The sequence below is a fragment of the Poecile atricapillus genome, chromosome 2 (assembly GCF_030490865.1).
Source record: "Poecile atricapillus isolate bPoeAtr1 chromosome 2, bPoeAtr1.hap1, whole genome shotgun sequence".
Lineage (NCBI taxonomy): Eukaryota > Metazoa > Chordata > Aves > Passeriformes > Paridae > Poecile > Poecile atricapillus.
This window is the reverse complement of record NC_081250.1, coordinates 121,163,550-121,451,907: the sequence shown is the minus strand read 5'-3', so window position 1 is coordinate 121,451,907 and position 288,358 is coordinate 121,163,550. Positions and strand designations below refer to the sequence as shown.

The 288,358-nt window shown below is 38.7% G+C and overlaps 1 protein-coding gene across 7 annotated transcripts; it reads left to right on the top strand.

Annotated features, from left to right (window-relative positions):
• Positions 1-108,476: 108,476 nt before the first annotated feature.
• EYA1 (EYA transcriptional coactivator and phosphatase 1) lies at positions 108,477-265,926 on the top strand. Of its 7 annotated transcripts, none has more exons than XM_058833365.1 (20): positions 108,477-108,659; positions 121,092-121,199; positions 182,628-182,677; positions 184,075-184,202; positions 186,028-186,090; positions 196,430-196,510; positions 198,361-198,430; positions 198,797-198,942; positions 203,004-203,126; positions 209,671-209,753; positions 210,174-210,360; positions 220,919-221,058; positions 222,279-222,362; positions 228,357-228,446; positions 253,080-253,138; positions 253,333-253,493; positions 253,694-253,808; positions 254,107-254,228; positions 256,377-256,477; positions 263,689-265,926. In XM_058833365.1, the coding sequence occupies exons 2-20, from the start codon at positions 121,167-121,169 to the stop codon at positions 263,767-263,769; spliced, it is 1,917 nt and encodes a 638-aa protein (XP_058689348.1). In that variant the 5' UTR covers positions 108,477-108,659; positions 121,092-121,166; the 3' UTR covers positions 263,770-265,926. The 7 variants fall into 7 exon arrangements, with proteins under 7 accessions (XP_058689348.1, XP_058689347.1, XP_058689346.1 ...); XM_058833364.1 differs by having other exon boundaries at positions 108,478-108,659; positions 198,800-198,942; positions 202,989-203,126; XM_058833363.1 differs by having other exon boundaries at positions 108,478-108,659; positions 202,989-203,126.
• Positions 265,927-288,358: the final 22,432 nt, after the last annotated feature.

The window sequence follows — 288,358 nt, the reverse complement described above, 5'->3', positions numbered from 1 at the left end:
AAGGACAACAGACTTTAAAGTAAAAAAATAGACTGATTCCAAATATCCAGATGTAAGATAAAACAAAACAAAACAAAAAGTCTACAGAAAATTCTTTTTCCATATAGGCTTTATCTATACCATGTAGACAGATCTCTTGAAGGGCTGAGTTTTATCGAATGAAGTTGGAGACAGACTGTCACACTCTTCAGGAAATTTTCAGTCTCTTCCATTCTTTTCTTAGGGACATTTTGCTCTGAGTCTTGTGCACTGAGTTAATTTAACTTGCCTAGTTCCTAAACAGATCTGTTAGCAAACTCAAAATACAGACTTGAAACTATAAGAGAACAAGCAGTGTAATGAGATACCAAATTGTTAGTACAGTGATTGTTAGTGCCTGTTTCGCAAGGTGTCTGTGGTCCTCTGAATAGAGAATAGGAGTAAACAGGGTATGGATGGAGTGATTTTGTTCCTAAAATCAACTCATTTTCATCTTAAATAAAACCCAACACTTCAGAATTACCATAAATGCAGTGAGTAAGAAGGTATGAAATCCATTTCTAAAATATACAAGACACAGAAAGGGTAGAGACAAAGCTCCTCTGTTTTAATCATTTGTGCTGTAAAATGAAACTATCGGGAAAAAAATCCATATTGATAATCATAATTAAATATATATGTAAAAAACAAAATTCATTTTAAGACTGGCTTTTGAATTGCCATAAAAATTGATGATGGTAGAATCTGTGGGATTTTTTCCCATCTATCTCTAATCCATAGCCTTGCAAAGAATTGAAAAGCCTACTTTAAGGTGGTAGACACAGAGTGACTTATTCAAGCTCCTTGCTTTCACTTAAATTACATACCGACATGTAAGCAATGAGACTTCTCTCTGTTTTCCCCTCTAACCACGGCCTATGTGTAAAACCAGGTAGCAGAAATTTTAGCCCACATCTCTATTAAATTGGGTAATGACTATTCACCATGCAGTTTTTGGCAAGTACAGACGGGGCAACTGTTCAAGAAAAACAAGAAATTTCCTGCTGTATATGAACTGCTCATAAACACTTGAGCCCTGGCAATTTTTACTCAAACTCTGCAGGTCTCAGATGCCTAGTATTAATAGAGACTGCTAATTACAAGCAGTGTGGTTAAAGCAAATGCTTAGCCATACAGAACATTAATTGACACTGTTTTTGGGGAGAATGAACGGCTGTGTGTGTGGGGAACTGTTTTCCCAGTGAGAAAGCTCAGGTCACTGCAGTTTTTGCTGGGTTTATTCATATTTTCCCAAAGCAGGTCTAGATTTAGACTACATTCTCTCCCTTAGAAGACCAGGGAGGGAACTGTGATTCCTTTCTGGCTCCCACGGTTCAAGGTGGGAGGTAGTCCGATAAAGGCTTATTCCCATCAAGTTTCCACAGCCCTACTGGCCAGGGCTTTGGGGGTGTGAAGTCAAGGTTCAGTTCACTGCCTGAGCTGTAGCTCTGCTACTCTACTCTATTCCTGTGTCTCATGTATTGTACCTCCTACCCCTGTGCCTCAGTTGGCTGTGCTGGGCATCATGGCAACACAACTCAACCAAACAGGATGTCCTATTCCTGTCTCAGTTATTCAGAGGGTTTGTGCTAGTGGATTCCTTTATTCATCTCCTATTTCTCATCTCAGAACACAGCACAAATCACAAAGCCTGTCTCTGGAACAGGAGATTTGCTGGCTTGTTCTGGCTGCTTCCTACCTAAGGAGTTGCCATTTTAACTTTTGACAATACTTGAAATCCCCTTCAGTAAATCTACCAGCTTTTAGGATGAAATTAAGGATGATAGGACTACCTTGGGCCAATAGTCAGGACACTTTTTAAAATGAGTTAACCAAGAAGAAAATATAAGGCATAGTGGTCATATACATCATATACTTACACAGAAGAAATGCTGTTAGATGTGATCCCAAAGAATTTACCCTTTCCAGCATAAAGGGAATTGACTGATAAATCACTAGTAAAAGCAAATTCTTAGTATACCCCGTTTGTCCAGTGTCTTCTATTGGGTGGGAAAAATTTTACCTATATGACAAAATTTAAAGAACAGAGAGAAAAGTCTAGGAAATCACTACAGAAATTAACATCTTGTCTGACCTAAGAAAGAAAAAAATGAATTCAAAAAATTAATGACCCAAACAGACATATTTGTTATTGTGGAGGTTTTTTCCTCTGAATTGTTATTGTACAGACAGTAAAAACAAAGTGTTGCAGAAGAAAGGAGAGAGTCCCTCAGTTTAAGAAGAGTTCTGTTACTTTGCACAGTGTAGTAGGGCTTAGGATCCAGCAGGTTTCTAACAGGAGTCATGGCTGATGGGCTTGTATGGCGGGGCTGGAACAAGACCGAGGGAAGGACAGCTGAGGTAGTTAAGTTTACATCTTCCTGTCTCACTCTAGAGTGGAAACACTTTAGTACAGTGGGGTGCATTCTAAGCCTCTCTATTTAAGATAGATAGGCTTTGCAGATGAACTGTGTAGTCTGCAGTGTGTTGTCTTGTAAGCCTGCAGAGATGAAATGCCTGAAATAAAATGTTGCTGAAAAAAACATTTATATATTAAATAATAAGAGGATCAGCTTTACATAACAACATTATAATCTCATTTGATTGGTACTGATTGGAAAATGGACATTTTACACCTCCCCTCTTCCTGTACAGAGCACTGCAGCCTCTCAGGTATTTTGAACTCTGAAACACTACATCCGAGTGCAGATTTCCCTCTGTACAAGAGAGGGCAGCCTAGTCCTGGTAATAGTACCTCCATAGCTCTGGACATCTGGAAAATCTGTTACTTTATTTGTTATGCTTGACTGTAAAAATTACTGCGAAAATTGCAAATTAATCTTTGTTCTTCATTTTATGGGGGACCGGAGGCTGCTCTAAGACTCCTTAAGGTTGTAGAAAAGTTACAAAATAAAATCCTTTGTTTTATTCATGGGAAATTCCTGCTAATGTGATACAAATATGTGGGTTTCTTCAGTGATAAATTACTTTACAACTTGTAGTGTGAAAGCTGAGCTGAATCAGAGCCCTATGTCTGGATTGATCTCATCAATTTTGGTTCCTCAGCAGGGATTTGGCTTTTGATCACACACTTCTTAATAGATCCAAATATGCAGACACGATGGCCACTTGCGTTTAAATCCTTGTTGCTTGGGTTTATTTCATGCATTGCTTTTAGGTCTTAAAAGCTGAGAGGTGCAGTGCAGGGTCAGACTGAAGGTCTGCATTGTCTGGTAATCTGTCTCTGAGAGCGGTTATAGCAAATGCCAGGGAAAGGACTATAACAGAAAGGGTGAACACAGAGGGATTGTTGTCTGGCATACCTTCCACCTTCCAGCAGTCACTGGTCTAAACCAACAATTTCTTGAGCCAGAGTTTGTATCTTGAGAGCCAGTCTTTCCTTCCTCTGAGGACATTCCATGTGCTCAGTATACCTGAGACTGGGAAGACAATTTAAGTATTTTTCTTATTTAATTTTAAGAACTGTTTTGCTGCCTGAGAAGGACTTTCTATGTTCCCGAAGCTTTCAGAAGTTAAGCCAGCTCAATCTCAGTTATGCCCTGCTGTCTACTCAGACTGAGATCTTGTCCAAGTTTTATTTCCACCAAGTAACCTTCCTAAACTTGGATATAAAAGGTATGTTATTGCTTGTTGATTCTTTGTACAGTACACTCCCATTGCCTCCTCAATTCTATCCATTTATTTTCTATTTCAATATATCTCACAATACTTATTTTCTATTTCAAAGATATCTCTTGCAGGAGTGTCCTTTCTGCAGTGATGTCATCTTCAAATTAAAAAAAAAAAAAATCTGAAATAAAACATCCAACAAAAACCCAGACTTGGGTGACTTGGTTGCTGAGATATGGAAGACCGAATTTTTGGAGGTGGCAATAATCCTCAGAAAAAATGCCACATCTCATTATACCCTTTAAAGAGAAAGGGGAAAGGACAGATTCATTTCCAAGGCTAGGATAGATAGGAAAAAAAAAAAAAAGGAAGTAAAAATGTTTGGAGAAAATCTTCCTCATCTGCCTTTGATCAATCAAAATGTCCCACAACTTTTCTTGCTCATAACTCTAGTCATTAATGCATGTGGTATTAATGTTGCACACTCTGGCTACTTGGGCCTTGCAGTTTTCATGGATTGAGTCACTCTTACTTTAAGCCTTTTACTCTTACATGAGACTTCTCTTCCTTGTTTAGGATATTGTGAGGCACAGAAATGAAAGGAAAACTCATGAGTGAAAAGTTGAACACTAGTTGGTCTATAGCTATTTTCTGTGGCAATTTTTGCCACCAATCTTAAAGTTTCTGCTATGAAGAATATATGGGTAAATACCAGTATTCTTCACTGCAGAGCTGCCTTGCTAAAGAGAGGGAGTTCTGACATCCCTTGCTAGTGCATCAGTGACATTAACTTTCATAACATAACATTAACTAACTAACAGAATAAGAAAACACGTGCCTTCTGAATTTTCCTCTCTTAAAGCAACTCCCATGTGATAAGGTGTTGGCAATGTGGGTATTTCTCAGTACACTCATTACAGCATTATGGTGATTTATGGATGATTTATGGATCAGCTAAGCCACAGTCTTGGTGTGAATGCCCTGGTTAGCTGTGGAGGTGATGTGTGCATAGAAGGCAGTGATTTTTCTCTAGGACTAAGTTTCAAACCCACAAGGTTCAAATGGGTTCAGAATTTACTCAAACACATTCTCACATTCCTTTATTTTACAGACAAGGGTAATGATCCTAAAAGCAACTGCCCTGCAGCATCACTGGAGTGAAAAATTGAAGGGTTGTTTTCCAAGTAATCTGACTCTGTACAGCTGGATCAATAGTCAATATTGCCAGGGCTTGGCTGCCTTGCTTCTACCTAATTTTTACTATTGAATGTCACAATAAAGTCCAATTTGGAAGACCCTCCAGAATTTGAAGAGGAAAAGAGGACAAGAAACAATACCTGTTGTTAGTGTTCTCTACTTTTTAGTATACAATATGCATTGAAGATTGGAGCACTTCAGTAGATTTATAAATTGGACAGAAATGTGTGAGTCCCTTTAAAATTAAGAGTTGATTCCTATTATTTGCAAATTAAGACACTGGTAGAGCATACATATTTCAGCAAAATTATCCCAAAGCTGTCCAGGCTCATGTAGTTGCACATTTTTAAAATGCCATATAAGTCAGTACTGACCAGTTTTTAAAGCTAAATTTCAACCTTTAGTAAATCTAACTTTTCTAGTTATAATTTATACTCTCTCCCCAAAATTGTTTGGGCCAACTTCTAATGTACTTACAAAAATCCCTCAAAAAATTCTAGTAATCTTGAATCAAATGAATGGAGACCTTGGAGCACAAAAGTTTCAAAAGTTGTGCCAATTTTTTTTTTTTTTTTAATTATAAATTAGTCCCCTTGTCAAGCAGTCATATGCCTTGAAAGTTTCTTTGATACAGAAGTGAGGTGTTTTTCTCCCTCCTCCTTTTAGCCCTCTGGAAAATCTGTTTCTAGGTAATACTGATGTGCCCAGGAGTTATCCTTTACAGCTACCTCCAACAGAGACATAACAGAGACGCGGTGGGTACTGGTGTCTTCTGCATCAACTGCTTTATAGTTGCCAGAGTGAGGGAAGCAGATCAGACAGTCAGAGCTTTATGAAGGTCAGACCCAGACCTAAGACTAGTCCATGTTACAAACAGCTACTACCGTGACACAAGATGTCTTTGTGGCAGCACTGCTCCAGTCAGACTGCATGTTAGAAGTGGAACAGTAACCCGGCAGGGGAATGGGTGTGGCATGAAAAAGTGTTTTTCTAGCAGCAGAGGCTCCTGACCAGCAATATGCAGCAGATTTGTGACTACAGATGCCACTTGGGTGGTGCAGACTGGCTCTGATTGCTCTCAAGAATTTATCTGAGCAGTTCTTTAGAAATTCCACCTGGCGAGACTTATAACGTACCTTTTCAGGACATTGTTACTGACTTCCTCGAACATCTGTAAATAGCTGGCTTGTGTATGTTCATGCACCGTGGAGGATAGAGTTTAGAATTTTTTTCTGAGGTTATCCTTTTAACACAGGGCCAGATTGTCAGGGGGGCAGATTTATGCTGGAGAGAGCTGTTTTCTTGACTTAGTGGGTGGCATTCTCAGAGCTGAATAACAATTTCTTTGTTTTATTTCTTTTATGGTACCTTTAGTCTTATGGAAAGGACCCACTGTGTCCTTTTATATGTGTGCCTTATATATGAGCAGATTGTTCTCCTGAAAGTTACGTGTTTTCGTTCTGAACACTGCTTCTCTCCCCAGCCTTTACTAACATCTCCCAAAAATCAAATTTAGAAAACCCAGCCCAGAAATATATGGGCAGGTTGACAATGGCTGCATTCATTTTGGAAAGTCCTTACCCAGTGGCTAAAATGAAAAGGATCAGTAAAAAAATCATTCCCAGTCTTTCTATATTTTGTCATGGATCCTTTTAGCTGCTTCTGCACAAGAAACAGAGAGAGACTGTAAGAAGTCATCTCCTTTGCCTACAAGAAGTTATAATTTTGATTTTTCCCATGTCTGGATGACTTTTTTTTTCTGTTGTGACTTCACTTTCAAATTTAGACTCCACTGCACCAAAATTATAAATTTGATTGTTGAAAACTAGAAATTAGTAATGGAAGTTGCGCTTTCTCAGAAGCAAATAACTGGATTTTAATTCATTTATATCTACAAAAGAAATCAGAAAACAAAAATTAAGCACAAAATGTAACAATTATGTCTTGAAATAAAATTTGCAAGCAAAAGTAGTTTATTTCATACTGTTTAGTGGAACTGGTAAGAAAATGTGGGGATGTCGTGAATAGGGACAAACAAGAAGATGGTGGATTGCTTAATATTCTAATAATTTCACTAACAGTTTTCAGTCAGGAGCATTTGTCTTGAGGTTTTGAGTATTTCCACTTGGATTCTTGAGTGATTTACAAGCTCTGCAAACCTAACTGGTCTTTTTTTTTTTTCCTTTGTTTTATTTAATTTCTGAAAGAAAGGGAAAGTGACATAAAGTAGTTTAATTACACTTGGATTCAGAAATTAAAGGTAGGAAATCCTAAAATATTGAATGTTCATTGGTAACTTTTCACCTGGTAATCATTCCCCTGACATATTATGTAGATAAAATTTTCCTTCTTTTTTTTTCTTTCTCTATTTAAATATTTTGTTTTTCCTTGTCTTTTTTTCCCCACTAATACTAATTAGCATTCTCATAAACTCTGATACAATAATTAGTATGCAGCATTAGGAAAGCTACATAGGAGGTATAAAAGTACATTGTACTTAAATTCCTTATTTAAGTCTACATGTGAAAATAAGTTTTTTTAATGTGACCTTGCTTTCTATATGCACAACAGTTTTCTTAAGATTCTTAAGATAGCTGGTTTTGTTTTCTCTCTGTAAAATAAAATGCCTTCATAAGGGTATGAAATTTTAAATTTTGGATAAATAAATCACCCATTCAGTCCATTACGAAACTGTTTAACACAAGTCTGCAGTCTATTTCTGATTACTGCTGGTTTCTCCAGTTTCTCAGTTCTTCGCCTGTGAATTTGGGTTCTGTGGGATGGAACACATTTGTAGTTGCTCAGAAGAAATGTGCCAGATTTGTGAAAGACTGTTTCTTCTCTCTGTCTTTTGGAGTTTTTGTTTCTAACACAGTCATGGAAAATAAAAGGGTCAGCTTGAGATTTTATAGCTCTTTCTTGACTTTACTCTGCCTAACTCTTAAGAAACTACTTCACTATTTTCTTTTTAATCAAGATCTGTAAAAATCTCAATTTCCTGTTTATGTTTATCCTGTGGACTCATAGCAATTTTCTTTGATATAGCTGTACTACATATCAGAAAGATTTCAAAATTTGTACCACACTTAAGTTATAAGACATCTGTTCCACAAATGCACTGAAACCTGTGCTTATCATGGAGCTATTGAACTACAAATGTGCTTCAGCACTTTGATAACTGGATGAAGTCTAAAGCTGCATCAAATGAGCACACACCTCAACTTTTTTTCCAAATTAGACATTATAAAAGTACATTTTAATGTCTGTTGAAAAGTGGAGAAGCTCTCAAAATGTTGATAGGAATGATGAGAGCAGGATGATAGGAATGATGAGAGCAGGATGAGCAATCCTGTTCACATACTGTATGTTCACATACTTAAGGCAACTGCTTTTCCTTACCGAGTCCTTATTGTAGGTTTCTAATATGAAATTCTATGTGTCTGCCTTAATATGGGAAAAACATAGTTTTTAAAACTGTAATTACTTTCCTATCATGTTCCTATATGGAGGGTAAACCAGTTCATGGTTTGAAAGAATGTCCTGAGTATTTGGCAGGTAACTAGGAGCAGAAGCAGCAGCAGTGGGCTGTGTTGGTGATCATATCTGGGTAGACAAAGCAGGTGCTAAACCTTGTGATACCCTTTGAGGAAATAGTGATTGTAAGCAACCTCTCAAAGGAGAGAGTACAGGAGAGGAATGTTAGGCTAAAAACCCAATCATTTGGTGTCTTCTCCTACAGAAATAAGCTGCTTTTCAGATGATAGGGTCCTGACTTGCACAAACCCTTCCAAACAAATTCTTTGGTCTTTTCTCTATAATGCTGACATTGAATTTTTACAAAGGTTGTAGTTCTGTTTTCAAAGACTTGGCTTGGGCTCCAGCTGCTCAACACAAAGCAGTACAGAGTAAGTGGTGCCTCTGCACCATGATCAGGTTTCCTTTTTAAGACATTGGCAAAGGCTTCCCAGTAGCTGTTGATCCCAGCAGCTCATGTAAATCCAGCATGTACCCCGTTCTCCTCAGTTATTTGTAGTGCAGAGACTGGATTGTAGCCAAGTCCTCTAAAGTTCTTCTTCTTTAAGCAGCAGAATGCACCCACGTTTTCTCAGTCTGCTTACATCAATGTGGGTTTTGGCAGAGGATCCACCCAAGGAACAGGCTGAGGGTCTTCTCTCCTGTATTGGTTTTCTTTGGAACAGCCTACAAATAGTTTCCATTCCTTATACACAACTCTGGCTCCTCAGCTCACTAGAGAAAAATTAACACACAGAGGTGTCCTTGTCCCCTTATGGCTAGCTTCCACTCCATTGTGAGCCACATAGCTTCATTTTTTCTACCCTTTCCCCACTCTTCTGATTTTTCTCCCTAAGAACAGCAGCTCCAAAACATCAATAAGTGCAAAAAAAATTGTAATTATATGAGCTTATGTAAATGAGGCTCATCAACCCCCTGCAGTGTGTGATTTACTTAGGTCAATGAATGCTTAAGCCAGTGATGTCTCTAAACAACACCTTCAAACACACCCAGGTCATGTGACTACTGACAGTCCCCAAAACCTATTTATTTCTGGTTTTGTAGCAGACCAGAACAGTCATGCATCTGCAGGTCCTACCTGCCTTGTCTAGAAGGTATTAATTAAATAGCAAAACAGATTCCAGAAGCAAAATTTTACCTTTGACCTCTTCCAGCTAATACCATTTGACATAAATTACTACCTGCCGTGTTGTGCCATGCTGTATCAAAGTATTCTCACACTTTTACTAGATAACTACCTTTACAGGAAAGCTATCATGTGCACAATAAATACATATTTTTCCTGTCTTATAAATCACTGGATTTAGATTTTTCAGGTGAATGGTAATATGGTGACAGCAGTGGTAGCCAAGACATAAGACCTTGTTGCCTTTGCATGGATCTTCAAAGAAGCTCAGGAATATTATGATTTATTATGATTAACCTTGTAAGAAGGTAACAGGGACCACATTCTTCTGCCTTATAGGCTATTTGGAAAGAGAACTTGATGATCGTAGAGAGGTTGTTTATTATCTTCAGAGAGAAGGTGTTACAAAACTAAAACCTTTCCTTCATACTGTGCAAGATGGTATTTCAATGGTGTCACCTATATCTTTTCAAAATAGAACTGAAGAGAAATTTCAGATTCATTCATCTTTAAACTTGAAGGAAGCCCCAAGAAATGTCTAATTTGTTACTAGTAGAGCAAATCACAGAACCTAACCCAGGCATATTTGATCCACACATAATAAATTATGACTGAATTTAAGAATTTTTGTCCACAAAGACTCAGAATTGCACTGTTTCTTCAATAAAAGAATACCACACGTAAGACAAACTCAAATCATTTAGGTGAGAGCAAAATATTCAATCAAGATTAACCTTCAAATAAAGAAAGTTTCTTCTCTTCGGTGCTGCCATGAAAACAAACTACAGAAATGCAGGGTTAAGCAGCTCAGACACATCACTGTGCTAATCCACCACTATTCCTTAGTAGTGTTAGTACAGTATTCAGCAGCTGTTTGGCTAACACAGTGAGGAAGTAAAGTGACTGGCTTCACCTGCAAATGTCTGTGTAGTCTTTTCTCCATAAAGATCGGCTGAGAGTGGATCTGATTCAAATGCTTCAAAGCTGTGCCATATGTTTTTTCATTTGAGACCAGTGAGATTGTTGCAGACCTCTCAGTGGGACAGAAACTTCGTGGCTGCCCACCTTGAGACTGTAAAACACTGACTTTGATCTCAGTGCCCTGAATTAACCAGAGCTCTAGTTATAGGTGAAATTGCCTCCCCATGCAGTCAGCCACAGCTGTGCTGGAGGAAGGGATGAGGGTGGGACTGTTCTCTGTGAAAATGAGATCTCACAGGAGTCTGGTTCCTAGTTTTGAGCAAACTTCTACAGAACACAAAACAAACAAAAATTTTTAAATTTTTGTCATGGCAAAATGGATCTGGGTATTTTCAGAATCAGCTAAAAGCATGACCTGGATTCTGAGGGTGTTCTGAAGTTCCTTTTCCAAAGCACAGGTATCTTAGAACTTCTCAGCAATGCTATTATACAGTTCATTTATGTTGTAGCAGGAAGGTAATACTGCCCTTTTCTCTAAATTATTTGGAAATGGTTGAACCATTTTAATGAAATTTTCCAAAATAAGTCAGCCCATGACAGATACTGTGCCTGGGAAAGTTCAACCCAAATAGTTAAAGGTTGGCAAAGTTTTATAAATTATTTAAAACAGTATCTTATAATGGTAGATGCTGGGCAGCCCAGCTGTATTTGTCGCTACCAACTCTGCCCAGACTCCCTAAACTGTCAGAAAGTGTTTGTGTTTCAGAACATTATTTCTACAGTCTATTTGAATTGGCAGATGTTTGTTTTTTAGCTGCCAGTATTACATTTTGCTTGAGATAAGTTAGGTGCTGAAATTGCAGCTCAGAATGTGCTTGGCTTGTAGCAATTTCAATTTATATCACAACTGTGACAAAGCAAGTGGATTCACATTTTTTGTTTTCTATTTTAAGGGTAGGGAGTTCTGTACTGGGCAAACCAAGGTCTGCAGCACACACTGACTATGTGAAGGCTGGCTGGGGTGCCTTTTCGGCGTGTTGGCTCTAATCCACATGGAGCGAGGCCTCAAGCAGGTGCACAGAATTTGACTACTCACCTGTTGGAAATGTTTGGTCCAAGTATTTAGATTCTGTGAGTGAACTGGCTGGGGAGCATGAAAGACACATTAAATTATGAGAGGTGAGGCTGTTGCTCATTCTGTGCTGGGGGCTGAAGTACTGCTCGTATCTCTGCACCTCTCACACAAATCCTGTTGATGATATGGGTGCTCTTGTTTTTCTATTCCCTCCTTGCAGAGTTCTCATCTATCAGGCTGGCAAAGGGAGCTTTCCCACTCTGAGTTTTGCGCAGTTCCAGGAGACATTCTCAATGGCTACTGTAGAGGTCTGAATGGGCACAGAGGATCTTTTGTTCCTCCCAAGGAACCAACAGTAAATTGATTCACAACTGAATACCAAACACACAGGCTTAAAGGTAAACCTGCCACTTCCTGGCTAGGAGATAAAACAGAAATCACCTTTCTCCTCATAATCATCAAAGATGGAGAAGGAAAATTTCAATTTTTTAAAATAAAAATATATATAGTTTAGATGCCTATATATAACATAGAATGTATGTTATATATACTTAAAATTTATGTGTACAAAAATTAATAATTTTATCAAAGGATTTCAAATTTTCTTTAATTCTGATTCAATGAAGTACATTGTCAAGAAAAAGCATTTAGATTGTTGCTTCAGGTTAAGAGAAAAGCAGAATTATAGGAAATAGAAACACTATTTAATGCTGTCTTTTTTATTTAGTTCTATAAAGTGGAACTGAACATAACATTCAAAAATCAGTGGAAAAAGCTGCACAAGATGTTCCATCTCATAGAGATCTTGGACTTTTCATTTCCCACAGAATTCCAGAATCCTGAAAAGTTACCAGAAAACTGGAAAAAATATAAATTCTTTAATGATTCATTTTAGTTTTGAGAGCCCTATTCTGACAGAAATACCTGCTTCTGAGTTTCTCCATGCGTAACTAATTATATACATGTTGAATTAATCCTAACAGCTGAGCGTTCATATAAAAGACTAGAGAACACAGTGTGAGGAGTGTTCCTTGTATGGCTCTGAATCTCCATGGCAATCCCCATTCCAACACAGCTGATCACAGTAAGGAAGCCGTGGCAGCACCATCTGCTGCGATGTACACAGAGCCGTGCATGTCCTCTCCCAGCACGGATACAGCTGTGGCTGTGTGGCTGAAAAGTGTTAGCTGAAATATCCAGCAGCTGCATTATATCTTTATCTTATCCCTCACCTGGGATCATTACTAAGCTCAGGAGTGTTCCCTATATAGGTATGCCCTCACAATGCTTTTGGTAGATATGCTCTTCAGATAGTGATACCTATGCAGATTAATTGGATCGTTCCAAACTGTTCTCCATGTTACTCTGGAGGCCTATATAATAATAGTTCCTTCCTTATGTTTGTGCTCTGTTTTCATATGAAATGGAATTTCAGCCCTTTCACTAGATGTCAAATATTGTTCATAACAGAGATAATATTTCATGATCTAGGATATGGTGTAGGTTTTGGTATGTTTGAAGTTACACTTCTTTATTTGGACATCTTTAAAATATGTTGCTGCATAATTTTTTCTAACTTTCTAAATGTTTTGTAATTCTTTTCCAAAGGATTGTGATACTCTGTATTTTTCAAATGCTTAGAAAACAATTGTTAATAACCTTGTCTTTATTTAAAATTAGGCAAAAATTTCTGTTAAAAGACACATTTTTCTTCTGTTTGCCAAATCTTTCTTTGGTTTGAAATCCCATATTCCTGTATCTAGCTAAACTTCCTGGGAAAGTCTGAGTAAAAATGCTTTGGCATGGGAAGATTAAATGGTATTTTCTGAATTAAAATAATCTGGTAGTTGTATTGGCACAGCTACAATGGCCTAAAGCAGTGTGTAGATAAGGAGTGCAAGGTCCTTTATCTCTGCATTGTTATGAGTACTCCAATAAAGCCATTTGAGATCTGGGCAGTGTTGTGAAAAATTCCTAGTGTTCTGTCCACCCTGAGCATGTATTTATATGACACTGGACTAAATGCATTTTACTCTGTAAAACAACTAAATTTGCTGTTTCCAAGGAAGAAATAGCAGGAAGTTTCCTGGGAAAAAAAAAAACAGGATGTAAAACTCTCCTTTGTCTTCATTTATGTTGGGAATGCCCATGTCCAGATCTTCTCTCAGTATTAGTGAGATCCAGCACAGGATGCTATGCTGCTTGAAAAGTTGCTATCAGAACCCAAACTCTGTTGGGTTGGTTGTTGAGGCTATTTGGAGGAGTGATGGTGTTAACTGGGGCATCAATCAGTACTGCCTTTACACTTCTCTTATCTTTTCCACTCACAAATATTTTCTTTGGTATCATTACTTACAAAAGGAAGTGTCAAAAAAACCAAAAAAAAAACCAACAAAAAAAGAAACAATAGTGCAAACAAAGACTAATCTTTTCTCTCTTCTTCTCATTCAGCCTCGCCTGGTGCAACTCACTGAGAGGGGACTTCTTCCTCTATCACACACCTGGGCACATGCAGGACTTCTCCCTCCTATGCTCCTTCCTCCCACACCATGGGAAAGCCTGGATGTCCTCAGCCATGGCAGGGGCCCAGAGTTTTCCTGCTGTGGCGTCTCAATACTGCTTCAAGACAAATAAAATCTATTCCTGGCAATAAGAAATCTTAAGGCCCTTGACGCAGAGACCCCTGACCATCTCTTTCTATTTTGAAGACTAGTGGAAAGAGCAACATCTGAGGAGAGTGCAACAGGTGTCCCTGAATCTCAGAAGTATTTCCATTTAATTACACAGCCAGGGACTGTGGGACTCATAAAGTTTCTGTATTTGCACCTTCGTTTGCTCTTTCGCTTGCTTAGAAACGCTGCAGCTGCAGAAAGATTTAAGAAAATCTTTTCACCTTATAAAAACTGGAAATATCAAACCCTAGCGGGGTATCTAAAAGGTGAGGTTCTGGTGTAAGAATTTGTTTAACTGGCATATTTAAAAGCGAAAGTAATAAACAACATGGAACCTCATTTTTGTATATCCTGTCAGGTTTTCAGGTGTATTGAAATGAGAGCTGAGTGAATACTGCTAAAAAGACATTTAAACTTTCATTCAAAGGCTTCAAATGGCTGTGGTAAGATTTTACAGGCTTTGCTAAAACATACAAATGAAAAAGTTAGTTGACAGGGAAATAGAAACATTTAAATAAATATTCTGAGGGTTTCTGTAGAGCACACCTGAAGGCATATTCAGTTAGGGTTACACCAGTTGCCAGCAGTAATATTTATATTTGCTTGAGGAAATGCAGGCCATTTTGTGAACTACTGGTTTAGATGCTGTATCCATCAGGGTATATTCTGATCTAACATGATCAAAGAATCTCTAGGTGGAACCATGACACAAACAAGAGGTATTTATGGAAAGCCAAATGCCAGCTCCCTGCAAAACTGTGCAGCCTCAGCCCATTCACAAAATTACCGAGAGAGCGCTCTGAGCTCGTGGATGGATAGATAATGTCTCTAAGTTACCAAAAAAAAAAAAGGGTTCAGAATGAAAAATGATGAAGTAGCCTGTTCTCTTCTGAATTACTTCTAAATGTATTATTTTTGTATCTCCTTTGATTCTACTAAGCAATCACGAGTAATGAAATTTTATTTATCTATTAAGTATCATATTTTTTTAGTCAGAATTACATTGGATGCTCATTTTTCCTTAAAACATTTAAAAACAATATATTTTATACCAATATTTCCCTCTCTATCACAAACATTTCTATCTAAGAACTTTTTTCCTACTCACCTGAATACTTTTAGAATATCCAATTCCCTGCAAGCACTTATGAAGTAGTAAAGTGCTTCCTAGAACCTCGTATTATTTTCCATCAGCTCACTGCATGCTTTTCAGCACAGGTTGGAAGGAACTCTAAGTTGCTAAAAAGTCATCAGTGAAGGGACCCTAAATATGTTAGATCTTAGCAATGGTTCTCACTGAGGCAGATGAACCCCAGTTTATAATTCTTAAATGAGACCACAGCTCAAACTCTACTACATTTACCTTCAAAATATACTTCCAGAGCTATTTCAGGAAGGAAGCAAAGATATGACGTTTCCTTGTAAATAGTAGTTTGATTACACTAGTAAGATATGTACTCAGGGAGGTATTAGGAACATTTCAAAAATAAATATGTCTGTACTGTCATCCCTTTAGAAATATATTGCATGTCTTACAGGATTATTTTTCAAAACAAGTTTCTAATGTTTTGCTTTTCTAATTCAGTACAGACATATACAGAACTGGTACTAGTCATTTTAGGAGCCTCTTATGCATTTTCATGGTTCTTGACTGTAGATGAAAGAATTCTGTCTCTTTGAAGGTTGTAAAAATCATGAAAGTATAACTATAACACATTTAAATCTATTCTTGAATAGCACTAAATGGATTTCTTAGTGTCTATGTATCCATGTTCACTTGAAATATATCTACGTGCATAAATTTTGTAAAGACAAGGAATGAAATTTGGGTACAAAGTGTACCTCTATTCAGTAAATTTAAAGCAGTGACTTCATCTTAGGAAAAAATTGGAGATCTACAGATATGGATGTAGAGACATGCAATTATTTGAACAGAATGGCAAGAATTTGAGTGGAAGTTTAAGCTATGAGATATTCATTCAATTGCATTCAAAATGAAACAATTGTATAAATTTATGCTGCATTTTTGCCATCGAGGGCAATATGCTTAGCCTATTCAGTTTTTTTTACTACAAATTCCTGGCAGATTTCCCTTTCAGAGTCTCACAACTGCAATGCTAAAGACACTGGGATCATACATTTATTCATAATACAATTTTTTTTAAAATACATGAGCATAAGTTGGATTTTACAATCTTGTTTTTCTTACTATTTTTATTGTACTAATAATAGATCTGAAACATCTATTTTATGTTAAAGAAACAGCAAATCTGAAGTATCAACAAGAGGATACTATGTGTCTGTGCATGCCTCTGTGTCTTGGAAAGGTCTTCTTGAATGGCAAAAACTTGCTAATAAATATTATCTATTTGCTCCACAGTTTTCTTTTTCTTCTTTAATTTCACCTGGCTCTGAGAGGATTGTAGCTCTTTGCAGAGTACACAAAAAAATCACACTTTTGATTTCTTTTTTTTCCCTAAACAAAAGCCTCACTTTGATTACCCAGCCTTGGTCCGTGGTTCATCCAACCAAAATAACATCTCCTAGGAACATTAATTTAATTTATTTTTCATATTAGCTGGATCAGCCATAGGGAAAGTGGAAGGAATAATCTTCTATCTAAGGTTTTTATTTGCCTCTTTCTGGTCTTTCAAATTGGTGGGGAAAAAATGGATGGCACTAGTTTCATCAGCAGCTCTCCCTTACTTGGCTTCGTTTTAATTTTGTCTGGCATAAAGCAATGAAGCCTGTATGAGTTATTACTGTCTCATGTCTCAGTATACAATTAATTTTTTTTCCCATTCCAAACTGCCAGGGCCCGGCTTTCATCCAATCTTTACAAAAAGGCTACTGTGTGAGGGGGTGGTTTTCATTCTTTTTCCAATCATGAAGGCAGTAGTGTAGAATTTTTTTATTTAAAGATCTCTCCTTCTGCAGAAGAGAAAAAAAATATTGAATTAGTAAGTTCTAAAGTCTCATTATCCTGTAGGTAGGGCTGACTTTTTTAGAAGGGTCTGTGTATTACATAACTTTTTCCTAACTAAAATGCTATCATAGGTGTTAATTTCCCATCCTGCATATTCTTCTTCACTTGGTTTATAAAAAGGTAAGTTCATGCAAGTAGTTGCCTCTTGGAATCTTTATATTAAATTGCAGGTTTTGACATTTAATTAACTCTTATTAACTGCTCTTGAAGTTATTCTCTTTAAAAAATCTGAGTCTATAATATACTGGTCAGCTTTATAAAACTTCCTATAATGAATTTACCTGCAGATTTCTTTTGTCAGAGGAAAATGGCTTTGTTTTGAAAAGTATCAAATGATACTCTGTATTTTAAGTCCCTATAGGATGTCAGTGCTCTGGAGTCAACATAAGAAACTACTCTTATTCAAATAATGTAGTTCAAGACCTCGTTCAAATTTGGGCTTCTGTAATAAGAGGTTTCACGGTATAAACCCTTCTCAAAAAGAACCCAAAAACATATCTTTTACCCAGACTCTGGTAATTCTAGTATTCAGATCCTGGATGATGTAGATTATCCACTTGGTCTGTGAAGATGTCTTCTATTTTGTATTCCTTCTATTTCCATGTGTTTATTATTCCAATGGAAACCATTGCGGTGGTATTCACTGCTTACACTTCCTTTCTGGCTCATATTTCTCAGAAAGGTATAAGAACAGTGTGGCAGCTAATTGGGGAAAAAAAGATGTATTGGGAAAGAAAAGGATGTAAAGTGAAGAGAAGATGGAAAGTGAAGAGCAAGGAATACATGAAACTGATTAGAAATGTAACAGAACCCCCACCAAACTTTCTAAAAATCAGGTCAGTTATGATAACCAGTTGGCAGGACTTGGTCCTGTGTTTAAAGATGTAACATCAGTAATTGTCATCCAATTCTATGTAATTTTTGAGCTAGATGATACACGTCTATGCCTTCACCAGTGAATTTCCATAGCTGCTAGAATTATCTTAGGTTGTCACATCTTTGACCATGTTAATCAATTAGATTTCCATTAAGCTTCTTTCTGCGCACTAAATAGTTGCCTGCCTATCCATGGATGGCATCTGAATACATCTTTAAGGTAAAGACTTTCAGTGGCACAGACTGGATATGAATGTAGGAAGAGAATAAAACTGTAAATCATGTCCAGATGTATCAGAAAAATTTTGAGATACATGAAGCTTTTCGGAAAACCATTTTCAATCTTCTGTATTTTTATACTCTCAACATCACCTAAAAGACACTGTTCATCCTCAATTCCCCCCTGGAGCCCCTCAAACAATTACTATGAGCCCTTCATCTATGCCATCCTAGAATGTGTTGAAACAGTCCTGAATTTTCCCTTTCACTTTGGAGAAGTTTTAGGCCTTTACACATTGCTTGATGAATGAAAAAACAGTTAAAATACTGACTTCAACAGACACAAAAAGGGTTGAAAGAACACAGATTTCCTCAGCTTATGGAAGTTTACCCCAGTGATGGGAGGTAAAGATTCAAAGATTTCAGGCCGAGTGCGATGACCAGGTTGCCTCAAGCACTGACCTTACCATGAGCAGCAGGTTAGACTAGGTGAGATCCCTTCCAGCCTAAACTGTCCTCTGGTTCTGTGAGCCTTTGGGACTCCAGCTCCAGAACATGACTGAGGATTATGAAAACAAATCTTCTTATAACCGGAAAAAGCCTATGTCTACAAGAAAGCAACACATTTACAATGCAACCTTTCTTCCCGATGATCATCTGCTTAAGGAGCTTACTGTTCTGAGTACTGGGTTTTGTGGTTCTCATTCCTAAAACACCGGATCTGCCAAGCACAGTTTAGAGTGTGCAGTTTCATTTGGTGGTGAAACAGCTGTACACCACTAACCCTTCTGTTTGGTTACATTGCTGCTTCAAGTGAAGGAGCGCTGTCATTTGCTAAAGCCTGTTAAATCATACAACTCCTAATCATTCCAGCATTTCTTCTCTTGGGCATGTAATTTTTGTTTTCCCTAAATGCACATACTGCACAAATGCTAGTGCTGACCTATTCATTGCCACATTTCAAGTTTCCATTTCTAGTAAATACATCTAATCATTAATAAAATAAATCAAGACAGGAAAAGTAAAATATTACCTCAGATTAGGAACTGAAAAAATATAAATAAATGAAACTAGGAATATTATTAAAATATCAGTCTCCAGTTCTGCTTGAAGACAGCAATAGAATGTTTCAGCAGTGCAGAATACATCTATCTGTTGATGATTAAGTATAATTGTTGATGTTATTTCAGAGAAATTAGGTAGAAATATTTACCAATTTTTGTTAAACAGGTCATAATTGGAGGGTTCTGTGAAAAGCTGACAAGCAATCATGTTTAAAACAACACAATTGAATACATTTATAGAAACAGAATCACAAAGGTTTGCAGTGCTTTTCTGCTTTCCTTGATGAAAATAGGATGCATATATCACTTAGGACATAAACGGACCTTTGACATATTAAAAATTTCTAACAGATCCATTGTTGCACAGCTGGCCTCCACATGCATCCCGATCTGCACTTTGCAAGTCACCATATTTGATCATCACCTCAAGGTCAATACGAAAATGTTGCGCTGTTTTGATCTGTGGATTTTTAAGGACTTCCTGACATGCCACTAAAGTGACATAGATGTCATTCATGAAGATGATACTGTTACCTGCCTAGAGGTAGAGCAGCTGCTCTAACAGCATAGTCTCTTTGTTTTTTAGCTGATGTTAAGAAAAGGTCAGGCTAGAAGCTGCAGAATGACATGTCAACTTGCAGCATGGGACAGTGCTCAGGGTGCTTCCTTTCATTCAATTTGGAATGGAACTACTTGTAAATTGGCTGGTATTTTGTCCCTCTCTACTAGCTCTTTGTTATGATTGGTTAATAATTATTTGACTGAGTGAAACAGCTGTGTTAATCTGAAAACAGAAGAGGAATAAACACAGAAAAATTGTTTAAATATGATCTAAACAAATAGGCAAGTAGGCATTGCCTGTGTTTTTGCTATCTTGCTGACAGATGTGAAACAACTATTCAAAAAAACTAGGCAGCTTGAAAAGGACTTAGCAGTGTAAACATTCTGAGGTATTTATGTGATCCCCTACCAAGCTTGTGAGAAGTATAAACCACCTTGCAGTATTTCTATCATAGTAGTAATATAATTAATGTTCTTAGTATATCAGCTAGTAAATTAGGAAAAGAATTTTGTTTTCTTTCATCCCTTAGTGCTGACAGTTGGATTTCTACAGAAAAATGTCATATATGAAGGCTCAAGTCTTCTCAGCAGTAAAACCAAAATTGATTTTTTTCCCCAAGAGGTGAGATAGGGCCTGTGGTGAAAGTAATGGTAGAGATACAACAGAGAAGAGTGAAAATTCAGTCTTGCTGCTTGCAGCAGCTGGAGATGTTGATGAGCCCTGGTGGCTGCTGGTGCCAGAGGAGGCCTGCCCCAGTTCCTAGAAACAGCTGCTGCCCCATCATGGCTGTTTGGTCTCATCACAGTAGCAGTATCTGGGTTAGATTTTCAGAGTTTGGGCTGTGCAAAATAAGTGACTTGTTATCCCTAGCAATGTGCTGTCATAGTTCTGAGTGTGTTTTGAGGTGACTTTCATCACCAGAGTGATCAAATGTTATGTTGTTAGCACATGAATGCAGACTGGTATTTCAGGGATAAAGTAGTTGTTGTTACAGATTCCCCATTGAGAAAATGTGTCCCATCTAAAAATGTGTTTCTTTCCTTCCTTCTTTTTTCCACCTTTCACAGCAATGTCAGCATGGTAGAAATCAAAATCCCTACACAAGGGAGAACATTTTTGGTATTGTAGAAACTTCGTTGTAGGAGGCAAATCTACAACAGGACTCAATCTGCTTCAAGATGAACTTAAACAAATTTCAAAACAAAATGTGACTTTTTAAGTGAGGGTAATTGACAATCAGATTTCCAAAGGATGTTGTAGATTTGTCACCTGGAATTTCTAAAACAAGATTTTCTGTCTTTCTGATATAAGCACTCCATTTTGACCACCAAGCCACTGAGTTCTGTTATGTTGTAGGGAAAAGTAATTATCTTCAAGGTGGGAACAACAAGCAAAAATATTCTGATTTTTGCTGGGCAGTTCAGACTAGTGATTTCTTGTGAGTGGCATGATTACAGCAGTCCTTTCTAGGATTATTAATAAGATTCTATAGTATATACACATAGCTGACCTACTATGGTCAAGCACAATTGTCCACGGAGGTCCTCAGTCCTTTCACCTTTGGGCAATATTGCATGAAGGCTTATCATTAAACCTGAGATGATTGCCAAGGTGTTGCAGAAGACACAGTTCTCCAATGCATTGCAAATGGCATGAGAAATCTTGATTTCTTCTGGGTTCATCACACAAGTTCCTTGTTGTCATAAAGTAATATCTTTTAACAGGCGAGGCATCCTTCATAAAGACCCTGTCCAGACAGCAAAAGTCAATTTATTTCTGGTGTTTATTCTGTTGTTACTATTATTATGCTGCTCCTGCTCACACAAAATTTTTGGCTCTTGCCTTTTTCTGGGAAAAGATGGAGTAATATTATACTTAATTTGCTAGATAAACCAGAATTTTCTATTTACACTACTTATAGCTACTAGTCTCTGCACTATTCAAAGCTGCTATCATAATGGAAGCTGGACTTAGTTCAGCTGTTTGGGCTTTATTTTGCCATGGTTTTATAATAATAATTTCAGGGCCAGGGACAGACAAATTACTGAGGTTTCTGATCATGCATTTACAGATTATTTCTTACATCTTCACTTAATAAGCACCAAAAAGTAGTTTCTTGTTATTTTCTTTACTGGTCTGTGCTGTCGATGAACTCAGATGAGTAATCTCTATGACAGGTGAGAGTGACCATTTGAGAAAACAGGCCTAGTAGCCCTGAAGGTAAAGCATCCTAGCCTAGAGTGAAACCATGGATTAATCAGAATTCAACAATTTAAAGTTTATACATTCAGAAAAGTGATGACAAACTTTTATTTTTAGTGCAATAAATTCTTGGGGTTTTAGATTAGAGTCGGAAGAAAACCTGCTGACCTTAACGGGTTATTACTCAAAAAAGCATCATTTTTTGGATTGACACAGAAGCTTTTAAAGACACCCTAAACTTTTAATGCAATGTATGTCATTGAAACAATTTTTCTTTCTGGCCAGGGATAGTTGGCTCTAACTGGAGACCTTCAAATTCAGCTCATTGGTTAATAATTTTTATTATTAGCAAATTATTTTTCTTGAAGGGGAAGAAACCTCAAACTTTTTATAATTCTAATTTTTCTAATGCTTAACTTTTTCTCTAAGAATGAGCTGGAATGTATTTGTTTTTTTTCCTAGGAATGCAGATAAAGTATTTCCACCTGATTTAAACTCACCAAATTAACATTTTTTTTTCTATAATAATAACTTTGGTTTCCATTTTATATGCAAATACACACAAAAAAAGGCTCATTTAAAAACGTGGGACAAACAGTCAGTTGGAGGATAGGAAAAGATTTATCTGCCTGACTCCATTTAACAGGAGAAAGAGGTTAATGCTTAACTGTGCATTTCTGTGAGGCATTTGTTATTCTAGCAATTAAACACTTACAATAAGCACTATATATGTCTTCACTGAATCTTAATTTAATCCTCACCATTTGATGACACGTCAGACCTCATCAATTTTACACCTTTTTTCCCCTGGAATGAGTTTTCATTTACCAATTTCAATCCAATTACTCTTGCTCTCCCATTTCATTAGGCCTTGTAAATGTGATCCCAAAATACTGCTGTTAACGACTGCTAGCAAGACCTCATAAATATATTTTATAATTGATGGATGTTACATAACAAATGAATGCCTTAAAAATCATGTTGAAAGGCATTAGAGCAGCATTAGTCTTAGAGGAAAAAGTGAAAACCTCCCTCTCCACATCTGGAAATAAATTCAGTTCGACAGTGTTTTCACTTGTTGTTAAAAGTTCTCTGTTTGCCTGTTGTGCTTGATAAGTTATTAGAGATGACAGATGGCATTTGACTGAAATTTACAGTCAATTACATATTTTGAACTCATGCAGAAATTCAGAATTGTACAAAGTAGACTGAAAGTTAGCCTAAAAAAACCCTGGAAAAGATAAAATTTAGACATTTTATGTAATGTTACAAATTTGTTCCCTGAAACCCAGCAGAGGTCAAAATGTATGATGATGAGCACATGTGCTAGCATTTGGAAAGCCTAGGTGGAATAGAAATACAGCTTCCTCAAGAATGATCACAGTTCAGCTGCATACTCAGTTGTTACAGATATGCCACTGGAGGGTGGCTTCTGCCAGGTTTGTGAGTATGTATTTTCACATTTGACTAAGTGGATTTGTAGCAACCAGTTGGCTTGAAAACAGCTCAGGGAGGCGACTAATATAAATAGGTAGAATCATAGAATGGTTTGGGTTGGAAGAGACCTTAAATATCATCTTGCTCCAACCCCCTGCCATGGGAAGGGATGCCAGCCACTAGATTAGATTGCTCAAACCCTCATCCAGTCTGGCTTTGAACACTTCCCAGGATGCAACGTCCACCACTTCTCTGGAAAACCTGTTCTAGTGCCTTACTATCCTCTGAGTACAGAATTTCTTCCTAACATCTAATCTAAATCCCTCTTTGTTTGTAAAGAAATAACATAAATGTTTAAAATGTAAATGTGAAAACCATTCCCCCTTGTCCTATCACTACTTGCCCATGTCAGGTCTTTCCCTCTCTTTGTTTTATAAACCCCCTTTAAGTACTGAAAGGCCACGGTGAGGTCACCCAGAAAACCACTCTGTGTAGTCCAAGCTACTTTCATTCTCTGGGTTGAAAGAGGTCACTTTTATATATAATGTTTAGTTAACTGAATAATTTTGGGAAATCCTCAGCCATACTTTCTATGTCTACAGTAAAGTTGTAAATTTAGTTCCTGACATGGGTGAGGCTAGGCATGCAACCATTTGGGCTGGAAGGGATCTTTGAGGACATGGCCCCAGCCTGTAGTAGTGCATGGGATTTTTTTTTGCCAGACAAAGGATTTGGCATTTCCCATTTTTGAACCTCTTGAATTGATGACAGCCATCTGTATGGTTCACCTGGTCATTGATGAAGACATCAGAGAGCACTATGAAGATAAACAGAAATGAACATGAGCAGTGACATATCAGTCCCTGAAGGATGACATTCACAACCAGATTCCAATTGGACTTGTAACTGTTGACCATGCCTCTCTTTTCCAAGTGTATGGCCAGTTTTTCAGCCACATTATAGTTCCCCATACAATCCATTTCCCCTCAGTTCAGGTACAAGGATGCTGTCAGAAACAGTATTGATGGTTTTTCTGGAGTCAGGTACTGCTTTCTCCTCATTCAAAAAGCTAGACGTTTCATAATAGAAAATAGTCAAGTTGGTCAGGTGTGATTTTCTTTGATAAATCCTTGCTGGCTATTCCCAGTCACCTTGTATTACATGCCTTCCAGAAAAGATATACCCTAAATATAAGATGAAAAGCATCCTCCTCACACCTTGGTTTGTTTTTTTTTAATATTGACATGGCATTTGGCTTTTTCCAATATGCAGAAGCATACTGCAGTTGCTACAAGCTTATCAAATGTCTTTCAATTACTTAATCCAGCTCCTTTGACATCCTTGAATACCTTCTGATATTACTTGGTGGACTTATGCCTGACTTACTTAAGTAGCCCCAGCTTTATCTTCCTTTGCTTTGGATAATATCTGTCTCCTATAAACTCTTCTATAATGAATAGAGATGAGGAAGGTTTGTGAGCGATGAAGAACAAAGAAAGGAAGGTGTTGCTATCTAAGTTTTTCCCATATCCTTCACCACAGGATAGTCTGTTGCAGTAAGAAGTGGAAAATTTTGTTGAATCTTGTTTTTTCTACCAATATACCTATAGAAGCTTTTGTGTTTCATGTTCCACATTTCATTCTGCTCAGACATAACCTCAGCCACATTTTAACCTTATTAATTATATCTCTGCTGTCTGTATGCCTCCTTGCTTGCCTGCTTTCATCTCTTGAGCATTTCTTTTCAGCAGTTTAACTTAGGTTGCTCAGCCAGCCCTTCACCTAGCATGCATGCACATATTCATGGCTACTCAGGTCTGAGTGGATGGTTCTTGTCCTTTGAAGATAATGTCCTTGAAGACTGGCCAGCTCCCATGGCTTCTTTGTCTTCTTCAGGATTGTCCCTTCCTGTTCCCTGAGCAATCCAAAATGTAAAGTCCAGGACTGTTTTCAACTGATTGGCATGTTTAGTTCTCTCCAAATCTTAAATTCTACCATATCCTTGTTAATGCTGCATCAATCACATCTCCATCCAGTGCTACCTTAAGCACAAGTAGCAGGTCCATAATTATAGGCTTCGTCCCTAGTCCAGCACTGCATTAAAAAAAAATTGTCTCTGATCATCTCCTGAAACATGGATTGCTTCTAGGTGCTGGGAGGCAGACCTGGTGATTGAGAGACTTGTTCACCTCCTTTTCTTGGCCTCACCACCTGTTCCCAGACATAGGGAAAAACCTATGAATTCAAGACACCTCTTTGTACAGATGGCAAATAGCCCTTCTTGTCACCTTTGCTTGTCTTTCCTCAGCAACCTGTGGGTCCCAGTCTCCTCTGGGACTGAAAGGCAGCATTCCTCATTATAGCTTTTATGCACATTTTTTCTGTGTTTTGCCAAAAAAATCTTTGTTTGAACCATCACCTAATGTTTTTCTAAAATAAATTCAGAACACATTCTTCATTTTTATCCCTACTCTCTGTCATGCACGTCATTTGGACATCAGGATGTAAGCATGGGGGCTCATGTCTTGCCTGTCAGACATCGCATTGCTTGTAGTGCACCAAATTCACCTCTGATAAATCTTTGCAGCAGTCAGCAACTACATCACTCAAGGCCTCTGTGACAAGCCTCAATTGCAGTCAATCCATAGAATTTCTCCAGGTATTCCATCTTTGCAGAAGATTTTTCCCTGTATGTTTCCTTGATTTATTTTCACCCTTCACAGAAAATCTCCAATACATCATTTGCCATGAAACTGGCTGTTACAGGAGATGAGATTATGAAGAATAATTGCTAACAGAAGTAAGCTGCTTAAAAATCATTAATGCAGCTCAATGAAAATCGTTATTAATCTTCCCTTGAGAAAAGTGATCTAGATTTAAGGTCCATGGTTTTTTTCCTACTAGTTTTCTTTCTTTACTTTCCTTTCTGTACTCCTTCTCAGCACCACAGGTGATACTTGAATATTTGTCTGGTGGTGTTGCTTCAGGCTTTAGCTGTCAAACAACTTTAAGGGATTATGTGTTGATAACAGGAGCAATACTGTTTCCAAAGGTCTAATAAATCAGAGCAGCTGTCCATTGCCAGGGAGTCCAATGTGCTCCTGCATGCAGACTGCGAGACCTAACACACCTGCACACCCAGAAAGGGGCATCTTTAAGTCCTTGAGCTGCTCTAATGATATCAAATAGACCATTTACTACTGACTGAACGTTCTGTGATTGTTTCTGATGAATAATTACTATTAGAACAAGCCAGGGTCTTTCATGGAAATGAGTTTCCTGCCTGGCATATAAATAGAACAGCCATAGCATAACTTTCTCAGCCCCTGTTATAAACTGCTTTTACTGCTTAATGTTGAAGTAAATATTTTTATTCACTTCTTTCCAACTAAATGTTATGGATTATTCAAAAGTTCTATTAAACAATAAGACATTTAACATGCTTTTTGGCAATTTTTATTTATTTTTTCTTGCTTTCAACTCCAATTTTCTGTACACACAAACAAATTAACTGGTTTAGTATCTATTCCCATGATTTTGGAGCCATCACAAAACCTTATTTCATGGAGAAAGAATTTAATTGTTATATCTCAATAGCTGAAATTTAGTTAGAATTGACAAAAAAACCCAAAACACCATACTTTGTACTTTTCAGTCTTTCTGTCCTCCAGATTTGCAAAGTACTCAAATCTTTCAAGCCAATATTTACTTCTGAAAGTGAACATTTATATGGACGTGCAAAAGTGGAACTAAAGGTCATAATTTAAAAAAATTTTGTTTCTGTTAAATAACTCAGCTTGTTAAAGATATAATGTATGCTGAATGAAGGCCACATTATTAGAATTTAAGATGATAATATATCAAAGTAACCTGAGGAAAAAACTCCTGTTATCCTGGATAGTACTAAAGAAAATAAAAAATGTCCTTTTCTGAAAGTAGTATTGTGCCAGATTTTGGCAGAATCCAGAATGTTAACTGTTGTAAAGCAATGGAGACTTTCATAATAATGTGTACTACACAATATTTGAATTAAGGCTTTGACAGGATTTATATATGGATATGTCACATGAATCTGTGCATCTGTGACCCCAACCATGACTAATGCATTTGCCTATCTACACACTATTGTGGGAATATTGTAGACAGGAAATTAGAGTATTATAATTTCTGCTAAAAGTATCTTGGGAATATTTTTTTAGGAGTCATTGTCAAGAAGTGCATCTAAAGAGACATCTGTTATAACATCCCACAAGGTCCACGAATCTGTACCGTCGTAAACTGTATCAAGTTATTTCCTTTCGATAGACAATCAGTACACCTGAGAGCCAGCCTTTCCTGACAGGGCCATTTCATCTGATAGAGTATCAAATGGCTTGTTGATTATTCTGACTTCAAAGGCCAACGGTGCTGATATCTTCAAGGTGGTCTGTAATGCCTGAGTGATGAGGCCACCTGTCAATGTGACTGCAAAATTAAAGAGAATCTGTTGGGAAATGGAGGGTAAACTTCCTCTCCCTCAGATTAGCCTGATTAGCCTTGAACAATTTAACTTCTACAAATCAGTTTTGTAACTATGGGAAAATAATTTATCAATGGCTACTTTTTTCTTGGGACAGGGAGGGGGAAGTTGTTTATGGTGAGTAGTTCTGCAAAACGTGCTCACCTACTTCAGAACCAGTTTTCCATTCACTGAGTTACAAAATAAAGACAATTCCTTTACAGTTCTATCAGTACTTGCAGTGGTGATTTTTTGTTTTTTTAAATGACAAAAATAACTATTGCACTCAGTCTTGTTCTTTTCACTCATTTTAACGAAAATGCTCTTTTGAAGATAGCTGAATGTCAAGAACTAAGTAAAAAAAAAAAAAAGGTTTCATTTATTAAATAATAGGCTCATAGCCAGCAATAATTTCTTAGCTAACAACTAGATCATTTTAATATTTCTATTAGGAAGAGGAACAATATTTTGCATTCAAGGAGGAAGATAAAAGGGGAGATAGGCTGGCTTTCTCTCTTCTCATTAAAATAGGGAAGAAGAAGCTGTAAAGGACCTTTAAGTCATTTATGAAATTGGGGATTATGTATTGCAATCTGGAACATGTTTCTGCTTTTATTTGCCTGTAATCATAAGTAAAGCAGGAAGCTGCAAGTGGAATCTCAATATGAGTATGTTAATACAACTTGCTGATATTTAGGCTGTTCCAGAGCTTGCTCACTGCCACTCCTCTGCCAAGGAACCAGGGCTCATCCCTGTCACTATCAGGAGGAATGTGCCCATTCCATTTCTGAAATGGAGACATCTCTATTGCCTGACAAGTACCTCTCTGGGCACTTGTTTGGGACACAGAGTCATGTCACATCAACGACTGAGGTGGCCTAAGTATTGTCTTAATGACAGTCATGTGCTAGAAAAGGAGACTATCATGTTGGGCCTTTCAGTATCTCCTCAATCTACCATTTCAGGAAGTTTAGACAGATCTGCTGTTAAGTTGTAGTAGCCACGTTCACAGGAAAATGAACACTGTTTAGCCACTCAGGGAAATCTTTGCTCCATATGTAGGAGCTGATTTTAAGAAGCCATCCATCAGAAATAGGGGCCTCATCTGCCTATGAGATGTTTTGCACCGCCAAATCATAATCCTTTGCAGGATCTAAATAATTTTAAAGGGGGCAGAACACAGAAGAACAGGGTTGACACAAAAATAAACTCACAAATTTGTCTTTATTTTGGCTGAAATTATGTGAGATTATTTTTTAAAGTCTCCTTTTTAGTTTCTCACAAGTGTTACGTGCAGTGATTGCCTCCAGCAGCAGCACAGCCCTGTCCTGATCCACTGAGCCCACCCTGGGCATGGAGCATGTACCCAAGGGTGCAGTGATGATGAGGAGCTGGCACTACGCACTGATCTCAGCTCTGCACTGGCAGCCTGTCCCGTGTCTCAGGCTTGCTGTTCATGTGGTCCCATGGGAAGCTGACACTGAAGCAGTCTCCTGATAGGATCTGTGACTCCATGGAGAGAAGGGCTTGGGTTAAAGGAGATTTTCTGGCAAGATTTGTGACCCTGCAGGGGTCCCATTGCTGAAGCAGTCTGTTCCTGAAGGATGGGACCCCATGGACAAAAGGGACCCACCCTCAAGCAGTTTGTCAAGAACTGCAGCCCGTGGGAAAGACTCAGGTTGGAAGAGTTGGTGGAGGTCTGTCTCCCATGAAAGACGTCCCATCCCAACTGGATCAGGGGAAGAGTGTGAGGAGTCCTCTCTTGGGGAGGAAGGAGCAGCAGAGACAATGTGTGATGAGCTTACCACAACCCCCATTCTGTGCCACTGCAGGGAGGAGGTAGGGAATTTGAAAGTTAAGCATAAGAAGAATAGAGGAAGATATTTTTAAAGTTCATTTTTATTTCTCATTATTGTATTCTGTTTTTATTGGAAATAAACTAATTTTCCCAAGTCGATGTATTTTTGCCTGTGAAAATGACAAGTGATCTCTCCTTATCTTGACCCACAACCCTTTTGTTATATTTTGTCTTCCCTGTCCAGCTGAGGAAGGACAAGATAGAGCAGTGTTTAGCCAGGGTCAACCCTGTATTCCAGTAAATGCTGGGAGATGTGCTAAACTAATAACCTCCAGGTTCAAAAGTGAATTTTCTGTAAATCTTCATGACTGAGCTGGAATTTATCAACCCTGATAAAGTCCTGACAGTAATGTTTAATTTATCCAGTGGCTGGGGTTTTTTTAGTTAATCACCTTTACTGTGCTATTACTTAGACCTGCAGGACCTTTTAAATCAATCAAAAGAATTGCCATTTTAATCTGGACCCTGTATATATGCTGCCATCACTCCTTAGCAGGCTCCTTTGGCTGAGCTGAAAGCAAAGTTTGTGCACTATTGATTTATTTACGTGCCTAGTTTTAGAATACACAAAGCAGTGGAAATGAAGAGCAGCAGGAAAGCATTATCAATATGCAGGTGTGGCTTTGTAGAAAGGCATTTGTGCTTGCTTCATTTAGCCCTAATAGGAAAATTGAGTCTAAACTGGGACAGCCACAACCTGCTGTTAAAACAAATGGTTCTCTAGAGATGGCCAGGAGGCCTATTTTCTTCTAGGCTTTGATTTACTTGTTTAAGAAATCTGATAGACACGTCTACAAGATCTCTGTCATACACGTATGCTCCTGTGACTGGCAAGCTATATTGCAATCTGCTCCTCACTTGGGCCACAGATCAGGCCTTGCCCCCTACCTGCATATAATATTTGCAGGAACTTAATTATTGAAAGAGTATTGTTCTTTTACCAGGTTTGGCTGAAATCAGGCAGCAGGTGGAGAAACTACTGTACAAAGGAGAGAGACAGAGACAGAAATATAGATCTAAATAGACATTCACATTGAGACACAGTGTCTCCATAAGACTGACTCCAATGGGAAAGGAGCCTAAAATTACTTAAGAGTTTTCTATTACAGCCCTAAAAAACAAATCTAGAAAGTATTGAAATAAATCCAGCAATAATTTGGCATAGCTGCTGATGTAGAAAGTCATAGGAGCAAAAAGAAGAGATATACTCTGTTTTGATTTTTGATACTCTTTTTCTATATGAGTGGTGCACCAATGCCCAAAGGAGTTGGCACATGTTAATAACTGTCTTGTTATGGGACAATGTGTCCTACTATCATTAAAATTTAACCCCTCCTCAAAGTAAATCTGCTATTTTCTGTCTCAACCACAAAGCAATGAGAGAATTGAAGTGTTATTTATTCACACATGGATGGTATCTTGCTGTTTGTAATTCTTTTGCAAAGTTCATGAATTAGTTCAGTTAATTCTCCCTCTGTAAATGGAACTGTAAAGAAGGTTTTCACAATGTAGTACCTAGCAGGTAGAGCAAGAGTAAATCCTCCAACTGTCATCTCTAAGAGACAGAGATTCTGCTCCTCTGGCACACAAATAGGTACGTGCACGGCCACAAGTATCAAAGTGTGTGGACAATAAGTTTTGGGGCACTGATAAATCAGTAACACCACCAAGACAGCTGATTTTCTACTTCCAGCAATGAGCAGAGGAAGGCATAGGGTTTCTGCTTAACACTGTACAGCAAATTATCCAGAGGAGGTGACCTTCCCACATGAATTAGAACTGCTGGAAATAACTCCCTACAGGCAACCTCAAACCACACACAGCTGGTCCTTCAGCACTTTGTGTATTTGATATTGGGCATATTTGATACAATTTTAGAGTTTAAGTTTGCACTTCTATCATGGAAAATCAACTTATTTTGTTTTTTTCAGTAGTTTTGGAATATTATTTTCATTAGTGACCTTTTTTCTCTTCAGAAAGATATCAGAAAAAAAAGGCTTACAGACAGCATTTTGATTCCTCCTACATATTGTCACTCTTTCAGAAATGGCTGCAAACTTTTGGTGGTAAAACAGCATCAGAATTATCCAAATAAAAGTAAAAGATAATTTTAATCTATGTTGAATGGCCCAGGGCATGAAAAGATGCATTTCCTAGGTCATGAGAAAGTTAATTGTTTGTGTGTGGATACTGGCCCTACTTGATGAAGCTCTGTTGTCTTCCAAAATATCTCAGGCTGAAAACCATCTTTTAATGCCAGTTATCTTGCATGGAGAAAAGATACTGTCTTTTCTTGTTCTCTCTAGTTTTGTCCTTGTGATTCCAAAAGCATTCTTCATGTGTGTCTATTTTTCTTTCTGATTTTACTAAGAAACTTCTAAAAATAACACTCTATAAGCAAAGTTGATTTTGTTACTTGCATAAATAGTATATTAAACTTACTATTCTTTATCTGGCTCCCCTTTAATTATTTTTCATTCTTTAAATTTTGGAAAGACTACATTGCTTTCTAGCTATTGTTATTTTTAATTCAGATGTCCTACTTTCTTTTACTTTCCAAACAAAATAGTCGTAGCATATTTAATCTTTCCTCATATTGAGGTCTCTCCAGTTCCCATGACTTTAATTATTTTTGTTACTTTTTCTTCAGATATAATCTGCATATTAGGCTTAAACTCCAAAAAAATCAGTCATTGCCTCACTAACCTCTGCTCAGTTTCCAGTCCTTCTTCAGATGCTTTCTCACACTTCATTAGGCCAAATCTGGATGCAAAAACTTCAGAGGAAGATTCTCCAAGGAGAGCTTCTCTTTTTATCATATTAACCGTCTTTTACTGCAGCTGAAGAACATACTCCATCCTCATGTAGTTACTCTTCCAACCCACTCACTTCCCTTCTATATCTTTGCATTCCACTCTTTACTCAGCAATGTACAGGGGATACTACTATTTTTAGCTCCTAAATATATAATTTAGCATTTGCTCACATTGAAACTCATCAACTATTTATTCAACCATTCCTTTAGTGTGTTTAAATATCACAGAGAACAATCTATACCACTTAAAGTATTAGTGTTACTTAAGATTCTGCTTTCATCAGCAAAGTTTATCAGTGTATAGAAAGATCATTAGGATCAGCTGCTGACACCTCTTCCCTTATTTAATACAGTAAAGTGATGGGTTCAGAAATGTACTGACTGATAGTTAGCAAGAGATATCTGATGTAAATTAAAGAAAGAGCAATTACCTTTATCATTAAAAATAAATGCTTCTGAAATATATTATAACCACAGAAACGAGCTGGTTATACTTCCAGTTCTAACTTTGTAGTTGCATCCCACAAAGTTTCTCATGAGGTTGTTGAGACACAAGCTGAAGTAACTTCGATTTGCTGGTGAACCAAGAGGATTACAGTTGTATCCATATCTATATAAAGTGGTAAGCTCAAAAGGTGAATCTTCTATGGAGGAAAAGTCAAGTAAAGGATGGGGGGGCATATCTGTGTGTGTGTGTGAGTATGTGCATGTATAGAAATATCTACATGTACACAAAGTAACTTCTTTTTCTCCATCCTAAAACTATCTTTGCACGCTGCAGTTTCTTGCAGAGGGTGCACTCCAGCACAGCCCTTTTCTAACAGCATTACATACGAGCATCTTTCTTTCAGGCCCTTCTAAGTAGATGCAGAATATCATGTAGGTGATGCAATACTGAATGTGTTGTGCTTGCTCCAGGGCACTTGCTCCCAGATGTGTTCCAGCTCTCTGAGCAAGGTGCTTGATTTTCAGAAGAGACACAGACACCTGTGGAGAGGCATGAAGATTATTTCCTTTCAGGCAATAGATCTGGGGGAACACTGAGCAACATTTTAAATATCACTATTCTCCAATATAATTTGTCCTGTACTTGTGATCCTGGTACAGAATCTTTTCTTCACTTATTTTTATAATCAAGCAGAACGATATAATAGTCATTTTGAAAAACGAGCAGGTGAGAGAAGATTAATGAACACATCTGCTAATTAATATTCTAGCTACTGAGGCCATCATAAAAGCTGTGAGTGGTCCAGAGCTTCAGATTCACCCTCTTCTCCCACACATCTCCCTGAAATGTTCCCTGAATCCAGAAACTGTTTTGAACATCACGTCTTCTGTTTCCTGTGTCTACTGTATAGGAAATTCTCCTATGATGAGGCCAAAACAAGCTCCTAAGAGAAAGAGTGCATATTCCACCTAAAGGGCATGGAAATCTTCTGAACTTTTGTAAGGAGATTTAATATAAAATGCAGAACTAATCCTCAAATAGTTGTAAGAGAAGGTGCACCCAGAACTAGAACTTCATTACTATGCACACTCTGAGTTATCTAACCACTAATTGGTGGGATCATAGAGGTCCTTTTGCCTCTAAGAAGGCAGATATCTTTGCCTCTATAAATTTTAATGAAGAAGAGCATCATATATGCCAAATTTCCTACAATACATGCAGTGACCTCACAGCTAGGGTTTCTTATGTAGAACCTTGGATTCTTCTGCCATTAAAGACAATAGAATCTGTGTGACTGCTCCTGTCTTAAAAAAAAAAAAAAAAAAAAAAGACAATTTCTTCCTTCCCAGATAACTGATATAAAAAAAACAACAATAATTGCTCCAACACTTTGTGCAAAATTCTCATTCATTAAATATACTTAGAAAACTTCTGCTGGCTTGAATTCTTAAAAGGAGTTAAGGTGATAACTCCTGTTTATAAGTCTCTACTGAGTATCCTGAAGTTGAGCAGTGATACCTGAGGGAGTTTGTGAGAACTTGGAGAGTTCTCACCTGCAGAGTGAGAACATGGAGAACTTGTGAAAAACTTCAGAGCAGTAGAGTCAATACTGAAACATCTTTAAGACAGAGCTATTTTCAAGACTAGAGTTTTGAACATGTGATTTTGAGGAACATGTTGCTACATGTTGCTCAAATCCTTTTTTAGGTACCTACATGTTTTTCTGAATGAAAACAAAAGTGGTCATACTGAAACATGTCTGACTTTTGCACGTGAAAAAGAAACGTTCTCTGGCAAAGGCTATGAAATCATTTACCACATAATTGCTCACCTATAGTTCCACATATGGTGGACAGCATTTTATTCCCTAAGACCCTTGAGGTTTCCAATGTAACCACATTTTTCCTCACCTTCCCATCCCGATTTATCTTCACGATAATTTAAAAGATCACCCTATATACTCCATCTACATTAACAATGTCATGTTAATAAATAAAACTCTATTTCCAAAACCCAAGTAAAATTACCAAACTTTCCCATGTAACTCCCACAAAGCTGGATTCAGTGCTGACTATTGCAAATTGATTAGTAGACTCTTAATGGTTATTAAGTTATGAACAAAGCACATATTGATTTAAATAGCAGCTTGAATTTTGAAGGCTGCATGCATGAAAAAAATACAATATGCATGATTTAGTAATGCAGGGCAATTAATATCCAGACCTAGGAGACTAAAATCTACCTTGAAATAGCCAAAGATATAAGTGCTACTAAATCAAGACCTTTATTTTCCTGCCTTTGTCTTTCCAATGTTTAGTTTCACAGTAAATGAAAGAGGCTATTTGAAGTGAGGGAGAGAAGAAGACAGGTCTGTGACCTCTAGATAGACCGTGGAGATCAAAGGCAGTCTCCATATGTGTTAGATATTATCTTTTTGAGGCAAGTGGGCATAATGTTTTGTGATGCAGCAGTGTGGAAACACACAAATAACCTGGTTAGTGACTGCTGAGAGGAGAATGATTGACATTGTGTTTGAAAAGCAGTAGTAAAACCATGGAAAAAAGATTTCGTTTACAGAAGGGTCCTTCAAAGCTCCGTAGTGCTCAAAAACTGGTTTAATAGAAAATTCCTAAGATTACATACATATCTTAATTTATATGTTAAAAATAATAGGTTGCTACAACTAACAATATTTGAAAGCCAATGTCCTCTATAAATCTATTAGTTTAAGGTATCTATCAAACTACAATTTCATCACATAGATATTTTTGCTGGTTCATTTTTTGCCTTTGAAATATATGCACAATTTAGACTGTATCTACTTGAGAGCAGTTTACTTGTTGCTTTACAAAATGAGTAGTGTCAGTAGAAAATGACAGAACTACTGGGAAAAACATGATTTTGTGGTTGGAACAGTGGATCAATACAGCAAAGTAACTACCCCATTACTGTCAACACAGTAAAATATTCTAGTGTGGGCATCATGTTGGGCACATACGTCTCACTGCATAGAGATGTCAGGATAGTAAGGGCTTTACCTAGATGAGACTCAAGCTCAGGTGACCAACACATTTAATCTGCCCCTATTGACTTTTTCTCTCTGTGCAGAGGTACATAGCAGTATTTTTCCCTCAGAAAGACCTGAAAATTCCTTTGTGTAGTCTTCCAAGTTTACACTGAAGGGAGTGAAGTAAAAGTGAAAAGGATTACTGCAAAGGATATTCTATTAGATGAAAAACTTTGACAGTTGTTCAGGAAGCCATGGTGCAAAAGAAAACCTCTTTGTTTTTGCTCGGTTTGCCAGGTATGTTAAGAGGAGAATGTTGTCAAATAGCTGAATATCATCAAAATCAGCTTAAGAAGCTTTATGCCTCCCTGTCTGCACAACGTCAGTCACCAGTCTGCGCTTTTGAAGTTCCCCAGTTCAAGAGCAAACACAACCAAAGGTGAATATGGTTACAGCCCCAAAGTTGAACTTGACCTTTAAGTAATTCTTTCACTTTTCCCTGCTCTCCTTTTCAATTTACCATTCACTTTCCAAAGCTGGAAAATGCGTTGTACATTTTTATTTTCAATATGATTTTTGTTGATGTTATTCTGAACTTTCATTTTAATCTTCATGTTATTTTTGTTTAAAATATATACTTTTTAATCCAGAACACTAGACATATTGACTTGATTATCTAGTTTATTATACTTTTGGTATATCCAGGCTGCCCAAGCACCTGCAACTTCCATTTTTGTAATCACCGAGGATTCTGAAGTTCCTTTTAAGAATGTATAACAATAGCTGTAATGTTTATTTCTTTTTAATATATCTGGAAATGAACATTGAGGTCCTCTTCATAATTTAGAGTGAGATGGAAACTACAGAATGCTGAAGCCATGAATTATGTGGAATGCAACACACATTCTTCAGTAAATCCAAATATAACAGAGAACAGTTCATAATCTTTTTACACTAAGAAAAGTCCAAGAAAGTCTTGTCATTTTTGTTGACTTTAAGAGGCTGCTGCATCCTTATTTTGCAGTGTTCAACCAAAATTTATCTGTCAGACATGCCTGCAAAGTACGTTTGGCTATACATCAATTGTGCTTTCCCTACCTGTTTTACACTTTGGCCAAGGTAAAAGGTTTTGCCCTTTTACAAGCAAAAACCACACGCCTGTACAGAAATGCCTAGCCCACAGAGAGGATGTGTGTTCCCTCCTTTAAGACTATGTGGATGGAAAATAATGGAGTGAACCACAGAGAAACTTAGCCCGTAGTCAGTCACTCACTTGCAAAAGAGCAGTAGCATTTAACAGTTACCACACCTCATCAGTTTATCATAATCCTTCACCTGAGATGATTACATCTCCCTGTGGCAGCTCTTCATCTGTTTCAGCACAGAGTCAAAAAGATTAAATTAATTCTTTGCTGAGAGAGATTTGAGCTGACTGATGTTATTTGCACTGAAACAGAGCCAGGCTGTACTTGGCCTTTGCTGGAAGAGTGTTAGTTACCAAATAACGGATGTAAAAGGGCACCTGTAGTACTGAAATTTGCCCTCCTCAAATCTTATTTTCATGAGAGTTGATAGTGGCTATTTTGCAAAAGGACAGGGCTTAAGTTATTTGTTGAGACACCACGAGTATCTCCTGTGAGATTTTCAAATACAAATAGATATTGACACATCAAGCTTTGATACCTCTCCAAAGTTTAAATAGCTTTGGAGATATGACCACAGTTTAATCCTCTGTCTTTAAAATACTGGACAGAATATTGTGAAGGGGAATGGCCACATGCTTCAGCATCAAGTGTTTTAACCACGCATGCACCTGCTAAGTGTTCACTAGGGGTAGAGATACTTCAACTTGTCTTGTTCAACAGCATTGTCCTCTGTCCGTTAGTGAGATGCATCAATGAGTTCCCAAAGGAGGGACCTCAACAAGCTCTTAGCATCCACAAGGATGACTGTCACAATATAGAAATCTTAGAACTGAAAAACTGGAATAAACAATATTCCCCTCAGTGAGAAAATAAACAGACCACTTTATACATATACACATATATAATATACCCACATCAGTATTGAGGATCATTCTGTGTAATATATTTCTAAGGTACAGATAGAATATGAAATTATTTTCATTAAATGCTGCATAAGGACTATTTTACCTTCTGTGAAAATATTTACAGTATACCCATTGAAACTTCAAGCATTTAAGCAGCAGTAAATAACTCAAAGAACAACAAAGTGTGAAGAAACACATCATCTGGTCTTTAGACTAATGAAGAAGTCTACTCTGCAGAATTAGTTCTACAGGAAAGACTACAATAAAATAAAATTAAAAAGTACCTAGCTACTCCAAATTTTCTTTTTTTTCGGCCAAAGAAGCTGTTGGTTTTTTAATCAGGAGCATGATTCCTCAAATTCATTAGTAAAGTCAGTCTTGCACTTAACAATAAAATTGATATACAGCCTACTATCAAGAAAGTCAATAATCTATTTACAGAGAAAACTCTCTTGGCATAAGCAAAAATTCTCCTTCTTCCATCATGTTACAATTCTACAGAATGACAGCCGAGCTCCAAACCTTCATTAAAACACCTTTATTTAAATGTCTTTAACTATCCTGTTTCTTGCTTCATGTTCAGGACAAACTTTTTTCTATTGATATAAATCCTGGAAAATTACACTGAATGTGGATTATTTCAGATTTATGATTAGGTAAGTGTGAATATTTAATATTAAGCCTCTATTAATTCTAGGCAAGATGTTGTTGGTAGTTGACCTTATTAGCAAGTGATGTTTAGATTGAGGCAAACAGATAGATACTAAATTTTTCCATTTTAATGAATGGAAAATGTTATTGAAGACCTATGCAAAAATGGTGAATGGAAAACCCCAAGCAATGCAAGTCAGCAGTTTAAGAACAAGATAGAGGTATGAATGAGCTATATGTTCTACAGTTTGACATAAAACTTTAATTAAAATGTGAAGCAAAATATTAGGGAGAAATTAAATAAATTATGAGAATTTGTCTTAAATTTCCACGTTGCAACTTGAAAAACTTCTTGTTAATTTGTTGTGATCATCTCTCTTGTATGGTTTACATTTTGGTCCTTCCTTCAGCACTTTTGTACTTGTATTTATTGAGGAAGATCATGCAGGTCAAGTGACAGACAACATGTCCCAGCCTGTGTCTAAACCAAATTGCTATGTGGAGTTGTGACCTTAGCAGTACAACAGTGACAGAGCAAATCTGGCCCAGGTTTGGTGGCCCTCTAAAGCCCTGCAGAAAGGAGGGAGTGTGAAGCTGGTTGCACTTAGCACAGGCAATAACCAGCATATTTGCAATGAGATTGCAAACTAATTCCAAATTGTCAGTTCCCCTGTCCCCATTCTACAGTCCATACCATTGCTGGCAAGGGTCACTCACCCTTGCTTTGTAGCTCACTAGAGATTTAAATAGACAAATATAATTCCTGCTAAACAAATCAACATTATCAAACTATTTAAAAGATGACAACACGTTCCTGCAAATAATCCTTATGGCTGTAATACACTTCACCTCCTCCACCCCACTGCACTTCCCTCATTTCTTTGTATTTTAATGCTCTAGTCACCTTGGAAAACCTGACTTTTTCCCTATGCTGCAGGTGAGCATTAATGTTTGGGTGGATTTTTTTAATATTTGCATCTGTGTGGGAAATGGTTTACTCACTTCAGAGAAAAGGTTATTTATCAAAGCAGGTCTGATAGTCCTTTCTCTTCATCAAAGGTATCCTAATAGTTTATAAACAAGGTAAACATGCTCAGACATCAGGATATAAAGAGGTAGAAATCTGCTCTAGCTGCAATAAACTCATACTTGTAAATTGCTTCTCCCTCTGGGTCTTCTTTCACAGATGCTCTCCTATGAAAACACTGCAGTTTGGCAAAGCTGCATTCTTCGACAAGCTCTTAATTAACAGAGAGTTAGGCATGTCCTTTCCCAAAGCTTGGAATGCAGTATTATTGGCCTGCCACACAAAGTCATCACATAACTTAATGAGCCATTGGCACTTTAATTTTATAACACACTTCCCCAATTAAGCTCTCTAGACCCCAGACTTAAACAGCTGTCCACAGCTGTCGGAAAGTGATTTATCATTGTCAGTCTTTGCAGCCAAAACATTCAAAGGTGCAAGTTTTCAATATCACTCAGTAGATAAACATTTGTCTGTTTTCTTTCATTTTAATGCTGTTTCAATAAACCTTTGTGCATCAATTTATATAGTTTTTGTATCTATCCTACAATATGCAGATTCATGTTGGTTCTGTATTCTCTTCATGTGTACCCAAGTGTGTCAGGGAATACAGAAGGACATAATCTCTAAGAGTGTTTTGCTTCTGTTTCTAAATGTGGGCTGAAAAGCTCCAGACTTTCAGTATGATTGGTCATACAAAAGCACATGCTCTTGAACATGTCTTACAAGCAAACATTTAGATTCTAAAGATATTCAAATGAAGTTGTGCTTTAAAGTGCTGACCTTTCCTTTTTGAGGCAATCTTCCAGTTGTGTGATACTGTATCATAAAATAGGCTGTACAGTTTCCTGAAGAAAAAACTGAACAAATGGACTTAAGAATTCCAACCAGCAGGATTCACTACTGAAACATTCAAAGGGGTAAGCATTCTGGACATTTGATTAGACAAGCATTCAACTCTTCTCATCCATTTCAATACTGTTGAAATGACATTATGCACATTAACCTCACTTTTCATACGTATCTTGCCTTTTCAACTTTAAATACAGAATATTTTTTTCTGCATTCTTCTATACTATACCTTCATATAGTTGACCACATTGACTTGGTATGCTACACTCTACATCAGGGTGAAGTAGAAGGTATTTTGGTTAGAGTAGGAGATAAGTGAAAGAGGCTACTTTATCTGGCTACCAGAGTTTAACACAAATAGAAAAAGATGATAAAATTAATTTCTACAAGGGATTTAAATGATGGATTATGATCTTGCACATTCAAGGATGGATCATTTAATCCATCTGTGATTGCAAAGGATCTCTGTTGCTACTCTTTAAATTGAGGGCTGAACAACATGAACTTTCCCTTCATTTGCATTTGCTTATAAATCCCCTATATCCTAATTTATAGACGCATGCCAGGGCTATGGGAATAATGCACTACTTAAAATGAAATGTGGAACTCAGGTGTAGCTTTAAACAACATTGGCTGGTAGAAGCACATTAGGCTTGTTTTCTATTCTCCAGAGTGCCAGAAACTGAGCCCACCAAGAAAAAGGACCAGTCAGCAGTTTCAAAAGAAGCAATCTCAGAACTCAATTTTTTTGTGATCAATTACTCCAGGACATGGTAAATATCAAAAAATAAGAATATTTAAATAACTAGATGGAAAAAATGTGCATAAAAGGAGTCTGTCAACAGTTCCTAAGTACAACAGTGCAGATTCAACTTTCAGCTCAGGAAATCCCCAACCAGTAAATTTCCAGAAGCCAAAAGAAAGGGACCAAAATCATGTGAAGTAACTTTTTATACTGGTTCCATTCCTAAGTATTCAGCTCTGGACTATTTCCAGAAAGCTAGAGGACCCAGTAGCCACAGCCATAAGTAAATTTAGCATATCTTTGATGTGATCCACAAAGACATTAAGTTCCCACAAACTATCCAGGAAAACAAAGATACTTATTACCTCAAATGCTCAGCTCATATCCATAAGGTCTTTAGTAAGCTTGTTTTCTTATATCTCAAGCACTGATTTGCACAAATAATTGCCCATAAAACTATATCTCAAAACTACGTAACTTCCTACATAGGAGTAAAACTCATCTGCAGAGAGAGCAAAATTCCTTTCAGGACTGCAAAATATGGTCCTGTGCCGTCCTACTTATCTCCAATGCAGACTCCTTCAATCTAACTGCAATTAATATTAGAGAAACACAGTTTTGTGCACAATGAAGCAAATAAAACCATACCCAAGTAATACTCTGTGCCTAAACTTCTCTTCCTGGGAGAAAGCTGAAAAGGCAAAGCAAACACAACATCAGCCAGTCAAGGTACAAAGCACACTTCTGGGAACCACTTTACTGAAATGGCCTGAACAGTGAACTTCATTATGTTCACAGTTGTGTTCCAAGTAGAGAAAATGTCCTGCTTTGAGCAAGGTTAGTTGTCCTGCTTCCAGGAAAGGGACTGTCCAAGGCAAGGCAGGGCGTAGAAGCTGAAGTGAGAAAACCTTATTTCTAAAAGGAAGAAGATTTTCTCTGGGAGAAGGTTTCAATAGACAACACTGACCACATTGAATGGCATAAGAATTTTGATTTCATGTGGTAGGAGCAGATGTAGTGTGGTGTTCTAGTAAAATGAGCATTGCTTTAAACATATCTCAGGCTAGCCCAAAAACTGTCAGTGAGAGTCAGACTCTATAGAACTTGGTGCCTTTTTAGTATGCTTCACTGCAAAATTACCATGAAACGTATGGATCTTGGTAGACAAAACTAAAATAAATCTGCTATGTTTTTTCAGTTTTAGAAACAGTCTTTCCAACAAAATTTTCCTCAGCTGTAGAATTAAGAAGAATCATAGCAACATTTAATCATACATACTTTCTTGCATGTAAAATTTAACATAATCCACTGAGAGTAGCAGACTAATATCAAAATTTAATTTTCAGTTCTACTCTGTTTTATGAGATGTTATCCTTTTTCTTCTTTAGTCAGCTGGCACCTCTGAATGACATTTTCCCACTGAGCTATTTTTAGCTGAAGTAAAATCAATATTAGTTTGAAAAACTGAGAAAGGAAAAAAAGACTTCAGCATTTTTAGCTAGCAGATGTTGGAGAGATAGAGGGAAAGTTTTTTGCTAACATAGTGTTTCTCAAGGATAAACAATGATTCAATAACACATTGATCTAAAGCATATTTTGCTGAGGAATTTACAGTATCTTTATCACCTATTTAAGTTACACATGGCTGAGGTGAGATGCTGCAGCCAAGTACGGGTGACTGCCCTGTACAGAAAGAAGCTTGCTGTAGACCTGCATTCAGTTTTCTACAGCTTTAACCTGGTCCTGCCAGGACAGAGGGACTGAAAACTCTCAATAGGGACTGGTGTAGGAGCACACCTAGCACTTTGTCTTGAGCCAGAGATGAGCACACAGGTAAATACTCTTGCAGCACAGTTTCATAGTGTATGGGACCTTACATCCTCTTAAATCTGACACATCATTTGCATCTCGTGTGGCTACCACAGATTTAATCTCTTGCATTTTCTTTTTCACTTGAGAAGAAGGATACGATATGATTCTATGATTCTATAATAGAATCCAGTTATTTTTTTTCACTTCCAAATAGTATGCAAAGTCCTTATCCTTGCAGACAATGGTGAAAGAGTAAAGCGAAGATTTTTTTTCAGAGAACTCTGTACCTCTTTGAGCCGGGACCTAACTAGAAAATTCCTTCTTCAAACATTTCCTTTGCCAGACACTTACAGGACTTGTTCCTGCTCTCTTCCCTGGCATTATAAGTTTTTCTTCTCTTTGTTGCACACAAAGTGTCACCCAACTAATACACAGTCATGCTTGCTATATCTTTGGGTTTGGACTCAAAATTCAGCAAAACATTAGTTTGCACCCTCCCCTGCACTTTTATGTGGTCTGTAATTCTAGTTGTTATTTTTTAATTGTTTCCTCATTAATTAATGGATTTTTGGCTGTTTCTTGAATGAGAGTTGCACTGCTTGAAGAGAAAGAACTTCTTTCAGCCTTAGCTCTTTACCTTTATATGATAGAAAAGACTTCCATGCCTTCCTTTTTCAGAGAAAGGCAGAAAAAGACAAGATAGTATGTTATTTTCCTTATGTTGACCTGGAAATTACTTTTGTACCTGTAGCCAGGTCTCCTGAGTCCCAACTCCTGCACAGCTCACCTCGCACCATGCCACAGTTTCTTCTGTATGGTTAATTTTTCAACACAAAAAAATGTTTTCATCATGATGTTGCAATTTTCTGCACATTTGCAAAAATGTATGGAAAGGGTGGCTGCAGTAGTCAACCACTGCTAGGTAATGTTCTATTCATTTTAATTCACAATTCATTAACCATCAGTTCTGTTTACTGAATCTCAGTTGGGATGGCTCAAAATTTCTTACAGACTGATGAAAATGGGAAAAAAAAAAAAATACATTTGGAATTAATGTGAATTGACTAAAATGTAGGAAGGATGTATCAAATCCATTAGATATTTAATAAAAGACTTCTCTGTTGGCCATCAAATCAATTAATATTTAATTATGCTCGATCTAATGAATTATTTAAGCATGTAAAAATTACTTGTTTTTTGTGAGACTTGGCCTTTCTTGATTTGTAAAGTGATGTGTAGAAGCCTCGGAGAAACTTCTTGCTTGTGAGTATAAGAGGACTGTATTCCTCTGTGCAAACACTCACTTGCGTGAACATTTGTGGCATCTGAGCTTTTCCTTGTAGATTTTGGCTCTTTGTGAACATCCACAAACTGGGATTCCAATAATGCAAACACTTGCATATCTGAGTTAACACTGTGCATATGAATAATCTAATTGAACTCACATGCACAAAATTATTCACATATGTTTGTAGGATCGTGGCCAAAAGAATATTGATTTCTATGACATGTATTTATTCATTTCACTTCATTTAAGATGAGCCTGAGCCACAAATTGCTAGCTTAATGCTGCATCTTCTCAAAGTGTGGGCGTGTTCTGAGCAAAATCATGGTCCAAAACCACCACAATTAACGATTTGTATATTTCATTTTATTGTCTATTCTTTTTTTTTATTCATCAGAACGTAATGTCCGACTCCAATTAGTAAACAATACCAAAATTATTCATCTCAACTCCCTATGGCTAAGGAAAACATAAATGTGTATACCCCAGTATAATAGGAAGCCCAATTTAGTAACTTACTACCTTAATGTAATGACCCTTTTCCTCTGAGAACTGGCTTTGACTCCAACCTAAACTAAGGCAGAGGAAACTCATTTTGACTGTAATGGCTACATGTATAATGAGATTAGGCTGACAGAATCCTGTTCTCTCTTTGCAGCCCAAAGGTATTTGATTCAAAACCTCCCTCTTTGCTTGGAAGGGGAAGGTGCTAACATTGGACCTGCTGGTCTCTTACCAGTCTACTCAAAACACATTTTCTTTTTTATTCCATCAAACTGACTTCTGTAATAAAAAATACTGTACAAAAAATGTTATCTAATGCTAAATCTCTAGATAAAGTTGTCTCCTAAACCAATAAACTCTGTTAAGCCTTCTAAGAAACCACAAAGAACATGCTGTTTTATGGTATATGAAATTAGGGCCATAATCTTTCATTTCCTGGCATTCATACATACTTAATTAACTTATTAATTTGGTAACTTCTACCCACCCCAGCTAACATGAACATAAGAGAAAAAGAAGAGATTTTCAGTTTAATGTTGGAAAGTGTATATAAAATTTTAAGCTTCTGCAAACCATTTTAACAGAGAGTTGCAGAGATGCAGGTATGTAGCACAGCAGCCAGACATTCTGCTGAGACACAGTGTAAAACTCTTTTACTCTGTCTCTGTGTAATTCTTTCTCCAACTCTAAGGAGCAATAACTTTCAAGACAAGAAGGGTCCATTTTGGTAATTAATTTTACTTCTTCCACCTAATTATTTTTGCCCCAGAACCATTCTAGTTTCCGTTGCAGCCTCACTTTGTGAAATACATCTTACCCTCAATCAAAACTTCAGTATTGATGGATCAGCCATGCTTTGAGAGGGATTGTTTCAGCTCTTCCACTTCAAAAAATACTCATCTTTTTCACTAGTCAAAAATATTGTGCTTCCTCTGTGTGGCTAAAAAGCTCTCTGTAGGAGAAATCTTTTTCACATTAATATTTCTAAATTGTTGTCAACAACTGCCTGTTAAGACTTGTGATCCAGGGCTGCAGCCAGTGCACCATTGCATTTCCTTGGGACAGCAACATATTCTCACACGGTATCACTGGAAAGGATTTTTCAATTTCAGGACCAGCTATTTTATCAGATTTCCATCACACCTCTTTAACTAGGACTTTTTTCCCAAGGTTTTACATTACTTAAAGAATGATCATCAGAAAACACTCTTTCTGCATGCAAATTACTTTTTTATTTTGGTGGAAAGCAAAGCACCACTATTACCTTCATATTTTCCAAAGAATTAAAGTACAAAAAAACTCAAAGGACTACAAGCTTCCCTAATTTCTTTCAGGAAGAAACATGCACAATGGTTGCTGAATCAATCAGTCCCTGTGTGAAACAAACAGGAGTATTGTTCAACATAGAACTTCTCCAAGCACTAAATCCATCAGACAGAACTTATTATTCACAGGTTCAGATTTAGCATGTAGTGAATCTCTTATACTTCCTGACATTCTTCTGATCTCCTGTGATCAGTGTTGCTTCTTAACATGGCCTGTGGTGCACCGCAGACACCATTACAAACCTGCTGTTAAATCAATCACTGGGTGGCACCCAAGAGCCAGCTAAGAGATGTATTGAATTGCAGACACTCTCTAATACACATATTTTAACAATTTCCTCCGTCTTCAGTGAAATTATGCTAATATTTTAGTTGAGTTTCCTTAAGTCTGGAACTCAAATTAAGTCTGTCTGTTTCGTTTTTATGATAGTGCTTGAAATCACTTGCAGACAAGGGGTTGTTGGACCATGAGATTTATAGTGGCAATGCCACAAAGGTGAAACACATCCTGAGGAAGAGGAAAGCAATCTGTATAGCCAGTGTTTTCACTGCAGTAAAGTTTATAGCAGTATTAAGGGAATAGTTACAAATCAGTTTGATGGTGTTGATTTCATTGAGAATAAGTATATTTACACTTGCAAGCTTTCTCTTAATAATTTTCAGTATGTTTTACACAATGGGGTTAGTGAAGGTTGAATCTGAGCATATTTTGGGAGTGACAAAATCTGTTTTTCTTTTTCCCACCCATCCTTCTACTCTACTTCACAAAAATGGTTTTATAACAGTTCCTAAGGGGCTGAGTCAAGGTTCAGTTATTTTACTGAGGCTCACTGATGTTTCTGAAGATGCTGCAGAATCTTTTACGTTCAGATGCTTTTGGTTATGATGTAGACATGTGTGGGAAATAAAATAAAGTGTATGAGTACCAAAAGTCATCTACTTCCTCTATTGGCTCCTTACCACCAATTAATTACCTGCAAGGCTAGGGTTAGATTATATGATTTCCAAATAAAAGCTTTCTAAACGATGCAGGTTATAATAATTTTTCTTCCCTGCTGGAAATTGAACTGTTCACACCTCATTGTGCCTCTGTAGCATGCAAACTTGTCACCTGCAGAATATCTCTAAATTCAGTCATTTGGGCAAGGGGGAACCCTTAACACATAAATATGAAACAGATGTGCAAGTGTAGTTGGGGATGATTTTATATTAGATAGGGACAATAAACCAGATGACTTCTTCAGATAATATTCCAGTTAAGAGATAATATTTCTTGAAGGACACTTGGATCTGAAAACTCTTTCCAGAGTAAATGAAGAACTAGCAGCAACTAAACCAGAGCCAGGGAGTAAAGGAAAAAACCAAAAGGTAGACTCGGGGGATTTAATTACTATTTCCAGCAATGGTAAGAGAAGGGTACATAAAGAGGAATTATGCAACAGCAGCTGCCCCCAGTGAGAAAGGGCAGCTGGGGAGTACCCATTACCAGGACAGGGATGCTGGACAGCAGGCAGAAATTGGCAGTGGAAAACGTATGTCAGATACCCATTTCAAAGGTATATTACCTAAAAATGGATCAGATGGTAAGGGCTGTGTGCCCTGGACTGCAATGAATGTAAGTCCATTTTCTCTCTCCTTCTCTCTTCAAATCTGTCGAGAGCTGTTCTGCAGCCAAGAATTTTACACTGTCAGCCTTTCAAAAACTTGGCTGTTGCTGTTGTGGTGTCCTTGCACACCATATTCAAAGTCTGCCCTCAGCAGTCCCACAGTCCTGAGCAACACAGACATTGAACTCAGTACTTCCCACTACCCACCCCCCAGCTTTCCCCTTCGATTCTCCTGCTTCCTTCACATAAACCAAATTTTTGTGTCTTTCCTTTCCTAACTAAAACAGGCTTCCAATTAATGTTTCCCTTTAGGATGGTGTACCCTCCACAGTGTGGAGCAAGGCAAGGTCACAGACCTCACTTCCTTCCTTAAACTAAGTAAGTGCAATTGTACAGGCCACACAAAGATGACTGTCCTTGTTCCTCCCTGCCTTTGTTCATCCATGCAAAAGATGCCTACAATCCGACCCCAAAATAGGAAGGCAAACGCTAAATACACATCTGAAATGATGACGAAGTCATCTCTGACACTTATGAGAGCTCTGCTTTAAGATATAGCCATCACATGCTTAACTTCTGTCCCCAAATAATGTGTAAGGAAAAGTTAACATGCCTGCTTATAAACGCTGTTTGGAGTATATTAAATAGAACATCAACGGCCTGAGAAAGGAGAATTCTCTAGAGATAAAGAGGTTAAGTCTTTTCATATAACAAATTGAGCTTCTATATAATTCTTAAGCTTTTTTATTTCAAGGGGTAGGAAAATGGTCTAGTTTTAGAAGCTAAAATACTTTAAGTTAAATCTTTTCAGTGATTTTCTTTATAATGAAAAAATATTGTACTTTTATGAAGAGCAATGAATAGTTATGGTAGTTGCCTTTTTCCTCTCATTTTAAAGAACAATAGGTCTATTCAAGAAATATGTTTTTGTTCTTTTTATTGAGTAATTTATATATGCTAGTTTCCAGTTTCCTTATTTTAATATTTGCTCATTCCTTAGAGTAGAAAATTAATACAAAACTCTTATTCCAGTACCACAGCTTGGGACATTATTTTTCTTCAGCTAATTTTTTAAGAGTAGAGCAATCATAATATAATGTCTTTATATTGAAGAGATTTCTTCCTGTTCTTGTTCTTACAAAAATATAATTCATACTAATGAGAAGTATGTCAGCCTCTGTAAAGTTTCTGTGCCCCTGTGCAATGCACACTCAGGGATGATTTTCAATTGGCAAAACCAGACTGAAACAAGAAAAAATTGTGATCATTTATTCCTGGAAAAAATGTTTAAACCACAGGGATGTGGATGTCAATGTGCATGCTCATCTGAGGAAGAGTAACTTTGCTCTAACCTCTGTAGAACTGTGCATCACTGCATTTGGGTTTATTTCTGATTCATACCCTCCTGGGTGACACCAGAGCTGGTGCAGGTTAAGGGCTTCAGAAGTCAATTAGAATAGGGAGGGCAAAGCCTGGCTTGACTTCGGTACATAAACACTACTTATCAAGGTATGGTAATACCTGATTCACTCAAATATGGACTTTCCAGGTATGAGTTAAATACAAATATGTTTTTCTACATCATTAACTTGAAACCTGACTCTGGCCTGAGTTCAAGAGTGCACACTGCGAGATCACAGTAGGACTGTATCTCTAATGCAAGTATCCCAAAGTACCAGTCTTCTGCAGCTGAGAGAATGGCCTATTTTCCCCAAATTCACATTTGCAATGTGACAGTGAATGGTGAATAATCTGTACATGACATAAACAGATGTCCTGTATGTTGTGTTGTTTTAATCAAATTTTAATTAGCCATTGGCCAAAAGTTATTGTAGTATCTAAGTTCTTTATTTGACATCACCGTCATGATAAAGATGGAAGAGTCAAATTAACAGAATGCAAGGATTATTTTCTTGAAAACTTACAAGAACATTTGAATCTGGCTTTAATGTGCTATAGAAATTACTGAAAGCAATAGTTTTGGTTATTTCTTGGACTGCAGGACTTCACTTTCTTTGCTTATTGTAAAGGATCCACATGACTTGTGAGCCCTGTGTGGATTCAGAGCACACTGTGCCTTGAGGAACAGCAGAACAGGAAATCTGTCTGGAGAGGGCTCTTTCCCTTAACACAACAGCTGCTTCTGTTCAATGTGTTTGTTCAACCTCAGTCAGATCTGGTCATTTAAGAGGTTGCATCTTACTACGATAACAGGTCCAATGGCATATTGTCGTGGTTTAACCCCAGCCAGCAGCCAAGCCCCTCAAGCTGCCGCTCACTCATTCCCCCACCAGCAGGAGAGAATCAGAAGAGTAAAAGCTAGAAAACTCATGGATTGGGATAGGCAGTTTAATAGAGAAGCAAAAGTCATGTATACAAAGGAAAGAAAAACAAAGAAATTATTCACTGCTTCCCGGGGGGCACCCAGGTGCTTAGCTATCTCGAGGAGAGGAGTGCTCCTTCATGTACAGTTGTTACTTGGGAAGACGAATGCCATGACTCCAGAAGTAACCCCTTTCTCCTTCTTGCCCCAACTTTATGTACTGAGAATATCATCTGGAATATCTGGTTGGTTGGTTGGGGTTACCTGTCCCAGCTGCATCTCCTCCCAATTTCCCATGCATCTGTTGCCAATAACTATTTTTTCAGCAATAAGTTACTCATTTCTTCAATGAAATTACCCATTTCTAACATTGAGTTCTCATATTTGTCTCACAGATGTCCTTCAGTGATACCAGATTTCCCAATGACTAGAAGAAACTGTATCTGCCTCTGTAGTTCCAGTTGCCTTTTCACCATGTTTAATTGAATGCTCAGACCTTCTTTCCTCTCCACCTCTGTGTTCATTCTGCGCTAAATATAATAATAGCATTGATCTTTTCCTATTTTATGAAGGCAGATGTTTTTCTACCCCATTTCTGTCTATCAGAAGAGTCTGAGAGGGGCATAAGATTATTTTCTCCCTTAGGAAGCCTAATCCATAAACTCACCATCTAACTCCATGCCAAGAAGTAATATATCCTATGCTTTTTGTCTAAACTGCAGTCATTCTGCCACCTCCTAGCCTATACATATTTAGCACTAGGCAAATTATATGGAGAAGTTACAAGGCTACCACAGTATTTTCAATATCAGATTGGAAATACCTTATTTTTTACAATGCCAAAATAACATACCAAGAGTAGTACCCAGTTAGTAGCCGCCAAAGAAAATGTTGGCCCTCTTCTAACAGAGCTGAGTAGAACACCTGTCTTGCTCTGAATGTCCACTTCTCACCTTAGAGCTGCTCTTCCCTTAGTGTTCTTGCTTAGTATGGAAGAATCTTAAACCACTGCTCCCAGGCATCAAAATTGTTTTTTGTCAATTTACATCACCTGCACGTACCTAGCAAGCTAGTTTTTTTCTGGGACTTTAAAAGGAACCACATGCTTCATTTTGTCTGCCAGTCAGGTTAAATAAAGTTAAGGGAAATAGTTCAATACTCTGTGATTTCTGTGGAGACAGTTACACGCCCCTTGACTTATGTTGCAGTTTCTACTGGAACTCCCTCTCAAGATCATGTCTAACCTTAATGCTTGATTTTTATGGCAGTTCTAATAGGCTTTCAAAATTAGCCAGATAGCCAAAAAGTTATTCAAGCTCTCTCTTTGGTTGTTATTTATAATTTTCTTCTCTCTAGCCTTGACAGATAACCCATAGTACCATCAAGGCTTTTTGAGATACCTTGTTGTGATACTCTGTTTAATTAATCCCTTTGAATGCATGAACTCTTCAATAGGGTTACTCACTTCTGTTTAAAATACATGAAAAAAGAATATTTACCTTCACTTTCAAAGCCATCATACCTTACTTCCAGCCTACTTATACATCGCTTTCACTACTAAATTGAGTCTAATTGTAATCTCATCCATCAGGGACATTTTTAAGCAAATTCTATGCTTTCTTCCAGAAATAGAAAAATTTTGTCTCCATTTCCTCATAAAGATACCTCAGAGTTCAAAGCTCTTCTTTACTGGGATGGCTCCCAGAAGTGAACCATGTAGCCAAACCTCATTTACTGTTGTCTTGCAGTTGGACTGTGAGCTCTTTAGGGCACAGAGAAAGATGGGGATTCCTCATATAATGCAGTCATAGTCATTGTTCCTAACTGCTTTGATAGCACAAATAATTATTCAAAATAGCAGCTGCAATAGCAGCAAAGAGTTGCAGCTGTCTAATTTATCTAAAACACTGAAGGATTTTTCAATAAGGCTTTTCCAGTTGTGAAATTCAGCATGAGTCACCACATCATGAGTCTCTTACTGTTCTGGTCACACAACAAAACTTATCAATCAGCTGAATTTTAGAAAGCCAGATGTGTTGATAGGATAGCTTTATAGTCAGGTGATTTGATAGATTATGAAGAGTCTCATTTGCATACTTTTATCTTAAATGTTTTATATGTTTATAAATGGCTCCACTTTAACTAGATCAGGCATTTTTACTTTAAACAAAACCATAAATGATTGAAATGGAAATAAAAACTTTTTTTCCATGAAGGTAAAATTAATACCATATATGATGCCTTGAATATTTCAGGAAAACTCAGAAGAAAAAAATGCACTGAAGAATAAATGTGCTACATATAAAAGGCATACTTGTTTTGGATGTTGGCATTCAATCTGTATTATTAGTTTTCCATTGCTGGTATAGACATTTACATAGTAAGTATTGCACAAAAAGCTTCCACACTGAAATACAAGATTATTAATTGATACAGAAATTCTCACTCACTTTGCATCTCTCCTTATGGTGTAGATACTCTGATGTTCTTTCCCCGTTACTGGAGATTTTAATTTCACATTGAAAGAAAAATCTAAGGGTTTTTCCCCCCCAGTATTCTTGAAATATGATATTTCTTATGGTACCATAGTGTTCATATAATCTGCTGGGGAAAAAATAAAGTAATGGAAGTAGTTCAAAGTCAGTGTGAACTTTCTGAGATGTAGCAGTGCTCTCCTTCTCTGACTGCCCACTCTTCAACTGTTTTCTTCTCATTTCTTCTCATTGAAGATCTCTTGGGATGCTCAAGTGCCCCACAACTCTTCGAAGCCATGACCCCCCTGACCCATCCCTCCCGCAGGGCCCACAGGCCCTCACTGACTCTGCATGTGAGAATGACTGGAAGCAGTGATTCTCCAGCACTCATCTGAGGAAGAAATGAACAAAAATTCCAAGCCAGTTGTTTTCAATAAAGATGGAGTAAAAGCCACAAGCTGGTAAGTCTATATGGTATCAGCCTGCCTTCAACCCACAACACCTCCAAACCTACCACTTTTTCCAACTCCAAGGACAAAAACTTTCTTCCTAAAGATGATTTTCTTTGCTCGAAGCTAATATGTCACCTGCTGCCTACATCCTCCAAGGACTTGTCGTGCAACAAGCTCAAGAAAACAACTGTGACTGGTGTTCACACAGACTGAGCAGACAGATCCAGCCTCCTCCTGCATCTGTTGCTGTGGACAAGAGTACTCACAGTCCATTTGGATCTCTCAAATTTGCAGGACAATTTATTGTGTGAATAGAAATACTGAATATATACCTTGTCAATGGTTTCTTATTGTTTAAGCAGAAGACTGCTGCCTGGCAGAACTTTGAGTCAGTAAGTTATATTTCACACTGCTTTTCTTCTCATTTTGGAAACTAGGCAGGAGTTTGAATAGTTACAATTGGAGCAACAATGTGATGAAAAGTATTATCCACTTTAGATCTACTTAAACTTGTCACATTCAGTAAACACAGTGCAGAAAGAACAGATAGGAAATTTAAATGGCCTTGCAGTAAATTTATATTAGTCCAAACTGCTTTTTTAAATGAGGTCAGTAGGGTGCATTTTCCATTTAAGAGACTCAGCCAGACTTAACAGAAGACATTATGCACATGTTGGATTTTTCAAAGAAGCAAAAAACACAGTTGGCAGGCAATTTAAACAAATACTAAGTTGTCAGTTAATCCTTATAACTTCATGGCAGATATTTATTGTAAAGTAGGGTTCACATTGTTTAGACCTGATTTGATATTAATGTTTTTAATATCAAAGTAGTAGTGGAACACAGACTCAAGTGTATACGCAATACTTATCTACCTAAGCATCTGTCAAATTTTGGGCTAGGAAATATGCCACTACTCCCATTTTGCTGTGAACTGTGGGTGGTCAAACAAAAGGTTTGTTGGTATTAATGCATTTAAAATTAAACTGTGGCTAGCAATCACTAGTGAACATGTACAGTCAAGATACCCTCACAATGGTGTAAATTTAGAATAGCTCCACAGGTTTAAGTGCATGGCTCAAACTGACAGCACTAGAAAGTGAAGCTAAATGCAGTCCTGGCCTTATCATAAGTAAATGAAGACTCTCCTGCTTACCATCTCCTTACCACAAAGCATTCCCAAATAATACCTCCTGGGATCTTAAAAATAAAAATTTAAGCTGTCTACTCTCCTGTCATAGCTGGCCATATGCTACAACTGCCCTTTCCTCTATGGCTTCAGACATCTGCAGGCAGTGAGAGCAATTTTATTAAGCAATGCAAATGGAATAACAAAACAGAGAAGCACACAGGGGTGATCTGATGTGGCAGAGTACAGGCGACCTGTGTTCTTCCTCTCCCTGTATTTTTAGACATGCCCCATGTGAGTGGTAAAAAGTGAGGATGAAGGGTACTGCTGGGGCAGAGGGCTCCAGGAGAGAATGGGGAATAGTAAGGTTATGTCCTGGGGCTGCCTGCAGGAGTTTCCAGCCCCTGAACAACCAAAGAATATCTTACAGTGCAGGAAATTAAAAGTAAGGAATTTTAACATGTACAGCTCAGTAGTTCAGTGGGTTGTCCTCAGTTCACAAGTTTTCCTCTAGGGTTCTGCAGGTCTTCCTTTTGTAGAGGCAGCTGCTAATTGCTGCCTCTTGTCTGTCTTCCTACCCTTTATATGTGAGGAGTTTTCTAACCATGTTTAATCCCATCTTGCATTAGACAGAAGAGTGAAAAGTTATGTGAATTGTGCTTCCAGAGGAATTCCCACAGTGAGGGAGTGATCACTGCTGCATAGCTGTCTTTTCATGCTTTATTAATAGATATTTATATTCCATAAATACCATCTCATACTCTGCCCCTTTCCTACAATGCCACCACTTTACTGGGAAACCTAAAGCCCCATTGGTCCTTTAACTCCCTTTTTACTCTGAATCCAAAGTAAATAGCATTGCATTGAGAAAGATTGTTTGAAAGATTAGGTTACTCAATTAGAGGGATTTATTCTACCTTACCAACTTCCTTATAAACATTTTCATTTGAATTTTCAAGGGCAGTAGTCCATTCTCATAACAGGCATAGGCCAGGCTCCACATACCAGCTGACATTTCTTCATGTGGTTTTTCGTAATCAAAATTGAAAGCTTCTTTTACCGAGTCACATGTTCACATTGGCATGGATGTAGGCCACCACAGAAAGCTCAGAAAATCAAGGTGTCTGTCAATACATTTAGACATCAGCTGGTGCTCTGCATAAATGGGAAGAGTGGGTGCTGCTATTATCCAGGAAGGTGATAAGTAAGCATTGCTACTCAGTGGCTAAGATAGAAGAACAGTGATATGAGCATCACAGAGTCCCTTACTAAATTTCCCCTGGAAGACAGCCATCATTTCCTTGGAAACAGCAGTGTTCAAAGCTCAATAGCTCTGACTATCCACAACTGAACTATTCTGATCCACAGAACTGTGGATCCAGAGTTCCCTACACTGGTTGAGACTCCTAATGATATTACGAAGGGTTTCTTTCTAGGTTTCACAGACTCATAGGACAGAAAGAACCCAACTTCCTCTGCAGCGTGGGCTACCACCCTCCCCTGAAATAATTAACTGGAACAAGTGGAAGTAAAAATCTCTGTTTGCACAGATAGGACACAATGAAAAATAAAACACAATACCTACAGTAGATGATGCAGGAAACCAGGAGACCTGAACTCTATCCCACTCTCCCTGCTGTGACCCTCCTAAATGCCCACGTTTTGGCTCTCTTTGCCAGGACACTGCAGTATTCCCCCCCTAATACAGGATCCTTGCACACTTGCAAATTTCACTTCAGACTTCAGAAAGAAAATACCAGGGAGACACAGAGCATTAATTTTCAAATGGTGTGCTTTTCAGCCACATTCAACAGGCTTCCAGTGAAAAACTGGAACCTCAGGAAAAAACTGTACTCTAATTGAAATTATGACATTTTCAAGTCACTTGCCGGTGTAAAAGTAGCCAGTCATAGTAATGGATATTTTTCCCATTTAAATAAAAATTGTGCAATTCAGATTGCCTTTTACCTTTTTATTTTCCTTATTTCTTTACCAACAACACATTCACTGACACTGTTTTTTTACTGTGTATATTATATCAAGCCAAGATCCTTGGGAAGGACTGAGTAACATTTTACAGAGGAGTGCCAACATATTCATTAAGGTATCAGTGCAAGTTTCTAGTGTGAAATGTGCTATCTGCTGCCCAGAATCTTCCACCATCATAAAAATTAGCTACAGAAGAGGCTTTATGAAAAGTACAAATAGTCTATTACTGTGCGACAAAGGGACTGAATATATCCAAGCAAGGAAATATCATTACTAACCACCTTTTTCTGCAGTTCTCTAGAAAAAAAAATGGCAACAATCAGCAGGAGCCCTGTGTATTCCAGGGTCCTGCCTAATTTAGAGGTCTGAAACTTCATGGATTTGTTACAGTGCATCTGGGAAAGAAAAGACAGAGAAAGACAGAAAAGACACACAAGAAAAATTGGAAAATTGGAAAATAAAATCCTTTTACATTGCTAACCAAGCCAATGGTTACACAAAGCTTGCCTTCACATCCCCAATATCCTTTTTGTTTTATCAGTCTAGTAAATAACATCATTTGAATTCACACTTGGTTGGCATTGACACAGTACTGCTGCTCCAATATTAACTATCCTGTAGCTGTTAATAAGAGATTTTGATTAGAAAGATTTAAAGTAGATTTCTTAGCCACTGAAAGACCGTGGCATAATGGCCATCCATACGTGAGATTGATGCCTATTTCAGGCTTGCTTAGAAACAGGGGCCAATATATTTAATGAGGAAGCAGAAAAATTTAATGAAGGACCTTATGGTACATTAAGGGCAAACAAAGCCTCCCCAAGGGGCTACACCCATAATGGATGGTGGTCATGAGTTTTTTAGACAGATATAAGTTTGGTCTATTTGCATATCAGGGGTTAATTCTCCAATTACAGCTTCAGGAAATGAAGTCATACACCCCCAGTTTGCTCCTCCCCCAATTCACTTTTGTTTATACTTTGTGGGGCCTGAGGCAGAGGGTGTTCTTGGTTCTCTGGCCTAGAAAGATTGTTTTGTCTGACCAAAATGTAGAGAGCTTACTAACACTCTATATGGAATTTGGTTATACACTAATTCAGTACAGGATCTGAGAAATATAAAAGCTAAAATCATAAGGCATCAAGATGTGTCCCCTTTACCCAAAGTAGAAAGGGAAAGCAGTGAACAGCATACCAGCCCAGCACAGAAAAAGAAAGATAGATGTTTTTCAAGGGAGCATCCATATAATTAAAGGTGAGGATGTGTATAAGATTTGCATAGTCAGAAGCTTACAGAGGGAAAGCAATTATTTTAAAGTTAAGATAGGCCACCCACTCAAGGTTAAAGGTGACATTACCTGTCACAATAGAAAAAAAATATGTTATTTTTGGGATAGCATTTTTCTCCCTGACAAGTATTTTTGCTTGTCCATCAAAAATACTTTTTTAAATTTGCAGGTTTTTTGGGTTTTTTTTATGTTATGACTTATTTGAAAGATTCATTCTTACACCCCACCTCCCTCTCAGAAACAGAAGACCTTCTCTCTTCTTTTTACTGAAAGTACACTTGAGCCCAGCACTGAGTCTTTAATGGCATTGGTTATTATAGGGAACAGTGTGTAACACAAGTTTCAGGAAGAAATCTATCCCTTAGTACATTTTCATAATTTACTGGATATAACAGTTCAGGAGTTTTCTGAGTCTGCATTGAAACATGAACAGTAGTATTTGGACCTATCCTCTAGGAACTTGACTAGTCCCTTTGTGAGCCACTTCAGGACTTTGAACGTCTCAACATTCTGTCACAATCAGTTTCATAATCTAACTATGGTTTAGCTCAAAATATTCCTCCTTTGATTTTCTTGAAATGCAGTGCCTAATAATTGCATTGTTATTACAGAAAATAATCATCCTCTGTTTGTTTCTCAATACCATTTGTTAATCTTACAAACCTAATCTATCAGACTCTCCTATCATATTTTATGGGAATTCAGAGACAACTCTTTTCCCAGAAGAAGCTCCTACCCTACTTTTCCTCTCACTTCATGGAAGTTGGTGTGTGTTCCGAACCACCCGTGTTTAGTGCAATGGGGTGCCAGAATGCAGAGGATATTTAAAAGATGGAAACATTCAGCTTTGGCATAATTGTGTTTCTTGTTTCTGATTCTTTCTCCACAGTTGTTAATATTATATGGCTTTAAGATCAGTCCTTCACACTAAACTGGCCAATTTATCTGGCAAATGATGAATCCCGAACTTCTTTCTTGACTGGTCAGATCTACTCTGGAGCTTTTGTATGGGACCATTCAGGTTGTCTTGTTTGGTACAGGCAGTCTGTCAAATATTTTGATTTTTTAATAAGCCTTGCTATCAAGAATAAGACCAGGATGAAGGATTGTGGCATTATCACTCTAGGAACTGGGACAGCAACTCAGAAAGGGAAGATAGGAAAATGCCTTTGTCTCAAGCAAAGAGAACAGAGGATAATTACCTGTCTGATCTGCTCTTTTTGAGACCTAAGATGAAACATCATTTTCAAAACACTGTAAGATATCAGAATGGGTCTCAGTGACACATCTGTCCCAGTCACTCTGATATGCCATACTATTGCCAAGTATCTGTGCCAAGACACTCCATACTTCTTTTCTGCAATGATTGCATTCTTGGGCTAGCACAGTCAAAGCTGTTGATCTTTGGGACACACTATAAGCCTACTTTATTCCTCAGTCATTAGTGGTTTTCTAGAGAGCTGAGAGCAGTTATAATGGTAGGAATGAGAGGTATTAGTGGGTTGCCTGCTGTATTTTGTAATGTGGATCTTGGTTACTTCAAACTGTACTTTTGTTATTTTTTTTCTCTTCATAGGGGTGATATCTGAAAATTTCTAAATCACTTGGAACTTCACAGAGGTAATGCTTTCAGGCTAGAATAGTAGAAATAAACAAATAAACATAATCTAGCTTGCTTGACACCTATGTCTGGAGTCAGCAGGCACCACACCAGTGTCCGGTTGTGCTGACCATCCTGATGCCACCAGAGCCAGCAAGCTGTTTCAGGCCCTGAGCCAGCAGAACTGGCATCAGGCACCATTTGCAATCTCTGCTCTGCCACATCCCTGAGGGGTTCCTAATAGAGTCCAAAACTACAGTACTTTAGTAATACATCATCAGGGTGATGAATGTAAAGTCTTTCTTCACTTGAACAATCCCCTATTATCTAAAAGCTCCATGTTAAAAAGAAATATTTGTCTTGAAGGAAAAACATTTTACTGTTCCTCATCTGTTTTTACAAATCCACACTTAGTCTGGCAAAGATATCCACTGTCATTTTAAATGAAAACTGACTGAATGTTACATCAGTTTAAAATTAACTCATACTGCAGTTAGAATTTATTGTAAGACAGCTGTTTTTTATTCCTATTTTTTGAAGAGAACATATGGATTATGACAGAATCTATTAAATATCTCTGGAGTGTATCTGGGAAGCTGTGTCATTTTACTCTGAGCTCTATCATTGAATTTCTGTCTGAACATCTTAGTCTCCTGTAGGCTCCCATCAAGTTACAAGAAGATAGAAACCAGAAGAGTGTTTTGTAAGCATGCCTGAAAATAAAACTGGGTGAATGGCAGTTTTCTTTCTAAGGCTTTGTCTTACTTGCACAGTTGATATTTGAAATAAGTCCAGGCTGCTCCTTTTCTTGCCCCAGTTAAAACAGATGAAATGTGCTCACTTGAATGTGTGAAATGGGGATCATCAACTTTTCACCTCAAATCTGAATTATCTGGTATGATAGATAACCTGTTACACAGCAGTATCTGTTGTAGAAATTAATGGCCTGGTTTACCAACACTTTTATTAGCTTACTTGGTATTCCAAAACTTTATGGCAAATATATTCCTGTCACTTTGTTCATTTTATTGTGTTATGGTAGCAGTGTTTTCATATTCAGCAAAGCAAGAGAGCATTAAGACGGAACACAGCTGTCAGCCCACGCCTGCAATGCCCTCCAGCAGTTTCAGTAAGAGGGTGAGTGAAAATAGCTCACTCAGTGGAAGCTGGATGGATGCTTTCTAGGCAGGCAATTACCTGGCTGGGAATTTGTGGAGGAAACTGTGGTTAATGCCCCTCCTCTCCTGAAAAGTGCATGGGATCTTTAGCAACCACAATGGTCAAGATTTCAGGGTTTAGTTTAATTATGGGGAGATGCTCTGTACCATTAACACAGAGGGGAAAGGAGGGGTAGAGTTTGGTATGTAGAGAGTGTGTGTGTTTTAAATGCCATTTGATAGCCTTTAAAAGCTCTGTGCTGGAGCAGCTCAGATGCTTTCTTGTTTAGAAAACTTATGAAGCAGAAATTCTGTTGAAAGAAACTTCACTAGAATACATTAAGATCTTTCATTTGTTGGCAGCTGACATGAATCTTACTGGTGTTTACAAAGAAGAAAATGTAATGTTTCATTTTATTAAATTGCAGAATTAGTCTTACTTGTTGCACTGTTGCAAACTTCTCAAGTGTTTCACTCTGCTTTGTTTTAAAGTATGCCTTGTGTTAGTACCTGGTAATTAAGGTACTGATTCTGTAAACAATGTCCCTGTGAGTTGCCGCTGCCTTCCTTGTCTGTACATTTTAAACACCACATCTGCTGGCACTAAGGGCAAATAGTCATTATTATGAACTGTATGGGTTTTGACTTATAAGAATTTATAGAATCCTTTGTGTATGAGAGAAAAAAGCAGAGTTTGACCATTGCGCTCAAAGCTATTTTCAAAATTGGCAGTAAAAGGCATTTTCAGGCATAACAACAGGAACCCTTTTATTCTATGTTTCCAACACTCAATACAATATCTCTGAAGACAAAAGCATTTTTCTTGTATTTATTTTCATCAGAACAGATCACCAATTCATCTTAAAAAACGCTATGTTTAAAGAAATACAGCATAAAGTAGTTAGAAGGGAATTAGATTATTTGAATACGTGAAGATTCTCTTAAGGTGAAACATTAGTGAAAAATTTCATCACATTGACCTATCAACCACCACTTTTAGCACTGATCACACATTTGTGACTTAAACTGGAGACATATATCAGACTGCTGCTGACAAATCCAGTTAATTTTGTGATCACAGAAAAGCAGCATATCTTTCTGGCATAATTTGAACTTGCAAAGAAGGCAGAGAACCAGCATCTCTGGAAACTTTTGCAAATACAGTAACATGCTGATGCAGATCTACGAAGCAGGAATAATTCTTAAATTTGCATGAAGAATGGCTGTAGAAAAATCTTTCTAAGGGAAAAAAAAAGATTGTAGGAATGATAGTCTAGGAAACTGGTGTGCTAAAAAGGCATAAGGCTCCAGTGTACTAACCAGTCTGTAGTCAGTGAAATTTATGTAGTGGAATGAAGTCTGTAAATTGCACTATTCACTTTTAAGGTTATACAGCTCAGAGTACTGTTCGTATTGTTTCAATATTTAACTGTGGTGAAAATAACTTTTCCTTGTTTTATCTGCAAAGGAAGCTTATTTTCCACAGAGATTCCAAAAGTCAGCTTTATCCTTAAAATATATCCTACTGTGAATCTTTTTTTCTCCAATAGAAGTGATTCAGTGGTTTGAATAAAGGCCCAGCAGACTGAGTTTCACCATGAATACAGCAGTTGGTGATTCCCTCCACACATGACCAGGAGATGGAAAAGAATCAAACCTTTTACAATTATAAATCATACAACCTCTCTGGAGAGGCAAAGAAACCACTGCATGAGATACAAAAAGGTAAAGGAAGTGCTTCACTTTGCATTTTGCAGTGCTACGAACACATTCTGTGCTGTCCACAGTAGAACATCTGCTCTCCCACCATCTTCAGTAAGAGACCAATTTCCTCTCAAGTCAGCCCTGCTGTAGTGGAAAGACAAAGACTCTTTGTAGTCAAAATAAAAATAAAAGGTAATGTATTTCAGGAATTATGTTTTTAATAAATCCAAAAGAGCTAAAATATTTCAGCAGAGCAACAGCGAGTAGTCTAACTACTAAATGCATCTCCACTCCAAGATCACTTGGACTTCTTGCAGTCAGCTCACCTTGTTCCCTCTTCCATGCATTCTCCACTAAATGAGGGTGAAGGAAACTTCAGAAAAACAAGGGGAAAACCATATCACTGCTCTCTTGAGCTGCCTTTGGACCAATGAGAGACAGAGTTTTGAAAATTTCCTTTGTTTCATCCAAGAATATCTTCCAGTCATAGTATTGCCCATTCTTTAAGACATTTGTCTTTCATAAGTCTTTCAATTTATGGGAATGTAAAGAGAGAAATAGAAAAAGATTGGATGGACTTCCACTCATCTGAATGAAAGAGTATTTTATTTCCCCAGTAAAAATAAATTCATTCTCATAGAATCATAGAATATTTTGGGTTGTCAGAGACCTTAAAGATCATCCAGTCCCAATCCCTTACCATGGGCAGGGACATCTTTCACTACACCAGGTTGCTCAGAGCTCCATTCACCCTAGTCTTGAACACTTCCAGGGGTGGGGCATCCACAGTTTATGTCTAATTTAAACCTACTGTCTTCCACTTTGAAGTCATCCTCCCCTTGTCCGGTCACTATGGCCTTGTAAAAAGTCCCTCTCCATCTTTCTTGTAGGCTCCCTTACAGGTACTGAGAGGTCCCATTTAGGCCACTCCAAAGCCTTCTCTTCTCCAGGCTGAACAATCCCAGTTCCCTCAGCTTTTCCTCATATGAGAGGTGCTTCACCCCTCTCAGCACATTTGTGTCCCTCCCGTGGAGTTGCTACACCTGGTCCATGCCCTTCCTCTGCTGGGGACCCCAGAGCTGGACACAGCACTCCAGGTGGGGCTCATGAGGGCAGAGCAGAGGGGCAGAATCCTCTGCCCTGACCTGCTGGCCACACTGCGCTTGATGAAGCCCAGGACATGGCTGGGTTTCATACCTGCAAGTGCACATGGCTGGCTCCTGTCCAGTCTCTCATCTGCCAGCACCCCCTTGGGTGCTCTTGATCTGTTCATCCCCTGTCTGTATTGAGACCAAGGGCTGCTTTCACCCAGGTGCAGCACTTGGCAGGTGGTCTTTTTAAACCTTGTGTGATTTTCATGGACCCACTCCTCAAGCTTGTCCAGTTCCCTTTGGATGGCATCCCATCCTTTTGGTATGCTCTCATTAAATTACTCTCTAAATTGTTTTAATTCACCACTTTACAGTGCAGTTTTGGAGGAATTGGTATTAGTGTAGAGATGCATTTTAATTTTTTCTGTTTGGCAGCTGTGAATGAAATGAGAGTATGACTGTGCAAGGCAGACAGGCAAGTGACTATCAGTTTCTGAGGCTGGTTTTGGTTTTCTTCTAAATAAAATGTTTTCTTAGAAAGACACTGAATAAAATTCAGCCTTGGTGTGGCAACAGGAATTTCACAAGTGCCAAAAGAACAACTTGAGCTGCAGATGGTAATTGTTCTTTTTTTGGGTCCCTGTACATATACTATATTTGGGTTTCCCTTCTCCACTGCAGCTTTAGAGCTATAGTTGGATATTCTCTTAATGGTGGTATGTTTATTAGATGCAGTCTGTCACCCAGATCATCTTCCCTACCTGTAGATTATTGTGGATCTCAGGAATTTCTCTGAATAGTGGTTGTGAATAGGGAAAATAGAGATTTTGCTTGTAGACTGTATTACACAAATTATTCTCTTTTTTAGGCATGGTGGATGTTTAAAAAGAGTATCAATAGGCCTCTTAGGAGTTTTCATCTCAATCCAATGCTAAGCTTAGCTGTTGTACTTGCTAATTCTCAGGGTAAAATCTCATTTGTTCCACAAGACTCTTTTTCTTGTTTGACATGTGTTCTCCAGTGGGAATTCCATCACCCTTTGATTTAATTCTTCCAGATGTTTCATGCATCCTATTAAGAGCCTGTTCAAAGAAAGAATAGTCACTGGTCTAGAAAGCAGTTGCATTTTCATTGTTCCAGGGAAGGCAATAATTTTATGCTAGGAAACAGGAGCAAAAAAGTGTATGGGTAGTTGAACATACATGTGTCTAAATGTATACATATAAATCAGTAATGAAGAACTCCCTAAAATCTTGTCAATTAAACCCACTGGAAATATACTACATTAAAGCAGTAAATACATACATGAAAAAAATACATTCTCTCTGAAGGTAACAGTATCCTTGGGAATGGAAGATTTAGGGCTTTTAACTTCTCCCCTTTCCACATAATGATTTGCTTTGTGTTTATAAAGGGGTGTTGTTACAAAGAGGGGTAGTTTATTGCACCTGAAAGTCATAATGCCCTCATGAAAGACTGTAACTAAATAGACATTTGTAGAACAGATTTTACATTTTGGTACTTAAAGCATTGTTACATTTTAAATAAGAGAAGTCAAAAGCGTGGCTGAATCTTCGTGCTTGCTCAGAACCTAAAGGTTGCTTGTATGGTAATTATTTTGTGAAAGTTTCCATATTGCCTATTTTTCTTACTTCCTGTAAGCAAATTCACTGCATACATCATTCCATTCCTACCTTAATGCTTTTTCATTATTACCTTAAAACTATTCTTTAGGGATCATTACCTTTTTTCATTCGTTCATGACTTTTAGGTTTGGGAGCAAGGGTTAATTATCTTTGTTTTTCAGCACTTTTGGCATAATGTTTTGCCTTTTCTGTTGCTCCAAAGAAAAATCACAGCCTAATTTCTCATCCTAATTGTTAAAGGGTACATCCAACTAACACACTTTCATAGTTCGCTAGACTACACAAGTTCAAATGACTGTGTTATCAATTAATTCATTTTCAAGAGCCTCTTCTGTTCCAGATACTCTTCCTTTCAGGTATCCTGGAAAGACACAAATATCAGCAAATACCAGAATTTCTGGCAGAAATTTATATAATGAAAAATTTCCCTTTTGCCCAAAAAAACAAAAAAAACAAAAAAAACAAAAAAAAAAACAAAACAAAAAAAAAAAACAAAAACGAACAAGGAAAATATTTGATATCACAAGCTGTGACATCAAGTCCTGTACCTTTTCAGTTTCAGCTCTTTACCTCCAATAATTTGTCTCCAGATAATATATGACATAATGATACATTCTGTATAATAGGACAGATTTTGCTGTCCTGGAGTTTCACCAGTAAATCAGATGAAATTGCACTGATTGAATGAGATTACAATTAGTCTTTGGTTCAGCATTCCTTGTGACCTGACTATTCTAAGAGCAGAAGATGTTTCCCTCACTTACACATGGTACTGTGAGAGGGACCTGACCTGTAGTGACTGCGGGAAAGATGTGTGGACCAGCTGTGCTCAGCCTCCATGCTGCTATCCACGAGTCACTTGGATCTTGTCCTTTGGGTTGAAAGAAGGACCCACCTTTCCATTAGCCACATAAGAAGGTCTAGAGCTGAGAATGCTGAGTATCCTATACCAGAAGAGTCACCCTCAAACTCAAAATATCTGTGAAAGAGCATCAGAGCCACACTTTTTTTTTTCAACTTTAGTCATAAATGTGTTGAAAATTGAACTTGATAGTTTTTGCTCAAAGTGGTCTAAAATACATTTCTCAACATGTCTGTGAGCTTCATGTTATGAATATTAATCTTTCTGAAATGGAGCAAATGTGCCAAACATGTATTTGTCCCTGTAGAAATATATCAGAAAGAAACATTTGGATTTAACTCTTTTGAAAGAGTCTTTCTGATACAGCAGCCCAACACAGCATCTTCAGACAATCACATCTAAGACAATGTTCTCAGGTCTTACAGAAACTGCAGCAGCAACTTACTCTACAAGCATCAGCATTTTTTCCACCTTAGTTGCTGAAAGAAAGATCTCCAGTTTCTTTGCCCTCACAATTTATTTTTGACAGAAGTGGAAATATTTTAGAAAATCTGGGTGAGTCCACCCTGTGTTAGCAATAAGTCAGTGTTTTGGCTTGACAATTATTGACTTAGGTACAGAAGGAGACGACTGAAACCTTCCATATGTGACTGGCAGTTAGGTTGTTATGGATTATTAGGCTCACAAAAAACAACTAGATCACAATCTGTAATTACTTGCACGTGGCAACAGACCTTTTTGGTCTCTAATACTAGAACATAATGCAATCAAATGGCTACAGGTGGGACCAAAATTACTTTTTAAGTGTGTAATTGTTCCCTGAAGCAAAATAATTCCTTATGGTCTTTGTCACTTCAAGCCTTTCAGCTGAACATCTATCCTCTTCATTCACAAGTTATTGAGTTTGATAACATTCACTAATTTTACTGCTGATCTAATAACTATCAATAAGGGTGACACAAGGAAATCAATTCTTTAATAGAAAAGAATGAAAGCCTGTGATCTGGAGAGCTCTTCCAAATAGGCTGGGTTAACACAATAGTCCCTCCTAAACATAAAATTATGGATTCAACCCATCTTCCTACTGCCTTATCTGAAGACAAGTTTACCCTTAAGTCTTTTAAAACATATCGTATGTTCACTGAATATGTGTGCTTGTATGTGTTATCTCCTCAGGTTAAAAAAGATGTAAGATACTGCATTAGAGTCAGTCTTTAGTTCCAATGTTTTCTCTTTTCCAAAATAGGAAGGTTGATAGTGATTAGTGTTGGTGTATATATGGGGATACAAGTATTTTACTTGGGTACAGTCTGTAATTAGTTCTTCTTATTAACTTTGCTTCACATTCACCCTTCAAGCCTTACCCCTAGTGATGGTGTTGTTATTTAGTTCTTAGGAAAATAATGTGATACACTTTGGAACACAACCATCTCTGAATTATTTGAAATACTATTACTTACAGCCTATCCATGTCCTGAGGGCCAAATCATATTTGGGTTCCATTTTAACAGAATAGAACTTTTCTTAAGAGGGATGTGTTAGACTAAATACTGAGTGAGCATAACACACACTGGTAGGGTAAGATGGAAGGGAGGAGCATCTAGGAGGAGAAAATAAATGAAGGAAGTTGCATCTCTTACATTAATGTTTTTTTTTTCCTTGAGAAGGAAGAGCAGATCAGTAGCAGTGGTCCCCAGTCATCACCTGCACCATATGTGCTCAAAGCAGTGACTCCTGATTGCTCTTTTTTTGTTAGCAGAGGTTTTACTCCAGCTTGGAAAGAAGAGGGATGACCCAGTGTGAACTGAGTAGGGGGTAAAATGAGTGACAGAAGGATTCAGCAGTAATTCTGCATTTCCTTGATTTTGTCAGTTTAAAGTTGACCTCTTGACATTAATGTAGATTTTGTCATTTATTTTTTATGCCTGGTGTATCTACCTTAATACAGGGACAACAGTTCATGCTGAGTGTTTTATACATAATTTATATCCAATACTAAAACCCTTTGTACTGCTTTAAGGGGTTATAAATTCAGTGCAGCCTAGCGGATATGTTAATGCAAAACTCCTGGCCTACACATTTTACTTGATGTGAATTGCCTATGGTTTTCCACCCTAGACATATTGCCAGCAATACAGACAAAAAAAAAAAAGTTACAGAATGTACCAATGAACAATAATAAAAGCTACCTTCTTGGGAGTATTCTCATCTCTAATAATAATTATCCAACAACGTTTGGATCAGATATTCATTGTTCACATTATTTTATTGTCCACAAAGCAATGTTATTTCCAAGACTTGTACACCATCCAAAATTGTGGTTGTAGAGAAGTGTAACAACATTATATCCAATTTTATTGAGCTCCAGTCATATCAGTTAATGAAATATTGAGAGTTGTATTTTTTCTTGTTTGTTTACACTTTGGCTAAAATTATATAAACCCACTATTATGACATTTAAAAATCCTCCTAAGTGTACATTGTGTTCTGTGAAATAAATACTATATATCTACTTCATCCTTACTTCTCTATTTATTATTGGCCCTTTAATCTCTGCACAATGACATTAAAGATGCTTCCTAGATGTGACAAACATAGTCTGTTCCCACCAGAACTTGAACATTTTGGGAGCTATTCTACAGATTTTGCCCAGTATACTTTTTGGTTTCACAGCTTGCAGGACTAAATATTAAATTATGATGTGACATCACAAAATAGGGAGAGAAAAGTAGAAAAAAAAAGCATGCGTAGAGCCAAGACAGAGCAGTGCATGTTGTTTAAAGGAGCTGAATTTTCATGTTTGGAGTGCTAGTCTGGGTGTTGGCACACATCAGTGTGCATGGATAGAAAATATCGTGTCTGTTATGGGATCGATAGTAAAAGGAAAACACAACAGGAGTGCGTCTTTAGTTTGGAAATCTCTGGTACTGCAGTCCTTTATATGTGTGCAAATGTGGTCCCTCCATCACCTAGAGGGTTCTTTCTTCTCATGCAATCTCCATTCTTTGCATGTCTACAGTGGAGGCCCTTCATGATGAACTTTCCAGGTGGAGACACAGCTACACTGTGGAGCTGGTGTGGAAGTAGACAGGCAGATACCAAATGTAGGCTTGGTAAGAGAAATTAAAGATGTAGGAAATTAAGTTGGGCCACATGCAGCCATTTTGGTTCCATTAGACTCTCCTTGTGCAGCAGGAACTGGAGGAGACCTCGTGCTGCTCGAGCTCTGCTGTAGCAGAACAGAAGAGGACCAGAATGCTGCTATTAAATCTCTGGGTCCACCAGTTTCCCCTTCCTTCAATAGCTGCTCAATGATGCATAGGATCATGGCCTCTCTGAGTCCAAGCAAGGATGGCTTTCTCCCCACCAAAACCCCAGGGGCATCCATTCTGTACCTCAGAGCCAGCTTTCATCTCCTGGAGAGGGAGAAGGAATGAATCCAAGAAAACTGGAAGGGAAATTTAGGAAGCCAGAGCATCATTATTGATGTTGTAGCTTCTCATGAAAAGCTGTAAGGGATCTTTAAGTTTTAAAATAAGCTTTCAAAGCTTCGGTTTTACGTTCAAATAAAATAAAACAAAAATTAAATGAAAAAGGGATTTCCTTATGGACACAGCTTCTCTCTAAACCACACGGGAGTTTTGATCAAACACAGAATCTTGAGAAAGTGTATTGTATTATGCACAACATTTCCAACAGCCCCCAAATTTCTCTTTGCAGCCACTCATCCAGGTGCTTAACCAAACCAAATATATCTTTAATTCATCCAGTCCTGAAACCTCTCAGTCCACCCTGTTAAGAGTACAAGCCCTTAAGAAATACATAAATTTACTTTGTAAGTACTGTGGAAATATGTCCAATGTGCCTTGTAGTGATATGTACACAAAAAACTGTCATCCCATGTGGAGTTAAAGCAATACTGCATTTCTTGTTTGCCAGGGAAATTGTTTGTTTGTTTTCCTGAAGGGGAGCACAATTGTTCAGACTGTTGTAAACTGAGTCAAAAGCGATTTCAGCAAAGAATTACATTTCATTGAATTATTTGTGACAGTTTTGATTAATTGCAGATGTGTTAATCAGATTTTTTCAATTTCTTATTAACTACAGTACCTTTTTTTTCAGGATCTGATTTTCCTTCTTTTCTGGTGATAATGTAAACCTGACCTGAAGGCTGGCTTTGGTCCAGCCTTGGCAGCTTTCAGTCACTGCACAGAGGTACAGGTAGCCTCTGGCTCTTTGTTTGTTTTAAAATTTCTGTGATGATTGTGATCTGGCAGAAAGAAGACAGATGCAGATCTTGTTTTAAACAACTGTTGTAATGGGGAAGTTTTGTAAAATCCTGTAAAGCCAGTGATGAAAGTAAGACAACGCTCCTCTGTCATTACACTCCACCAAACGTCAAAGATCAGAATCCGTCCTGTGTATTTAGGAAAAACTCCCCCTGAAAATTAATTAAGACCTAGGGTTTTAAAATGTCACCAATATATATATATATTTAAGAGATAAAAGGAAAAAATTACTTTGAGGTTACAATCAACACTTAAGTTAGTATAAGTCAATTCTGTTTATTTTACTTACAGGCAGCAAGCAGTATCAGATTTCAACACATCACACACCTGCATCTTCAGGGTTTGTTTGCTTTCCATCCCATAACTGCATTCAGTAGACAATAGTTACAGTCAGTAAAAATACAATATTTTGTAGGTTAAAATGAATGAAAACCACATCTGAGTTTTTAGAGTAAGTAAACATTAGAGATGATGGGGGAAATTTGGGATATTGCAAACAGCACACATTTATGTCCTCAGGTTGCACAGAAACCAAATGAGTTAACACCAAGGCATGATCAGTAAGTGCTGATATTTGCCAGTGGGCTGCTGCTGCTGCAAGTCAAGTTGTCACCTCTAGGAGTTTTTGTACTCCTACTTTAACATGGCAGTTCAATTGAAAATTCAATTTTTCTTTTCAGGGCACAAAAATGTCAGCAAGAGCTGATAGGTTTTTTGTTTCTCTTTCCTTATATTGCTTATATATGAGTCTTGACCTCCTGGAGTCAGTAAAAGAACTTTGTTTTTATGGAGCTTTGGATCTGCTTAATAAGGGCACAAGGGCTTTTGAACAGGAGGGCAGAACACAAAGGTCCACACTTGTGGACATCTCTACAGCAGTGTGTCTGTGTGTACATCAGGGGTCTCAGAGGGAAAATGCAGAAATGCTCTTGGGTTATGGGGCTTTCTGTTTGGTTTTTTTACCTCAAGGAGAGGGAACTCCTCACTTCAGCCTGAATGTAATTCATCAGTTCAGCTTTTAGAAAAGAGTTACGTAAAGAATAATAAAAGTTCTGATAAAAAATGTTAGCTTTTCAATGTGTCTTCTGACTATTTGTAAGTAATTGAGGTCTATTGGGAGGAGACTTTCCTCTATTTATCTTCCCTTTTTAACTTGAGGTTAAGAACCTAATAAATCTCTCCAAGTAGTGCCCCTTCACCCCACAGACATCTTGAGCAGTACCATTGAATTTCTGTGGCATGCAACTAGAAACTATCACTCATTACAGCTATTTCATAAAATTACCTGCATGCTGTCTTTCTGCTTTTACTGTTTTTCCCTTGAATTGGTTGAAAAATGTAAAAAAATAGCTCAAAATAGAAAAAGAAGGTGTGATAAAAATGTGGACTATTAGACTGTAAGGAGCTCCCAAGGTACTGGAAGGAGTTTCCAGAAAAATCCATAGGAAGCACCCCCCTCTTGGGACTTTTTTAAAATGTCTTTAAGCTGGGGACTTTAAGATAAGTGTCGTCTTAAAAGGGAAAGATTTTTTTTTTTTCTTGGCAAGAAGGGCAGGAGAGCAAGTCCTCTAATACCCATGAAGTTCAGGGATCAGTAGGGCAAAGCAGCTCAAAACCTCCCATGGCCTCCACATGGAAAGCTGCTTGACTTCAGACTCCCCTGACTGTCGGTATCAAGGTGTTCTCCAGACATGTTGCCACCAGCTTGGAATAGGAGCTGGCATTCCTGTCCATTTACTGAAATATACCATTGGAGCTTCCTGCTACTCCTGCTCCAAAATATTCCTTCTTCTCCCTAAGTCAGGCTCTGCTTTGTGGGGTTGCTAGCAAACATCTTGGAAGAGGATGCGTGTTCAAGAGCAATCCCCCCCTACATCTCCTCCTGTGATGGGAGTTCAGAGTTTTCCTTCAACTGTCATGCATTCTTCAGCCCATGAATATAAGGGTGAAGAAGAGAATACAATTGCACAGAAGTGAACTTCAAAAGCAGAATTATTAAACTATGTCTTTTTCTATATGAACTTGCCATGATTTGTATGGAAGATATTTTAATTTCCCAAAATGAAGAACAAAGGAGACAAGAGGAACAGTTGTAGTGAAAACCTACAGATCATTTTCTTACTGACAACCTATGTCTGCTTTTTTGTAAAACTGAAACTATTGAGAGACTCATGTTTTCTGTCTCTTTTTCTCTCTCTCTTTGATTCTCCTTGTCTAAGCCCCCCCCTTTTCTTTTCCTTTTTTTTTTTTTTTTTTTAATCTTCTTTGGCAATTTTGTTGCTGGAATTTAATATTTCTTTTCCAGACAATCTTTCCTGTATCCAATAGCAGGAACATTTTCTGCATTACCCCCAACTTTGTCATGATGAAACATCTTCTGTGAGATCAGACCTGGCTCCTGATTGCTATCACCAGCTGTTGTTACCAAGAAACCTGGAGACTTTCCAGGTGAGATGTGGCAGATTTCAGCACTGTACTTTAGATATTGAAACCAGTACTAGTTTAGACCCTGGTGATGCTCAAAATGGAAAGTAGAAGAGGAATATTTATCTAAACAAGAAATAATTACAATATTCAAATACAGGATTTTTTTTAGTCATGCCTACATGAAAGTTTTGAACTGATAGCAGGAAAAATATGGTCCTTCTTTAATCTTTCTTTTTTATTTTACCTATGGCAGAAGAGAAAAATAAACATTTTGAACTTTTCTCACCTACTCCACAGTTAAATTTTTCATGTTGGAAACTTGTCTGACAGGACATGTGGTGAGATGTAAAAAAAAATAATAACCTGGATGATGGAGGATGCTAAAACTATTCATATTTGTGCAGAAAGACAGTTGTTCTAGTTGCCTGTAAAATTCTTGATTACCACTTGATTATTAGTATTTTATTTTTATTCCTAGATAACCTGAATGTTTTAGTACCATCAATGATGGATGATATTTTTCTGCGTCTCTTCTGCCGCTGTTATGCGGTGAAGTTCAGCCACTCTGTACAAAGGTTAGACCCAGTTAAAACAGACTGTTAATTATTTATGAGACAGCAAGAAGACCAATGGGACTTCCACTTGTCCTTCTGGAGCAATAATGAGACCATTACAGTCTATTTAACACCATGAAAAACAATATCCACAGGTGACCTTTCAGAATCATTGCCAAGCTGGATTTATGGCCATCATGTACTCTCACCAAGGAAGAATATCAAAGAGGGGCTTAAAGTTAAATTGGCACTTCAATTGGTAACAGCATCCTGAGGTTTGATAATAATAAAATCTCTTCATTTTCCTTTATTTTGTTTAAGGGAGGGGATATATCTCACAGAGAGAATCTGATAGCTGCTGTTGTTTCTTATAAATTCTGGGAGCCTACTAAATACTCTGGCTATGTGCTGTGATATGACATAACGACAGTGCTGAGATATTTCTGTGTCTGTTTAAATAGTCAAAACTTCTGTATGTGGAGGAAAACCTCGGCACTCCATTACTTCAGCCACATAGTCCCTGAAAACAGTGCCAGATTTTGAAAGACTAAAACCTTTTTCAGTAGTGCTCAGGACACTGATGTACAAAAGCTGAATACCACCATCACCTCCCAGGGATGAGAATTAACTTAAAAATAAAAAATACATAAAACTTTGTTTTGAATTAGTAACTAAATCAAACTAAAAATATGGTTTGCCTGTACTTTATGTTAGCAAATTATACTGAAGTAGATACAATTTCAATCCTGATCCCTAGGTGGGCTTGAAGAGACACGTACATCTATCAGAATGGTGACTATAGAAAGAAATAAAGACTTAATCTAAATGCTGTCACTGAACAAAACAGCAGTGTGTAGAACACATGCAGCTGTGAAACTGCAGATGGAATAACAAGGAAACAGAAGCTAACTGCATGTCTTGAAACAGATGTGAAGCAGAAGGGGCATGTTCCAAGCAGCTGATTAAAAAAAAAAAAAAAAGCTGCATTGAATGAGTTATTGTATTTGATTGCTTATCTAAAAAAAATTAAAAAATATTAAAAAAATATAAAAAAATAAGAGACACAGAATTTCAAGAGATAGGCTCTGTCCTTGTCTAAATGACTGCACAATGGCATGACTGCAACTTCTTCATGTGACACAAGAACGTGATCCACAAGTACCAGTGCCACAGCAACTGACAGAGAAGCCAAGCCTGGCACTCAAGGAAACCTGAATTCAGGCAGAAGACACAAAAGTAACAAGATGCTTATTCATCTTCTGTCATGAGCATCACATTCAGGGTCAAAGAGGTAAAACCTTCCACCTTCTGTCTTGTCTGTCTCTTTTTCACCAAAGGACCGATAGGAATCTTTTCTTCCCCTACAGATAGGGAACAGGAAGATAGTAGTTTTTTTCACCATAAGGATCTGCTTAACTCCTTTGGTCATAAGCTATTTCTTCATGTTGTCTCAGACTTCAGATATGAGCAACATTGATTCTTTTGCACAGCTCTACCCAAGCATTCTCTTCCTCTGTGTCCAATAATCCATCTGCCTATGCAGCTGTATAGCCTCAGCTGTCCTTGCTGCTGCTGCTGGCCATTTTGTTCCCAATTTCTGTCCCTAATTACCTTCTGCATCACCATCTACCTCTGCCTCCAAACAGTCCTTTTCAGCCTATCGGAAAGGATTGCAAAACTCAAGCATGTGTCTTCTTACTAATACCAGAGCCTTGACCTGTTCCATAAATTCCTGTTTGTGCTGCCTAATGCTGTAATGGTAATATACATATTATCAATAAATAATGACAGAAAACTTCCAAAGCTGAAATGACTGCAGATTCAGCAGAAATTTTTGTGACTCTTTTCATATTGAATAGTTTCAAGAGCCTCACACCTTCTGGAAAGGAGGAGTCTATTGAACTCCTAGTCAGAAGGTGCTTCACAAGGAACATTCTGAGGCTAGAATTACCAGATTTTGCTTTAGGGCACAGAACCTGTATTCCTATTTGCCTTTCACAGTTCAGAAGCTAGAACAACTACATATCCTCCTATAACTCATTAGTAGTAAGGAAATTGTAGGATTAAGCATAGTATAACCTTCTTCTTCTTCTTCCACTTCTAAAATCCTTGAACTTTGTAATCTGGACTTCTTTTCTTTTGTTTTCTTTTCCTTTTTTCTTTCTTCCTTTTTATTTTTTTTTTTTTAAATCCCACAGTAAATTAAGTGGAGACTATTCACAAGTTAAATATTAAATGCTCTTATATCCGAGATCACCTAAATCCCAGGAACAATGTTGGCTGCTTTCCAATTCAAAGGCCCATAGTCTGTATATTTTTTCCAGTTCACTTTAAGAGCTCTGTTTAATCCCATATAGTATGGTGGTCGCCTGCAATTCAGTATTTTAAAAAGTTAACAGACATTTTAAAAAAAATAAAGCCTATTATTTTGAGAGTTTTTGCATGTGCATTGTATTTGTGGTCTGCTCTTAAAGCCCTCCCAGATTCATCCTTTCTTGTCCACCCCCTTGGAAAACCTGATACACCATGTCAAAAGCAGAGCCAATATTTGAGGAATAGAGTATCTGTCCAAATGGTTTCATCTGAGTTTTCACTTTGGTTCTGTAGAGTACCTGCTGACAGGGAGCAGATTCCTCGTTTCCTGCTGTTCTACATACAACTGCATTGTAAATGGAGCTCCTGACATTGTCTCTGTTACTAAGATAGGGCCACATCCTCCCATCAAGTGATCTCTTCCTAAAGTACTCATTTATCACTTTCATATTCCACTTTGAAAGAAACCAAATTTCCAGGGAGCAAAGTACCTGAAGAGAACAATTGGGAGAGGATGTTTGGGGAGAAAATTATCCACTGAGACCATCAAGTTTTGTCTATTCATTTTTACAAGTTCAAGAGAAATCCTGATCAATGGCTGCTTACTCCCTACCCTCAACCCCCAAACTTCAGCAGAAACAATTTATAAGGAGAAATTCATTTTTGAAAGATCCTGCTTGTTTGTTTTAAAAGGACCACCACGATGTGTAAGCTCTTCAGAGGCCACTCTTCTTCAAGGCAAGTTGCTGCCTTGCTTTCCAAACTAGTATAATAGGGTTTTTTTCACCAAAATTAAATACTGTATATTTTTGATCTGCCAGAGTTTGCTTCCAGAGCACAGGGAGCTGTTCTGTCTGAGCAGCAGCAGTCACCCTTTTTTCCTGACTGGCAGACACATGCTTTTGGTAATTGAATGCAGCTGTTCTCCTCTTTGCCCCTTCCTAAGCTTTTGAAGGAAATCCTACTTAGAGAGATGCCTGTGCCTCCAGCAGGGATCCAGAACACGAGGGAACACTGACTGGAAAGACTACATTTGCAAAGGGCAGCTGACCCCGTTCTTAAATCTCTGCAGAGAATTTGGGAAGTGTGATGTCACAGCCGAATTTCAACTACCTGTGTTTCAGATCCTCAACAGACAACTGGCATTTCTTTAAAAGAAATCCACAAGTGAGACAGCTTTCTGCTGTCTTGAATGGAGGTGGGAAACTATTTTTGCAGTGAGATAATGAACATGAAATATGACTTCTGTAGGCATCTATTGACACCTCATCTATTACCTGTTTGTACAGTTGCACTCATAGAGAGGTCTAAGTGTTAGAAGTGTCCTCAGTGATGGAGCCTTGGGTCTGCGTGGCCTCTCCCATAATATCATGAAACTATTGATGCAAGTGAGCCACAAAATACAGCCATAAAAAGCAAGGACTAAAATAAACTTTAAAACTTCTGTTTGTTATTTGTAACATCACCAGCAAACACAATTTTATGTTAATACTTTCACATGTAGATGAGACACTAATGAGGACTTGGGACTTTCATAAGTAAACACATATTTCAGCACAGCAAATTTTGGAAACAGGCTTTTAGAACAAAAGATGAATTTTCTATAAATACAAATGAATATACTGTGACAGCTAATGGAAGGAACAAAATTAATATCATAAATTAAGTCTCAGGAGAGGTAGTGATAAAAATAGTAAGACCTCAATAAAATAATCACTTTAAATTATGCAATTCTGCAGAGATATGCCAATGGAAGCGTGAGTGACAAGGGCAGTGGAAGTCCTGTAACTTTTAAAATGGATTTTAAATTAGGCAGATAGCTTCATTGTCTCAGGCTACAGACACAGGATCCAGTAGATATTGCTCAAGGCATAAACCCAGATCAAATCTTGCTGCAGCAGCAGTATAAAAAGGAGCACAGAATATGCACTCAAAAGCCTGCTGACCAGCCATTGAAGTGAGGGCAAATGAAAGCCCCTGTTTGCTTGTTTCAGCCAGCGGTACAGTTCTCAGTGCATGGGGGATGCAAAAATAACTCTTGAGGATTGTATCAAGGATCTATCCACAGCATTTTAAATAAAGATAAGCTGATGTTCTAGAGATTAACTGCATTATAAGCATGTCTGCAGTACTCTGTGGAGTGAGGTGCAGTGCTTCCTGAGGCAGGGTTAAAGTGTCCTTACTCCTGCAAAATGACATATCAGCCAAACTAATGAACACCAATTCCCAAAGTACCAACAAAATTAAACTCTGGACATGAGGAGAGCAGACTTCAGGCTTCTCGGGAATCGGTAAGAAAAGTCCCATGGTCCATCAGTGCTGGTCACTTTTTAACATCACCTCCTAAGGGCACAGGAGCAGGCAGTTCCCAAACTGAGAAGTCAAGCAGGTGAGGCAGAAGGCTGGCTTGGTTGAACAGGAATCTTCTCCTGGAAATAAGGTGAAAAAAGAAGGTGTATGCGCAGTGGAAGCAAGGTTAGGTGACATGGGAAGGATACAGAAATGTTGCTCACCACTGCAGGGAGAAAACTCATGTGGCTAAAGGACAACTGGAGCTGAAATTGGCCAGAAATGTGGGGGACAATAAAAAAACTTTCAAGTATACTAATGGCAAAAGACAATGTAGAAAGAGCATCTGCCCATGACCAGATAGAGACAGTCTTCTCACAAGCAGGAACAGAGACAAGGCAGAGGTGTTTAATGCATTCTTTTTTGTCTTTTTTGTCTGTCTACAACAACAACGACAGACTGAGGTGGGGCCAGTGCCCTGAGCTGGAGGACTATGACTGCAAGAATGATCAGCTCCCAGCCAACCCTGAAATTGTGTGAGATCAAATGCTTCAGCTGGAATTCTACAAATCTACAGGGCCTGATGGGGTTTATCCAAGAATCCTCAAAGGGCTAGTTGATGTCATTCTAAAGCCTCTCTTGATGATATTTGAGCTGTCTTGGGATTCTGGAGAGGTCCCAGCTGACTGGAAGCTGGTTAACATTGTCCCAGTTTTCAAGAAGGGCAAGAAGGAGCAAGAAGGGCAAGGGCAGTGGAACAGGCTCCCCAGGGCAGTGGTCACAGCACCAGCCTGACAGAGCTCAAGAAGAGTTTCGAAAATGCTCTCAGGCACATGGTATGACCCTTGGGGTGTCCTGTGTAGGGCCAGGAGTTGGGCTCAGTGATCCTGATGAGACTCTTCCAATTTAGCACATTCTGTGACTCTGTGAGTTTTAGAACACTGAGATAGGACCGGTTCAGGCACACCTACACCACCTCAAAAGGCATTAGCTGCTGTATACAGGCAACATGTGTCCACAGTCCTAAAGAAAAACTCTTCCACAGGTAGTTACTGACAGTTTCACTCTGTTAAAAAATCTGTCATGGTGCTTCACGTGACTCTGGCAGAATTTTGCCCTCTGACTCTGGTAGCAAACTCTTCTGTAATTAGAAATCCAGGAAGAATTAGAGCAGCCTCCAAAGTGTGAGTAGTTTTTACAGGAATTGTTCTCATGATTTTATGAATATCAGTGAGATGGCTGCAGGTGAGGATAGATCACAACTCTTGAATACTTATTTGTGGGAACAGAGGGAGAATCTGTTAATATAACAGTACTTCTTGGCCTTTGCTAAAATAAATGTTCTCAAAAGCTGAGAACAATGTTAAATTGCAGAAGGAAGAATTTCTTGAGGGGAAATAAACATTTTTTCTCTGTCTTTTTTTTTTTTACTCCTTAATTTTATTTTTTTTCAACCTTTGAGAATCTTTTGGCTGCAGCAGCAAAACTGTCTGCAGGAAAAAAATTAATTACTGATTCCTTCAGTTTACACTCTGGCATAAATTTTTTAAACCTTGGCTGTCTTTATTGCATTCTGAATTAAAACACTTCTGCTGAATGTAGTGATTTATTTATATTTTTGTTGTTTCTGTTGGCACTTTATGTTCATATATTTTTTAACTACTTAATATAAAATAAAGTTACATGCTGATAACTTTCAATCAGTGCAGTACTTTTAAAACCACATGTTTACAATAAAACAGTGAGAGCTTTGAAATCAAAGTTAAACTCAGATGAAACTAGGAAAAATGCTAGAAAGTTTTCTGTTCTTATGAGTCTGATTCTGCCTGAGTTAGGCCAAAATTCTTTTCTAATCAAAAATTACTCAACTCTGGACTTTCCCCAGTAAGTCAATTAAGATACTTCACATATGGTCCTTTCAAGGAAAGCAGAATTTGGATTTCTGTCTCCCCTTTTGGTTTAGGTAATGAAAAATCCCAAAAGCTGAAGAAATTGAGCCATGTGGGTAAAAGACTGCCTTATAAGACTCAAGGTTTTCATTCTTTCACTCTAAATCTGAGTTCTGCTCCCTCTATTCTTGATTCATTTTATGCTCTGACTTTGTATCCTTTTACAAGGGGATTTTGAAAGTTGGGGGAGACTTTAAATAAAAGTCTCTCACTAGCTGCACTAAAAGTATGGAATACATTGAATCACATCAACTCTGACCTGATATGGAACAGCATTTTTCATCCTTACATTTTTGGCAGATTTGTATTGTGTTTTGATGGTGGGAAAAAAAACAATAAATGGCAGAGACAAAAACATCACTCACTGGTAGCCAGACCTTTTCTGGGAAAATATAAACTAAATTAATGTTCTCTGAAGATTTCATCTTGCTTTAATTATAACTTAATAATGTTCTGACAACTTATTTTGAGAAAGGTAAGAAAAGTTAGGCATGTATCACCTTCAAAGATGACCCACACTTTTAAAACTCCAATTTTGTAACTCGGAAAAGGCATTTTTGGTGTGCAGTTTGGCTCATTTTTAGTTACTGGTGTCTGGTTCACTGAATTTCAAGCTCTGTGAGTGCAAACTTGGCCTGTGCTTTCTGTTCTGACCACTTGAGGGAATCATTCTGTAGCTGTGGTCCGTAATTTTTGTTTTTGCACTAAGGAAGTAAGAAAAATTATATTTGTTGCAGAAAGTTTTCCAACTTTACTTCAACATGAAAGACATCACAAGGCACCGGCTCAGAAATAAATTACTCCCTACATACTAAATATCCAGGAAGGGAAAAAAATGTTGATAAATGAGAGTCTTGGGAGTTGCTAAGTGAGGTCCCTGCACACAATTTATGATCATGCACTCTTGGACTTCAGAATGATTAATACAGCTAATTCTCAGTAGAGTAAGAGCTGTTTTAGCCCAGGAGAGAACTGTACGCTATTGTTTATAGAAGCAGATAACATCAAAGTGGCCCACTGCTTGTGTTAAGCAAATAGAGAATTCTGGGTCAGTGCAAATTAATCCTAAAGGAGTAAGAAAAAGTTCTTAATGACTGTTAGATCAGTGTGTTATCACTTTTCATACACCCAAAAATGGTAGAACTGTTAATGAGAATTACAAATGGCCTCGCTGGCCACAACGTGCTGGCAGCTGTCTGTGAGAATGGTGACCATTAAGTTCTCTGGTGATCTGTAAATATGACATTTGCTAATGGAGTGAAGAAGCTTTAGGCAATTTTCTGAGATATTTATGTGATTTTAAATGGTCCTTGGCAGCAAATACACAAAGTGTTTTACGCTGTAATTAGCAGAGCTGACCAAAAGCCTTAAAATCCTTCTCTTATATTCATACTGTAAGATCCAGTTTACAGAAATAAATTAATTGAATTTATACATGAAGTAACTGTGGGGAAAAAAGAAAGTCTTGTTGGCTGTGTCTCTTAAGATGTGCTTTCACACAAAGGTAAGTGAAGCATGCGCTCCATATTTGTTAAGAAGGAATAGGTCACATTTCACAGACTGACAGTATTGCAAAGTCAACTACAAACTGCCTTAGAAGCATTGTTTTGTTCCCTTGAAGCACAATTTAACAGCTTGAGTCTAAAAAATAAACATCCTTTTTTTGGTTTTGTGAGATGGTTTGGGTTGGTAATGATTTCTGCATCTTTGTACATATCCCAACCCGTTACGATTCTGTTCCAGTCCTTCTGACATGATCTATGCACCACAGTATGGGATGTAGCAGGGCTGTTGACAGGTATGGAGTGGAAATGGGATGTAAGGGTACACTGGCCTTGTAAGCTCTGGGCTTCTGAGCTGTGCTGGCAGAGCAGAAGGGCAAAAGTCTCCTCAATTCCAGTTAGCAGGTCTGTGCCTATTTAGAAGTCATCATAAAGCAGTATGAATACTTACTCTTTAAGTATGATTACTACAATTTAACTCTACCAGTATTGTTACCAGAAAATTATTTGTCTGTTAAATTTGTTTTGAAATAAATTGCCTTGCTTCACACAGGATCATGACATGAATAAACTATTTATATAGTTATTGGGTCCTCTGATATATTGCTCTCTGGTACAGTGGCTGTCACTCAGCAAAGATTACACGTACGTTTCAGTGCTTTGCAGAATATTTGACCCTTAAAGCAAACCCTCTCCAGAATGCAGTAACAGCAAAAATAGGTTTCCCCCCTTGACTTACAGCTTTCCTTTCTACTGCTTCACATCTGGGGTGCATTTTTACATATGGAGGTATTTTTCAGTGTAAACCAAGGATGTGAAATCCCCCTGTGTGGATACACAGAGGGAAAATGTCCTGCACAGGACACCAGATCTTTTTCTCCTTTACACTGATACCCCTACACGGGAGAGTTCTTTGTTCAGGGGATGCAACAGAGCAGAGCTGCAGCAATCTTGTTTTATTCTAGTATCAGACTTCCCTGAAAACCTCTAAGCTCTTTTGTACATATCTGGATGGAGAGGCAACAGAGATCCCTATGTATGCTGTGTGGAGTAAATGAACCAACTTTTTAGCACCACACAGAGGAATTCAGACATTTGCCAAAAAACTTTGGTGGGAAAAGTTGCTGACTTGCAAAATGAATAGCCTCCCACAGGAGACTTTATTTAGAAGTGACAAAAATCTCCCCTACACAAAATAAAAATTCGTCTTCTCTTCCTCTCTTTAGCCCTTCTCACTTGGTTTGAGAAAGACAAGCGGCTTGCCCTCTTATCCATGGTAAATCAGTCATCTAACCAGGTGGTAAAATTGTACACAGCCTATCATCTTTGTCCCAGGGAAAATGACTGTAGGTGTCTCTCATGCCCACTGTCCTATCAGTGCTTAACCAAACCATTTGAATTTAATTTTTCTCATCTTCTCATAGGAATCTGTACCTTCTGCCCTTTAACCAGCTCTGAACTCACTCCAGTACGTCTAGATTTTTTGCTGGTATGTATCTAGAATTAAAAATAGTATAATGAGTGCAGAACAGAGCCACAGTGTAATGGGCGTACAGGAAAAACAACCTGTTTTGGACTGGGGTAACCACTGTCTAGCAGTTAATTTACAAGCTTTATGTCTGAAAAGGCAAAATGAGCTATTTTTCATTTGCAGATAAACTTCTGAAATCTTCCACCTCCACTCTAATTCCTAGGAAAGAGAGGAACAAAAGGAAAGCAACTGCTTGTGATTCATCTCTGTCTGCCTCTCAGAACACTGTGCACAGACGCCTTAAAATACTCTACAGACTTTCTTGGTGCCTGGCTTGTCCTGTTCACCCTTTCTAGCATCATCTGAGCAATACACTGTGCAAGTGGCCAGTCTGACAGCTTTCATGATGCCGAAGTTTATGGCAACTGTAAATCTATTAAGCCACAATTTGCACTTAATAAAATGAAACAGCAAGTAGTTAAATGAAAGCTCAATCCTAAACTGGACAACATTTTTCAGGAAAAGTCATTGAGCCTGCTGTTGCTACTGCTGCCTTCCTCTGAGAAATTCAATCATGCTGATTGAGGAAACCTGGAGAGAGCTGGCTATTCCTTCCTTTGGTTTGTAATTGCTCTGTAGACCATTTAATCATCTGTAGATGAAACAAAGCCCGTGCTGTGGAGTCCCGGAAGGGCAGGCATGCGCTTATCAACTCCTTCTTACCCACCAAGCAGAGCTGGAAGCTCATCCTGATGCTCTGAGCAGCCCTGCTGTCGAAGCAAGGAGCTGAGAGCAGATGGGTTCTTCCTGCTGTCACTACGCCAGCCTTCCTGTTTGCCTTGATTTCATTACAGCAAAGTCTGTGCAAGCCAATTTTTCAGGAGCAGGGTTTTGAGCACAGAATGAAGGTCTTTCTGCCTGAGGAGGCAGGCAGATACTGAGATACTTGCCAGGACAGGAGCTGCTTGATGCTGTCTGGATGAGAAGAGATAAGCACTGGAAGTTAAATAATATGAGCAAGGATTTACTGGCTTCTGTAAAACACATTCCTCTGACAACCTTAAAATGTCTTTCTTCATACTCCTGACTCTGAATGTGCTCCATACTGCATTATTGCTGAATGACCAAGTGGATGGCCCTGTTTCACAGATGAATAGTCCGGTCAGAAACAGTTTCATTAACTTGAAGAGAAAAAAAAAAAAAAAAAAAAAAAGCCTGGCCAGGGAAGGCACTAAAAGTGAGTTTGAAAACCAAAAACCTCATCCATCATACTAATTGGTTTGGAATATTAGCCTTTATTTGCGATTTGAAATCCACTTCCTCCTGAATATGGGAAATTTGCCTAACAGCTCAGGCACTACACATAACCAGCTTGATGCTGCCCTCTCCTTCTAGCTCATATTTTCTGTACTACACCAAGAGAATGCAGCATTTAAAATAGAGTTACAAGAAATGCTCCTGGGAGGGCATTTCTGGGCACACAGTTTCCCCCTTTCCAAATTTTTTGTCAGGAAGGATTCTTATGAGGATTTTTAATTCACAAAAAACACTCATTGCTGACTAATGCTTGCCAATTAAGTCAGCTCATTGAATCAACAGTTTCCTGTTACCTGTTCCTTCAGGTAGAACAGCGGCTGATACCCCTGCCCTTTCCCAGGCTTCTGTGCAGGGACCTTTCCTGACTGAAAACAGTGGGGACACCTGTTTTCTGAGCTCAGAAGGCCAGCACCTGAAATCCTAGGAATGGGCCTGCTATTGAGTAAAGGGTGCTTGATAAGGCAGCCACTGTGATAGGCAGCGGAAATTTGATGATGAAAGGAGATGCCTAATAGATTAATCTGGTGTGATTTGCCAAAACACAGGGTTTTCTGGAAGATTATCCACACTCGCAATAGGAAGCCCTTTGTTTGGTAAAAGTCCCCACTTATCATGGTATTCTTTATCTCAACAAGAAACATAATGGTTTACTTGTTTACATGCATGGCAGATATATTCAGAGCTGGGCTTAGGAACTGTGAACTCCTTTTTATTTGAAATGCTTCCAGCAGGCAGGTTATTAGCTGAGGGGGAACAAGCAGTTGGACACACATAAAATTTAAATCTGCCTTGCTTAGATTGGCAAAAATGAATGTTATTTCATCCACTGGGAAAATGTTTTACTTCCTGCTCAGATACTTTTGGAAGAAAATCACAAGCTCATTTGTAGCCATCATATATGTATGTATATATTTTTTTAGAGTTAAGTGGTATGTCTACAGAAACGTATTTGTTACTTTATACCAGTTATTTTCCACTAATATTAATTATTTTATTAGCTTGTCTTTACTTCTTCAATTTTGCTTTGCTTACTATAAAATGTGACTGATGGTTTTACATTATTTATACTGAATGTGTGGCTGGAATCTAGCCCTTGATGTACCTTGGATAGAACTGCTTTGGTTTCTGGAACTGATTTTTAAATACCTTACACATCCGGAACTGCAGAACTACCAAAGCACTGTGTTCTTGAACTCTGAAAATAAACAAAAACTGCCGTGTTAGAAAACTGCTTTATTAAAACCTTTTTTTAGCAATCTGATGTCCACAAAGTCTTTCATAGTGTGCAGTATTGAGCTTGCTGGATCCACAGTGCACATGCTGCACAAAGAATGCACATTTTATTAAAGGAGCTGGAGCACAGGAGTTTGAGTGAATTGTTTTCCTGTGCTCCTCAGCAGTTGTGTACTGTGTGTACCATATAGGATTTACATTTACTGCAGAGGCAGCCAGTTTCCATATCATATAAAGTACAAGGTGAGGTGGGTCACTTCAAAGAGGGCTTAAAGAAAGGGAAGGTAAGTAAGTGAACTTCTCACCCTGATGCCATAGGATTAGTTATGTGGACCTACCTCAGCAATCCACTGCAGCCAGCACGAGCGTGAAAAAGGAACAGAAATTGCAAAGATGGGGAAAATGGGTCTGGAAATCTGATAAATCCACCAAAAGAATAGATGTCCAAAGATTTGTCTGTCTAGACGAGTGGACAGCTACAAATGGGAGTTAGTGGCCTGTGCAAATGGATCCAGCACAGTGAAACGTTACGATGGAGTAATGTTTGGCATAGACAGAGGATTTTATTTTACTTATAGGACATATTTTATGGTTTATGAAGATATTGGGAGTCTACTTTCTGTTTTCTTCTTCTGTGTTCATAGTTTACATTACTTATTTTACGATGTGCTCAGGCACACATTGTACTTTTTTTCTGTCTGCTCCAAACTTTCCTATAGCTGAAGGTGTGCTTAAAGCCAAGTCCTGCAATTCAGCCTTGTCAGTGCATGGCTAAAACTGAGGAGTGCAGGGAAGGCCTTCAGAATTTGGTTGAAGAAAGTGAAAAATCACCCCAATCCCTGCAAAATTTCTTCCTTGTGCTTGAGGTATCAATACATTGTCAATAAAAAACACCTCAAAAAAACCCAACAGTTTTCTAATGTCTTTTCCCATTGTTAAGTTTTGCACTATTTTCACAAAAGTGTCTGAATAAAGTCACATGCTGGAATGTAACAGCATCTTCTGCCCACAATCAATGGGATGCTCTCAGAGGAAAGACCCCAGCCAATCCAGAGTGACAGCCATACTGACCTGTGGCAGTAGGGACAAAAAACAACTTTTAATGTGTTTCTTGGCACTTAGTTCTTTCTTTGCATTTATTAAAACAATTGCTTCTAGTACTTTCTATATTTTTTTATTTAGGCCGGTGATTAAAACATTCTAGCAAAGTTAAGATAATTAAACATTTTAGCCTATTAAAGCACGTGCTTCCAACTGAAAAATGAAAACATCTCTCATTAGGGTAAGTATGATCAGCCTTATTTTTGTATCCCTCCCTCATCTTGAGCTTTTCAGTAGACGTTTCTAAAAGGTTCTTTGTTTTTATTTTTTTTCAGACGATGAGGGTATTGTTTTGTTTTTTTAATTGGTTTGTTTGTTTTTTTGGTTTGGGGTTTTTGCTTGCTTTTGGTTTAGTAAATGCACCACATCCATTTGTTTGTTATTAAAAGTTTATGTTTACATCACCAGACAATAAATATAGAATATTTCCTTTTGTATAGACAGTAAAAATATTTTATCTGATTAAGACTTCTCCTATAAAGGACCTTCTGGGTTAGTCAAGTTTCTGCATGCACAGTCATAGATAGTTTATGGCTTTGGGACCCAGCCCCAGGGATAAAATTTGCCTGGTGGTGTTACAATGTACTCAATTAGAAGATAACTTCTACACATAACTTCTGCCTTGTTATTCTAATGCCAGAAGAAAAAGTGTATGTTTACATCCCAAGTCACCTGCAGAAACACATGGTTCCTTGAGAAAAGGAAATACAGTGCTAAACCAAAGAAGTGCTGCTGCCCCATGCTATAGCACAGTGCACTCCTGAGGAACCTGCAGCAGTGCTATAGGTCAGAGTAAAGTGTTGAACAAACCTCCTGGTTGTTCCCATTCACTGTGTTTGCAGCACAGAATGGTCTAAGAGCACATTCCACAAACATGTTTTGGATGAAACTAAGCCAGCTGTGCTCCAGCACTGTACCTAATTCACTCCAATAGCTCACAGGTAGTTAACAGGTCCCAGACTCAGTCACAGGCTAGACCAAAGCAAAACCCCTCTGACACTCCTGGTCCATGAGATCAACAAATGTCCTCCACTGATCTGCTCATACCAGCCTGTAGTACCTGCTACTATACACATAACTGTGTGACCAGCACTAATTTTGCTATATGGAAGGATGTCTATGTGAATAAAAACACAGCAGTGGATTTCAGAGCAGATTAAGATCTCCTGGCACAAACAGAAGCACTGCATGCTGAACAGGGTGGTTTGCTGAGATTCAAGGCTTTGGCTGAAGCAAAATGTCTTAGCAGATGCATGGAGGAAGTCCTGACGCTTCCACACAGGGTCATTTGCTGCACGAGGCTACTTCCCTTCAAACTTACCAGTGCAAAAGACATCTGCAAGCGTGACTGCAAACATATAAACACTCTGTTTCAGATCACTGCCTTGTGTTGTTGTGAACATCCAACACAGGAAAATATCCTAAGGATGCATGGAAAAAAATTACATGTATAATGATAAGGTGGCAGGAGATGGCACATCTCTGGAGAGTAACACAGTTACTTCAGTTTACCTTCAGTATTTCTGCTTGCCATTAGAGAGGGACACAACAGCCCATTGCTGCTGAAGCTCATGGATTGCTTTTTTGCTTTGTTGCCCCAGTTAGGTCTAGTAAAAGATACCAGCTCTGCTTGCAAGCTTTGACTCAATTGTAAACTTAGATCATCCAAGCTACAACAACAAGAGGACAAACTCCACATAGTGCAAATGTAATTTGCAGGGTCAGCATGAAACTGATCCTGCCTCTTGGATGAAGAGAGAGCTATATATGTTGTGTCACATCCACAGAGCTGCCAGCACCTGCTAAGAATCTTCAACACAAACTGAAGCCAAAGTGAGCTGAGGTCACGCTTCAGGCATGCCAGGATGGATGAAGTCATTGTGTTCAGCCACTCTGGCTAAATGCAGTGGCGATGTATACATATCACACACCCACAGTCTTCTGTCCATCCTGTTCCAGTTGTCCTTGGTCCTGCATTATGGAGGATATGCAGGAAAGGTACCCCCTTGGCTGTATGAAACAGCTACAAAACTGATTTCCACAATGTTAGATCAGGTACAAACCTTATATACATGGCCAGAATTCAGGCCATCGTATTTTCAAGGTTTTCCAGAGGATATTAAATATGGCTGAAATTTATCTTTGAAACAAGTGGGTGAAGTATATAATATAATATTAATTTAGTTCTACTGACATCCCTAATGGGAAGACAAATGTCGCAGAAATCTTTACTAAACAGAAGAATGACTTTGGCATTTCAGCTCTCCGTCACTGGATCTGAGGAAACAAAACGTTTATTGTTCCCAGGTCTCTGAGATCTTAAAAAAAAAACATCTTGGATTTTTGGCAGCTGAAAATAAGAGCTTGCAATTCAGACAAAGAATTATTGTTTCTGGTGCTCATCCAAAAAAATTAAATACAAAATAAAAAGTAATATACTTCTGTGTGTACCTTAATACCAGTTAAGTGTGTGCTCTAGTTTTCTACTCCTCAGGCAATAGATTTGTCTTCTTTTGCTTTTCTCATCTTCACTCTATCACAAGAACACATGATGTTTGGCATCTCTTCACTCTGTCATTTAGCTGCACACATCCAGGAATTGACACTGTAGCTGAAGGTCACCAGACCTATAAAATTGTTATGATCTTCACACAGAACCTCACAGTCTTTCATGTTAGAGGGACTATTATGTAGTTTGGTGTCTAGCATACCACAGAAGTAAGTGCAGCTGTTTAATTTTGGAGCCAGTAGACAGTTCCCATGAGCAGCAGCAAAATGACAACTGTTTGATTCATACTGTTTGTCCCCTCCATGTGTCTACTTTCCTATCACTAGCCTCTGCATCCTGCCCATGGCTCATCACAGCCTGCAAAACTTGATGGAAATATGCTCAGTTCTTCTCTGGAGATGAGTCACCTTCTTAGTGTCAGCCTTGCAAGACTCTTCACTTAAATCCAAACCACCACTGGAGAGAGATCCATCCATCCCTTTTCTATCCTCCTGCACAACACACATGGCAGGAGGATCTCAGTTGTTCTCTGCCAGTACAAACAAAGACTGATCAGAAGGAATGGGCATTCTCATTGCCATCTTTTTCTACCACACAAAGAATGATCATTTATAGTAATTTACAAAAATACAACTTTGGAAAATATATATTGGAGGGAAAAGTGTTGTTTTAAGAACTACATGGAATTTTCAACATTCAGCTAAGAAAAGCGCGGTCAAATTTTAGTGGTAAAATATTTAAATCCCTGCATATTTGACAGATTGTTCCATGTGAATGATTATGATTTGTTGTCAATGTCACCATAGCAGCTACACATAAACATATACAGTCTAGTCTGACTTCAGAATAAAGTAAGCTTTATCTTTATTACCTGGTACACTACCAAGAATAGAAGTATCCCCTTTGTGTTCTTGAGAAACAAGACCCAAAATTTGCCCTATTTTTTCTTTCACTTAAATAGTGAGAAAATTGCAATGCAAGCTAGCCAGAAAATGTTGGCAATTGCATGTTGGATAGACTTGAGGGATGAAATACGAGAATTACAGAAACAAAAATGAAGGATGTTGTCAAGAACAGAAATTTAGATATGGTAGCTGTTACCACTGAAGATGAATAGATCACACGGACACAGGTCGAGGTGTGGTGAAGAGAAGAGAAAGTTTATTTTTCCCTCCAGGATTTATAGGCTTCTGACCACAGCCAGGGATTGGATGGTCAGGATAACACTTTCTCACTGCACTGGCCATGAGAGATGTCCATCACAAGACGTGTAACAGAAAGAATGTACACATATCTATGTTTACAGTTACTGTCCTGGGAAAGTCTTTAGAAAACTATGTTAGCAAGCTCAGAAGCTCAGTTTTCAGGGCGACAGGTAGCTACCCTCCTTGAGATGGTAAAAAAAAAATCATGAAAATTAATTAAGTTTCTAAGGAGTGATTCAGAAAAGGAGAAAAGAAGTAATGAAAGAAGAAAGCCTTGAGACACCATGAGATGAAGAGGAGAGGCAGTAAGTGAAAAGAGCAAAGGAAAGTAAGTAGAGTGGCTCCAGAAGTATTAGGAAATCAGAGTTGGGAGAAACTCAGTTGTCCAAAGGAATGAGTGACCCAGAAGATCAGGGACGGAGAAGCAGCAAGGCGAATCCCCTTGAGGAACATGAAAACACTCCAGGAAAGCTGGTGTGGGAAAGGGCATATGAAAGGGCAGTCCCTGAGACAGGGAATGAAGAGGAGATAGAAAACGGTGGGCCCATGAGGAAACTTCTCAGTCCTCTCTGCATGTGGCCATGCCACCTCTGCCCCTCTGACCCAGGAGGAGATGTGACGGCAAGTTGCATGGCTGTAGGTAGCTAAGGATCTTAATTTCCCTCTCTCACAGAGAAATTTTGTTGCTTTAGGTCCATCTTGAGGCAGAAGAAAACCTTTTCTTATATTGTTGTGTGTCTGTTTATCTTGCGCTGAGAGCAGGATCAGAACAAGCTCCTTTTGCACTTAGGCTCTCTACACTCTGCAACTGAAGGCATTTAAGGGTAGGGTGTCAGCTGGAGTCAGGTCTCTCCAACTCCCACACAGCCAGCCAAACGAGAGGTTGCTCCAGGCAGCAAGTCAGGACTCCCAGCACAAATTTCTCTTGACTTCCCTCTGGCCTGCATAGGGGACCTGAGGACTCCAGCCCCCCGGGGGATTAGAGACCTCTCCCAACCAGCTCCAGATTTCTTATGCTGAAATCAAAAGCTATAGGGATAAAGTAGTTAAAAGCTTAACCTTGTATATCTACCAGGACTCCTCTTTCCCCATTTTACTTTTTTTGAGTGTGTCATCTCTTAAACACTCTTCACTTGGATTAAAAGTGGTGATACATCAATTGCTTCTAAATTTGAAAGTACTTAAAATACATATACAAAATAATAAGAAGCTAACTTTAGTAACTTAAGAAAAGCTAATGTAATTACTTTGTGGTGTAAAGTTTAGTATGTTGTCCTTTAAAAAAAGGCTAACATTATGCACATTGGTGTAAAAATACTGTAAGTCCTGTTTCAATTAAAGGACTTCATTGAAAAAGCCATAGCATGGCTTTGCATGCTAGTATTTATTGAAAGTGATAAATTATCCAAGGATTATACTTTATAAACATGAGACTCAATATCTAGGAAAGAATGTAATAACTACCTTAGGTATATTTAAAAACAAGCTGTTCCAGGAGCAGTTAACAGAGCCTGAGCCCCTCTATGTTTGTGTCTTATATCCTCTGCACGTTCCTACTGTATTAACCCTATTCATCTCTCACATCCCCACTTGATAATCCCTTTTGGCAAGAGGGAGAACAGCCTGAAGCTGTCCCAGAGCCCTGGGTGAGCTGGCTGATGCGAGGCCATGAGCGTTTGGGTGCACCCAGGCATTGCCAGGCAGAAGCAAAGCTGACTTTGCTGAGAAGGGGCCAAGTTACCTGGAAGAACAAATATGTTTTTTCTCTGCTATCCAACCACAAATTTTCATGGCAGTTATTGGAACTTGGGATTTCTCCTGCTTTCTCAAATGTGGTTGGAATTGGCCTGAGTTTTTCTGAGGAGATTAAGGGGTAGTGGGGGAGAGAGAGTGAGAGAAAACAGGGCTAAAAATAATAATGTTTGGATTTTTCCAGGCCATTTATTATGGAATATTAAAAAATATTTAAAATTAGAAATATGTAAAATAATACCTTTTTCCCCCCACCAAAACCACACAGTAATAGATACAAACAAATTATTTTTGTTTTGATCTAGTAATACATTTTCATATAAAATGACATCTGCATTTTATTCAATTCAGAGTACATATACTTTGAGGTCTGTATTTTTCAACTCCCAAAAGGATGGATAACACACTAGGAAGCCTTTTGGACAGTGGAGGGGAAAAGACCGCTGTCCAGTGTGTGGGTTATTATGGGTGTGTGAACCCACAGCTGTGTGAGGAACACATTGATAGAACCACATCTGTTTACATCAGCTGAGGATATATGATTTTTCTGAAATAGCATGTTTCCCAAATGATTTGGACTAAATACTTGATTACATGGCTATTTTAAGAACTCTGCAATGGCCCATAAGAAAAATATTGCTGTCTTTGGCAGTCTTGTCTAATTTATACTCTAGGTTCCACAACTCTTACTGATACTATGTCTTTACAAATGAAAGGGATTCAGTAGCCTTGTGTTCACACTACTCATCAGTGAAGCTAGTTACAATTTTGGGGAATTAAAAACCTTTATTTAAAGTAGCAAGGCTCAAAGGCTGGTGCATGGGCACAATTGAAAGTAGTAGGGCTTGGACTGAAATTCAGGTCCCATATACTAATGCCAAAAATCAAGATAGAGTAGGTTCAAGACAGCCCTGACTGCTTTTGACATTTTGATGCCATAAATAAACATCAATTATTATTTGTGAGAATATTGCCTTCCCTCAAATTCATGGTTTCAATTGGTTTTAATTTGGCTACTGCCTCTTAATTGTAATACCTGTACTCTCTTTTCCATGCCTACCCCCATGGATCTGAGTGTTACAGAGGTGCAACACACCAGATCAGCACGTGGTGGATGAGATGTAGAGGCATCTAGCAAAAGTTTTGATGTTCTGTATGTTGTCATTTATAGTTTTTACAAGTGTCATTCTAAAGGAAGAGATTTAGCCCCACACACATTTATCTCTGTCTTTCCTCTTACCACACCACATCCTGTATTTCTGATTTAGCATCTCTATTGTTTTGCTGTTCTTGTGTCGTTACAGAATGCCACCATTTAATACATTTAGATGTCTCTGGTGAAAAGAAAAAAAAAAAAAAAAAAAAAAAGCAAGAGAAAATTAATCAATATAAACATTGGCTTTGCAGAGACCTGTAATGGGCAAATGGCCAAGGAAACTCTGCTGCAAAGTAAGTGATGCCAAAACTTTTAACTTTCACTGCCTCCAATACACATCAGTCTAATGTTCAGTTCATCAGGAAAAATATGGATGACTTAGAAATCTAATTACATTGACCTTCAGGGGTGTTTTTTACTTGCTGTCACTCCAAAGTCAGCAATACAAACTCTCGGAATATGATCTTAGTGCCCATACTCCCTTGCTCTCGCTTTTAAAAATTAATGATAGTGCATCTGTCCATAGTCCAGATCTCAAGATGCCAAACTTTTATTCTCTTTTTTTGTTCCCACAGGAATGTTGCTGGATGCATGGATGGAGCTGAGTTTTCTTCAGATTAGCTTTTTGTCTATGCACTGTTTCACATTGAAAAAAGAATCATATGTATGGAGAATGAACAACTTTATAGGGAAATAATGGTTTTGTCTGTTCTTGATTTCTTACATATTCAGTTACTTTTTGAATATATCATATGGATTATTGTACTCCAAATGCATTTTGGTGTAGACATCTACCAACACAATAATCAGTAGTGTTTACATTACAATCAGACTTGACTCATGCCTGTAAATTCATCCCATTTTACTTATTTACACACAGATTTTCTCCCCACTTTTTCCCCCAACAGACCACATATAATGCAAGGAATGGTTCAGGAAATCTGAATTCAAATCTGCAAAAGTTGCAAAATATCAGGAAAAGGCTGCTGCTTAAGGTAGAAAAATAACTGGTAGCTGGGATCAGGAGGTGGTCACCTGTGGACCAATTCTGGAGGAAGATCTGGCTACTGTCAATGTATTTCAGCTCTAGAAACAGAAAGAAATTTGAATGGTGACCATCAAGCATCCCACACCTCCTTGTCTAGATTGTGAATCAGCCAAGATAAAATGGGCTTTTAAGAAATGGTAAAAGAGAGCAAGCATCCACTGATGTGACATTTTACATAGCAGGTGAAAATCACTTCAGGCAAAAGGAAGGCTTGAATGTGCAGCTTTGGAAGATGAAGCTACCTGTACTCCAAATCTCATTCAGTTAAGATTTCAACATATGGCAATGACAACTGCAAGTCTTGCTCTCTGTAGACAGGTTTGTTCTTGAAATTCTTTAAAAGACAGATTTTGAACAGCAATTTTTCATGAAATTTGGATGAAGATAAAAAGAAGGGTCTGAGACAAGCAACAAAACCAAAATTATTTCAGGTAGAGACACCATTTGAAGCACTGAAACTGCCTGTCCCTAGTCCTGCCACAGTACCTGTGTGGCTGGTGTGGAGAATTGAATTTCAAATGGATTGAAAGCTGTGGAAAACACATCATCCCTCAAACACTTCCCAGGCTATCTGGAAGGCCAAGTGACTTGACCCACAGTCCAGCAGTGTATGAAAAAGCCTGTACCATTGGAAGCACAAATGGTCTCCTGATTCAATGTAAAGCAAAATCATCAGGCAAAGATCACAGGTACTCATGGGAACATAAATTCAGTGAAAATAACACAGAGGTTGAATTTAATTGGCAATCACAGCATTGTTTTGTCAGGTCTAATAGTGACTCACCATGCTAAAAGTCTAAATGCAATGGCACAGCAAAATAATAATAAAAAAAATATGCGGTCAGGAAAAGCATCACCAAAACCTCACAAGGAAATATATCTGGCATTAAAGTGCTAAAATAAATGCTTTGCCAAATACTTGTTGGCAAGGACAAGTTTTCATTTAAGTTTTTAGAATTACAAAAAAATTATTCTAGAACCTATTATTTGTAGCTTTGTTTTCTGTGTATGAAAGGTACTGTGCCTTTTCTTTATTATCCTTTTAAATTGGTGAAGTTTAGATTTTGTTCCACTCTGAAATTATCCTGAAAAATACCCTGCACTAGTAGAACTTTGGACAAAAAGTAAGCATAAAGAGTTTAATATCACAAACATCACCAGATGATAATTAATTTATGTAAAATACTATAATAAATGCACATTGTAGTGTTGTGGTAAATACATTTCTTTAAAAATTAACACTCATGAAGCAGATTATCTTTTTTTCTGTATTCTTTAAATGTTCTGACTTCAAATTTCAAAATGCTTTTCAATGTCAATGACAATCTTAATAAACTACAATTAGTTCCACAAGGCACTTTCTGATGCACAAGCCCCTGGCTTGATTGCAGTGAATGGTGGGTATTTCCTGTGTTTAAATCCACATATGGATTGAGTAAGGCAGTGGCAGAGAGACTACTGTTTTCCTTCACTACATCTTCATTTCTTTTTCAGAGGGTAAGCCTTTTTTGTTTTTCCTGGCTCTGTTGTCAAAACATTGACCAGAGTTTTGGCTCATAGTATTGGAATACGAGGCCAAAACAATCCTCTGAAAACCAGTGTGGCAAAACGTATTTTAAATCTATACATTCACCATTCAACCATGGGAGTAACCACGCCCACTGCCCCACTCTGTGGTTTAAAAACAACACGGGTTTGCCCCCAGAACAGTTTGATTTATTTGACAAGCTTTTTCAAGCTGGGTATATCAACATTTAAACTGTTCTGAGGCTTGGCTTCCTACATCACATGTACAGCAAGTATTAAAACACACTCTAATCATTTTCTGCTTCTATTAAACTAGACAAGGTGAATGCATTGTGCATTCTGCAAAATTTCTTTAGAAACCTGTCAGTGTCTCCAAAGACAGATAAGCTACAGGGATTTTTTTTTTTTTTTCTCTGAAACACACAATTGGGACTTTTAAAGTATTATCTTTATTACATCCTTTTTGGAAAACACATTGTTATGATGAATATGTAGCCCTAATTCCTGTTTCTGACATGCTAAAATCCAATGCAAAACAGTAAAAGATGACACATTATAGAGACTTCTTCATAAAATGTAGCAGAATGCTCAAGTACATTGTGAGAATGCAAAACCTTTTCCTGCTTTATTAGAGCAATTCTCTTTCCTCGGGGGTAACAAGGAATATAAAGAACAACTTGGTTGTAAAAATGAAATCAGGACAAGACCAATTTTACGCACATGATTGGGAAAATTAAAATATAGAGATGGTGTGTGGTAGATTAAATAATCTATCCAAACAGAACCTAATATTCTGAGCACTTCAGGGGTGTAATTCCCCTGAACCAGAATTCCGGTATAATTTACTCCCAGCTTTTTGGTTTCTGGTTTTTTGGTTTTTTTTGGTGGTACCACATCACTGAGCCGGGCCTCTGTTGGTGATGCTTGCATGGACATGATCTGTGTAAGTCAGATAGGGAAATATATTCATAGACATGCAACAATAAGCCTAAATTTAAGGTAAAGTGGCGGCTCTACCTTGAACCACCTATAAATGATCCGTGTGACATTCGAACCAAATTTCAATATCCTGCCCGAATTTACTCCCAAACGGCACGGTGGGAACGAAAGAGCAGGCCAGGAAGCGCCTCTCGCCGTTAAATCAAACATAAACTTCACAGCCAAAGCTGTTCCGTTTGTGCGTGCTGCAGAAAGCTTTACAAGGGCAGGCGTGGGGGACACGCACGCCTTGAATGCAGCGACACGTGTTAGGGCTCCTCCGCTGCCCTCCCTGCGCACAGGGCTCCCCTGCCCGGCTCCGGCCGAGGGCAGCGCACCGGGAGCCGCCGGCCCTAATTGAAAGAAAAGCAAAAGCAATTAGCCCGGGGGGAGGGCACTCAGCTTGATTGGCCGCTGCTGATGGCTGTCCCCCCGCCCCCGGAGGCCACCGCGCCCCCAGCCCCGGTGCCCGAGCCGGCCGGGCTCTGTCCCGCCTGGGGATGCTCGCTCATCTCTGCGCGCTCCCTCCCTCCCTCCTGCAGCGGAGTCCCCGCGGCCTTCCTCACGAAAACCGTAAAACCCCAGCACTGGATTTTAGTGGATTAAAACAGAGACCTAAAGGGAAAAAAAAAAAAAAAAATTATTAAGCGTCGTTTCAACAAACCCCATAAACCCGAGATGCGAGAGCTAGAAAGAGAAAGGGGGGAAGGACCAAAAGCTGAAAATATCAGCGGGAACAGCAAATAGCTTAGTTTTCACTCCAGACACCATAACTTGTTTTACGATTAGTGATCTGTTTAAAGATTTGTCCTGGAAGTACTTGATATTGGGTTACAAAAGGTTACGTTAATTGCATTAAGCCATAATGACCCATGAAGCACTGCAAAGGCTTAGAGAAATCACGCTTCTTCCTTAGAGAAATAAAATAAAATAAAATAAAATAAAATAAAATAAAATAAAATAAAATAAAATAAAATAAAATAAAATAAAATAAAATAAAATAAAATAAAATAAAATAAAATAAAATAAAATATTACCACGGCAACGCAAAGGGGCGGGACGCAGCACCCCAGTCCCGGTGGGCCCCGGCCCCAGGAGCCCTCCAGGATGCCCTCGCTCCCCGCCCGGCACTGCCCCGGCGGGAGGGCGTGTGTCGGCCCTGGGCGCAGCCGCCTGCGTTATGGTCCGGAATTAAATGTGTCTACTAATAATCTATAGTCTCGCTCGCCGGGGCAGAGCAGACAAACAAAATTGTCATTCCAAATGAAAAGAAAACACTATTTCTTAGAAGTGTTTAGGAGGGTGCACAGCGGGGCATATTTTCTTTCTTACTGGCAAGAGTTTGTAACTGGATCCCTTAACATTACTGAGAACATGAAAACATGAAACAAAAGTATTGATCCAAGAATTCGCCGAAGAAAAGTATCCAAATACACACTGGTTTATTTGAATTTTTTTTAAGGTTACATCAGATGTTTACGGGGGAAGTCCAAGCTTGAGATACAGCTCCTGCGTGCCCCATTCAAACACACGCGGAGGAAAGTGTCATTTGTGTTGTTAAATTTACATTACGTTCACTTTAATTGCATCAGCTGCTAGATAGATGTAGGAATAATGGCATTTAAGAGGAAAATAGCAATCATCTTCAGAAGACTGCAGCATAATGGAGGAACCTAATTAATTTAACTTTGCAGTGTTCCATAATGGCTGCACTTTATCATTTCCACAGATGGAGCTTGAAGGAATTAACAGTGCTGTTTATCCCAGCAGACATCTCTGACTGTGGTTAGCCAATGGCAGATTTCCCACTTAAAGATGCATTTCTTCACTTGAGGGAAACCAACCCGAGACCTGGCAATAGCTGTTGAAACTTGCTATTACTGTATGTGTGTGGGATATTGAAAACCTGAGAAAATGCACAATATGTGTCTCTTTATGGTCTCATCAAGTGACGCTGGAAGAAGACAGAGTGTTTCCTTGCTTGCCAGAGCCAAGGTTTTTCCAGTATCATTTCGGTTTCTCTTCCTTTATTTTCGTCTTCACTGTATTTTTTTCTTCACAACGTACCCCGCAAATCTATTTTTTTTTTCCTTTAAAAATGCCAGTACGTGTCTGTTTTTCGATGCATAGACTTTAACGCCTCTCCTAGATGATTTGCAATGTTTACAGACTTTTCATGCCTGGGAAACCTGAGTAGACTTGAGGTAAGCACTCCTCCACACACAAAACACAGTAAAAACCGGATTATTTGAACAAGTCGATTGTTTATTATTTCAGGAAACAATGCACTTTCCACGCTGCCATATTTTAGGGTGCACATGCACTCACACCCTCCAGTCATCCGTGGGTGTCAGAGGATTCGGAAGGGAGAGATATGCCGTGATACCAATCTAGGGATGAACCACAGCACTTAAATGCTCTACACCATCACCCGCATAGCTGGGCTATTAAAAAGTGCTGTTTGGCACCTTTGAGAGAGGTATTTGTTACCCCAGCAGCAGGGACCTGGGGAGTCAGCCACAGCTGTTTGTGAGCACACCGTCGAAACGATCGTGTGTATATATCCCGCTCCTGCATTAGGAGAAACGTTTTGCGAGGGCTCAGAGACAAGGATGATTCTGCGTTCTATGTGCTTGTGTATCCCAGGCGGATCTTAAACTGTGTTGCCTTTTTGTGGGATTTTTTTTTTTTTCAAGGTTTATTGGCATCCGGAGTTTATTGTTGCTATTAATTTGGGGGAGGGGGCGAGGCGGGGTGGAAAACGATGGGTTTGCGTGTGCCTGGCAAGCAAAAGTCTCATCCTTGAACTTAGACCTTACCACTGCCCAAAAGGACAACCTGGTGCCGTTCTTACACCCTGGCAGAGAAAGCGCCTTTTCTATCCCTCGTTTGTATGAGCGGCGTTCAACAGAAAGCAGCTCACGCACAGAAACATGCGGGGCTGCTGGTAAAATTCATACAGCTCTCAGTTGCTATAAAGCAAAGATGAATGGCAGCCCAGGAGCCACTTGGGCTGCTTGCACCGTGTTAATTGGGGAAAGCAGGTTTGGCTCCAAACCTGAATTTGTTAGTCTGGCAGGTACCTCCACCAGGTATCACCGGCCAGTGGAGTGACCATGAAGTTACACTGTCATTTCTCTCCTTGTCAGGATAAGTCCACGGCTGTTGAGAGCACGGAGGGGAGAAGCTCCTGCCTTTCACCCCAACCCGGAGTTCACGGCGGCTCCGATCCCAGCGCTCCGTCAGGCAGGTACGGTGGAGAGTGCTGGGATTTGATGGGAGCCGTGACGCAAGCCCAGCTAACGGGGAGATAGTGATGCTGCTTCTCTAACCGGCTTGAACTCCTGGGCACTGGCCATCTGAAAACAACCTGGCACATCTATATGTCTATACTTCTACGGGGAAGAGGAAAAAAAAAGTTTAAAATTAATATAAGGAAGAACGGGCACAGAAAGTAGCACAGGGGACCTGGTGCTCCCGCTGGCACGTAGTTTAAGTCTGAGAGAGGGGCAAAGCGTGAGGTGCAATTGCGCAGAAATCAGTTACACCAGAAAAATAAAAACCGAACAAACAACAAACAAACAGCAGCCAAAACTCGGATAGGAAAGAGAGCAGACACGGCCGCACGGTGAGTCCCGCAGAGACACGCAGATATTGCAGCGCCGCACCTGCTCTGCCCCCGGACCCCCGGCAGAGCCGCCGGGCCCCCGTGGGTGCCCACCGGCTGTCGGTGCCCCTGCAGCTCCGGCAGCCGAGGAGGAGCTCTGCGGCCGCCCGGGACAGGGGTGGGGGTGCTGCCGGGTGTCACGGATGCGGTCGCTGCGGGTGGTTAAGTTTTGCTTATGATGTAGGATAACGCCGCCGTGGGACCGTGACGCTCTGCAAATCCCGCCCGTGTTCCAGCCCCTTCCTTACTCTGTAGTCACATATTGCCAGTGATACTGATTTAACTGAAAATAAAGTTGTTGTGTTTTTAAACCGGCAAAGCGTAGCTGTTAAAAAGATAGAACACAAAAAGCGGGAAGCTTTCCCGCATGCTGCGGGATCCCACCGTCCCCTCGGAGGTGCGGGAGGGCTGTGACGGCCCCGCCGCCCCCGCGCCCCGCACAGAGCGGTGGGCGGGAGAGGAGCGGCCACCTCCGGCTTCCCTGCTCTGCTCCCGCCTCGGCCGCTCCTCCCCTCGGCTCGGAGAAAATCGCCTGGGAATCCAGCAGGATTTTCCTGTTTACCCGGCCCCAGTGGCCCCCGCTGGTGCTACCGCTGGTGCCGGCGCCCCAGGGAGCGGGAGAGGAGGAGATTGTGGCCAGCCGGGAGACGGGAAGGATGCAAGGCTAGCTGCTCTGTAGTTGGGACCTGGGCTGTTCTTGTCCTGCTCAGCCAGCGAACAGAGCTGCTGTGCGGAGGCAGCAGCATCCTCCCCCTTCCTTGCCTGAACAGTCAGAGGCCAAACCTCCCTGGTGCTCCCGCAGAGCTGACCTGCAGCTGGGTCACCAGGGCCGCAGCAGAAGTTCTGACTCGCCCCCCGGTGTCACATCCCCCCTCCTTCCTCACTCATCTCCCCGCAGCTCAGGCTCCCTTCGGTGGCACTCCCGGCTCCAACCGCTCACGCAAAGCGGCCGGGCCGGGTCGGGGCAGGGCTGGGCTGGCAGCAGGGAGGCTGCCGCGGGCTGCGAACGCCTCCCCCGGCACTTCCCGCCGGAGAGAGAGCTCCGTCCGGAGTTTGGAACGGGGAGATCACGTAAATCTTAAAATCTCCTATGAAAATTAATAAAAACACACGAAATCCTAGACAGTCCATAGCAACTGATTTTTATCTACCGTTTTACGCGCTTCATTATCCACCTAAATATAACCACCCTGTGACTTAATGTAGTTCACGGAGACCACAGGCATTTTTGGCTTCCCTTAGCCTTTTTATACTAGCGCTGGCAGTGGCCTCACTTCAGTCTTCTCTCAACATTTGACTGCATCTGGGGGTTGGGATAAGACCAAGGAGGAAGAGACAGACTGCATTCGATGTGTTTGTCTCGGTATCACTTCAAACCAACTTGGGGAACCCCAAGCGCTCCAAACCCTGTTTTTTGGTACTCGTTCCTGTGCCTTCGTTTTCTGTCACCGTTATGTCCAGACGGACAGTTTCTCTGGAGGCTGGAGACCCCGATCCCGCTTGCTGGAGGCGGGGGTTGCCTTTAATCAGCGTAGTCAGAGAACCAGAATCAGGTGTGGATTTGTTTCAGGGCATGTTTGCATCAATCAGTATTTTCGTTACAATCTTGTCAACAGTTTTAATTCAAAGCGTATGCTAAAGCTGAAGAAACTGAGCCGTACAAGGGAGAGAGTTCTTTTTAGAAAAATATTGTTAAAACAAATTGGCATGGATGAAATATTCTGATGGTACTAGAGGCTAATATTTTTTTCTCTCAGCTTGATGGACAACGAGATGGCTCGATGCTGTGTGGCAAGGCGGTCTGCAATTTTGGAGAGCTTCGACCGTGGCCTGCCAATCCATAGGAGCGTACCCTCTCCTCCTGAACTTTTCCCTGTCCGTCTCTGCCAGGCGCAGACAGAACCCTGCGCTTTGCCCAGCCCCGGCGGCGGCGGAGCGAGGACGGCGGGGTCAGGGCTGCAGCCCTTGCGTGCCTCTCTCGGGGCGCTCCGCGCCGCCCCTCACCCCTTCCCTCACCGCGCCCTCCCTCCCCGGGGACCCGCGGTGTCACCCCGATGCTGCGGGCAGGGAGGGCTGGCAGCTCTCATCGCCGCCCGGCTTTGCGCGGCAGGCGGCGGAGAGATTGTACGCGGGTTTGGGGAGCGGCCGATGCCAGGCGCGGCTCCCCGCGAGGCGCATCTCCCGCGGAGCCAGCCCCGACACAGCCACCCCACCGCCCCGCTCGGGAGCTTAAACTCACCCGATTAAAGGCTAACCCGACGGAGAAGCGCTCCTACCCGCGCTGTATTTTTGGCTTAGCTATTTGCGTGGGGCTGGGGGACCCGGCTGCGCGGACGCCCTGTTTGCGTCTGGCCGGCTCCTTTCGCTCCCGCTCTCCGGCATCCCCAGCTCACTTTTCACATCAAATAGGCCATTAACTTTTGATCCTGCCTGTTACATTCCAGGTTTCCCAGTGATGTTTCCTGCACAATGAGCCCCCCCCCCCCCCCCGCCCCCCCCGCCCCTAATTCTGTCCCACTTCGCATTTAAACACGACCTGGTAGATCTGAATTTTTGTCGAAAATGTAATTTTGAACATATGCACTCATTCGTCTCTTCGCGCTTGGCCTCACACCGAAGTCCCTCTCGGAGGAGGGACCTAACGTTTTAGATGCCTCAGAAGAGCGCTGAAGTTTTGGCTCGCTTACATCTTTCAGCGACTGAGCCAGAACGAGACCTATTAAAGCTCTGACTAATGCTTGTGAAGACAATATCTATAACTTCAAAGTCCTTACGTGACTACTGGCAATGGCTGCGCCCAAGCGCTGCAATCAGCCAGGGATCAGTGGGACAGTCTATTCCAGTTCAGAATGTTATTCAGCGGGAGCAGTGACTCAGGCTCCAGGCGAATAGGTTTTGCGGGTTTTCCTCCCCTATATGATCTCCTAGTTTCCTCTCTTGGCCGTAAGAGACCACTGGAGTGACCGACTAGTGTTGGAGTAGCATCCCTTGGGTGCCACAGGTCACCTCAGTGAAACAGGGGTCGGTCCATGGTGGGTGGAAGGGGATGATTTCACGCATGATTGCACCCCAGTCCCGGCCACCATCCGGCGTCCCCGAAACCTGGCTGCAGCGGTCCCTGCCGTGCCCTCCGGAGCATCATTCAAGGCGGCTCCCTTGTGGGACCTCAAGCCTAGAAAGTGTCACCAAACAGCCAGGGAGGGGAATGTTCAAAAAACTGGGCCCGGCATCCCTTGTCCGGCTCCGCGCTTCCCCGGGCCCGCGGAGGCGGAGCGGGGCTGGCGGCGAGCGCGGCTCGGCTGGGGCAGCTGCGGCCGGGAGGCACCGCTTCCCCTGCTCCCTGGTTTGTTCCTATCACGTCTGCACTGTCGAATTTCATCGTGGGGAAAACAGTTAACTAAAATTCGCCGTTTCGTGACAAAAAATTCTCTTTCTGGAGTATTTCCAGACGTGTGTTCAGAAGGGACTAGAGCAAACTCGGAAATGGTAATCTTAAATTCAAACATTTCTCTCCAAATATCTAAGGATGATACTTTTTCCTATTAACCTGTCAGAAATGTGTTGCAACGCCTTCACATAATTTTACTCATTAAAAGAATACAATTCTTTTATTTTGTCATCATTACAATAAATATTTGCCTTGTTAGTTAATATTTTCTTCGAAGACATTTGAACTTCCCGTTACAAACACTATTTTCCTCAAATATACTAAGAAATTTACTTTATTCAACCTAGTGAGGATACAGGTAATGACAGATAAGCAAGACTTAACACTGTCAGCAAAAATGATTATATTACACAGACCGGCCTCTCGGACTGCTGGGAATTAAATCGAGTCACAATGTTCTAAAAAGAACAAGGAATGTGAAATACATTCAAGTTTCCCAAGACTCCTTTGATTAAACTTCTGTACCTGATAAACTGCACTTCAAAATTTGCAATAGTGCCTATACTTAACTACTTTTACAAACGGTCTTATGTTAATGATGTACAAGTCCATGTTTGCAGAATGTGACATTAAACAAGTGGCTTGTCACTCTGAATGGCTCAGCTTCCCATTAATACCTATGTTAGGTATGCAGGCTTCTGGTTTCAGGCCTTTACTTATGAAAAACCTCATCTGGAGCTGTGGAGAGAGACAGGTTAAGGGTGTTCTTCCACTGCACATGAAGTATTCAGTTTTAAGATTTTAATGAGCTAAGGCAAAATTAAAATTACCAGACAGTTTAAAATACAGGATTTCATTGATAATTTACTCCATAATCTGGTTTTAGCCTGTTATTTCATGGAGTAAATAATCCATGTATTCATAAACAGTTGGTGGGTAGCTTCACTAAAACTTCAGTGTCTACAGCATCCAAGATCTTAGATCTTAGCATCCAAGATTAATTGTCAGATACTGAAAAAACAGTGATCAAAAGTCATTGGGAGTCAGAGGGACTTCTCCCACTGACCTGGAGACTGTGGGAAGTTTCTACCTGCAGTGACACAATTAGCAGGTTATGAAACTGGAAGATGATCTTATCTGGTCCTCCACACAATGGGTAATCGCTGCTTTTCCCACCTACCTCCACCTTCATTAATTCTAGACAACCACCTATCAAAAAAATAACGACAAAATAATGTATTATTGGGGGGATGGGGTGGGGGACGAGCAGCATAGCAGAGGGAAAAATATTTTAAATTATCTTTAAATCATCCAATCACATGGAAGATAACAAACATTGGAGGTATTGAAAACATAAGCATCACATAGGAAAATAGTTTCTTTTGGGAAGTTAAATAAAGAATAATCAGGAGTTAGTAGATGAGACATCAGATTAACATTTGAATGGAATGGACTATTGTTCTTTGTCTTCTCGTGGGACCTTCTAGAAGAGTAGGTGGAGATCTGTTGTCACATGTGGCTCACCAACACAGCATTATGGGTGCCAGTTTGTACTGGATCCCAACAGCATGTGTCTCAGAAATGTTTCCAGGTTCCATTAGAAGCACCATTTGAATATTATTTTTTTTTAGTAGTAATAAAAAAATTGCTTTTAATTACATCTACATGTCGCTAAGGATGGTATCTGACCCTGGAACAGAAAAACTGACTTTTATTTGTCCTTCTCTGCATGGATAAGTCAGGTTTATACTCATGACAGTGCTTTTGTTCATAACAAAATGCCTGTCTGACTGAAGGAATCAAAGTCTGAAAAGTCTTTGAGGAACACAAAAGAACATTTACTAACCAAGGAAGTCCCATTTTATACTTCCTTTCTAGTATGAAACCTAAGTAAAACATATTTTAGAAACTGAATGTAAGCTTGAGTTGCTTCTAGAAAGTTAAACCCAAGTGCTGGAGTTTTTTTAACTCATCAGGGCAAGGTAGCAGCAAACCACAGTAGACCTGATTCAGAAAGAAAAATGGCATACAGATAGGACCCAACAATGTGCCTGGTAATGAACTCAAATCCTCCAGTCTCTTAAACCACACTGTATTCTTGAGTGATGAATTTTGTATTTGGATGGCTTGCTTAGTTGAAAGAAGTGTAAAGACAGCTCCCTACTGGCAAAATATCTGAGGAGGTTACAGAACGCTGTTTATTCCAGCTAGTGTCTGGAATAAATTATGTTCAAGAAATTGGCTCCTGGTACTCCTATTTCAGATGAGAATTTGTACAGAGTGCTAAGTCCTAACACTTCTGGCCAAACCATGGGCTTCATTAGGATTTGCCATTCATCATACCTGCCAGGAGCTCTCAGATTTGGAGAGGTGCTTGTTTTGAGGAGTGAAAGAATAACAGAAAAGAAACTGTTTACCTTGGCGCTACTGTCAGTTCTCAAAGGCACCAGTCTTTCAAATTTCAGAGGTATGAGTTGTCAGACCTAATATGCTTTCTTACTATTCCTACTGAAATTCATTAGCTACATAAGGAAGACCCACACTAGTTTTAGCTGACATTGTAGGTCGAATAAACCACTTAACATTTCAGAGGTTTCTATTGCAGATAAGGGGATAAATGGCAGCAGGTGACCTGACCGCTCTTGGGGTGGGAGGGAGTTTTCACAACTGGTTTTTAATCCAGAAGCAACAACAGATGCTTGACAACTCGGTAGACTGGATTCTAGGAAGCAGGATGGCAATCTCACTGCCATTCTAAACATTTTGATCTATAAGCCATGTTTACCAATTTCCTATTGTGAAGGGTAATTATGTACTCAGTGCCTAACTATTATATAGGCTTCACTTGATTTTTCTCACAACATTAACAGCTCAAAACCCTGCAGAAAAGGAAAACTAACAGAAACTGCCAAATCTAAGACAATCCACATCACCTACCACCACAATGCCCAAGGCTTCCTGTAGGAAGGAGGTTCACTCTTTTATGAGCAAGTTGAAGGCTCTCATGAGAGCATGGTCCTCCTTGGATTCTCACATGCCTGTGCAACAATTCTGCTCATGCTGCAGTGGACATTGACATTTTATTCTGAGGTACTCAACACAAAAATAAGAGCACCTCTGGGGAATTAGATGTACTCTGGCAAAGACCTTATATATTTCTGGTATGTGTATAGTTTTAGAATACTCTCCTACTTGCTCAAAATTACTAAATACATAGGAAATATTAATCTTTGAATTTTTTTTTTTTTTTAACAGTAAGATTTCTAGGTGAAAAAGGACAGAATTTGGACATTCACTTAGCCCCACACCTGACTTTGAGAAAAGGCTTCAGGCCAGAGTGGACAGTAAAAAAATCATGAATTTCTGAATAAATTGCTCTGTACAAGGTAGAGTATGAGCTGCATGTGTCTATTCCATAAATCCAGGACAAAGTATGTTGCAGAGACGAGGTTTACCATTTATCGTGTAGAGATCTTTACAGAATTGCATGTGTTCTTCTCCATTACATATTTGATTACAAGGGAGCAAGCAGACCTGAGACTTTACCTTTCTTGAGTCTTTCTCATAATTTGTGAACCAAAATTTTTACAGCCTATAGATCACATTCTCACCTCAGGTATGCTACAGCAATTTAATCTGCTTCCCAACAGTATAAAAATCCATTCTCCCATTGTTGTGGGTCAAGGTGAGTTTTGGCTCCTGGATTTCATGGGAATTAAACACTGTTTTGCATCTTAAAATTATATCAAACTAGAAATACAACACTCAAGCAATACAAGTACAATGAAAATTTTAAAAAATATATACATATCTTATATTTGTCAAGTTAAAATATATCTAATGAACTCATTTAACTTCAGAAGAATGTGGACTCCATCTCTGTGAGTATTTAGTACATGGCCCCATGTATGACATTTTAATTAACTCTCACCCTTTAATTTACGGGACTGGAGAAGAAACATGTGGAGAAAAAACCCCCTTACAATTGTTAAAAAGTTAAAATGGATTCCATGTGATTTGTGTCCTTCAGGACAAACATTAGATATTCTAGTGATTTAAATGCCATTGTTTGTATATCTACATAAATGCTTGTGGGAACATAATTCCAATTTCTTTAAAGGGAGAGATATGTTTTTTACTGGCACAAAAGCACACCAAGAAAGCTGGGAAAAGAAAATAGTGGAATAGTACAGACTGAAGACAAAGAAGTGGAACGGAAGAATTTGGAGCAATGGCAACTTTTTTTTTCCTTTCCGGTTTAAGGAAGAAGGGAGGAGAAGGCCTGAACTACAGTGTTCATACTTTCAACTATAGGTAAAAAAACCCCAGCAGCTGTGCTTGCTTCAGTGTCTGGACCAGGTTGCCAGACTGAGCAGGGCTTTCATCTATGTTATACTCGGATGCCCGCGCTACACACCTCACGCAGGGTCTAAGTTCATGTCTCCGGGATGAGGAAGCAAAGAGGATGTTCTACCACCGTCCTGCAGTAACTGTGTACCTGAAGCATAATGCATATGGAATCTGACCCATGCTTTCTCTCTTCATGGGTAATGAGGAGGGGTGGATGTGTACAAGCGCGGATTTTAGGGACGACCCGAAGTCCGCGGGGTCAGGTGCCACATGCCTAGCACAGCTTCTCCCAGTGCAGCATTCCCATGCAGACCTTGACGCCTTGACTCATTCTGTGCCTTCAGGGACGGCACTCACCCACGATGCTGAGGAGCGGTGTCAGAGAAGCCCCTGGGGCCGGGCGATGCTGCCGGTGCCTTTCCGACTGCCCAGCCTGCGGCCCCGGTGCTGCCAAGACAGCGGGGCTCGGGGTGTGTAAGCTGCAGCCGTCCCTTACCTCCCGGCAGCGCTGCAGGAAGCCGGCATTCCTCAGAGCCCATCCTTCCCTCGCTAAGAACATCTTAATTCTCAGAAATCAAGAAAATTTAAAAAAAAGGAAAATATCAATTTAAAAAGCGCGTGTTGGTGGGGCAGGAATTGGGGGCGGCCAGCGGCGCTCTCGTGTGTGACGGCGGGCCGAGAGCTGCGGCAGCGGGCGGCGCGGCCGGGCAGGCGCGGTGCTGCCGCCGGGCGAGGCGGCGGCGGCAGCGGGAGGAGGCGGAGGAGGCGGTCGAACCGCTCCAGGGAAGTTTCCTCGCCGCCGCCTCCCCGAAACCCCTCCCCGCCAAGCGCGGCTCCGCGCTCCTCGAAACTTACCGCCGGGCGCCGCTCCTGGGGAGCCGCCGGGCCCGCGCCGCCGCCCCGGAGGCCCCGCGGAGTAAGTGCGCGCCGAGCCGAGCCGAGTCGAGCCGAGCCGCGCCGAGCCGAGTCGAGCCGAGCCGAGCCGAGCCGAGTCGAGCCGAGCCGAGCCGAGCCGAGCCGAGCCGAGCCGAGCCGCGCCGGGCCGAGCCGAGCCGAGCCGAGCCGAGCCGAGCCGAGCCGAGCCGAGCCGAGCCGAGCCGAGCCGAGCCGGGCCGAGCCGAGCCGAGCCGAGCCGAGGCAGCCGGGGGGTGCCGGACACGTGGGGCCGGGCGGGAGGTGCCGGCTCAGCCCCGGGGGTTACGCGGGCGCTCAGCGGTGCGGGGCTGGCGGCGGGAGGGAGGGAGGGAAGGAAGGGAAGGGAGGGAGGGGCGAGGCCCGGGAACCCCGGCGTGGGAGGGGAAGGGGCGGCGGAGCGCGGCTCGCCCGGCGCCGCGGGAGCCCCGGTGCCGGCCCGGGCCGTCCGGCGCTGCGGCGTGTCGGCAGCGCCGAACGCGTGTTCTGTGTCAGGGGGTCAGTCTGTGGACACTTTGCCGTGGCGTGAGCGTGTCCGCCTTCGCCCCGCTCCCCGGGGCTGCCGGCTGTGAGCACGGCAAGTGTCGGGGAGCGAGGAGCGCGCAGCTCCTCCTCCGACGGACGGGGAAAAGCGACCCATGCCGGGACACCGACGGCGACCCGGCCGACCGCGACCCCGCACCGGCGGTGTCCCCGCACCGGCGGTGTCCCCGCACCGGCGGTGTCCCCGCACCGGCGGTGTCCCCGCACTGGCGGTGTCCCCGCACCGGCGGTGTCCCCGCCGGGAGTCCGCTGTCTGCCTGCCTCCTGTCTGTCTGCCTGTCTGCCTGTCGGGGCACGGAGGGATGATGTCCTGCGCTGTTCCCTCTCCGCTCCGCGCATCCCAGCATCTGGGGAGGAGAGTGCTGAGCATGGGCTGCAGGGAGGGGGTGCACCCACAGGTGTATCCTTCTTCAGCTCGCTTGTTGGTGTTCTTATTTCTCCTGCTGTCACCTAAAACCTTCTTAGACATGGATGGATATGGCTGCTTATGAAATGGTTTTGGGCTCTGTTGTTCATCCTGGAGATAAAGATTATTTTTTGCAGGAAATACTCTGTTCTTTAAAACTATACTTAAATTAGCAGTTTTTCTATCACAAAGTTAAAGGTCAAAGTTTTCTTCAATTATGAAAATATAACAGTAGGCTTCTCCTTTCGCTGTCCCCCTTTTTTTTCCCCCCTTTCAGACTCTTAGGAACATAGTGTTGTTTGAATGGCGAAGAGTAGTTCCCAGCGACTTTTAGTAGCAAAACTTTGTAATTGCTACGTATGCTCCAGCAAAATGCAGTATGAACAGCAGCACCAAACAGTTGCTACGTTTGAAGACTCACACTTTCCATAATACTTTAAAATATGGTTATAAGAAGAGAAAATGGTCATTCAGTGCTGTCAGAAGTTCTTTAAAAAGAGTGGTGTGTGGAAAGTCCCTATGAAACAATTTCCAGATTAGAGCTGTTCATTCTCTGCCAAAAGCTGTGTAAGCATGAACCGTAATGAGGGTAGTTGTAGGATAACGGAGTAGTCACGGAGCAGGTAGTCCAGCTGCAGCAGAAAGTTAAGAGACAGAAGGGCAATATGTATTTAAATGTCCCTAATTGAGGACTGCAGCTCATGGAGGTAGCTGGCACATCTTCTGAAGGCTAGTCTGGATACATTCCTCCCAAACCTTTGTTCTAGCTTGTACACAACTTGTTCTACTGTAGATTTAAGTGTGATATAAAACATAAGCATGCATGTTCTCCACAACCTTTTAAAATGTATGGATTACTCTTTCTGAATGAGTCACCAGTCCTCAAAATTTTAGAAATTATAATAGCATCAATAAAAGTATAATCTAAGTAGAAACTTAGTCACTGGTTCCTTATGTGACCATAACTAATTGTTACCAATAGCACCAATAACTGGTGTTATCCATTCCAAGCTTGATGTTTCATTCCTAATTTTCTTCATTAGCATGTGAACTGAATCACAAACAGGGAAGGAAGAGAAAGGAGAAAGAAAGTCACTCTTTTTTTTTTTTGTTTGTGGCTCTGTCCTCATTGTGCTGCAAAATTTGTCGCTATGGGCAAGGTGAAGGATGGACTCTGGCAGGAGAACTGTAAAATCTTCAAAGGTCGTTTGAAGAGTTTCTCCCAGTAACTAGAAACTGGGGCCCTCTTGCATCCTGTGTATTTTGAGAATTTTACATTATTTTCTTTCTTTCTCTCATTCAATTGCTTAATTATAGAATCCAAAAATATTATTGCTCAAAATAACCTTTCCTTCTAGATTTAGAGAGAGGGAGAGTGATACAAAATTAAGAATTTAAATTGAGTTAAGAAGCTTGAGTTTTTTTCCTTTCTCTCATTTTTACTCTCTTTATCTTTGACTGTTAAATCTGATATACCAAACATCACAAGATAATGATTTCTCAAATGTCTGGACACTGTTAATGCTTTTTTTTTTTTTTTTTTTTTTTTTTTCTTCTTTTTTCCCTTTGTGACACAGAATATCTTCTTACTCTGTCTGATAGTACTAGTCCTACTGCATGGACCTAGGAAGTAAAATATGAATTTACCATTGAGTTCTGTGATATGGGTCAAACTACCATGAAAGGACTCTAATGATTGGACCAAGAAAAATTTGCCTGGATTTGATGGTGATGACAGTGAGCTGTGGCTGCCTGGCAGTGACACGCAGAGAGGCAGTTCTTGGGGGAGCCTGGGGCAGCTGCTGTCCATCCTCAAACCCCGGGCAGGGGGTGGGCAGTGTGGGCAGTGAATGCCCCAGCCTGCCCAGGGCCCCCAGTGTTCCAGGCTGCCTGGGAAAATCACAGAGCTGAAGTCCCACCCTGGGAGGTGGGTCTGCATTTCTGCAGCTCCCCTTATAATGAAGCGAGCTAGGAGAAAGCCCTTTATATTTATAAGAACGGAAATTGTGTGTAAAGTCCTTAAAATCAAGGAGGCCACAGCTGGGTACTTTGTATGCTTTTAAAAGCTTTTCCAACTCGAAGTTGTTTCTCTGTCCTTCCCATGCTGTTTCCATAGCAAGTCACACCTACTGCTACTTTAGGCAATCGGCCTTATTCCTGAAATTTTTGAATTTTAATTACTCAGTTTAATAGCTTGAGCTCTTTATCATCTGAATATTGGCGGGAATTACATGGCGTTGTGTAAATAAAATTTTCTTTTTTTATGTTTTAGGTTATATTGTTCTCAAAAGAAAGTGAAATATTATGTCAAAAATGATGGTGTAGTTCATTCTTTGCTTTTTCCTTTGTTATGAAGTATGATTTATAAAAACTTTGCTATAACATTATTTGATAAGTGAAACTATTTTTATAATAGTTGTACAAATCATATTCTACAGATAGTAACCATTGCTGTAGTGCTTTTCCCACTTAGTATATTGCTATAGCCAGTAATATTTAATAATTAAAGTTTCATCTTGAGCTGTGATGGTGAGAAAGATTGCAAGACTATTAGGATAAGCAAATACTTAAGAAGTGTGGCTGTTGCTAGAGGACAGACTGATTTAATGACTTAATTTCTACCGTGTTTCAGTCCTGCCTGTTTTGGTTTTTTCATAAATGTATATTAAGCTCATTCTCATTGGTAGATATAGTTTGAAGACATGGAAAACTGAAACTAAATATTGTTGTTTGACTAGGTGCATTTTTTACTGACAATAAACACATACTGCATCTTTGTGAAGTTGTGTAAGCAAAACCTATTTATCAAGATTCCAAATCCTTAAGTTTTCAGTTTTTATTATGTTAATAATGATGAGTAACTGAATTAATTTTCATGAAAACATAGTTTGGAAGAAATTAGGGGAGAAGGATGTCATCTGTCAAGCAAAATATATGACAAAGTTGAACAGAACAGCATTAAAAAAATGTGCTTTACCATTGTTTTCCAAGGAACTGGGAGCCCTCTAAATACTCCTACGATCATTTTCTTCTCCTCCCCTGTAATATTCCAATGCTAATTGTCCAAATTTTTCAACAGATTCTTGGTGGGGTTTAATTTCTTAAGGAGTGACTGCTGGCTAGATAAGAGAGAGAGGTCCCAACCAGTGTCTCCTTCTTCAACCCACTGATGGCAGGGATGGCCCCAAAGGGAGCTGGGCAGTGCCTTCCCTGGGATTACTCCTGACAGGCAAGAGCTTGAGGATGTAGAACACAAACGTGAAGGAAAGTTGGCATCATTGTTAGGTAAAAACACTATCGCTTCTGCTTTAAAATCAGTTTTTAGTTAGCAAATTGTGGGTATTTCTGGTCACCATGGGCCAAGTTTCCAAGAGTATTTAGGTGGCTAAAGGTGCAGCTGGGTCTTTACAGTAATTCACAAGGGTGCTTGCACTATAAACGAACAGACAAACAAGTGTAAATGGCTGTAGATGCTTTGGCTGATGTGATGCCTTTAAATATCCCATTGGATCTCACAATGACAAATTTGACGGCTCAGTGGTACAGCCTTCTGGTTTTCTCAGAATTAGGACCATTCACGCTCTTTGATTTGGACTTAACAGAGGTTGAAAGAGTTCCCATTCTCAGAAATGAGTCCAAATGAAGAAAACAGACTACTTGCATCTACTGGTGAAACTCATCTCATATATTCAGGTGGGTACCTCTACTGCAGAGAAAGCAGAAATATTTGTAGATACTGATTGAATATATATATATACTATATAATATATATACTGATAAAGATTGAAAGTAAGAGGCTTCTTGTGGTGTGTGACTGTTGTGACTTACCAGTGAAAACTTTGGTTGACCTCAAGAGTCAGGGAAGTTTTCTTATTTTAAAGAAGCAAGCAGCATCCTTAGCCTTGCTGATGGCGGTGTGAGGAAGGTCACTGCTATGCACATTGACCTGGTGGTTGATCCATTGTGAGATCTGCAGGTGGCACTCACATGGGGACACCAGAGACATGACTCTGTGGCACACAAGGACAACTACACTGCTCCCAAGGGCAGGGTGAGTCCAGAGGCAGCTGGGTGGTTCTCATAGAGTGTGGGACCTCAGCTAGCCCTGACCCAGAGCTTGGGTCCCCCTCAGCAGGAGATGCCAAGACTTTGGTCTCTGAGTTTCCTGGTTGAACGTTAGCTTTCCATAGCCTGGATGACTCCCTTGCAAGCATGCTTTCTGTAACCCATCTATTTGGGTGGATTTTTCTGCTCTCTGGCATGCTGTGGCTTCCACTACTGAAAATATTGCTTGTACTGTTTCTTACATGAGTGCCATTACCAGCTTGGGGGAAGCCTAGTTTTTAATGAAGGTTGTTAGAATTTCAGACTGAAATTTATCTGATTTATTTAAAAAAATAAATAAAACTTTAAAAAATTATAAAACTAAGACATTTCACCTAGAGGAAAATTACTTTAATCGCTCTGTGTAAACCTTAAAACCTCTACATGTGACCTGTATTAATTATAACTAGCAAACTCTTACCTGTTTGCACTGAGTTATGCAGAAGCAGTACAGTTGCTTGTTGTCAGACCACAAACTTTTATAGACTGCATATATTTTACAAACTACTTTAAAAGCACATGTAAAATAATAAGTAATGCTCTACCTTTAATCTAAATTTATAATAGGTGTAGAAAGGCTTCTTAAAGCACATATATAATTACTACTCATTAGAAACATTGTACAGAACCACACGGGTTGAAAGAAAGCTTTGTTTGTAAAGTATCTTGCACTTCTTTCCTGAGCTAGGTAAGGATTCCAGTTGCATGTTTTGATTCGTAGCTCGACATTTTTCTTGTACGTATTTCATATTCTTTATCCACCATGACACATAACCTAATAGTGTTAATCTGTTCATCCCCCTCACCTTTTGTAGTGTGTTTGACACATAGAAAGCAGAAAACAGATTTGTTGCTCAAAGACATGATGACAAAGGAATTGGCTGTTGCATTCTGGTTTCATTCTTTGTTAATGATACATAAATAAAACCAGGGAAATTCTAACTTTTTGATGATGAAAATCCTATGGAATGTTAAGAGGAAAGCTGTTTAATCCTTATTCGAGGCAAAGTTCACTTTGTAAAATGTTATTAATTTTTAAAAGCAGAATTTTTATGTTTTCACCTTAAGAATATTCTTTACTTCCTGTCCTAAACTGTTAGTGTGTTTTTCTGCTGAACAGTTTCAATCTACATTTCAGTTACAAATAAAGTTGATCCCACTGGGTAGTTTAAATGTACTATTAATTTTGTAAGTAATTTAGAAAAGAAATTCTGGCAAGCAAGTAACCAGTATGTACTTTAACATTGTTCTACAGCCTGACTTTTGTGTGCATTTAGTATTCAATGAAAAATATGATCTTTTGCTATGTTTGGAGAGCTCTGCTTTTAAAATAATGTTATTGCTTTAAATTTTTATATGTATATGTCTCCCACTTCTGCCTTTTGTGGAGCTTCCTGACTGAGGCGCCCTGTTAGGTGTTTGTGTGAGGGAGATTGAACTTAGAAATCTGTCCACTGCACGCACCAGGTTTCATACCTGAAACCAGGTCCTAATTCCTGTTTAAAACCATTCCTGACCATTGCATCTGGGAAGCAACTCAAAGACTTCATCAAGACAGTTTTTGAAATAGTTGTATTTCAGGTTTAAATCATGTAAAAGCAATGGCAAAATATTTACTTCATTTTTTCCTGTTCTTCAGTCTTACATCATTGCCCTCCTAACTTTTGAACATGACACTGTCAAGCTTCTTTCTCCACCTCAGGAGAGTTTACTTTGTATTTGACCATCTCTTCCAGCCCTGGGAGACCAGAGAGCTCTTCTGAGTTTGCTGAAATTAGCAACCAGGAGATTCCCATAAAAGCATGCCAACATCTTTTGCTTTTGTTTGTTTCTTCAGGTAGGAGTTTTCTGTTATTCTCAGTCCACTTTCTACAAATGTCTCAATAAGTGTGCTAATCAGGCAGAATCATTTTTCTAGCTTGCTTCCTCTTGAGGTGAATAGCAAGGAGAGCAAAGTGAAGAGCTGCTCAAGGACCTTATGAGACAAGTCACTAGGCAATAAAACGACAACTTAAATTCTGCAGAGATAAATGTGAACTGCTAAACCTCTGTTGAAATAGTTGTAATTGTACATGGAAGGCGATGGGCACCAGGTTGACCCTCACCTTTAAGAAAGGGGGTCTTGGCATCTAAAATAATTCCAAGCAAATTTGTTCAATTCTTAGTAATTCCCCCCAAAATGGATGTTCAGAACTGCTAGGAAAAAAAAAAATTAAAAAAATTACATAGCCTTCAGGTGGAGAATAGACAAGTACCTGAGAGAGCTGTACTGAGGATTCCTGGACAGATGAACTCCATCTGTCTCAGGAGACCCCTGATCTGAAATAGCAGGAAACTGGGAAAATGCCATGAAAATGGCATATGCTTGTTCTGTTCTTGCTCTTCTGTGTCCTGTTATGGCTGTTGCTGGAGACAGCACCAGGATTGTTGGTCTCAACCAGTATTGTGGCCCTTGTGTTCTCAACATCTTTTTCATATTAGATTTAATGGTATATGGGAAAAATGGACCACAAAGTCTATTGAGTAGTTCCTTTAAGACATACTTAGGCTTACAGTGTGATAGAAATCTTATAAGTGTAATCCAGAATTCAGAAAGTAGCACAGATGTATTTCCCAGACTGTTACTGATATAATTTGCCTGTGATGTACTTTTTGTGTTCATGGTGCTTCATTTCTACCTTTTTTCTTGCTTCCTTTTGCTCATGAGTCTCCTTGGTTTTACTGGTCCAATGCCCAGTAAGATTACTATGTAGGCAGATGAGACCTCATGTTTCCCTACCAGAAACTTAACTTCTCTGTGAAATTAAAAATATTAGGGAAATACCATTGTTTTAATCTTTAAAATAAAGTTAAAAGTGATTACCTAAATAGAACCTCCCCCCCTCAAAAAAAAACCCCAAAAAAACACCAAAAAAACAACTTGATATTTAATTTCTATTATTTACTTCTAAAGAATGAGATTGCTTTTTTGCTAGACCTAGACTTGACAGTAAGTGCCATGGGTTTTAAACATGCCTGTCTAGGACACCAGAGTGCTTGTTCTATGTTATATAAAGGAAAGCTTACCAATAAAATGGAAAACTTTCAGCCCCCTCTCCCACAGGTTTACTTCAGCCACAAGTCCTGACACTCTGTGCATTTCTGCTTGATGGTGGTGGAAAAAAAGATCTGTTGAGGTGAACATGGATGTTTATTGGGGTGCAGAAATAGTGACCTACCTCTTGTGGTGTTTTTCAGTGTGTTACCTACATGCTGCATTCCCACAGAGCTGTCTGGGGACTTGCACACCCCCAGAGTCTGTGTCTGGTCAGTGTCAGCACTGCAGTTGGTGTGGGATGCCTCCAGCAGATGTGCATGGTAGGTCCCACACATCTGGGCACCTCTCTGTTTTGCTGGAGTCCCTGAGGCTCACTGGAAGGCAGGATGCTGTATTGCATCTGCAGGCGTTCCAGGCTGAATCAGAGGTGGTCTTCAGTCACAGTCCTGGAGTTAATTGTTTATAAATCTGCTGAAAGGTCCCTACTAAATTTAATTTTTAAAAATACCTTTCCCTTTTTCATTTAATTTTATTTTCTTCCTAATTTTTTTTTCTCTTTCTTTTCAGTTTTCAGCTGTTACACTTGGCAAGTTTCTTTCCCAGCATTTGGAAATAATTGTTTTCTAAATGCTACCCAGGTTATCTGCCAAATTTAACACCTTAAAAGGAAGCGGGGGTGGGGTACAAGAGACCTACCTGGGATTGGAGTGAATGTAGTGAGTCTTTAGAAAGTGCTAAAAAGGAAATTTACCAAATACAGCACCTAAAATCAAAACCATTGAGTTCCCTCCCATTAACTGTAAAATACCACATGCTATCATCTACAGGGTAAAAAAAGCCATTTCACCCAGCCTCATAACCTCTATCTTTATTTTCTCTACCAAAAGGTAAAGCACGTGTGGCTTTTTGGGTTCTTTTACTTCTAACCAATACATATAGCTTGGGGGGATACAGTTTTTTCAAAGTGTTAGTAGAAAAATCCCTTCAATTCCTGAGAAAGCATAAGAAAATAAGAGCAAAGCAGAAACCACTGATGGCACTAAAAATGACTTTATCTTGGAGACTTTGCAATGGCATAATCAGCCAGGAGGTTTTAAGACAGGATTGATTTTGCTGGTAGCACGGGAACAGGATAAAAAGTTTAATTCCTTCTCCTTGGTGATGGAAGGGCTAAGGTAGCCCAAGGTATTGTTGTGTTAGTGCTGTTTCTGATCACTGTGAGTGTCCTCAGGGGCTCAGTGCAGCTGAAGGTGTTTTACAGCAGCCCTGGGACAGCTCCAAGATGTGGATTAGTGGCAGTGGAGGTCCTGCATGGGAAGTGCAGAGCTTTTATGGAGGACAGCTCGGCAAGCATAAGGAATCAGGTTCCTTGTAAGTTCCTTGTAGGTGTCTAGGTGCCAGGGGTCAGCCATGGCCAGCTACTGTTTGGTCAGCCTTGCGTTGGTCGCTCTCTCTGCACGCCTTCCAGCGCCAAGGGATCATTCCTCAGTGACTGTGTTTAACATCTGCTTCCCGGGTGACCTGCTGCTGGCTTTTGCCAGGTTTTCAGGTGGATGGGGACAGGGGGACAGCAGTTCCAGCCACGACAAGGAGCTTGTTAAAGCTCCTGCCACCTCTGTAGCGTGGCTGGGAGGGGCTGGCAGCCACCCTGTGCCTGGCGGCAACGGCGCATGTTGAGGTCCATGTGTGTGGGGGAAATTGCACAGAGTTGGCTAAGGTTTCAGAAAGGAGGGAATAAAAATCCCCCATAAACCACGTTCTGTGCTTCTCTGTGGGTTGGGTTTTTTTATTATTATTATTCCCTTTTAAAAGGTAATAGCTGTTTGGAAAGAATACTGCTGGTCATCATGCCTGGTACAGTAGTACTTCTTTAGCTGGTGGGACTCTTAATACTGTTGTGTGTTTAATAATATTTTACCAAGCAAATGACTTCTGAAAAAAGTAGAGAAAAATAAAAGGGGATACGTGCTTTCTGGACTTCCCTTCAATTTCGATCTTGTATTTTTCAATAAATTGAGTTTTTGTCCTACTCATATTTGATGGCACATTTTGCATATAACAGCTTCTCCGTAATAGATACTCTGTGTAATTTGGATATTTTTTTTGATACATTAACAACTCAAGGGAATTTAATTAGTTTTTGCAAAGCTTTACTAAAAGTTAAAAATAACCTAAGATGACAATTAGAATCAGGATAACTAAGTTGCTCTTGTTTAAAAGTTGAATTTTTCAAAATTAAAATTACTTAATTATATTGTGGATCAGCTGTTCTTTATTAGCATCTAAGCCCTCATGTTACTGTGGCTAGATTCTGCTGCCAGAGGTCTCTGGTGTCTTCTGAGCAAGACAAGTCTTTGCCCCTAGCAGTGTGGGTGGGTGTATATATATATATATATATATATATATATATATATATATATATATATATATATATATATATATATATATACATATATATAGGAGCTTTTTGTAAACCTCTTTTGCAATGGCATGAGGGGCAGCATATGTCAGAGCAGAAATTACAAGAGTAGGCTCTTTTAACACTGGTGTGTTATAGGAATCTTTCCCAGAGAGAGAAGATATTTGCCACAGCAGCTCCTGCAAGTTAGGTCACCTAATTACAGCTGAACTATATTATACACTACAACATGTATGCTTTTTCCTTCTGGGCTTCAATAGAAAATTACCAGTCTTGGTAAAGTTTTCTTTCCATTAGTAAAGAGAGCACTGCTGATCTGAAAATCCATCAGGTCATCCATACCAGCATTACATCAATTGACTTTTGAATATTTTTCCATTAGAAAAGGCTCCATTTTATTCCCTTGCTGAAGTGGCAGACTTTCAGTTAGTGTGGTTTTTCCATTCATTGAATTTTGCAATAAAAGAGTTTTTGAAACAGATGTCAGTCATTGCTTAGGAGTGGGGCATTGTTAGAGGGCTGTTCTCTCCTTTTTTTAAGCTAGAAAAAATTCTTGTCCTTCCCCACCCGAACTTTAATTGTTACTTTTTAAAGCCATAAATAATTTTGTAACCTATAATCTGGTGTCAGAACAAATATAAACACCAAACCCTGATTTCACAGAAATATTGCAGATTGGCCATTGTTCTCAGCAGGAGCAGGACTGGATTTGATCTCTCAATTGTAAACCAGAAAAAAGGGAGTGGATGCATTGCAGAAGCATGGTTCATATTAGCATCTTCCTTAGGGTGTGGAGTGGACCTGTTAACACTTTCTTAATGCTTAGATTTTATAGAAGTAGCCAAATGTGTGCAATGAGTAGTGTTCAAAAAACTGGGTTTGAAGGGATTTTTTTACTTTCTTGCTAGAGTCTTATCCAAGTAGAAAGATATGATTTTGGGTCCTGATCCTAAATTATATGTGTTTCATATGTGGAGTGGTTTTAGGACAAACTGAATATCTTCAGACCATGTCTTCAACAGTCACAGAAGAGCAAAGTGCTATTCACATTTGTGTGTATATAACGTGTGTGTGTGTGTATGTGTGTATACTTTAAAAAATCAGATTTTCATTTTTATTCTTTATTGATAGCATTTTCCCCATGTGTTTAGAAAAAAGCGCCAGTTTTTCTAATGAGGATTGTAGCCATGTTTGTTTAAATTACGCCAATGAATAATTCTAAATTTTAAGAAGTTTACAGAATTTTATTCTAAAGAAGGAGGGAAATCATATTTTGGGTTGATATCTGTTCGGGAGGCTAAGCCTTTATTGCTTCATGTCAGTACTTTACTGTTACTTTAAACATCAAAGAACACCCTTTCTGAAGGTGGGAGAACACAAAGCATCCCATATTTAAAATTTATGGGGCCTAGGACTGTGACCTAATGTAAACTTGAAGAGATTTAGTATAAAAATATCCTTAGCTTGAGGGCAACGTTTGAAAACTTTGTGGATTTTCTTTTTTATCCTGGCTAAGTCTACAATCATATTGCTTTGTTATTATTTCCTCTTAGCATTAAAGTACGATTGACATTGATAGATATCAGGGGAAGGCTGAGCTTCCTAAAGGGAAAAAAAAAAGAAAGAAAAAGAAGAAGAGATGTGTTGTTGGCACAGAAATAGGGACGGTAGAAGAGTTGCTGGCTGCCTTTTATTCTCTGCAGACAGTGAGCACAACGGGGCTCTCGCTGCCTGCTTTTGGCTTGCATGGATTTGCAATAAACAGCTCAGCTATGTATTTATTTTCAAGACTGTTTCAATTCTTCAAAGACAACTGCTCCCAACTTGTGAATACTTGTTAGTTGCTGGAAAGTTGCAGAAGTGAAGATCAGCTCCTAGTTTCATGCCAGCAAATTAATCCGACGATGTGGTACTGTCTTTTCCACAGGTGTGTGTGCACTAGGACTGTCTGAACCTCCCTGTAACTAATAGTCCGTACATAATTTGGAAGGAGAAATCTTCAATGGAAGACCCCGAGGGAATAAATGGGAAGTCTGTAAGTAAACAACTTGTCAGTCCTGAGAAAAAAAAAAGTTGCGGCTTTTAAAGTGGCAATTATTTTTGTGGCAACCAAGTGAATGAAAGTCTTAGAGAGTGACATTCACTTTTAGTCATTGGAAGAGTCAGGGAATGATGAAATTAACTGAGAGATGGAGGCTTATGCTAAAGCTACAGAAAATTAAGTATAGGTTTAAAAATATTTGTCTTCAGTGATTCATATTACAAAATAATGGTTGTTGTTTCTCTAAGAAATATTTGGCCTGCTGTGTTTATGTTGTTAACATTTTTATCTGTTAGAGAGTTTTCATCCCATTATTTGAAGTTGTTTCTCTTTGCCTGTGTGAATTATGCAAATACTGCTTCTGGGAGAAATGAGTGCAACTCCTAGCAGCAGTCTTAAGAACAGTGGCAAAAAAAATGTAGTAGGATTGTTGTTTGTTGCAAATGCCTGTTTGTAGAGTCACAATAATAAGAAATTTTGCAAACTATCAGTTGTGATTAAGAATGTTTCATGCAGGGACAAATGATTAGCTGTGTATTTTGGATTTGTTAGCTTAATTTGTGACATTATTGGCACTCAGTGAAATTCAGAATGTTACATATATGTTTTTATTCGTAATTTTTAAAAGAATCTGTGCAATTACTGAACTGCAGAAATATTGAGATTACCTTATTTTTACCAGTTGGAAAATAAGTCCAAAAGCTATTTAGTAAATTTAATTAGCTTTGTTGCCTGCATTTTTTCTGATGTGTTTATTTTCTACATTTGACAGTACTCTATTCTCTCTCACCCTCCCTTTTGTATTTTATATTTCTATATCCAGTTTCCCTGATGCTTCCATTTAATGTAGCAACAGAGTAGAAAAAACCAAGCACCTTAATAATAAGCCTTTTGTGTTGCGTGTTTTTGTTGCATTTCATGTGTAGTGTAATTTTTGCTGTCTGAAGCAATATGGCTTTGATTATTTTCCAATGTTCATTTGTTCCAGTCTTGTCTCTATGTGTATTTGGGTATTTATCCATCGCTGCTGCCGCCATGTGTGGACAGGACCAGTTAACTCTCAGGGAAAGGGTGGCCATGGTTACCAGCAGGCACTAAACAGGGATGGCCCTGTTTGCAGTCGCAGTGCCAGAGCTTTCAGCACCACCCAAGCTCCTCGTTCTGTTTGGAGTCAGCCTTTCCTCCATGCATGAAAAGCCTTTCACTGATGCTGTCAGGGTTTTCTGTGGCTTACACTGCGATACTTCCCCTCTGTGTGCCCGGGGTAGACTGGGCTTCGTGTGCTGTGGAGGGTTTTGGGCTGGGTAATTGTGTGCTGAGCTGTATGTAATGACAAATGTAACTGTCGCTTAGCATAACGGGAGTATTAAGGGAAATATTTGTTCATGGTTTGGCACCACCAGCACTCCTGTTGGGGTTATTCATTCCATTCCTTCTTTTCACCACTTAGTCCAGAGGGCCTGTAAAACACTTCATCTACTCAGAGTTTCCCTTCACATTACCCAAGTGGGTGGTAGTTGTTGATGCTATCAGGATTATCAAAATCTAAACCAGTAACTGCTGAATAGACCCACTGCACTGACCAGCACTCAGACTTCTGTAAATGAGGACTGAAGCACCCAAAGGTTCATGACACAGGGTAGGGTGTGACTCTTCTGATTGCAGTGTCATTGAAGAGGTTTAAAATGGGGGTATTAAACCCTGGAATCAGACCCTTCAGTTAGGTCTCGCATTTATAATTGGACAGTCTGCTGCATTTGCAACAGCCAGTTGACCAACAGAGATTTCCTAAAAGCAGTAGTCAGAAGGCAAAAGAGTCTCAGTGAAAAGAAAGATGATGGTATGAACATTGGTTTTGTTTATTTTGTTCTATGTGTGTGCATAGAAAGAAAGAGAGAGTGAGAGATAGATTAGCACTCTGTAATTAGGAACCAGAACCCAAAACCTCTTTGGGATTTAAGATCCCAAACACACATAGTGGCTTTGAAAACCTGATGCTAGTCCATAGGAAAAGAAGAAAACTTCCCTACACATACCAGTTGAAAGGTAATTTAATTTTGCAACTAGCCAATGCAAGCTATGTAGTGGAAGCAATTTCAGGTATCTGTGCATAAGGGAGGAGCTTTATTCGACAACTGAGAAATGAAGCTGGATAATGTTTTAGGAAGACACAGCTAGATGGACAACAGAGAAAGTACCAGGAGAAGGAGAAGGTAAAGGGAAATGAAAGAAAAGTTATCAGACGACAGTATGAGAGTGTAGATGAGGAAGTACTTTGCCTTTGGCCACAATTTCTCTCTTGAGGAAGAGGATGATATTGTACATGGGAATACAGCCTGTCAGTGTTGATGTATACAGAAGATACCATAATAAGCCCAGTAACCTCACTTCTGCACTTCTGTTACACCCACAGAGCTGAGAGAGTATTTTAGCTATTTCCTAATCAAGAAATGGTTCTAATTGTACTGTCATGTGCTTGGCTCACATTCTGTAGGAAATTAATTTCAAACCAGCTTGCAAACCTGGACATTACATGTGCCCCTGCCTTTCCTCTACTATGTGCTTGAGAAAGAAGTACAACACAAACCTGAGGCTGGCTGGACAGAGGATATCAGTATGTTATCCTGTCTGAAAATTTCACTGAACTTCTGTTGCTTTCTTTCTGAGTCAAAAAAGGCTTTGAAGCCTGTTTGCTAATGATACATGCTCCTATCAAAGATGGTTTCACTCATGTTTCATCAAGCTAAAACAAATGGTTGGGTTTTTTAATTTGTATTTTCTTCATCATCCTGAGGGGGTTTTTCTGCCTGCCAGTCATTTGCAACAAGTCCCACTGCTCAAATATACTTGAGAAATGAAAAAAACAGCCTCTTGTTTTAATTATTTTAGAGAGGAAAATGTCATTTTGGGTGTTAGAGAAATTCTGATTGTAAGGAGACTGAGACTGAGTAACAGTACATCTTATACCAAATTGATTTCAAAATATTTATGCAAAATTATCATGGCTTATATTTGTGGTAGGCTAAGTCTACCAGTTCCAAACTTGGCATTGGTATGAATCTATTGCCCTAGAAACCCTGTAGAAGCCCTAAAAAGGTGACAAACACTGCTAAGAGTCAGCATGATAACCCAGGTGATTAGAGGTACCCTGATGATGACTTCTAAAAAACAACTCAAAAAGGGCAGTGTAGAGGTCAGCAGGTATTTAATTTCATTTGATTTGCCTGTGATTTTTTTTTTTTTTTAAATGTGTGGTGTTTATTTATCTGCAAAACTCAGCACAAGAAAATTTTCACAAGTAAATATTGGCATGTTTTCAGCAATTACTATACTCTCTGGGGATAATTTGGAGGGCTCTTCTTCCATAATTCTCTCACTGGTAGTGATATTATGTTATTATACAGCATAAAATAATTTTCATTCCTACCCTGTCCAGGCTCATAATTGAAAATTCTCATAGCAAAATTTCACACCAAGAAGTATTTTCAGCGTTGAGTATTTTTGATGATGGAGTTTGCCCATCTGGAAAACAGAGTGAAGACTCTGAGGCCCTCGGCAGTCAAGGTAGCTCCAAATAGTGTGTACCCAATGAGCCAAAAAAGGAGGTGCTCTTGATCCACTCCAGCAGTTAATCTTCTCTGATTCCCCCCACAGCCCCCAAACCTCAGCTCTCAGTCAGCACTCTGGGCAGCCTGGCTGCATATTTCCAGCTTCTTTCTCCTCCCTGCTGCTCACTGGACACTTCTCTCCTGCGAGCCCCACGCCACGTACCGGAGAGTGGCACTTTGCACCGAAAATTCACCTCCTATCTCCGCTAGCGGAAAGACACAGAGCAGTGAAACCAAGTAGTTGGTTTCAGCAAGAAAGGGGGAGGGAGAAAATAAAAACCCAAACCAAAAAACATCCAGCACCTGGCTGCAGCAAAATAATGAATTTTGCAGCAAACATGCGAGATTCTGTGGAATCTTGGAAAAATGCCAGACTCCACGACCACAGAAATGCTGAGTCCATGGGGCCCAGAGAGAGATGGCTGGGGCAGTTCACATCTCTCTGTCTTTGTTTCAAGCTCCTTGCAGTCTTACTGAGGCATCAGATTACACTCTCTTCACATTTTCAAGGTTATCTTCACTACCAGAAGGGCTAGAAAGTTCATTTTGTTTCAAGGCGAGCCAGGATCCGGCAGCACAACTCTCGAGCGGTTTCAGAGGCCACTGCCACGGTGGTGGCATGGCTGTGCCTGAGGGCATGGCTGGTGACCTCCAGATTTGAACAGCATCATCAATGACATGTTTGTCATGCTTACTCACATTGCCTGTTTGTCACATTAGGGAACAAAGTCTATGAGGAGGAAGGGTGAAAATATTTTACCTTCGGTTGAAAACTTACAGCATTGTCACTGTGAAAGCCATGCATGTGCTGCCTAGTTTTTCTCAAAGACTGGCACAGCACTGTTCTCCCCTCCGTGTTCCCCTCCTGTTCTGAAGAAATGTGTGACACGCTTCCTTTTTGGAAAGCTCTGCAAGGCAATAACCAACAAGCACCATGCAATTGCAATCTGTAACTGAGCCTATAAAATGTAATCGCCTGCGCCCTTCCCACTCCCCTTCCCCTCTCTATCTGCAATTGGTAGAATATTGGAAACATAAGCCACAAAACCCACTTATTACGCACAGTAAGTGTCAAAAAGAATGAACAGCCGGAACTAGCTGATGTATTTAAATTCCCCAAATTGAAGTGAGCTGCTGCTAGGCCATCTAAAGCAATTGCTCAATCAGTAACTATTGACAGAATTTTTTCTTTCAAAACATTTTAGTGAAAATACTCCTGAAAATTGTAAGCTGTTTGTGGACAGTTTGAAAACATTATTCACTACAAGCTCTTCATTCATCTGGGTTTGCAGTAACACCGTGGAGAAATTCTTGTGACTTTAAATGTACCTTCCCTAACTGGTGGCAGAAATCCTAGAGTGCCATAGGCAACAGTGCTTGTGGCACTGACAGAGGTGCTGCTACCCACAGCTTGTAGTGTTGGGCATATTCCTCACGGTCACAAAGACCTTGCAGGGATTTTGTTGGAGTCCATCAACAGATACCACCACTTACCTTGGTAACAAATCCTTGTTTCCTTAGAGAGATGGAAGTTTTTTCTTTGTCACTGCATGAGGCATTTTTAGATGACTTGTAAAAGTGGATGTATGAGAAATACACAATCCATCTGACTTTTCCCAGCCACTGTGTGCAACTGTTCAGTGTGGAGTCTCTTCTTGAAAGTCTTGATGAAGTTGTAGCTTAGCCCTTAAAAGTAAAAAGCAAACTGCCAGTGAAGTTTATTTTCTTTTTTACTAGGTTTTCTGGACCATTGTTCCGCTCGAGGAGCCATGTTTGTTAGTTTTGGCTCTCTGACTTCTCTTCCTTAAGGATAAACTCTCCTTAGGCAGTTGTACAACTATGCACTGAAAGACTGCATAGCAGTTTATTCACAGCCCAAGCTCCAGCCGAATTCAACTGTGTGACTTCCTGGCTTAAGCAGGGGTGCATCCGCAATGTAAATACCTACTTGATTCTGTGGAAAACCAGGAGGTTTTTTGTTTGTTCTTGTAAAAGATTCCTGCGGGAAGCTTAACTTTAAAGTTGGCATCCAGCCTTCTCTGCTGTGACTCGGATACTGATCTGATTTTGTGCTTTCATGGACATTTTTATATTTGAAAATTTTTAATTCAACATTAGCTTTGCTTACAAGCTGCAGAGCAGAATAAAATCACATTACAAACATTGTAGTATTAGATTTTATCACCATTTATTTCTTCTCGTCTGCCCAGGGATTTCTACATGTTCGGTAGAACTAATTTGCAGTCAGACACTGAGGTCTTCTAGAAGGCCAGCAGGCTCCACAAACTAATTTATCCAAATAACCAATCCCTCATAGGCCAACCATAGAAGGACACCAAAATGGCCTGAGCAGGCAAAGCCCCCTTTTGAAGTCTGGAATGTTTTGACTGACTTGAAACAGGCGGCAGGAATGAAGGGATAATTTTCAGTGACCCATGGGACTTTTTTGCCATTTTCAAATATTAGGTAAAACAAAGAGAAATTGCTTGTTCTAATTTAGAAAGACTTAGCAATCCGGAAGGTAACCAGACTCAGAATTGAGTACTAAGGTATAGAGCTGAAGTTTACTTAATGCATTGAAGGCTTGCATCTGGGTATATGGTATTTACACACCCACACGTACACAGGCTGCTTTACTTATACATGCCCATGCCTAAACTGTTTTTTGAATTTGACTTCTATAAAAAAACTTTAGTACAAGGTATATTTATGCAATGTTAAGTGGATTACCTGGAATGCAGTTTTTAAGTACAGACAGTTTGTCTTGAAACAATAATTTCTAATTAGAAGGATGTGTTTCTGTTGCTGCTTCAAAAGCTGGGATGCTAAGACTTCCATGCCATACCTGTTTTCTTCCACCCCCTTTCCTACTGCCATTTGAGTAAACGTGGAAATGAATACAATTTTAAGTGGGTTTTCTAGTCTAAAGTACTCTTGCAGATACAATGGGGAAGTATTTTGATGTGTACATAAACCCACAATTTTCTATGAATACTTCTAGGGAGAAAGAGAGAATGTGAATATTTAGAAATGAAACAAAAACTTTACAGATCAGGTATTTCCTGTTCAGCTACTTGAATGTGCATCTTAAAGACAACATGGAGCAGTCACATGGATTTCTGCAGCTTTTTTAGAGACATGCCCTTGTAAATTTGGTCTCAAGTTTACCATGCATATATTTATGTGATAGGTTGAACCCTGTATTTAGCAGCACTAATGGCACAGACCAGCTCCAGCACTCAGCTTCCTCCCCATGACATTGACTTGCAGGTGAGCTGGAGCTTCCCAGTGAAAGGAATGTTGTCTGTAAAAAGGATCACTAAGCCAGTAGTGAAGCTGCTCTACCTGTGCTGAATTGAATTATGTTTCCTTAAAACAGTATTTGATGGGGATTTTGGTCACCAACTCACCCTTTTCCTTCTGACATCTTTGGCGGTTCTTGGCATGGGGCATTTCTGTGCAGCTCATATGTATCTTGATAACTGTATGGATAGCAATATCAGCAGATGGGAGGTTCAGGTTGGCACTTATATATTTGTGGTACTGGGTTGGGATGTGGCTGTCAGTGGTGTTGCTCCTACATACAGAACAAGCTCCTACTTTTACTTTTTTATTTTATATGAGATATTGAAATATAAGTTCCTCACAATTTCAGATTTTTCTGAAATATTCATTCTTACTGTTGTCCTATGGTAATAGAAAATACAATAGAATGACAAAGAAATCCTGTTTAAATGCAGTTTTTATTCCTGTATATACTGATCTCAGATTAGTGGATTTCAGAAACATGATGTTTAAATTAATGTCATTTTGGTGTGAGTTTATATATGTGTGTCTGTGTGTGTCTGTGTGCATGGAATGTATTAGATTAAATTAAGTTATGTTTCAGCTTTTACTTGAGGAATATAATTTTGTTAGTAGTTAATAATGTTAATGCCATGATTTTCTCATATTATGTTTACATATATGGCTACAGTAAAATCAAATTATATATGCTGGGGGTAAGATTAGTCAGTCAAGAAGCTGTTTACAACAGGAGAAATTAAAATTCAGACTTGGTAGGAAAGAGATTCTTCTCTATTTCTGTCTGCCTTGCTGTAACTGTACTGTCTAGACTATCCTGGAAGTCATAGACTCAGTGGCCTCGTGGTCCATGCACAGCACAGCAGCAGAGTCTGGCAGTGAATAGAAAGCTTCACAGGGATCAATCTCATCAATCACATATAATTTGTCATTTCAGTGTTTTTGGCATTCAGAGCCTTGTATTCTGCCACCACCATTCACATAGGGTGGACTTCCCATTGTACTGACAATGCACTTCTATAACTATGTAGTGCAGCAGATTTCTCCCCAACTCCTAAGGAGGTCAGCTCCTACCCCAAAGTACAGGATTTGATTATCCTGATTATAATTTACAGAGCTGTTAAGTGCTGGTAATGGTCATGAGTCAATGAATGAAATTGCTTGAAGATAAAAAATTAAAGGTTTTATCTCTTTTCTCATTCTGTTTTAAAAGAAGAAAGTAGGAGAGTAAGTAATTTCAGACACACTTTCATACTTTTCTTATGCTGCGGAGTAATTTTAAAATATAAGTGTTGCATTTGGGCAAAATGAATGGGAATTCGAAGAGTGAGAGCTTTTAGAGTAAGCAGTGCTTTGGTGCTCGTAGATTCAGGAATTTGCTCTTGCTGAATCTGTGTTTAGTACTGTAGATATTTTTAGAAAGTAAACATGATCTATTTTTTATTTTATTTTTATTCTTAATAATTGGGCATTTTTTCATGTTTGACCACCCTTTTAGGCCTGTAAATAATTCAAAAGATCTAAAAGTATTTCTGCATTCAGAATCAACTAGTTAAATGCTTATATGCCTGGCTTTCACCTTCAGTTATACGTACATGAAAAAAGAATCTAAATTTAGGGATGCCCTGTTCCACTTCAATTTTTCTACTCTAGTTTGAACATTAGTTTTTTGGGGAACAAGCAAGGTATACTTAGTGGTAGGCTGATGACTACCTCAAATCTTTGTCCTTTGTAATAATACTTCGAAGAGGGACAAGGTGCAAGATCTATGTTATGTATTTCTCTGCTTTTTGCAAGGCTGTGTAAAAGCTAAGTGGCACATCAAGCAGGTTTCCATAGTGCAGACACTGCATAAATCCTCTGCTCAGTCCCTGTAAGGGCTGTGTGCTGCCATTATGCTTTCTATAAACAGAAGACAAGTGCACTGCCAAATCCTTGCAGTGCTGGACATCAGCGCTTTCTGTTCTTAGCTTGTCTTGTTTATTGATGCTCAAAGACTGTCTTATTTGCCAGTATTGCATCCGCTTTTGATCATCAGGAGCAAAGAGTATCTTGCACTTCTTGGTAGCTTGGAATCTCCATCTTTGCAATTTCTTCTCTGTCTGCAATTTTTAAATAAAATAATTACCTCTGGTGAGTGTAATTAATTTGACATTATTTTGGTCTGACAAGTGAGACTTAAAGACAAAAACTACTCAGAAGGAAACACTTTTAGGGCTGGACAGAAAAACGAGAGCCTCGTATGACAGCTTGAAGAACCACAGACTGAGACTAGCAGAGAAGAGCAGGAGGTAAGTGCCACCAAACTGGGACAGACATAACTTAGCCTGGTGCTCTGTGTCTAACAGAGACTGGTGTCACACAGTTAATGAGAGTAGGAGAAAGAGAACAAATCCTGCTTTTGAGAGGATGGAAGATACATCCAAAACATTGTGTTTAATGCTGTCCTTCAAAAACTTGCTTTTTGATATGTGTGTGCTTTGATTCTCTCTAGTTGTAAGTTCCACAAGTTAATTATGCCTTTTCAGAGAAAGTGGTTTTGTTGTTTTATGATTGCTGCATAATAACTGCAGCAAAAACATGGGGTTGTTAAGTTTTCCTGACAGGAGAAGTAATGACTTGTCAATCTCTGTTCACTTCCTGCAGTCCCTTTCCTGATTTGGTAGAATTCTCTTGTTTTCATGACACAAAGGTGTCTCTTCCAAGAGAAGAGCTTTGTTTTTTCCTGAGGCTGCTGCTGAGCTTTGTGTGAGAGATTCAAGATGTGAGCACTCTGCCTTTATGATGTTTTCTGTTTTACTCTGTGTTTCCTTCCTAATAATTTTAAGCACTGCATCCACCCTTTTGACTGCCATTGGCCACTGAATTCTGCATTGTTTTCAGAAAATTATTGGCAACAACTGCAAGATCTCTTCCTTGGGAACAATAGATAATTTAGCACTTATCCTTGTCCATTCTCAGTTTGAGATGTCTTTTACTTTGCATTTATCAACACAGAATTTCACCAGCTCTTGTCACGTGTAGTCACCATGAAAGCAGATCTCTGTAGACAGATTTACTTTGAGCTGACCCGAGTAATTTAACAAATTTATAACCTTGCTGTTTGTCATCTTTTCCAGGGTATTTATGTTTAATAGACCAGGTCATTTTGGAATTCCACTAGTAACATTGTGAAAACTGCCCACTTACTTGGTTCCATCCTTTAAATAGTAATTCATGACAGACCTTTTATTTTACCTTATGACAAATTGTTTAAGGGCTTTTGACTTGTGAGAGCTTTTCAGAAATCTAAATATACCACATTAACCAAATCATCCTTATCCAAATAATCATTAACTCCTTACAGAAACGCAAGTAATCTTGAAGTTATGACTTCTCTTTACAAAGGCATGCTTTCTCTTCCCCATTACATCATATTCCCATGTGCCTACCAATTCTCTTGTTTATTGTAACAGCTGATTTGATCATGCTTCCATTGTTTTAGAGCTCTTGGGTGAACTCTTGAATCTGGCTGCTTTGTGTCTCTTCATTTTGTTAATCTTTCCCAAAGCTTCTGCTGATACTTTGTTCTAGAGCTGTCAAGGTCTTCTCTTCCTGGATACTGAGCATCATGCAATTAATTAATTTTGCAATTTCTGCAATGGTCTTGTCTTGACTGAATTTTCCTTTGTTGCCACAGTAAAATGTTGGCTTTTTGCATGTTTTTCATGAAGTGTTTATATTAATCTGAGACAATAACAAATGGTTCTTCATGGTTGGGGTATTTTTGACCTATGTTTTCCTGTGTTTGCATTTGAATCTACAGAATGTGAGCCCTGTTCCAGTTTCAGGTATTTAAGTGTAGTGTGTGGAACTCAGCTTGTGGAATGTCTCTGATGGACATTCAGGACCTTTCTCACTGAAGCTAATCAGTTTCAGAAAAAAGTCTTTGAAGCTGAAACTGTGTGAATTTGTGTTGAATTAGCTTAAATAGTTTTCACCAAAAAATAACCCTGAAACTGAGGACACTGGCATCAGTTGCAAATCAGGAAGATGTGATTCCACCCCCTCCTCAGTCTGCTCTCTGGTGATGGCACTTTGGGATGTCTGCCCATGACAGACAGCTTGAGCTGGAGCAGAGAGGTGAATGAACACTTTGCTCATCAAGTGGAATATAGAATAGAGAATAGAATAGAATCAAGTGTTCTACCCAACACAAATAGCAACTTCTTCCAGACAAACAAGAGGAGTGGTGCTTTCCTGGAGGAGCAGTTTGAATTATAGCTCTAATCAGACAGAAATGTGGTTTAAGCTGTCTTTTGCGTTTTTTGGCTTGTAAGACAGGGTTGTGGGGAACACCTGCCTCAACCAGCCACCCCCCTTTCTGCAGTCATCCTATCTTTTTGTTAAAAGCTCTGTCTCCAAAACTTTCTTCTCCCCTTGCTAATAAAGTTTCTGGATAGTTCTGATATATGGTCTGACTCAAAAGGGTTAGACAGATGGGTTTGGGGAGAGTGGGAACGTAATCTTCCAGGAAAACTTGCATATGGGAGTGTATGCTGCTTTCTTTTTGGAACCTGCATCTCACTGAACAAGAAAAGATACTGCTAGGAAACATGCAAATTTTTTATGTAATATTATTTTAAGGTCAATTAGTAGCTTTGTGAGTTTCAAAAAATATATGTGCTTTATATCTGGAGGAAGATCAAGGACCCATTCTGGCAGGTGGCACAAAGAGAGGAAAGAGAAAAGCAAGCTGTCGCTTAAAGAAATTGCATGGTTAGTTTAGAGCAATATATGATGGAAGAGTAAATTTTAGAGTTTTAAGCCCATCTGTTCTAAAAGAAAATTCTGAGAGTTGAATTACTTCATTTATTTTTTAAAATATTATACTTTCTTAAATGAAAAATGAATTTATTTGGTGCTCTTAATAAGTAATTCAGTGACTATTTTGTCTTGTCTTTTGGTTGAACAGATGTGCTATTTGAAGATTAACTCTTATACAAGGCTCTTTTCCTGTTGTTAAAGATCAGTTAGCAGACAGATCTATTGATACTCAGGCCTCAGGTAGTTTAGCACCCCTGGCTTCAGTGGACACTTGCAGCCAGTGCCTGCTGCAATGTTGCTGGATGAATCTTAGAGCTTGGGACCGAAAAGACAGTCAGTATCATCCCTCCTGTGCACTGTGGCTAAATCCCGAACAAGTCAGCAAAATGTGTGGTTCTGCTCTTACCTTGTGCTCTTTTCTTTCTCCACTTTATTCCTCCTCTTTCTGATCTCTGTTGCCTTCTGTTCAAGAAAATTGTGTCCTAATTAACATTCATGATTCCTCTAGCATATGAGTTGTGAATCCTCAATGGCAAAAGTGCTAAAACCTATGCCTTGGACTGTGTGGTATTAACATAGTTTGGTAGATCTGGGAACAGCTGATAAGATCATGAGCCCAACTTGGTCAACATATTACAGTTAAAGGTGTGCAGGTGACAGAGGCTGTTTCTATTTTAATTATACCTCCTTCTACTCTTGGGGTTTTTTTTGTTTCTTTTTTTTCTTCAATTACAAAAGATCGGGCACCAGCAATATAGCAGCTCAAATCCCTTTTCTGTCTCTTCCCAGGCTTCTTCCAGGAAAGAGTTAATCCAGTGACCATTGGATTATAATGGCATGACAAAGATTTTATCCCCATGAAATGTTTTGACATATAAGTGGGAAGAGAACAAGAAGTGTTAGCAGAAAGAAAGAAGCTAGTTGTAACACCTTAAAATCCTGAAAGCATTTATTACTTTTCCTTGTTAGACTATGTGTAGATCATTATGATGGTGGGGTGTGATGATTCCTCTGTCCTTGAAATGCCAAGATATTTTGACTGCTTGCCATTGTGTAATGGGAAGGGTCATGCTGACATCTGTAAATCTCTGGGCCTTTTAGAGCACCTCTTGTGTGTTAGAGCTGTTACCTGCATGTTATGGCATTGAGTGTGTTGTGCAGGACGAGGTTGTGGTGAGCACAGGTGAGAAGGAAGGAGGCACCTGCACCCTGTAGTGTAATCCAGGAGTGGGTAATAAAATGCCGTGGAAGATAACTCTGAATGGGAAGTCAGGCAAGGAAATTTTGGAAAAAAAGAAGGATAATTCATTTACTCTACTTACTTGCCTTTCCCAGCCTTTGACTTCATGTTTTACTGGCACAGAACAGTCCTTTATTTCAGTTGATGAAGGAGCATAGCAGCACATACCTAAAAAATTATTTGTGCCTCTGAGCTCTCCAATCTTTTATAACCTGCCATGAAAATAAAAACGGATATTAAATATTTTTCCAGCATGACTTTGAGAGTTATCAATTATGTACTTCTGCTGATGAACATTTTGACTATTTGCTTACTTCACACTAATGCCAGATTTACACTGATGCTGTTTAGGTCATCCTGACTCCTTTCCTTAAGCACTGGTACACCTTTGGCTTTGCTCCCATTGACTGTCAGCTTGTGCTAATAATAAACTGTGGATCTCAGCTGTTTTTGCTGAAAAGCCAGTGCTCTTTTGGGGACTTTATTTTTTCCCCCTGCACTCGTCTTATTCAACCACTGATGTTTTGTGCCGTTCTAGTTTCTCATTGTCAGTAGCTAAGTAGGAAAACATTATTCGCTGCGAGTGTTCACAGGGCGTTCAGCATTAGAGACAGCTGCTAGAAATAGAAGTCCTTCTTGGTTTTGCTGAGCAGTTGTGGATAGTTTGTGTCAAACGAACTCAGTGGGAGATTTTATGTTGTTGTTGCTGCTGTTACTTAGAGAGGATTGCAAACTCTTGCCACATTTTTTATTGCACATGGCATTTACCGTCATGGGGTTCTTGTCTTAGTATTTTTTTCTCTTTACAGGATTTCTTGGCAAACGTTTCATGCTTAAGTATCTTTAATACCGAATCCTTGTGAGATACTAGTTTAGAGGGCATTATTATTCTGTCTGTAAGCCTTGCACCCTGCTGAGAAATTGAGTTACGTTTATAAGTCAAAGAGGATTGTCAGAAACAAGTGGTGCTGACAAACCCAATGTGTTTTGTGCTTTAACATTTGTTTTCTGCGAGCAATTTGTAGGTATAAAAGTAACATTTGAGTAAATTAAGTGATAGGAAGTGTTACACAGGACCTGTGTAGGTCTGCCAAGAAAAATAAACATGCCTGTGATGAAGTGTGTGACACTGGTGTTAGCAGAGCTGTAGAGGCTCTTGAAGGGACGCTAAACAAGCATCATTGGGATCATAAACAAGCTGACCATGTGGAGTTCAGGAGCTGGGCTTCTGAAACAGACATTCTCTTAATCAACCACAACCTTTCATTTTACTGTTCATAAAGGAGTTTTAAAACCTTGTTATTTTTATCAGTTCTGAATCTGTCAGAATTGGAGGACTAGATTAACTGTAACATCTGATGTGTTTAATCCAAGATCTTTTTAGCCCAAACTGTCAATAGAGGTTTCATGATTGCTCTGGTGACACTTTCTAAACATCTAAGACTTCAGTAAAGAGGAAATAAAATTTCTCTGCTTTGAGATCTCCTTGTTTAATTGGATGTAATGTTCTGGTAGTAAGGAGGGCTTTGTCATTAAGACACCGATCTGACTTTGGGAAATGAATCCTCTTCATGGCTGTCCTGCAAACTGCTTGTATGACTGTGATGCTGTGTAGTTTGTCTCTGCCTATTCTTTTTTTGCAAAATAGGACAGTAATGTTTTCCTTCTCATCATAATAGTCCAAATAATTTGAGGTAGTTGTGGTAAGCTTCTGTTAAGTATAGAGGTTGCACTAAGAACTGTCTTATAGTACTGAACATTCAATTTATGCTTTTGAAAGTGAAGTGAGAGTGCCAGGCAAGAAAAACATACTCTTAACTTTTGCTTTCAGTAATAAAAAGGATGAAGCTCAAAATATTCCTGTGAAGATCTCTGTGTAAGTGCTCACAGCAAATATGTTCCAATGGGCAGATACAAAACATACAGAGACTGACCCATATGTTTTTAAAGTGATAAAGAAGTGAAGTCTAGATTTGAACACTGTATTTATTATCTGTCCCCATGGAGGGGATGGGAATTATGTGTGCAGAGCTAAAGCTGTGAATTTGATCCAGAACTTTCTTCTGTATTCTGTAAATGTAGTAATTTCTCTTAAGGCTTATTATTCTGTATGACTTCTTCTGCTCTGTGAGTGCATACACTTTTTATCATGCTTATTATACAGTTTACGAAAAAGGGTATGCTTTGGAGCTTTTTAAATTCTAGAGCAATTGTTTTCTATAGCAGACATTGACCTTTTAAAATGCTAAGCATTTAATTTAAGTGACACTATTCAATACTTTCTCATTGCTTTGTTCTCATCCGGTCAGAGTACAGTGTGGGAATATTTTGCAATAACCCAAGTTATGGAATATATTTAGTATTTGTTTAGTATATTGAGTAGTTTAATGCAAAGCAGTACTGAGAGGCAAATGAAGAAAATGCCAGGATAAATAAAGTAAATTTTAAATTTGTTCTTTAGCTGTTTTTAAGTTAGGACAAAATTAGTAGTCTTACTTTTAGTCATCTGCTGTTGCTACTGTGTACAAATGATACTACATGAACAGAGGGCTACATAATGCAATTTTAATAGTTGCAAGAATCTATTATCTTGTAACTTGATGTTTTTTTGACCAATGCAAATTTTAGAATCATTATTTTTAAATTTTAAATATAAAGGTAGTTGCCACATGTATTTCTCCTATTTAATTTATATTTAACTGTGGTTGCTCTATTAATCTTTGTTTCACACATTAAATGCCTTCCTCGTGGCAGCTGTCCGTTCACTAGTACCATGACTACTGGCATGTTAAGTTCAAAGTGGAATGTCTTGGAGAATGCAGATAATATATTTAGTTCCTGTCACCAGACAGCACAAGGCACCAGTGCGTCTCGTTCTCAGAAGAGAAAGCCAGATACTTTCTCTGCAATATTCCCCTTCAGTTAATATCATTTGGGTTTTTTTTTTTAGCAGAAGTGGTGATCAAGTCTATCAGTGTGATTTTTTTCCTCTAATCTTTGTTGTTATGAATATCTAGAAGAAAGTTTTAAACAAAATAGTTTTAAAACCAGTGACAGAGAAAATATGTAGGAGATTATACGGGTTTTTTTTCCCCCCAGTGCTTAAACATATTTGTGACAAAAAATAAGCTGGAGCTGGAGTGGATGTGGGAGAACTCTGGGTCTGAATGATCAGCCATTTTAAAACAAATTGTAGAAGCTTATAGAAAAGAAAACTTTCCCAAGAGCATATTGAAAGGCCTAATCCATATTTCTAGAAAATTGCAGCTGTCAGGCCTTCTTTTATTGCCCTAGCAAAATGCTGTGTTAGATGCTACAAAGAAGTTTGGCCATGCATTTAGAAAATTAATAGCTTCCTTACATCAGATGTGTTAAGTAGAAACATGTCTGGTTGCACAGACAATTGTCATATTTTGATGTTCCTACTGAAAGTTATTTTTTTCACTGTATAATTCATGTTCGATAATTAAGCTGTGAGGAAAGACTCATCTTCATGCACGTAAAAAACATTTATAGGATGAGACCAATGATTGCTATGCCAGTCTTGCTGTATATAATGTCAGGTGCTCCTGAGAGTGTGCCAGTCAACCACAGGGAATTTCAATGTGGAACAATAAAGAATTGCAAATTTGCCACAAGGAAAAAATTGGTATTGACAAACACATATGTATCCCCAATAAACTGTGTTCAGTTTGTCCAAAGAACAAATTGACAGCCAGTACAAGTATCTTACACTGATGCTCTGAGTTTCACTAAGTTTTACTTTGTCCTAACAGGCTTTCCATCTTCCCAGTGCTTTCATCTAGCCATAGATTACTACTTGTATTAACAGCTTAAGCCTCAGGTTTTAGGAGTTTTATGGTTTCTTCAGACCATGTTATTATTAGCATATTGAAAACTGCACTACTCTTATGGTGATTGTTTTTCTTTTTGTGTGTAATTTCCCATGCTGAACCTGATGTTTATTGTCTCTTACCTTGTCATTGCACACCTTCAAGAAGAATCAGGTTTCATCTCCTTATCTTCCTACTAGGAAAAAAAAAAGCAGTAAGATTTCCTAACAACCCTCTCTCCTTCAGGCTGATCAAAATCAGTTCTCTCAGCCTATTCTCATATGGAATGTTCCCCCTAATTTTGATAAACTCCTGTCAGACCCTTTCCAGTGTCTTATACTGGGAAGGCTAACACTGGACACAGTAATCCAGATGCAGTCTTTTAAGTGTCAAATAGAAGGGGAGAAAAATGTCCTATGATTTGCTGCTCGCAGTTTTGCTAATACAGCCCCACATTCTTTAGCTTTCTTCACTTCTCATATCTCATGTTCAAATGCTCTCATCTTTTTCTGCGAATCTGCACCCAGAAAGCTCCTGCCCTGTTTCATGGGGGTGTTCTGTCCTGACACAGGACTGGGCATTTCCATTTGTTGAACTCCATGAATTTCCTACAGACCCATATCTCCAGTTTATCAAAGGCCTTCTGATGAACTGCAGCTCTGCCCTACCGTTGTGGGAGGGCAGGGCTGCAAACTTGTAAACTTCACAGTCTAAAAACCTATTGAGAGTATACACCACCCCTCTCTCTGCTTGTTTGTAAAGATACCAAACATTATGGGCTGTATTATCAATGCCTGATAAGATGACACTGGCATCTATCTACCTGTCAGGTGGCCTTTACATGGCTGATCACAAACCTTTAAGCCCAAATGCTTAGCCAGTTCTCCATCAGATTTATCTTCTACATATTTGTCTGAATGGGTACTGTGAGAGGCTTGCAGACTTTTTTACACAGAGCCAGTTGTTTCATGTTGCAAGCACGGAAGTCAGTTAAGTGCAATTCGTCCTTGTTAAATCCATGCTGGCTTTTCGTTTCTATCTTCTTGTCTGTCCTGTGCCTAAAAATGGTTTCTGAAAGGATTTGTTCCATAATCTTCCTGGAGACTAAGGTTAGGTTGACTGGCCTGTATTTTCCCAGAGTCTTCTTGTTCTTCTTGATGATAATATTGCATCACTTTTTTATAGTCTTAAGGAGTTTCCTCCAATCCTTGTGACCTCTCAGAGATGACATAATCATCACAACCTCATCAGCGATGCTGCTTTTCTACCTTTATCCTTACACACTCATGCTGTGTCTCTCATACTCCTCATGAGTAACCTGTCCTTGCCTCCACCCTCTATGCTCTTCATTTTTGTGTTTTAGCTGTATCAAGAGTGTCTTTTCCATCCATGCTGGCCTTCTGCCTTTCCTGCTCAGATTCTGACATGTTGGAAAGGACAGTGTTTCGGGGAGGTTGTTGTTGGGGGTGAACCACCTTTTCTGGGCCCATGGGGTCCTGCCAGCAGGTCCCACCTGCTCTTCTGAATGGTCAGATGAGGGATTGGGACTGTGCTGTGTTCCTGATCTCGTCCATCACTGTGCAGTACCCAATGCTAAGTCAGCCAAATCAGGAGGCTCCCTACGGCAGTCTCCTCCCGGCCCTGCTGATGGATTTGAGACATACTCCTTTCTCCCAAGATGAGAACAAATTTTCAATTTGTTGTCACTCTTATTCTTAAGCTTTAAAGGAAATAGTTTTAAATAAGCAGGCATTTGCCTAGAAATTGGCAATAATTAACAGTGGCTTCCCATTTAAGCAAAAAAGAAATCAAACAGTAAAGCATGAGTGCAGATTGTGGATGTAAACCATGGCTGGTTACGTTAGGAAATTGATCTAAGTGTGCTCTTTTCTTTTTTTTCTTCCCCTTTACAGAAGAATGCAAAGTAATTATTGTATTTTGAATGACTATTGTTCCTGTGTAATGCTTATGGCATCAACACACCCTTGATTTCTGAAAGCCTGATAGAATTTTATCAATTCCTGAGGGAAGTTCTTGCTTTTGAATGGCCAGCAATTTTCTGTCAGTTTATCTAATTGATAATGTTTATGCCTGTGCAGTGTACATAACAGAAAACTGCTTTTGTGGCAACTTCTAAAAGCTGAAACTAGGCTACAAAATTTGATAACCGCAAAAACTATTTAATGTAGCTAAATGCCAGGGCCCAAATATTTTCCCATTATGTAATGCACAAAACAAGTTCAATACCCACAACATTAAAACAATGCTTTTCCCTACTTCCTGGGATGCCTGCAGTTCCCTGCCTTTTATCTTGAGGATTTTTATAAGTACTCCATTTGTTTCCCTAGTCTGCAGGGAAGAACAGTAACCACTAAATTAGTAAATTTACTAATACAGTGACAAAAAGCTGTAACTCTTTGGTAGCTGTCAGTGGACTTCGCTTTGCTCACACTGCAAGATAAGTTATGATGAGGAGTACAATACTGAGTTGATGACAGACATGAAGCTGTATGTTGGAAAGACTGAGTTATGTGGATACAGGGGATAAAATGTTTGCATTCTCTGTGTTTTCCACCTTATCCAGTTTATGATACTGAATGCTAAAAGCAACATGGTTAATTCTGAAATTGTTAAGGAGATACTTCAAGCACAATTACTGAAAGCTGGTTTAAATTCTATAGTCCCTTCTGACCTCCAGTCAGGTTTCTGTCAACTAAACTGCTGCCCTGTTGGCCTTAAGCCTGGAGATATCCTTAACACAAAATGCTATTTGTGTTAAATTATAAAATCTTAGTTTTATGAAGTAGCTTGCATTATGTAGGGCTTAAACTCCATCTCAGATACTTCCCTTAAGGTCTTACATTTGCTGAACCTGGATGAAAGGTTTCAAAATAACTTTATTTTCTAAAATATGCAAAAATAAAAATGGTAATAGTAGTAATAGGCCTGAAGTTTCATCTCTTCTTAAGGGGTAAGAATTAGACTTTCTCAGTGGTTTCTGGAATAGTTGTGGTAGTTGAAACTCCATCAAGCAACTCAAAGACCTTAATAAATGAGCAGGTTTAAAAAGACTGCATAAGTTACAAAAGGGTGTTACTGATGGCTTTTTTGAAATATTATTATGCCAAAAACCTTTTTGCATCCCTTACAGTTGAGTTTCTCATTTATAAGATTTATACAAGTATTCCTGAAGAAAAAAATGAGGTGTGTATTTGAATATTAATGCAGTTGTTTTCAGCTATGGTGAAGCTGCAGTTCAGCAGTATCCTTGATGAAGTATTTGATTTTTAAATTTTTGTTCCAGTGAGTTGCCTTTTTCTGTAAAACACACATAAATAAAACATATATTTTGGTACATGCATATATAATTGTGTTATATAAATACATATGTATGTTATATATTTTAGGTAAACTGAAAAGATGTTTAGAAAACTTCTCAGTAGTACTGTAAGTATAACTATCATCAGTAGAGAATGGATCTCAAGTTTGCATAAAATAAAAATTAACTATTAAAGAAAATTTTGTTTTAAAGATCGAATTTTTCAAATGCTTATCCCTAATCGCTTGCTTTAATTCCTTCTGGGTTGTCTTTTCATCTCAGCAGAAACAAAGTGTTACAATCACAAAACCCCTCAAAGTTAGTCTATTACATCTCCCAGAAGGAGACTTATAAAAGGAACTTTTAACTTTTCTGGGTATCTGATTAAAAAAACTTACTGAAGGAACTCTGCTAGTGCCAAGACTCATTTTTAAGGTAGCTGACATTTCTGAACAACAGCCAAGGTGAAGATTAGGCAGGTCGTTTGTCATCCTGCTTGATTTTGCTTGATTTTTGATTCTGAGCCTTCAGGTTTTACAGGGAAGACCTTCATTATCAACCAAGTGTAAGTGAAAAATTTCAGTGTTTCTGTAGATAGTCCTATGAACAAACAGTGCCTTGTAGACCTTGTTTTTCTAGTAACTATTATTATTAGTTTGTCATAACAATACAAACTCCATACACTGAACATGTTCAGTGTGGTGTCTAGATCGCAGACTGTGTATTCCTAGGTGAATTAAGGAATACGTAATTATTTTTAATTATTGGAACCTAATGCAAATATCATGAGAGAAACTATGATCTTGTTGAAATCAGCAAGAGGATTACCATTGATTTCAGAGGGATGAGCCTCCCAATTTTTCTTGCAAGTGTCATTTTTACTTTCTTTAGATAATTCCATGACCCAAATTCTTTTTCTATATATATGGCAGTTTCTACCAGTTGATAATTACTTTGTAGTGGATTAGTCTATTAGTCTGTTGTGATTTTGAAAGGTTAGTGTTTTAAATTCTATCAGATTAGGAGTAGACCTTTGGTGAAATTTATGAAGCTCAGTTTTCAGTAGCTGTCTCCTGTGTGGATTTCCTATTATCTAAAATCTGACTGAGGTTATGAGGCAGACTTTCCATTTATGGGGAAGGATCTCTCTTCCGCTTAGGTGTTTATGTCCCCTAGCACTGTAGAAGCTGCCCTCTGTCTATCAGATTCAAATGTTACCAAGCAAAGAATGACAAACACATGGCCTGCATGACAGTAAAATACTTGGTGTTTTTTCTTTTTATGTGAAGTTGGATTTTTGGTTGCTGTGGAATTGAAAAAAAAAATAAAAATGAGAAAACATATAACCCTTAATGTAATAACCTTTCTCTCATGTAAGTATAAAATATAAAAGATAGGTATGTCAAAGTAAACCTTTAAGCATCATCCTGTATTGAAAATACACCTCTGAGTAAAAGAAAGTAAATTTCAAGCAGCATTCCATGGGATCTTTTTAAAGTTCAGATCACATATGTTAGAAGGAATCTTCGGATCTTTTACACAGTCTGGTTATGAAATCAATAACTTGGAAAACACATCTTGGGAAAGCAATTGCAAGTTATTTAAGAACCCAGAAGAAGTAAGATGGGGAGCATGGAGAAGGAAAGTGTAATCTCCACAGTGTGACTTCTGTGTCCTACATGTTTTGCTGGAAACTCACATAGTACTTCTGTGTGTACCACAGCAGCCCCTGAATTACTGATGTAATGGCCAGCAATAATAGTAAGAAAGAAATTTATTGATGTCTACTCACTGGAAAGTGACTAATAGCAGGACTTCTCATGATTAAGGGAAAAAAAAAAAAAAAGAACACGTCCTGGCCAACACAAAAGTGATGCAGAATCATAAAAAATTTGATATGTTTTAATGGTTCTTTCCCTTCTTGTTTTACTAACAGACTTTTAAGATTCATCTGCAACTGTAAGTCTTAGATAGTTAAAACTGATTACACCTTATCCTGATATTTGTGGGCCATATGCTCTCTTGCAAGGTTCCATGTTTCATTATGTACAGCCCTGAAAATTGATGTACAACATGATTGATTTTATTTGATAGGATTTGCTCTTTATAAACACTCTGTCTGTTATGTAGATAACAATGTCTAGAGGATTTAGATGAATGTGCCTGGAAGACAGTTTTAACCATCCTCTTTCAGATGAACCAGAGGGGACAGGCTGACTGTCTTGAGGAACAGAAAATGTTTCTATTTCTAGTCAAGACTTAGAAATTTAGAGGGATCAGTGACCTAATTAAAGAACATGAATTCTTCTAGTGTTGACGCCTAAAGTTCAAATGTTCTTTTTATACAGGAAACTTGCCTGCCTGGCTGCTACACAAATATTAAAACAACTCTGTGTGAGACCAGGTTTTTTGAGTATCTGGTCTGCAGCACCATGAGACAGTAGCTAAATCTTTGCTATGCAAGACCTCCTTGTCAATCTCGAGCCTAAACATAGTAACCAGTGTAATAGGATGTTTATTAGGGGAAACAAATAATTAATGTCTTGAGACAAGTGCCTAACAGAGACTACATTCCTCCTGCAAGTTGCTCTAAAATGACTACTGTATTTTCATCCTGACTATATTCCTTTCAGGAAGAGACTCGGCATGCCTGCTAAAGTCATTTGTAGCCTTGTCTTCCATATAAATGAATGTCAAGGTTGAATAAGATAACTAATGAGTTGGACGACTTCATACTTGAACACCAGAAGAGATGTAGCTCCAAGTTTCCTTCCTCTAATCCTTGGTGGCTCACTCCTATTCTCATAACTATTTCTCCCAACAAACTTCTCACTGTGTGTTTCTGGAAAAAAATACCTTATTGAGGGTTTATCCAAATCAAATCTACATTGTTACCACATTCACCTTGGGACAAAAGCCCTTGCAAGACAGGAATAAAATACAGAAACAGTGGTTTCCAATTGTTCTAAATCTACATTTTTATAACTAAATATTTAACTGTCTGAAATCCAACTAATAAATCGAAAGCTTTCAAAATCACAACCAGGAGATATGCTGTACCTTATAGCACATGTTTTAAAAAGGAAATGACTGAATAAATTAAAACATAGGAAGACAATCTGAGTTACATAATAGCTATATGTATTAAATCATTCAGGAGAAGTTGCAGCTGAACTAACACTTTGTAAAAATGAACTCTCTGTGGTAGACTCTTCACTCACTGAACTTATTTAAAATGTAACAGAGATGAGAGAATGGTTGTACAGAATGGAAAATTGCTGCCATGGAAGAGATATGTTCTGATTTATTCCTTCCAGAGGAGAAGATGATGATTCAGTTACATACAAGAGAGAAGCAATTAACTGTATCTTTCAGTTTGAATCTGATGCTTATTTGAAATTACATTTAACCCCTAACAATTCTGTCCCTCTTATCTAAATGCTCATCTATAAAGGGAAGAAAGCATGATCTATTCATAGAGAAGACATTGTGGATGTAATTAGAAATTGTTTACAGTCTGCATAAATGCCAGGTCTAAATGCTTTCCCCATAAATGCTCATTTAAGCATCCCATTGATCATTTTTTTTCTCAAAATGTTTAATCATGTTTTCACTTTAAGTACATGACATAACTACAGCTCAGCTAAAATTAAAGTCTTAATAGCCTAATATGTAGTCCCTTACTGGGGCCCCCTTACAGACCAACCAGCGTTATGAATTCAGATCTTACTGTTTTATCTAAATTAGAAGCCAATGAGCTGGAACACATAATTTAATTTTATGATGCACTGAAAGTATTTCAGTAAGTAGTCATACCAGACTGCTACAACACTCAATCTCGGAAGGGCATTTTACAGGTTGTCTGTATAATAGATTTTAAAGGACAAAAGCTATCTCTTATCAGAAAATGCAGAGACATTTTTTCATCTGGCAGAAGGGTAACTTTATTGTTTTCTAAATAACTTAGTTTGAAAAATGCTTTGCCATATATCAGAGCAAAACACTCCAGTTAGTGTGTGGAAAATGAGCTCTCTTCCTTTCTTCCCTTCCTTTCTTCTCTTCTTTTTTTCAAACAGGATATTTAACAGAGATACTTTCTAGTAATCTTCCTTTTGTAGCTGCTATAAAAATATTAGCTTTTATTTTGTAAGAGAAAGAAACATAAACATATATCCAATTCCCTGTATTCATATGCTAAAAACATTTCATTTTTGCACTAGAACTTACAAGTTCAGGGAATTGTCCACCCATGCATCCTGGAAATATTAATTCCCTTACCAAGATGGATGCAATTGGTAATTCCATAATGTATAAAACTTTTGCTGCAAAAATTACTTTAACTGAATTTGCTTGTTTAGAAGAAATGCACAGAAAACAGTCATAATAATTGGAAGGAGCCTATTGTATTTCCTGTCTTGCTTTCTAATCAGTAATTTAAATAATCAGAGTAATTTAAAGTCAGTAATTTAAAATCAGGGATATCTTGCTGAGATTTCAGGGAAGAGCTTTACTGTGTGAGATGGCTTAAGTGGTTGCTCCATCTCTTCCTGGCTGTATGCTGCAGCTGGAGCAATGTCTTTGAGGAAGCAACCAAGTTGACTCCATTGCAATTAGGCTCGTGAGAATGTAGAAATGGCTGAACTGTGAATACTAAAGTTCATTTCATTCAACAGGGCTCCAGATTTTAAACCAGAGATGGACAGTCTTCTTCACAGTAGGAGCCCCATCCTCAAATCCTGCTTGAGGTTCATTGCATACTCAGGAGAATCAAAGAGAGAAGGAGTGTGATTTCCCAGTAAGAAGTAAAAGAAGAGTCCCTGTGCTCCATGAGGTTGATCTGCCTTGCTTCTGAGTCCCAAAGCTGCTGAGGGATGTCACCTTTAGCAAACTGGACTCTCCTGGCAATATGGATTACTTGGCAGCCCGACTGAAACCCTTCTGCTTGCCTTTCTATTTAGCTTCACTGAGGGAAAATCCTTTGAACATCCACTTCTGTCTAGCACCACATCTTGGCCAGCCTTATCTGATTGCTTTAAGAATCTGAGTCAGCTTAAGCATTAACCTCAGGAGTAAATGGTCTCATTATAATCAGTGCAGCTACCAACAGGCTAAACTTATGGTTTGTGATTTAGGACCCTCCACTAACGGATGAATAGAGTGGATTCTAGTGGTTCCATATGTCCATTCATTTTTTATTTATTGAAGGGTACTGCACCAGCCACAGTTTAAACCAAGTGGCTTTACAACACATTATTATAATCTATTTGAGCTAGGAACACACAGTATGTTGCGAGGTTCCACACAAGACTTGTTCATTTGAAAAACTACAGTTCATGTGGGAGTGAAGTGAAAACATGTTTATTGAATTTAGAACTCCTCTATGTTTCATTCAAAGATTGAAGATTATTTATTTTGCTAAATTTTCATGAGTTTTTTCTACTAAAATCAGTGCTTGAAACTGGGACTTACTATTTTTAGAGTTGTAGAAGAGTTTTCTTTAGAGACACCAGTAATAGGGCTACTCTGTTATATAGAAATCCAAGGAGGATAAAGTCCATTCTTGGCTGATACAGTAATTTAAGTGGTAATGCTAAAAATGATACAAGACAATTCCTAATCTTGTTATCAATACTTGCTTTACCATTTACCTACAAAGAGCATTTTTTATATATGTATATGTATATGTGAATATTTGAGGCCCATGTGAGACTAATTATCACTGATCTATGAATAATAAAATAACCCTTTTAAAACTTCTAATTGATGTTTTCGTTATTATGTTACATACCACCATAACATTTTAAATATGCTGATTGTAAAATAATCCATATTGATAGAAGCATTAATGACAAATTCAAGAGATTGTTTCTGTTCATCACTGCCTCTGAAGCAGAATCCAACATCTTAATTACCGGTGTACCACTGGGACACTTATCTAACATGATGGTGGAGTTTGCTCCATTCCCGTTTCACAGAGGGTAATTCACTGCCTTTGTGGGAGACTTATAGGAATCAGTAATGATATAAGTCACATTCTTCTTCTCAATTTCAATTTTCTTTCTAGATCCACCAACCCTAGATCCACCAAGCTCTGTTCTTTGAGCGATTCCTGATAGCTCATGTTTCCTCAACTTGATTGTCTGTTGCTTTTTGCAAGGTTCTCCTGCTGGAGGGAATTACTTTGCATGTCACAACACGATGAACACTTTCTTTACACATATTGCTTAGATTTGATTTGTGATCTGCTCCAAAACCATTTCTCCATCACTGCAACTTATCCAGTAGTGGCTTTCTTATATCTGTGCAGCTTCTTGTTTAAATGTTGTAGTTGTTTTACATATTGAATATAATTTTAGCTGATGATAATTAGAAGAAACTAAAAATATACGCTCAATTTTCTGACTTGCCATTTAGGGAATTCTAAAAATTTTCAGTGAGAATCTTGAATTTCAACTTTTGCTTTTATTTCACTTGCCTTTTGTATTTTATCACTGTTGTTGAAATAAATATTCAATACAGTAGAGCTTTACCACACCTACAGTGAAATCACTGTGTCTGCATTTGAAATGGTTATGATTTATGTATTTTTTTCAGGGTCCTGTAACTATATTAACTGTCCCTTTCTACTGAATTTTTTGGTGGAAGAATTGGAAGGACATTTATTTTTTTTCTGATATTTTCTAGACATTGTTTATTTATTTGTTTGTTTGTTTGTTTTATTTTATTTTATTTGGCCATCAGCTCAGGCATAAACTTTTTGCTTTGGTTATATTCCATATCAGGGCCTTCTTAGACCATGCTCTTGCAGATATGCATTTGCATTTAACTCATGTGGCTGAGATTGAGGTGGTGTACAGTTAAACATGTGTTTGCATCTTTTGAGAACTGAGTCTTTACTTTGAGGTCTCCAGGGAACCAAACCAGTCTGCTTTCCTCCCTGGAGAGTGTCTCATACATTATAACAACAACAAATAATATTAGGAATGCATATATTTTCTTATTCCAGCATGATATTCAAGTGCCTGCAGATTTCTTTGGCAAATACTTTTGTTGTCTGATGACCTTTCCATCATTAGTATGAATTTCCCTTCAAGGCAGGCATTTTTCAATCAATGGTAATTTGCATATAATTTATCAAGAGAAAAGAAAAACAAAATAATTTTATTTAAAGATTTCCCTTTGTTTTAAGTGTCATTAGCAGTTCTGACTAATCAGATTTTTACAATCTCATCAGGCGCTTTTAGAAAATCTCTATGAACTCATCTGGAGGATGCATTTATTCCTAAGTGTCCTGTATTGCATTACAGCACAGTAACAAGTCACCAACTGCTACAGATGTTTATGTGAAATGCAATTAACACTCTGCCAATTTAGTTTTTATAGGGACACAATCAATTTTTATTCATTTTAAAGCTGGAATGCTTTCTTTTATTGTGTGCTGCCTCTCTGCTGATTGTATAGCTAAACAAATTATTCTGTTTGTAATAAATGGGAATGTTTAGGCAGACAGTAATGTGCTATGGATCACATATAAGATAGGAAAGAAATATTTGGATCATGTAGAATTTTTAGGAACTAAGAGATTATTTAAATACATTTAAGTTAACTTTATTGTTTTAATAAGTCACATAGAGAAATGTGATTGCTAGTATTTAAAGACAGTTATTTAATCCAAATCTCGATTCTCTGATATGCTTATTGTCCACAGCTAGTGTGGCTTTCATAATTAGGTAAATAGTAAACTCAGTTTTGTTCAGGGGCTTCTTTAACAATGACATTTGCTCAGGTACTTGACTTAGTTAAAGTATTTGCTGTGAACAATGCTAAATTATTGTACAATAATCTTTTCTGCATAAAGACACCCAGACTAAGTGATACGCTCAGGGAACACGGGGATATTGTTGTAGGTAAGGGCTTTCAAAGAGTTGTGAAGAATGGAGTTTTCTGGATGGTCCCTGTTCAGTAATATTTTTGGATATTACAGGTGATGTCAAGTCAAGTAAACAAATCAAAAAAGAAGACTGGAGGTGGCATGAATGTAAGGTATTAGAAAAGATTTTGCTTAGAATGTTATCTTTTGTTCTTAGCAAAATTTTTGCTAAAATTGGCTTATTCTCACACAGAAGACATTTTTTCTCGGTGTTGGTTCCATCCTAAATAAACACCACTTACCCTGGCTTTAGTGAGCACATGCAGAATCTGTAAAAATGGCTCTTCCTTACTTTAGCCACATGCCCATACTATTCCTTTTTTATGCATTCATTTACTTGCACATTCTTCCTATTCCTATTCCTTTCTTATGCATTCGTTTACTTTTCCTCCGTGACTGTTGGGATATGTTGATCTGCTTTTAAGAAAGCTTTTCAAGGAGTTGCCCCCTGCCTGTCCTCAGTGTGTGGAGCTGTACCACCAGGCTGCCCAGGGAGATGCTGAGCCAGGCTGTCCACAGGTCACCTGCAGGCAGCTCCTGCTGGGGAAGGCAGCAGTCAATGCCCTGGGCATTCCTGTTGTTTCACACTCCAGCAAAAGTCTTAGCACTGTCCTGCCAATACTGATGGCTCTTCCTGAGTGGATCCTCCTGATCACTCTTTCGTTCTCATGGTCAGTTCTAGTGTTCATTCCTGGAGTGTTCCCACCTCTTGTTCTTTCATTTTCCAACCCCTGGTCCTGCATTGCCTCTTACAGCCCTGCATCCCTATCTCCTGTCTTTACTAATCCTTAGCTTTCTTCCTTCCTCTGCTCACGGGTCTTCCTCAGCCACAGAGCTTGTTTTCTCTCTCGGCTACTCCTCTTTCTCTCCATTTGAATCAACTTCTTTCTCTGTTGTTTGTAAACACAAGGCAGAGAATGAGGGGAAAGAAAGATCATTAAAAAGATAAATCCCATTCCTGACCTAATTTTATGAGACAACCCCCAGAATTCCTCAAAGCATGCCAGGTGTGAACAGATTGGTCCATAGGACTGACTTGCTAAAATGTAATATGTTGTCAAGTCTCTCCCATAAGCTGCAGTTTTCCAAGGTTAACTATTTTTTATGAGATTCATAGTAAAGTTAATAATAGCTGCCCTGAAATGAATTTCACGTTCCTAATGTATTGCTCAACTTAAAAAAAAAGATAATTCTTTTGAATATGGGTGCAATTACTTTCTTTCTTATGATTCTGAAAAGTGGCTGAACACTTTTGCTTGACATTTCCTATCAATCAGCTTGATATTGGGATGCTGTAAATTTGTTGTGGAATTTCAGAGAATACAGTAAGCATGTGCATCCTATGTGTGTTTAAAGCCCACATTTACATCCTGTGAATTTTTGCTGTGTGTTTCAGAGAGGTTTTAGTCTAACTCCAGATGTATGGGTGCTTTGAGGCAGTCTTGTCTTTTTATTTGCCTGTCAAGTGTTATGAATCCTTGTACTTTCATTAACCATACCAATGTTAATTTACTTAGGATTCAGTACCAGTATGTCGCTGAATTTTCTTGACCTCAAGCACTGAGACAGAAATTTAGCTTAAAGCACAGAAGTAGTTTTTTTTAATTTAAACTGTGACTATAAATAATGCACATTCCTTTGTGTAATTAAATAATTGATATTTCCCCTAAATTTAGTTATAAACTATTAAAGTTAAAATTTTAAAGCTAAGATTTCTGTAAAATGAATCCTCTTTATAGAGGACCACAACACAAATCTAGAGAAAGTATTTACAGTTTATATTAAACACCTTTAATTTAGATTGATCATGGAAGGATGTTCATGTGTTCAGAGAAAATATACAAAGGTTTTGTTTTCTTTTTCCTATATTTTTCACCTGATCTGGCTTTCTGTGACAAGTAACAAAGAGTTAGCACCTTTGGTGCTGATACTAATAATTCTCAATGCAGAGTTTTCTGAGGCCTCCCTGCAGACAGCATGAAGGCTTCTTGTTTCACTTCTTAAAATTTATTAGTATTCAAGTTCAGTGAAGCCTAGATGAATAATTGCAGAAAATAAACACCCCTAGGAAGTATGAACAAGGTGAGCTGTGGAAGCTGCTCTTACACTGAAATCAGATGAGATCTGCATTTGTTTCTTTCATGTTTCTCCTTCAATTTTTCAAGGGGGAAATGGTACAATGACAATGACCATTTTTAGTAGCACACTGAAATTACCACAGTTAGGACACAAACTATAGTGAAGCAAGCAAAAGAAAAAAAAAAAAAAAAAAAAGCTGAAAATGACCAACCAGGACACTTTAATGAACACTTCAATGCACCTCAAATGAAAACCAGATGTTCTTTGTTAACTTCACCAGTAAGCCTTCTGTTCCGATTGAGGAAATTGTACCTTCATATTTTTTTGTATGTTTAATAGATAATATGGCAGAGGTATGTTTCTGTACCTTTCTGAACCTTTATGGCATATTTAACATTGCTGATATAAATAACAACTCATGGCGCCGGAGTTTTATCATTTGAACAGTACAGTTCTTTATTTAGGAAAGCCCTGTAACACAATTTACTTAGCAAATGGAAAATATTTCCTCAAAATGACTATTGAAGAACTACAAAAAAGGATTATTTCCTTACCATTTCACCGCACCAGAAGGAATACTGCAAATAAAATGGTGCTGTAAATAGATTTTCAGCATAATTTTGATTTAAAAGATGATAAATACTATTTTTTAGCTATCCATTCCCCGTGTTCTAGTGGGACTCCCTAGGTCTGGCAAATCAACCACTAACAGGAAACTGAAAATTCCTGGGAGAATGAATCACAAGTATTTATGTGCATGTGTGTATCTATACCAATACATACCTAGACATTCAGAAATATATAGCATTGCATATGATCCTTGGACTTTAAAAGCATAGTGGCTTGTAGAGCACCTACAGCTGCTAAGTCAGGTATTAAGTGCTTCAATTACCCATGTAAGCCTGCAATTCTACTGCAAACACAAATTCAAGGACACTGCTGGAGCCTGACAATGTTAGATCTTGAGCCTTTAAAGAAAGAGTTTAATCAGGGATGTTCAGAACTGATTCTGGAAACCCACAGAATTTTATAAGTTCACCTCTTATTTCTCCAGGTCGTCAGGTTGTTCTGCAGCACATGGTGTGTGGCCACCTAAGTCCTTAGCAGGTAGTGAGGATCCTGTCCCTGCCCAGAAATGATACAGATAATTTTCCTGTACCATCTGTTTCATTGCCCATCAGGAAAAGTAAAACTAGAAGCACAGAGAGGTCATGGTGAAACTATCTGCTCTGTGTTTCATTACTTGTTGGACTATGTTAGTAAAGTACAGGGTGGGCTGCTGTTTGTTTTAGCTGGAGGTGAGGAATGGAGAAGAATAGTCAGCTTCTTGGAGCTGCCCTTCTCTACTGTGTCTGAACATAGTTTTAGGATTATGTATATTGTACTATTTCATGAATTACTAATGTAATATGAATCATTACAATCTGCCAATCAAGGCCTACTGAATGGAAATGTACTGTAACATGCCAAGATCTACTGGGAGACAATTTAATTTATGGCTTATTGACTAAGGTCTGTTACCATTTTCTTTTGAGCTTTTAATACATGCTAAGTAAGGCTTTATCAAGACACTTGTTCTATAATAAGTGGTGTAGGAAATCTGAAAGACTAGCATCAGTGGCTGAAGCTAAGCAATATACTAGAGCTACATGCTCTTGCTTTGCACATTAATTCTTCTGTAATTAGTATTTAATTATTTAGCCATCTATCTGTTTTAACAGTTAATAACTTAGGGTGTTAGGATTATAGGAAAATACAGTTTAGAAGACAATCCAGGAGGTCCCTCATTCATCCTTCTCAAAGCAAGATCATCCATAAAGCCTGACCAAGTGACTCAGGACTTTATCTAGTCCAATCTTGAAAAACTTCCAAGTTTTTATCCTCAGGGTGAAAAATATTTTCCTATTATACACTCTAAAACTCTTGAGTTACAGCTTGTGCCTGCTGTCCTGAATCCCCCCACCAGGCATCAATCAGTGTTAAGAGCCTGGCTCTTGTCTTGATGGCCTTCTTGCAGGTACTGCGTGGCTGCAGTTAGGTTCCCCTTTACCTGCTAAAATCAGTAGGTTTCATGTGATTTATTCCACTGGCCAAGCCACATATTATTTTTGAGAAATAAAGACCACATTTTAGCTTTTAAACAACTTTCAACAGCTCTCTGTTGGCACATTTAGGTCCTCCATATTTTTTGCCCTCTTCTTTGTTTGTTAGCACCATGCCCATCTGTGCTGTACCAGTGTTGGTCTGACATCAGTGAGTGGTAGTGAGTGTTGTGGCCACAGGTTTATTCTGGGGAGAACTAAAATGTTGGGAGGGATATTTAGGTTGTAGATACTCAGAGTTCTGTGTTGCATGCATAAGTTTTGAGTACCTCTTCATGTGATAGGAGTAATCTGGTGTTTATGTTAGTCACACAAGGTTCCTCCAAAGGTCAGTGGACCTCTCCTCTCTTCTACTGTTCCCACTTAATCTGTTCAGGAGGACATACTGTCTTGGTATCCTTTTTGCTTTCTACTCTTTTGATGGGATTTTAAACTTTAAAATGAAAGTCAGATGTACAAAGCTACTGGGACCACAACCTTATCTTCAGAGAACTTCTGTTTTGCTGATCTTCACCAGGTTATGCCATTTAACTACTACTTAGTATTTCATAAAACTTGTAGGACATCTGCTCCTTGATTGCTATCTGGTTTGCTGTGCATTTCTTTAGCACAGTTAATTTTCAACATGAGGTGTCTGAAAAATGTTCATACTATGAAAAGCGGTTCATCTGTTTTTACGAACATTTTAATTTTTTTCTGCAAATGAATGGATCTCAGCCTTCTGAGGATGTATTTCAAATTTGTCATTAGCTATCTTCATTACATTGCATTCTAGAATGTTTTGTTCCTGTGTCTGGATCAAGACTGGACTTAAGGGAGTAGGTGGGGACGTTCCCATACATGCTCAAAGGGCATTTAAGGGTGTGTCTAATATTTTTTTAAAGGAAAATGCTAAAATTGACAAAACATAAGCATTTTATGTATCAATCCCATTTTTTACGCTTCCCATTTGAAACAAGAGATCCTGTGTATGCTTAGAGAAAGAAGTGACAAATCTGTTACTTTCCAGCCAGTAGTTTAAGAACACAGAACTGACCGGTCCAGCTGTGTTAACAAGTTTGCATTCAGCAGTTACAGCACACCAGAAATTGCTTTGTGTAAGGTGTTGGAAAGACCAAATTCATAGATATTTTTGGAGACTTGCTCATCTCTCACAACTTTATGCTTGGCTCCAATGTTTCTGTCCTTATAGGGCAGCTAAGAACTTGTAGCTGGGTTGTGTGAAGCTGAGGCTTTCATAAATTCTTAAGGAAATATATCCAACAGATCATGCCCAGCACAAACTGTTGGCAGGAAACATAAGGAATTCCTTCAGATTCTCTGATAGTTTTATGCTTGGTATCTAGACATTTTCCCCCCACAATATGTATTATTTCTGCTGTAAAGACTCAGTGACTATAGCAGTTAGGTGTAGAGATAGAAAGCTTTTCTATTTGAATTCTCTCTTTATGGGAATGAGTGGCAGTTTAGCATTTTGTTCTCATCCTTGGAAGACTTGTGGGAAGTTTAGTGCCACCTGAGACCGTGGAAACATATACTAGATGGAGGGACACAAAAGCATGAGGAGGGGAGGGACCAGATCTCCAGATCCTTCTGAATATCAAACGTTGTGGTCGTTTGCATTTGGCGATAGCTGCTGGTGAACAGGAACAGCTTATGGCTCGATGACCTGATCAGTTGGCTTTTGTTTGATTGCATCCCTGCAGTGCCTTGGGAAGGGCTCATTTAGCAACATGTAACCAGTCCTAGTTCTACAGATTTTGACCAGTTCTACCAGAGAATCCCTCCCATGCTGCAAGCAGGAAAAATATTAGTGTTTTGCTTTCTTTCTATTTTAAGTAATTTTTTTTTCCTCCGGCGTAACTGAAGTTTTGTTGTTCATGATGCCAACTAGTATGTCTCATGGAGAACTGAGGTCATGGAAATCGGCTGGGGAAGGACTTCACAGCAGAAGGAAGGAGTCCAGAAATGGCAGTAAAACTGTGGTTTTTCGTTAGGTTATTGAGGCCTATTAAATTTATGTTTAACTGAGCAAACTTACAAGATATGGATTGATACACTGAGGAAAAAACCTCTGGGGTCATTCCTGTATTTCAAGTTGTAATAATTGAAAGTGTAAATTCATGTGCTATTGGTTGGGTTTTTTATATAAAAGCTAGGCTGAAACACTGATTCATGGGACTTGTGGAAATAATAAAATATATACTTATTTGGGAAGTCATTCTCAGGTTTAATTGATGTATTTTAAATAGGTCCTGCAAAGTTTATCCCAATGTCATCATAAAAGAGATTCACTTCTTCTTGAAGTGATAATACTACAGCAAAATTATGTTCACAGAAGTAGATTTCAAAAGAAATATTAGATAAATCAAAAAAGCCCCAAATGCACAATAACTTAGGTACAGATGCAGTTTTAGAAATTAGTTTTGGTTTACCTTTAAAAGGGTCATATCACACGTATTTCTTCTACTGCCTCCTAGTTCCTGTGCTTTGAGGTTCAGTAATGCAGGTGTGCAACAAGCAGAGCTTCACAAAGGCATTAAATGTGCCAAATACTGACTCCTCACTAGGAGATGCTGACGTGTAGAATCAGGTTAGGAAACAAGCTGCTGATACAGCTCAGTTACAAAATTTCCATACTGTACTGTGGTGATTTGACTGTTTCAGAGTACATGGAGCCACTGTTCTGCCACATGTGAATGTTAAATTTTGCAAGTACTGGAGAATAGCGTGAAAAGTCTGACTGCCAAAGTTTGGACTTTTAGGTGGCTGACAGTAATTTTCTTTAAGAAAAGAAGCCATGAAAACAGAAATTTTACTTCTTAGGTAGATTCCCATCAAAATATCTCCATTTTACTTTCTTATTTGAGTCTTTTTTCCTTTTCATGACTTATTGTAATTTTATCATACAGGATGGGAAAGCAGGAGCAGATTTCTGTGAGTAGAAATCACAGATTGTAATTCGAATCTATGGTATGATCACTATTGCAACATTGTATGTAGAAATCTGCTGAGGTTTTGGGATAAGAAAGCTAGTTCCTGGAGGCGAGGGGAATGAATTTTATAACTTAGAAGAAAACAGAAGGTCCTAGTCTTAAAATACAAGAATTCCTCTGCTCCAAATGCCTTGAACTTTGGATCAGTCAGAATATTTCAGCATTGAAGCTATGCTCCAATTGGACATTATTGTGGAAATGCAATCTGAAAAAGGAAAAAAAAAATACTACTGTATTTGTCCTGTATTTTATATAAAACAGGGGAACTCTCAATTTTATAATGCCTTGTGTGTTTTAGCTTGGTTTACTGGAGGTCTCTTTTACTGGAGGTGTCATTAGAGAAGATGGGAAGTGGATGGAGAACTTAATTAGTTCTTGAAGGACTATAATCATCAGAGATCTTACTTCCCAGCCATTTGAATTGAATGATCTGTAATAAAATGTACACAAATATTTAAGTAGATTATGGTGCCTGAAGAAGTTTATTTACAGAAAAGAACATCTTTGTTTCAGTGCATTGTCTCTGAAACTCATTTCACAGACACCAAGAATATATAACTCTAATGAAAATCAGGCTACTGAATTCTGGGCATCCTAGATAGAAAACATAGCCACTTTCATCATCTCAAGACATGTATATTTTTGTTTGTTTGTAAAGAAATAGATGGAAGAGTGTAGCTTATAAATACCAAAAAATATTTTGTGATAACTTTTTCTAGGATCCTTTTGCAAATCCCCAATAGAATAAAAACCATCCAGTTATTCCTTTTGTAAAAGCCAAAACATTAATCAGTCAGGCTGTAAAAAACTGTAAGAATCTAAATGTAACAGTCGAGAGGGGAAGAGGCACTACATCTCTGTAATGACTTGTGAATGATTCATTTGTGTTAGTGTAAAATTAAACACCTTCTTTTTATACAAATTGAGGAACTGTTTGTGTTTTCAAAGCTGAAAGAGGTGCTAAACCAAATAACAGAGCAGCAGCAAGAAAGCCAAATGGCATTGTATTTGTTCAGCTTAAGAAGGGGGTGGTCAAAAAACATGAATACCAATACTGAAAGCTCTGAGACATATTTTTGTATGAGGTAACCAGTGAGTGTGGAAGTGTAAATCCCTGAGAGAACATATGTGAGACACAATGAGGTTTCTGCATTCTTCGTGTGAGTCACTGAGAAGGTGAACAAAAACCAGACAGATACAGTGTATTTGGATTTTTCAAGAAAAGTTTAGATTCTCACAAGTAATAATTCAAGAAACATGTTAGTTAAAGAACTGCTAAACTTCCATGTGGATTGAAGAGTGTCTGGGAGAATAAAAAGCAAATAGAAACAGGAGATTGATATTCATTGTGCAAAACCTTCAGCATCTATAATAAAAGTACTTTGATTAATGTACTTATTAATCAACTAAAAATAGGATGACTGGAGAGGTGGCAAATTTAAGACAAGCTAATTTAGGTGAAGATTAGGAAAGGCTGAAGAACTCCTGTGGGACCTCATATAACTGGCAAATATGATGCAAACTATTTGGTAGGACAATGTGAGCTGCTGTAGTCATAGCTTCTAGAGATATTTGAACACCATTTTGTGTAGCTCATTGCCACTCTGCTCATAGCATAGCACCAACAAAAATTAAAATTGTTTCATTGATACTAGAAAGTGTTTTCTTTGTGCAAGTAATAGACCTGTGTTACTGATATAAGAAAAATCACTTTTAAAGTTCAGAAAGATTTAGAAGGTTACTAACAAAGGTAAAACAGATAATAAGAGCAGGAATAAAAATATTTTTTTTATGTATGTTACGTAATCCTTATGCTTCAGAAGGCAAAATTGTGGGCAACTGTATCCCTCTGTTTTTCTAAAAGAGTGATTGTTATCTCTCTGATAAAAATGTCTGGTACCATCAGACAAACTGCAAGCCTGCAGTGCTACAGTGGTCATTGTGTACAGGGTCTACCAGAGACGATAAAAGTTTCTAAATGAGAATACTTGTGAGTGTACAGGTCATTGAAAAGTGAAAGTTCAGATTGCAAACTCATCCATTTAGCTTTTGGATCTTTCACATTTATTGTGTGCAAGGTGACACTGCTGTCTTATCTGTAAAGATATAACCTTCAGTATTCATATTAATTCATAACTGATCACCTGCAAATGAGCTAACTACTTAGACTTGTATGGTTTTAGTATCCTACGCTAGCTAAGTGCTTCTGGAGACTTAAAGCTTAAAACTCAGCCCACTCAAAAAGCTTGTTAATGGGTCCCACGTGACACAGCTATCAATTTTTTAGTATCAGATATACATGCTGTATCCATTATAACTTTCACTTAGGGGCAGGCTTGCCCTAACCGTACAGAAGCTTGCAAGGCTTTGCTTTTATTTTTACTCTGAAAGAAGCCAAAAAATTAACAATGCTAGATGAGAGTGAAACTGCATATTGCAAAAGGCAATGTTGGCTCTGTGTCTGGCACAGAGAGGGCCTGATGCCCTGCAAAGGCTTGCAAGAGTCTCTCTCTGTTTTTAACATTTCCCAGGTTGTTTAAATGTGCATTGTAAGCAATGATAAAATGACAAGTTATCATTGATCTGTCCTTTCCTCCATCTCAGAGGGATTCATTAAATAATGCATGTACCCATGTGAATTACCCTTCTTCACTATACTATCCCCAGACCATTAGCCAAATATAGCATCAGCAGCATCTTTCAACCCCTAAGAACCCTTTGGCTTTCATTTAATTAAATTATCCCATTATGAAAACTCTTATAATGAGATTAAATTTAATTATTTATTAGACACTTATTTGCACTAGGGAACCTATCAATTATGCATGGTTGTGCTAAACATTTTTCAATCCATCACCTTTTCTTTTCATGGAAGGTGCAATTTATTAAGTGCAACTGAAGTACTGTAACAGAAGAGCTCTATCAGAAATGTGCGTGCCATATTAGCTCCATTAATTGCAAATGTAATAGGAAAACAGAAAAATGAAAATTTATCCTCTCCTCTTGAAATAAAGAACATTGACAGTATTGCATATTTTGTAGTTATTTGGTGCACCTCATTTTTGCATCCTACCTAATAAAGTTTATGGGCCATCATTTTAAATCATGATTTTGGTTGTATTTTGTGTGTAAATGGCTCCTAATTGCACAAAATTTCAGATGTAAAGCCTAATTAGAATAATTCAAAGAAATGTTTGTAGCACACTGTGACTTGTTAAGTACACACAATAATTTCTTAATTGTTCATTGAAGACCCTAATGTTCTCGCAATATAAATTAGACAATCATAAAGATTAGATTTTAGACAACTTGTTAAATCATATAACCATAAAACATCATCAGTCACATATCTTCTATATAAGCATTTGGATGTGAAGGCAAATACTGTAAGATACCAATAATTGTTTCAAGCAGAATGACGTTTTCTAATGAATTTTAAGAAGAAGATATAAATGTCAATACAGCTCTGAGCTTTTCTTTTATAGGACCTTGTCAATATGTAATTAATTATTCAACTGGAGTTCTGTGTGGCTCAGGGCAGCGTTTCAAAGAGCTTTCTTTTATAAAGAGCAAAGTCATCGTAAGATTGCTTTTAGGCGATTCTTCTTTTTTCACATTTAGAAATTGTGTGTGTATAAAAGCTCATGGACACCTGTGAGGTGGCATATGCAGTGCAGTGATAAAGTGAGGAGCAAGAGGCTTTTTAGTAGCAGTCGGCTTTAGCATATGCTTTTAATAGATTGCAAAATTCTGCCTTGCTTTAAAAGTACTTGTGTTTCATGTTCAGATTTGAATGGGGGTCAAACAGAAAGATTTATTTCCTTTTTTTCCTCACTTATGCATGTAAGAGGATGTTTGCTTCATTAACTTTGAAATTCACTGGCCAAATAGACTGCATATTTTAGAGGATTTAAGTAAATGTGCCCCAAAGTTCACACAAATTACTATAAAGAATTTCAGTCCTCATCTTGAAGGAATGAGACATGATGCATCTGTTAATAAAAACAAAAAAGTACTGCTTTTATTTGGCAAAACAGTCATATTTTGTACTTAAGACTTTATCAATGTCGCCTGTTGTTATTATTTGGTACTTTCTTCCTGAAAGTCAGGTCAGTTAATTAAATCTCAATGTACCCTAGTGGGTTTGATAGTATGGCTTTATTCCTGTGAGGGAGATTACATTCATTAGGACTACTTTCCAGATGATATTCAGAACTTCAGTTTGCTTTTTGGTATGCCGCTTTTGCCAGCTGAGAATTTCACTCTCATTTTCCAGAATAACCACTCATCTCCCACTTGGATAGGTATGGTCATGTGTAAAATTGGTATGTAGTTACCCAGAAGTTTTTTCTTCTGTTGAAGTACCAAGATCATACATGAAGCAAGTGGTGGTACCATAGCTAGTAATTTTTGGTTTCTGACACTTCCTCTGCAGAACCAAACCTCTGAATGAAGCTTAAAAATAGCCTCTAGAGGAAAACCTTTGCAACATTAGAGTACAATGAGATTACCATCTGCAAATCCTTGAATAGTGAAAGGGTGAGTTACATCTACATCTTCTCAGCTTAAAAGCAGCATTTTAATATATTTTTCAGCAAGTTAAAGCAAAAACTTCATTTTAACTTTGGCAAAGATTGCTGTATTTTGCATTCTGAAACCTTGTTGCTGCAGTTAGCTGTGGAACAGCCCATCTTTGTCTGTGTTGGGGGCTGGTAAATTGGCAGTGGTTATTCTCATTTTTCCCACTGTATAATCAATTGGCAGCTTTGAACTCTACTTTGAAATCTCCTTCAAGGATCATGTACACTACACACTACAATATGTTAGCAAATAATTTTAAATGCATACTTGAGACATGAAAATGAGATTAAAATGAGAATGAACATGAAAAGGCGTGCTTGAGATATGACATCTGTCAGCCACCTGCTTAAATCATAGCTATCCAGTCAGGCCAGATGTACTGGTAGGTGTACACAATTTTTACACCTATATTGCATGAAAGTTTCAGTGTTTGCAAATTGACTGAGTTTGCAACTCTCCATATATTCCTCTCTTCCTTTTACATGTGATGGTACCTTTTTTTTTCAAGTGAAAAAAAAAAAAAAAGTGAGCTTTCTAAGAGCTTCAAACGCTGAAGCTTTACAGAAACCCTAAAACCAGCTTATATTGTGGAGCAGGGTTTTTTTTATCTTCTCAGTACTTTGAATACAAGTTTGGCAGTTTTACATTAACAAAGACATGATCTATGAGGAAAAGTAGAATTTCAGTGGTGAATCCATCACTGGTATGAAAAACTTGGAGGCAGGCTTTTCATTTACAGCTTGTTAAAGACTTAACTTTCTTCAAAATTCTTTATCTTTTGCATTTAATAAAGACCACAATTAATAGAATAATACATAGGTATCAATATCATTAAAATCTACTGATTTCAGCTGTGTTCAGCTTTTGAGCTTTATTTTTAACACTGATGGTGAAAACACATGACATGGCCTGGTCTAGTTGGTCATAATCTTTGGTCACTTGTCTTTATTAATAAAGGACAGAATAAATTTAATGTGGTTCTGAATTAATATAATTTTTTAATGTTTTAAAAGAAAGATATTGAGTTTAGTACTAGTATTACTTAGAGGCATGAAGTTTCCACCTTTGTTGCTTCTTTAGTGCTCTCCCCTTCCAAAACTGTTTTACAAGAAATGGGTTTCTGCAGAGGAGTTAAGATAGTAGTAAAAATAATGTTGAATAAGGAAAATTTTATTAAAAAGGAAAAACTTCTTTAAACCAGAGGGAAACATAGGTTTTCAGAAAATTGCAGGATACAGTACTTTTTTTAGGACATTCTAAATACAAAGTCTCTTCAAATTTTTTATTCTTACAGCTTTAAAGTATTTTTTGATAGGAGAGACCTTGTCTAAGTTTGGTGAAAAGATTCCTAATTTGAGACTTGCTTGTTTCAGGAAAAAAATATAATTTTAATTAAATTATTTAATTAATTAAAATTATAGTTTTCCCATTCCCATTGATAATTTTCCCAAATCAGATAACTCTAGATGGAAGTCCTCAAGGCTTCCATCTAAGGTCATTAAGTGAGGACGAAAGACTCTTGCTTCACCTTTTCCTGATTCAAAGCTTTTTTCCCCACCATTTTAGGCCCTGAGGTTGCAAACAGAATTCCCTTTTGCTTTGAAACAAGCTGACAGCCTCAGGCATTCCAGCAGGCTGTGTAACAAAGCCTTTTCAAGACCTACTTGGTGGAAAATCAGGTTATTCATGAGCTCATACATGATGTCCATTGTTGTTGGCTTCTTTTCCAGTGGTCTCATCCTTCCTTGCATTGCTATGCTGCTTTTGATTTTATTTTTTGATATCCATCAAAGTAGACTGAAAGAATGAGTGAAGAAAGATGCTCTTCATTGACATCTCACTTATCACCTGCTGCTGTGTGGTGGAGAAAGTCAGTCTGACCCACATATAAGACAGGACAGTCCAGCATCAAATTAAAATTTCAAACAATCTATAATATAAATAAGAAGTGACTTCTTGATTGCAGCCATAGATGGTCCCTGAAAGGAAGCAATGCACAGTGAAACCAGGGAAGGGTTTTTTGCAGCTCAATAGGATGAACCTGATTTCTTGAGGTACAGTTTTGCTTTTGTAGGTAGAGACTGTAAGGTTTTCGTGTGACAGCTGACAGATCTTACCCTTCAGGGAACTGTCTTTCTATGTAAAATGAAGTTGCCCTGTCAGCAAAATCAAAAAGTTCATTAAAATAGCTGAACAGAACTGTAAATGGAGGTCAGGAGGTTTCTTGTTATAACCTGGTTTCCTAAAGCTAAAAGGCTTATGCAACCACATTCTTTGTATGTGTCTGTCTAGCTGCATGTCTCCTGATAATAACTTCTCCATTTCTAGGGAAATCTTAATCCAGTCTGATGGAAAGCTAACCAGCCTCCTTGTGTCACACTCCCTTAAGTTTTAGGAAAACACAAAGATGGGCTGTGGAGAATGCGTGGAGGTGTCCTTGGCTGATGAGAGGCTAAAGATACATTTGTCTTTGGGTGGACATTTGTGAAACTCTAGGATAGGGCTGCCATGCACTGATGGTGGTAATGTTGGAGGCATGCTGGTCTCTGGTGCAGACAAGCTGCCTTTTGGTCCTAAAGGTGCTGTTGAGGACACAGCCCCTTGCGTGTGTGCCTCTCCCCAGACTGGGTGTTGGTAAGAGGTACCTGGTTGGTCTGTGTCAACCCCAAGCTATTGCACCCTCAGGGCTCCCAAGTCCAGAGAACTGTTTAAGCAACTTGCATCCCAAAAGCCAGACCCTTTTCTCTCCAGAACTACACCAATCTCATCAGCAGACCTCTCCTTCCCTGCCACTTGATTCTCTTCCCTTAAGCCACGCCATGATCTTCTCTTCACACGGAAGCTCCAAAGCCCTTGCTCCAGCACTACATTTGAGCCTGGCTCAGAGTGCTGCTTTGGGCCAGCTGTGCTCCCGTGGGCTGCCCGAGGTTCATTGCCTCTGCCTCCATGGGCACTGATCTCTTCAAGTTATCTGTGGGGGGAAAAAAACCCTCCCTTCCCCCACTCCTGGTTTTCAGGAGATGTAAAAAAAAAAAGGGTTAGAAGCAGCAACTGTGAAAATTGAAGCCTGTGAGCTATAAAACAGAGGGAATCTCTGGCAAGGCCCTGTAAGTAACTCTAAGCCTGTAATTCGCTCTACTCACAGCCTTGCTCTAAAATACCCTGGCTGACCTTCCTGGCACATTGTGGGGAAAGTTCAAATATAGTCAAATGCAAAAATCTTTCATTTATACTTGCTGTCATTAGCTTCTGGGGCAGGGATGTCAAAGCACAGTTTCTTGGACTGGTTGATGGGTTACAGGTTGATTATCTCTTACTCTAGTTTTAGTGGTTCTTTTAATTTTATATTTTTTTCTTTTTGGTAATTGTATTTTTAATTATTTTAGAAGTTCCCAGGATACTGATGCTCTATGCATCTAAAAGGCATTTCAGCAAAAATATTAATGAAAATATCCTTAGAGATGTGGTTAGGAACAGCAGGAGGAATAGAGTAACTCTCATTAGGCTGGAGACTTTTTCTTCTGAGTATAAAATGCTAATGGAGCATCCTGAGGTATCTGTATGAAAAGACTCTATGTCTCTTCTGTATTTATAGACTGCAGAGTGGGAGATGCAGACAGTGCATACCTGGAATTATTGTAGATGATGGAAAGCAGGAGAGAAATTTTCAAATTAGAATGGGAGAACATAACCATGTGACTTATTCAAATTAATAGGAACTGCATAGCGTACTCTCTATGCACCACTTTGAAAATTTCCCTGGGTGTTTTTATGCAATCAGAATAATACGCAGGCAATGAAGCAAAAGCCAGTGTAAATACAAAGTGATCACATAATTTTGCATGTTTTTAATTATTGACATAAACCCTACTTTTGTCCAGAAGTAAAAAATACATATGAATGAAGTCGCTAAACACAAAAGAAAACAAAAGGAAGTATTTTTAAATTTACTTTCTAACAAAGTCACTAAACTTGCTTGCGCATTTTGCAAATACATTTAAAATCTTTACTCCCATGTATGTATAAAAACCCCCAAAATTCAGATTATTGCATCACTCTAGAGGAGATGCTTATGTCAATCAGATCACCAGATATCAAACAACCTTATGCTAATGTATCCAGAGTCTTAATTTGATCTCAATATTGGGTTAAACTAACTATTTGTATTCTGAAGACTGTAGCTGCACTGAAGGACGATATGAGAAAGGTGTAGGAGGTAAAAGAAAAGGCCTCTGCATTTGGTTTAGAACCCATTTATCCACTGTGTCCTGTGTCCAGTTACTGCTGGCTTAGTAAAAGACACATGGTGCTTATCATTAATTAGGTCATGAATGGTGTTAATTTTATTATACACTGGGCTTTCATTCAACATCATAAATCCAAAGCAAGGCTCGTGGTTTCTTATTGTCAGTTCAGCTCAGGGAAAGAATGCAAGATGAAGCGGTTATGTCCTAAAACAAATATCATATGGTGTCTGCATCCCCTCCAAAACTCAAGAGCTGCAGAACTAATTTCAGCTGTTAGTATATTACTGGACCCCCTTGGCTTTCCCAGGACAGATGCATCAGGTCAAAAAATGACAATGCCTGTAAAATGAGAATAATTCTGAATCAATATATTGCTTTAAAAACCTGGCATGAAAAGTAGATATTCTGCAGCTTTCCCTGTCTACCAAGTGGTTTTCACATTTTGTAGTCTTGTCAAACTAAGCAGTAATCTTCTGCTAAATAATTCCGTCACCAATTAGTCTGTCATGGGCTTTGTCAGTTCATCTTAACTTCTCTGCCCTATAGGCTGAATGCTGGATGCAGAAGATCAGAGAAAAGAATTGTTTTGCTTTCCCTCTGTATAAAAGAGCTTTAACACAAAGATCCCCAACTGCTGAAGTTGTGAAGCAACAAAATTCCTCCCCAAGACCCCAAACTCAAAAAAGAAACAATCACATCTCCAGCAGGACCAAGAATCTCACACCTTTCCTTGCAAGATGCAGTGCAGGAATGGTTAGAGGGGTAAGGAGAAATACATAACAAATTGATCAGTATCAGGGAGAGTGAACCCCTACATGTCACAAACAAAACACAAACACCTTCTTGATCATACAGAATATCCAAGAGAATAAATTTCCCTGGAAGATACATGTGGGTATTCCCCCAGAGAAGGAGAGTTTAACTGGCTCATGTAAAGAAGGACAAACTGTGTAAATTGAGTAATGAAACAGTAACTTGTGAGAGCTGGAAAATCATGCAAGGTGAATGTGGGCATCCTCAGCTGGCAGTTCATGGGCAGCTGGAGAGCAAAACCTTGAGCCACCCAGCTCATGGTGCCACAGGAGTGTTCCTACTGCCAATGTAATTCAGGATGTTAGTGATTCCTACTTCAGGGGTTTAGATCAAGAGAGATGAGAGAGTGAACACAGAAATTATCTAATAAATACTTCCACTCCTTTCTCTTATCTTCAGAGTCAAAAGAGTCTGTCTGACACGCCATAGGGCAGTCACCCCTTGTGGGAGAGCAAACTCCCAGGAAGGCATTTGTAATGAGGTTAGGGGCAAGACGCCAGTGTGTTGGACAATGCCTTGACTTCCCTGATAAATGTTTTCTGAAAAGTAATTTCCAAAGCTAGCAAGGAATTATGTAAATGGAGAAATAATCAGATAAGGTGATCAAGATGAAGAAATCAAGCAATCTTTCAGGGTTTAGTTATGAAAAGATGATTGGAATGCATTTAGCAGTATTCAGCTAATGAAATTAGAGTTGTAATTGCAGGCAGGTGAGGAAACAAATTTTAAATGATAAATCAGTATTTATATCTTTTAGACTTGGAGGAAGTCAAGACTTCAATTTTTTTTTTCTTTTTTTTTATTTCTATATTGTGAATTCATTTGCACATTTCAGAAGTACATTCTTTGGGATTTTCAAATCATGGAGCTAACCCAAGATCAATTCAAGTGATGAAAATCTACTGTATTTGCTTCTTTCAGTAGAACCAACCTTAAAGAGATGTTAATTTGGATAGCATGGCTTTTGATGGGATGGCAGGGAAGGATGCTGTGGCTTATTAATTCTTCTGGGATGGAAGGAAAGAAACCCATTGTCATATGCTAAAGAAGATATTAAATGTCACTCCCTTGAGCACATGACACCTATGTGGAAATCTTATGAAGTCTGGGTATCACTGTTTTTATATATTAGGTTATCACATTTCTGCTGATGTCTGCCCATGTACTTTCATGTTTATTGACTGTTAGATGACATCACTGCTTTCTGATTGCAAATACTTCACATCACTATTAGTTCTCCGCTATTTGAGGGAAGATTTATCAGTATTATCCATGGATCTTTCTAGCAAGAGAAAAGCTACACACACTTAAGCAGCGCTAAAGTTGGAAATTTGGCAGGTATCCCTAAGCTGTGTAGTGCAGTTTTACTAAACCAGAGAAACTTATGTCTTGCAAAGTTACAAGCAAGCTTAGGTGAGTGTAAAGATTTAGCAAATCAGTGTCTCAAACCAATCTCTTAAATCTCTGTGATTTATTGGGTTTTTATTCATAGTCATGAATTTCTAACCCAAATGTAAACAGAAATCTTCAAACCTCTTATTCAGGGTCTCTAAAGTCCACTTCTCCTACTAAATTAATAGGAAACATTTTTACTGCGTATTAACTTACAGCTGTTTTCTCATTGCCATTCATTTCAAGACATTTTATTGTACCCATTCAAATTTTGAGGGGCTGGTGTCTTGGAGAGCTGCAATGCATCCAGACACGAAGAGATAACTAGACCTGTTTCCAGCCACCTGGACTGTGAGGACGGACTCCAGCCAGCAGGACATGGCCCTTTTGAGGTCAGAAGGACAACTGATGGGTACCAGCCACCTTTGGGCTGGAATGCAGGGCTGTGGCCTGGGCTGAAGCAGACCCCAGCACTGGTTGACAGCAACCTTGTAAGGTAGGACCTGCATTTCAAATCCATGTTCATGAGGATGAATGTTTTAGGCAACCCCATATTAGGTCGTTGTAAAAAACAGTTGACCTAAAAGTTGCTGCTCTAGGGTGTGTGCTGAATTATTTACTTACTTAATTATTTACTTACTGACCAGAAAAATGAGAGGCAAATCCTGTAATTCATCAGGCAGTACAGAAAGATTTGTATAAACCTCCTGCTGTGCTTGGTATACTAGATATGTCTGAGGCAAATTACTGTGATGCTGGTTCTGTTTTAATTCAAGCTTTAGAGATGCATACACAATATTTTATAGTATTTTGGAGGTGAAAATATTAGGAGTGTTTTCTTGTTAAAAAAAAAGAAAAAAAAAAGAAAAAAAAAAAAGAGCACCCAAATGAAAATGACAAGTATTTTATGAGAGGAGATTGGAGAAATGCACTCATTGCTACTTTGTGGCAGCTTTTTTGGGTTTCACACAGGAACAAGAGCCAGCTCTTCATCTCTTGGATTTCCCATTTTCAGCTGTTCCTGAGGCAACCCTACAGTTCCTGAGACTATTTCCAAATTCAAAACCGTTCTAGATATATATTAAGGTTCAGGGAAGGGGGAGCCTTCATTCTGGATGCTTGAGGGGTGGGTAAGCACTTCATCAGTGGCCGCAGGGGCTGGGGATGATGCTTTAGTGTATGGCCAAAGCCCATTGGGGCTTGGGGGAGCAGGGGGTGTCCTCAGCCAGGGCAATGAAGCCCTTGTTTCCCAGGCACCATAAGGCATCACATGCAGCATTCAGTCTCCAGCAGTTTAATTTTGGGGTTTTTTCAATAATCAGTCATCTGCATTGGTGGAATATATTTCAAACTAATGCATTTTCAAGCTACTAAAAATACTAAATTTTCCAAGGTGTCTCTAATTTAGGCTTTTGTGCTTTCCAAGATTTCTATTAAAAATCAGCCTGGTTACAAAGTTACTGCTTGTGATTACAGTGGCACTAGATTCACCAAAGACAAAGGAGCATTTCTGAGTTGCACTCAACACATTCCTTAAAGCAGACAGACTGCAGTTTAAAAAAAAAAATCAAATTATAAGAGTTAAAACCCGGTTACTCAACTTTGTTTCAAGTTCTACATGCAGATGTCTGCTGTTGTGTCTAGCTCTGTGTCCTGCTCTCCTTATGGCATTGCATTCTTCTGGTACCACTGCAGGAAGGGCATTCTGCCTCTGCCCAGTGTGCAGCTGTGTCTCTCAGCTCATAAACTGGCATCCAGTGCAAGATGCATTTTCATTTGTCTGTGCCTAGTTTAGCAACATTGTTTAATGGAGGTGGTTGTGTATGGAGGTTCCTGCATTGTGGAAGGCGAGGCATCCCTAAAAATCCATTTTCAGAACTTCCTTGGATGAATCGCTTGGGTGAATATGAATGGTTCGCTCTTTTGGGCATGCAGTGTGGTACAAGACACAGGGGCAAGGTTTTGTGTTTTTTAGATACTGGAATCACAATTTTGCTTATTCTTAGTTCTTGTGAAACTTCAGATCCTTGTTTTGACCTATTTCCCTCTAAATTAGTGACAGGTTTGTAGGGACAAAATTTCTGACTGTTCTCTGTGATTTTTTTTTTCCCCCTTGAGCGCAGGTTTGAAAGGGATCTGTCATCTTGTGTTTGTGGGCTCAAAGTGTAGGTGCAATTATGAATAATTGGTTTAAGAATTAAATATTTCTTCAGATAGGTAGATTTCCAAGCAGGATATATATGTAGAAAATCTGTATAATGCCCTTAATTAAAAAAAAAAAAAAAAAAAAAAAAGTCTGTATTAGTAGTCTGGAAGTATCCAAGCAGTAAAAAGAGTTTAAGCTTTGTTTACATTTTGGCTGCAAGAGGTGCCTCTCTTTAAGTATTTAGATAAACAATCCAAAGCTGCTGTTTTCATTAGCATGTAGCACAGAGCCCAGTTTCCTTACCTGAGAGAACATTAAACTAAAATTCAGTAGCAGAAAGCAATTCGATCTCTTGCAAATATGAGTCTTGATAAACCTTACACTATGGAAAAAAACCCCAAATAAACCAACCTTCAAATTTTGTACCTATTGACATTGCTTAATAAAAACATCTCGAGTGCTTGGTGCTTCTGGGTGTGTTTCCAATAGCAATGTGATTGCAAGGCTCTGTGGATAAAGTTACCAATCCTTTGAATTCTGACCTTCAGTCTAAAACAGCTTTAGAGGTTACTCTTTTTCCTTTTTGTGAGATTGCAGAGAAAAAGTTGATGCTGCTGGAAGGAAGCGGGGGAGGGAGCTGGGCTTGGAGATGAGAACTGGGTCTTTGAAGCCATCTGAGAAGTTTTCCCCTGGCCTTGATTTGTAACAACAAATATTGGAAGTCTGAATCAGTAATTATACAAAGTTTCAAAATAGAGCTGAATCCTCTATTTTGAAACTTCTGTGAATACAATTACTATTGAGATCCAATTGATTCTAAGGGAAATTATGCTGTTGCGTTCAGCAAGGTCTGGATTCTTGGGGCAGCTGTAGCCATCAAAACCTGAGACTAGCTTAAGTCCATCATCTGTGTCTGCAGGGAGGGGAAAACTCCAAATTGGGTCCACTGCATTGACTGGAAGTGTCTCTCTCTCCCCTGAGGATGAGGGTTTGGATGATCACCTTTGACTAAATGCTTAATTTTAGATGGTTAGACACAAGTGAGTATCTAGCTGAATGAATGACGGTCATGGTATAATTATAGTAAGGTTTAGAAGAATTTTTTGTGTTAAATTATTTAAAAACAGTTTCTGGGGAAAAACATGGTTGCAAGTATAAAAGAAATCACAGGACTATTTTAACCTCAGACTCCCACTTTGTCCTTTTCGTTACAAGGCCCACAATGGGGAATATTTATGCATGTCACTTTTAGAAGATATTTCACTGTTCCAGATCACCATAAGAAAAACTTGTGTGACTGTTTCGAAGTTAAGGATGTACATATTTACTGTATTAAGCTAGTGCAAGGTTTGTAATTTGAATGTGTGTTTATGAGTCACTTATATTAGTCATAAATGCAGGTTTGTCTTAATAATTTGTCAAAGTGAGCCTGGGTTGCTGTTCTTTCAATTTTCTTTCTAATTCTAAATCCTTTAATCAATAATTATTTTCCCTATATAATATTTTTAAGGGTTTTTTGTGCAGCCTTATATGTCAGTGGCTGAAAAATTATGTAATAATTGACACAAATATCTAAAATACAGTAATGATCCACTGCTCCATCTACTGTTGAACAGTGACATGAAGAGCACTCCAGAAAAAAAATACGGAATGCATTTAGGAAATAATAACAAAATGGAATTTACAACAAATAAAGCTATTGTTTCTGTGGTTAGTGAGCAAACATCTTTTTCTTGAAGAGTAAAGTATTCTGAGTATGACTTTAATTCACAGTTGAAAAACAAAGAGGAATTTTCCATTTTCCTTTTCACCTTATAGGAGGAGCCGACAAAACTCTTTTTGTTCATGCTAGTGGGAAAAAGTTGAAGAAAACACAGTTTAGTATTGCTGAGGTGATTCATGTCATACAGTGTATGTATGTATTCATATCACTGGCAAAAATATAAGTTATTGCCATGAAAAAAAAATTACAATGGTTTGCAAGGTCTACCTTTATTCTAGTAGCACTTAATGAAAGATGAGGAAGGCCCAGTCGTGGGAGGATGGACTATGGAAAAATGGCATGTGTGTGAAATGATGTGTTTTATAGTCTTTACAGAACAACAGGACTTGATTATTTTGTCAGCTCACTGGTAATCTCTCATTTGTAGTGTGTTCTTCCTGCAAACCAATCTTCCGAGGAACTACTGATTATAGCTTTTATCACCCATTAGAATGTTAGCAAGCTGCTTCTCATCATCAGTGGTGCATTTGATTTGACTTGTTCATTTTTATAAGCAAATTATTATTCACATATTACAGTGAAGGATGATTATTTTCAAATTTTAGGCAGTTATGTTTCCATGCTGAGCTGGAGTAAAAGCCTGAATGTCAATTAGAAAAATTAGCTCTTTCTTAAGGAAGTTCACAGATTGCAATTTATTCCTTTGATTTCACCCCCGATCTTGTAAACAGATAATTCTTCAAATAACTTTCTTCAGACACATCTATGTTGCCTTCAGCAGGACTTCTTTTATAAATAGTTATATGTTTATGTGTCTTTTGAGCAGAGGTTTTTGTGCAACAAATGTCCACTGACGCTTAGGTAGTGTAGACAGTACTAAAAGTCCCCCTGTAAAACTCTTGAACTTTATTGGAAAATGGAAGGTAATTTTCTATAGTTCTATTTAATAGCTAAGACATTACTAAAATGAAGACTGTTGTAGTTGGAAAAGCTACATTACTCTTAAACCTGAAGTGGATCTCAGAGCTCTGCCCTCAGGTTGTCAAAGACCTGACGCCTCAGTCTTTAGGGAAAAGACATCACTCTTGGGTAGAACATCTACTTCAGATCGTCTGGAGACCAAAACTTTTCAGTATTTTTGTGTGCCAAACATTCCCTTCATGAGATTTCTAGAAGAAACAAGTGATGTAGGGTGTTAAAAAATACCCAAAGGGAAATGATAGTATTAGATACATTTAAAATTTAAGTTCATCTAGGAAACCTTTCCTTCACCTTGCCAAACTACTTTTTTATTTTGCATTTAGATCACTGAGTATATATATAATTTACATTACTGGTGCTTCTAAATATATATATATACACACACACTATTTTTTCCTCCCTTTAACATAATGCTCTTAAGATGCAAGAAATCTACTGAAAAAGCAAGCATACTTTCACTTTGGAGAGTGAAAAATTGAGATGCACTAAGTTATTTGCTTTCAAACTAGACTTCAAATGCTTCTTCTGTGGACAGTCTCTGCATTTGTTTATATAATAGCTGCCAACTATTTCAGAATCATATGTAAGTCATGCATTCATTCAAATAGCTAAAGCAGCATCAATTTAAGATTAATAAAGATTACAGTTTCCTATTTTAAGTTGTACTAAATGGTTCTGTAATTTGTATTGAATTGATGGATTGAAAATAACTACAATTGCATGCAAACTAGGAAAAGTAGCAAACTGGGGCCAGCAGTTCATATGTGTTTTGGCTAAGGACGATGGTTAACAGCACATACCTTTTCTTATAACACATTACACACAAACCTTAATTCAATATTAATTGTATCCAACATGTCTTGAAAGAATGTAATTAAATTGTTCTTCTTAGTCACACTGATTCTGGACAGACCACTTAAAATGGTTGATTTCTGTGACTTCTACTATTTGTATTTACCAAGGTCTTTCTACTTTTGCTCACATGAGTAGCATGAGACAATACGGGCTCCTGTCAAGTGCTGCAAACTTCTGTTCCAGCCAGGGATGTCTCTAGGCAACAGCTGCTATGTGTAAGATAAAACTTGTATGGAGGCATAGGAGGGATATTGCTGCTTCAGAGGGTTCTGACGTTGCACTGCAGTTGTTTATGGGAAGAGCCAGGCGGTGGTTTTCAGGAGCAATGGGATATATCTTTTGCTTTAGTGAAGTGTAGTCTTCCTAGGCCTATTTCTGATATTAAATATTTCAGTAGTATTTCCTACTTGGAGGCAAACATATGAACATCCTACTGTTCCATATCCATCTAATTTTTCTTAATTACCAGAACATCTGTAATCGTGGCACCTAAGTGCCCTGTAAACGTTGTGTTCCAGATGGACCCATTTCACTTGTGCTAAAACAAGTGTGTGACACGGTGTATGAAGTTAAAACCGTATTGCATGAGCAATGGTTGTAATAATATGCCCAGTACTTTATTGTGCATTTGATGTTATGTAATAGGCCTGGTCCTTTACTTCTTAGGACTCTTGAGATGCCAGCTGCATTAATGGGAATGCAGAATCAGGGCAAATTTAGGCATGATGTAAACATATGCAAATCTCACTGTAATCTCTGTTCCAAAGCCAGTGTTAGTGCAATTGTGGTTTGAAAATGATGTTGGGTGCCAGTGACCAACAACCCACCCTGCACTGATTTGGTATGCAGTTACTGGGAAGAACAAACCCCAAAAGATAAGCAAACCAAGTAGGTTTCAGTACTCAGTACTCAGCTGTCATAATTAGATTACTTATTGAAATAAAACGAGCTGCACTCGCTTAAACCAAATGAGGATCTGGTCCACAGTATCAGCTGTAGGATAAGTTCATAGGTTAGACCCTATCATGGGGTAATGATATACACTAATCTGAAGTCCGATCTTCAGACATCAGATAAAGAACTTTAAGGCACTGTTTAATGGCTGTATAAACACAGAGGACCCTACTTTATCTCATATCCCCCATCTAGATCATTTATATGTCTTCAGTTCCCATACTGCCTACATGCCACACTACAGAAGAGATTAAAAATTCAAAGCTGATTCTTTTCTTGCAATGCATCGTCAAGACCCTTTTCCTGATCATCTTAGCCTCTGTGTAATTCATCCCATGTTTATCCTCACATCATCAAGCTCTGTAGTGTGTGTGGGGATCTGTCTTACTTTAATTAAATACAGAGACTGGGCACACTCCTGAAGTTATTACTTAGATATAACTCCCAGTAGGGACTACAAACTAAACAACAATAAACCTGTTTCAGTAACCTTTACATTTAAAATACTAAAATTCATTCATGTATTTGTGCTATTTTTTTTTTTCAATAATGGAATGAAATACATTTATGCTAAAATTTGCATGCATCTTGAAGTCACAGTCTTCTTTTTATATTTTTTTTATTTCCATAGCATCATTTAAGTATCACTATTTTTGAGAAAGGGTTTTGAGTTACATTTTACAGTGTTAGACTGTACTTCACAACAACAATATGATAATTTTTGGGATCTTCTAGAAAGAAATTAGCTTCTGCCTCTTTAAAGTGTGTGCCTGATATTATTAATTTAATAGATGTAGTCCTACAGTCAGTGAAGCAAGGTGTGTCTTTATATCAGATTGGGTAGGGCTTTTAAAAAATGGTCTTATTAACACTGGTAAAGAATTCAGTGGTAAACATTTTCCAGAAGATCGTGGCTGTTCCAAAAAAGCATATAGTTCAGAATGATTGCATAGCCTTGTGTTTCAGGGTTCCAGTGACTTTTACCTGACAAAACTGCATGACTCCATAATAAGTAATTTGTATTTCTTTCACAGTTTAATATAGAACACGATAAATAGTTTTCTTGGCGTGAGATGTGGTTTGTGACTCTGAAGAAGTGATGGGATTGTGTTTGTGCTGGCTGCACAGACGGGCCCAATCGAAAGCTGCTTATTTTGACCTGGGTTCCCATATATGGTGTGTGACTGTCCCGAGATCCCTTTTCTCCGCTAAACAAAATGAAATCCTAGGTGCGTTTTCAGCTCGAGGTTCACTTGTAGCTTTGCAAACCGATCTGCTTTCCTGAAGTATTCCCAATGTACTTGCTACAAAATAAGGTCTCACTTACTGGGATGTAGTAGCCAGAAGATATTTCTCCTCTAGAAGTATTGCTTTCATTCACTGATTAGTTAATTGAAGGTAAGGATATATTAGCAGTGAATAACCACAGGGTTTTGTAAAGAGAAAAAAAGTTCTGTTTCAATCTGTTTATACAGTATAAAGTTGGGGGGGGGGTTGTTGATTTTTAGTTTTGTTTTGTTTTTTTAAAATTTAGTGCTTTAGACCTGGCGTGGTATTAAGACTTCTTTTTTGGTACTACAAATCGTTACGCTGTTTTCCTCATCATATTTGGATTATGCGCACTGAAAAAAACTGTAGAAAAATTAGTGTTACATGAAGTGAAAGACTGTCTGCATAGTGGAAATGCTCTGGAGAATGCTGGTGAAATTTACTTACTATGTATGTAATAATGTTTTTCAACATAACGTATGTATTTTTAAAAGAGTAAGGGTTTTTTTTTAATTATGAACAACTAAAAGTTCTTTAATAGAAAAGCATCATAAACCCATTTCAGTTTAATGGCTTACTAATTAAATTACTTAATTACCTATTGATTGGTAAAAGCTAAATTTACTTAATGCACAAATTTAACTCTATGCAACCATCTCTCCCTTCTTTGGAAACATTTATAGTGTCTGTGGAAACGGCCTTTATATGGTTTTAAATTTTAAAACTTTAGTAAGTGATTAGTGATAATTAAAATACGAATTTGACTATATTTATAATTGGTTTTAGGCATAGAGATATTTAATAGTTTAAGTGGTTTAAACCATTTTAAAAGTTCCAGATATTTTGTTTAATAAATACCCTTAAATTGGAGAAGGCTAGCTTAAATAGTTTTAGCAGACCCTTTCTTTACAAGGTTGCAAGAATCTCAGATATTTGAGAACAAATCTGTTACATATCCAATCAAAACGGCATGTCCGGACGTGCATGCTGGTTGTACGCTTAAGAGCCTCTATGAGTATCCCTATTTAGCTTCTCTCATTGATATAATGTTGGTGTAATTCCAGTTATTCTATTAGGACGGCTTTAGTTTAAACCCAGTTTACAAGAGGGGACGCATCTACGCGCAACTTTCTAAATGAGGAGGGAGCCGAGGGATATTGAGGAGTTTTTCGGGGGTGAGGCTGAGGAAGGTGCAAGGCAGGGGGGCCGTGTCGGAGGGGCAGGGGGCGGAGGGGGCTGCCGGGGGCGCGCAGTTTCCGCGGCGGAGCGCGGCAGCCCCGGCCGCGTTTCTCCCGTGCGGGAGGGCTGACTTCAGACCGCGCAAGCCTCCTTGCAGTTGTTGCTTCTAAACCAATAAGGTTGGGACAAGAGAATAGCTGCGGTTTGCATTACAAAAAAACAAAAACAAAACCCAAAGGGGAAAAGAGGAAAAAAAAAAAGAAGCAGAGGAAAAAAAAAAAAACCAAAAAAAACCCCAAAAAAAACAAAACCAAAGGAAAAAAAAAAAAAAAAGGAAGGCGAAGGGGAGTGAGAAGGAAAGCGGGCGCGGGAGCGGCAGCGTGCCCCCAGGCACTGCCTGGGCAGACACACAAGGCTGAGCAAACAGACGGCGGGGCTGCAGGCAGCCTCCCTTGGCCGCGCTTTGTCTGCCCAGCCCGGCCCGGCGCGGCCCGGCCCCGGGGCGCTCCTGCCCCGCGCCATGGGAGGCGCGGCCGCCGCGCTGTGAGCCGCGGAGCTGCGCCGGCACCGTGAGTACGGGGGCACTGACAGCGGGGCAGCCGCACGGGCGGAGCGGGAGGACAGCAGCGGGGAGAGAGAGGGGCCCGGCTGCCGCCCGGGAGCGCGGGGTCCCGCTGCGGCGGGGCCGGGCGGCGCGCAGGGACAGCCGCGCTCTCCGCCCGTCCCGGCGCTCCCGAGCAGAGCGGCGCTCAATTCTAAATCACTGGGTGCAGCGGTTCGTTCTGGCCGTAGTTCAGACTGGGGTTTGTAGGCTTCCCACAAAACAGATGTTGGGAGGTTCTGTTTATTGTGATCAGCCAGGTTTGGGGATTCTCCTGTTTGATTTCCTCGAGTGCTAATGGTTCGGCAGATAGGAATAACGTGATGGGTAGATGTTAAATGGGGGGTGGAAATAGGCACGTACGCTACGAAACCAGCAGACCTTGTTGAAAGAGACATGAGAGCGTGAGAAAAAGAATAAAAAAATTGGGAGGAAGAATGCCTGACAGAGATTTTGACAGTGCTTTCTGAAGCAGGAAATCCTTTTGCTTAATATGTTTAAATTTTCCAAACACCAAGGAAAACATGCAGATCCCCACAGGAGAACTTTTCAGGATGACAGAATAAACATCTACAGAATTGAAATATTTGACGTTTATTGACATTTTAGGTGGCTTATTTAGAACGGTGATCTTATAACAAGGAAGTTAAAGACCTTCTGAAGTCTCATTAAATTTACATCTTTCTTTTGAGCAACCAAGACCCACCAAACATTCTCTCAGTGTTTCAAACACCAAGAGGAGGGACTGCCCTTTACGGTGCAAGATTGATTCTGGAAAAGTAAAGGTGTTAGCTCAAAAATGTTTCTTTGGAGGTGGTTGGGTTTTGGTGTGGTTTTTTTTCTTTCTTCTGTAAGCAAACATTCAAAACCGAGGTAAGCGGAAGAGATAAAAGCTTTCCGGGAAAAAAAATGATCGTGTGTTTCATGTCGTTTGTTTAAATTTAAAAATGAGCACCGGGGGAAATTTGGAATAAGAAGTGGAAATGTGGTGTAGCGTATCATTGGAAGTTTTTAACATTAGATACCATGTATAAAGTTTATTTTATTTTCCAACCCATACTGAGATGGTTCGCAAAGCATCTGCCAGAACACAGACTACTGGTTTGAGGTGTCAAATAAATTAATAGTGTATATATGCATCCACATCTGTAAAAGTACATATATGTGTGTGTATACACATTACAGAATTTTAGACATATAAACACACACACACACAGAGCGTTTTCATGTTGCTCACCAAACCCATGACATGCAGTTTTTAGCCAAGCACCTCACTGCTGTCAGAGTTTTCCCAAGGCCTGGAAGGGTCTGGAAATGAGCAGCCATCCCCTCTCAGCACTTCTGTGCAGTGACAGACGGCTTGAGTCATGCTTCACCTTAGGAGAAAAAAAAAGAATGAGTAATCATTTTGTTTGACTTGCAATAAGTATGAAATATTTCTTAGGAGCCAAAAAAAATCTTGGAAGAGAAGAAGGATATTCTTAAATGGCTGGTCATAATAGAAGCATTGTCACATTGTAGAACTTACTTCTTAAAGGGAAGAAAGTGTTGGAGTTTCAAAATGTTTCATTCATGAGTGTATGAAATGCGCACACAGGATAGCACTTTAGAAGATTTTAAACGGGTAATTAAAAATTAAATAACTGCAATTACCTGCTTTTGCTTTAATAAGTACAATTTGTCTTTGATGTGAATATCTAGTGAAAAAGCCCAACCTCTTCCCTTGGACCCCAGCGATATATGATTGTTGGAAGAGTGAAAGTATTACGAAGTTTCCTGCGTTGCCAGCAAGGTGCCTTTCTGCAGCCAATTTGCATTTTAGTTTTGTAACGTTTTGGCTGTTGAAGCCATTATGTCGGTAGATACTGACTGCATCGTGCTTTTAGGAAGGTAAAGAGTGCTGTTGGGAAAAAAGTTCCTTTCTCTCCCTCCCTCCACCCCTTCCCAAAAATGACAGATTTTTTTTTTTCTCTCTAAAAAGGAACACCCTCATTTGAAAACTGCCATTGTCTTTGGAATTTGCTTCTTTAAAGTAGAACTGTGTTTTCAGAGAAAACGTGTGTGCTGGCTATAGTTTTCTGGGTTAAATTCTTATTTTCACTTCAAAAATTTCTTTTCAGCTGGAAAAATGTTTTAAATTATAGCCATTAAAAAAATTGCTCCTAGCAAGCAAAAATACTGTGGAAAACCTGTAATTTAGACAAGTACCTACATTTTATTTGCTCTGTGCTGCTGAAATTTAGAATCTCTTCCCATTTACAGTTTACTTTTCACAGAACATTATTAACTTTTTGGCTTCATACATGATCTTCTGTCAGATGCTTTTGATTTGTAATTTAGCAAAGTATAATAAACAGTGCAAAAGTCATGAATTTTCCTCTGCATCCTGAGCTCTGTGGTAGGGAAAATGTGATAAAATGTGTACCTTAAGTCTTGTTTGATGATCTCTCAAAGCAAGTTTGCCTTCTGGAAATAATTTCTGGGGTTGAAGAGCATGGTATTAACAGATTTAATGTGGCTATTCAATGGATTGGTGGAGTACTATGTGAGGTTTAACAAAATGAGAGAGACAAATTGAACATCAACAAAACCTACATCTGTGAAGAATTATAAATTTAATTAGAAAAAAGGGCAAACTTAAAAGACCTCATTAACTAATCAGAATTTGATGTTACTGATTTAAGATTCTTAAATGGATGAATTTTAAGTAGCTTTGCTATCATTGTCCTTTTTTTTTCTCACCATGTACTGCATAGTGCCCAATCTGCAATCTGTTTTGAGGAGAAAGATGTGAATGTTACTGACAAAAATCAAATTATACAGAGTAATGTTTTTGAGGTATTAAGAAGAATGTGTATGCCATTTAGCATGTGGGGCATTTGTAGTTTAAGCAGAGCACTGAGTGAAGGGGGTGTGACAGCATCCCCCCTCCTTTTTTTTTCCTTTTTTTTTATTTTAATGTGACCCGTTTCTGTCTGGGTAAGGCCAAGCATTTGGGTTTTTTCCCCTACTTTTTATTTGATATGTGAGTTATATTGCCAAACTTCAATTATCCAGAAACCTGTTGACAAAATGGGAATATATGAGAGAAAGCACAAGCACACACCACCCGGAAATGTTTTTATTCTATGAACTAACTGGTCGTCATAAGTGTGGTTCCTTACTACGTTGTAATTTTGTACTGCACATAAAAAACTGAAAGCATGTGAAGTGTAGCATTTTGTAAACTGTAACTAATTTCACTCACATCTGTGTCTAATTGTTGTCTGCATTCGCATTCTTGAGAGTAGATTTATTTTTCCTGGACCACTCTGTGGATTCAGCTGACCAGCCTAAGTGAGGATTAGTTGTTTTAAAGTTATTTTGATTAAAGAGTCATTTTTAAATTTGGTAACGTGCAACACATGGTTCAAATAATCCTTGAGACACAAAGGAATATATCTAAAGTATGTCTAATGAAAATGAAAATTGTGGATATGAACTTTCACAAATCATGGAGTGTTGGAGGACATTTTAGGTGTATATTTAATTTGCTTTGGATGAGCTGGTTATTTTTTTTTTGCCCTGTCCCACGAATACATAAATGAAATCTTCCTTATAAATGAGATTTTCCTTGCTAGGCACATACATGAGCATGTATATAATGTATATCTTTTCAAATGTACAGAAGTTACTATTTTTGTAAAAAATCGGTACCTAAAATAGTGAGGATTAAATTATTTTTTTAATTTTAATCAAGTATGAATAATTGTGTAGCACATGTTGAAAAATATCAGTTAGCTAAATCACCCATTTGAAAAAGGAAGTTTTTTCTATTGTAAAAGATGGGTTTTAAAAGATCCGGTGCAAGACAGAGTGAAGATAGCTCTGTAGGCAAACTTAGTTCTCACCTATAATTTTTTCCAGGTGTTTAGAAGTAACAGCAGAAGCATATCCTAAGGCACTCTGCAGCAGTTTCTGGGGTAAAGAACTAAAGGGAAAAAAAAAATAATCCTTAAACCAAAATGCACAGTTTTGACTGTATCTGCTAGTCTAGTTTGATTTGGCATGCAATGATGTATTGAAAAGCGTGTTATGCAGTACTTTAAGTACCCAGTTATAAAAAGATTGATGTTTTTCAGCATGCATTATTGCATGCTTCTTGACATCATTTGTAATGTTCTTCCTTGCCTGAGTGCCCCTAGCAGTTGTTTACTCTTGCTAGTAGTAATTCTGTCTGTGATTAAAAATAACAGAGAACCCACCCTACAGACACATAAGTAGGATTTGCTCGGATGATTTTTATGGCACTTAAAATGCCTCATCTCCCTTGTCTTTGCTCTGTGATCATTTAAGAGATGTCAGTTCAGGTTGACTGGAAACACACAAGAAAGATCCTCACTGCAGACATTAAGGGGATATATACCTTGCCCAGAGAAGCTTTCGTGTGCTTCCAAGCTAACAGTGTCTAGCAGTGTCTTTCCACCTGAATTTTATCACCTGCTGACAATTATTACTGGCTAGAGTTTGTTAGTAAAGCAACAGTGTTTTTTTCTGATGGAATATGAAAGCTATTACTCACCTGAGTTACAAAAGGAATAATTTGGTTAAACTAAAAAATTATTGGTGGGCTTCCCAGTGGAACCAGATTCCTTTTCTTCATGAGTGACATCAGAAATAAATGCTGCCGCTTCCTCCCATTTATTTAGCCGGAGGTGTCCTTTTAAGTAATTTTATCAAAAATCTCATTAGCAACTGGAATTTTTAGGAGTAAGACTGTGCAATAACGTGTGGAGTTTTATTTAAATTTGACCTGGCTGGAGACGGGCTTCTTTTAGAGATGCTTCTGTAAGGTTGTTGGCTATATAGTGAAGGTCTTTACCATAGGTAGATTTGCCCCTTGTTATTCTCTACCCCTCCCCCCCCTCCCCCCCAAAAAAAATAAATAACATCAGCATCTCCAGCTTGCCTTTGGGGTGAGCTTGGCTGGTGAGTTCCCTGTGGCCCAGGCACAGAGGAAGGATGGCGAAGAGCAAAGGAAGAAAAGCAGTATGATGAGGGCAAGAGCGTGTGGAGACGGAAGGAGACGGGAGGGATGAGAGGAGTGAGGATGCTGAGGGGCTCGGGCAGGAGCAGCTGGCGCTGCCCTTGGCGGGGTTACCTTTGCGGGGCAGAGCCGAGCCGAGCCGAGCCGAGCCGGGGGAGGAGAGAGCCCCTGTGCAGCTGTCACGGGCCCCTGATGAATCACTATCCCGTCACTTGGCTGCCGTCCCCTGGCGCGGGAGGAGGGAGAGAGACCTGCCGGGGAAACAACAGTTGAGCCTTCAATTTAAAGACAATATGCCTTTCAGGGGCAGCGCACCCTCCTCCTCTCCCTTTGGATTTAAAGGACAGAATTGTCATCCGTAGTGATATCCTTTCTTTAAATTAAGGCCACATAGTAAAGTGGAGTAATAGAAGCTTCTGTTTGTTTCCCTGGTTTACAGGTGCAGAAGTCCCAAACCGGTTCAGATGTTGCTGTTTCCTCAAGCTGCAGGTAAGGATTTGAGTGAAAATCGCTAATTTTTTGCAAGCCTTCTATTGTTTGCGATTTTTTAACTTCAAGTTATAAGTAAAATATTTATACCTGTTTCCCACATTAAATGCTGGAGAGTAGCTTCTACGTGTGTGCAACCAAGTCTGTAAACCATGAGCATGTAACTTTTTCACAAAATTGTTTGAGTTTATATTCAATGCTGGCGTTTTGAGCTCATTGCAGTATCATCTTCTTCATTTTGTGTAGATTGTTTTAGGTAAAGAAATATTGAATGAAGGATCTATGTTTAGAACCTGTGATAAAATTTCGGTTAAAATACAAAAACTTCATACCTAAAAGGACGCTTAGGATATTTATACCATTACTGCATGAGTGATTTTATATATAATTTTAAGAGTCTTTAAAAGAGTCTAAGCATTTCTTTTAAACTGAGAAATTACTGGTTCAAATGCCTTGGAGGCATAGTAACCTATGAAGTTTCTGCTGGGAGCAATTACTTAGAATAAGTACATCAAATAACAATATCAGAAGTTTTATGTATAAAGGAGCAGGAGGACAGGGTACCTCAGTCATAAGCCCCAACATTAACCACGGGATATGTCATGGTGGTGATGACTGTTAATATAAGGCTATTGAAAGCACAAATCTTAAATATTCAGCTGCTTTTGTGCCACTTAAACATTTAATTTTTGCTTTAGATGAGGATTGCTCTTTTCTCATCTTGGCTAAGTGACAGCTGCCGAGATACAGCAGAGTGCTAAGGCACACTAACGCCTGTATGGATTCACTGTACGTCGGTCATATCCCTTTCCAATTGGGCACGCTTTATGTAATCCACAAAGCAAACAAGTGAGCAGACATAATAATGTTTTAATGCTGCATTTGTTTCAAAGGAAACAGAGGAACAATTAAGTAGTTTGCCAGAGTAAACACATACATCAGGAATATCTCATTCCCTGTCAGTAGATGATGGGTTTCCACAATTGCTTCAAGTGTTTTATTTGTTTTGGAGGCTCATTATATTGCCACTGAGTGGTAAATCTTGAAAAAGCAGAGTGTTAATTTGTTTTTAAGAGAATATATGTCTTCATTCGTTGGTGATTCCATCTTTGTACATATTTAAAAATACAAGATTACATCAATTTGTAAAGTGCAGTGCTTGGAATCTAAGTTTTATGTAGTTACGAGCTGCAAAAATTATTACAGTAGCTGGCCAGTCATGAGTGGGGCTACAACATGAGTTAAGCACTGGAAAAGATCAAGTTGGGAGAAGCAGTTAATTTTTTTACTAAGTGTTTCTGGGATGTTGATAAATAGCAGGCTACATCTCATAAAGGCAGCTCCTCTGTAATTCATGTTGACTTATGTCACTAAAACTAATTGCATCTTGTTTTCAGGTCTATGGAAATGCAGGATCTAGCCAGCCCACATAGACGACTAAGTGGTAGTAGTGAATCCCCCAGTGGTCCAAAACTTGATAACTCCCATATAAATAATAATTCCATGACACCCAATGGCACAGAAGGTGAGCCAGCCTGTTTGTTTTTTTTCTTTAGTATTGCATAATTTGTTTTTCCTCCTCGTTGCTTTCTTACAGGCGTTCTTACAGTCAGCAAGCTATATAATGTTTTACTATTCTAGGTGTTCTGTGTTTATTCATATGGTACATAAAGGCAATGTTCAATGTTTATCAGTAGTTACTATTATCAAGTTTCAGCAATAGCTTTCATTACAGTTTATGTTTCTTTCATGGAGTTTGAATAGACTGAGCAGGTAGTATGTACAGAGCTTGAATTAAAAAAAGTCAAAAAAACTGAAAAGGAAGTTTAATGATGAGGGAAAAAAAGTAGGTGTTTACAATTGCCATAGTACAAAATGTAACTTTTCAGTTTTTTTTACTATTTTGGTATTTCTTTATGTTCTCACTTTTTGCAAGCTCCTAAGGCTATGAGAATTTTGTCAAGTAGGCTAATAAAACTGAGTGTTGAAAGTTCCTCAGGCTAGCTTGCTGCTCTGATGGAGTGGCCAAAATTCAAACAGGTGTAGTAATTCAGTGGGGTAAACTGATACCTATTTCTCAAGAAGCAGTCAGGCAGTTGATAAGTTATGTTTGTTCTCAGTAGAATACTAACAACAGAACAACCTAACAGCTTTGCCAGAAATATAATACATCTATAATAAATATAATAATACATATAATGAAACACAGAAGGGCTTATATGACAAGCAGCAAAAAATGCTCTTTCCTGTAGCATTTCTATGGCAATAGTGGGAAAGATCATACATGACATTTGACTGGCTGAGTGAACAGAGACTTTATGCAATACTAGAAAAGAGTCATGCAGATTCAGTATTGATCTTCAGTATAAATGTATAGGTAAACTGCTACAACTGTTGTAGCAAAAATATGGTTTTTTTTCCTAAGAACTGGATTGTAGTAGTGCTGTCAGACTCTTTAGGATTATGGACATGCATTGCATTTTTCCAGGAAAGGCACATGTCAATCAAACAGATGTTGTCCCCCCCTCAATTCCCCAAATATCTCTGTTATTCATTGTAATTGGAGTCCTTGGTAGTGGGGACAGTTTATGGGTTATCAGATTAACAGGAACTTGTGCCAGACTTGTATGTAACTTACTTTTTGCTCTTGCTGTAAAAGTATTACGTCAATCAAATATTAAGCCATTTGAAAAAAAAAAGAAAACAAACCTTTTTAAAGGATAAATAAAGTGCTTACTGTGCTCATGTAGTTTAGGGAGGAAAATATTTTATGTCCATAAATGAGTCTTCTTCCTTTAAGATACACAAGTATGTTATTATATTTTTATATCATATTACCTGGTATATACCACTTTTGGTACAGGATAAAATTGCTCTTTCAAATTAAAATCCTCTAGCTCACAGAAGCCTTTGTTGGCAACTTCATGAGCTTTTCTACCTGCTGTATAACTTGAAGGTTCTTTTGTAGCACAAAAATAGGAGGTGTTCCTTGAAACACTGAAAGATGCTCATCATCTGACTTTTTTTGTTCAGCACGTAGTGCTATGTGCATATACTCTGAGAAATGCTTAATATTACTTTGTCAGGAAACAAGGTATATATTGTATTTATCTATTAATGCACTGACCTCAGGTGGAAAATAATTTTGGAAATAATACCTCAACTTCTAGGTAGGTTGATTTTATTGAAAATAGTCAATCAAACCATGGTAACTTACTTATCTGTCGCTAGAACTTTCCAGTTTAAAAAAATTTGGAGTGAATTCTACCCAGAAAGCTCTAACTTGCAATTCATGTTTGCCTCCTGAGATGAAGCCAAACGATTTTCTTTTGTTTGCCCTTTTCCCTCAGGTGACATGACCCTCCTCAGCACTGCAGACTGGTTGCTCAGCCCTAGCACACAGAGCCCCACAGGTTTGGGTGCTGCAGTGGGCGCAGCAGGCGTGGGCACTCCGCATGCGATTTCAGATGTTGTCCCAAAAGTGTCCCCACAGATTAGCTTGTGCCTGGCCGTTCTGCTCTAAGCTCTCTAATTTGAAAATTCCTGTCTCTGATTGCTCTTAAGTGACAAAGAAGGAAAAGTTTTTCAAAGAAACTAATAGAATAATTTATTTCTGAATGAGATGTGTGCCAAGAGACAAAATTTGTGAGTGAAGCAGATGCCTAAGAATCTGAAGGTGGAATTTTTACTGCTAATCTGTTTTATCTTGAGAAAATGTTTTGTTAGGCTCCTTGAGCTGCTAAAGAGACTTAAGAAAGAGTGGAGTGAATGAAGCAAAAGTTTCCTATTTTTTTAATGAAGGGTGAAGTAAAATTATTTTTTCTGGGATTCCTGAAGCAGAATCCTGCTGAGACACAAGTGGCTGATTGTAAGGATGCGGTTGTAAGGGCTCACTGAACACCTCTTTCTAGATGCTGCAATGTGGTTTGCTTGTTTGTTGCACATGGAGTGGAGATGTGGGTTGCTGAATCTTCACATGTCAAATATAATATGTGAAACCAGCTTCTAGTCTGCCATGCACACATTCTCACTAACGTGGAAGAGCCCTCCTTCTCTAGCATGAGAGCTTCATGTGACAGAGAAGCAGGGCCTCTAGGTATTTGCATGTTATAAATATCTTGTAAAGATATGTTAAATTTGATTTGACTATGGGTGTGATTTTGAGAGGTTTCCATACCCTGAAGCACAGGATATGTTCACTAGATGAGGGGAGGGGAAGAAAAAAGAAGGAAAAAAAATATCTGTCCCAAAGTGAAATGGCTGCATTTCAAACAAATGTTCATTAATTCCTCTAAGGCACATTTTCAGACTTGTCTTCTATTGATGTTTTTCTGCAACAGGATGTGGTTGGAAGATAGCTCACTTTGTTAGCTAATATTTTTAGCTTCACACTCAGCTGTAAGTTTTCAAAGCACTGAATGGGGATTTAGTTGTGTGATTGAGTCTGAATTTAACCTCTATGTGCATCTTATATATAATAATTCTTTGTCTGTTTAATTTCACTTTGATAGAGCAAAATTCTTCTCTTGGCCAGGCAGCATGGTCTTCACTGATGGGGAAGTAACAAGGAAATTACAGACCTTGACCAAACAGAAATTTCCCAGGATCAAATGCAGAGGACTAAAATGTCTGGCTAAAGGCACTCAGAAAAATCAGTCCTAGTATGCCAAGGTGATGCTGATTATATAAATACCACAGTATTTGAGGTTTTCATGTTCTCTTTAAGTGTATTTCCACAACATACCCTCTATTGTAAGAAAGAGCAGGTGCTGGACACCATAAAAGTTATGACCCTGTATAACTTACCTCAGAAAATCTCTTTAAAAAAATTACTGGAGTAGGGAGCAAAATGTTTGTAGTTTTGCCTTATCTCTAATCTTCCTTTGTCAGTGAATTGCCATGGTGGGTTGATACTGAAGGAGTTGAAGGAACAATAACAACAGAAGCTCATAAAATTGCCATTCATTAAGTTTTACCAGACAGCTGGTGGCTATTCCAACACGGTGCCCACTTTGGTAGATGCCCTTTCGAGGGGAAAGGCCGTGAGTAATCAGTAAATTTGAAAGGAGTAGGAAATCTGTTTTCCATGGCAGACAACTGCATCCAGTTTCTGCCTACAGTGATCTTTACTTTTATCTTAAGAATGTAAATCAAATCTGATGGATGGCATAGAGTGAGAAACAGAAGCCTGTGGACCATCATGATGGTGTTTTTTGCAACTGGAATGGAAAAGAACAGATGAGGACTAGGAGAAGGAACTGTTATTTTTTGAGCAGCTACTCTTCATTCATTTAAGGAGTATAGACCTGCTACTGCCCTTTTCTTTGAGTGTTCAAGAAGGAAGGAGGGAAGGCATTGTCATATCAAATGGGGAGGGAAACTGGATAACAAATTGAAGATCAGATTTTCAAAGATACATAGGAAGGGAGGCTTCAAAGGGAGTTGGACATCAAAAATCCTTTGCAAAAAAATGATTCTCGCTCTTTAAGTACCTGCTGCAACATGAGAATGAGACCTGACACAAAGGCAGTCAAAGCTCTCCACTACGAGACTATCTGATTTGTAGCCATTAAAAAGGTTGTTTTAAGTCTGGTGAACATAAATCCATCTTCAGGGTTTCAAAAGGCACTGTGTGGTGTGTTTTCTGTCAAGTTGCAGTATTACAGAATGGAGAAAAAATTGTTTTCAGTATTTCCTAAAGTAGTGGGGGAGTAAGATGTTAAAATCTAGAGAGGGTAGAGCTGGTTGTTGTTATGGCATGTGATATAGATTTCTCTAATTATATTTCTTGAAATTCTAGCAGTATTTTGCTAATATGCAAAATGTTCTTTCAGTATTGCAATTAAGCAATTCACATCAGTGGATGATTTTTAATTTATTCCTATTTTTTTTTACGTTTTCGTATTTTTGTGTGCTTTGTGATGTAAAGTTGTGGTAGGTGATGGTAATCAGACAGTCAGGAATCAGGAATTCTTTTGGTGATCCTGTTTGGATTCTGGTACTTTTAATTACTCATTTCTGGAGTTCCTGCTAATTATAAATGCTGAAATTTCTATAATTGATTTTGCAATAAGTTGCTTGATGGTATGAAACTTGTAATTGATACCTCCATATTTAGACATCCTGAAATAATAGCATAGTAAAGGTAGATGTAATACTTGCCTTTCAGTAGGTTATTAGCATCTGTGGATATTAGAGCTGTGGATGCTGACTTCTTTACTCATCCCAGAAGAGTGCAGGAGGACCGTTGTTTGGCCAGAGGCAAAAACTGCAGAGGTCGTGGGCTCCCAAAAGCAAGCTGGGGGTCTGTAGAGGCTAGTAAGAATCTTCCACATGATGTCACTTCTGGAGGATAAAAATCAGACACAGCCAATTTATGTGAAGGCAAGGAGCTGACTTAGACTATCCTTTCTTCCCTGCTCTTCACCTTTTCTTTCCTTGCTGTATTACATTGGCTTCCGTCCAGACTCTTTGTCTTACCTGTGCTTTTATTCTCCTGTTTCACCGAGAGTCTTTCTGTCCTGAGCACATGTAGCATAATGCTCTATTATTCCTCTTTCATAGGCACTTGGCCAGTGAAATTACTTGTCCACTTCTCTGCTGACTCAGTCGAGCAACTTGTGTTGCAAGGTCTTGGGGAGGAGACTGGCTAATAAATATTTATGTACTTACTGTCTTTTCTATATGTATGTGCATCCATTTTTGAAAGAGTCCCTATTTCAGTTTCCACCATACATTTTTCCTTTCAGGAAGGACCTCATTTAAGTGATAAGTTAATAGCAATACTGGTTCCCACAGGCATTTGAGGTAAACAAAATACCCCAAATGACAAATTAATATTAAAGAAAAAAAGGAAACTCTTAGAAGCACCATTATTTTATACTATTTATTTTTGGAAGCTTCTCATATAGATGTTCACAGCACATGTCTGTGGATGAAGCGTGGTAGTGTGAGAGCACCCTTTGAGTGTGTCTGAGGGTCCCAGAGCTCCATGTGCACAGTGGTTGTGCACAGGCTGTGGGGTTTCAAGGACCAGTGAGGATGTCCACTACTTTACTGAAAACTAGCCACAACACATCGTTCTAGGGGTGGTGTCTTTCCAGTGGGACCAGCCTGTTACGCACGTGTGTGTGCACTTGTGTGATTCTGTACAAAAATGTCATATGCAATGGTGTATGTCATGTGCCTGGCCAGTGATACAGATGAGAAGGAAATCCAGCCCCGGCTGTCACTGTGCACCTGCAGAAGGAACAGAAGTAGAACATCTTAGTGAAAGATCACACCTTAACAGGGTAATATTTGAAGAGCCTTAGCAACTTCAGACTTGTGGTTTGATGATTTAGCATTTGGATTTGCATCTTATAATCTTCTGAGGGATTTTGCTTGTCCCCAGTAGATGAAAAAGCATGAAATTTGGTTACACTTCGGGGAGAGCCATATCATTTGACCCCTGGTCAGTGAGTGAAATACCTGTGTCACCAGGTTTGATGAAACAAGCTAGGGAATTTGCTGCTGCTGCTGCTGTGGCTGGAGGGGAATGGAAGCTAGAGTATCCCTCTTTTTTGGGTGAATTTGGCTTTAAGTCTGTCAGTCCTGGAGTTCAGACATGGGCCAAATACAGAGCATACTATTTTCCATTTATGAAAAGTGCCACCTGCTTTGTCATTGTGCTTCTGTCTTCATGAGATAGTCTTGTGTCTTGTACACCTAAATGGCAGAGCAGTCTTGACTTCTCCATGCTGCTCTCTTGTTCACTTGAAGACTTCCACAATCCCAGAAGGTAGTAAAGACAACCTTCTTTGCCTTTAATGGCTGGGCCTGTGATGTTCTGTGGTAATTTTGTCTGGCTTTGGTTAAAGAATATGAATACTGTTCGTGGACACTGCAAATTGTTAAACATGTGTGTGGTCTGATTCCCAACTGAAAAGAGGAAAAGGAAAACTGGAAATAGAGTAGTCCATGACACTTCTAAAAGGATTGGTTTTGGATATATGCTGCCTCCATTTGCAGAGGAGAGATACAAGCATTTGGTATAATTGGACCTGTGAGTGTGAAGGGATAAGAACCTTAGTTTGACTCAGATACTCTCATCTCCCAGCTGCAGTGAATTTTAACCCATGACTGTACTTGTCAGATAAATATCCAAGTTGAATCTTGCTTAGCAGCTACAAATACTGTCCATCTTGTCTCTATCCAGCTGTTTTTGAATTTTTTTTCTGATTTTGCATTGTAGCAGTGACACCATTGTTTTGTAAATTGAAGGTTTTTACTGCTATATGAAGAAGTACAAGGGTGTTAAAGCTCTTTCACCTGAAATGCATAACATAAGAGGAAGATGAGGGTCATGGGGGTGTAGATGGCAAAACCTAAGTGTTAGCCACAGCCCAAATACTGGAGGAGTTTTGAAGCCTCTCACATCAGAGGAGGGGAAAGCAGGGAACAGTCTGGGCTTGAACTAGAATGTGCTGCTTTGAGCAGGGACTTTCTTTGAAAACCAGACAAAAATTTAGGCTGGAAATTACCTTCTGGTAGTTTCCAGACAGTGAGATTCAGGAAGCATTCTCTGCCTTGAGAAGCAGTAACAAGTAAGTTTATCAGGCTTCATGGTCAGAAGCTGATGATTTGATAATCTGTGATAGAGACGATAATATCCTGGATAGGAATTAGCATAATTGAGTAACTTGTAGCCTTTTTACAATTGCAAGATTCTTCGCTACAAACAGAGGTCTGTTTGGAAAAAATAATGGAAAATATCATCAGCTTAGAGCTTCAAGGTAGAATTTTTGTCTTGTTAGTAAAAATTATTTTTATGCTTCCAGGTGAACTTTGGGCTTCTGTAGTGAGTACGGGAAGAGGATGGTGTCAAGCAAAACAGCATGTGAATAGCAATTGATACAAAGTACTTAATCAGGATTTTCATGGTGTTTAGTTACTACTATTATTTGAAGATAAGACCAGCCAAAATAGGGCAAAAGATTGTGTTTTTATGTATGCCTATAAACAAAGTAACCACCACACTTTGTTGAGTCTCTTGTAGCCCATGAGCACTGAGAGCTGTCAGCCAGGAATAATTTCATTTTTCCCACTTTTTTGTGTGTGAATATAATGTCATAGTTAACACTATTCAATCTTAAAACTGCAAAATTAAAATCAATTTAATGTCAGGCATGTTTGCAATATTTCTATTCTGATTTAATGTATATGGCATAGCTGTTAACAAAGATGAGTTCAGTAAAGCAAGGAACATATATAAATACTTGTATGTATTTAATGTAATTAGAGCAATTTTTAAAATTAGAGCTATTTTAAAACCTTAGTTTTTTGCATGCTTGAAGGTGCAGATCTTTATGAGTTATTCCTACAATTTCTGTGCTAGGAGTAGCCAAATATAAGGTATCAAAATCCACATTTATAATGGCCAGCATCTCATTCCTGAGAACACTGTTTACTGATGTACATACCAGGAACTGCATGACAAGCAGTGAACTCAGAAAGTTGTTACTTGGCTAATGAACCACATGAACTTGTGGGTTCTGGTCTGAAGTTCTCTCTCTCAGTAGAGTTCAGAAACTGCCATGTAAGTAATTTTTTAGCCACCTTTTGCTATACAGCTGACAGAGACTTGCACTTGCAGTCTCTGAGTTCCTTTTGAAGAAAAATCTTAACAATCTATTAAACATTAGATCAGCAGTTGTGATATCTCTAAATTTTTTTGCTTTTTTTCTCCAAGCTAACACATGTGCTATTATCTGCTCCTCCTATTTTTTCTACTGTTCTGTGTGTTTTCTTGCACAGTTTCTTTTTAAGTTTTTTCAGAATCTCACAATGATTAGGAAAAAAAAAAATAAGGAGAAAAAATATCTCTTTGTTGACATAGTTTCTTAAGCTCCTTGATATATAAACCAAATCTAAATCACTAGTTCTAAATAAACACTGACTTTTTACAGCAGATTAAGAAGACATTAGACTGCTTCTTGAACTTCTATTGATAATCTGTTACTTGAGTGGTTTGGGTGGCATTAGAACTTAGTCATACATTACATACATACATACATACAAATCAAAGTCTGTCTCTAGAATTCAAGTCTGATGGTTCTGCACCTCTGTAAGTGTCAGTTTGGATAAAGGAGCAGCAGAAATGGGAACTTTGGATTTTTCCTGTGTCACTTTCCATGGTCTCTGCCACAACTGAGATGGTTGCCTGTTAGTGGCAAGCTTGCAATGTGTGTTGTCTCGATGTGGCACTTTTCCCACTCATTTCCCAGTGTCATCTTGCGAAAGCTTAGGACATGTCGCAGAAATGTTAATTGTCCTGGAAAATGTGAAGATCTGAAATCCAGAGCACCCGTAAGCAGCATGTGGCAGGGCCAGATCTGTGCCTGCCCAACTTCTTTGGACAGCTCCATATGTCTCTCATCATAGATATGGATGATTCATGTGCTGCAGGGATAGACTGGGAAACTTGTATTCCTAGGCAGTTCCTTTGCAGTTCCCTTTCCCCATGACTCCAGGGTGAGGAATACCCTATTGCAGGTCAGTTGTGCGTTGGACAACTTCCTTTGCAGTAAGAATACATGTAAATATTTCCAGCGGGTAAACCCATGGCTATTCTTCTCAATTTATTTCTTTGTATAGCAAGATTTCATCCTCTTAAATGTGCTTAGGCTGATAGAAGGAAATATGCAGCAATTTTCAGGCATTTTGATTGAAGTGTTTGGGGAATGGAGAGTTTTTCACTACCTATTTGTCTTTATTAAATTCCCATCTAACTGTGACACAAAGGTTTATTAAGGTTGTGGTTGTTTCTAAAGACAGCATTCTAGGGCATGTATATTATCACATAAGTAATGGGTATCCAGATCCAGGGATCCAGGAAGAATGGGAACATCCTTTCTTATATCCTGGGGTTTTTTATATTCAGAGGATAAAACAGGTGACAGAGAAGACAAAGTTTTTAATGAAAATTTGTTAAGCACTTCAGTCAGCAGCTAGAATTCCTTCCTATGAGGACTCATTGTATTTCATATATCTTCCTGTATTTCCAAAAGTAGTGTGTGTAGTAAACAGCATTTAGTTTTAAGCTATGTTGCACAGAAGTAGAGACAGAAATTATATTCAGATGTTTTTCTAAAAATGCTATCTTGAGCAAGGGTTCAAATAGGTGCTCAGAGGCTCATCCAACCTGTCCTTAAACATTTCAAGTGATGGGGCAGCCACAGTTCCTCTGGGGAACCTGTTCCTGTGCCTCACCACCCTCAGAGTAAAGAATTTCTTCCTGATATCTAATTTAAACCTACTATCTTAACCTTTGGATCCATTCTGCCTTTTGCTGACACTACATGTTCTTGTAAAAGGTCCTTCTCCAGTTTTGTTGTGGGCTCCCTTCAGGTACTGGAAAGCCACAATTAGGTCACCCCAAAACCTTTTCTAGGCTCAGCAATCCCAAATCTCATAGCCTTTCCTTGCAGGGGAGGTGCTCCACCCCTCTAATCATCTTGGTGTCTTTCCTCTGGACTTGTTCCAACAGGTCCATGTCCTTCCTGTGCTGGATGCAGAACTCCTGGCAGTGTCTCAGAGAGCAGAGCAGGGGGCAGAATCCCCTCCCTTGCCCTGCTGGCCATGCTGCTTTTGATGCAGCCCAGGATGCAGTTTGGCTTCCTGGGCTGCAAATGAACATTTCCAGCTCTCACTTGACTTCTCATCCACCAGAAATCCCAAGTCCTTTTCAGAAGGGCTGCTTTTTATCCAGAACAGTTGGTATTATACTTCTCTATGTTGTATGAAGCAGTACAGGGTAGGCCTCAGACTGACTTCAAATTTGGAGTGATCCAAAAACAGAATATGGAATATTGTTTCTCCAACATAGAAGAGGAAGAATTTTGAGGAAGCACATACTGAGAACTTCCACACTTTACTCCAGGTTAGGCTGATCTGTCTTATCTTCCTCTCTTTTCCCGCACCACAGACACCAGCTATAGAGGAAAGCATCTTTTATTGTTATTCCCAAATGTATAATTGCATTATGGAAATTAGGTTTGGAACACTTCCAGATGTTTGGGAAACTTGGAGTAGTCGATGAGAGAAGTATGAGTCTGACTGTAAAATGTAGCCATGATAATTTTCTAAGAAAAAGCAGAAGATAATGTAGATGCTATAATTTTTCATATCTAGATTGACAAACTATAGAACATGCTGTAAAAGTCTGGTAGTTTCTGAAAAAGTACTTGTGATAGACACTTTGCAATAAATATTTCATTGGATCTGTGTGTTAGACAGTATTTAGTCATTAAATCGATGGTGAATAACTTACATGCTGTATTTTTAAGAAATATCTTTGTATTAGAGTTATGGTTCAGATCATGAGCTCACTTTTGGAGTGAATCTCGTGGCCACCTTTTCTTACCACATTAATTCCCCTTAGGGAGTCTCTTGGCCTTCACTTGCTTCAAAAAAGCTGCTTTGCAGAAGTGCAGCTAATGTTTTCAAGCTGAATAACTGCTCTCAAAAATGCCCAGCCTCTGGACACTGGGCCCTTTACCCCAACCATTTCACATCATGAAACTTTCCTAAATGGAGTGCATTGCTTGTTAATGCAGACACAGCAGAGTTTTGTGTGCAGCTAAGTGTTGACCTCACAAGTTAGCAGACAGAAATCCTGCATGAGTCAAGAGAAAATAATGGATGATTAGAAAAATCTTGTGAGATTTCTTACAAATCCCACAGAGGAGGCTTGGTGAAGGAAATAGACATGGAGAAATAGGAACGTGGACTGGCAATGAAAGGAAGGGTCTTTCTCTGCCTCTGCCTCACCCTTTCCAAACTTGGTACCAAAGGTTTCTGATAGTGGTTGTAATTCCTGAACATGCATGTATGGACAAACTATATAGGGAGTAGGTATTGGTGCCTAATTTGCATCCGTGCCAAATCAGCCCTATCTTTGCTCTTTGGATCAAGATACTGCCCTGATCTTAACATTACAGACTTTGCACTGGACTGACAGAAAGGAAAATTGTTTATTTACTTGAGGTTTTACTAAAAGTCATTAATGGATTATTAATTATGAATCAGCATGAACCAGGCAATAATGTCTTGGTCTCTTTCTTTTTTACTCTCAGCTGTGTTATGTTGTGGGTGCAGAGGGATAAGATGTAAAAGCATTCTTTGAAGTATTTGGTGAGGACTGTGTCCTCTTTTTTTATTCAGGGTTGTTGACTATAAAGTTGGTTTTCATTTTGAGAGGAGAAATCCACCATGAGAAAAGTGTTTTACTTCATCACAAATTCTTAATTTTCCTCTGAAAAATTACTTAATTGGAAACAAAATTTTAACAGCCCTCAGCAAAAACCATTTAAAAAATCATTTCCTCTTTTGTCTTATTCAATTTGCTGTCTTTCAAGCCTGTAAGTACTGTGTGACCTGATCTAAATGTGGATCCTTATTGTTGGGTCTGCAGGATTAAGAGGAATCAGGACAGGTGCAGAGAGTTGCATGGGGACTTCTGGTTTGTTACAGTGGCCCTTATTCCTTGGAGACAGGAATAACCCTCTTGACCATCTTATATTTATGTGTAAATCATAGCTGCCAGTATTCTGCATTGTTTGTATACACAAATACATAAAATGCAAAATATTGATAGCCATGATTTTTGTTAGATTTTTGTTTTATTGAGTTTGTGTTTGTAGTGAGTGTGTGTGCATGCGCCTGCAAGAATATTAGGAGCATATAGAATATCTTCTGTTTATATTTCTATAGTTAAAACAGAACCAATGAACAGCAGTGAGATCGCTACTACTACTACCACAGACGGGTCTTTAGACAATTTCTCAGGATCAGGTAAGGAATAAACAAAAGTTTTAAGCTCAGCATTTTTTTTCATTTATTGTTTTCTCATCCCACGTGGTCTAAACCTGTGCATCTCTCTTAAAAAGCCTTTTGTACTTTCCGGCTTATGCCTATTTCTGTTCATTTTAGTCTTGAGTCAACAGGAGTTTTCCCCAAGTAAGGAGCATTACAGTATCAGGCTTATTAATGTCCATTGGTGTCTTTGGTGGGAGTCTCACTTGGGAATATTCTGGCCCAGAGTAATTTTTGTTTTCTGTGAGTAAACACACATGCCTCTGTGATTATTATTCTAATTGAGGGGTAGGTCTTCCTCACTTATTGTAATTTATTTTTCCAAAGTATTCATTGTTTCCTTAGAGGAAGCCAAATTCCTCTTAGTTTCTGACAGACAGGGCACAAATACTGTGAGAACAACCTAAGGTGTTTGCTCAGTTTTGCACACCTGTGGACTAACTGTGGTATTTCTAGCACGTTGGTTTTATGGTGCAAATCAAATCAGAAAAGGATCTAATAATATATTGTGGGATTACATTTCCGTAGTAGCAAAATTTGACATCTCACAACCAGTCAGACTCCTGGTAGCCAGCCCTTTCCTGATCTTGTCACAGCCTCCATTTTCTGCACAGGCTGTTGGGTATGAAAGCCCAAAAAAAGGTTTCTAATGTATTTTAATTCTCTGAAAGAAGAAAATACAGTGTGTACCTAATACATACAACATGAAAAGCTATGTACAGCTGTGGTGATCTGAATAAAGGTTGGACTGTAACATTTGCCATGTCTGCAGCCTCACAGGCCACAGAAAAGAAAAATTATTTGGTGTAGAAAGCACAGAAAGAGGCTCCCTGCCTCCCTCCCAGAGTGTAAAGATGATGGATTTTCCCTGTAGCTGGCCAGGAAGGGGGTAGCTGGCGAGGGGTAATTAAGCGTGCCTAGTTTATTTCCAAGTACTTAGCAATAAGGCCTGTTGTTTCTCGGGCTGTCTGATTTTACAGTAGTCTCATAACCTGCTGCTGACCTCTTCCTGGCAAAGGCTTCCAAGCCCACCTTGGGACCTAGAGGAGAAGTGACACCCAGACAGTAACCAGAGAGGGAAGGGCTCCCAAAAATATCACCCCGAGCAGAGTGGGCCAGCAGAGCTGCCAGGCAGCACCCAGAAATGCTGACAGAAATGAGCTGTGTTGGTGGGGGCTCCGCACAGCAGCGCTGCTGGGGCTGCTCGGGGAGCGGCTCGCAGCACAGCCTCCTCCGCTTACACGTTTCACTAACTGCACCTTGGACATCCTTATGCAATACTGACTTGAAGGGCTTCTTAGACAGCAGATAAGATGGAAAATAGAAACGTAATAAGGTAATACATAGTCTGTATTACGATTTTTTTATCTTTTTTTTAAAAAGAGGCGCGTGCTCTGAAGCGGGCCATATGTTTTCAATCGAGGCAGGCATAAAGCTCCTTCATAAAATGTAGGTCTTAAAAATTCTAAAAGTTAATAAAATGTTGCACTTGAGATATCAACAATTCTTTGAAAATATGAAGGGAAATGTTTCCATTAGGAAATAGGTTGTTTGTATAGAAAATGTTGCCTCTGTGAAAACAAAGAATAAACTACGGCTCAGGAATTATACAGAGGGACAATTTAGTATTTGAGATTTGCAATCAAGATTTTAATGTTGAGCATTCCTGTATAGATCCTCATAAAATATTATTTTCTATCTAAGGTATCAATGATATTTGAATTTAATTAAAATCTTGTTAATACTCTGAAATTCTATTAGGAAAAATAATATTTATCTTTGGTGTGTGTATTTACACTTCTGTATGCTTTCTTTTCTCCTTGGTGCAGCAATTGGAAGCAGTGGTTTCAGCCCAAGACAAACACACCAGTTCTCCCCACCACAGATTTACCCTTCCAAGTATGATATCTTTTTAAAATAATAATAGTAGTAGTAATAATAATAACTGGAATAGGCAGATTTTAACCTCATTTAAAATAATAATTGAGTCCATCTGTTAAGCCATAATTTAAACCGCAGCAGCTTCTAGGGATTTTTTTTTTTTTTAAATGCTAAGAATGTATTTGAAAAGTATTTGTAAAGTTCTTATTTCACTTATTATTTTATTTCTGATTTCTTATTGTTTTGTCTCTTAAAGTTTCTGTTGTCTAGCACAGCCTATCATTATGTGTTAATGAAGCAGCAGGATTATAAGGCTAAAAATGGGCACACACATGTCTGTCTAATGCAGTGTCTGTCCTGTTTTCTGTCATTTGTAATCAATAGCAGACCCTACCCACATATTCTTCCTACCCCATCTTCACAAACGATGGCTGCGTATGGGCAGACACAGTTTACAACGGGAATGCAACAAGCTACAGCCTATGCCACTTACCCCCAGCCCGGCCAACCCTACGGAATCCCTTCCTATGGTAAGGAATCACGGCTGTGATGGTTCATTCCTGAGGTAAATGGTTTTTTAGATCAAGATTGTGTGACCCTTAGGTTAATGCTTAGTGGGACAGCTGTGCTCTAGGGCATTTCTTGCGGAGAACTGTTAATTTTCCCATCTTGGAATGAGTGATGCTTACTTTATGTGTTAAAGAACTAAAAAGCTGCTCAAGATTAACCCATTTTAGGATCAGGAGGAGAGGTTCATTAGCTTTTTGTGGGTGAAATCAAAAATACAGCAGGGAAATGGGAAAAGAGATCTCAGGGCTTCCATGACACAGGCCCAGCTCCTGGTGACCTTCTCAGGACTCTGCTCCCCAGCAGTGCGTGAGGTTACATTGGGATGTAAAAGTCTGAATTTCAGCTGATAGAGATTACTAGAACCCAGATGAATCTGTGAGGCTGTGCTGATTTTCAGCAGGCAGAAGAACTGATTCAAAAATGCCTCCATCAAAAAAAACCCCTCACTTTCCAATGTTTTAAAACTCCCTGGAGGTGAAAATTGAGGTAAATTGCCAGTAAAGCTCTGTCTGCCTGATGACAAAGATAGTACTAAGTAGCAAATATTTCCCAAAAAATTTAATTTAAAAACAAGCTGCCATGGGTGAGACCATTTTCCTGCCAGACTGTCTGCTGGCAGACCATGTAGCAGTGCAGCAGCAAGGATGCATTATTAGAAAATAGGTCTTATATTCCTCTGGAGGAATATATTAAAAATATACAATCCACATGCTTTGAGCAGTATATTTTGTAAAAATATGTTCAGATAATTTAAGTTTTATACCAAAAAGACAGAACTTACCATACAAGCTGTTCACTTTAAAATTGTTAAAAGTTGTAAGTGCAAAACGAGTGAATCTTTCATCTTGAAGTCTGCAAGTTGAAAATCCACTGGATCTCAAGGATATCCTATGGCAGATTATGGTGAACAGTAGATAAAAGAACAATATTATTATTTCCCCTTACTTTATAATAGGCTTTTAAGTATAAATTGGATGTTTCAGTTTCAGTTTGAATGCACATATTTTAAACTTACACTGTGAGATGGGGAATCTTGGACACATGCACACACATACACACACAGAGGAGCTCCTGTTGCTGATGAAAGCTTGTCTGCTAATTCCATCTGGATCAGGTGGGATGATGACAGACAATCCTTTTCCCCACCCTGTTTTTGTTGACCTGTTTCTCCTGTGGACACCTCGTGTTCATACGTAGCTGACTGTCAGGCTAGGCTTGGGCAGCCCAAAAAGTGACTTTTTTGGTTTTTGCTTGGTTCCCCTGGATTAAATCCTGGTCTCACTGAAGTCAACTCTAAAATTCCCACTGACTTCAGCCAGGCCTTGATTTCACTGCTTGAGTTATGCTGTCTCACTGTCATCAGAGCTGTAATTGAGAGTTGCTTTATTTGGCAACTGCTTGTAGGGGTTAACATGCTATCCTGCTCTTTTGTTATGGTTTGGTTTTTTGCCTAGTCCATCCCCCGTGCCTAGGACTTCAGATAAATTTGCAATGTTTTACATTGCAGAGCTACTTTTGACCACTGAAATCCTCAGCTTCTGAGTCAAGAGAATTTTGACATGTTTTGTTCTTTTCAGACTTGTGACATGTGGCTGGTGCTAAGGTGCTCCTTGCTGATGTACTTTAAAGAAGTAATATTTAAAAGCAAATAACTATTAAAAGTTTTGGAATTTAACATATATTTTTGCATATTTAAGGCTTGCCATATAATCTTTGCTCCCAAATGAAATTGGGCACTAATTTGCAATAGGCAAGAACTGAAGCTTTGCTTAGAGCCAAAATTCTGCTCTTTGGTCTGTAGTTTAGACCCCATATACCCTCTGTCTTGCCTTTCTTTCATCCAGGCAGAAACCTTACAGCAGTATAAAGGGAGAAGACTTACGCCTATGCGAAAGGAAAAACTAAGTTGAGGCCTCTTTGTTTTTGTTTCTTTACTCTGGGTCTGTTGGAAGAAAGAGTATTCATGAGCTCCTGTATCAGCCTGTCTCAAGTTTTCTCTCTAGAGTAGAGTTTAGGAAGGTGCTGTCTCAACTGTACCACTAGCCTCTTCATTTTTCCAGTTCCCCACCTCCACAGCCATGCAGGCAGGAAGGGGGGTGGAAGGGAATGCCATTGACAGCTGTTGCCCTGGGGCTTCTGGCTCTGCTTCATCTGTAAAGCCCCTGAGGAGGCTGGAGAATTTCCTGGAGATCTTTCCTCCTGCCTGCTCCAGCACCAGCATCTAGCAAAGGCTTTGCTTACCAACTTCTTTACTTTGAAGATCCTGGCAGTCCTCTTGTGTCACTGTCCCTTCCCACTTCCTTGAGTACATAAGACTTGGGGGAAGGGAGCACCACGGTTTGATGAGTGAAGGCTTTCTGGATGAGAGCAAGCGTGAGGGTAAGTCCCAGGAGATGAAAGGCTCTTCATAGCATGGAGGTTTGCAAAAGGGTGTGTCAGTGCCAAGTTGTCTTCACTCAAGTGGCATCCTCCTCCTCCTGCTTTTGATCATCTCCTCCTGCTCCGTCTGAGATGGACAGTTGGATCAGGCTGCTAAAGGAAATTTAGACTAGAAATTTAATGCTTAATTGATTTAGTTAAACTTTCTCTAAGCTGTATTTAATCAGCATTTCAGAAGTCCTTAAACAGACAACAAATAGGGATTGTTGATACCAAACCATCCATAGCAGGAGTTTCCCCTTGGAAATGAGGTGTCAAGATTTGTCATTCGAACTGCTTAATTGTAACATGAAACAGAAGAATCAAGTAAGCATCAGGGAAAAACAAGCAAGCAGGTTTAGCTCGGCAGTTAGAAGGTCTGGCAGAAGGAATTAAGGTTAATTAATGACAACAGTTGAAAAATAATTACTTAGATGTTAGAAAATATGCTGCCATTTGTATATAGGGAGGTATTGAAGTTTTGCCAGCACAGTAACTTCTGAGTCCTCTCCCATCTTGAAACATTGTTGAATATTGTCTAAAGAAAAATCCATCTAGGAAATGGATTTAGATTAACAGTAATTTTCAAAGGAATGTTAGTAATTCACACTTAGTTAATTCAGTTCAAATATTGGTTTCTGAACAATGAAGTATCACGGAATGCCACAGTGAAACCTTAGAATATTGTATCACTTTTCCATTACTTTGGCTATAATTATTTTTAAATGGTAGTTCATATTGGGACAACCTTATAATTAAAACTAAGAGACAGAAGCTGAATTGTGTGCATTTCCTCAGTATTTTGCTTGCTGATATTTGCTTGCTCATTGCCTTACAAATTGAGGGAAGAATCACAGAAACTGGGCAGCAAGTCATTCATTGATCAGGCTTTGGATTCTTTTATAGCTAAATTTAGAAATGAGAGAGTAATGTGGTGTGTAATGGATTTCTCTGTCAGTGCAGATTAATGACTCTGCTATGTTTTTCCCAGTTCAAGAGATTGCTTCAGGAATAGTTCCTGCCTCTTAGATGCTTATTTGTTAAGAACTGAATTAGCGTTTAATTACCTTTGAAAAATCATAATTGTACTTAATAGTGCTAGTTCCCTTTATCCACTTCTAATTCTTTAAAAAAACATTCTTGGACCTGTGTAATTTTCATATAGGAATGATATACAATGCAATTCTCAGTTATGTCGTTAATGGGTAGATGGTAGGAGAGCTTGGCTATGCTATGCTTCATTAAATTCATATAAAGTTGCTAATCTACCTCTGTGTAATGTCATGAATATATGGAAAAGTTTGCCTCTGGCAGGAAAGGAAAAAAGGAATAATGCAACTTCCTGTTCATGTATAAATTTCTTTTGCAGTTATTGGAAACACAGTTTTGAATTTAACCTCTCCCTGGTGAACTTCAGTTTTCAGTGTACTTTCAGACTGCCCTTACCCTGTTAATTTGTGCATGCTCTTAATATTCATTCTCTCAGTCAATAGTAGGTGTATGTTAAAATGGCTGTTAATTAAGTGATTTTATTTTCCATCCGTGTTTCAATATGAACAAATAGATTTGCTGTCACTAACTGATTTAGGTGCATTGTGGGCAGGCATCAAGACAGAAGGTGGATTGGCACAGTCACAGTCACCTGGACAGACAGGATTTCTAAGCTACGGTGCCAGCTTTAGCACACCTCAACCTGGACAAGCTCCCTATACCTACCAGATGCAAGGTCTGTATAAACAGATATTACCATTAATTCGATATAGCTACTGCTGTTGTGGGAGTTTTTCCTCCTTATTTTTCTAAATTTTGCTAAATAGAATGAAAATGACTGTTTGCTGGAGCATTTAACTCTGATTTTATTGCAATTGGAGATGAAATGATGACTGTCTTTGATGAGAGAGCAACAGGCTATCTCTCAGCAGTCTGGAAGATCCTTTCCTTCATTTAATTTCAAATAGTGAAGTGTTCTAGTGTTATTACAGTAAAAAATGCATCCCTGAATAGCAGTAGTTTAGCAAACAGTGAATGAGACAAAGCTAGTCCTGTAAAACGTGACAGGATTATGAATTTAGGAAGTGCCAAATATAATTTGACACCTGAGTGTGTTTGAAGAGGGAGAAGATAAAAATACCTACTGCAGCTGTGAAGGTAGCTAAGTAATGATTGAAGTCTGTTTCTTTGATGTCTATTTAAAAGCCATAAGTCTTTGTATGTGCAGGCTATTATTATCAATTATATTTTGTAGCTGTAGTTGTCTGTTTAGTTTACTTAAAGTCTTTCCACCTTCTTCTCCCAATTCCTTTTCCCTTTTCTGTATTGAGAAGCCACTGGGTGTGCCTGGCTCTGGACTGTTCACCACTTAATGGATATTCTAAAAAATCTTTGTTTACAAGAAATAGCTAGTTTGGGATGTCTGCTGCAGGCCTTTTCACCTCTGAATTTGGCAGTAGACATCAGGTGTGTTGCAGATTTTGGAATTATTGAAATAAGTCATCAATCACAGAAATGGAACACATTTTTTTATAAGTTTAGCTCCTTTTTATATTATCAAGCTCAGTCTAAACTGTGTGCCACCAAGTAAACACTCCATTAATTGTCTTGAGGCAGAAGTACTTTCAGAGACTAAGTGCATAAGATTTTGCTTTTGTTCCAAAGCTTTAAAGATATATTGATTCGGTCCTGCTCAGGCACAAGAGAGATGTTTTTTGTTGCATTTTTTTTAATCTTCCTTTGAACTGCGTGTTGTGGAGTGCCACAGGGCAGAAGTGACCATCTGACATCTGAAATATTGCTGATTTATAGTGTGCTCTGACAAACAAGAGGGACAGGACCAGAGAAGCAGATGGATTTTCATCTACATGCTGAATAGTGATGATCTTCTCCACATCAGAGTAAATATAGCCAAGCAAGGTCACTGGTTTTGCTTTCTGCAGGCAGCTACACAAAAAAACCTCAGACAACAAACACACCTCCACACCCATCTCCCCCCACAAAAAGTCCTACTTCTCTGTAGGAGAGAGCTCAAAATACTTGCTAGCAGTGGCTAAAATTAACTTCTGAAATCGACATTTCAGCTTTTAAGGAACTGATAATTCACGGTTGCTAGGAAGTAGTGTTATTGAAAAATCATGTCTGTGCTGCCTATAATTTCTATTGCAGTAGTGCCTTCATGCCACAGTCATATACTGGGATGCTGGTGTGTGAACTTCTACAGGCAAATAAAAATATAGTGCCCCATAGAATTTGGAAGCTAAAATTAAACACACAGCCTAGAGGAGCTTAATGAAACAATAAAGCTGACACTATTTATGTATAATAAACAGTTGGCATCCCATACTGGTTATCTAAGGGCTCTAAAGGTGTTTTTTTGTAAGATATCGAGCAGAGGGATGTCAATAAAAAGGGATTATAGGCAGGACAGGGAAGTAGTTTTGCAGATGTCTATGGGAAACTCATTCAATAGAGGGAGGGAAGAGGGAGGAGCATAGGATAACGTAGAGAGTGCTTGGAAAATTTTAAGTGAATGCTTTAAGTAATGTGAATGCTGGCATTAGTAGTGCAAAACTAGGACTCTGTCAATAGACTGCACAGAGTCTGCCATAATGGGTACTGCTTTTTTTTTTTTTTTTTTGTTATATGCAAAATTTGTATAAGATCAGAATTGTTCAGCAAAGAGTGACAGTTGTCAAGAGATTGAATAGTAAGATTTCAGAAAGTATTTCAGCTGTATACTTTGAGAGGCAAGGATCTTAAAATATTCTGCAAAAAGAAATATGTTAAAGATGACCCAGTTGTGAAGCTCTAATAAGAAAAGGATCAGAAGCATTGATTTAATTATGGAATTGTCTGCAGGGCTTAGGGAGGAGGGGATCTCCTCCCTTGCAGGCTAGAGCCTGTGTTCTGCTTTAGTTGTGATGTGCTTGGGCTGAGGGCTGCCCACCTGTGGGAGTCAGTGGATCACTGACAGTCTGGCTTGGGCAGAAGAGTCACGAGTTGGAAGGTCCCTGTGGTGTGTATGTCCTTCCTGTTGTGCTCATAAGCAGCACAATGTGTGGGTGAGGGAAGGACTGGTCTTCTACAGAAACCTTAGAGACTGTAAGAATGGAAATAAGGAGAATATTTCAAATGAAAGGACTGGTGGAATTGTTAGTTGCTAAGTAGAAAAGAATCACATTGCTGAACAGGCCTTTCTTGCAGTTAAATGTTTGACGATATATGTCTATACTATACTTGAGAATATATGTCTTTGTAATATTTTAATAAAGTAAACTTTTGTATTTGAAACAACTCAAAATTGACTTAATTCTTCCTTTTGATTGAACAGCTATTAAAAGTAAACAGGAACATTTGTTTCCCTTTCCTAATTTAATTTTGGAAGGAGAACCTATTCATAATTTCAACTATTATTTAAGGACAAAATTGATTCTTATGACAGAAGATGGGGTTAGTGCTGCTGCTGTTCAGTTGTTTGTGCAGAAACCTCCAAAGAGGAAAATGAGTTTATTCTCCCTTTTCTCTCTAGCAGTATATGGGCAGGCTGCAGCCTCTGCCTTGTCATAGCCTGCAATAGCTGTTCTCCATCTCCTGCGTGCAGCTGCTGAGCTGCTAAATGGAGATAATGGATCCCACAACCTACTTCACAACGGAGCATTACATGACAGCGCACTCGGGGCCCTGCTGGCATTCTTGCCTGCAGCAAAGGGGATTTCCTAGCGGCCTTGCAGTTGTCCTGCTCATGTTCCCTGACTGGGGTTACCTTGCACTCCAGAGCTTTGGAGTTAATTCTGGTTCCTGTCCCTGGGATGAATGTCTCCCTGCAATGTAGAGACGCTGCCTCGTGGTGCGTGTGCAGCCAATTAAACCCAGTGCTTTTCCTGACCCTGCTAAAATTACAGTGCCATTAGTCACCGAACAATAGTGGGGAGAGAGGCTGCCAACTTATGAAAATGATGGGGAGAATTGCTGCCTGTGACTCTTTGGCTAAGTTTATTCTGGTAATTGGATTTTTGTTTGTCACAAATTTATAATTTCAGTAAGGGAGGGTGCAGGGGGAAGACTCAGGCGATTCTGCCACCCATCTCCCCACTCTCCTCCCCCACCCTTTACTTTATTTAACGAGTGTGTTCCTTAAGCTGTTTTTCATATAAGTTGCTTCATAGATGTTGAAAGACCACTTACATGACTAATGGCTGTGGGAATGGGCCGTTGCTCCTATATTGGCAGACTAATAAGGATTGCACAGTGAGGATAAATGGAGTGGAGAAGGGCTGGGGGGAGCAGCAAGGGGAGAACTCCATTTGCAAATGTCTTATTTGAGTCTCCTTTGATTGTGATAAAAAGCACGGCTTTTACCCTCCACCCGAATACCCTACCACTGGAAGGGTGCTAGACCTGTGATGAGCACTAGCTTTGTTTTAGTTACCAGGGCTGTGATGATAGAGAATAACTATCTGATTGGTTTGGGAATTCAACCGTAAAAAAGTAAACGTTAAGGTATTTGGTTATTATTATACAGTATAAAAATATTGTGCTGGATGGCTAAGCAGTTACTAGGACAACAAGGGGGAGTTTGCCAAGGATTTTTAAACACTGTAAGCAAACGGAAGAAACCTTGAGTTTAAATAGCCCATCTGGCCGTCTAAAGCTTTCCCAAGAGAGCTGCACTAAACTTCTGCCACATACATTGTACCCTGATGATAGACATAGCCCATGGCAAGGAGACTGAGCTAGGAAAGCAAATGGGCTTCTGTGGCCAATACATGGGGGAGGACCTTATCCCATGCCTGCGGTGACACAGGGCGTGCCCCATGCCTGGAGCGCGCCCTAGTCCCAGCAGGGTCCGGCCGCCTTCCGATGCTGACTGGGATTCCCAGCTTTAATGTGGGTCAGAGCTCTTTGCAAAATAGACCTTTGACCTGCAATTTACAGCTTTTATCACATTTTAAAGCGATGTAGCCGGCCAACTTAGGGCAGTAAATCTCGCATGTTTTGTAGTGATTCTCATTTTTGTGTTTGTTCAGCTAAGGCAGGATAGCGGCTCTATGCCATGTTATGGCTGAATATTTAAAAAACAATTTGCAAAATCATGAGTATTTTAAAAACAACTTCAGGCCTGTAGTTCTGGGTGGCCCACAGAGCTGTTTTTGAGAAACCTGCTTCATGTTTGTTACGGTCTAGGAGACCCTTACCCCTCCTCCATAGAACCCAGTGCTGACCATGAGATGAAAGAGATCTGCGTGTTAGTGTGTGTGTGTGTCTTTGTCTGAGAGGGAGAGATGCTGGCTGGCATGTAATTACTTTAATCATTTGCTCTTGCAAATTATTTTCCAAGCTTTCTGAGGAAAGATAATGTATTCCTCAAGCAAAGTCTGGAGTTTTTTCTACTTATAACTATGAGGGGCCTTTTATATTTTTTTTAGAGTGGCTCAAACTGTGCACTTTTAAAACCTGGGTTTGAATGTATTACTGCATCATTCAAAAAAACCCTACAGAAATAAGAGACACAGTGACTTATATTCTTCCAGCCAGAGCACTCTTAGAAATAAAATATCATTACAAAGTTTTTCAATTTAAAATATTTTTCAGCTGTATTTTGGCTTTCGTGTTTGTTACAATTAAAAAAATAACATCTGTTTTCCAATTTCAAATTAAATTTAAAACAACATGTTTTTCTCATTAGTACTGTTTATCTGTACTATCTGCTAAACTTGGACGTCAACTCTTCGGCTGAAGTAATCTGATTTTAGTTCACAGGATTAGTAGCATCTATCAACAATCAGAGATTTTGCACTAGTAGAAGAAAGAAATGTTTACAGTCATTTCATATGTTAAGTTTAAACTTCATCCTTTACTCCCACTGCTGTTGAACTTCTTTTCTACTTCTTTGGGGATTAGCTTATATGTGCTTTTAGCAACATTTTAGTCATAACATTTAAATATTTTTCCTTCTGGTTTCTCATAGCTACAATACCTATTGGTATGGTATTTTTTTAAGAAAAGTAAATAGCTCACAAATGTCCTTCAGGGGTTGTAGTAAGTATGGACTCCAGCCTGCATTCTGTCCTCTTTGGAGTTGCAAGAAATGTCACTTCTCCCAGTGAGCAACCTCTTCTTGGATTTGATTGTTAATTGAGTTGTGTCGGGTACATCGGAGGATTGGTGCATCTGTGTGCCTGGCTCCCTGGTGATTTTCATCCGTCCTTGTCTCCTTTGCTCACCTGCACGTTTTGCTCCCAAGGTCTCTGTACACCTTTGCACTGAGGCAGATTTTGGTGGTGAGGGAGGCTGTAAACAACCTGTGCACTTTAATAACCTGCGCTGCCTGGTGCTCTCCTGCTGGACGAGTTCAAGAGGTTGCCTCATTACAGACTTTGTGGTGGCTTATGTAGCTTCACCCTGTGCATCCATATGTCTCAGCTGGTGCCTGTGTCACTCCTGGGTTATAACCAGCAAGGCAAAACAGCTGAAAGGGGGTGGCTGCCCTTTTAGTGGAACAGCTTCTCAGGTTGGGTATTAAACGAGAGACCCATCTGTCTATTTTGGTGACTCATGAAAGCTGGAGCAGGGAGATGAAGGCAGTAATTCAGTCTCTGGGCTAAATTCCATCTTGGGTATCCCTTCTCAGAGAGGTACATTTTTTCTCTTGTGTCATGCCCAGTACACTCTGTCAAAAGAGGGAAGGTTTGCAGCCCAAGGCAGTCTCTGATCGATCAGAGTCCTAATGGCTTTGCAGTCAGACTGAGCTGTTCAGAGCAGGGACTTATGGCTTTTGCTGCTCCTGTGAGGGGCTGAGGCTCAGAGAGGGGAGAGGACACAGTTCTCAAAGGTGGGAGGAGAAACAGAGCCACCAGGCTTTCATAAGGGGAGTTGGTGTCTCCCAGAACAAGGCTTGCCCTTATTGTTAAAAGGAAAAAATAATAATAAAAAAAAAGTAAAGAGTGTAAAGAAACCCTCATTACTTCCACAGTGCAGGGTGTTATTTGTTATTCAGAGGGGCACAAACACCTAATTTTCAGTCAGAGCTGAGGTGGGTCCAAAATTCCAGTCTACATTTCAAGGGTTTGTTTTTTTTTTTAATGCAATAATGAAACACAGAGTGTAAGAACTATGAATTATCACTTTCTATGTATTAACGTGTTATATAGAGCTGAATCGGTCAACATATGGGAAATATTACAAATATGCCATAATGTTATGATATAATCATGTGATAGAAGTTATTTTCCAATACTTTGTTTTAGTAATTCACATAATTTTTCATTTCATTTCAGGCAGCAGTTTTACAACATCATCAGGAATATATGCAGGAAATAATTCACTCACAAACTCTACTGGATTTAATAGTTCACAGCAGGTAAATTTGTAAATATGAGTTCAGCAAACTTTGGCAAACTTAGAATTCTCATCCACTACAAACATTCAGCCCTTAAATATCTTGTTGAAAGGAATTGTCATCCTTTATTTTTAAACCAAAGTTTATAAATGTTTTTCTTCAATCTGTCATCTTTCATACTAGAACTAATTGTCTGAGGTTGACATTCTTATTCACACATCTTCAGCAATGTGCCTACTAAACTAATTGTATGAGAAGACATACTAAATTATGTGTAATTTAGACTTGGTTTTACTGCCTCACAGTTTTAGGTCCTACAGCATCCTGTCCAGGAAGCATACATGCTCAAAGTCTGACATGTGTTTGTAGTTATATTTTGGAATTTATACTAAAAAGTAGCAAAACTTTGGTGGACTATTCAGTTGCTTTTTTGTTTTGCAGGAATATCCCTCTTATCCCAGTTTTGGCCAGGGCCAATACGCACAGTATTATAATAGCTCACCATATCCTTCACATTACATGACAAACAGCAACACCAGCCCCACGACACCCTCCACAAATGCAACATACCAGCTTCAAGAACCACCATCTGGCATCACCAGTCAAGCAGTTACAGATCCTGCAGCAGGTAATTACATGGATTTTATGGTCCCTATGAGACACGTTTTTGTAAGTTGAAAGGGGATTGAATTGGATTTTTTTTTTTGTGTAGTTGTTGATTTATTTTTTTTTTATTATTATTTCTTAATCCTGAGCCTGTGACATATCTTGGACAGATTTTAACAGAATATAGACTAAAGGAAAAAAAAAGATAAGTAAAAGTTTTAAAGCTTATCTGGAATACAAGTTGTTTGTATTTATTTGTAAAGTGTTTGTGTTAAAAATTGCAGGAAATGGATAAGTCTTTACGATAAACAAGAACCTGGTGCTTTTAATCTCTGTATTAGTTAAGATAAACCCCTTTGAGTTTTCTTAAATAAGACTGAAATCAAGAGGCCTTCAAACCATAACCCAACTCTCTACTTAAAAGAGAACTTTTGAGTTCTTTGTTTCACAGGACATAATAATGCTTTCAATGGAGAGTTGAAATTGCACAAGTGTTTCCATTTTAAGAAAAGATTTTCAGTGGCTTATTCTTTTTCCTAGTCATTTTACCTTTCTTGGTGGAATTTGGCAGTCCTTTACTAGTCCGGTTATTTTTTGAACATTTATGCCAAACTGCTCCAGCTGTTTTTGGAAATGAGGGGTGAAAAATGCTTTTATCATTATTAAAAAAAAGTTTAAATCCATTTTTTAACAGAGCAGTCATGTCAGTCATTAGTAGATGGCTGAAGTATGAAGTCTGTCTAAGGCTGTGGATGTGTTAATCAGTAATACAGGAAGGATTATGATTTGTCACTGGTATCAGGTGGTTTTGTTCCGGACTTCTTTGGGATGAGGTTGGTTTTAGTTCTCTTGAAGCACTTGATGATCTTCCATGTGCAATGCTAAATTTTACTATAATTTGCTAGGCCTCTGTTGTTTTTCTGCATGGGTGTGCACCTGAAGAGTATGTTACGCACTGTTGTCTCTTTGAGACATTTGCTGCAATTAAGTACAGACTAAAATACAGCAGGTGTATGCATTTATATACATAAGGTCATGTGTGTGCACTGCATTTGAGAAATGAATCTTTCTAAATATATGAGTGCTTTTTCGGGTCTGTGGCATTTAGATATGGATGCATATTGATGTCTTCATAATTATCCTGCTTTTCGCTTTTTTTTGAAATTTTTTTCTTTTGTTTTCGTGTTATTTTGTTTGTTTTTCTTTTTAAGTTGGAAGCAGTTAAGTTGGAAGCGATAAAGTTCCTCTTAACCCTGAGGTGATAAAGTTTTAGTTGTTATCAAGATACTAAAAGTGTATCATTCTATCATCTGTGTCTCAATCTTTTGCAAAATCTTTGCATGTATTTTTCTAAAGTCATGGATCTTTACTATAGCATTTACTTCCTAAAAGCTATAGTAAATGTGCATATTTAAGAGGCATAAGAGACATATTTAAGAGACATAAGAGGCAGAGGCACACTTAGGTGGACCTGCATATTAGGTGGACCACTCTATTAGAAGGAGCTGATGAAAGTCATCTCCATCAATGTGGTTGCAATCAGCAGAAGATGTATGGCCAGATTTCTCCATTCTTCTTTATGCATTTTATTCCTTTATGCATTTAAATTAGTCTCAAGCCCATTTAGACTCCTTCTGTATTGACTGGAGAGAGATGAACACTTCTAATTAGAGTTCAGTTTAACAACAGTCTTAAATCTGAGATGCCAAAGCCTCTCCAGTGATATGAAAGCAGTTGAAAGTGGCTGACATACCAGTGCTGGCCCCCTAAGGAGAAATTAGGCAAGAATCTTTTGCTGCTTCACAAACCTTCAGTGCTGGTAGAAGGGAAGGAAGGACCTGTCAGTGAATCCAGTGCTGTGCTTGCCATTTCTTCTTGGACAGTGTAAATGGCTGTACTTTTTTCTTGCTGAAGTTTATTACTAACCCTCAGTTGAGCTCACACACAGTCTGCTTGGAAGACAAAGCAAGGCTGGACTCAAAGAAAACAGGGATCAGCATGTAGAAAGGGAATGCTGGGGGAGTGGGGACAAGTGGAAGGTGTATTCAACAGAAGGAAATTCATAGCTGGGTCAAAAACGCAGAACAAAAGAGGAAATTAAACAATTTTTTACTACAATTAGTAAATTTCTGTAGGCTGTTTTGCCACATCTACTCAAGTTAGGCTGCTGATTCTTTACCACAAATGGAATGCTTCAAATGTGGGATGGTGGGGAGCAGTGCAGGGCCATCACATTTAGTAGGATGGGCTCCAGCTGCTGAATTGCAGCTGTCTATCCTTAGACATCTTCTATATTTAAAAAAAACTGTGTAATCCATGTGGTTATGAACTATGCCAGGACAAGCACAGAACAGCCTTCAGACTTTACAGAGGCACCAGAATAATTTGACAGACATAGGTGGTTTCTATGAATTTATGCCAATAAGTGAAACAGAAGAGTCTGGTAAGAAAAATGTGAAAGGGAGAAAGTAATTATGTGCTCTTGTGACATTTTTAGTAGTGTTTTGCAGACTCAGAAATCTCAGATAATTTCACTTGAAATAAGTTTAATTCCTTGTCCAAATATAAAATAATCCTTTTATGGTTTCCCTCAGTTACTAGTTAAATTTTAAAGTTTTTGCTGTGCAATCCAGAATATGCAGGGATTATTGAAGAAAAACCTGAGATTTTCCATGTTCAGTGATTCTTCTTTCTCTTCACTTTCAGGATTTTAAACTTTCTTGTACCACAGTCAGGACAAAACCATTCATTGCCCAGAGGTTTATAGTATTTGTATCCATAAATCAGATATACAAATTAATGTTATTTTCTTGTGCACAAAAGCCTGTATTTTTCTTATGATGTAATCAGAAAGTTACTGATTTTTTTGTCTAAGCCGTAGTATTTAAGATAAGTAATAATAACTAAAATTATAAAAGAGAATAAAAGTAGATAAATGAGCAAATATTTGTTCTCCCTTCCAATATTCAAATTCATTGAAATAGGTTCAGAGTGAACAAAAACCGTATTTCTTTATGTTTCATGTAGGTAAGCTGTGTAGCCCTTTGTTGCAGGATGTTGTGGAAGCAAAAAGTTGATGCCAGTTCAAGCATAACTTTGACAAGCTCAAATATTAAATTTACACAGACAGCATTAAATTCTTGATGCACAAGATCACTGGAGACTGGGGGATGAATTAATGCTGTGTGGATATCTGTCCTTTTTATGTTTTCGTACTTAGTTTCCAGCCGTTTGCCAGTGTTGAAACTTGCCCAAGAGAGATGGAGTTATGCCCCCATCCACTGTGCCTACCCTGATGCTCAAAACTTTTTGGAGTAACATAGATTCATAACATAATAGAATATAATTGAGTAACATAAATTCATAACATGTATTTCTAGGAGTTAATATAGGAAAAAAAACCTGCCTTTTCTAAAGCCATAATAATTTTCTCTTGTAATATTTTAACTCCATCATCACAGCTGGTAATAAAAAAATCTTGATTTGTGCAATTTTTATTTTTTTTTACATTCAGTCAGGAAGGTTGAATTTATCCTTCTATTTCATATGATGATGTATTTATAACTTACTAAACAGTGTTTCTCACAAGAGACATTTGCATTGTTCTTGAGATTCAATCTCTTTAATTTTCCTTGGTTTCTGTAATAAATGTGTTTAATATATTACTGGAAGGTTTGGGTTTTTTTTAATATTACTCACATACTTCACAATGCAGATTAAAAACCTCACAAGGGCTATGCCAGCCAACAAAACTTGGTCTCAGGAACGGGTCACTATTTTGCTCTTAAAGACTAAACTTCTTTTTCCTTAAGTACTATATCACATTTAGTATTACAAAAGAGAAAGCAACTTTTACAGTTTTTTCTTATCATGTTTCATAACAATAAATTAGAGGTGGAAAAGTGAAAGAATACATATTATATAGGCAACTTGTCACTAATACCTGTATGGAAAGAGATGCAGCTATATTTGCAGTACATTTCTGGTATTCTAATGTTTGTTCTTTTTTGTAAATATAAATGAAGAGTAAATCTAGAGGATATATTTATACAAGGAAGGAAAATAATGGAAAATTTTGTAAAAAAAGAAATTAAATTGGATAAAGTAAGGAATGGCAAAGTGCAGTATTGGTTTTGCTTTTCTCATAATGGTTGTTCTCCTGGGATGTTTTCCTTTGGTTTTGGTGGGATTAAAAGTAACAATGATTTCAAATTTCAGTTTGAAAACTGAATAATGAGTAAGGAAGAAATAATGACAAAGGATACAGGTACTACTGGATCATTATGGATTGCTTCACCTTTTTTCTTCAATGAAAAATGCTGGAGAAAAAAAGTCTGGACCACTTTGGGTTGTGGACACATATAGTTTATAAATACTGTTATATATGATATTTTGTCATTATTTTAAATATGCAATCCTTAATCAAAACCTCAGCCAGGCTTTTAAATAAATAGTCATTTTTGCCTCCATTTTTAACAGACTGTTGAGAGTTTCTGTCAAGTTTAAGCATGCTCTTAATTCTCAATATACAAACATTCAATTTGTTTTTCAAGTGAAGATTTTGACATTTTGTCAAAACAGCACTAGAGATATATTTCTATGCCAGCAGGCATTATTGTATTTCTTGCAATACTCATGTAGTGCTTTTACTTACTACTAGTACAGTGCTATTTCTTTTATAGACAAGTAAAAATAAAAAATCCACAAATACATGTGGTTCTGCTGCATTGTTTAATCCTGGTCCAGTTGTATGCAAGTAGAAGTTTGTATAAGTGCTCATGGAATTTGTGTTTAGCTTTATTTATGCAAAAGAAAACTTTAATTATGCAAAAGTAAGAAAATCATAGTGTAAGACAGACATATTCAAATTACTTATTTTTATTCTGGTACACAGGAGTTGAAATAACATTGGCAAAATGAAGTAGAAGATTTAAGGGGAAGCCATTAATCTGGGTACAATCTAAATGGAAAATTTTTGTACATAGCTACTTTCAGAGACATTTGACTGTACTAACTACCCTAGACCCACCTTATCCCTGTAATTTACATTGTGACATGAGATATGATTACTTTGATAATGTATGTTTACTTTTTTTTGCATAACCTTTCAGTGTAGTAGGGAAAAAGTCTGACAAAATTTGCAATGCCATTGTCAGCAGCAAAAGCTCTACCCACACACACACACACACCAGCTGGATTTACCCAGGGACACGCTTGATTTTGGGTTTTCTGGCATAGTCAGTTTTCCTCAGATTTGTCATTGAACGCTATTGCTGTACATTGAAATCAACAGTAAGAAAATGCAGCAATTACTGTGGTGGGATTTTCATAACAAACAGGAATTAATTACAGAATATGGTGTTTCAAATGCTATCTCTGCAGCTGTACTGTCTGTTCATAAATAATCAAGGTGTTTTTATTTCTGAGATGATGGAAAATTGTCCAGTGTGACAAAACCATCAACACTGCCAAGAGTGATGTATAAAGGGAAGTATAAGCTTATGAACTACTGTGTGTGTCAAGTTGCAGTTCTATGGTGCCTTGAAGCATAGAGGAAAGTCTGATACAGTATGGTTCATGTCCAGTTAAGCCAGAATGTAAGCATATTTCATTCCTCACAGTTATGTTTTTGTCAGGCTGGATGTCACCGTATACCACAGGGGTTGCTACCAGGTCAGAAGCAGGGGAGTACCAGTCACACCTGGAAAATAAGAAGTTCATAGAATCTGGGCTTAAAATGTTGGGGTTTTTTCTGACTGCTTGTCAAGAGTGGGTCTTTTACACTTATCCAAGGTTCAGAAGTGGGTGACGCAGAAATAAGCTATGATATTTAGTGTCTGCCTGGAGCAAAGTACAGAGGGTTGCTATAGCAGGGAGATCTAAAATGATGTGCATGTCCATGGATGCAGAAGAATAAGTGTTGCTACTATATACTTGTTATATCTACAATATAACTGTTGTTAATACAATTTTGTGAAGGCATTGCAACACAGAGAAATGGCTGTGGCAGTCCAGACTGATGGATCCACCGGGCTGTACCCTGCCTGCCACATCAGCAGGCACCTCGGGAGCATCAAAGACAGACTAGGCTTGGGTCAGATTTGCCCTAAGCACTTTTCCAGATCCCAAATATTTTTGTCTCAGGGGATTTCCAGACCTGCTGTTGTTTGTGTGTTTAGGGTGTGCCTGCATTAGCATTTTAACTTTGAGTAGGATCTTTTTTGATGTGAAGCTTTGCCTCAGCAGAGCAGTCATAAGGCACCCATGTGGAGTCCTTCCAATCATACCTAACCTGGAAGGTGTCCTCCAGAACAGCTCCTAATTCCTCCAGTCCCTACTGAGGATGCCCAGGAGACTAGGTCCTTGCACTGAAATAACCTCTCAGAAGCAGCCAGTGGTGCCTGATGTAGTTGCCACCACTTGCCTGATCCCACAGATCCACCTTGCTGATGTGGTGCAGCTGTAGCACCCCTGAATCCTTCACTTCCAGGGATGTCTTTAGGCCCTTCTTGAACCCATGTAATATTTTGGGAGTGTGGACTGCGGTTTTCTTGACAAAATGTGTACAAATCTCATACCTTATCTGAACTCCTTGACTTTAACCAGGCTGCTCTGCTCTGCTTTTCTACCAGCTCCCTTCAGTGATCTTGCTTTTGTGTTGGACAGACAATGGATCTGATCCTCACCCCCTTCTCTGCTCATGATTATGTGGAGGGCAGGGTCTTCCCCTGCACTTACTTATGTTTGTGATGCTCTAGGACAGGATAAAATTGAATTCAGTGCTTTAGAAAAATCATCATTTCACTTGGCTAGTATTAAAGTATGTCTGGTACCATGAAGTCAGCTGAAGTTGAACAAATTAACCTTCTCTTGCCAATGATTATAGAGTAATAGATATAGTGATAACATGGTTTGTGGCTATGTAAATTGACTTCAGCAACTCTTTTGATGCCCTGGCTGTTGAATCTTTTCACTTAACAATTTTAAAAGCAAGCTAGGCTAAAGCAGTTTGGCAGGAATTACAGCAGAAGGACAAAAAGCAGTTTAGGAAATCATGTCCAGAGAGAAGTCAGTGAGAGCTCGCTGTTAAAATAGAAGGATGGCTACAGCAGCATTCCTCAGTGTCTGCCTTGGGCCTAGCACCAGACCACATTTTCATTAATCATTTAGGTGACGGAACAGAATGTGTTTGCCTATTAAATATGTAGATGACACCATGCTGAGAGGGGCTGCAAGTCCTTTGGAGACAGGATGAGAACTCAAAAAATGGAGATGTGATCTGAATAGGAGCAGGTGTGAGGTATACATTTAGGCAGGAATGATGAACTGCACAAATGTGGGATGGGGAATGTTGGCAGCTTCTTGCAGGCTCTACCTTTCCCTGCAGACCGCTCTCAGTACTTCAAATATTAGTGGCACACAGAGTACCCTCAGCCGCTGTTGTTTTTCTTTCTCCAGAATTTGTCAGGGCTTGGGCTTGTCGAGGCTCAGGGCTCAGCTGGACACTGTATTCTGTAACTGGGTTTCCTTATGAGGCCTTGAGAGCGACCATTGGACAGCGAGCTGGTAACACAGCCATGCACACAGAGGCTTCCCCTCACATACATGCAATAATTTCTTGCACACAATGTCCTGTTTCCCTGCACTGGTTACTACTATTGTCACGCTGTTTGTAACACACTGATCTCCTGAGTGCAGAAGGTGCAGGTATTAGCAATGCCACTTATTCAGTCATATGCAAGCTTTGGCCAGGTCTTTGAGAAACAGCCAGTTCAATGTCACTTCTTTCTCAGAGGACGATCTAGGAATGCTGAATCTAATAGTAGAAAATGCAATTTTTTTCCAGCCAAGTGGTATCCAGGGGAGGGTAGCCTGCAGAACATTCAGGAAATCAAGCTTTGCTTGATGCTTTGCATTATTTTGTCCAGTTTGGTGAGACTAAAGAATGAGAATCAGAGCCTAGCAAAGAAGATTGACAGGGAAGGATTAATCTAACAACAAAAGGGATCTGTGAACAGTCTTCAAATGCATGAAGATACAATGAAGGGAATAATTTTTCCCCCACTTTCACAGATTAAACTTCTCATGCTGTAATGAATGCTGAAGTTGTACGTTGTGATGACACAGCTGTCCAAGCAGCAGAGATTTCCTGGAGAGATCCATAAAAGCAGGACAGACAAATCTTTCTTGGGAATGATGGGAGTACAGGAGTCCCAAGAAGGGGTCCTGAGACAGGGCTGGGAGTCTTTCTGTCAGGTGAGAGTCTGGTGCATCCAGAGAGATTACCTGTGAAGGGAAATGGAAATGAGCCTCCACCCAAACTTGCAGCCCTGTGTTTGAAATTTGAATTTGAAAATTGAATTATATATTAACAATTGAAAGGTGTTTGCAAAGATGGAGAGCTGGATGCCTGTTACAGACAGACTTTCTTCCTTGCCCCCACCATGATCTGCTCTGTGTCCTCACTCATTTAGGTTTGCTTTGTTTACTTGTCATGGAGTTTTGTTTATACTCTTTCCATCTTACCTGTTTCCCATTTTTTTTTTAGTATTATTCTGGAAAGTTTCATACTTGAAACCTTTAGGCATAGCATGTCTGTGAGAAAAATTTCTAAAACTAGGAACTAAAGCCACGTTCCTAAAAACAGTGTCAAGAGACCAAAAGCAGACATAATTTAAATTAGTCAATAGGAAATGCAATTTTTCACTACATCTTAATGTTAGAGTACATATTTAGAATATGTAGAATTTCTGTTGAAGAAATTCTGTTTTGTTTGTTTTATGGGGTTATAATTTATTTCAAGGCTTTTGTGCATCATTTTCTTTCTCTTTTTTTTTAATTAAAGATTTTAATAATCAAAATAATGTTTAACTGGGAAAATTGGTACTATTTGTTACAATTTCTTATTTATGGTTAAATACAGTAGGTGATAGAGCAGTCAGCATTCAAAGTTTAAATACTTTACATAAATATTCTAAAGTGTGCGTTGTCATAGGAAAAGATATATGTTCTTGGGATGTGTAGATAGATGTGGCTGGATAATTTTTGCTGTTTGACACATATAGAATCACTCTTTTAGTAGAGGTCAGATGTCTTCAGAAGATTCTGTGCTTCACCTTGAGTTGCATCTTAACTTGTTCTGATTTGTTTGATGTAGCCTGAAATATTTAGGTAAATATCTAATGCGAAATATGTAAGATATGCTAATTCTCAAGAAGTGTAGATTTGAAGGCTGAGCATGAGAATTTCAAGACCTTTTCTTTCTGTTCAGCACAAGCAACTGTTATTATTTTGAGTAATTGTGCATATGTGGTGTTACACAGATGTCCAGTCTCCTCCTTAATCTAACCTTTGACCTCAACAGGATGTTTTCCTAGGAGAGAGAATCCCTTGTGTGAGAAGTATACCTGTCTGCTCAAGCTGGAATGCCATGGTCTAGGCAGATTCAAATGAAAAATTTTGTATCTACTGAACTCTAAAGAGTAGCTAATATTAACTGAACAGTAAAATTGAGAAACATGAAAATTGCAGCTGCCTTCACTAAAGTAATTTTTTAGGAAAAACAAAAGAAATCATGGTGACCATGCAAATAAAAGTATTTGTGAAATTCAGACTATGAAAGGAGGTTTTCAAAAGAGATGTAAAAATGTGTTGTTACATTCCTAAGGACCCTGGTACTGCTAATTAAATTAATGGGAATGATAAATGATGCTCAGTGTCTGCTTTGTTAATGTGCAAGCATTCAATATGATAGAGTCTATGGATTTTAAGAGTAGCAAAATATCTTCAAACTAGCATGTTGTCAGAAAAACTCTGTTGATCTTAGCCACATGAATCATCATTCTTTTTTCAGCTGTTCAATGACAGTAAATATTCTTATAAGTAAATGTTGCTGAAGCATTATAATTAGCATACAATATTAAAGATGTAAAGGTTTATATCCTATCTTGAAGGTACTCATTGGAAATGTTCAGTGTTGTGTAGGCCTTTGAAAAATACTAGAAATATCATCTTCATATTTGATAAATATTTAACACTTATTAATTTAAATTACCATAGGAAAATAATGATTTATGCTATATTGAAGAATAATCCAATTCTTCTGGCTCAAATGTAGAAATCTAAAAGTGTCTCCAACCAGGCAATTTGGAAAATTTTTTAATTTCTATATCTCTGGGTTTTTTCACACCTGGTTGCATTTTTTCTTACCTGTCACCATGACAGTTATTTTAAAGCATTTAATGTGCTTAAGTTTGAAAAGCTTGAGTTAAATTTCTGTTGTTTTATGAAAAACTGGTATCCCTTAGAATTGTTTGTTTAGAGTTTCGTCTTGTAATAACTGAAGGAATGAAGCAATTAAGTTTTTTCCTACTGAGTCTTTCATAGGTGTTTACTGAAATAGCTTATCACTCTGTTTTTACACATAACGAGCTAGATTGAACTGATTTATGAATCAATATTACCACTTACTGTTTTATATATAATTATTTTAGTTAGGACTGGGTTTCATGTAAACAAGTAAGTTGAACATTTTGAACTTTGAACTGAAGGGTAAAAGTGTTCTTTCTCTACTACAACAGAATACAGTACAATCCACAGTCCATCAACCCCCATTAAAGATTCAGATTCAGATAGATTGCGTCGTAGCTCAGATGGGAAATCACGTGGACGTGGCAGAAGAAACAATAATCCTTCACCACCACCTGACTCTGATCTGGAGGTACTTTATATTAAATGTCTTTGGCCTGTTATAGAACTTTATTTTTATCATTATTTTGCACCAAGTGTTGTTTATACATCAAAAACAAAGTGGCATTGAAGCTCCCTTTTTCCTAACAGCGTTTTCATAGAAAATAGGATTTTTCTTCTAAAGAACCTTCTTCAGGAAGAGCTCCTACTTTCTTGGAAAAATACTGGGTGTTTCTTTGTCCTTTTGATTAAACAAAGCAAACAAACAAACAAACCAAAACAAAACAAAAGGAAAAAGAAAAAAAAAAGAAAAAAAGAAAAAAAGGAGCGTTTTTCCCAAGGCAAAGAGGTTTTCATTTGGTCAGGAGACACTTCTAGCACAATAGTGGGGTTTGTTCTCTCATGCTATGTTCACATTCCTCCCAGTGGCCCATGGTTTATGTTGAGAACACATCTCCAATGACACACCATAGTTATGAGTGTCCACACAGCATTACTTTTCCTTTCCAGAAGCTTACCCCATTTGTCATCATGGGAAATACAATCTCACCAGGATTTAAAATACTTGTATTTGAACACGTTATTTTTCATTAGGTTATCATTTTGTGTGTGGTCGGAGAACAAATTTAAAACACGTATTTTCCATTGTCTTTAAGCAAAAGAATTCTTTACTGATGCCATAAGTTTTATATATACAGCATCCAAGTCCATAGTTTTTGTTCTTCAGATGCATAAAATGTGTTACAACTAACATAAGTTAAGGGAAATTAAGTGCCTAGCAGCAATCTGCTTTGTTTTGATTTTAGAGGTAATTTTCAAGGGCACTTACATAAATTTTTGTAAGACTTTTCTTTTATAAGACGTGCAGAAATACAAATTCTAAACCTGAAGATTTAATTTTGAGATGCTTCTCCTTATTTACTTCGGTTTCTATCTCACATCAAGCTTTAAAAACTGCATTGTACAGTTTCATTTTCTGTGTATATTTGATGATACTAGAATTCTATTCTAATAGAAGGATTTTATATAATAGCAATTGTAATAAAAAGATAATAGATTGTGCTACCCTACCCAGGAAAAAAAACAAACAACTTGTTAGTTTTGAAAATAAATGGCAGGGAAGCTATGGTTTTAATATGCAGCCGTTTCAGTATAATTTTCCCATTTGTGTGCCTACTGATTCAAATTTTAACTTTCATTTCAAGTATTAGCTTCACAAAAGAACACATTGATTTGATTCTCTTTTTACAGAGAGTATTCATTTGGGATTTGGATGAGACAATCATCATTTTCCATTCCTTGCTTACAGGGTCCTATGCTAACAGATATGGACGGGTAAGTGTCAAGAAACTGATGGAAATGTTCAGTAAAATTTGCAGGTTTATGGTTGATACACAAGGAATCACAGAACATTAGTTGATTTTTAGAGGCACACTGGTACTGGCATTACAAGACAAAAAAATATCAAGGTGTTTCGCATGTCCATTCTTTGCAGTTACTTAGCTCTTGTATTCAGTACATATTTAAATAGTGTTGGGAGTAATACTTGGACCACTTGAGGTTTGGTTTGTAGATACAAGTTGTCTGAAACCTGTGATATAATAACAATCTGCAAAAGTCTACATTCCCTCAGAGAGTGAAGAATTTCCAGAAATGATTGCTATGACAGATTGGCTCTGCTCTGTACTGAGAGAGAAAGAGGAAGAATGCTTTTGGACATGGCCAGATTAGTCTTAAATTTTTTACCTTAGGTTTTTTGGGTTTTTTTTTAATCTAAATATTGACTGATGTTTTTGAAAGTCTTATTTTGAGTAAAATATTTTTATTATACACAGTCTATAAATCATAACTGAACTGATGAATATGTCTATAGACAGCACATTTCCTTGGTAATTCTCAGAAGAGAAATATGATTTTAGGTGAATAAGAACAGTTTATGAATGGAATGTCCTTATGAGATCAGACTTCTTTTTTTCAGGATTGTATTTGAAAGCTGACAGCTTTTGCTAAAATTTGTTATAGCCTTTTATGTTCACCTCATGTGAGTGAACCTCACTGGAGTTACAACCTCAAAGTTATAACTGGAATGTGATTTTTTGTTAACCTCAAAAATTCTGCATGTAAAGAACAGCTACATAGTTTTGTCTGGCTTCATGTAATGCTTCTGTGTTCTTGTAAAGCTTCAATTTAGCACTGAAAGGTTTTACCCTACACTCAGCTGAGTGAAGGGCAAAGCTACCTCCAGTTCAGTCTGTGCCTGGGTCAGGTTCTGAGTTTCTCTCAATAGCTTTTTGCACTATACAAATCTAAAGCAGTAACTTTACAACCTTTTTTGCTTGTTCAGGTAGGGTTTGTTTGCAGAAATGTTTACTGTAATAGCAGTGTACCTGTTTGAGGAATATAATTAGGTTTTTTTCATTATATGTCAGAAAACCAGGTTAATTCAGCAGCCTTGGTTTCCTAGGTGTTGTTAGTTTATATTTATTTAATTCAACAGCCTTGGTTTCCTAGGTGTTGTTAGTTTATATTTAGGCAGAAAAAAAACATAGAACTTAAATGTTTCAACAATTACTGCATGGATCTGTATGGAAAAAAGTATTATAGAAGAGTATTAAATATTTACCAAAAGTTATTTTCCATTTTTCAGACTAAAACCAGCTTTTGTGTGTTATCCCAAAATCTATTACAATTTAGTTCAGAATGAGGAGAACAAATCCCAGTGCTCACAAAAAAGCTGTGACGACAGAATCTCATCACTGGCTTTTGGGCAGCAGAATAGCGCTGGAAAAGCCTAATTAATTAGTCATTGCCATAGAAGTACTAATGTGAGCATATTTTTTCCATTTGTTACTAGTTCCCTGTAGTGGATTCATTAATTGGAGCCTGAACATAAACACTTTATTGCTGGATGGTTGAAGCTGAGGAAAGTGGCTGGTATTCAGTTGCAAAGAGATATAAATACGTGCTCTGCAAGGAAGGGGCTGACTCCTGGGTGCAGCTCCATCACTGTTGGCACTATTTACATAAGATGTAGCTTTTGCCCAGCTGGCTCTGCTTGCTGGAACAATATTCCTGCATTGCTAAATGACAGCCAACTGTTGATGTTGAGAGGAATGATGGCGTTACTGCTTAACCTCTGGATAAATACAAAATCTTTTTGGTGAGGGGTAGCAACATGCCTGTCCTTGGCTCTCAGATGATGTCATGAAACTGTGCCATTCTGGTTATGTTTTCTTAGGTTTCATTCAAATCAAAGTTTCTCTTGGGCTATTGACAGCTTTGGACAACAGCTAGCAATTTCCAAGGGTGTTAGAGAAAGACAGTTTCAAATGTTCAAAGCAAACATTCTAAAATATGAGAATTTTAGGGTTTATTTATGGCAGCAGCAGATGCATGTTTTTAAAAGAGTGTTTGCCTGATTACTGGCCTTTAAAATCAGAAGTCTGGAGCATAAATTAATCTTAAATAAAAGAAAGTTGAGGAGAATTATTGTTCTTTTCATCTGTATTCTTGTTTATGAGCAATCTAACATCATGTTCTCTTATAAATCTGCACTATGGTGAGGCCTAGAAGTGCCCTTTTAAAAAATTAAATCTAGGATGATCACATAATCATTAAAATACAAAAGCTGGATCTTCAAACAAACAAAAATGTCCTAATTAAATAATAGGGGATTTGGCAACTTGGCATTCAGCTCTTTTCATAATGCCTGAGCGAGTTTCATGGTAAATGACTATGAATGATGTGCAGCCTTGCTGCTGAAGGGATCGATTTTCTTTGCCTAATTCTCTACCTCATTCCTCCTAACTTCTTCCTTGTGCCAGCCTTTTCTGTATCTTCTTACTTTTTCATCTGTTTTTTTATCACCTGCTCTCCTTTAGCTCCTATTGTGCTCTATTTTCCTCCTGCTTTTTTCCTTCAGTTTTGGTGTAACAAAATAATACCTTTATTTTTCAGTTTGCACTGTATGACTCCATAAAGTACATTTTTATTTAAAGATTATTTGAATTTAGTGATATTAATGGAAATATATGAAACTCTAAGAATATGCCCTTCCAGAAGATTAGACAGAGAAACAAAACATTTCCATTTGCTTTTGGATTTTTTTAACTATGTACAGAGAGAGATGTATTGATCAAATATAAAGTTACCAGTTAGTTTAACTGACATTAGTACTGATTAAGTTTTGGAATTGGGAAAAAGTTGGAGCCCTTTAGGATCTTGGAGCAGGTGAAAATATATCTCAATTGGCAGAGAGTACTGTGATCTTTACATACATTTCCATCCTCAGTGAAAGCAGTTACATGCAGAGGTTTTAAAGGAATTTTCCTTTAAATTATAAGCTATTATATTGTGGTTTAATATACTTTAGAGATAGAGAAAAACAAAGCCTGGTTTCACTTAACCCTTCATTTGTGACCTGTAGGCTTAAGTGGAAAATAAGCCTTGTACCCAAAGTGAACTTTCCTGTTTTTCAGCTTCTTGTTTCTCCACAAAACAAAGAAATCAAGTAGGTAGAATTTAGAAATGACATACAGGCAGTATTTTGGCTCCAATGCCAGTATTCAAAACAAAAGGCCTACTTAAGCAGTTTGACATTGGTATTTCTTTTCTTTAGTTAAACTGTACCTCCCTCAGAGATTTGTACCTGATTTTGACCATACCTGAAAAGGCACTGACTGAACCTGCAAATCCCAGGCAACAAGAAGAGATTGTTAGCTTTCCTACTCATTGTGTGACACCTCACAGTAATTAGTTAGCAATTAGTGGCTTAAAATTGCAAAAGAAGGCTGGGTATGGGATTACTTTTTTAAAACCTTGTTCTAGCCTTGTCTTTTTTTAAAGTTTACAGCCCCCACTGTAATATCTGATGGCAGAGTTTGATATACTATGGTGCTTTAAACCAAGGTTCTTGTGCTTTTCATTAGAGCAGTTGCAAGTTTGTGACTATACAGATATTTAAAAAGCTAATGTGGATAAGGTTTTTGCTTCTGTTAAATATGTAGCTACCGAGAGACACAGTTTAACATGGTTTTTGTGTTAAGTGGAATTTCTTATACAAAAAGATTGTATTTAATCTAGGAGTTTAGCTTTCTTTGAGAAGCAATCCATTTTGTTTCTTCCTTTAGCTTTTGTGTTATTTAATCTGACACTTTCAGTAGGTGCCAATGAGTTTCTTACATTTTTTTTCTACCTAATTAAATTAACCTAATTAATGACATTATTTTAGTATTACTTTGGAGAAAACCATTCTGTTTTATTTCTGTCATGTAAAAATACCTTGGAGTAAAATGGTTAGAAAGCTTTACAAAAACTTCTTTTTACACACTCAAAAATGTGATGAAAATGTTCAATAATAAAAATTTCAGTCGTGTACACTGAAATTTAAACTATATATTTGCAGCCAGTTGTTTAAAATTAGTCAAATGGGTTCGTAACCAATATCATGCTCTGTTGCCCATTTATTCTGCTTTTTAAAATGATGTTCCTATTTAGGGATGGAAGTCAGAAGGGAATTATTTCTACCTTGTTGCATTAGTAGTTGATAATCAAGATGCAGCTGGTGATCCTGGTTTGCATCTTAGACCTTTAGCCCATCTAATTCCTTTAATAACTAAAGCAGAGGCTTCTGTGAGGTGGCTTCTGTTACTGCTCAGGCACAACAGAAATCTGAATTTAAATCTGTTTAAGAAAAAGAAGCCCTATGAACTGTGTAGGATGATGAGGCACTAACTGGGCACAAAGATAAGCAGAAATGCCAAAGGGAGAAGAAGCCTCAGGTCTAGCCAGAGAGAAAATACCACCTGCTTTCCACCTCACATGCCTACAAAAGTACAGCAGAGGAAGGCGTAGGTCTAGAAATAGAGCAATATTAAAACAGAGAGACAGAATATTTTTGTTCATATTTTAAAGTCTTTCCATTTGAATTAAGAAGCCAAATTTTTTTGGCTGCTCCAGTTTCAATAGAAGACTTATTTTTAAGGGCAAAGTCCATCAAAATAACATGATGCAACTTTTTTGCCCGTTTATAGGGGCTATTTTTTTTTTTATTTAAAAAAACTCTTAAAGGTTGTGAGTTCAAGAATAGATGTTTTGTCTGCTCAATGTAGCTTTGCTTTGAAATTTCAAAAATTCTTTTGCTGGATAGCAGTTCTTGGGTTTTGGCATTTCCAGAAGGCAAAGAGGCTGCCAAATCACCATTCTTTTCCAGCTCCTTACTACTGACACATTTTGCCTTTTTAACCAGTAGTTATAGAAAAATGTTTACAAGTTCAGAGATCATGTTGAAGCACCTATTAATTTGATTGAGAGGTGGAAAAAGAAGCTAAGGACTACATCTCTTGCTTTTTAACTGTGACTTGTCATCAAGTTTAGAATATTAGCTTATTTTAAGTAAAATATGGGTTGTCACTTCTTCAGTTCTATTTAAAATATAATTCCTAACAAACTAACATTATTAATAGAGGCTGTTATGGGATAGCTTAATATATTCTTATGAACTCATGCTCCTGTGCACTTGGATAGACTTGGCTTTATAAATGAGAAACTCTATATCAAATGTATGTATTAGGCTCTCTTTTCGATTTTTCAGATTGAAAATATATAAAACACCAAAAAAAAAATCAAAACAAGACAAACATCTGTAATGCATTTGGTAACCACAATGCTGAACATGCTTTTTGAGTTTATTAGCTCAGTAAGGAATAAGTTGTTATGGTAATTTCTGTAGAGAAGTTGAAGTGTGTTATGTATTAATAACAAACAATAGTTTTGTTCACTCTGCATGGGTGGGCCAAACCGGAAACATAATTAAAGCCTGGGTTCATGGACAATCAAGGAGTGGTTTTAAATATAATTGCCATTTGCAAATAAAACATCAATAGTTCTTTGCTTTAAAGTCACTAGGTAGTCCCAGGACTGAATCCTGTCATTTGTGACCAGTGAGAGTTTATTTAAGTAACAATTGTACCATCATACCCCTGGTTGATCATAAAACTTGTGAACAGCTGTAGAATCTGGAGAGATTTTAGGTGAAATGGATTTGCCCTTTCTGCACAGAGAGCAAAGAGCCAGTGCTGGGGATGCATGAGGGTGACCACAGAAGTCCCTCAGCAAAGTCAGGGAGTCAGTTGAGTTAAAGTCATATATTTGAGTGTTACTGGGAAGTGTTGTAGTACAGGGTGAGACAGTAACTGAACCAAAACTGACAAAGCAGATGTTGCATTTAATACAAGCAGTATGTTACGAAAAGCTGTTCCCCTAGTCTGTATTTGGGTATGTATGTTAAGCACAGTATTGATGGTATATTTGCTTAATTTCTTCTTTTAGGATCCTCCCACTTCTGTGTCCCTTGGACTCCGAATGGAAGAGATGATTTTCAATTTGGCGGACACACATCTATTCTTTAACGATTTAGAAGTAAGTGTTCATTTTTTAAAACACACAGAGATGATCTAATATTTAATATTTGTCTGGTTTTATGTGTTGTTAGATGGTTTAAAAATTATTTGCAGAGTTTCAATATGGAAATGCCTAGAAAATAGCTGTATCATTTAGTCATTAGGATATATAATAATATCTACACTACATATCTGCACTGGCTTTCAAAGGTTACTACAGTTAAAATGGTAGAGTTTTGTCCTCACAGGTTTTAGCACTTACGGTGACAGTAGACAAGTTTCAGAAGTGGGTACACTGAAAGAACCTATAAACATAAAGAATTCAGTAGTCTGCACAGACCATTAAATATTAAACTCCAGCTTCTGTAAGCAGTTGATGGCTGGGTACAGATTTCTTGCTTGCATCCCACGGTGGGCCAGTGTTACCTTAGCCCTGAGGGACGTCATTAATGTTGTATGGGCTGTCCTTGGGCTGTTCCTGGGGCTGCTCTGCCTGCAGCAGGCACGGGGTGTTCTGTGCCAGGGTGCCTCTGCCTGCAGCCAGGAGCTGCGGGTGCCTCGCCAAGAGCTCTTTTAGCCTACACAGCCTATGGTTTGGCGACTCTTGGGAAATTGTTCCAAAGTTCTCCAGACTGCTGAAAGAGACCATCACTGCAGTGCCTGGATGTTTCATCTTAAAAGGGAAAAAAGCAATTTCTGATCACATTTTAATAACACAAAAACATGAAAACAGTCAGATTTCTTTCCCATCATAGTGAAGACAGCTGTTTATTTAAAATCCAGCTGTTAAGCAAGCTTGTGGTGGGGCTGCCAACACACATTAATCATCAAGTTGTTGTTTTGCTAGATTTTAGAATAGTGTGTTATTCCAGACAGCAAAAGAATCTAAAAGATTCAAATGCAACTTTTGCTGATCAAAGTTAATTGGCAGCAATTGGCCTTTAAATATTTCCTGATGTTTCCCTTCTCAAAATCAAGCAAAATACACCTTATTCAATAGATGAGCCAAAATAATTTGAAAAATTCCAGTGTGTGATAGACCTCAAATGTGGTTTGTCCAACATCTGTCCTATATTTTGATTTCTTTTCATCTAAAAAGAAACCACTCACAGATGATTTGGCATCTTAGAACGTAATGAAATTATTGAACATGTTTTTTTTTTCTTCCATTCCTTTGAGTATTTATTTTTTATACTTACAGTAAAATAGCTGGTTTCTTTAAATTTTAAAGTAGCATTTTCTTTCATTAAGGTAGCTGTATTTAAACATATGATTGTTTTGGATATAAGAAGTACCATCAATGAGTTTCATGTATAGGAATTACTTTTCAGATTTGTTTGAAAATATGACAGTGCTAGTTACTTTCCACCTCTGTGTCTGTTTTCTGGTTATATTTCATTTTACCCAGAGCACAATGAAAAAGTACTACTCTTTCTGTATTTTAGCAGTATATTTAATAAAGTTCAGTGTGTTTTTATTTGCTATGCAGAGCCAGATATTTAGCTACTTCATACATGATTGTCAGCCTCACTGACTTTAATGGAAGTTAATCAATCACACTGATTATTAGCATTAGGGGTGCTAGATTATCTTCTTCTAATAGACATGTTGCACCCTTAATAATACAGCACCATAGTTCATTCACTTAAGAGCTTTGAAGCTGTGTATGAGAAAACTGCTCCAGGTGGTACATGAAGGCACAGGAGCTCACTGATAAGGCTGATTCTTTGCATTTCCACCAAAACAAGCCAGTTTATGTTGTATGTCCAAACTGAGGTGTAATAGTTTGTGTCTATACCCTGGTCTGCCTTCCTCATACACAGAGGCACCCAGGAGTGAGCAGCTGTGCGTGTGTCCTTGTGCACAAGCTGTAATCCTTGTGTCTGGAGAACATGAGCTCCAGTCTGAAGGGTCATGCCTTGTCTGAGGACTGAAGAGCATGTGTGGTGTCCATGGACAAGCCTTCAGAGTACACAATGAAAGGGTGTAAGAGAGCCTGTATTTTGTGGAAAGCAGCACATAAGGACTAGACCTCATAACAGGCTGAGGCTCTCAGTTCAGCAGCAATGACAGTTTTTTGAACATGTGGCAGAGACGTGGTGCTCTTGAAGGAGCACATCCTCCTGGAGCCACAGTTTGTCATTCTTGTGAGCACCACCATTGAACTAGCACAGCTTGCCAGTTTCCCAAGGGCTGTGACCTCAGGGCAGATTCCTCACACCCATCTCAGAAACTCAAAAGTCTTTGCTTGGTGGTTTGGAAGTTCAGGCTGCTCACAGTTTGACGGGCTTTCATGAGAACTGTGGATGATTTGGTTTGGCTATGACTCAGGCTTAAAGCATCTATTCTCACTGATGAAGGACTGAGTCTGAAAGCTGAGCTCAGGTCTAAGCTTTCCAGTTCATGAGCACAAGTATCTGGACTGTTGGGATTGAAAATGTTTGTAGGTACCATTGCCAGTGAGCTGCAGAGCTTGGGTATCCTTGCCCAGCAGTGGTTTGAAGAACAGCAAAGCCGGATTTGGAACATATCTAACCCACAGAGTAGATGTGTCTTTGAGTCTAGGCTTAATTCAAAGTGGGAACCTGAAAGCTGATGCCCTCTGTCTCACCCAGGCTCAGAGGGAACCGTTCTTGGCACATAGAGAGGCCACTTCTAAAGTCAGGCAATCATCTGTCATAACTTTGGCCTATGATGAACATTTTTCCAGATACCACAAGTTAATGTTTTTAAATAAAAATCTTCTTTCATCCAACACATTCCAGAAAACTCTATAATCAGAATAGCTCTCTTGTGATCCAAGTGAAAATACTTTTTCTTCCTCTAAAATGCTGATTGAACATTTTGAATGCAAAGGACAGAGTTGCAGCAGTTGTGATCTCTGAAGCACAGTTTGATTGATGTGTGACCTAACTGGCTTTTCAAAGCTCAGGCTTGAGATTTAGTAGTGCTATTAGGTTAAATTCTAAACTTTGGCAGTCAATTTTTAGTCTGTATAAAGTGAATCAATGCCAATGTGTATCAGTTTAATTTAGTAGTGGGTACAGCCAGGTAAATTAATCATTTATTTTCATGTATGTTCTTTATGTAATAGTAATAATAATTAAAATAATAGTAATATTTGTAACTGAAAATTTCAAACTCATTGAAAAAATTCAGTCGGATCTCACTATCTAGCTCTGAAGTCAGTATTCTGTTTCTGGATGGGTGAGCTACAGTTAGATTTGTGCCCTTGTACTAGTTCTTATTTTATTGCTTTGAAAAAAATAAAATAAATTGCTTATTTCCTTTACTTTGCACAGATATATTTGGAGTAATTAATTCCAAAGTGATGTAATAGCAAATAATTTCCGATCTTTAGGAACATTCCTTAAACAACATGTTAAAGGGGTATGACAAGATTTTTAACATACTGAAAAAGAAAATATTAATGCTTACTTATGTATAATTTGATCTAAGTGCCATAATAAACTGTGTTTTCTTGAATTAGCAGTAATTTCATAATGAACTTATAGAAGTGAACTAGGCTAAATAGTAGAAGATAGTGCCATGTTCTAAAAATATAGTTTCCAAAAGCTGCATCTGGGTTTCCAAACAAGAGCTTTAGGTTTTCAGTATTGAAGTTGTTTATTTAAATACCTCATACTCTCTGTTTTATAGTTGAATTTTAATTGTGTGCAAGGGGGAATAACTACATTGATGTAGTGCTCTCAAGAGAACCAGTTACCTCATCTGAAAATAATGTTTGATTTTACATGCTGATTATGATTTGATGGGGATAATAAGGTATAATATTTTAAAGGTGTATATAGAGCAATTACACATATTATGTATTTTAGGAGGTATGCTCCAGTGTTTTGAGGAAACGAGCAGCTTGATGATAGGACTGAAACCTGACATCCACTGAGGTGATCAGCTCTGGTGCAGGAGTGTTGTAGAGCAGAGCAGGAGAACATGGCTTACAGGGGCGTTCCTCAACCAGGGAAGCCCCAGGGGAGCAGAGACTCACCAGGAGCCAGCAGCTCTTATGAGAGTGGCTTACTGTCCTGGCACATGCAAGGCCAGGAGTAATGGTGGCCAATCCCTCTTCCCAAAGCTGGCAGCCCTAGTGAGCACTGTTTCCAGGAGCGCTGTGGCCAGGGCAGGCAGACAGGTCATGGTGTGGCAGTTTGCTTGGCAGGGTGCGCAGGGAGGACGACTCAGAGGAGGGACATCCACTAGCCAAGTGTGGACACGTGTAGTCTGCCAGCAACCAAGCACTGTTCTGTAGCCATCTGCACAGGTCAGGGGCTCTCATCCCACCTGACTCCCAAGGCAGAATGGTGGGCACTCATCTGAGAGCAAAGGCTGCAGCTCTGATGGGGCATCTGCACCTGACAGTGGCCAATGCCTCCACGCAGACAGGGCTGCTGAAGGGAGAGACTGCAGTGCAGACCTCAGGCTGCAGAAAGGACAGGGACAGGACAGCAGACCTACCTGCCAAAGTTGTGCCGGGTGGAGCTGATTGGCTCCGTCTGTCAGAGAAGGAGAAGAGCATCTTCAGTCAAAGGCTTGAGGGATGGGGCTTTAAACTAAAGCTGCTGCAGGGGAGGAACCTTAATCTGTCCCACTCCTACCAGTATGATGGCTGCGGCAGCCATAGGAACCCAGAGCCTGGAGAAGGATAACAGCTCAGCAGAAAAGCACCTGAAGAGCATCACAAAGGAATTCCAGCCACTCCAGCCAGTAAGTTGGCTTCATCAGAGGCCCATCTTAAATGCTTCTATGTAAACACACACAACATGGGGAGTAAACAAGAGGAGTTAGAGGCATGTGATGCCGCATTATCTTACTGGCATCACAGAGACTCCTGTGATTGGAGTGTTGGAATGAAAATGTGCAAGGTTTAGGAAGGACAGGCAGGGAGACAAGGAGGGCCTGTGACAGTGGATGTCAATGTTGGAGTGCATGGAGCACTGGCTGGAGATAGATAAGGAGCCAACTGGTAGCTTATGAGTCAGGATTAAAGGGAGAGAAGGGGACAGGGAACATGAAATGGGGCTCTGCTACAGACCACCTGACCAGGAAGATTGAGTGCATGAGACTCTCTATAGACAGGTAGGAAAAGGCTTGCTTTAGCAATTCCTGGTCCTTATGGTGAGCTTCAGCCACCCAAATATCTCTTGGAGGTGCAACACAGTAAGCCATAAGTAATCCAGGAGGTTCTGCAATGCGTTGGTGATGAATTCCTTCTCAAGTGATGGAGGAGGCAACAAGGAGAGGTGCTGTGCTGGACCTTCTTCTCACCAACAAGGAAGGACTGGTGGGGAATGTGAAGCTCAAGGATTGACTGCAGTGACCATGAAATGGTGGATTTTAAGATACTTGGGGCAGCAAGGAGGGTGCACAGGAAGCTCACAACCCTGCACTTCGGAAGAAAGACTTTGGCCTCTTAAGCAATCTACCTGTCAGGACCATGGGGTAAATTCCTAAAGGGGATCCAAGAACACCAAGAAAAGTGTTTAATTATTCAAGGATCGGCTCCTCCAAGCTCAGGAATGGTGCATCCCAACAAAGAGGATGTGGTTAACACTTTGGAGGGAAGAGGTCATCTAGAGGGACCTTGAAAGGCTTGAAAGGTGGGTCCATGCAAACCTCAGGGGGTTCAGCAAGGCCAAGTGCAAAGTACTGCATCTGGATTGGGTAAATCCAGAGGAGACTGGATTGAGAGCAGTGCTGGGTGGAAGGATTTGGAGATGTTCATTGACAAGAAGCTAAACATGACCTGACAATGTGCGTTTGCAGCCCAGAAAGCCTGTTGTGTACTGGGCTGCATCAAAAGCATGACCAGCAGGTTGAGGACGTGATTGTCCCACTTTACACTGCCCTCCTGAGATCCCACCTGGAGTACTCTGTCCAGCTCTGGGACCCCAACTAATGAAGGGCATAGAGTGAGTCCAGATGAGGCCATAAAGGTGATGAGAGGATTGCAGCACCTCTCAAATGGGGAAAGGCTGAGAGAGTTGGAGTTGTTCAGCCTGGAGAAGAGAAGGCTCAGGAAAACCTGATTGTGACCTTCCAGTACGTAGAGGGGAGAGCAGGAGACGGACTTTTTACAAGGTGTCATGTAGTGACAGGACAAGGGTCGATGGCTTTAAACTGGAAGAGGGTGGATTTGGATTAGGTGTTAGGTGGAAATTCCTTAGTGTGAAGTTGGTGAGACACCAGAGCACGTTGCCCGGGGAAGTTGTGGATGCCACATCCCTGGAAGGGTGCAAGGCCATACTGGATGCAGCTTTGAGCAGTCTGGTCTAGTGGAAGGTGTCCCTGCTCATGGCAGGGGGCCTGGAACTGGATGATCTTTAAGGCCCTTTCCAACCAAAACCATTTCATAATTCTATCTGTATCTTTAATGGTTGTATATGTTTACACTGATATTTTTAAAAGTATTTGTTTATTAATTTTTGGCATATCAGGTGCACATTATAGCCAGGTATGTTAAAGGAATATTGGTGTAGTGAATTACTAGGAACATCTTATTTGAAAAAGTTCAGTGCTTTGCAAACTTTGTTCTAAAATGATACCAACTCATTAGAGCTATTCCTTTAGAGATATATACTGAAGCTGAATGTGTCACTTATTAAGTCTTTTTTTGTCTAATCATACCTAACACTTAGAATACTTTATTTTTTTTGTTGTTGTTTCTGTTGAAGTAATTAAAAGCAAATTAATTTGTTGTTTTATTTCATGGTGTTTTTTGTTTTTTTTTTTTCTTTTAGGACTTTTGTTTCTGTTTGTTCATTTCAAGTTTTTTGGTGTAGACTTTTGTGGGAAGGTTTAAAATAAGATTCTAATGATATTATAAAAATACCCCAAATTGTCCCACCTTTGACAAATATATAGATGCATAGTCATGATTAGCATTATTTTTTCCACCATTTGTAAAGGATATATAATGCACACTCGTGGGTTCACAATTCACTTCTGTTTTGGTAGTCTGTGCAAAGTGATGATATGTGTTTGGTAGTAATTTATAATGAATGGCAGTATGGTATCAGTTTTGAGGCTGCATTAGTTGATATATTTCTCTTAGTGATAAAAGATCAGGGAATGCCATAAAGTATATGCCATCCTACTGTCAAGCAGTAGCTTTGGTTCCTTGGGAAAAAAAAATTATAATGGTCAATTGTATTCTAAAAATTAATGATGATGACCTTGATTAATTTCTTCTGAGATTATTACTTAAAATCCACTTGGTGTTCCACATCTGATATGTTTGTGATGAAAATGCAGAGTACGTTATCTTCTATATGTCAATATGAGCCTCATAACTGTTTTATGATATCAGCAAAGGGGTGTTACTTCACATTCATGAACTTTAAAGACACCACATTAACATATTACTGTGTATGGACCCCTCTGGAAAGCTGCCTGTGTTGGAGTTGCACGTGATTTCCATAAGATGCAACTCTGCCATTAACCACAGCAGGCTGGGCCACCAGCCCAGGGCAAGCAGTGGCCGAGGTGTTCCCATCCCAGCCTGGCTACCAGGCAGCACCTTCACTCCTCTGTCCTGCCCTCCTGCCACCAACAAGGTTAGCCAGGCCTCAGGCACCAAGGAGCAGCACAAGAGCAGCCCATCTCTCTGCCTCTTCATTAAATAAAGCTAGATTAATACAGAAATATTTTGCAAATCCCGCATTTTACACGTACAGGAACATTTCTAGCTTTAATGAAGCATTGAGATGGTGTCTTCCACAGATGCATATTCTCACAGTTTAAAGCAGAGAATAAACAGCATTTATGCCCTTACAGTCTCATGCTCTGTGTTTGCTTTGTAAACCTCCTCCCTCCACCCACAGGGCAGTAAATCCTTCCAGGACTCTTACAATTATGTAACTGCTAGCTTGAATTTACTCAGATCTAGAAGTTGATAGGGAGAAATTAACTATCAATTTTTTTTTAAATGAAAACTGCTTTTTGTGCATTGTTTCTTGTATAATTTACTATGTGGAAGTTCCTGCTCTTGTTTGTGGCCCCCAGTCATTAGACTATGAGTATTTATCAACTCCACCTTTCCATCCTATTCCTTTTCAATATCAAGACTTGTGTGGAGGACAGCTTTTTTACTTGAAATGTGATGGAGATGTCTGACACCCAGCAGTATGCTGAGCCCTTCTGTTCCCTAAAGGAACATAAAGGACTACTAAGGCCCACATTGCAAGGCAGACTCCCGTGTCACTAAAGCAGATGGTGACACACTCTGTATCAGCACCAGGCACTACAGATATTTCCAAGATGTGAGATCATTGTCAGAGCTCAAGGGGATAAGAAAGGTACCAACTAATACCCATAAAGCATCTATAGTGCCTGATCACGGAGCAGAACTCATTGAACATTAGTTCCTTTTTGGCCTTTGCCTTCAATTCTTACAGGTGAAACCTGGCTGACTCCCTGCTGCTGGAAGCAAATGTATTCTATAAATCACTTCTGGCCCTCAAGGAGACCTTTTTTCATGACAGGGACATATATCCTCTTTTCATCAGCCTGAAAATTTCTCCTTTGTAGGTATCAGTAACACCACAGGAGACTAAGTGACTTTCCTCACAGGTCCTTCAGTGACCGTGCACACAGCTATGTCCCCAGTGGACCACGCAGTGCCCTGTAGGAATGCCTTTGAAGCAATACAGCCATATGTTCTGTTTCTTTAATCTGAAGGAGAAAGGGAAACTGTTTCCCCTCGGACCTGGGTACTTTAATAGGCCACAGACTCAGACTGGTAACTTTTGGCACAGTAGCACTCCAAAACATGATCTGTGATCCTGGGCATTATGATAATACACATTATTGAATTCATTACTGCATTCAGCAGGCTTATCATATGCAGGTTATTGCACATGTCAAAGAACCATGAGCACTGTAGGGGAAAATGCTCTTCTTTCTGAAAGCATTTTAGCACATCTGGTCCTAGAGTCAAATAATCTAACAAATGAAGTGCTTGGATGCAAGCCAGCTCTTAAGTGCAGACTTCGAGCAAGCTCCAAAGCAAGCTGGGAGAGCAGGTTGGCCACTATTAGCAGTGTAGAAGTCCATCATTTATTCTTCCACACCTTGTAGAAATGTCATGGAGCCAGCTTTGGACAGCCATGACGGGTATGATGTTGCCTAGATTTAAATTTAACTATGTTGTTTGGGGATCCACAGTCAGTGATAGGAATCAGGGGAGCTGCAATCAGACCAAGGAAGTGCAGAAGGAGGATTGTGAAACACCATTACCAGAGAGAAAAGCTTTCTTAACTTCTCTACAAAATAAAAATCAGTTCAAGGTCATTTTGTGTCTAAAGTTGTACTCCAAGTCCTGAACATGGACAGGGTGAGCTTTGCTGGCTCTAGGTACTAATCACTTGTTGGTTGCATATTTTACACACATATTTATGCAGATGATACAGCATGAGGTCTGTGTTTGTGGTTGCCAATACTTTGTAATTCCTGATCACTGTGCATGAGTCTTCTCATCATGGTGATGATAAGGATGGTATCTATAGATACAAGGATCATAATTCTGTTATAAAGTACTCAAGAGAGAGGAAAGCAGGAGTTGAGTCTGGTGATTATAGCAGTTATTATTGTGTACAGTTGTAGCTGGCTTTCTAACAAAGCTTCAGCTTGGTATCTTTAACATATTAGTCCTCAGGAACATACTGGCACAACTTCTCTCTCTACTGACACAGTTAGGAAATGCTTGTATTAGAACAACTTTAAAAAAGTACCAAAAAAATTGCAAATAGTCATCCAAGAAAACTTTCTCATTTTCTGTTTTATTTATTTTCTTTTCTGTTGTTGGGGTGGTTTTTGTTTGGTGTTTGTTTGTTTTGTTTGGTTGGTGTTTTTGTTTGAGGGTTTTTGTTTTAGTATTCTTGGGGTTTTTTCTTTTGTTTCTTTAATGATTTTTTTAAGTTGTACTTGTTCCAGTTTGAGTTATTCATACATTTCAGGGAAGGTCTGATTTTTAAAGCTATGGGTTACAGAACATCCCAACATTTAGAGCAGAAGGCCATTAGTCATTTCTAGTCATGGCAGTGTTTCAGGTGTCTGTACCTGGGAGCTAGTAGCTAGTAAGAACTCCATGTAGTCAGCTGGTACCAGGGCTTCTGTTTGGGATGCCTGGATCTTGCTGTAGTACAAATCAGTTGAAGACTAGGCAGGCATGCCTTGTGAAGAAATACATGGACATGCAAATTGCCCAGTATGGTGTAGAGCATTTCATAGACTCACAGAATGGTTTGATTTGGAAAGAGCCTTTAGCAATAATCTAGTCCAACCCCATTGCCATGGTCAGGGATATCTTCCACTGGACCAGATTGTTCAAAGCCTTGTCCAGCTTCCAAGGAATCCACACCCACAACTTCTCTGGGCAACTTGTTCAAATACCTCACCACAGTCACAGTAAAGAATTTATTCCATGTACCTAATCTAAATCTGTCTTCTTTCAGTTTAAAACCACTACCCCTTTTCCTTGTCCTATCAATACAGACAGCTAACTTTTAGTGGTATGAGACCCATCTCCATATAATGAAAGTAATTTCTATCAAAATAACAAAACATGTTTTGTCTACATGTTCTCCCAAATTAGATATTCAAAGGTTTTCCTTCCAGTGACAGAACTAACATTCTTGTCCCTTTCCCAGGAAATAAAATACCAAATTCTGGCATGCTTTTCAGGTAGGAATTTTACCTGCCTGTTACATCTAGGTTCTGCAGTCTGAAATATCAGGTTTAGGATCAGCTAGTTCAGGAGATAGTGTATCGAAGGACAGTGGTAAGGTACCTGGAAGCCATTGCAGTACCTGTATCTATTACTAGAATCCCAGATCTACCCCATGTTTGTCAGCTTTAATTGCAGCAGAGATCTCAGTGCTGGGCTGCAGAGGCAGGCTCTGAAGGGCAACATGCAGATTGCTACATAGTGAAGGACAGGAGACAGTGCTTGGAAAATTCTCTTACAGCCAGTAATCAAACAATAGAGTTGTTTTAAAAAGCCTGTCTAAGACTTGATGGAAATTAGGAGATGCAAAACTGACTGCAAGAAATGTAACATTGAGGACTTTGCAAACATGAGTAGATTTCAAAACACTGTCTTATGTTATATTGCTAACACATAGAAACACCCTTAGTTAATTTGTATTTTTGAGAGGTTGCAAAGTTGCTGGTATATGCCACTGAGCTTTTCTATGATGCAAATCGTTCCCTAAACACAGATACAATACACTACTTGATGGTTCATCATACTCAATCCAAAACTAGGTAATATTCTGATTCATCCTGAAGGCCTTTTAGTACCAGAATTGTCATTTCAGATTTAAATAGGTTCATTTTATTATTTAAATTATCTGAAACAATAGAGCAGTAATGTCAAATAAATTAATAAATAGTTGATACTAATGGTAAAAGCAGTTAATGTAGTAATTATTGCACTGTTTTCCTTTTATTCTTGTGTAGAGAGGCTTCACTTTGGCTTTTAATATTTCATGGGACTGATGTGAACAACTCTTTTTTTAACATTTTATTTAAATATTATGTATTTGATAACACTGAACAAAATCCTATCTACTACTATAGATGTCAAGACTTGCTCATAGAACTAAGTATTCCATTACTATTTTATAATCTAAGAAGTTTCATAAATTCAAATAACATTCCTGAACAGTAGATTTGGTGTTTTGGTCTCTGATTAAGCTGACAGATGTGTAAAATCTCATAGAGCCAGTCAAGTCCCTGGTGCAGCTGCAAGTGCTAAAGAGTGCAAGTTATTCCAGCTAAGATCAACATTAATTTACACTCAAATATCTTTCCCAGCCTGCCCTTTCTGTTCACGTAATGCAGTTATTTTGTGCTGATTCCCAAACTATTTTTTTCTCATTGGACTCTTCCAATACAAAAACCCAGAAGGCAAACTGAAGAGAACATAATAGCCACCTTTAGAAAAAATATCTCCTGATTGATGTAGGTACCATTTTAAAATCTGAGATTTGAATTATTCAGGTTGATTTTTTGAGTGGATTAGGCTCAGAAAATTATGTAATGTAATTATTTTAGGAAAGCTAGGTGAAACTAAGTGTCATCCTTACATGCTATTTTGCAGGATGAGAGTATATTAGTGAATCTTCACGTAAGTACAAAGATTTGAAACCACAGCTTAAGCATTTTAGCAATATGTGTGGGAGGTGGTTTCTATCAATCTTGTCAGCCTGGGTTTAATTTTTGCATGGATTTACAAAGTTGTTTACAAGTTGTTTGATATCATGAAAGCCCTTTGTGCTGGTGTGGTTATGTGTGAGTGCTATGACTGAAGTTTAAATGTTAAGAAAATATGCATACATATGAATTGTAAACATATCTGTCCTGAGTTTTTAGGTTGTTTTGTTTGTTCATTTGTTTGTTTTGGGGTTTTGGTAGCAATTATATTAAAATGTTTCCACAGGGAAAAAAATTAAGATGTTTCTTTCATTCATTTTCTTTTAAAAGCACGAAAGGAGTGCTCGAAGTTGGTTCCCAAAATGTTTGAGTTTCACAGTCTCAGGAGATTTCTACTGTTTCAGTGTGGTTACAATAAGGCCTCTATCTGAATTTCATCCAGTTCAATGGTCTAATGAAACTGTAAAGAAAGGGGCAGAGCATTATTTCCTTTGCTCAGTGCAGTATCACTTCTAGTTTTCTGTGTTTAAAGTAAAATTTGACTTGTTGTTAATTGCATTTATAAAATGTTTCATTAGATATGTTCAAGAGGCTGGGTGACCCTATAGTAGACTAAAGTGTGCTATTAAAGCATGAGGCTTTAATGAGGACTTTGAAAAAATGTAAACAAAAAGTTTAACAAAAGAAACAATGAGGTATTGAAGGAATGGAGCATTGATTTTATTTTTTTGGGTTCTCCAAGATCCTCAATCAGTCAGAACAAGGCAGTCCAGGCATTATGAGAAGGTTACCTGTGGCACTGTGCAGTCCGGAGATGAGAGCTCAAGTGTGTTCACTGACAGCCGGGACACATTGCTGAAATGCTGTCACCAGAAAGATCAGCTTTATCTAAGCAAATGATAATTTCCAAACTGTAGAAAAACACTTCAATCAGTTAAAAGATCTCATCTTTTTCTTCTGCATATTTGTATAATTCACATTGTGAATGTAAAGTATGGATACACAGGGGAATATCTCCTTCCCTAGCACTGTTGGGCAAGAGAGAGAGACAGTTGTAGCAGCAGTTAGAACACAAAAAAGAGGGTTTCTAGGAATTTTCTTTGACTTTGAAAAGTTTAAAAATACAAATATTTAAATTCGATTATTGGAAAAAATGTATATATATTTTTTTAAAGGTGTGTTCACAAGTCCAAAACTCTCATTATTGCCTTGGTTGAATAAATAAAGCATTAATCAAGCCTTGATTACCTAAAACCAAGGATTTACAAGGAGAACAAAACAGACAGTGAAAACATACACCGCCTTTTTTTTTTGCTCCATCAGTTTAATAAATTCAGACAGAAATTTGAATACAAGCAATACAACCTCTGACTCCCAAAGTGTCAAGAGGATTGACTAACAGAACTAACATCTCTATCCTGAATCTAATCTCCACTAGTTTGGTATTTAACACAGCAAATATAATGATTAGCAGAAATATCTTCCACAAAAAAATCATAAAGAAAACAGGTTTTATTTCTAACTTTTTCATTATATTGTAAATTCATAAATCTTTCTTTATCATAGGAAGGTAGAAAAAAAAAGTTTAGTATGAATGCAAATTTTTACTTTATAATAAAAACAACACTCAAATCATATGTAATATTTCATGTATTGAAAAAGAGTCTCTAATTTTGAATACAATAATGTATACTGAACACTGTTTGACTATATAAAAATTGTAATTTAAAATTATTATTTAAATTTTACTTAAATGAAGTACTGTGGAAAAAAAATTAAAAACTTGCTAACAACAGAAAAGATTATTAATTTAAAGAAATTTAATTTCTTTTACTAAGAAATTAAATAGTATTGTGGTAATATAGCTTTTATGTATAAACTATGTGATCATGCAAAGGGTTAAGCTGTGTGATTTCAGGATAAAAGGTTTCCTGAGTTGACTATTATTCCTATGGTCTGCCAACAACTTTGCAATAAATGGAATGATTTTTATGGGAATGTGGTTATTCACAGCAAGACTACAGTTGGTGTCAGTATGAAAAATTCTTCTTTAGTAGATTCTCTCAGCAGGAATAACAGATCTGAAAGAAAGGCAAAAAGTAGCTACAGAGAACTCTGGCTGGTGTTGGTGACAAATTATGTTTACAAAATGATGTGGTAACCCATTGAAAAAGAAGAAATCAGAGCAACAGTAAATCAGAGTATTTCTCCTCTAAGTACTGCTGTTCCAAAACAAGTTACCTGTGATTGTGTGTGTTGTTTAATAGCTCATTTTTCTTGACCATAAAGCAAGTGAGACTTCTAGGCTTTCAGGGGGTGTGAAAAAATGCTTCAGAAATCAGAAAGGTTACCTCAAAGTTATAACACAGTCAGTGCCAGAACATATATATTGGTAGCTATGAATTAAAATAATTCAGGAGAGAGGAGAAAAAAATTATGGGATTAGAACCTAATATCATTTTATAATTATTTGCTATATTAATAACTTTTATAAATTCTCTTACTTCTTGTATCACTTGTATATTTTTCACATCTTGATGGTTTTTGAAATTATATTATTTGAAGAAAATTGTGATGGAGGATGCATTAAACTATCAATGAACTGTTATGCTGTTTGCATTTGGTTTGTGATAAAGCTTTCAGAATGCTAAAAAGATTAACCCACTGATTAAGTCTGTAGCACCACCACTAGAGCTGGCACTGACTTCCATTCAAAATGAGGGCTAAAGTTGCATAGAATTTAATGATTCTTTTACAACCATACAGCAACTTTATGGATTTTAGTTGTTTCACCATTCCTAAGTTATTGGAATATGAAGGGAGTTGTTATTATTTGTAGTTCGGTTGAGTTTTTTTTTAAAACAAAATAGGTAGCAGCTCTTTTAAGAAGTAAACACAACAGCTTTGAGTGTCTCCTGCCCTTTGTTTTCCTCATGGATCATTACCCCAGTTCTATTTAAAACATTTAATTTGCCAACTTGTCTAGAAGCATTGCGAAACCTCAGGTTTTTTCATTATGGCATGAATTTCGCTTGTGCTGGGATCACCAATGATGTGCCAGCAAGGAAGAAAATCAACCTAGATGTCAGTTAAAAATGAAAAAAAAAAGTCAGTATAAAGCAACTGTGTTGTTGATAGGTGGCGGTCAGCCACTGTTGAGATAAAGGGATAGGTTTACTCACCTAAAAGTAAATATTGACCATGATGATGCCAAAGAAAATAAATTTCTTAGAAAATTACATTGCACTTTCTCTCAAAATAGAAAAATAGCATGTAAATTCTTTAATATTCTAAGAAATGTTTCTTCAATAGAAATACTTTAAAAACAATCTATGAAAGAAAAATTTTTTGCTTGAGAAGAGTTTTCAAAAGACTATAATAGCTAAAGATGAGCTGAAAGGAGAATTAGCTCTTGGTGACTGCTGAATGTAATCATTCATGATAGTTTTTGCCAGATGGCCTTCACTTAGCAATAAACAATGGACAGAAGCTCATGTTCAGACCTCTAAGTCTAGGTCTACTGCTGTGAGGAATATCTGTTTTCCTTGAGGCACGAATGTGATTTTGGCAGAGTTGGTCTGACTTGGCTGTGATTGGAGGATGGATCCTGGAAAGTCTTAGCGAACCTCTGGCTCTTCATTTCCTAATTGGTTAGCTAGATGTTGAATAAAAAACATCTGAGGTCACTTCTTAAAAAAAAACCACCAAACATAGAAAGGACTGTAGAACATACTGAAAATAGATTTCTGGGCCATCAGACTCAAAAAAATAAGCAATTACAGGAAAGACTGTTGAATAAGCTTTATTCCTGGTGAGATACAAGGAATGGTTTCAGGGAGAGGAAAGCTTCAAACAGAGCTGACTGAATTATTTTCCTCCCAAACACCATAAGGATGGCAGCTGAACAAATCTTTGGTCACCCAGAGTGGAGTCATCAGGTCCCTACATAGGAATATCTATTCAAAAATTGCTTTCTCATTTGGTTGAAATAAGAGTTCACCTCCTCCCAGTGTTTGTGATGTCTGTAATGGGAACCTCCTGACCAGATAGTGGCTAGGGGTGCTTTATGGCAAGCATGTGATTCAACTTCTGATAGCTCCTCTTCATCAGTGGATATTTCTGGGAAAGCCAAATGTAATTATTCCAAAGCCTTTTAACAGGATTAAATTTATTTTTAGAGATATAAACCTTATTTTTAAAGTACTCTGAGTTCTAGGAAGAGTTTGCAAAGACAAGTTCACTTTCTAAGGAACCGGTCAACAATTGTGAACTCCCTTCCAGCAGGCATCACAGCAGTTCCCTTTGCACATTCAGACTGAGACAAAAAGCCCATCTATTTGCATTTAATTTTCCACAGCAGCAATTCAAGAACAGCTCAGTTGCAGTGCAGGAAGGAAGGGTAGAGAGTAAAAAGGAAATACAAATCATGGCACAAGATTTTTCCCTAATACATATGTGAGGATATAACTGGAAATAGTTTCTCATCTATGTGATACTACTACCATGGGTGACTTGTAGAAAGTTCATGAAGTTCCACTTCATGAATGTAGGACTAAATTACATCACACATGTAGTTGTAGGTAAATGAACAAAAATGCAAAACAAAGTCTTCATTCAGGCAGAACTGTGGCTTTGCTGGTCTGTGCAAAACACAGCTAAAAGCCTCAACCCGTCTGAAATGCAAGATGCCTGGCTGTTGTGGAATGTGCTGCTGTAGTTCCTGAGTGTTAGAGCTACAAAGAATAACAAATACCTCCTTTTCTCACTTGAGAAGGCCATTCCTACAGGCTTATGCAACTTATTAACCACTTAATTTCTTTCACATGGCAAATGACAAGTACCTTCATGCTAGGTGCCACTAAAAATAGAGCCTACGTGATTTCCGTTCTCAAGAGGATCATATGGGCTGTTCTTCGCAGATGTACACCTGACCTGAAATACCAAGCAGTCTACCATGCTCGTAGCATCACTTTATCACTTTATTTACCTTTCTGTTGCTTCTCCCTGAGCTGCCAGCTGGGGTTAAACCACCACAGGCTGTAAGCTGGCACAAAAACTCTTGTCACTCTTAGAGCTCTGACAAAGGATAGCTGCCCTCTGCTCTGGCTGGGCAAGGCAGTGATGGGTCAGCTCACTCCTTACTTCTGCCACTGAGCAGCAGCACAGGGGCCAACATCTGCCCCACAACGCTGGGAGTGGGAAATAAAATGAAAGAGAAAATTCAAAGTGTTTTGGAAAGATCTTCAGGCTGCCCATAGAAGAAAATGCTTTTGTTGTCCATACTGGCAAGGTTGGCAGAGAGAATTTTAAACTCTGGCTTTGTTTCATTAGCAGACAATTACAAAGATGGGAGACTCACTCAAACCATTGCAGCTTTCATTTTAAACATATGCATTTAGAATATTATCAACAGCACCAAGGCCCTTCAGGTTTAAATGAATTGGTTGTGTGGAACTGAAATACACAGCTTAGATCATTTTTTGAAAATTTCCACATGAACCCCTCATTTCCAGAGAAATGAGACATTTTAAGGCTTTTGTAAAAAAAAAAAAATCATAGTTTAATTTTTAGGTTCTTTAAAATTTAAATATATTTTAATAGTCTTTAGTGTATAATTTCGACAAAATGTATATGTTCCTAAAAGTATATTTTCAGGTTAATGAATTTGGGAAAAATTCATTACATTCTGATGAGATTCATGGCTTTTTTTACTTCTTAAAATATCATCATATTTTATTTTTTCTGTCTCCCATTAATCATTGAATTTTTTTCTTTTTGTAAAAGTATATATTAGCAGATAATAAGAATCATATAATAAAGAAAGTATTTACATGTGAAGTGATGGCCTTTTAAAATATAGTTAATTTGACACTTTGAACCTAACACTGTTGTCTCCAGGAGTGACACAGACTCTTCAAGCAGATACATTTGAATTTTGTTTAGCTGTATCTACCTATTGGTAAAATTCTTTCTTTGTCCTCCCTCCCTCATCCCTTCACTTTTCCTGCAAAATATACAGAAATAGAATAACATAATAGAATAACAAATTACTTTTTCAGAGTTGGAGGAAGAACTGATTGTTAGAGAGGTACTGTATCCACTGCAGTTGCCATATCTTTAGGTCATGTTTTATTTTAAATTGGATTCTTCCAGTTACAAGGTGTACTTGAAATGAAAATGTAAACCTTGGTTTTAGCATAGCTACTTCAATAAACACGAGTTTCAGAATGAGATCTGTATTTATTTTGGAATATACACTGTTTACTTTAGGAGTATCATATTTGATCCAAATGCATTTGTTGATGTGAGCAAGCAAAATAGGATTTTAATCACTTTTTCTATTAGAAAAGAATGGCATCCATTGTGTGCTATAAAAGGGTTACATGTTCGGTGCAGGGGAGTACTTTAGAGTTATTGGCTGTGAAAAAGAGTTTGTAAATAATTTCAGTCCTCAGTGTTTATAACAGATAATAGTTTGAATATGTATTTTTTGTTGTTGTTCTGATGTTCTATTTAACAATAAATTATAGGGTTTGGGGGGTTTTGGTAGGGTTTTGTGGGCTTTTTTTTTACACTATAAGCTTCTCTTTATAGTTTTAAGTTTAAAATTGGAGCATTTTGAAAGCCTTCACAGCCCAGTTTAATTCCTTGACTGTTCATCCACAAATTGTCAGACAGAATGAAGTGGATTTCAAGAACCCTCTTTGTTCTTAATATCCTGTGCCTGACCCACAGGTAATCTGCACCTTTTTTCTTCAGCGCCAAATAATTGTGGTGGGAAAGAAGAGAAAATGTAAGGGTCACAAAGTGCAGGCTAGACAGAGATGACAGGTCCTGCCAATTGAGTGCCAGTGTTGAGAAGCTGCGAACCGCAGTCCCTGCTCTTTCACATGGATTTGTGCTGGACGTTAACAGGCGCTCCACGATGACGGGTTAGGAAGCTCAGCACTTCAGCCTTTGTTGCCTTGGCTTGAAAGGAAGTGCAGAGGATTTTGTGTATTTAGCAAGCACAGAAGTGCAGTAGAGAAGCATTAGGCACAGTTCATACCCTATATATATATTAGAAGGATTTTATCCTTCTAATCAAGTGAAAACCAGAGGTTTACTTCTAAAGCTTAATGAATGCTGGCAAATACTGTTGGGGTCCTTGCATGTGGTCACAACTATGAGTAAAAAGATTGGGACATGGTGGGGCGGGAGTGTTAAATGGTCATTCACAAACTAGTTTTGAAATATGTAATTGTTGCCTGGGAAAAAAAAAAATTCTGACAATATGTAACTCTGTGATTCCCAAAGATGCACGTTGTGATGGCTAATAGGAGTGATGAGTATTTGTGGAGTAGATCATAGTCTTAAAGGGTATATACAACTGAAAGGGTATATATCTTATTCCTGGAAAAGACATAAACAGAGGTGCTGCTGTCATAAAAAGCTGCATTAAAAACACAGCACTGTACACTTGGGGATTTTTTTTTTAATTATTTTTTTTTTTACAGATACATCACATTTATAAAGGATTGCATCTTTAACTTGTTTTGCTAGATCTGTTCTCACATGTACATGACCAAATTTCTCTACTGTTCAGTAGGGAAAATGAAGCAGTGGATATAATTGCATAATGACAGATATGAGAGGAACAGAGAATCCCAGCAATCATTTCCTGTGAGTTGGCCAGCTTCCAGGATGTCTCAATGGGCCCGCTGATGTAAAGGCAAAATGAAAATAGTTCATTCTGAAGGGTAGTTGTTGGCTGGGGTTTTTTTTCCATCTCTCATTTGACTTTGCAGACTAAGGTATTGGAACAATTAGTTGGCAGTGTGGTGTTAGTTTTCTCACGGTAAATTAAGAAGATTAACCAAATGTGGAAATGTATTTTAGCTATAATCAGCAGATTTGAAACTGTAATACTTCAGCATCCTCTGAGGTTATGTTAATATTATTCACATTATTCCACTCTATAATGTGCAAGCATTTCCAGAGTTACCTTATGTCAGTGTTTATTCAAAGACAGCAGAATTAGTAGATTTATTTTTGTTAGTTTTGTAACACAGAAATGTAGATGATCAGCATGCTAGCTGTTGCATCACTCCACTTGGCATGTAGTGTTGGCATGGATAACAGAACTATTATAACAGCCTTAATCTCTTTTATTATTATTATTATTATTATTGTTATTAATTTTCCTACAGTAAATTGAGTAGTGAAGCATATTTTACGTAATTATGGCAGAAGTACACAACTTGACGGGTGGTAGTGAAGGAGCAGAGTAATATAAATATTTGCAGAACGTTTCTGCCATAAGTTAATGCTTTGCACATGAATCTTTATAAAGATCTTAAGTTAGTTTAAAGGAATGATTCCAGAGGACTACATAGGTCCAGGCATTTTAGGAGCTGTGAATGATGACTGCAGAGCATCTCTTGGAGTTTTTGGCTTGTCATACAAAAACAGAAAAGATAAAGAGGAAAACTTAGCAGGAAGAAGTTAACAAATGCTTTGGGAACAGAGGAGGGGGAAGACATAAGCTTTCCATGTACAAATCTTAGGCTAGACTCACCTAGTCATTCATTTTTGATTGCTGTTTATCTTTGGCTTTCTGCATTTCACTGGGAACATTTGCTTAGCAAATGATTGCAGCAGCTTTAAATTGCTGCTGCAAGCACGTATCTGCTGCTGCCTTAAGCCCCAAAGCAGAGCTGATGGAAGGGGATGGAGAAACAAGTCTCAGTTACTCCATGCAACATCTGTTGGTTTAATTGAGCTGCTGCAGGAGATTCAAGCTAAGCTACCAGCTGTGGCACAGAAAGGTCTGAGGCACACAAACACATGGATCCATGCAAGCCAGCTATGTGAAAGAGCCAAAAAGGACAGCATGGACAGTAACTTCTTAAGCTACTATAAGTAGATTTTCAGGTTGCACATCCTGACACTCCCATTTTCCCTGAAAGTATTATTTCTAAACAATACCAAGTGCATTTTGCTTTCTAGGGATTGATCCAAAAGTGCAGAGGTGCATCTCAGCCTGTCTGACTGAAATACAAATCTTCAGTAAAAACATGTTATCACTTGTAGTTCCTCCTGAAGATTTCAAACTGGATACACTGAAGTTGCAAGGTCAACACGTTTAGAAGCAAAACACAGCTAGCTGCATAAGCTTTATATGTAAGCCACAGGATATTTTGCTCCTTACTTGCCAATTCAGCCGATTTTAAAAAAGAATCCCACAATTTTAATTTTCTGCTTTGGACTTGACTGCTAAACTGATTCTGTCATAATAAAATACATCTGCATAAATAACAGTGTTTCTACAGGGACTTTCAGTATTTGTTTCAGATATCACTTTGCCAGAAATTAGGGGGAGAAATCTAGTACTGTATTTCCTATGAAAATTTCACAAAAGTGTCAAATACATTTGTGAAAGATTGAAATGATGAGCCTGCAAACATTTTTTTTTTTTTTTCCTGGTTGGCCATTTAGCTGCAAGTCAGCTTCCATCACAAAAGCATTTCTGAGAAGTACTTGAGGATTTTAGAGTCTATGTGTATATATACCATTGTGAAAATGTTCTGGTTAGAAGGGCATGCTTGTTTTGGGGGGGCAGTGTTTTACCATTTCCCTGATTTTTAAGTTGCTGGCTGTGTGTCCTTGCTTATATCTAATCAGAGGACTGAGCAGTGTCTCAGGTAACTCACAAACAGAATGTTTCACACAAACCAAGCAAGTGAAAACAAATACAAGGGGTTCTGATGGAAGGACGGACCACATCAATTAATGATAGGCAGGTAACTGGCTCCTTTGAAGAATTACTCCTAAATAACTTCCCTGCTAAAAGAGCAATTGCTAAATGAGTGTTTTTCCTTACCATGTTCCAGGGTTGAAAAATGCAGCCATCACTCATTAGCCCAAAGTCCAGGTCAGCTAGACAGCGTGAAAAAATACCTGGCACTCAAAGCTCACATTTAGCCTCAAAGCCGTGCCCTGCCAGTCAAAAGGAACAAAACAGTCCTGCACTGTTTGTGACCTCCCTTTAGCTGTAACATAGTGTCAATCACATTGGGCTTTAATCCTTTCCAAATTATAACATGTATCTCTTGTGCTTTGTTCCCCTCCTGATTTTCTTTCTTCTTTTATTCCTGACAAAAGAGGACACTATCTATCTCTTATTATATTCAGTATTTTATCCAAAATTTGTGGTGCTTGTGACATTTTCTTCATTTTTCTTGCTTTCTTGGCACTGTTTCTGTACCTTTCCCTACCAGTTTTTAGTCTCGGATTTCTTTTCTGGGCTTTTCTCTCCAAAATATTTCCTTCTTTTGATGTCACAATTTCTATTTCTAACGTATCACTGCAGTTCTCACTTTCTACCTACCAAGCAGGTGGTTAGACAGAAGGGGAGAATGTCTGTCATGATCCAAGGCTTGTGATGGTCCAAAGATTTTGCAGTGTGAATTAAAGTTCCAAGTCCCCAGGTTCTCTCTAACTGTGGTATCTAAGATGTAGTGCTCTCATTCTTCCTGCCTCTATCTTTTCCCTGAGACAGTTGAATTTTGAATTTTTTTTGAGTAATTCCTTCTTCCATCTGCTCCTTTGAGAAGATGAGCTTCTACTCATTCCTTTAGTTTTGTGGTTACTAAAAAAATCATTTATTTTTCACAGATTTCTATTTTGAGTCCTCTTCTCCAGCAGCTTGTTACAGTTGTCATTCATAGTTTCTAAACTGGGGAAAGAGAAATCACTGAGCAGTAGAAGAGTAACTGAAGTGGGAAACTGATGAATTCAGGAAGGTGTTGGCTCTTTAGCTTACACTCAGCTCATATTTGAATTGTTAACGTGGTATACATTTGGATGGGTATTTGCTCTAGGTTTTAAACAGAAAAATAGTAAAATTATGTGAATTTGATAACTTGCTGAAGGAGCTTCTGACTCTTTTTCCAGCCAAGTTGGTTTTTAAAGCCTGACAACATATGCTCACACTTGCAGTTTCAGCTGTGTCTGTACATCCAATGCATTCTGTCTGCCTGAGGAGGAAATTCACTCTATGATGGTTAAATATGAGAAAATGTAGTATTGTCTCTCCTGTGCTGGTTGTCACTCCTACCTCTCTAGCACAAGCTACCTATGCATAAGATACAGAAGAGTATGCATTACAGTAAGAATATGTTGTACAAGTGCAAAAGACCACACCTTGTTCTTCAAAACATTTCAAGTTTCTGGGGCATTTTTTGTAAACCAGTGTTTTTAAAAATCTAGAATCCACAGCCACCATGTGAGGCCACATAGGCTTCTTCAGCTTTTTTCTTATCTGAGGTTGTTGACCTCAGGAGAGGAGGAGAAGGTTACAGGGTCAAAGTCTTTTCCTCCTTGGAGCTTGCTGCTTGCTGGGAGAGGGTTGGCTGGAAAATAGATGTTTTAGAAAAAGGGGTTGAGGGTCATGATTTTAATTCTGTTAGGGAACAGCTGGTTTGAGTTTCTTTCCACTTCTATCTTCCCTCCTTTCCTCACAAATCCATGGAGAGAGAAAAATTTGTTCAGAGAAAAGAAACACAAAAAAAAAAAAAAAAGAATTGCAGCATTTTCATCTTTAAAATAGATCATATTTATTGTAGGACTTCACATTAAGGGAGAGAAGAGGAAATTATTAAAATAATTTAAATCCATTATTGTTACAAGCATTGAATTGATATTGATCTAGAGTGTCAGAGGTTTATTTGTTTTCCTGCCAACAGTTAAAATGTTAATAGTAATGTTTTAGTGGGGTTTTTTGTGGATAAACAATATGCATTGCAATTTTTAATTTAGTGATGGACAAAGCTAATTTTTAATGTATTGCATTAGTTTGCAGACAAGCTGCTGAAGAAAGATGGTTTGATTTGGTTATTTCTGTTCAGATTTTCTTCATCTTGGCATGCTGCTTTCATGCACTAAGACCAAAGAGAGAGAAGGAAACTCACAACTCTCAAATGAATGGCAAACTAGGAACAGATTTTTCATCTGCACTCCTCTGAAACACTGGCCTCAGGCTGTGTTGGTGTGTGGCTCAACAGCAATCAGAGGTCATAATTTCATTGGCGGTTAGCATCAGGTTTAATTTTTCTAATATGTTACATTTACCAAAATGTCTGGTTTCAGTTACACTTATGCACTGACTGAATCAGCTTTGAGCAGCATGATGTTTTAAGGTACCTGGAAGGCTACAGGAACGTTTATGGAACACATATGCTAATTGTTTTTAACCACTTTCCTTTCTAAACACAAAAACGTGTTTTTGGAAAGCCATTTAACAGTAGTAGCTAATGACGGTGTGCATTTATTCTAAGAAATGAGCGCAAGGAATAGGTAAAATAGTTGTTTTAACAAGACTGCCATCTACTGATTTCCACAATTAAAAATATTCCTGATTGTTCATAGATTTTTTTTATAGCTTTGTTTTCAAGATTTGCAAAATCAAGAAAATTATAAAATCTTTCTGTCACCTTAGGAATGCGACCAGGTTCACATTGATGACGTGTCTTCGGATGACAACGGTCAAGATTTAAGGTACAAGAGAACTCATTAAGATAAAAAGTTGCTTTGCAAATTCCTTCCTGGGCAAGCAATGGGCTGCTGGAATGCTCACAGTAGCCAGCTGTCTTTTAACTGTCTCCTTTGCAACCCAGCCCTGTGAGTAGCTGGTGGTTCAGTGTAGCCTGTTGCCTTTTATTAATCTGTGGGGGTTTTTTATCTCTGCCTAGCACATACAACTTCGGAACAGACGGCTTTCCCGCGGCTGCCACCAGTGCCAATCTGTGCCTGGCCACCGGCGTGCGCGGAGGGGTGGACTGGATGCGGAAACTGGCCTTCCGCTACAGACGAGTAAAAGAAATATACAACACCTACAAAAATAATGTTGGAGGCAAGTGATCTGGAGTATCTAACACAGACTAGAGGCTGTAAATGGGAAGGACTGGTTTCTACACCTTTTTTTGACATAGCAGTGTTTGGTGAGCTGTTTAGTTTGCTGTGTGCAGGAAATTGTCTGAGCTAGTGAAAGCAAAGGGAAATGACAGAGCACTACTTAATACCAGTGCAGACATGCCCTTGTCTACTCCACAGGTCTACTTGGTCCAGCAAAAAGAGAGGCTTGGTTACAACTAAGAGCAGAAATTGAAGCTTTGACAGATTCTTGGTTAACACTTGCACTGAAAGCACTCACCCTCATTCATTCGAGGTGAGTATTAAGAGTACAAAGGAAGCTCTAAGGTGTCTGATGGTGGTCTGGAAGAGGATGTCTGGTGTGGTGGGCAAAATGCTGAAGCTGGAGGACCTCATCCTCATTCCTTATTCTGATCTGACCATGCCACACCTTGCTCCTCGGTATGGTGATAAAAAATTGATGATCTTTCAAGTGGCAGTAATAATATTGAGGGGTTCTGATAGGAGGGGTATGATTTTCCTTCTGTGGTTTTGTTTTGGTTTCTTCTGTTTTGCTTGGTTAAAAAAGGATATTTGCATTTTCTCTTCCATAGGACAAACTGTGTGAACATTCTCGTAACGACTACTCAGCTAATTCCAGCTCTGGCAAAAGTCTTGTTGTATGGACTAGGAGTTGTATTTCCCATAGAGAATATTTACAGTGCAACTAAAATAGGTGAGCTATTTTCATCATGTTGTGATACATTTAAAATTTTATTTCTAAATATGTACGGTACTGTAGTCTATATTTAATTCTAACTTGCTTTCACAGTAGCAAATACAGAGTTTAGTAACACCTGATCTTCATGAAACATTGCTAAAGCATCCTAAAAGTGCTTTTCAAATGTGTGATGATCCAGCACAGAAAGCTTTGTATAGCTCTATTAACAGTGGTACAGCCTCTGATAGGAAGAAATGTAGTTGCTTTTTTTTTTCATCATTTCTCAGAACTGTGAGGCTGTGTAGCAGTTGAGAAGGGTTTTTAATAGGCAGTAAGTACAGAACACTGGAGTCTCCCTGGAGCAGCAGTAAGAGAAGTTCTGTAAAGGTAAGCCCTGGCTTCATTTGTTTTCATGGGCTCTGGAGAAGATTTTGGTAGACAATTTACCAGAAGCAAGAATGTTTTGCTGCAGAATGTAGTTATTTAAGTTTCTTCATACTGACTGTAATAATCTTCAGCCAGGCAAATGTTTATTTCTGTTTTCTGGTTCAGTATAAAAGATGTTATTCTGAGTATGCAGAAGTACCCCAGACCAGATGGCAACGGTGTTTGTAGTTTTTAATGTAATTATGACATATCTGTTCTGTCTCAGATTCCCTCATGACTGTGGTCTACACAAACACATTTTTCATGTGTTCTTAAGTATCTATAATACAGCAAGCTCAAATTGTCAAGAAATAATTGTGGGTTTTTTTATATTTTTTTTAATCAGGGCAAAACAAAAATTGGTTCAGAGTTTTAAAAAGAAATCTGAAAGCATTCCCGTAAAATATTTAAAACTGTTTCTTGAATATTAAAATTATAGTGCCCTCTGTCAAAACTCTATAGTAATTTATAACTTTGAAATATAATACTTTAAATACACATTTTAATTTAAACATATTTTAATAAATCTTTACTTGTGCCTTCATGTACATGTAATAGAGGAGTGTTTTTGCAAAAATGTGTTCTGTCACTGACTGTCACAGGAAACCATGAGATTTTTGTAACATGACATGATTCCTAATATTTAAACACTGTTTCAAGTTAGTGTTGGATGTTTCTTATGCCTGGTGCTACTGTTAAATGTTAAATGTTAAAGTAAGTAGTTTGGCTTCTGTAATGGCTAGAAAACTTCATTTAATTTCCAGCCTACTTTTTCTTACACGTTTATTATTATTTAGCTTGAAATAACGATTTTAAAAAACACAATTTTTCCCAACCATTGCTGTAGACACACAGATTAGCATGTCCCATGGCCAGACTGAAGTGACCTTTCAGAATGGGGACATTCGAGAAAACCCAACTTTACGCGTTTGCTTTCTTTCTGTCTTCTCAGTACCGTACCTGAAGCTTCCCAGTATGGGTACAAATTGAAAGAGGAAATTTAGGTTAGCTATTAATTCTTTATTCTAAGGGTGGTGAGACACTGAAACAGGTTGCCCAGGGAGGTTGTGGGTGCCCCAGCCCTGGCAGTGTTCAAGGCCAGATTGGGTAAGGCCTTGGATAACCTGTTATAGTGGGAGTGTCCCTCCCACTATGGCACATGCCAGGGTGAGTTGGGACTAGATGATTTTTTAGGTCCTTTTCAATCCTTAACGTTTCTGTGATTCTGTGGTACTTGTTCATGGGGCTGGAGCACTGAGATCATTTCCCTGGGTGTGTACAGGGAAGGAATGACCCCAATGAATGGATCCCAGTGCAAGATCAAGGACATGGCCCATGAGCTTTTGGGTGACCTTCTAAGTCGGGGTACTACTGTTTTAGGAGCTGTGATTAATCATGTCACAGGTTTCAGAGAAAAAGCTAGAATTTCAACTCAGCTTCAATCAATTTACTCAAATCAGGCAACTGGTCATAAGCAAATGGAAGATAATTCTCCTGATGGTGAAATTCCCTACAAAACCTGTGTCACATTAAGGAATGAGACAAGAAAGGTCATACTGTGGACCTCTAGTATGTTGGCTATGCTGCATTCAGCTTTGATACACCTTTCTGAGGCTCTTCTTGTCTTGTAGCTCTGCTTAAGAATTCCAAAGGTTGGGGAGATCTAAGCAAAAAAGTTATTTATTTGATGACATCGCATCACCACCTACCCTGAATAGCCTGATCTTTTTCTTTCAGGAAAGGAAAGTTGTTTTGAGCGAATAATTCAAAGATTTGGAAGAAAAGTAGTGTATGTTGTTATAGGGGATGGTGTTGAAGAAGAACAAGGCGCAAAAAAGGTAATCACCTTCTTTTGGTGAGGGTTGGTTTCACGAGTCTGGAAAATTGTCTTTTCCTCAACATAGGACAGCATGCATTGACATTTAGGTTGGATATATTTGCCTTATAAAATCTGTATTGACCATATCTAGAGGAAATAGATAATTATAGATAATGATTTGCCCTGCTGTTCTCCAAAAGACACATTAAACTATGTATGTTTGATGTACTTCAAAAAGGGGCCAGAAAATGGGCCCTGGCTTTTGTGCCAAGAACTAATATTTCTGTTTTCCTTGGCAACCCAAAATACCACATAGGATGTTATGAATGTAAGCAAAATATGGTGATTCTTAGTGATCAAAGGTAGTGTCCTGTTTGACTGTATGAAATACATATATATCACACCTTAAAAAGACATGTAGGACTGGAGTAGGTAGGAATTTTCATTTTCTTGTGGGTCCATAATTTGGATTCTTCATTCAGACAACAACCTGTGGCTTGGCATGCATTCATAATCTCAGATAACTGAACAGAGAATACTATTTGACTGTCTATTATTTTTTGCTTTCCACTGAGAAGAAGGAGAATTTTTTTTTTTTCATTGTGAATTAAGCTGTATAAAAAAGCAACACTTCCCATTCACAAATAATAGGCATTATCTCTAGCCTTGCTAGAAAAACTACCCAAGGTAGTCTGCAGATACACATTCTTTGCTTAGAGGAATGAGGCGTAACCCTGGCCATTTGAATAGGGCAGGAAAATGGGCATTTTTTTCTTGCTTCCTTTCACAGATAAATTGCTTTTACACAGCTGCTTTTTCACCACAAAACTCTCTGTGATACTTCTATCTCTTTTCACTGTGACTTTCTAAATTGGAGAAGTGAAACTAATTAGTCCACATGGCGTTTTAACAACCATTGACTGGTTTTGCTTCATGAAATCTGGGTTTTGTGCCCCTGAAGCCTTGCGGGTAGGTTCCCGCCTCGTCCCAGCACTTTGCAGAGTCTCAGTTTCATATATCCCTTTGGCGGACTGACGGGAACAGTTTGCTCCTTTCTCCTTCAGAAATGCCTTTCATCTTTGCAGAGAAATGTTTTCCCGCTGCAAATGATTACATTTTAAAAGCTATATTTAAGATCAGGGGGAAAAAAAAAAATTCCTTCTCTTTGTTCCTTTTCTCTTGCTTGGTGAAATAGTGTTGTATATGATAATGGCAAGAGTAGTCCTTTTGGTAACATTATCTATTCCAATGCTTTTTTCAACAGGAAACATGATTCAGAAAAGCATAAGAGAAAGCCTTTCCAGTTGCTAAGGGAAAGCAGTATAGAAAGTTCCTTTGTGCAATTACTTGTGTGTATTCTTTCCTGGTGGAAGGAATTTTCAGGTTGAAAGCATGTTAGATGCTCTGGATTAAATTATCTGCTGCAGTGATGCCAGAGAAGTCAATAAGTAGACCAGCAGCCCTGCCTTTCTGCATAAACTATCAATTTGATTTAGGAAAGTGCTTCTGTGATTCCTGTCCTGCTTCTTACTCCACCAAATAAGAAATCACCTTTTCACACTGTGAATGCAGGATCTGCCTTTTTAGATTTTTCCTTCACATCCTGCAAGAGCACAAACCTTCTCTGGAGAGCACACAAACAGAACAGAAGCTTTACCTCCACAAAACTACCCAAAGCATATCAATCCAGAGTGGCATAACTGCCCTGTGATGTACCCCACTGTCACGTTTATCCCCTGAATCTTGGTAGCTGGTTTCTTCTCGCCTTGCTTCCTGTCAGCATTTCAGGTTTTGTGGTATTCTCCAGAGAAGGGACAGGTCTTCTGTTCCCTCTTTGCACAGCACTTTTCTGTAGGGCTTTGGTCTGTGCTGGAGCCATTAGTATATGTAGCACACCCTTCTTTAGATAGCACTTCATTGTTTACATGTAAACTGTAATGAGTCTTTTCCAGTGAGCTTATAAATTCAAGCCTATTTAATTAGAGAGATTTTTTTTTTATTCTGTGTTCATTCAGTGGATAAAATAAAGTTGTACTTCCAGCTTAGGGGATAAGAAAGTTAAGGTTTATTAATAAAAATAATTTACCAATCGTTTATCAATTCCTTCGTCATAAAACAAGATTTTCATGTATGTGCTTTATTTGTGGAAAATCTTAAGTCAATACAGCAGTAGGAAAATGAAAGACACATTTAAAATCTTTTCATTATTGTCATTAATATAAAAATTCAACAATAGAAACCCTATAATGCCACTTAAAAGATCATTGCTTTATTGAGAAATATTTTTAGGATAAACAGTTTGTTCATAAAATGCCTCTTTTAGTTGATGTAAGTAAACATAATACACTGAGTAAAATGCACACTTCTACATTTCTGGTAGCATTAGTCGAACTATGATACTGACACCTTTCTTCAGCTGTCACTTCCAGCAAAATATTTGATGAGACAATTAAAACTCTCAGGATGTTTGCACTGTAGATTGAGGAATAATCGTACCCTTCTGGATCAGTGCAGCAACCAGCGAGCTTGGCTGTAACGCCAGGGCTCACACAAAGGTTGCTGCCTTCATATCAGCTTCCCCAGGAAAAGAGGGAGAGGAGGGCAGAGAGAAACCAGTGTAAAAGTCCAAAGGTGCTCTGGAGATGCTGGTACCAGCACTGGTGCCATGTGGGACAGAGCCATCGCCTCCAAGTGCCACTGTGGTGACACAGCTGCTCTCAGTATAAGGTTCTGGGGGTTTCTGCCAGAGACTCCATTGTCTCAGCATTTTGGTTTGCTTTGCTTTGTTTTTTGGAGGTTGTTTCATTTTGTTGTGTTGCATTTTCTTGTGTTCTTTTGTGTTTAGTTTTGTTCTCATTTTTTGCCTTTGCTTTTGGAGACACATTTGGGAAATACTAATAAGGCAGAAAAACCCCAACTTCTGAGTTTTTCTGCTTAAGAGAATTCTCCAAAGGATTTCTAATTTGTGAGAAGAGACAAAGGCTCCTCTGCACTGAGGAGCTGGATTTTACATCATGTGATTCAGGAGAACCTAGGCAAATGGGCTTCTCCCTTTGTCTCCAAAATGGTCATGCTGCCTTGGAGGAAAAACCATAAATCTTTGTGGAGCAATAAATAGAATATAAATGGGTATCCAATATGCCACTGCTTTTAAGCTCACAGTCACACTGTGCTGGTCAGGTTTGGGTTAGGAAGTAAAGACGGCCGCTTAGCAAATCTGGCAGGAATACAACAAAAATACTGTGAAAGATGACAAAAACTGATGAGTTTTCTATTCAAATCCATCACAAATTTCAGGAGTACGTTTTTTGTACAAATATGTATTCATTTAAGGGAAGGAGGATAGAGGATATTCTGCACTTTTTGGTGTTCCTATCAAAAATGTATTTGTTTTGCATGTGTATTAATAGCAGCACTATTTTTTGGAGTAAAATAGCTGAAGTTTTGTACATTTAGTAGGTACATGCTGAAAATAAAATTACTTCTATTTCAGAAATTAAATAGCTTAATATCTTAGATTATTTAATAATACTCTAATTATTAGGCTCACTAAATTTGTAGTTTTATTTTTTATGCTTTTTACATCAAAACCAAAATTTTGCCACCATATTTAAATTCAAAATGCCATCAAAATCAAATAATTTAAAAGTTCATTGATGTTTTATTGTTAAGTATCATCTGCCAAACCATTAATGATTTTTAAGAGACAAAAGCTTCATATTTACTTGGAAGATGTTGAAATAGTAGACTTAGAGTTCCATTAGATACTAATGCACCCAGTTTCACCACCTATTTATTAGTGGTCAGTGCTCTCCCTCAGCAGCAAATGCAAGATTAGAATTTCTTGCTTGGCTCAGAATAGAAGTGTTCTTCATGACATGTGTGTGCTAAGTGTTGGCAGGGGTGGTATTTTAAAGGCAATATTTAGTACATATATATATACAAAGGATCTCTTTCTCTCTCAAATGATCTCAAGTCATTTGGTAAGAGAAAATGTACTTCCAGCTCGGGAGTGTGTTGCCACTTTTGACATGGCTGAATATTTGTGAATCAACAGTGCATGTTAATACAGGAAAAATATATAAGGTTCTATATGATAATTTTGTTACTTTAAAGTTTTCATTTCATACAAACATTTATTATCTTAGATGGGGTGAAAATTAGTGTATATGTCTCATGAAAACGTGCATATATATGAGCACATATGTGTGAGGCTCTATATAAACACACAAACATACAGATATATATAGATCTGTATCAGGTTTGTTTCTCCTTCTCACAGCTCTGAAGGCTGTAGTGTAGGGTCAGACAGTTTTTCAGAGAGAAATTTGAATTGGCCACATTGAGCCATGCCCAGGGCACCAGTGCAGATTCCAGCCCCATGCAGCCACCACGTCCCTGGCATGCTTCATTTCTTGGGATTGTGCAACTGGCCCTTAGATCTACATGAAGGAGAACTGAAAGTAATTATAATCCTGAGATTTACACAACCTTTTTCTTTTTTTTTTTTTTTAATGAGACTGTTGTCATTCTCCACTTCACTGCTGTATCTGCGTAAATATGGGCACAATCTTTTCATAGACACATAAATAAAGCAGAGGGCACTTAACTGTACTTGAGATAGAAATATATAGTCAAAATAATGACTGCTCACAATTTTGGTTTAAAATCTGACCATCAACAGCTGACCCATAAACAGGGTAATCCAAAACTTGATATTGCACATGGGCATCTAGCAAGAGGTGCTGTAACTTGATTTAGCAGAAGCTAAAACTTCTGTTAAATCAATCAGTCTTTAACTCTCCTCTACTTGCCTGATGTGTGTATGCTCTGTGATGCTGAGGTTGTTACTAGGGAAGCAGTATAAAGCTGGAGCTGCATGAAGTGGGAGCTGGAAGCCAAGAATTTATTCCTATGGTTCTCCTTATTGATTTGTTTGCTGTGTGACCTTGGAGAGCATCCATGTCAGTCCACCAGACTCTGCCACACCACATCATAGGTATGCTGTTTACACTTCCCTGACCCACTGGCTAAGGCAGACCTGCTGCCAAGATGACTAAGAGGAGGAGCAGGGAGCTATGGCTGGCTGTCAGGGAGAGCAGCTGTGTCCCACCTGGCAGGAGTTTGAGAGAGAAGACGGAAGCTGCAGCCTCACACGAAAAGGAGGCAGCACTGCAGTCATCTGGTAAACACAGCATGGACCTGCTGCAAGGACAAAACTGTGACTCTTTGTCCTTGATGTAGTACCCCTACCAGATATTTCAAATTCTGCCAGAAAGAGATAGATGTCCAGAGAATGGCATGACTGGTAATTTTTATTTCATATTGCTCTTGCTGGTTCATTTCCTGAACATGATGCAAGAAGTTCATCCTTAGGAAATCTGTGAGTTGGAAAGCAGCAGAGTCTGGCCTGACAGAGCACAGAGGGTAGGCTGCCTGTATAATGTAACAGGGAAGACCCTGGGCTGTGGAGTTGCAACTGAATCAGCTAACTGCATCTGCTTTCTGTAGCTGGTGGAGCACAGAGACAGTACAGTGGAAGTCCAGACTGAAGATGTCCAGGCAAAAAGTGTTGTAGTGTTGAAAATTTCCTTCTTAAGGAAAAGATCCATCTTTAAAAGTGTTTTGGAAATATCATAAGATTTTTGTGCAGTTTTTTGTTGTTTTTTTTTCCAAAAAATACCTCTATTGTCTCTGAATTTTGTTTGTTTTATTCTCTGTATTGTCAGCCGTGGCTTATTAATTTATCTTCAAGCTGAGGTTCAGTCAGCTGTTTCTCAAGGCTTCCTAATTCTCTAAAGCAAAGCAAAGCAGAACAGAAACTGTTACAATGGTGTTTTCTTGGGGGTCATTTTATTTTTTTCTGAAGAAACTCCTTTGTTCTAGAAGCTTGTTGTGCTCGGAATGTGGGCATGTGCTGATGCATCCATACTGCATCTTCATTCAGGTCAGGAGTGTCATATCAAAGGATATCATGTGATAGGCTGAGTGTTAAGGTGTTTGCCTTCTGAGACAGGTATAAAAATGATGGTAAATGTGCAGCTGGAAACAGTGAATTTAACATTTTTTTCAAAATTTCTCTCTAACTTGAAACTTGAGAAAACCAGAATGAAAAAAAAAAAGAAGAATGAAAGTGGCAGAGGAGATGGAGTTTTGCCAGTGATTTCAGTGGAATTAGGAATTTACACAGGAGCTGCTGAAATAGGATGATGAAAGCCTCTTTGAGAAGTCATAGATAAAATGCTTGGGGAACTTAGAAGCTAATGTGATAATAAATTGCTTGTGGTTTGCCTCCTAAAGGTGCCAGGACACAAACTGACCCAATGAAAAGGTGAACACAGTCATGTTAGCCTCCAGAACACTGTTGAATTGAAACTATTTTCCCATTGGATTTACAGAATAATTTCCTGACAAAAGCTGATTTATTTTTTTTTAATTTACACAAAAGTTCTTGTTGACATTATAATTCCTAGCTTCAAGTATAAAGATAGTTCTTAATCAGATTTTTACCCTTCATGAATGAGGTAATCTGTGCTTTTTCCTGGGATTTGTGTTTTTGGTTTATTCAGGTTCCTTGCAAAAATATTTGTGCTCCAGACAGATTTTATTACAACTAATAGGAAAAAAATATGTATTTATTTTAATGTTCCGTATGGAAAAGATGTTTTAAGATCAGTGTTAGCAATGACCAATGTTATACAAGCCACTGGGATAAAAATCTTTTCAAAGTGATGTGAGCAACACATGAGTTACTCTGAATCACCATTTCTCTGTTCTTAACTCATCTTCCAGGAGTAGTTTTTTACAAGGAGAAAACACATTTTGATAATAAACAACATTTTCACTTTCTTTATCTTCTTTCTGTTCCTTTCTCAAACTACCTACAGGCTTCATGTATATGTTATTTGGCTTATTTTTATCCAGAAGTAATATTTTCTTCTGCAATGTTCCAAAATCTCTTTTTCATACAAAGAGATTAGAAGCCCCTCCCTTCCTTACGATCTCCTGATGTTTTTGCTGTAGTTCCTATTGCAAATAGATTTACTGTTATTGAGAATTTATGCTTAGGGGGTGGGTCAGAGATACCAGACATTAACCTGAAGGACTCAAGGTTTTAAGAGCTCTTTTTCTCTCCTGCAAGTGTTCTCTTACCCCTGTGAAAAACAAAGGGTGGGTCTAAATACCAGAATGCTTGGGGTTATTTTTACATGTTGTCTGTGCTGTTCACAGCATGCTATGCCATTTTGGAGGATCTCGAGCCACTCTGACCTTATGGCCCTTCACCATGCCTTGGAACTGGAGTACTTGTAGCAACTTAGCAGCACTTTCAAACCTCAGAGCCTCCTTCTGCCCGTGGATGAGATGCCTGTGTCTTGTGTCAGCATTGGACTACAGAACTTTGTGATTTCAACATGTTGACGTACAGCTGCAATTGGTCTTAACCCTTGCCCTTTCAGTAAACGGAGGAGCATGTCTTTTTCTTCAGAACAGCTGTTGGCTCCGGTACTGCAAGTCCAACGAAAATAAGCCATGTGAGTGTTTGAACAACTCATCTTTACCATATTTGCTACCAAAAAGAAATTGAGAAGGAAAAATATAATGGGGAAAAAAAAAAAAAAAAAAGAAAAGAAAAGGAAATAAGAGGTTCATACCTGTGAAGAAAAGAAAAAGGACCTGCAAATGCTTTGTAGTTTTTAGCCTCTTCAATGTGACACACACCATTTCTTCAACACAGCAAACTTGATTGCACAATGAAGACTGAGATTTTACAAAATACCAGTGGAGTAATTTTCTTATAAAGAAGGTTTACGTTTTGGTTTCTCATACCCAGGGTACTCTGTACATCTTTACTTATTTATGAACAGACTATATTTTGACATCATATAACTGAGGATATGTATAATAGGATTAAAGGCTATTATAAGCCTTTGCCTTATGGTACAGCAACTACTTTTGATTTTAGCACATTACAGAGTAGTTTAAAATATGTCTAATTTAAACTAATAGGTACATCACTGAGACAATCATGTACAGGAAGAATTTTTTGTGTAAATTTGTAATAATGAATGATTCTTTTACATATTGTTAAGGTAAATGCTATTGAGAGATAGTAATGCCTTGTTGGTGAAGAATGAGGCCACGTGTGCACAAACTTGTGCGGTGCCTTATCAATGTGTTGGATATAAATATGTAGATAATGGATTTTTTTAGATAAATTTGTCAAGACCAAAAGCATGGATGTCAAGTGTCAATAGGAACTGGGTTTTGTTCTCAGCTGTTTCTCTGCCATTTTCTTGTCTCACCCACTCTGATCATGAAAACATTGATTTTGTGTGTCCCCCCCAGGTCAAAGCAAATACAGATAAAACCCAAGTGAAGAGGAGGCCTTTATTGTCTTTTTGTTTCCTCTTTTAAAGTTAACATATTAACCCTTTTTAGAGTATTAAAAAAATTAATTAGGAGAGTCATTCCATAAAGAAATAGAGAAAGAACAAAAATATATTTTAAGATGTAACTTAAACTGGAACCTTGGTACTAAATAGCTTTTGTCTCATCCGAAAATGAAGGAAACTATCATCACTAATATTTTTAGAAATTAGAAATGAGAATATTTTGGAGAAATTAAACAAAAATGCTCATATACATTTAAGTTTTTTAATCCTCTTCCACCAGGAGTCAGATTTTCCTAAGATATAACATCCATTGCCGGCAATGGAAATGCTGAAATGGTTATAACCAAGGAGTTAAAATTTGCTTCTGTCTGTACTAACTTAAAGGACAAACCTAGACTGTGTCTGTCTGTGACTTGTGACTTTTCTCATCTTGAAGGCTGTGAGCTACTTGGTTAAATAAACTGTTAGTCTGACTTTTTGGCTTGAATTGTACCAATTCCTTTTGCCTGGTTAAATATCTTATTAAAAAGAAGCCTCACCATTGTTGGTTAATTTTCTGGTTTTTCTTCTTTCATTTTAATACAAAAACCCACCAGCCTTGAAACAGCTACCTGCAAAGCTACAGAGCACCAATGTAGCTACAAATCAACACCCTTCTCTATTGGAGGAATCACATTGCTGCTAGAATAAAATATTTGTGGATTGCTTTAGTACCAACAGAGAGGTTTTTCTCTTACCAAGACTTGCACATGTGCTTTACTTTGCTCAGTATGGGTGCTGCACCTCGTGCAGTACTCACATATGTACATAAAGCACATTGCAGATAGTTTTTAGAATTGAGACTATAATTAGCCTTTTTTTTTCTCGAGCAAAGTAGACAGTAATGGGGGGGAATTGGTTGTCTTTTTTTTTTTTTTTTTTTTTTTTTGCTTTGGCTCTTTACAATTTTTAGTCACTTGCGGACTGAAAAAAATAACAAAGTTTATCTGGGCCTTATTGTACAAAAAGTGTGTTGTGTCCACAATTGTGTACAGAATTTTTCTTCATTAATTTTGTTTTAAATTAATAAAATTGATTTGTGAACGTATTAAACAATTGTCTTGTATGCAAGTCTGTGATGTTTCTGCCCTTTGGGTTGGGAATGAGGAGACATCTCTCATCTCTTTGCTATCCCAAGACATAGAAGTTGTTCACCTTCTGGTGCCCAGCTGAGGTGTTAAATAGGTTAAAGAATACTTGCATCTAGTTTACAGAAGGCTCAGTTAGATGAGCAGCAGTTGTTTTGTTTATCAGCAGCAGCTAGAGGTGGTCAGTGCAGAATAAGGCCTTGGTGTCCTGGAAATGTGTCTCTAAGTGACTCACAGCAAATGCCTGAACTTCATGGTGTCTCTGTCATCCAAAGCAATCCATGTGCTGAATGGATGACTCTGGCAGTCAGACATCTCACTCAGGGCTACAAGTCCCATCCTCTGAGCTTTTACAGGCCTGAATGTCTGGGAATTCAGGACTGGCATTTAACTTTTCCAAGCACAGAGCAGGGCTCCCTTTAAATTTGGAAGAGTGGCAGTGACCACCATTTTATAGCGGACACTTTGTTGTACACACATGGACTGGTGAAGATGCCTCTTTGCTCCTCTACCCATCAGTGAGAGCCTTGACTGGCAGCTGGTTGTTTCTGATGCTCACTTTCTGGTCTAGTGAGACCTAACAAATGGAAGAGAAACCAAGACCAGTCAAGGACCTGCTTCTACATTCTTGACACCACCATGGAAGTTGCATGTTCAGAGTTGAAATATGTGTCTTCAACACAGCACCAATGATGCTGGAAATTAGTCTGATGAAGTAAGCACTTAATTTCCCCCTGAAATCAGTGTCTTTCTTTCTGAGCAACTAAATACACAGAAAAATAATTATTTTTTAAGGACCATCATATGAAAACCCTTAAATCAAAAACTTGTAAGAAAGGAAGGAGTCCTATAGAGTGAAAGAGATCGTGTAGGCAGCTCATAAACTTGGAGTCCACTTTTTGAAACATGTCAGTAGTGCTTGAAGTTTCCATTTCTTAGATGCTCACTGATAAAAATGTTCAGCTGTAATGGTTTTCATTCTAAGAATAACACACATGTAACTTTGAGGTAGTACCAAGAAAGTGAAATTAAAAATAGTGATTATTATTATTATTTATGTCTTTCATGACTGGAATGCATGCTCAGTGAGTGGTACCTTTGTGTCAAAAATGCTTGCAATGCAAGCCAATAAAATACTGTTAGAAATTATTTTTTGCCTTTTCCTTCAGTTTTCTGCTTCTCTCAGTGTTGAATTCTGCCCTGCAACATGAGTAGGGGATGGATATCAAGAGACACATTTCTTTGTGTCCTATGCAAAGAGAGAGGCACAGGCCTGTCCCAATCTTCCTGTTCTTTGTCAATGGCAAGGCTGCACAGCTGCCACTTTTTCCATTCTCTGTTTAACCAGGGACTGGCTCTACCAAAACTGTCCACCTCTCTTGTGCAGGCAAAGGACTAGAAGAAAATGGGAAAATCCAGGGGAATACAGGTTGGAAAAGAATATGTAGAAGAGGTGTGAGGGTTACAAGGCTGAAACTGCAGAGAGGGTCTGCAGGTATCCGTGAAGGGTCACTGAGTGGAACACCCACTACTACTGGATGGGCCCCCAGCAGCTGCTCAGGATTATGCTCAGCCAAGAGACTGAGGGACCAGTAAGAGGTCCCCCAGTCTCTTGGCTACCCTATCCCACCAACTTCATGGTGTGGATGGCAGGTTGGCCACAGCATGGAAGGCAACTGCACATAACTCAATATGGGCCTCAGGGGAGAATGGTGAATCAAGGGGGGCTGGTTGCCATCCCTCTTCTGGCTCCCCCTGAAACTCTTGCCCTGTCCCCATTACCTCTGTACAGCTGGCATGCACCACATGTCACAGAAAAGACACAGCAAAGGTGGAAATCTCTGGAGTACAGAGTCTGAATTCCCTCCACAGCCTATTAACTGTGTGAACTTGTCTGTACTATGTAAGTGCATATATACACACACAAATACATACATACACCTACATATATATACATATATATAGATATATAGCTAGATACACAAATATAGGTGACATATTTGTTGCCAAGCTTTGTTATGACAGCAAAATTAAAATGGTGTACCATTGAACCTGGTGCCTAAGTGACTTTATGCAAATGGTTTGCAATAGAAAATGCCCCTTACTCTCGTTCTTCAGCACAGCTATGAAAGATAAATAGAGTACTTACATTTGACTACTCAAATCATCCATCTTTGTAACTGTTAGCATTTCAGTTTGTGTGAGTATAAATAAACTTCCACGTTCTGATACACCAGAGAAATTTTTTGGTTGTTTCTTACTAATATTCTTTCTATATTGCAATTTCTGGTTTTTAAGTGGCTGCTTGTTCCTGCTAATGGTAATAGAATAACAGCAGAAGAAAAACAAAATATATGGATTTATCTAAAGCTAAATGGAGATATGCCGGCTCTCATGGAAGCCACATGATATTGCCAGCTAACGTGGAAGTCTCACATAGGTACAAGTTTGCTATTAGCAATCTACCCTTCCCATCACTTCACCAGCACTGGCAGTCTTTTGGCTGGGAAGAGGCATTTGTGGCTTGGGTTTTGTTTCTCATCCTCACTTAGAAATGTTTTGCAAGGCCTGATCTTTACTGCTTCCTGAAAGGCTGGCCTTTGACACTGCTATTTCCAGTCTTATGCACAGGTGCATTGTTCTCTAAAGTGGGAGTTGAATCATTTGCGAAGGAAGCTCCAGTCTGCTTCATTTTATTTATTGCCAAGTCATGGCAAATTTTACATGGAAGTGAAGTGAGCTCTAGATATCACATTAAGTTTAATAACTGAGACTGTGGTGATAGACTATATAGTGCAGAGAAGGTGAAATGTAGCTAGAAATAAAAAGACGAAACATAAATTGATTTTAAAAATGTAGTATAGTATATCTGGGGGAAAATAATGCAAAGCAAGTAGTGGGGAAGAATGCTGAGCTGTCCAGAATGGAGAAAATTATGTTTAGAAAGGCAAATTAATTTCCTGGCTCTGCCATAGAATAACCCAGGAGCTGTTAGGACTCAGACTCAGCAAAGCTAAGTGTTCACTCTCTGTTCACCCTCTCTGCAGACATTTTGTGATTAGTTACCACTTGCGCAGGTGACTTTAAACCAAGTCTGTTTTCAACCCTACCCAGAGCTATGTGGGAGGCTGCCTGCTTTTAATGCTCTTGGAGAGCCAGAGGAGCTCTGTGGGAGCGGAAGAAAAGAGAGGTGCAAATGTGCAGGCTCTCAGTGAAGCACACAAGGACGATGCTCAGAGAGAAAAAACACTCTGCCTCCCTGTAGCTGCTTAATGCAAAGTACAGAAAGTCTTGGGAACTGGTACATAAATCAGGGCTCCTGCCTCTGGGGCATGTGCTCACACCACCAAATCCAGTGATGCCCTTAGCTCTCCTCAGAAAAATCCACTGGGTGGACTGAACACCTGCTGTCCTTCCTCTTGTGATTTCAGCCCAGCAGGTCACCAAGCACCATGCAGCCACTTGTTCCCTTCACATTTGGATGAGGGAGAGAATTGGAAGAGTGAAAGTGAGGAAACTCATTGGTTCAGATGAAGACAGTTTAATAGGTAAAGCCAAAGCTGTGCACACAAGCAAAGCAGAACATGGACTTAATTCACAGTTTCACAAACAGGCAGGTATTCAGCCATCCCCAGGAAAGCAGGGCTCCATCACACATAATGATGACCTGAAAAAACACCATCACTCCAAATGTCCCCCCACTTCCTTCTTCATTCCCCACCTTTATATGCTGAGCATGATGCCATATGGTATGAAAGATCCCTTTGGTCAGTTGAGATCAGCTGTCCCAGTGGTGCCCCTCCCAAATCCTTGCATATCCCCAGCTGCTCACTGGTGGAGTGGGGTGGAGTGAGGCACAGAAAAGACCTTGACTCTGTGCAAGCACTGCTCAGCAGTAACTAAAACATCCCTGAATTGCCAACACTGTTCTCAGCCTAAATCCAAAACACAGTCTCATACAAGCTACTGTGAAGAAAATTAACTCTATCCCAGCCAAAACCAGCAAAACAACTCTCCAGAGTAAACAAGTGCTGTTCTCAGTACCAAGACAAGCAACTGAATAGAAACAAAACCATTACATTCCCCTTTACCTCAAGAAATGCTATAATTCCAGAAGGGATTATTAACTTTGCATTAAATTCATGTTCCAGCTCCTAAATCTATCTGTGCAGTCATTATTTATATGTGATTCACTTAAAATTCAGTAGAGCATCTGTGTCATAGATATCAGAGGTCTACTTACATGCCATTTGGTATTTGTCACTAATCTGGGGTCACAGGAGGTCAGGCCAGTAATATTTCCACTACACAGCAGGTAAATCCTCTCAGACCATTCCTGATACCTTCTTATAAAATGAGAGTTTGAAATTCAATTTAAACCATACAGGTTTATACCTAATAAGACCCTTCCTGGAGCCCTTTTATTTTAAGACAGAAAGTTTTTAAAGTGGAGTGAGAACAAAAAACAACCCTGAACTATATACTTAGTTCTCTAGAAGACAAGGAAAGCGCAGCAAAATAAAATTAGGAAGGTTGCAATATCTCTTTTAAACAACAGTCACAGGGGGGAAAAAGTCAGTTCTTGTGAATATTAGTATTCTTTTTGATATTTCTATAGTCCAGCTCAAATCAAATATTCTGTAAGCTTTTTGTCCAGAATTTCTCAAATACTTGCTCTTGTGCCACCTGATTTCTCTTTCCATTGCTCCAGTAGCTGTGTGAACCAGCAGATCTGAAGATTCTGCTGATCGTCTTTGGGCATTTCCCTGCAGAAGAACCAAACCAGGTGATGGGTGTGCTAAGAAGGTAACAGAGCCAACGTTTGTACCTCTTGGGAGTGAAGGTGCTCTTGTTACTTTTGGCTGTTCTTGCTTAGCACAGGCCACAGGCTGTGTTAAATGACAGTTGAGAAATTCAGTTTCTGAACAATTGTTTTGTGATTTTCTTTCTTACAGATAAGCCAAATTAGAATTCCTTGAAGTCAAAGACGGCATTTCCATCAAAACCTGAACAGAAACTGTCTATTAAAATTCCAGACATTGGATTGCCCATTGGCTTCAATTAAAGTTATGGGCAGCTGTGCAGATCTTTAACTGTAATAAGCCCTTAAAGCTTACTGGGCTTTTTGCTTAATATTGCTCTTTTTTTCCACTAGGAATAGGAGCAAGACAAACCTGATGAATGCTATGGCAGCATGAAGCCAGAGCTTTGACAGGAGATTTTATTTTGCTCTTGAATCATGTTTTGCTTGGAAATGTGGTTTGGTGTTGATCTTCCTTCCTGCTGAGCAATCCAAGTCCTGAGCTGGGACACTGGGTGATGAGAGAAGATACTGCTCTCATTCTCATGCTTCTCTTTTTTTCCTTTCTTTTCTTTTTTCCTTTTTTTTTTTTTTTTTTTTTTAACATATTTTCTCCCACATTTTTCTGTGAAGAACTAATCTTTTATGACCTTGTTCTTGCTATTTTAATTTTGTCCTAATCCATGCAATGTCCTTCTTCATATTCCATGATACTCCAATGTTCTAAACATTGACATCTGAGACAGAAGCTATTTAACACTTCCATAACAGTATGTAATGCATTTCCTTCTCTTCTGAGATGGAGAATTCTGCACCTGAAATGTGGAGAAAAAGTTAAAGTTTGGATTCTAATATTTTCCACAGCCTTCTAATTACTCCTTCATCTGTACCAAATATAGACTGATGTTCAAACCTTTTGTAGGTCTCTGGCAGGATTTTGAATGGTTTTGTTGTCTCTGGTCAGGTTTCTAAAACCATTCTAGTAATTTTGAAAACATGCTGGCAAAAGGAGTCTGTTCCACAAGGCACTTGGTTTAGTTCTTAGACAGTGGCTTTCTGGTGAATATTTGTGGTATGGTTCTAAAGTGTGGAAGTACATGGGATTTCTAAGCCCTCAGTTTCCTGGTGGGAATAATTCTGGACAGATGGTTTTACTATCCAGATGACAAACTAATTGCCAGCAATTTTGTAGAAATAAAAATCTTATTTGAAATTATGACCTAATTGTTATGTAAAAGAAGAATAGACCATTGTAAATGCTTCATTGTGTAACATGAATCTGAATATGAGCTAAGAATGCTGCCTTCAAATCAGTCTGTTAATTACACTTCCTTAGACTTGTGGGTTGACATTCTGTTCATTCAGAAGCCTAAAGTATAGGGAGATTTTGGCTCTCATAAATGGAAAAAAATAATTTAATCCACTCCTTTCTAAATGGAAATGGAAAGTAGACCCTCTTCAAACATACTTTGAATCAAAATGAGGGACAGCTGCAGTCTAAGGCTAAATCTCATTATTTCCACAATTCAGTACAGAGATTTGGATTTGGGCCTTTAGGTTTACTAATCCACCTGAATAACCAAAGTAAATCACTTTTAATCTGCAAGAGGGTGACTAAAAAAGAAAAGCTAAATAAGATGCAGTATTTTTGTAGCAGATCTGGCACATGAACATGCTGAAACACATGCAACAAGTGTTCCCCAGACCTCTAACCTGTGTGTTTCATTCCCTGTCACTTGGATTTCACTTCTAGCATTATTTGTGGTCAGTATCAGTGTGGATATGAAGTTCCCAAATGGACTCTGGGCCACCATGTGTCCTGCTCACCAATCGGATACTCTGATTCCATGTTTATGCAGAAATTTGTATTTTATCCACCCATCACCTGTTTTTCTGTTATATCAGTCAGGTGACACCATGGATGGAGCACCAGAGTACCAGCAGAAGTTTCTGTGCCCATTTTTCTCATCAACAACCTCAACATCAGGTACGCAGGCCTGGTCTGCCACAGCTGGGCTCAAGCTATTCCCAGCCCTACTTCATATATCTGCAGAGTCTATTCCTCAGCTCCATTGATTGTGGTCTTTTGATATTATGCAACAGTAATGCCCTGTGTTCACAGTTTTTGTAGTAATGCTGCAAAAACATGAAATGGCAGAGCTGTGTCTTGTCACGGCGTCTTATCTATTTTACACAGGTTGGATTCCTATTAATTAAATTTGAATCAAGTCACTGAGTCATGTCAGGTCCTCATGTCTCATGCATTTCATATCTTCACTTGAAGGAGAATCTTCTGTTTTGTCTTCATGTTCAGTGATTCCCAAAGGCAGCCTGGATAAAATAAACAGAATATTATGTATTTATGTTTATGGATAGAAGAAAGGCTGTGTTTCAAACTCATTACAATCCTTCTTAACAGCAGCATGCGAAATTTAAGCCTGTCTACAGATACAATGCCAGGAGGAAACAACTGCATTGAGTTTATAAATAAAATTAATCATCAATTCTCCAAAACATAGATTAAGTGTGATATAGCCAATTAAAAAAATAAACTGTGGAACCATAGCAGTCAGAGTCTAACCAAGTCTGATATTCTTATATATTCTTATAAATCTACAGTGGTTTGTAGTTTTCTTCAAAGAGGAAAACAAATAAATATATAAGTGAAAGACACTCCTATGATTTGAAACTACATAGCCAAAAGTTGAATCTGTGCAACTCTGTCATTTTATTTATCCACCAGCACAGATGTTCAGTTCTGCCAGAACTCCCCAAATATTCAGGTTGGTAGCACAGACAATAAATCTAAAAGAACCACATTTTAGTAACACTAATCAGGACAGCTGCAAAACACCAAAGACCCAAAAAACCAAATAGGAAGATGGTAAAAACCTCTGCCCACAAACCTAACTTGTGGTGTTTGCTACTTTGCCACAGCATTTAAGCTTGCCAGATGCTGTCTGCATCAGTCTGCAAGTATTGTATTATTCCTTCATTAAGGAATAGTTGAGGATGCATGGTATATAATAACCATTCTGGATCTTTAAAAATAAAAGCCTAGGTCAGTCTAGGTTACACTAAAAAGCAGGTTCAAAAACATAACTGATGGAAAACCATCAGTCTTTATTTGACTCAGAAACTGAAAGGCATCAGTCTGTGAGAAAGGATCAGCCAAGCTAGGAGATGTTCTTTGGCTTAGAGAGCACTTTGCATACCATGCCAATCTGTGGCTCATTTCAGAGTGCATGTTAGCTGAAATATCTTGCCATAATTTGGCTGGGCTTAACCAATCCCCTGGAAAGGAGAGCAAGCAGGCTCTATGGCAGGAGCAGCCAAGCTTATCCAACAGCAGCACAGCCATGTACGACCCTCATCTGAATTGGGGATCTTCACTTATATCTCCGCTGCTCTTGCAGGGACAGCTGAGCCCATGCAGCACCAGAGCTAAAGTACTGAACACTGTGCAAAGTTGTACAGCATGTGCATCCCCTTGATGCTGCCTGAGGATGAATATAGCCAGCAGGAAAAAGCCCTTATCCTTATTAAGTGTTGTCCTCCAATGCACCTCACGGAAATACATTTTCCAGTTTGAGCTGGTATCTTGTGTGACAGCAGCAGTGTATTGGAAGGAGTGAAAGTACAGCTCCAGTATCCAGGACAGCCAGATTGTATCCTCTGATTTCCCCATGTCATGCTTTGTAAGTGATTTATTGACTGTATCTGATGTCTTTTACCTCTTGGCAAGGAAAACATCATACATAGACCAGTGTTGGGACAATGGGAAGATTACAGATGTGAGAGGTATTGTGTATTTCTCCAACATATAAAAATGTCAAATGACTTCGGTGATCTCCACATTTTATCATATGTTCATTTTCATTTTAGTTTGTAGTATTATTTCTATTTCAATTGTCTTATTTTCTTTACTCCCCACAGATCTCAGTGGGTCAGACTTCTTAGAGACAATCCAAATTCTCCTGCGGAATTTCTATGTCCCTTTAGAATGTACCACTGTGGCCCAACTCTGCCTTTCCAAGCAATGTGTAGGGCACAATAAGAGGTAGGAAAAATGGTCATACTTGGTGACTACACAACAAAAATATACAGAGATTACATTTCTTGTGCTCCCACACCTCTAAATTCAAGGCTGGTGGCTCTGCAGGGAAGGAGGAACCTCATCTGTTGTTGAATTTGGCCGCATGTCTGGAGGAGAAGGCTTTCTACAAGCAAAGCTCCTCACTCTCCTTCTGCTCCTGACCATGGCTCACATGTTGGCTACTGTCGGGGTGTGTAACAGATAATTACAGTCCAGCAGCCTCTCACATTTGAACTGGAATTGAATCCTAGAGCTACTGTGACAGCTGAATGGTAAAAGTTCTGTGAAAGGTTTATTTTGTCTGAAGGGAATCATCTGAGTGTGGGAGAGGGAGGAAGAAGTAGTTCTAAAGAAAAAGCTGCTTCAAATCCAGTATTATTAGACCAGTTCTAATGCCACTTTTCTCTCTCCCTTATTAGATGGAATTCTCAACTCTTTACAAACCTCTTTTTCTTCCTCCTTTTTTTAAGCCTGATAGGCTACCCAGTAATTGAGATGTCTGGACAAGGATCGGGGGAGTTTATTTTGTTTTCCTCAGTGTCTATTTTTTAAAAAAAACTGTGAGGATAAATGAAAGGAAGTCTTGACAGTATGAGCATTTGATCAAACAGCTGTTAAAAAGAGTATGTGAACACTTTCCTATGACATTTGTTCTAAAATATGGTGTCTAGCAGGTCGGCTACTTCTAAAGTTATAAATGAGTTTTAGTAATGCATCTCAGCAAGAATTAATACTTGGCAAGTTCTCCTGAAAAATTTAAAAATTTTTAATAGGAATTCATCCATTAAAGAAATGTAAACCTTTGAAGACCTGTCAGGCACTGACAGGGACTGCCATAGACTCCATGAACAAAAAGGTTATTATCCCTTGTACCAGCTGATCTTCTTATGTCCAAGGAAATTCCACCTGTGGCAGGTTGACCCCAGCTGGATGCCAGGTGCCCACCAAATGTGCTCTATCACTCCCCCTCCACAGCAGGAGAGAGAAAATATTACAAAAGGTTCATGAGTTGAGATAAAGACAGGGAAAGATCACTCACTGATTACCATCATGGGCAAAACAGACATAACTTGTGGATATTAATTGAATCTCTTGCCAATCAGAATCAGAGCAGGATATTGAGAAGAAAAAAAATCTTAAAGATCTCCCCCCCCTACCCCTCACTTCCTCCTGGCTTTGCCTTCTCGAGATGGGGAACAGGGGTCATGGTCAGTTCATCACACATTGTTTCTGCTGCTGCTCAGGGAGAGGAGTCCTTCCCCTGCTCCAGAGTGCGGTCTCTCCCACAGGAGATAGTCCTTCATCAACTTCTCCAGCATGAGTCCATCCCACAGGCAACAGTTCTCCAGCAGCTCTTCCAGTGTGGGTCCTTTCCCACAGGATGCAGTCTGTAAAGAACACGTTGCTACAGTGTGGGTCCTCCACAGGGTCACAAGTCCTACCAGAAAATTTTCTCCAACATGGGTTCTTCTCTCCGAAGGTTTGCAAGTCACTGCCAGGAGCCTGCTTCAGTGAGGGCCTCCCACGGGGTCACAGCCTTCTTTTGAGCATCCAGCTGCTCTGGTGTGGCTGCAGGTGAATATCTGATTCCCCCTGGATCTCCATGGGCTGCAGAGGTCCAGGTGCTTCACCACAGGCTGCAGGGGAATCTCAGCTCTGCCTCCTGGAGAACCTCCTGCCCCTCCTTCTGCACTGACCTTGGTGTCTGCAGAGCTGTTTCTCTCCCATGTTCTCACTCTTTTCTTCCCTGAGTAAAATTACATCTGCACAGAAACCTTTCTTTCTTCTTAAATATGTTACTGCAGAGGCATTACCACCATCTCTGATTGACTCAGGCCAGCAACACATCCATCCTGGAACCATCTGGCATTGGTTCTGCCAGATATTGGGGAACCTTCTGGCAGCTTCTCAGGGAAGGCACCCCTGTAGCCCCCCCTCTACCTGCCATGTAAACCAAATGCACCAGCACAACAGCAGAATCTAAGGAAAAGATCTAGATCCTTCTCTCTCTTGATTTTATTGTCAATACAGTTGTGGGAGCACTACAGCCTGGATCTTTTAAGGAGGTTGGGATGACAATACCTGTCTTACTCAGGATGATGTCATTCCTATCCTAATTTAGGACAATACAAAGGAGCTCACAGATTATAAATTGCCAAAAAGAATATGCTCAGGCTGTGAGCCAAAAAGACTTTTGCTGGGGTTTTCTTTGCCTGTTGAAAGGTAAATTGGGAGCAGGACTGGAATGTGGAAGAAACATTCTAGCTTTTCTGAAATATCTGGGTTTATCCAATTGCCTGGTACCTATTCTGCCTATATAATTTCTAATATTTTTTGGCTTAAATCCTACTTTACATTTGATTTTTTAAAATGTGATATTTCATCAATATTGCTGTATATTTTTTGTTGCTCACATGTTATGAGTACAAGTACTTCAGCTCACAATAGAACTTAATTCTACTGCTATCCATAGTTGTCAATTAGGGAAAACAAAACATCTCTTATGCCAGGTGATACTTTGCATTCCCATCTCCCCACCTGCTCCACATGCCTACAGTCACTGTCCCCACACCTGTGCTAATGACACTCTTCTCCAGGCAAGCTCTCGCCCATCCCAGGTGCTGCTTTCATACCTCCTTCCTTCTTTCAAAGCAGAAAGGGAGACCTTCCCAGTGCGTTGCTTGCAGTATACTAAGAATATATTTTCTGTTCTGGAAAGCATCTAGTCAAGAAAAATAATTTCAGCTATTTTCACTCAAAATCAGAATTGCTGATTTTTAGGAGGAAAGCACATAAATCAAGTGGAAGTTGCTAAAAATGTTTTATTTTTTATCAGCATGGAGTAAGAAACTTTGTGTTCTGATATTGACAGAACATGGCTTTCCTGGGTTAAAATATACATTTACCTCTGCTACTGGTTTAGAAATGCCTCAGGAATACACAAAGGATTTTTAAAAATAAAAGCATGGTGCCTCAGGGAGTACCGCTAGTTTAAATAACACATGAAAGTATTTATGAGCCTTTTTTTATGAGGTGGTCAAAGCAAAGACCATCCAGCATGTAACATAAGACTGGCTAAAGAAGAAACATTTTTCAAAACCACATTGGAGAATTAAGCATGAATGGAATTTTATTTCAGTCTCTATTGCTTATTTAAATTAATGAGGTTTTCAGGTGCAGTCTAAATGATAATACAGATCAAGGTGAGTTTTGCCAGGGAGCTGGACTCTAGTTTATTATTCAAAGAATGCTACTGTCTAATCTTGATGTAATCCTAAATAGACAATAGGTTTAGTGAAAGTGATTTTTTTAAGACTTTCAAACACCTTAAGGGGTACTGAAATTGCATGGACTCATTCATTAGAAATGGAAATTATTATTTCTGAATATATAGATTATAGATTATATATAGATTATAGATTATATATAGATTAATATTTCTGAATTGTCCCAGGTAGCTCCACAGCAGATCTGCCAGTATTTATTCAGAAAAGTGCAGATTAAAGGTTGCTGTCTCTTACTTGGTTGGGCAGTACTAGCTCAGTAGTTTCTGCTGCATTTTTGTAGAATTACTGAGGTTTTTCATACTGCAGGACGAAGCTTCAGTCAATCCCCATGTCAAGAGATCACTTCCAGGTCTAATTCCTAAGATTGCCAAATTCTGGCCCATTTCCTAGAGCTCCTGGGGGGATTTTAAGTACTACAACTCAAAACTGGTCTCACAGTCTTTTCTTCCTCTTCATACACACTCATTCACACTCTTGTTCCAAGTCTTCTCTTTCTGTTCCTAACTTTCCTATCTCCTATAGGCCTCAGAGCTAGAAGATTGCTTTCAGACTCTTGTAATCCCAGGTGTTCTCAGTTTACCAGACCAGGGTACCTACTGACCAAATGCACCAATCTCAGTAAGATGAGCTTTACTCTTCTTGGATTGTACCTCACAAACCAGGGAGAATCCACTGACTTCATATTATTCACTAATTCTGTGTTAGGCTTCATGGCAACTGTGCAAATACTTAAAGGATTTGCAGAAGTACAGGATGATGAGGGAAATTTTTGAATGTACATTCTCATGTTTCTGCCTTAACTATGCATGTATGTATTTAGCTAATTAAGACAGTTATTTGAAATCACTTTTGCAATTACTGTGCTAGTAAGTAGGGCAAAACTGAAAAAAATTGATTACAATGGGACTATCCTTAACTGTTAAAAGTAAAACATGGACATAAAACCTCCATTTTTCCAGAACAAACTTTATCAGAAAGAAAGGGAGGGCTTCTAGCATGCTATTTGTATGACTTCATTATGAATAAGTTTGGTGAACTGATCTGGCTGCAAAATCAGTTTAAAATATTTTTGTCCATATTTTGAATTGGGTCTTTTGGGGGTTTTTGGTGTTCTTTTTGTAACTGGGGAAATTTCTCTTTAGCTGGTATTACTGTTGTCCATTTTGTAACATCAAACCCCAGCCTCCTACAGGAAATGTAAATAAATCCCAGTGGCATGGAACTTCAATAACCTTAAACCATTTTACACCTAAATGAGAGCATCTGTGGAAGGGATTAGCATGCTGTAACTTATGTGCAGTACTTCCCACCTTGAGCTGGTTTGCTTTAACTTTCCTGTGTGTCCCTAGGCAGATAAGCAAAGACAGAAAGCACCTGGGCTGCACTGCTTCAGTCACTTCATGGAATGATTCCATAGATCTGAGATTTGAAAGTGATGCTGCACAGAGACTCCTTGGTTTTGGTGTAGGAGCTTCAACAAATGGGCTCAGATCATTCACAGCAATGCTGCAGCTGAGTAGGTCGGGCAGTGATTTATCATTTGTGATGAGGACAGTACATCTGTCCTGGTAACTGTTGTCACTGAAAAGCATGTTTTTGGCCATGGTAATGCAGATTCTAAAGTAAAGCATCTGCAGTCTCTCAGTTGTTATCATTGTTCAATTTGTTTTGTTGATTTTCATAGTGCATAAAATACACAAAATGTGCAGAAAATTTGATACTGAATGGAAGAGCAATAGAGAGAGAAAATCATGCAGTGTGAGGAACGGCTACAGGGAAACAGGCAGACTGAAATGAGCTAGTCATGAATTCACTGAAAGAAGTGGACTAAGCTGCCACCCTTCCTTTGAAAATGCTGGAAAAGAACTGTGAAGTTCCTCTGTGGAAGTGTGTAAAAGAAATGATAGCAGCCTCTCAAACAGAACCCAAGCCTGTGCCTCTACTCAAAGGGGTGTAAGATTATGCTCAAAGATTTTAATGTATTTTGCCAAAACCAATATTGTCTCCCACTGCCTAATATTACCTGGGTTTAGGAACACAGGGCTTGCAGCCAGAGAGAACTGCATGCAAGCTATCTGACTCCATCATCAATTTCTCCTCTTAAAGAGAATAACCTTCAAGCCTCCAATTTTTTGGCATAGCTAATCAAGCTGGAAAGGGTAACAACATAATCTGCATGAACAGTACAAACTGTGCCTGGTGGTCAGGGAGCCAAATTGGCATTATCCAAATCCCAGGGAGGCCAGTGGGATGACTCTGATTTCACCCAAAGTGTGTCTTGGGCCAAGTCCAGCAGTAGCCCATGTATCATCTGAGCTTATGCTGACTCCCTCGCAGGGTACCCATTGTCTCAACTTTAAGTGCTTACAAAACACTTTGTAGCTCTCTCATAACAAAGATGTTACCTTGTCACTGTGCTGCTAGTTAAAGACAGAGAAGATGCTTTATGACAGGGAAGCACTTCTTCCTGCCAAGGACCGCTCCTGCTTCACAAGGCATGGGCTGTCTCCAGCACTTGCCTTTGTCCCTGACAGCAGTCAGGGCCCTGAACATATGCAGCCAACATGTGCCCTGACAGGGATGGGAGCATCTAAGGCAAATCTCGTGAAGTTCCATAATGTGATTCCCAGGCCATTTTGTCTTCCCTTGGACTGCATGCACAACAAAGCCATAATGGGATTCTCAGTATGCCTGGGCTCACTGCCACATGAACAGCAGTTGCATCCTGGCAGAGGAATAGTCTAGCCCTGGGCATTCCTTCCTGTGGTCTGGGAGTATTTCAGATCTGGCACCTCCCTGCTATCGGTCCGGGAACAGGGTTTGACTAGGTGACCCACACTGAGCACTTGACGTTCTTATTAAAGCACCTGGCTTTCTCTGTAGCCATGCAGTGAGTTCACAATACAGACTATCAGCTTTGCTCTATGGGAGCCAGACACTGACCTTCTTCTATTTCATTCTCCTAAAGCCTCTTTTCCTGTGATATTCATTTGCATTGCTGAGTAGTCCAAGCATATTTAGACTACTATCTGTCCCTCTCTAGACTACAACAAGAACTCATCTGGCACTATAAATATAAAAATGATAATAACAGAGCTGTCTCTGAGTGTTCATTTGAGCACACCTTGTAAACCCAAGAGAAAGGCTGAATGCAGTGACATATTTCATTAAAATACAACTGATGTTTTATTTAACTCAATAATTAAAAGTTTTACAAAAATCGCCTCAGGGTGGTTTTTAATAGCTAGATTTCAACTTAATGCCCAAGTCTACATCGCCCAAGTCAATATGATAATTGTCCAAGAGAAAAATTTTAATATAAGTAAAAATGGTTCTCACAGATTCAGATGTTTCCCTCAAGACAATGAGAAGTGTTTCTATAGAGATTATGATGACTGTATCAATTAGTCCATCATTCTTCTGTGCACAAACTATAGAAGACTCCCAAATGATTTGTGTAAACAGTTTACTGCAGCAGGTCAGTGGTGGTATGGAGCTTTTAAACAATGGTATTCAGCTGGTTTATCTCCCATTCAGAGAACATTCTTGCCCATTGGAAGGACAGTATATTGCTTTAAGTAGAACATATAAAGAAAAGAGATTCTGGCTGATCAGCTGCCAGACTTGTCTCTTTTTTTGTCTGTCTGCTGTCTTCTAGATGAAATTGTTTCCTAAGCTTTTTGTGTCAAATCACTTCTCCTTTCTGTCTTCCTAATGGAAGAACTAGTTTTTATGTTTGGGCTCATTTCTGTTATACATGACACATTCACCTTGCAAACCTTGTGGTGCCAGAAGATGTAACTCACCCTGACAGATGTTTGCTATGCCAACACAGTCTCAGCAGTAAGCATGGGGACTTTTCCCCAATCCACTTCAGCACAGGGTTAGTGGATTACCTCAAACTACATTGGTGAGTTTCGAAGCTTATCTGGGCTCATTTACCCTGGGTGCCCTGCATAGCATGAAGCTGAAGGCTCAGAGAAAGTTCAGCGAGCTGACAGTGGAGAAATGAGGATGACTGAGTCTTCAAGTACTATAGTTTGATCTGTCAGAATGCATCATTCCATGTCCCAGACTTTCTTTACAAGCAAACCCTGATCCCTCAGTATTTAGTGCCTTGCCTTGTACATACTTAAATATGGCTGAAAAATATTTGAAAGGCAGGGATTTCACGCAAGTGTATGGATTTTACCTGGCAGCAGTAGTTTACACCATTATTGACCAGCTAAGAAATTCGGCCTCTGTATTTTAGGCATGTGTATAATGCTATACATATGTGAGTGACTACATGTAAGCATTGCAGTGTAAAGTATAACAATCATGATCTTAGTGGAGCATGAATGAGAATTGTTATAGAATTACCATAATACTGTTTATAGTAGAAGGTATAAATGGTACCATGAGGCTGATTAAAGCTAAAGAGCTACTTCTCTTGCTCACTGATTACAATTAGCTCTTCACTGAATTGCTTGCCAAAGAATGCCTTTAAAATGCAGTCAATTGATCTTACAGGCTGTATTTTTTGTGTGTTTTAAATGCACAGCTCAAGATTTTCACATAGGGAACTATACATATTCTGACCACAGGTACAGTGAGCTGAGTGCACAAGCAGGAATAGCTGGGACTTTGTCCATGCTGTTACCTTACACATTTGCAAGCTCTCATAAGCTTTTAAAAGTCCAAATCTATCACCTATTTCTTTAGCTTGTGGGTAAGTCTCCATCGGTCTGCTTTAACATTTAGGTCTGTCATAGGATTACATTTCAGGAATTGGAGGGGACGGAATCATTTCTGTTTCTCTAAGGGCCACCAATTGAATGTGTGATCTGGGTGTTCAGTTTCCCAAAGTCCATACACTACCCATGGTAAGGTTTAAGACACTGTGCTTGTATTTGTTCAGTCATTATATTCAGTGAAAGAGCAGAATCTTTCACCTCACAAATCTCACTTTCTCCATTTCTTTCCTCCAAACAAAACCTTCTCCCACCGTTCTGGTTGCAGTTGCTGATACTGTAGTTGATACATAGCCAGCTCTGTACTTTGCTGATATCTGCTTTTGCTTTCATAACTCAGCAGGGTCTGTGGCTTCCTCCAAGTCCCGCCAAAATTTGACATAAATTTTCACACCCTTCCCTTTGTTTTAATACTTGATACCCCCAATCATCTTCCCTGCTGATTGTCTTAAAGCACCGTGAAAACTGGTTTTGATCTCGCTGTGAATCTGTCCAAATAAGATTAGCATTAAACAAAAAACTATTTTAGAAACAAAGCCCTGAAGACTAAATGTAATTATGCTCATTCTGAGAGCTGCAGTCATTTGTCCTTGGCTTGTTTTTCCCAGAAATGACTAGCACAGGCATATTTTTTCGTAAGGGTAGTTGGCTCTGGTCTCACTTGGCTGGTTTTGGGAGATGATTTGAGTTACAGTTTCATCTGCCAAGTCCCATATTCCCTTGTGACCTAGTTTGGATTTTAGTTTTCCAGCTAGACCACCTGCCTGGTGTTAATTAGTTATGGTTTCCTTTTCATATGCAAAACTCTTTTAACTTCATGAGCTGGCGCAGGTTTACCTGGGCTTCCCTCCTAGTCCTACTGTACAAGCAGAACTGCCTGCCTAGACCTGTCATCTGCACTATAAAATCAGCCAGCCTCAATCAGATATGACAAATTGCTCAAGGGGAAGGGCTAGGAGAAGAGAAGCAGCAACTGAATTTCCCGCTTCCCATTTTGAGGGTCTTCTTTTCTCTGGACTTAAAAAATCCTTGTCTGACTGAGTTGCCGGTGATTTTTCCTAAAGGTTCAAAGCAGGAGAGGTAAAATGTCTTCAATAAGTACTAGAAGTCCATGTGCCCACCTATTTATAGTCAAGATATACAACTCTGGCAGGGCTGTTTTTTCACACCCAGACTAATTACTGTGTTCTTGTTACTATATCAGGCTGGACTGATATCCTGTTACTATGATAGGTACTCCAAGTAACCTCTGGGCAACCTACCCGTCTGTTCCCCTTGCAAGCACGTGGCGCAGAAGTTGCACAGCACTGAGGCTGGCCACCATCCTGGTCCTCAGAGCAATGCCACACTAGCCTACAATATTCTGGTCTACCTCTGGTCTGAATAAATAGCCAGACTCTTCTTTGCTCCTTTTTTTTTGACGAAGGTATTCTATCTGCAGTCCCTTCACAGCAACTTTGCGCTGTGTTTGGTCCTGACCAAGAGGCTTCCCCATACACAATACAGATTTTTTTTTCCCTGAATTTTATTTCTCCCCTTCTGAGGACTCAAGATTAACAGTTCACTTTTCTGAGGTTTGTCATTGTTGATAAATGATGATAAAAGTGGTAAATAATGTTTATCTTTTCAAATCCTCTGTCAGCTTTCTCAGATGTCCTTCTAATCCATCCTAGCATGAGGTGCTCACTTCTTGGCCTGAGCTGTATTGCTTAGTAACTGCAGTAAATGCTTGGTTACCCTGATTCTGCTGGAGCTGTCACCACATCCAGATCTTGATGTGAATAAATAAACAACAAAGCTCTCTTATTTTCCTGGGAATCCCTTCGTGTCATGGCAATGTTTCTGTTAACGCTTCATAGCGTTATGAAACAACAATGAAGACAACCAAGCCCTGCATTGAAAACAACATTTTCATTAGGGTAGTTTGGTACAAAGGCTGTCCAACACCAAATGATGCCATATCAAATACTGATGCTGAATATGTGATCCGTATGTCTGCGGTGGGCAAAACAACGCAAAGCCATCTCTGTGGGTAGTCTGCCTACTTAAGTCTTGCTTCTGTCATTCAGTGTGTGTCATCTCTGCAAGATTTCATGGCCCAGCAGCTTTTAAACACAGAGGTACTGTTAAGCTTCTCTAATATGAACACAGACCACAGAATTTCACTGAATTACTCCAGATCCATTATATCTAACCGAAATAGCACCTATTTTCCAGAAATATACAAAAATCCTAATGTAGGGAGCTAAGGTAGGATTCTGTTTTAGCTGTGTAAAAGTCAGATACTTATTGCACAAAAACCTCAAGGTACTCAGAAGCCTTTCAAGACCACTCTTTGAGGTGTCTTTAGTCTTGTTTGTTTCTCAAATGAAACCTAAGCTAGGTTAGGTCAGAGATGTAGCTTTCAGATGGTGAAAATAAGGAATACAAACTTTCTTTTCATCAATGACAAATGCACCAACTTTTCTGTTTTATCATTAGGATGTGAATGGCACATGCAAGTTTTGATTCAGACATGTCAGCTGTCATCTATATGGTTTTTGTCCCTAAGCTGTGCTATTTTAAAGATGCTAAGTTGGATGACAGCACTGGTGCTGTCATCAGTCTTCTGAGACAAGTGACATGAGGCACCAGCTGGTGCCTTTTCCTGTTTCAACACCATGTAGGTTAGATCAAGAGTAACTGTACAAGTGGCCAGAAACCAAATATTTCATTGTGGAGAGAGAGAGTGGCTGTACTAAAAAAAGGCCAAATGTTTGAAATTGGGCTGAACTGGTCTTCTTTCTCCTCAGATACTTTTCACAATGTAACAAGAGACCATCCTGTGAAGATTCAACTTCAGTGAGGTCAGACAGCTCCAAATTTACGTCCTTTAGGCTTCAACCCAGAGATGTGATGAGGATGGATCTGACCTCAAGCGTATGAGTTACAGTGCTGACTGTCACAGAACTACTTACTTGGTTAAGTTTCTTTATATATCAAAGTTTTTGTGGGTTCATTATCAGTTCCTTTGAAATGAGAGAGGTACCTTAAAGGTCCTTCAAATACCAAAAAGGTAGATGACCCCTCATATGACTCAAATTGTATCTGAACTAATAAAATAAACATGCTTGGAACCACTTTCTGGCAATGAGCACAGCTGGTACTTGGGTTCACATTGTCACACTCTTGACCTTCAAAGCAGGGTCTCTGCATCCAGGTTACCACAGGGAAGGCTTTCCATCCCTTTCTCACCCTCAGATCATGCCTGGATATTTAGTGCAAGCCAAAATCATCCCTGGGACCTTTTTTAAAAATTTAGACATAAATGCAACTGAAGCACAGTGCCTGGAAGCATTCCTTGCCACTTTTTAATTTACTAGAATAATTGTAGCCTCACAGACTGAACACTCCTCTAAGGTTACTTACACAAGCATTCACAGAGGCAAGAGAAAATTGAGAGGCAGATAGTTAGGAAAACAATCACTTTGTGCTTTCTACAAAAGCCACATCTACATAATAGTGATAATCTGGTCAAAAGAAAATAAACTTGCATTAGTCTGTTCAAACGTTGTAAGATTTCAGACCATGAAGCTCCCTATGTGCCAAATCCAAATCTTTATCCAAGAAGCTTTAGGTAGTTTGAAAATTGAATATCTGTTATAAAATATTGTTTTGTGCATTTAAAATTAAATAAATAAAGTTTTGTAAATGAACTATAAAAGGACAAATAAATGACTAAAAAACAAAACATTCCTTGGGACGTCTAATCCAGCTTGAAAGAGCAAATGTTAAATGCTTCTGTTAAATCATCAGCATTGCTGTCCTTATCACATAGCCATCCCTTTGCACTGGGTTAAGACTGCACAGTCATGAGGAAAGACCTCTGCACTGAGGAGCCCCTATTTGAAACAGATCAAATACAACATCCTTATCCAAAGGTAGCAAACCACTGCAAACAACTTACTAAATGATACAAACTAAGCCAAATTCCACTCTGCAAAATGTATGCAACTTAATAACTGCAGAGTATCTTAGCAGAATATGACCAGTTTCAGCATATGGTATAATTTTTGACTTTTCACAGAAATTGTGTGTCCCTCCTCTAAAACAATGGCCCTTCCCTTCTACATCAATGTTCTCACTGCACTTTCAGGCTGTGTAAATAATTTTCTGACATGCAAGATACAAATGCAGCCCTGCTACTGCTGGAACTGAGGCCATTGCCTGAAACTTCCCGCTTTCCTCAATTATGTGTACTTTGGTGAAACCGGATACATTCATCTCTGCATGCTTTAAGGTACCAGTTCTTTTGAAAACTTTTCAGAAAAGACATCAGAGCTGATGTACCTTACAGTATATGACTCTACTGAGAATAAACGAGGGGGGAGCAAACTGAAAAAAGGGGGAGAAGAATAGCTGAGAGCCCCAGCAACAGCACAGAGCCGCAGGAAGTGGCTAATGAAACTGGATCCCACAGCAGCTGTGTGTCTAGCAGAGATTTCACTGGACTGTCAAGAGGATAACAGGAGGATGTACAGCCTGGCACTCATGTTAAAATTTGCAGTTAAAAAACAGTTACTGACTTTTTTAAAAAGGACTACTTTTTGGGGGGGAAATAATTAAAATGAACAAGGTGTGTTTGAAAAATTAAGCACATACTTCAAATTAGACCAGTCCTGTAGGGCATTTTCAAGAAAGATTTTGTTATATGTTTTTTCCCCTTGCAGTATTCATGCTGACAGAGAAGGTGTTCACCTGGTCTAGTTGAATTATTAGAAAAGCAGTTGCATTGTTTTACAAGCTAAAATCAAAGAAGTGATCTCTGAAATTCTAGAAGTGGTACAAAATTGAAACAATCGAAGTGGTCCACATTCAGAACTGAATGTGGGGAACTTTTAACTTATTTCTTAAATTCACCAGTTCTTGAGGAGTTACCAAACTATCACATGAACAGGACAGGCTTTGAAACGCTTTCCAGGTCTGTGGGTTGAAAGGAAGGAATTTTTCACAAAGAAGAGTAAAATGAAACCTGTAGTGTGAGGAGGAACCATCCCACTTTCTAATTCATCATACATAAAAGCCAAGCGCCAGTCACAAATTGAGCTGGGGTTACTGTGGGTCTTTAATAAACAACAGCCTTTCTAGGCCAGAGCCTTTGTCAAAGACTATCTGGAGTCTCATTTGAGTGGGACAGGGAGTGAGATTGTGCACATTTCATTACTGCATAGGTAACTTGTGTGATAGTCTTCAGCTTGGAGTAGCTAATTGATACTGCTATGGATGTAGCCCTACTTGAATGGAGTTCTGATATGAGAATTTGATAAAATTTTTCATACAGGCAGGTTTTTCAGCATGAACTGAAGCCCCTGCTGTTACAGCTACGTGCCGTTGTTCTCAGAGCTAGCCATTTTAAAGCCATGTCTATACCATATTTATCCCTTAAAAATGCACTTAATTTCCCTGTATTTTAACTATTTGAGG

Bases quoted from the DNA above. Each gene is read 5' to 3' on its own strand.
- EYA1 (XM_058833363.1), top strand. From the start codon at position 121,167: ATGGAAGACCCCGAGGGAATAAATGGGAAGTCT. The intron at 228,447-253,079 runs GTAAGTGTTCAT...CTGTCACCTTAG, and splicing joins TATTCTTTAACGATTTAGAA to GAATGCGACCAGGTTCACAT. The intron at 253,139-253,332 runs GTACAAGAGAAC...ATCTCTGCCTAG, and splicing joins GACAACGGTCAAGATTTAAG to CACATACAACTTCGGAACAG.